Source organism: Perna viridis, chromosome 3, assembly GCF_037379345.1.
Source record: "Perna viridis isolate PV_CMFRI_1.1 ecotype Kerala chromosome 3, ASM3737934v1, whole genome shotgun sequence".
Lineage (NCBI taxonomy): Eukaryota > Metazoa > Mollusca > Bivalvia > Mytilida > Mytilidae > Perna > Perna viridis.
This window is the reverse complement of record NC_142447.1, coordinates 46,590,675-46,815,359: the sequence shown is the minus strand read 5'-3', so window position 1 is coordinate 46,815,359 and position 224,685 is coordinate 46,590,675. Positions and strand designations below refer to the sequence as shown.

Below are 224,685 nucleotides of genomic sequence, written 5' to 3'. Positions count from 1 at the left end.
TTTAATTCGACAATACAATTAGAAATGTTTAGGTACAGATTCATAGTTAATTTGGTACCATACAGTAAGTAAAGAAAATAAATATATGTATTAATCGATGTTATATCAGTTGATTCTCCATCCCCCTCAGAGCCATGTAATAGTGCAGATTATTACCCTCGTATTGAACCAATCAAGATTCAGCAAATTGACATGAAGTATAATAATAGATGTTATAAGATGAAACCATGAAAATGCTAACTGTTCATTGACATAATAAGAGAAAACAGTTACTGAAATTATAAATGCAATTACTATGATAAAAAAAAACACAAAATGATAATAATAAGCCTGGGTCGGACCGAAAACCTATATCGTTCATGCTATTGTTCACACGTGTCTAAGCCCTTACGCATGTTTTACGGCCCCAACGCCGGTATTTTTAAATTAACGGTAATTTTCTTAGAAAATAAGTGTGTAGCCTATGTAAATTCCTTTGATAAGAATGACAATTTAAATGAATTAAATATATAACAACATAAACATTCGGTTATACAGTGATCAAGCAAAAACCACAGCTATTCAGTGGTAAAAGTGTGATGTTTTCTCAATCATTCGTGAAAAGCAAATGCAAACAAAGCGAATTTTGTCTCATTTTTTAAATTAGCTTTTTTTGCACATCAAAACAGTCTTTCATCCCTGAATATGAATAAAAAAGGAATTTTTATGTGAAAAATAGTAGTATTTATTGTATAGATCATGGAGAACACATTTTCCATGTTCAAGGAGAATAAAATAAAAGAATTAGAGGAAGCATTGGTAAAATATACTAAGTATTGAAGTTATTTGGATATTTTAGCTAATGCGATACCATCTTATTGGTCTAAAAAAGAAAATATTGAATTTTTGATATGAAAAGTGTCCATTTTTATTATACATGGTACATTGCAAAAACATTTTCATTGGTCTGGGAGTATGAAAATATTGTGATTGAATAAACTTGGGGTAAAATAAAGTCAGTTTTTAAGTTATAAAGTATTTTTGACTGATGCCACAATCATCTGGTTCCTCTTGAAATATGAAAAAAGTAATTCTTTTGTGAAATATAGCAATATTTTTTTTTGCAAATGGATCGAGAGGAATATATTTTCCATGTTCAAGGAGAATAAAATATAGAAATTTCAAGAAGCATGGTAAAATATACTAAATTTTGAAGTTATTTAGCTATTTTAGCTAATGCGATACCATCTTATTTGTCTAAACAAGAGACTCCCAGGAGCCCGAATCGCTCACCTGGTTAAATTTGTGCATTTCAAGGGCCATAACTTTGTGACAAGGAATTGGGTCTCACTAACAACTTCCGGATCAAATGGCCAACCCTCCTATGTAGTACCAAAACACACTGAACCTAGAAATATGCATTGTAAGTGCATTATTTGTGTGTATTGTGATCAAAAGTAGTCAAAATTAAGCTGAGAATGTGTACTTTAAAATCATATTTATAAGAGTAATCAAGGGAACCAAGGTTATAGCGGTAATCAAAAGAATGTAATCCAGGGACAAAGACCAGACATGGAAAACAGACATACACAACAAAGAACATAAAGTAACTAAAATCATACATGCAAAGTAACAAAAAGCAAATGAGCAACTCGGACTCCACTAAAAACTGGGAGCATGGACCAGGTGCACCGGTAGGGTAAGCGTCCTCTGCTTTTCTAGAAACAGCCGCCGAGTTGCTCATAAAAAGTCAAGTCCGGGTAGACAAACGAGGAAAGGAAAACTATGACCCGTTGAATAAATCAGTTTTCATGGTGCTGATGGATACACCATAACGATCCACGAGTTCATGATGACGACCATAAAACTTCTGTAGTGATGACTTCAATCTTGTAGCAACATAACCCTGTTCCAGAAGCCTATTTGTTAGAGTTCTAGCGCGATACAAAACGTCTGCGTAGTTTCGGCAAGCTCTGGCATAACGTATGAGTTGTGATATGAACACTCCATACGCAGGAGCCGAAGGGATGTTGCCACATATGAAATGAAAGTTGACAATTCTGAATGAAAAGTCATTACGTTTGTCGTAAAGTTTGGTCAATAGTTTTCCTTTACCATCGATTTCTAAGTGTAGGTCAAGATATGAGACTGACTGTCTGTGGTATCCTTTATCTCAAGTTCTTTGGGGTAGATGCGATGTATCAAATCCCCGAAATTAGGATTGTTTAAAGATAATACGTCATCTATATAGCGGAAACCGAGATTGAAGTGTCCATTTTAATTATACATGGTACATTGCAAAAATATTTTCATTGGTTTTGGAATAGGAAAATATTGAAGTTTAATAAAGTTGGGGTAAAGTAGTCAGTTTTTAAGTTATAAAGTATTTTTGACTGATGCGATAGCATCTACTTTCTCTGAATATATAAAATGTAATTTTTATGTGAAAATAGCAATATTTATTTTGGAAATGGATCATTAGGAACATATTTTCCATGTTCAAGGAGAATAAAATATAAGAATTTCAAGAAGCATTTGTAAAATATACTCAATTTTGAAATTATTTAGCTATTTTAGCTACCATCTTATTTGTCTAAAACAGAAAATATTGATTTTTTTTATATGAAAAGTGTCCATTTTTATTATACATAGTACATTGTAAAAACATTTTCATTGGTCTGGGAATATGAAAATATTAAAATGTAATAATTTTTGGGTAAACTATACTCAATTTGTAAGTATTTTTGACTGATTTGATAGCATCTATTTCCTCTGAATATGAGTAAAAGTAATTTTTATGTGAAAGAATAATCAAGGGAAGCAAGATTCAGGCGGAAATCAATAGAATATAATCAGGGACAAAGATCAGACATGGAAAGAAAACAATCCCAACAAGAACATAAATGAAACTAGTACGTCAATTGTTTGTTGAACAATTGAAAGGTCTTTCCCTTGAAGTTTTTTTTGCACTTGGTCGTCTAGTCAAATGCAATTGTCGATGTTTCCATCATGATTTTTGTAATGTAAACATGACGACCTTTTATTAAATATACAACAACCCTACTTTCTGTGAACTTTAGCATTTTGTACTTATTAACCCCAACTGGCTTCCTTTTCTATACAAAAAAATTGATATTTGAGATGTACACGTTATGAACTTTAATTTGATATGCGACAACTATATAAAAAACTTAAGTTGACCTCATCCAACTCATTTATTTCGAGACAGAACATCGATATTTCGGATGTACACTTTAAGACCTTTCATTTGATATGCAACAATCTTACCTTCTAAGAACTTTAAATGTTTGCATTTAATGACCCTACTCTTCGAACATGCATGATTTATCGTGGTTGAAACTCTAATTTTTGAAATGTGCTCATTTAGACCTTCAAGATGATGTATCACATGACCCCCTTCGACGAAGATGAAAAATATGATGCAATATCAAATCTATAGATAGGTATTGATGAAATATATAAAACAATTGGAAAAGATGAAAATTTTAAGTTGCTGTAGTATCATTGTTTTTTTTATATTGGTACTTGGTATTTTGTCAAACTGTTGTACTTTAGCAGATCTATCATTCTGTGTACTGATCATTTGTGTCTACTGTGGGTTTTGAAATATATACCACCGCTCTGAAAAAAAACTAAAATTTCAACAGATCCAAAACTAGACAAGATTTTTCAAATCTGACAATTGTATAATAATCTACAGAACATATGCAACAAAATTACAAAACAATTTTGGCAATTACAGAGCTCATTTTGAGCTCAGTGATTATTAAAGTATGATGCGATAACAAAGTCCAGAACTGGAAGTCGTAGAGACATGAAACTACCACCATACATCTTAGGATTACTTGACCTTAAAAAAAAACTAACAAAGTCAAGGTCATACATTTATGTCAAGGTCACAAACCGGATTCTGCAAAACATTTAAATTGTCAGAACAGACGGTCTGACAGATGTTAATTTGGTCTCAAAATGTAGGGCTTATCGAGAGGGTCATTTCATACCTGTATGTATGCACTTATCTCTTATCGTTTTCTTAATATCAAGAACTGGAGTTTGCAGTGAGAAGGCTTCCTAGCATTCTATGACCTTTAACTTTGAATGCAAATAAAATATCACATAGACCAAAGATCATTGATGAATATCCTATGTCTCTACAACTCCCGGTTCTCGAAATAAAATTTTTCAAAACTTTAGTATGATATTTCAAGAGATCTAACTCCCGTATAGTTTGATAACAAAATACATGTTTATGTTCATTCATTTGATCTTCTGTTTGTGTAGATGAAACTGTTTTCAGATTGATTCTATCTATCATGGTTTTTAAGATAAGAGCGATTGAAAGAAAGTATTTTAAAGGTGCATTACTCGTAATGATGATAATAAAATCCTTAGCATGGTCATTTTTAGAACCTGTCGACATCTACACGTTCACCAAATATGGTCATGATATCATGAAAAATGTGTTCGGGGTACCATGTTGAAAAGGGGCCAATAAAAGGGAGAGAACTTCTACATCGGATAATAAAATTCTTCACAGGGTCATCTTTTGAAAGTCCTTAATGAACTCTATCGATGGTCCAAATTTAGTAATGATATCATGAAAGATGAATAGGGTGGATCATGTCAAAGTAAATTTTGGAAATGACGAGAGAATAAAAAGAACATTAGAAAAACAATAAGGTCTTTCCCATGTAGTGAAAGACCTAAATAATATATACAAAGTAACAAAAGTAAATGAGCAACTCGGACTCCACTAAAACTGGGAGCATGGACCAGGTGCACCGGTAGGGTAGCATCCTCTGTTTTTTTTTTAAAAACACCCACTCATTGAAAGAAAGATCAGGTGTAGACGAAAGAGGAAAGGAAAACTATGACATGTTAAACAAATAAGTTTTTATAGTGCAGATGGATATACCGTAACGATCCGCGAGTTCATGATGACGACCATAAACTTCTGTAGTGATGACTTCAATATTAAGGCAATATAATCCTGTTTCAGAAGTCTAGCGCGATATACAAAGTTTGCGTAATTACGGCAAGCTCTGGCATAACGTATGAGTTGTGACATGAAAACTCCATACGCAGGTGCTGAAGGGATGTTGCCATAGATGGAACTTGACAATTCTGAATGAAAAGTCATCACGTTTGTCGTAAAGTTTGGTCAATAGATTTCCAGTACCATTGATCTCTAAGTGTAAGTCAAAATATGAGGCTGATTTCACAGTGCCTGTAGTATCCTTTATCTCAATTTCTTTGGGGGTAGATGCGATGTATCAAATCCCCGAAACTAGGATTGTTTAAAGATAATTCGTCATCTATATAGCGGAAACTGAGATTACAGGATCCAGCTAACGATATTCATTCTTTCGGAATATATCAGCTATAAAGTAAGACTCATCGCTCCAGATCGTGATTGTTCACACGATCTGGAGCGATCTACAGAGAGTAAAGCGGGATGGATTTTGGATATAAGAACTCCGTGTTTTACACCCACGCAGAATTAATAAACAAAAAAACCATTAAGTTGTTTCTATTTTGTAGAGTTTCTTTATTCCAGCACAAAACGTGTGTCTGTAACAGAATGTCCAAGATCCGATACCCATTAAGTTTGCTGGTTGGCAGCTTCCGTTAGACTAATATATACACACACCATTTACTTTCATACACGCTGAAGGTCATTTGTTGACTGAAAATGTTGCTCATTATATATTTTATTATTGTGTATTAAAATCTTTATCGGTATATATGTAAACGTCCCAGAATGTGACGACTCTACTCGCTACACTGCTCCAACGGATCAAACTAATATAGGGAAGATATGTAAACATATTGAAAGGTCTGAAAAATTCCCAACGATGTTAGAACTGTAAAATTTGGGATGCAAAATTTTGGTTGTTCCCTCCGCGGGACTCGAACTCGTACCACTGTGGCATCTATGGCACGAAGGGCAGCGCCCTAGACCACTCGGCCAGCTAGGCTATATAAAAATATAGCTTTCGCTGGCCGGGTCATTCCTCCTCGTAGGATTGATCTAGGGCTGTAACTTAGTAAACAATGTATGGAAGTACCGGACAGTTCATTCTTAGATGTTATCATAAAGGATAGAGGATCAAATTAATGATGGATGTCACAACAAATCAATATTATACAAACGTCATCGAGAGAAGTTATACGAACATCTCTTATATGATCATATGTGGGACAATCAAAGAAGAAATGAATATTATCCCCACATTTATGTCAACAATTTGGACAAGTTGGGTCATCTTTCAAAAAATCATGAAATCAGTGTGATTTTAAGTTACTGACATCATTCCTCAATTGACAATGGAGGATAGTTATTATAGATGTTATCCCACACCGAGTCCAAATACTCAAGGATATGTCTTATGAATGCCAAATAAATAGTTAATATAAAGGTTTTCTATCGAGAGAGTGTTTGAGACGTCTCGATAACTGAGTCTGGAACAAGCCTTCTTATATATATTATTATGAAACTTCCAAGATGCATTGTACTGAAAATTTAAGCTAAATGACAATGATTCTTAAATTGCTTTTTTCTCAACATCAACATCAATTTTGGAGATATTACAAAAATGAGAATTCAGAATCTCAATTGTATTATGGAGATACGTAACTAATTGAGGATCTCATACGTACGTCCGTTTTACTTTTTCACGCCTGTCCCAAGCCAGGATTGTCTGGTCCCTCAGTTTGTCTACTTCAGTCTTCTATCATTTTACTAATATAGTCTGCAAGTGCTTATATCATCTAAAAATGCTACATGTGTATGTATTAGTATTTCGCTGGGCCTGCGTGAAATCTCATCCTTTGTCGTGACCTTATCCTCGTCGTTCATTGAAGACACATCAGGTTTGTTGCCGTGGATAAGTATTTTTCACCCTAGTTGTTCGCAACTACAAGCGACCCTTAGGTGAAAACAGGGATCGAAAAGCTCGAGGATGATGCTTCATTTTTATGAGTTATTGATATTAGCACTGTGCACACAGAAAAGTAAGGCACTTGAAACTAGTGTTATATTCATTTTGTAACTTAGCATGTATGTTTGATTTCTAAAATTCCTACAACCAAAGGAAAGCATTTCGAATTAGCATGTGTGCACATGGTAGCGTGATGCAATATAACTGCGATTATTTTTAATCACAATAACAGTTACTACACAACATTCAAAAACAAGATCATGATAATTAAAGTCTCCATACACTCTTTGCTATGCAATTTTCGTAAAAAAAATAAAGACAAAAGTATCTGTGGAGAATCCGGGTATCGATCCCGGTACCTTCTCGCATGCTAAGCGAGCGCTCTACCATGTGAGCTAATTCCCCGTCCAATAGTCGGGTCTAGATAAACGGCATATGTATCTCCGACCAAGTAATATCTAGGTAAATGGTCTAAAAACATTTTCACCAGTAATTTTCACCCATTTTTTGCGTACAAAATAACCTCAGAAGTAGTGTTATCAGAGAATTTTCGACTATTGACCAATAAACGTAGCTCACATGGTATGCTACGCCATGGAATGCACAGTTCATCTTACATAACATCCGGTATCTAACAAAGAAAACAAGAATAATCTTCTCACCAAGGCTAGCCGGCTCTTTTTGTTTTTCCGTTTGCATTTTCTTTTAGGCGCCAAATTCAGCTTGTTTTGAAGTGTCGTTGATTCTCTGGAATATAAATACTTAAATTGCTGATAGATATTGCAAGTCCTCGTAGCGCAGGGGATAGCGCGCTGGACTTCTAATCCAGAGGTCGCGGGTTCGAATCCCGCCGAGGATGGTACTTTATTTTTAAGAGTTTAAGTCCTGCCGAATGATTGTAACGTACAACGATTTTTAGTGAGGAGTACATCTGTCCCACAGTTGTTGATAGTAGCACTGTGCACACAGAAAAGTAAGACACTTGAAACTAGTGTTATATTCATTTTGTAACTTTGTATGTTTGATTTCTAAAATTCCTACAACCAAAGGAAAGCATTTCGAATTAGCATGTGTGCACATGGTAGCGTGATGCAATATAACTGCGATTATTTTTAATCACAATAACAGTTACTACACAACATTCAAAAACAAGATCATGATAATTAAAGTCTCCATACACTCTTTGCTATGCAATTTTCGTAAAAAAATAAAGACAAAAGTATCTGTGGAGAATCCGGGTATCGATCCCGGTACCTCTCGCATGCTAAGTGAGCGCTTTTTTTTTTTCTTGATAAAAGTTTATTCACAGAAATATATTTACATGTAAAAGAATTATTGGGCTAATCTCCCACTAATTCACATATCACAGATAACAATTAATAATATCATGTATGTTAAGTCAATCTTCCATATTATATAATGGCTTGCATACTAAAAGTCAATCACAACATTTTCGTCACAGATACGTAAAACAGGATTTCTTTTCAAGTAGTATTTTTCAAACAATGAAAAGTTCTTCTTTTTATAATACATATAAGCATAATTTACATGTCGCTGAAGTACGGACTTAAAATAAATTTGAATATCTAGTACTTTCTCATCTTTCACAGCTACATTTCTCCTTTTCACAACACAAAATTTACTTAGCTCTACCATGTGAGCTAATTCCCCGTCCAATAGTCGGGTCTAGATAAACGGCATATGTATCTCCGACCAAGTAATATCTAGGTAAATGGTCTAAAAACATTTTCACCAGTAATTTTCACCCATTTTTTTTGCGTACAAAATAACTTCAGAAGTAGTGTTATCAGAGAATTTTCGACTATTGACCAATAAACGTAGCTCACATGGTATGCTACACCATGGAATGCACAGTTCATCTTACATAAGCATCCGGTATCTAACAAAGAAAACAAGAATAATCTTCTCACCAAGGCTAGCCTGCTCTTTTTGTTTTTCCGTTTGCATTTTCTTTTAGGCGCCAAATTCAGCTTGTTTTGAAGTGTCGTTGATTCTCTGGAATATAAATACTTAAATTGCTGATAGATATTGCAAGTCCTCGTAGCGCAGGGGATAGCGCGCTGGACTTCTAATCCAGAGGTCGCGGGTTCGAATCCCGCCGAGGATGGTACTTTATTTTTAAGAGTTTAAGTCCTGCCGAATGATTGTAACGTACAACGATTTTTAGTGAGGCGTACATCTGTCCCACAGTTGTTGATAGTAGCACTGTGCACACAGAAAAGTAAGGCACTTGAAACTAGTGTTATATTCATTTTGTAACTTAGCATGTATGTTTGATTTCTAAAATTCCTACAACCAAAGGAAAGCATTTCGAATTAGCATGTGTGCACATGGTAGCGTGATGCAATATAACTGCGATTATTTTTAATCACAATAACAGTTACTACACAACATTCAAAAACAAGATCATGATAATTAAAGTCTCCATACAAACTTTGCTATGCAATTTTCGTAAAAAAATAAAGACAAAAGTATCTGTGGAGAATCCGGGTATCGATCCCGGTACCTCTCGCATGCTAAGCGAGCGCTCTACCATGTGAGCTAATTCCCCGTCCAATAGTCGGGTCTAGATAAACGGCATATGTATCTCCGACCAAGTAATATCTAGGTAAATGGTCTAAAAACATTTTCACCAGTAATTTTCACCCATTTTTTTTTGCGTACAAAATAACCTCAGAAGTAGTGTTATCAGAGAATTTTCGACTATTGACCAATAAACGTAGCTCACATGGTATGCTACACCATGGAATGCACAGTTCATCTTACATAAGCATCCGGTATCTAACAAAGAAAACAAGAATAATCTTCTCACCAAGGCTAGCCTGCTCTTTTTGTTTTTCCGTTTGCATTTTCTTTTAGGCGCCAAATTCAGCTTGTTTTGAAGTGTCGTTGATTCTCTGGAATATAAATACTTAAATTGCTGATAGATATTGCAAGTCCTCGTAGCGCAGGGGATAGCGCGCTGGACTTCTAATCCAGAGGTCGCGGGTTCGAATCCCGCCGAGGATGGTACTTTATTTTTAAGAGTTTAAGTCCTGCCGAATGATTGTAACGTACAACGATTTTTAGTGAAGCGTACATCTGTCCCACAGTTGTTGATAGTAGCACTGTGCACACAGAAAAGTAAGGCACTTGAAACTAGTGTTATATTCATTTTGTAACTTAGCATGTATGTTTGATTTCTAAAATTCCTACAACCAAAGGAAAGCATTTCGAATTAGCATGTGTGCACATGGTAGCGTGATGCAATATAACTGCGATTATTTTTAATCACAATAACAGTTACTACACAACATTCAAAAACAAGATCATGATAATTAAAGTCTCCATACAAACTTTGCTATGCAATTTTCGTAAAAAAATAAAGACAAAAGTATCTGTGGAGAATCCGGGTATCGATCCCGGTACCTCTCGCATGCTAAGCGAGCGCTCTTTTTTTTTTCTTGATAAAAGTTTATTCACAGAAATATATTTACATGTAAAAGAATTATTGGGCTAATCTCCCACTAATTCACATATCACAGATAACAATTAATAATATCATGTATGTTAAGTCAATCTTCCATATTATATAATGGCTTGCATACTAAAAGTCAATCACAACATTTTCGTCACAGATACGTAAAACAGGATTTCTTTTCAAGTAGTATTTTTCAAACAATGAAAAGTTCTTCTTTTTATAATACATATAAGCATAATTTACATGTCGCTGAAGTACGGACTTAAAATAATTTTGAATATCTAGTACTTTCTCATCTTTCACAGCTACATTTCTCCTTTTCACAACACAAAATTTTCTAAATGCTAAGACAGTATTAACAAAATAATAGTTACTGTTTTTATCTTTCTCAGTTAATCCAAAATAACATAGAAAATTAAAATCAAGCATATTGACATATCTTGTAGAGCTATTGCACAAAATGTTATGTAGGAAATCCTTCAAAAAGTTGTTGAATTTAGTTAAACATCTACATGAAATTATAAGATGTTCCAAATCTTCATGTACATCATAACATACTGGACATAAAGAATCAATAGTAATATGACATCTGAATAATCTCTCCTTCGTAAATAAAACTCTATGGAAAATTTTAAACGATGTTTCAATACAGTCACTAGGTAAAAATGGAAAATTCAAAATACTTTGAACCCTTTGTACATTAAAATCACTAAATACTTCATACCAGTAGCTGACAGCATTTGGCATTATTGTGCTAGTTTCTAAGAGCATACCATAACAAATTTTTGCCGTTCTAGGTAATGTATATTTTTTACCATTATCATTATATACTACATTCAAAACAGGTTTATTATAGTTATATGCATTTTCTCTAACTAAACGTTTTACCTGTTCTGGAATACACTGCTTAATACACTGAACTACATCAACAATTCTATCAGCAACTAACTCAGGAAACCTTTGAGAGACTATATCCTGTACATATTTGTTCTTCAAAAAACCTTTTTTACATTCAAATGCCAAGTCTTTAATTTTAACTATTCCTGCATCTACAAAGGGTTTAATATACAACATTTTCCCATCATTTACTATCATTGGATTATAAAACAATGGAACATCAAATACATTATTCACATTTATATCAATTTCCATATGAGTACGAATCTTTCCCCAAGCATATAACATACACTTATAAAAATCAGGTAAAATACCTAATTGTCTATTATTAAGATCACAAAATAGAATTTCCATACCAAGATTCATATCTAGAACTTTTGATAAAAAATAAGTGCAAGTATGTTTCCACCCTGCATTATAATCATTATCTAACAATCGACTTAAAAATTTAAGTCTAAAAGCATACATTTTGTGAAATATATCTGGAAAATTTAAACCAACATTCAAAACTCTATTTATTATAACATCATATGCAACCAATGATGGCTTATTATTCCACAAAAAATCTACACACATCTTTTTAATGTCTAAATAGTATTTCTCAGGTATATTAACCACCATTAGAGTATACCATAATTTACTCATCAACAAGGTATTTATAACCGTTACTCTACCCTGTATTGATAAATGTCTCATTTTCCAAAAATTCAATAATTTTGAAATAGATTGCGCTTTGCAATCCCAATTTAAATTATCACAAACAGTTTTGTCTTTGCCAATCCATATACCTAAAAGCTGAAGAACCCCATCACACTCTTTAATATTCCAAGCATCTATTTCTTGTTTCGATATCTTTCCGGTACCCAATGCCAAAATTTCAGATTTATCTTTATTCAATTTTGCCCCAGATGCTTGTTCATACAAATTTAAAACTCCAAAGGCCTCATTTACTGAATTTTTGTCAGACAATATCAATGTTGTATCATCTGCATGTGAAAATATTTTCTCCTCACCAGATGCATTGGGAATTTGTATACCATGAATTCTATCATTCCTTTTAATCATAATACTCAAGGGTTCAGCAACTAACACATATAACAAAGCTGATATAGGACACCCTTGTTTTACAGAGTTCTTTAATTGAAAATACTTGGACAAAAAACCATTGAATTTGACAGTGCTGAAAATGTCAGTATAAAATATCTTTATCCATGAAATGAATTTCTCCCCAAATCCAAATTTCTGCAATACAGAAAATAAGTAGTCATGTCCAACTCTGTCAAATGCCTTTTCCTGATCAAGTTTCAGCAAATAACATTCCAAATCATCCATTTCTACTAATTCTATAATATCTCTGATACTTACTGTAGTATCAGAAATATCTTTACCAATAATACAACAACTCTGATTTGGTGATATAATCTTTGGTAATACAAATTTAAATCTGTTGGCCATTACTCTGGCTAAAATTTTATAATCAACATTTAACAAAGTTATAGGTCTGAAGTTTTTCAGGTCAGACTTGTCACCTCTATTCTTATAAATCAGGTTAATCATTCCATATCTCATAGATCTTGACAAAATTTTATTTTCTCCAATACAGTCATAAATATATTTCAATACCGGTTTCAACTCACTAAAAAGTATAAATAAAATTCTACAGTAAGCCCATCAGGGCCAGGTGTTTTACCCTTTTTCATGCCTTTTATAGAGGTTTCAATTTCATCACTAGTAATTTCACAATCACAGTTTTCAATATCACAATTTTCAACACTAACGTTAACACAGTCTAACATTTCCTCTATTGCCTCATGATCAGTTTGAACACAAGAAAAGAGTTTCTCATAAAAATTGTGTACAACATCTAACATTTCAGCAGAATCATTGACAACAACACCATCACAATTTTTTAAACTACATATCATATTTCTGTTTTGTCTATGTTTCTCTAAACTTAAGAAATAAGCTGTATTCTTATCACTTTCAATTGAATACTGACATTTTGATCTAATAATAGCACCATTACATTTGTGTTTTTCTAAACTTTCTAATTCATCTTTCAATTCTAAATATTTGACATGATCAATTGATATACTACAAGCTGACTTCACAGACATTTCTTGCAGCTTATTTTGTAACCTAAAATACTCTCTATTTAATTCTTTTTGTTTCTCTTTTCCATATATTTGGCTGACTTTCTTTACTCTATATTTCAAATTATCCCACCAAATAAGTGGATTTGACAAATAAAAATCAGAACCAATTTCATCAAATAAAATTTGTCTAATCTTTTCAACATAAACATCATCATTTAATAAGGTTTCATTAAAAAGCCAAACACCAAGTCCTTTTTCAACTTCAGAGAAATCAAGTTTCATATTTACAATGCGATGATCACTAAAGCATGTGTCGCTATAAAAAATATTTCTTATACATGATTTTAAATTACTAGATACCAAAATATAATCAATCCTACTTTGTGTTAAAAAACCTTGAACTACCTGTTTTCTAGAAAACATTTTGACATTCATATTTCTATTTCTCCATACATCAAATAAACATTTATCATTCATCAAATTAGTTAAACATTTTACAGATTTATCTGCATAAAACGTAGTTTTTCCACTTCTATCTAAAGGACAGAACGCAGTATTGAAATCTCCTACAACTATAATATATTCATCTCCATATATTTTGTCTTTACAATCATTAAAAAAAGTACATTTATCACTGATACTATTAGGAGCATACACATTGATTATATCAACATTTTTACCTTCAACTTTACCTTGAATATGCAATAATCTGCCACATATACTATCAAAAACTTTAAAAACATTTCTCAATCTTTTACTTAAAAGAATAGCCACACCTTTTCTATTACAATTACTATTACTAGCAAAAATATCACCATCCCATACACTATTGTCATTCTGTATAATTTTATATAAATCATCATTCCAGAATGTTTCTTGTAAACATACAACATCATATTTCCTTTCATTACACAGTGCAAAAATACACTCTCTTTTATTTTTGTCACATAGACCATTACAATTAAGGCTTATAAAATTAAAAGAAGCCATCGCAAAACAAAAATGTAAAATAGCAAACATATAACACTCCATTGTTCCTTATTTCAATTTTTTATGTATATTCGATAACCTTGCTGCTTTCAGATTAGGCTTTATATTAATCTTACTACGCCTCTTGACACCCAAGGCATTTTTTTTTCTTAGCTACAAGAGTAAAATCATTTTCACTTGCCCCTTGACTACTATCAGTCATCAGGAAAGTATCCATTTCAAAGTCGTCTAAAGTGTCACATGAACTCTGACTGACTTCCCCCTGACTGTTAATTTGTTCTAGAGGGGAGACAGAAGCTTCTATATTCAAAATAGAACCTATTTTACAATCATTTTCTGAAACATTTTCTTTTGGCATAACACATTTAATTTTAGATTTAACATAATCAACATTGTTAACATTAAGTTCAATATCAACATTACTTTCTTCTTTATCTGTCTTGTTTCTTTCTTGGTCACCATAAACCATACTATCATCTTGTCCAACTTCCCCAGACACTTCATCATCACCATCTACCATCTCAGCTTCATCATCATTGACCAAAACGGCACCATTCACATCACCATTACCATCACCCTCATCACTGCAATGGCTAGCAACGACACTTGAAATAACATCTAAATCAATATTCTCATCATCTTCAGTGATATGACTAGCAACGCCATTATCACTACAAGCCGAAGACTGACCACCACGCTCAACAGTGTAATGATTCGCAACATCATTCTTTCCGCTATCACTGACATCATTTACATCATCAAGATGAGCATTAACAGTTATATTACTCTCACCATTGGTATGGTCATCATCCATTATTCTGCTACATGGCCATACATCGTCATCTCGTGTAAATGTTCCTTGGAATTCAGCAAAAGAATTGTCTACGTGTGTTTTCTTTAGAGTACTACACTTACAGCTAACCTTCTTATGCAAACACTTAGAGCACTTATTCTTAAAGCATTTCTTCCTGACATGACCTTGCTCTCCACATTCAAAACATTTGAATTCAGGACAGTCCTTATACATGTGGTCAGGACTAAAGCAACCATTACAGACTTTTACCTGGTGATTATGAATCACGCGGTAATATGCAGTCTCTTTCTCATTGACTGAAAACTTCATTGAATATGGGATTGACTTCATATTCGGGGGAAGTTTGGCTTTGAAAATTCTTGTTCCATCATAAATATTGTTCTTTGATTTCATCTTATGCTTCTTAATAACAGAAACAATTTCAACACCAATTTTATTAAATCTATCCACAATTTCCTCATCAGTCACATACATACTCAAATTAAGTATCGAAACTAATCTAAAGCTAGATTGCAATTCACTCACTTTGCATCTTTTTCCATCCACAGTCAGATCACCGAGTACTGGTTCCATCATCTGCCTTTCTCGAAACACAATTTCATAGCCGTAACCAGTTTTTGGCACACATGCAATTACACTTCCTATACCACATTTCGATTCAATGTCATCTATCAACAAATCAGGCTCTAGTTTTCCAAAACCCTCCAGAGCACAAGCAATTAACACAGTTTTCTCCTTAGAAAATTTGCTATCATAATTAGCCGACTTTCCATTGGACCTGTCTGGTCCACTTCCGTCAAAGTCAGCCATTGGTTTTTAGTAAGATCTCCAAATAGTAATCAAACACACCCTTCCTCCCCCTTTTTCCTGCACCGAAATTGCAGGAAAAGGGGCAAACAAACAATTGTTTCTAAGCAAACTGTGGTCACATTCAATCAATAATTAATTAGCAATCTTCAGAAAATGTCTATGAACACAGATAAGGCGATGAACTCACCAAACAATAAAAAATCTCCGGACGACACAATGTTTACATTTCACATATGGTACATCCAAAAAACCTCCAAGAGCTAAGCGAGCGCTCTACCATGTGAGCTAATTCCCCGTCCAATAGTCGGGTCTAGATAAACGGCATATGTATCTCCGACCAAGTAATATCTAGGTAAATGGTCTAAAAACATTTTCACCAGTAATTTTCACCCATTTTTTTTTGCGTACAAAATAACCTCAGAAGTAGTGTTATCAGAGAATTTTCGACTATTGACCAATAAACGTAGCTCACATGGTATGCTACACCATGGAATGCACAGTTCATCTTACATAAGCATCCGGTATCTAACAAAGAAAACAAGAATAATCTTCTCACCAAGGCTAGCCTGCTCTTTTTGTTTTTCCGTTTGCATTTTCTTTTAGGCGCCAAATTCAGCTTGTTTTGAAGTGTCGTTGATTCTCTGGAATATAAATACTTAAATTGCTGATAGATATTGCAAGTCCTCGTAGCGCAGGGGATAGCGCGCTGGACTTCTAATCCAGAGGTCGCGGGTTCGAATCCCGCCGAGGATGGTACTTTATTTTTAAGAGTTTAAGTCCTGCCGAATGATTGTAACGTACAACGATTTTTAGTGAGGAGTACATCTGTCCCACAGTTGTTGATAGTAGCACTGTGCACACAGAAAAGTAAGGCACTTGAAACTAGTGTTATATTCATTAAAGTCTCCATACAAACTTTGCTATGCAATTTTCGTAAAAAAATAAAGACAAAAGTATCTGTGGAGAATCCGGGTATCGATCCCGGTACCTCTCGCATGCTAAGCGAGCGCTCTTTTTTTTTTTTTTGGATAAAATTTTATTCAAATAAATACATTCATAAAAGAATTATTGGGCTAGTCTCCCATTAATTCATATTATCACAGTGTTGGTTAGAATTGTAACAATTATTAACAACAGATCTCAATTAAAACTCAATATGTACTTCATCATTACTTATCCTTAATACAGGATTTTTGTTTAAATAATACTTTTCAAATAAATACATGCACTTCTTCTGTTTATAATACAAGTATGCATAACTCACATGTTTTTGCAGAACATTTTTAAAATATGGCACTATGTCTATCAAATGATCATCCTTCATAGAGATATTTCTCCTCTTTACTACACAGAATCTACTAGCACATAAAACTGTATTTACAAAGTATAAGTTTATATTTTTATCCTTCTTGACTAGACCAAAGTAACATATATAATTGAAATCTAGAGTATTGACAAAGCTAGTAGAACTATTACACATAATGTTATGTAGGAAATCTTTAAAAAAGTCATTGAACTGAGTCAAACATCTACACACAATGATCAAGTGCTCCAAGTCTTCATGCACATCTTTGCAAACTGGACAAATAGAATCAACAGTAATTTGGCATTTCATCAGTCTCTCCTTAGTGAAGAAAACTCTATGGAAAATTTTGAATGATGACTCAATCCAATCACTTTGTAAAAATGAAAAGTTCAAAACTTTTTGTACTTTTTGAACATCAAAATCTGGAAATATTTCACACCAGTATTTTATAGAATTAGGTTCTCTTGTTAATGTCTTTAACAGTATATCATAAAATGATCTTGTTGTATTAGGTAAAGCATACTTTCTACCATTAACGCTGTAAATTATATTTAAAACAGTTGCTTTACAAGTGTTTGCATTTTCTTCAACTAAAACTACATAATCTTGTGGAATACATTGCTTAATACATTTCACTACTTTAATAATTTTATCAACGGAAACATCAGGGAACTTTTGAGATACAATATCTTGAATATAAGTGTCCTTCATAAAACCTTTCTTGCATTCATAAGCTAAGTCCTTAATCTTGACAATACCTGCTTCTATAAATGTTCTCATATATAACATACTATCACCATTCACAATCATTGGATTACAGAAGAGGGGAATATCAAAAACGTTAGTCACATTAATTTCTATTTCCATACAATGACGTATCTTCCCCCATGCATACAACATACATTTATAAACATCAGGCAAACATCCTAATTGTCTATGATTAAAATCGCAATGCAATATTTCAACACCAAGATTCATTCCTTGTACTTTAGAAAAGAAATAAAGACATGTAACTTTCCAAACAGCATTATAATCCATATCTAATAGCTTCAAAATAGATTTTACTTTGCAATCCCAATTCAAACTATCACAAAGAGATTTATCCTTACCAATCCATATGCCTAAAAGCTGTAAAACCCCATCACACTCTCTAATACTCCAAGCATCTAATTCATGTTTTGAAATAGTTCCAGTTCCCAATGCCAAAATTTCCGATTTATCCTTATTTAATTTTGCCCCAGATGCTTGTTCATACAAATGTAAAACTCTAAAGGCTTCATCTACTGAATTTTTGTCAGACAAAATTAAAGTAGTGTCATCAGCATGTGAAAAAATCTTTTCTTCAACGTTTGTATTAGGAATATTCAAACCTCTAATACTACTATTCTTTTTAATCATTGTACTTAATGGTTCAGCTACTAATACATATAATAAAGCTGATATAGGACAACCTTGCTTTACAGAGTTCTTTAATTGAAAGTATTTGGACAGGAACCCATTACACTTGACAGTGCTGAAAATGTCAGTATAAAATATTTTTATCCAAGAAATAAATTTCTCCCCAAATCCAAATTTCTGCAAGACAGAAAATAAATATTCATGTCCAACCCTGTCAAATGCTTTTTCCTGATCAAGTTTCAACAAGTAACATTCTAAATCATCCATTTCAACCAAATCAATAATATCTCTAACACTTGCAGTAGTGTCAGAAATGTCTTTACCTATAATACAGCAACTTTGAGTAGGTGATATAATTTTTGGTAATACAAACTTAAACCTGTTAGCCATTACTCTTGCTAGTATTTTATAATCCACATTTAATAAAGTTATAGGTCTGAAATTTTTAAGTTCAGATTTGTCACCTCTATTCTTATATATCAAATTAATCATGCCATATCTCATAGACCTAGATAAAACTTTATTTTCTTCAATACTATCATAAATATATTTCAATACAGGTTTCAATTCATTTAAAAAATAAAGATAGAATTCAACAGTCAATCCATCAGAGCCAGGCGTTTTGCCTTTTTTCATTCCTTTCAATGATTGTTCAATCTCATCAATACATATATCATCATCACATTTAGTAATATCAATATCATCAACTTTAACATCAACACAATCTAACATGTCATTGATTGCATCATTGTCAGTATTTACACATGAAAACAATTTTTTATAAAAATTATGCACAACATCTAATAATTCCACAGTACTACTAACAGCATTACCATCACAATTTCTCAAAGTACTTATCAAATTCTTATTTTGTTTATATTTTTCCAGACTTAAGAAATAAGCAGTATTCTTGTCACTTTCTAAGGCATGTTGACATTTAGACCTTAATATAGCACCATTACATCTATGTTTTTCTATAGCTTCAAGTTCATCTTTTAATTCTAAATATTTTACATAATCAATTTCTATACCACATGCAGACTTCACTGACAATTCTTGTAACTTATTTTGCAATTTAAAATATTCTTTGCTTCTCTCTTTCTGATTTTCTTTGCCATAGATTTGACTTATTCTCTTAATACTAAATTTCAAATTATCCCACCAAATGAGAGGGTTTGAATAATAAAAATCTGAACATATTTCATCTTCTAATAACTTTCTGATTCTTGTTACATATTCTTCATTATCTAATAAGGAATAGTCAAAAATCCAGATACCTGGTCCTCTTTCAACCTCTGTAAAATCTAATTTCATGCTAACAATACAGTGATCACTAAAACAAGTATCTCTATAAAAAATATTTTTAATACAGGGCTTAACATTACTAGAAACTAAAAAATAGTCAATTCTACTTTGTGTCAAAAAACCTTGTACAACTTGTTTTCGTGAAAACATTTTGACACCTGCATTTCTGTCTCTCCAGACATCAAACAAACAATTATCGTGCATCATAGTATTAAGATATTTCACAGACCTATCTGCATAAAAAGCAGTTTTCCCACTTTTATCTAAAGGAGACAGTGCAGTATTAAAATCGCCTGCTACTATAACATATCCGTCTCCTTTAATTTTACTTTTACAATCTTCAAAAAATTCACATTTTTCACTTACACTATTAGGAACATACAAATTAAAAATATCTACAATTTTATCATTGATTTTACCTTGAATATGAATAAATCTACCAGGTACACATTCACAAACTTTAAATACATTTTTAAGGTTTTTACTGACAAGAATTGCAACACCCTGTCTATTACAGTTACTATTACTTGCAAAAATATCACCATTCCATAATGTCTTATCATTCTTTATATCTTCAAAAATAATATTATTCCAAAATGTTTCCTGTAAGCATACAATATCATACTTTCTTTCATTACATAATGAAAAAATACAATCCTTTTTACTTTGGTTACATAGACCATTACAATTAAAACTTATGAAGTTATAAGTAGCCATCACAAAAATAATTCTAATAATATACAACATTAAACACTCCATTATTAACTATTCAAATGTTTTTGTAAATTTGACAACCTTGCTGCTTTAATATTAGGCTTGATATTAAGCATACTTCTCCTTTTAATACCCAAGTAATTTCTCTTCTTCCCTACAACAGTGAAAGTATCTCCACTTTCCTCTTGGTCTTCACTGACCACGGGAAAAGTGTCCATAGTAATCTCATCCAGAGAATCACATGAACTTCTGACTTCCCCCTGGCTACTGTCATTTTGTTCAAGGGGGGAGACAGCACTTTCAACACTAAAACCATCAGACATTTTATCAATTCTATTTTCACCAGACAATTCAACATTTGATTTAGTAAGCAAAACTGGATCAATATTACAATTATTCAAACAAATATTGTTTAATTCTTTATCTGTACCTTTCTTGACTTTATCATCTCTGACACATTCCGCACTGTCATCACCAACACCATCATCCATCTCAAAACACTCCTCCTCATCAATGTAAATACCATCTCCATTCCAATCACCGTCACCCTCATCATCAGTGCAAAGGCTAGCACCACCTTTAGCACTTTCACCAAAACCCACTTCATCTACATCCTCAGTGTAATGACTAGCATCGCCATTTACACTCACGATTCCATCTTCCATACTATCTCCTACATCTGTACCTTCACGAGAATCAACATTCTCCTGCACACTTGTACAAACCTCCTTCTCCTTACAATTTTTATCCATATATCCAACTTTCACATCTGTGGTTTTCATAGCCTCCTCATCTGCTTCTTTTATCAACTCCCGACATGACATTTCCTGCAAATTCTCAGAAGAAAATTGTGGAAAATGATTCACAATTTGCAATTCTTCTCTGGCTTTGCAATTACAATAGTCTTTCTTTCGAAAACAAAACGCACACTTGTTTTTTAAACATTTTCTACTAATGTGCCCCTGCTGACCACATTCAAAACATTTAAATTCTGGACAGTCTTTGTATATATGTTCTGAGCTAAAGCACCCAGAGCACACCTTGACTTGTTGGTTATGAATAACCCGGTAGTAAGCCGTCTCCTTTTCATTAACTGAAAACTTCATTGAATACGGTATTGAAGCCATGTTCGGCGGAAGTTTAACTTTGAAAATACGAGTTCCGTCAAAGACATTATTCTTTGACTTCATCCTATGCTTCTTTATCGGAGAAACAATCTCCACTCCAATCTTGGAAAATCTATCAATAATTTCTCGATCTGAGACATACATACTTAAATTTAGAATTGAAACGTACTTAAAACTTGCCTCTAATTCATTAACAGCGCACTTTTTACCATTTAAAGATAGTTCACCAATAACGGATTCCATCATTTTTCTCTCTCTTAGTACCACCTCATAACCAACTCCATTTTTCGGTACGCATGCAACGACACTTCCAACACCACATTTCGTCTCAATTTCATCAATAATCATTTCAGCCTCCACGGCACCAAAACCATCTACGGGGCACCCAACTAAAACGGTTTTCTCCTTTGAGAACTGTTCATTTGAAAAATTCATGTTTTTTCGGGAACTTTCTCCCCCACTATTATTAAAGTTTGCCATCAGTCTTTAGTCAAACCACTGAATACAAATCGAACACACCTTCCCTCCCCCTTTTCCCTGTAACGAAAACACAGGAAAAGGGGCTATTCAACAAATATTATGCGATAATATATGTCACATTCAATCAAATAATACACATTAAACTTCAGGAAATGTTTACAGTTACAAATATGGCGAAGAACTCACCAAAATCAGAATAATTTCCGGACAACACTTTGTTTACATGTTAAACATGGTACATCCAAAAACCCACCGCCAACAATATAACTGCGATTATTTTTAATCACAATAACAGTTACTACACAACATTCAAAAACAAGATCATGATAATTAAAGTCTCCATACAAACTTTGCTATGCAATTTTCGTAAAAAAATAAAGACAAAAGTATCTGTGGAGAATCCGGGTATCGATCCCGGTACCTCTCGCATGCTAAGCGAGCGCTCTACCATGTGAGCTAATTCCCCGTCCAATAGTCGGGTCTAGATAAACGGCATATGTATCTCCGACCAAGTAATATCTAGGTAAATGGTCTAAAACCATTTTCACCAGTAATTTTCACCCATTTTTTTTGCGTACAAAATAACCTCAGAAGTAGTGTTATCAGAGAATTTTCGACTATTGACCGATAAACGTAGCTCACATGGTATGCTACACCATGGTTTATCATTCCACAAAAACCCGATGCACAATTTCTTTATATCTAAATAGTATTTTTCTGGTATATTAACTACCATCAGAGTATACCAAAGTTTGCTCATTAAAAGAGTATTTATCACAGTTACTCTACCATGTATTGACAATTGTCTCATTTTCCAAAGATTCAGTATTTTTGAAATAGACTGCACTTTGCATTCCCAATTCAGACTATCACATAACTTTTTATCCTTGCCAATCCATATGCCTAAAAGCTGTAAAACCCCATCACACTCTTTAATTTTCCAAGCATCTAAATCATTTTTTGATATTTTTCCAGTACCCAATGCCAAAATTTCAGATTTATCTTTATTTAATTTTGCCCCAGATGCTTGTTCATACAATTGTAAAACATTAAATGATTCAGTTACTGAATTTTTGTCAGACAATATCAATGTATTGTCATCAGCATGTGAAAATATTTTTTCTTCAATATTCACAACAGGAATGTTAATACCTTGAATCCTATCATTCCTTTTGATCATTATACTTAAAGGTTCAGCAACTAAAACATACAATAAAGCAGATATTGGGCAACCTTGTTTAACAGAGTTTGCCAATGGAAAATATTTGGATAGGAAACCATTGCACTTGACAGTACTAAAAATATCTGTATAAAAAATTTTTATCCAAGATATAAATCTCTCCCCAAAACCAAATTTTTGTAAAACCGAAAAAAGATATTCATGCCCAACCCTGTCGAAAGCCTTTTCCTGATTTAACTTTAACAAATAACATTCTAGATTATCCATTTCAACCAAGTCAATTATGTCTCTTACAGTAACAGTAGTATCAGAGATGTCTTTACCTATTATACAACAACTCTGAGTTGGTGAAATAATCTTTGGAAGTACAAATTTAAACCTATTTGCCATGACTCTTGCTAATATTTTATAATCTACATTCAATAAACTGATAGGTCTAAAATTTTTCAAGTCAGTTTTGTCACCTCTATTTTTATAAATTAGGTTAATCATTCCATACCTCATAGACCTAGATAAAACTTTATTCTCTTCAACTGTATCATAAATATATTTCAAAACATCTTTCAACTCATTAAAAAAATATAAATAAAACTCCACCGTGAGTCCATCAGGACCAGGTGTTTTTTCTTGTTTCATACCTTTTATAGAGGTTTTTATTTCTTCAATATTAATTTCCTCATCACATTTTTCAACATCACAAACGTCAACATTGACGTTAATACAATCTAACATTTTATCAATTGCTTCATAATCAGTTTGTACACAAGAAAATAGCCTTTTATAAAAACTATAAATAACATCTAAAATTTCAGCAGTTTCACTGACAACATTACCATCACAATTTTTTAAACCATTTATCATATTTCTATTCTGTCTATGTTTCTCTAAATTCAAAAAATAGGCTGTATTTTTATCACTTTCTAATGAATATTGACATTTGGATCTTATAACAGCACCATTACATCTATGTTTTTTCTAAATCTTCAAGTTCCTCTTTCAACTCTAAATATTTGACAGGTTCTATATCATTACCACAAGCAGCCTTTATTGACAATTCTTGTAACTTATTCTGTATTCTATAATAATCTCTATGTAACTCTCTCTGTTTTTCTTTACCATAGAGTTGACTTGTTTTCTTGATTTTATACTTCAAATTATCCCACCAAATTAATGGATGTGAAAAATAAAAATCTGAACCAATTTCATCAAGTAAGATATTTCTAATTTTTTCAACAAAAAAATCATCACTCAATAAGGACTTGTTAAAAATCCAAACACTAGGTCCTTTTTCAACTTCAGAAAAATCTAATTTCATACTAACAATAGAATGATCACTGAAAGATGTATCATTGTAAAAAACATTCTTTATAAATGGTTTTAAATTACAAGAAACTAAAAAATAATATAATGTATGCTACACCATGGAATGCACAGGTCATCTTACATAAGCATCCGGTATCTAACAAAGAAAACAAGAATAATCTTCTCACCAAGGCTAGCCTGCTCTTTTTGTTTTTCCGTTTGCATTTTCTTTTAGGCGCCAAATTCAGCTTGTTTTGAAGTGTCGTTGATTCTCTGGAATATAAATACTTAAATTGCTGATAGATATTGCAAGTCCTCGTAGCGCAGGGGATAGCGCGCTGGACTTCTAATCCAGAGGTCGCGGGTTCGAATCCCGCCGAGGATGGTACTTTATTTTTAAGAGTTTAAGTCCTGCCGAATGATTGTAACGTACAACGATTTTTAGTGAGGCGTACATCTGTCCCACAGTTGTTGATAGTAGCACTGTGCACACAGAAAAGTAAGGCACTTGAAACTAGTGTTATATTCATTTTGTAACTTAGCATGTATGTTTGATTTCTAAAATTCCTACAACCAAAGGAAAGCATTTCGAATTAGCATGTGTGCACATGGTAGCGTGATGCAATATAACTGCGATTATTTTTAATCACAATAACAGTTACTACACAACATTCAAAAACAAGATCATGATAATTAAAGTCTCCATACAAACTTTGCTATGCAATTTTCGTAAAAAAATAAAGACAAAAGTATCTGTGGAGAATCCGGGTATCGATCCCGGTACCTCTCGCATGCTAAGCGAGCGCTCTTTTTTTTTTTATCTTTATTAAAATAAGTCATCATCATGTTCACAAATAAAAACATTATTATATCACAATAATCTGAAATATCACAGTTAATCTTTCACTTATTATATGTTAAACATTAATACATTCTCAGTCTTTTCCAAAAGCGGATTGTACATTAAAAATCGTTTTTCAAAAACTCTACTTAATATCTTATTCTGACTCATGTACATATGGAAGTAATTAATATAATGCTTAAAGGTAAATTGAAAAAACTGGATCAAATTGACATTTGTTTGACCATTCATCACAAGATTTCTTCTTCTATAGATACAAAATCTCACTGTTGACATGAGGAAATTAACAAACACATCATTTACTCCTTTCATGGACCAGCGTAAACCTAAGAAAAGAAGTTGGTCACTCTCAACTAGGCTTATTCGATCGGAATCACAATTTTCAAAACATTTTGTCAATAGTAATGAAATATAATCAAGAAATTCATCTAACTCATCACATTCTAAAAATAAATGTAAAATGTTTTCTGGTTTTTGTCCACATACATCACAAATATCACTATCAGATAACCCAATTTTCTGTAGTTTAACTTTGGTATACAAAGTACCATGTAAAAGCTTAAAATCTAATTCTATCATATTAGCAGGTTTCCAGTACATATTCAAATATTTCCAGATTGGAACTAAATCAACATCTTCAATATTAAAAATTGTTTTCCACATGAGAGTACCAATAGGTTTTTCAGTACATTGACCAATCACACAGTTATACAATGTCTTTGATGTACAACTAGTTAATGCACATAATACATTTCCATACTCAATTAGTATGTCAATAGTCCTCCGAACATTTCTTCTATGAAGTTCTGTATTAACAGTTCGTTTCCATTCCTCTGGAATAGCACATATTAATTTATAATATCTATCAACAATTCTGTCAATATCATAGTTTTCACGTACATTTTGAATAATTTCTACAATGGCATTAGCTGGCAAAAACCCAGGTTTTACTTCATAACAAATGTCTTTCACAGATACAATACCAGCTAAAATAAAATCCTTGTAAACAATTATTTTGTTATCACTAAGTATTCTAGGATTACTAAAAAGAGGCTGGTCATAAATGTTCTCAATACTTAAATCAAAATGTATCTTATCTTTTAAAAAATACATAGCTTGAAACATTTCTTGATACACAACAGGAATATGACGCAACTCACAATTAGGTACTTTCATATACAATATATTCATCTCTATTCCCATATCATATATCTTGGAAGCAAAATATCTAAAAGTATGTTTCCACAACACATTATAATGTTCATCTATTAACCTACCTAAAAACTTTAATCTAAAAGCAAACATTTTACAATTCATATCAGATAATTGTAAACCACCATTATCTTTCGAGTCAATAATACTCTTATATTTTACAAGATGTGTCTTTTGACTCCAGATAAAATTGACACATAATCTCGTCACCTCTTTGTTAACCCAATCAGGTAAAGGTATCACAAACAAAGCATACCAAAATTTTGACATCATTAATGAATTTATAATAGTAACTCTACCTTGTATTGTTAAATGTCTTTGTGACCACATGTACAATAAACGCTTCAATTTGTCAATTTTTGATTTCCAATTCATTTCTTCACAAAGCTTCTTATCATTACCAATAAAAACACCTAAAAGCTGAATTATATTTTCACAAATTTTTAAACCATACTCAGTTTTTTTCTACATCAGATAGCAAACCACTACCAATACATAAAATTTCTGATTTCTGTCTATTAATTTTTGCACCACTTACTCTACCATACAATTCAAATTCATCAAAAGTTGCACATATAGATTTTTTATTACAAACAGACAAAGTAGTATCATCAGCATGTTGATATATTAATCCAGATTTGTCACTATTTGGAATACTTATACCTTGAATATCATTATTCTGTACAATTCTACTATGTAAAGGTTCAGCAGCAAGTACATACAACAGAGCACTAATTGGACATCCTTGTCGTATTCCATTTTTCACATAAAAATATTTTGATAGAAATCCATTACATTTTACAGAACTACTTATTCCTTTATAAAATATTTCTATCCACTTTACAAACCTATCACCAAAACCAAATTTCTTTAAAACTTGTAATAAATAAAAATGACTAACTCTATCAAAGGCTTTTTCCTGATCAATTTTAACAATGTAACCTTCAAGTTCATCTTGTTCCACAAGTTCAATGATATCTCTCACATTTGCTATATTATTACTAATATCTCGTCCTAAAATACAACATGTTTGATCTTCAGAAATAATTTTAGGTAAAATATGCTTAAATCTATTGGCCATCACTCTTGCTAATATCTTATAATCTACCTGCAGTAGAGATATAGGCCTATAATTTTTAATACATTTTTTGTCACCTTTGTTTTTGTAAAAAACACTTAGAACACCACATTTCATGGATCTACACAATTCACCTTCTTGTTCAATGGTTTTGAATAACTGTAATAAAATATCTTTCAACTCATCATAAAATGTACAATAAAACTCTACAGTCAGTCCATCTGATCTTGGACTTTTATTTTTTGACATTTCTAAAATAGCCTTATGAATTTCTTCAGGAAATATATCAGCATCACAAGACAAACAATCATCATCTTCAACTTTTTTATCTACACATGCTAAAAATTCATCAATTCTATCTATATCAATATTAACAGAAGAGTATAAATTGCTATAAAAATCATATTGCAATTGTAAAATACTATCAGTATCTGACACAATTTTATTGTCAGGTGTTAACAACTCCTTAATTGAACAATTTTCTTGTTTATACTTCTCTAAATTTAAAAAGTATTTAGTATTCTTGTCAGATTCAACTGCCCATATACGGCACTTGAAACTAGTGTTATATTCATTTTGTAACTTAGCATGTATGTTTGATTTCTAAAATTCCTACAACCAAAGGAAAGCATTTCGAATTAGCATGTGTGCACATGGTAGCGTGATGCAATATAACTGCGATTATTTTTAATCACAATAACAGTTACTACACAACATTCAAAGACAAGATCATGATAATTAAAGTCTCCATACAAACTTTGCTATGCAATTTTCGTAAAAAAATAAAGACAAAAGTATCTGTGGAGAATCCGGGTATCGATCCCGGTACCTCTCGCATGCTAAGCGAGCGCTCTACCATGTGAGCTAATTCCCCGTCCAATAGTCGGGTCTAGATAAACGGCATATGTATCTCCGACCAAGTAATATCTAGGTAAATGGTCTAAAAACATTTTCACCAGTAATTTTCACCCATTTTTTTTGCGTACAAAATAACCTCAGAAGTAGTGTTATCAGAGAATTTTCGACTATTGACCAATAAACGTAGCTCACATGGTATGCTACACCATGGAATGCACAGTTCATCTTACATAAGCATCCGGTATCTAACAAAGAAAACAAGAATAATCTTTTCACCAAGGCTAGCCTGCTCTTTTTGTTTTTCCGTTTGCATTTTCTTTTAGGCGCCAAATTCAGCTTGTTTTGAAGTGTCGTTGATTCTCTGGAATATAAATACTTAAATTGCTGATAGATATTGCAAGTCCTCGTAGCGCAAGGGATAGCGCGCTGGACTTCTAATCCAGAGGTCGCGGGTTCGAATCCCGCCGAGGATGGTACTTTATTTTTTAAGAGTTTAAGTCCTGCCGAATGATTGTAACGTACAACGATTTTTAGTGAGGCGTACATCTGTCCCACAGTTGTTGATAGTAGCACTGTGCACACAGAAAAGTAAGACACTTGAAACTAGTGTTATATTCATTTTGTAACTTAGCATGTATGTTTGATTTCTAAAATTCCTACAACCAAAGGAAAGCATTTCGAATTAGCATGTGTGCACATGGTAGCGTGATGCAATATAACTGCGATTATTTTTAATCACAATAACAGTTACTACACAACATTCAAAAACAAGATCATGATAATTAAAGTCTCCATACAAACTTTGCTATGCAATTTTCGTAAAAAAATAAAGACAAAAGTATCTGTGGAGAATCCGGGTATCGATCCCGGTACCTCTCGCATGCTAAGCGAGCGCTTTTTTTTTATCTTGATAAAATTTTATTAACAGAAAAACATTTACAAATCAAAGAGATATTGTTATTAATATTCTCATAGACATACTAGTATCATATAGATTAGTTATATCGAATGTGTCAATTACATACACATAGAAAACAAAGTCACCACCATTGTCTATTTTCGCAATACCTACAAACATTTTTATATTCATACATTTAGTATATTTTTATTCACAATCATGTACGCACAAGCGATATCACAGTTGTACTCTTTCACTGTATTCATGCACATTTTTATTTTCTTTTTTTTTTTTAATTTTAGGTAAAATGTAAAAACAAGTGAAAAGGTTATTGAAATACATTACACAATTTCATATCCAAATATTAAAGATTCCGGCTGGCTATCCATTCCAGACTGCTTTAAAACATTGGGATGCAAAAATGTAAAAAAATATTTCAAAAAATTTTCCATACATTCAAACTTTATCATACATTTTAAAAATCAAATCAGACCTAGTTTAACCATGTCTCTATTTTCCTGCGGGCAACAATTTCCATTTTCTCAATTGCACTAGCTATATCACTATTCATATATTTAGTTTTCCTAACATCATCAAAATCGTTTTCAATATTGTGCAAAGCGTACGTGTACCGCTTTGTTCCTGGACCGAAATAATGAATGTCCTCTTCCTTTCCCAATGAGTAGGACATGATTAAATTAATCATTGGGATCAACGTTAATAGTGTTGCGCTACACATACTCAACAAAGTTTTGATAACAATTTTATCTAGAACTGGTGTCTGTCGAGATTTTGATTTCTCTTCAGTGTTCGAAATATTTTCTGTATTCACAACGTCATGAGATTTAGTTAACATATTCTGTGTATTCGAATGTTCACTTATACATATTTTCCCTGCGGCATTTAAATTTCCGTTAACATGTTTCACACTCTCGGTTCGCAATTGGTTATTCTCTTCACTTGACTGCTTTCCTTTGTTAGTATTTACCGTCAATGAGGCGCTACACGGAACACTGTCGATCACGTCCATTAACAAATCGGTGGGTTCAGATGGAATATCACTTTCTGTATCACTTTCAATAAAAGATTCATCTTCGCTTTCAGATGTTTTATTTTCTGAATTTTTCTTTTCTACAAATTGCTTCAGTCGTTTCCGGTCACGTTTTCTAGATGCATTAGATTTCCGTTTCGTTGATTTATCACCATTTGTCCACAATAAAGATATTTTCATTCTTCCATTTTGCTCAGTAGATGTCCAGCTAAAATCAGTATATTGTTCATTTACAATTTTCAACAAAGAAGTTAATGTTTTCGGTAGACAATCCATTTTCACATAAATTAATCTCTCAACATTGAATTCATCAATCAATTTTCCACAAGACCCTCAAATCAAAAACGGCAGAAGCTATCACGATAATGTCAATTGTATATAAATACGTATTTTGTCAACTGAAACTTACTACTTGTGTAACTATGTCCATCATATCACTATATTTCGGCTGGAAAATCCATTCCAAAACTGATAATCTAACTAATTCCACAAACATTAAGAACACTAACAAAACACGTCTGACATCTTGGGTGCGTTCGACTCCTCCCATAAGCGAGCGCTCTACCATGTGAGCTAATTCCCCGTCCAATAGTCGGGTCTAGATAAACGGCATATGTATCTCCGACCAAGTAATATCTAGGTAAATGGTCTAAAAACATTTTCACCAGTAATTTTCACCCATTTTTTTTGCGTACAAAATAACCTCAGAAGTAGTGTTATCAGAGAATTTTCGACTATTGACCAATAAACGTAGCTCACATGGTATGCTACACCATGGAATGCACAGTTCATCTTACATAAGCATCCGGTATCTAACAAAGAAAACAAGAATAATCTTCTCACCAAGGCTAGCCTGCTCTTTTTGTTTATCCGTTTGCATTTTCTTTTAGGCGCCAAATTCAGCTTGTTTTGAAGTGTCGTTGATTCTCTGGAATATAAATACTTAAATTGCTGATAGATATTGCAAGTCCTCGTAGCGCAGGGGATAGCGCGCTGGACTTCTAATCCAGAGGTCGCGGGTTCGAATCCCGCCGAGGATGGTACTTTATTTTTAAGAGTTTAAGTCCTGCCGAATGATTGTAACGTACAACGATTTTTAGTGAGGCGTACATCTGTCCCACAGTTGTTGATAGTAGCACTGTGCACACAGAAAAGTAAGGCACTTGAAACTAGTGTTATATTCATTTTGTAACTTAGCATGTATGTTTGATTTCTAAAATTCCTACAACCAAAGGAAAGCATTTCGAATTAGCATGTGTGCACATGGTAGCGTGATGCAATATAATATAACTGCGATTATTTTTAATCACAATAACAGTTACTACACAACATTCAAAAACAAGATCATGATAATTAAAGTCTCCATACAAACTTTGCTATGCAATTTTCGTAAAAAAATAAAGACAAAAGTATCTGTGGAGAATCCGGGTATCGATCCCGGTACCTCTCGCATGCTAAGCGAGCGCTCTACCATGTGAGCTAATTCCCCGTCCAATAGTCGGGTCTAGATAAACGGCATATGTATCTCCGACCAAGTAATATCTAGGTAAATGGTCTAAAAACATTTTCACCAGTAATTTTCACCCATTTTTTTTTGCGTACAAAATAACCTCAGAAGTAGTGTTATCAGAGAATTTCCGACTATTGACCAATAAACGTAGCTCACATGGTATGCTACACCATGGAATGCACAGTTCATCTTACATAAGCATCCGGTATCTAACAAAGAAAACAAGAATAATCTTCTCACCAAGGCTAGCCTGCTCTTTTTGTTTTTCCGTTTGCATTTTCTTTTAGGCGCCAAATTCAGCTTGTTTTGAAGTGTCGTTGATTCTCTGGAATATAAATACTTAAATTGCTGATAGATATTGCAAGTCCTCGTAGCGCAGGGGATAGCGCGCTGGACTTCTAATCCAGAGGTCGCGGGTTCGAATCCCGCCGAGGATGGTACTTTATTTTTAAGAGTTTAAGTCCTGCCGAATGATTGTAACGTACAACGATTTTTAGTGAGGCGTACATCTGTCCCACAGTTGTTGATAGTAGCACTGTGCACACAGAAAAGTAAGGCACTTGAAACTAGTGTTATATTCATTTTGTAACTTAGCATGTATGTTTGATTTCTAAAATTCCTACAACCAAAGGAAAGCATTTCGAATTAGCATGTGTGCACATGGTAGCGTGATGCAATATAATATAACTGCGATTATTTTTAATCACAATAACAGTTACTGCACAACATTCAAAAACAAGATCATGATAATTAAAGTCTCCATACAAACTTTGCTATGCAATTTTCGTAAAAAAATAAAGACAAAAGTATCTGTGGAGAATCCGGGTATCGATCCCGGTACCTCTCGCATGCTAAGCGAGCGCTCTACCATGTGAGCTAATTCCCCGTCCAATAGTCGGGTCTAGATAAACGGCATATGTATCTCCGACCAAGTAATATCTAGGTAAATGGTCTAAAACCATTTTCACCAGTAATTTTCACCCATTTTTTTTGCGTACAAAATAACCTCAGAAGTAGTGTTATCAGAGAATTTTCGACTATTGACCAATAAACGTAGCTCACATGGTATGCTACACCATGGAATGCACAGTTCATCTTACATAAGCATCCGGTATCTAACAAAGAAAACAAGAATAATCTTCTCACCAAGGCTAGCCTGCTCTTTTTGTTTTTCCGTTTGCATTTTCTTTTAGGCGCCAAATTCAGCTTGTTTTGAAGTGTCGTTGATTCTCTGGAATATAAATACTTAAATTGCTGATAGATATTGCAAGTCCTCGTAGCGCAGGGGATAGCGCGCTGGACTTCTAATCCAGAGGTCGCGGGTTCGAATCCCGCCGAGGATGGTACTTTATTTTTAAGAGTTTAAGTCCTGCCGAATGATTGTAACGTACAACGATTTTTAGTGAGGCGTACATCTGTCCCACAGTTGTTGATAGTAGCACTGTGCACACAGAAAAGTAAGGCACTTGAAACTAGTGTTATATTCATTTTGTAACTTAGCATGTATGTTTGATTTCTAAAATTCCTACAACCAAAGGAAAGCATTTCGAATTAGCATGTGTGCACATGGTAGCGTGATGCAATATAATATAACTGCGATTATTTTTAATCACAATAACAGTTACTGCACAACATTCAAAAACAAGATCATGATAATTAAAGTCTCCATACAAACTTTGCTATGCAATTTTCGTAAAAAAATAAAGACAAAAGTATCTGTGGAGAATCCGGGTATCGATCCCGGTACCTCTCGCATGCTAAGCGAGCGCTCTACCATGTGAGCTAATTCCCCGTCCAATAGTCGGGTCTAGATAAACGGCATATGTATCTCCGACCAAGTAATATCTAGGTAAATGGTCTAAAACCATTTTCACCAGTAATTTTCACCCATTTTTTTTGCGTACAAAATAACCTCAGAAGTAGTGTTATCAGAGAATTTTCGACTATTGACCAATAAACGTAGCTCACATGGTATGCTACACCATGGAATGCACAGTTCATCTTACATAAGCATCCGGTATCTAACAAAGAAAACAAGAATAATCTTCTCACCAAGGCTAGCCTGCTCTTTTTGTTTTTCCGTTTGCATTTTCTTTTAGGCGCCAAATTCAGCTTGTTTTGAAGTGTCGTTGATTCTCTGGAATATAAATACTTAAATTGCTGATAGATATTGCAAGTCCTCGTAGCGCAGGGGATAGCGCGCTGGACTTCTAATCCAGAGGTCGCGGGTTCGAATCCCGCCGAGGATGGTACTTTATTTTTAAGAGTTTAAGTCCTGCCGAATGATTGTAACGTACAACGATTTTTAGTGAGGCGTACATCTGTCCCACAGTTGTTGATAGTAGCACTGTGCACACAGAAAAGTAAGGCACTTGAAACTAGTGTTATATTCATTTTGTAACTTAGCATGTATGTTTGATTTCTAAAATTCCTACAACCAAAGGAAAGCATTTCGAATTAGCATGTGTGCACATGGTAGCGTGATGCAATATAATATAACTGCGATTATTTTTAATCACAATAACAGTTACTGCACAACATTCAAAAACAAGATCATGATAATTAAAGTCTCCATACAAACTTTGCTATGCAATTTTCGTAAAAAAATAAAGACAAAAGTATCTGTGGAGAATCCGGGTATCGATCCCGGTACCTCTCGCATGCTAAGCGAGCGCTCTACCATGTGAGCTAATTCCCCGTCCAATAGTCGGGTCTAGATAAACGGCATATGTATCTCCGACCAAGTAATATCTAGGTAAATGGTCTAAAACCATTTTCACCAGTAATTTTCACCCATTTTTTTTGCGTACAAAATAACCTCAGAAGTAGTGTTATCAGAGAATTTTCGACTATTGACCAATAAACGTAGCTCACATGGTATGCTACACCATGGAATGCACAGTTCATCTTACATAAGCATCCGGTATCTAACAAAGAAAACAAGAATAATCTTCTCACCAAGGCTAGCCTGCTCTTTTTGTTTTTCCGTTTGCATTTTCTTTTAGGCGCCAAATTCAGCTTGTTTTGAAGTGTCGTTGATTCTCTGGAATATAAATACTTAAATTGCTGATAGATATTGCAAGTCCTCGTAGCGCAGGGGATAGCGCGCTGGACTTCTAATCCAGAAGTCGCGGGTTCGAATCCCGCCGAGGATGGTACTTTATTTTTAAGAGTTTAAGTCCTGCCGAATGATTGTAACGTACAACGATTTTTAGTGAGGCGTACATCTGTCCCACAGTTGTTGATAGTAGCACTGTGCACACAGAAAAGTAAGGCACTTGAAACTAGTGTTATATTCATTTTGTAACTTAGCATGTATGTTTGATTTCTAAAATTCCTACAACCAAAGGAAAGCATTTCGAATTAGCATGTGTGCACATGGTAGCGTGATGCAATATAATATAACTGCGATTATTTTTAATCACAATAACAGTTACTGCACAACATTCAAAAACAAGATCATGATAATTAAAGTCTCCATACAAACTTTGCTATGCAATTTTCGTAAAAAAATAAAGACAAAAGTATCTGTGGAGAATCCGGGTATCGATCCCGGTACCTCTCGCATGCTAAGCGAGCGCTCTACCATGTGAGCTAATTCCCCGTCCAATAGTCGGGTCTAGATAAACGGCATATGTATCTCCGACCAAGTAATATCTAGGTAAATGGTCTAAAACCATTTTCACCAGTAATTTTCACCCATTTTTTTTGCGTACAAAATAACCTCAGAAGTAGTGTTATCAGAGAATTTTCGACTATTGACCAATAAACGTAGCTCACATGGTATGCTACACCATGGAATGCACAGTTCATCTTACATAAGCATCCGGTATCTAACAAAGAAAACAAGAATAATCTTCTCACCAAGGCTAGCCTGCTCTTTTTGTTTTTCCGTTTGCATTTTCTTTTAGGCGCCAAATTCAGCTTGTTTTGAAGTGTCGTTGATTCTCTGGAATATAAATACTTAAATTGCTGATAGATATTGCAAGTCCTCGTAGCGCAGGGGATAGCGCGCTGGACTTCTAATCCAGAGGTCGCGGGTTCGAATCCCGCCGAGGATGGTACTTTATTTTTAAGAGTTTAAGTCCTGCCGAATGATTGTAACGTACAACGATTTTTAGTGAGGCGTACATCTGTCCCACAGTTGTTGATAGTAGCACTGTGCACACAGAAAAGTAAGGCACTTGAAACTAGTGTTATATTCATTTTGTAACTTAGCATGTATGTTTGATTTCTAAAATTCCTACAACCAAAGGAAAGCATTTCGAATTAGCATGTGTGCACATGGTAGCGTGATGCAATATAATATAACTGCGATTATTTTTAATCACAATAACAGTTACTGCACAACATTCAAAAACAAGATCATGATAATTAAAGTCTCCATACAAACTTTGCTATGCAATTTTCGTAAAAAAATAAAGACAAAAGTATCTGTGGAGAATCCGGGTATCGATCCCGGTACCTCTCGCATGCTAAGCGAGCGCTCTACCATGTGAGCTAATTCCCCGTCCAATAGTCGGGTCTAGATAAACGGCATATGTATCTCCGACCAAGTAATATCTAGGTAAATGGTCTAAAACCATTTTCACCAGTAATTTTCACCCATTTTTTTTGCGTACAAAATAACCTCAGAAGTAGTGTTATCAGAGAATTTTCGACTATTGACCAATAAACGTAGCTCACATGGTATGCTACACCATGGAATGCACAGTTCATCTTACATAAGCATCCGGTATCTAACAAAGAAAACAAGAATAATCTTCTCACCAAGGCTAGCCTGCTCTTTTTGTTTTTCCGTTTGCATTTTCTTTTAGGCGCCAAATTCAGCTTGTTTTGAAGTGTCGTTGATTCTCTGGAATATAAATACTTAAATTGCTGATAGATATTGCAAGTCCTCGTAGCGCAGGGGATAGCGCGCTGGACTTCTAATCCAGAAGTCGCGGGTTCGAATCCCGCCGAGGATGGTACTTTATTTTTAAGAGTTTAAGTCCTGCCGAATGATTGTAACGTACAACGATTTTTAGTGAGGCGTACATCTGTCCCACAGTTGTTGATAGTAGCACTGTGCACACAGAAAAGTAAGGCACTTGAAACTAGTGTTATATTCATTTTGTAACTTAGCATGTATGTTTGATTTCTAAAATTCCTACAACCAAAGGAAAGCATTTCGAATTAGCATGTGTGCACATGGTAGCGTGATGCAATATAATATAACTGCGATTATTTTTAATCACAATAACAGTTACTGCACAACATTCAAAAACAAGATCATGATAATTAAAGTCTCCATACAAACTTTGCTATGCAATTTTCGTAAAAAAATAAAGACAAAAGTATCTGTGGAGAATCCGGGTATCGATCCCGGTACCTCTCGCATGCTAAGCGAGCGCTCTACCATGTGAGCTAATTCCCCGTCCAATAGTCGGGTCTAGATAAACGGCATATGTATCTCCGACCAAGTAATATCTAGGTAAATGGTCTAAAACCATTTTCACCAGTAATTTTCACCCATTTTTTTTGCGTACAAAATAACCTCAGAAGTAGTGTTATCAGAGAATTTTCGACTATTGACCAATAAACGTAGCTCACATGGTATGCTACACCATGGAATGCACAGTTCATCTTACATAAGCATCCGGTATCTAACAAAGAAAACAAGAATAATCTTCTCACCAAGGCTAGCCTGCTCTTTTTGTTTTTCCGTTTGCATTTTCTTTTAGGCGCCAAATTCAGCTTGTTTTGAAGTGTCGTTGATTCTCTGGAATATAAATACTTAAATTGCTGATAGATATTGCAAGTCCTCGTAGCGCAGGGGATAGCGCGCTGGACTTCTAATCCAGAGGTCGCGGGTTCGAATCCCGCCGAGGATGGTACTTTATTTTTAAGAGTTTAAGTCCTGCCGAATGATTGTAACGTACAACGATTTTTAGTGAGGCGTACATCTGTCCCACAGTTGTTGATAGTAGCACTGTGCACACAGAAAAGTAAGGCACTTGAAACTAGTGTTATATTCATTTTGTAACTTAGCATGTATGTTTGATTTCTAAAATTCCTACAACCAAAGGAAAGCATTTCGAATTAGCATGTGTGCACATGGTAGCGTGATGCAATATAATATAACTGCGATTATTTTTAATCACAATAACAGTTACTGCACAACATTCAAAAACAAGATCATGATAATTAAAGTCTCCATACAAACTTTGCTATGCAATTTTCGTAAAAAAATAAAGACAAAAGTATCTGTGGAGAATCCGGGTATCGATCCCGGTACCTCTCGCATGCTAAGCGAGCGCTCTACCATGTGAGCTAATTCCCCGTCCAATAGTCGGGTCTAGATAAACGGCATATGTATCTCCGACCAAGTAATATCTAGGTAAATGGTCTAAAACCATTTTCACCAGTAATTTTCACCCATTTTTTTTGCGTACAAAATAACCTCAGAAGTAGTGTTATCAGAGAATTTTCGACTATTGACCGATAAACGTAGCTCACATGGTATGCTACACCATGGAATGCACAGTTCATCTTACATAAGCATCCGGTATCTAACAAAGAAAACAAGAATAATCTTCTCACCAAGGCTAGCCTGCTCTTTTTGTTTTTCCGTTTGCATTTTCTTTTAGGCGCCAAATTCAGCTTGTTTTGAAGTGTCGTTGATTCTCTGGAATATAAATACTTAAATTGCTGATAGATATTGCAAGTCCTCGTAGCGCAGGGGATAGCGCGCTGGACTTCTAATCCAGAGGTCGCGGGTTCGAATCCCGCCGAGGATGGTACTTTATTTTTAAGAGTTTAAGTCCTGCCGAATGATTGTAACGTACAACGATTTTTAGTGAGGCGTACATCTGTCCCACAGTTGTTGATAGTAGCACTGTGCACACAGAAAAGTAAGGCACTTGAAACTAGTGTTATATTCATTTTGTAACTTAGCATGTATGTTTGATTTCTAAAATTCCTACAACCAAAGGAAAGCATTTCGAATTAGCATGTGTGCACATGGTAGCGTGATGCAATATAATATAACTGCGATTATTTTTAATCACAATAACAGTTACTGCACAACATTCAAAAACAAGATCATGATAATTAAAGTCTCCATACAAACTTTGCTATGCAATTTTCGTAAAAAAATAAAGACAAAAGTATCTGTGGAGAATCCGGGTATCGATCCCGGTACCTCTCGCATGCTAAGCGAGCGCTCTACCATGTGAGCTAATTCCCCGTCCAATAGTCGGGTCTAGATAAACGGCATATGTATCTCCGACCAAGTAATATCTAGGTAAATGGTCTAAAACCATTTTCACCAGTAATTTTCACCCATTTTTTTTGCGTACAAAATAACCTCAGAAGTAGTGTTATCAGAGAATTTTCGACTATTGACCAATAAACGTAGCTCACATGGTATGCTACACCATGGAATGCACAGTTCATCTTACATAAGCATCCGGTATCTAACAAAGAAAACAAGAATAATCTTCTCACCAAGGCTAGCCTGCTCTTTTTGTTTTTCCGTTTGCATTTTCTTTTAGGCGCCAAATTCAGCTTGTTTTGAAGTGTCGTTGATTCTCTGGAATATAAATACTTAAATTGCTGATAGATATTGCAAGTCCTCGTAGCGCAGGGGATAGCGCGCTGGACTTCTAATCCAGAGGTCGCGGGTTCGAATCCCGCCGAGGATGGTACTTTATTTTTAAGAGTTTAAGTCCTGCCGAATGATTGTAACGTACAACGATTTTTAGTGAGGCGTACATCTGTCCCACAGTTGTTGATAGTAGCACTGTGCACACAGAAAAGTAAGGCACTTGAAACTAGTGTTATATTCATTTTGTAACTTAGCATGTATGTTTGATTTCTAAAATTCCTACAACCAAAGGAAAGCATTTCGAATTAGCATGTGTGCACATGGTAGCGTGATGCAATATAATATAACTGCGATTATTTTTAATCACAATAACAGTTACTGCACAACATTCAAAAACAAGATCATGATAATTAAAGTCTCCATACAAACTTTGCTATGCAATTTTCGTAAAAAAATAAAGACAAAAGTATCTGTGGAGAATCCGGGTATCGATCCCGGTACCTCTCGCATGCTAAGCGAGCGCTCTACCATGTGAGCTAATTCCCCGTCCAATAGTCGGGTCTAGATAAACGGCATATGTATCTCCGACCAAGTAATATCTAGGTAAATGGTCTAAAACCATTTTCACCAGTAATTTTCACCCATTTTTTTTGCGTACAAAATAACCTCAGAAGTAGTGTTATCAGAGAATTTTCGACTATTGACCAATAAACGTAGCTCACATGGTATGCTACACCATGGAATGCACAGTTCATCTTACATAAGCATCCGGTATCTAACAAAGAAAACAAGAATAATCTTCTCACCAAGGCTAGCCTGCTCTTTTTGTTTTTCCGTTTGCATTTTCTTTTAGGCGCCAAATTCAGCTTGTTTTGAAGTGTCGTTGATTCTCTGGAATATAAATACTTAAATTGCTGATAGATATTGCAAGTCCTCGTAGCGCAGGGGATAGCGCGCTGGACTTCTAATCCAGAGGTCGCGGGTTCGAATCCCGCCGAGGATGGTACTTTATTTTTAAGAGTTTAAGTCCTGCCGAATGATTGTAACGTACAACGATTTTTAGTGAGGCGTACATCTGTCCCACAGTTGTTGATAGTAGCACTGTGCACACAGAAAAGTAAGGCACTTGAAACTAGTGTTATATTCATTTTGTAACTTAGCATGTATGTTTGATTTCTAAAATTCCTACAACCAAAGGAAAGCATTTCGAATTAGCATGTGTGCACATGGTAGCGTGATGCAATATAATATAACTGCGATTATTTTTAATCACAATAACAGTTACTGCACAACATTCAAAAACAAGATCATGATAATTAAAGTCTCCATACAAACTTTGCTATGCAATTTTCGTAAAAAAATAAAGACAAAAGTATCTGTGGAGAATCCGGGTATCGATCCCGGTACCTCTCGCATGCTAAGCGAGCGCTCTACCATGTGAGCTAATTCCCCGTCCAATAGTCGGGTCTAGATAAACGGCATATGTATCTCCGACCAAGTAATATCTAGGTAAATGGTCTAAAAACATTTTCACCAGTAATTTTCACCCATTTTTTTTGCGTACAAAATAACCTCAGAAGTAGTGTTATCAGAGAATTTCCGACTATTGACCAATAAACGTAGCTCACATGGTATGCTACACCATGGAATGCACAGTTCATCTTACATAAGCATCCGGTATCTAACAAAGAAAACAAGAATAATCTTCTCACCAAGGCTAGCCTGCTCTTTTTGTTTTTCCGTTTGCATTTTCTTTTAGGCGCCAAATTCAGCTTGTTTTGAAGTGTCGTTGATTCTCTGGAATATAAATACTTAAATTGCTGATAGATATTGCAAGTCCTCGTAGCGCAGGGGATAGCGCGCTGGACTTCTAATCCAGAGGTCGCGGGTTCGAATCCCGCCGAGGATGGTACTTTATTTTTAAGAGTTTAAGTCCTGCCGAATGATTGTAACGTACAACGATTTTTAGTGAGGCGTACATCTGTCCCACAGTTGTTGATAGTAGCACTGTGCACACAGAAAAGTAAGGCACTTGAAACTAGTGTTATATTCATTTTGTAACTTAGCATGTATGTTTGATTTCTAAAATTCCTACAACCAAAGGAAAGCATTTCGAATTAGCATGTGTGCACATGGTAGCGTGATGCAATATAATATAACTGCGATTATTTTTAATCACAATAACAGTTACTGCACAACATTCAAAAACAAGATCATGATAATTAAAGTCTCCATACAAACTTTGCTATGCAATTTTCGTAAAAAAATAAAGACAAAAGTATCTGTGGAGAATCCGGGTATCGATCCCGGTACCTCTCGCATGCTAAGCGAGCGCTCTACCATGTGAGCTAATTCCCCGTCCAATAGTCGGGTCTAGATAAACGGCATATGTATCTCCGACCAAGTAATATCTAGGTAAATGGTCTAAAAACATTTTCACCAGTAATTTTCACCCATTTTTTTTGCGTACAAAATAACCTCAGAAGTAGTGTTATCAGAGAATTTCCGACTATTGACCAATAAACGTAGCTCACATGGTATGCTACACCATGGAATGCACAGTTCATCTTACATAAGCATCCGGTATCTAACAAAGAAAACAAGAATAATCTTCTCACCAAGGCTAGCCTGCTCTTTTTGTTTTTCCGTTTGCATTTTCTTTTAGGCGCCAAATTCAGCTTGTTTTGAAGTGTCGTTGATTCTCTGGAATATAAATACTTAAATTGCTGATAGATATTGCAAGTCCTCGTAGCGCAGGGGATAGCGCGCTGGACTTCTAATCCAGAGGTCGCGGGTTCGAATCCCGCCGAGGATGGTACTTTATTTTTAAGAGTTTAAGTCCTGCCGAATGATTGTAACGTACAACGATTTTTAGTGAGGCGTACATCTGTCCCACAGTTGTTGATAGTAGCACTGTGCACACAGAAAAGTAAGGCACTTGAAACTAGTGTTATATTCATTTTGTAACTTAGCATGTATGTTTGATTTCTAAAATTCCTACAACCAAAGGAAAGCATTTCGAATTAGCATGTGTGCACATGGTAGCGTGATGCAATATAATATAACTGCGATTATTTTTAATCACAATAACAGTTACTACACAACATTCAAAAACAAGATCATGATAATTAAAGTCTCCATACAAACTTTGCTATGCAATTTTCGTAAAAAAATAAAGACAAAAGTATCTGTGGAGAATCCGGGTATCGATCCCGGTACCTCTCGCATGCTAAGCGAGCGCTCTACCATGTGAGCTAATTCCCCGTCCAATAGTCGGGTCTAGATAAACGGCATATGTATCTCCGACCAAGTAATATCTAGGTAAATGGTCTAAAAACATTTTCACCAGTAATTTTCACCCATTTTTTTTGCGTACAAAATAACCTCAGAAGTAGTGTTATCAGAGAATTTCCGACTATTGACCAATAAACGTAGCTCACATGGTATGCTACACCATGGAATGCACAGTTCATCTTACATAAGCATCCGGTATCTAACAAAGAAAACAAGAATAATCTTCTCACCAAGGCTAGCCTGCTCTTTTTGTTTTTCCGTTTGCATTTTCTTTTAGGCGCCAAATTCAGCTTGTTTTGAAGTGTCGTTGATTCTCTGGAATATAAATACTTAAATTGCTGATAGATATTGCAAGTCCTCGTAGCGCAGGGGATAGCGCGCTGGACTTCTAATCCAGAGGTCGCGGGTTCGAATCCCGCCGAGGATGGTACTTTATTTTTAAGAGTTTAAGTCCTGCCGAATGATTGTAACGTACAACGATTTTTAGTGAGGCGTACATCTGTCCCACAGTTGTTGATAGTAGCACTGTGCACACAGAAAAGTAAGGCACTTGAAACTAGTGTTATATTCATTTTGTAACTTAGCATGTATGTTTGATTTCTAAAATTCCTACAACCAAAGGAAAGCATTTCGAATTAGCATGTGTGCACATGGTAGCGTGATGCAATATAATATAACTGCGATTATTTTTAATCACAATAACAGTTACTACACAACATTCAAAAACAAGATCATGATAATTAAAGTCTCCATACAAACTTTGCTATGCAATTTTCGTAAAAAAATAAAGACAAAAGTATCTGTGGAGAATCCGGGTATCGATCCCGGTACCTCTCGCATGCTAAGCGAGCGCTCTACCATGTGAGCTAATTCCCCGTCCAATAGTCGGGTCTAGATAAACGGCATATGTATCTCCGACCAAGTAATATCTAGGTAAATGGTCTAAAAACATTTTCACCAGTAATTTTCACCCATTTTTTTTGCGTACAAAATAACCTCAGAAGTAGTGTTATCAGAGAATTTCCGACTATTGACCAATAAACGTAGCTCACATGGTATGCTACACCATGGAATGCACAGTTCATCTTACATAAGCATCCGGTATCTAACAAAGAAAACAAGAATAATCTTCTCACCAAGGCTAGCCTGCTCTTTTTGTTTTTCCGTTTGCATTTTCTTTTAGGCGCCAAATTCAGCTTGTTTTGAAGTGTCGTTGATTCTCTGGAATATAAATACTTAAATTGCTGATAGATATTGCAAGTCCTCGTAGCGCAGGGGATAGCGCGCTGGACTTCTAATCCAGAGGTCGCGGGTTCGAATCCCGCCGAGGATGGTACTTTATTTTTAAGAGTTTAAGTCCTGCCGAATGATTGTAACGTACAACGATTTTTAGTGAGGCGTACATCTGTCCCACAGTTGTTGATAGTAGCACTGTGCACACAGAAAAGTAAGGCACTTGAAACTAGTGTTATATTCATTTTGTAACTTAGCATGTATGTTTGATTTCTAAAATTCCTACAACCAAAGGAAAGCATTTCGAATTAGCATGTGTGCACATGGTAGCGTGATGCAATATAATATAACTGCGATTATTTTTAATCACAATAACAGTTACTACACAACATTCAAAAACAAGATCATGATAATTAAAGTCTCCATACAAACTTTGCTATGCAATTTTCGTAAAAAAATAAAGACAAAAGTATCTGTGGAGAATCCGGGTATCGATCCCGGTACCTCTCGCATGCTAAGCGAGCGCTCTACCATGTGAGCTAATTCCCCGTCCAATAGTCGGGTCTAGATAAACGGCATATGTATCTCCGACCAAGTAATATCTAGGTAAATGGTCTAAAAACATTTTCACCAGTAATTTTCACCCATTTTTTTTGCGTACAAAATAACCTCAGAAGTAGTGTTATCAGAGAATTTCCGACTATTGACCAATAAACGTAGCTCACATGGTATGCTACACCATGGAATGCACAGTTCATCTTACATAAGCATCCGGTATCTAACAAAGAAAACAAGAATAATCTTCTCACCAAGGCTAGCCTGCTCTTTTTGTTTTTCCGTTTGCATTTTCTTTTAGGCGCCAAATTCAGCTTGTTTTGAAGTGTCGTTGATTCTCTGGAATATAAATACTTAAATTGCTGATAGATATTGCAAGTCCTCGTAGCGCAGGGGATAGCGCGCTGGACTTCTAATCCAGAGGTCGCGGGTTCGAATCCCGCCGAGGATGGTACTTTATTTTTAAGAGTTTAAGTCCTGCCGAATGATTGTAACGTACAACGATTTTTAGTGAGGCGTACATCTGTCCCACAGTTGTTGATAGTAGCACTGTGCACACAGAAAAGTAAGGCACTTGAAACTAGTGTTATATTCATTTTGTAACTTAGCATGTATGTTTGATTTCTAAAATTCCTACAACCAAAGGAAAGCATTTCGAATTAGCATGTGTGCACATGGTAGCGTGATGCAATATAATATAACTGCGATTATTTTTAATCACAATAACAGTTACTACACAACATTCAAAAACAAGATCATGATAATTAAAGTCTCCATACAAACTTTGCTATGCAATTTTCGTAAAAAAATAAAGACAAAAGTATCTGTGGAGAATCCGGGTATCGATCCCGGTACCTCTCGCATGCTAAGCGAGCGCTCTACCATGTGAGCTAATTCCCCGTCCAATAGTCGGGTCTAGATAAACGGCATATGTATCTCCGACCAAGTAATATCTAGGTAAATGGTCTAAAAACATTTTCACCAGTAATTTTCACCCATTTTTTTTGCGTACAAAATAACCTCAGAAGTAGTGTTATCAGAGAATTTCCGACTATTGACCAATAAACGTAGCTCACATGGTATGCTACACCATGGAATGCACAGTTCATCTTACATAAGCATCCGGTATCTAACAAAGAAAACAAGAATAATCTTCTCACCAAGGCTAGCCTGCTCTTTTTGTTTTTCCGTTTGCATTTTCTTTTAGGCGCCAAATTCAGCTTGTTTTGAAGTGTCGTTGATTCTCTGGAATATAAATACTTAAATTGCTGATAGATATTGCAAGTCCTCGTAGCGCAGGGGATAGCGCGCTGGACTTCTAATCCAGAGGTCGCGGGTTCGAATCCCGCCGAGGATGGTACTTTATTTTTAAGAGTTTAAGTCCTGCCGAATGATTGTAACGTACAACGATTTTTAGTGAGGCGTACATCTGTCCCACAGTTGTTGATAGTAGCACTGTGCACACAGAAAAGTAAGGCACTTGAAACTAGTGTTATATTCATTTTGTAACTTAGCATGTATGTTTGATTTCTAAAATTCCTACAACCAAAGGAAAGCATTTCGAATTAGCATGTGTGCACATGGTAGCGTGATGCAATATAATATAACTGCGATTATTTTTAATCACAATAACAGTTACTACACAACATTCAAAAACAAGATCATGATAATTAAAGTCTCCATACAAACTTTGCTATGCAATTTTCGTAAAAAAATAAAGACAAAAGTATCTGTGGAGAATCCGGGTATCGATCCCGGTACCTCTCGCATGCTAAGCGAGCGCTCTACCATGTGAGCTAATTCCCCGTCCAATAGTCGGGTCTAGATAAACGGCATATGTATCTCCGACCAAGTAATATCTAGGTAAATGGTCTAAAAACATTTTCACCAGTAATTTTCACCCATTTTTTTTGCGTACAAAATGACCTCAGAAGTAGTGTTATCAGAGAATTTTCGACTATTGACCAATAAACGTAGCTCACATGGTATGCTACACCATGGAATGCACAGTTCATCTTACATAAGCATCCGGTATCTAACAAAGAAAACAAGAATAATCTTCTCACCAAGGCTAGCCTGCTCTTTTTGTTTTTCCGTTTGCATTTTCTTTTAGGCGCCAAATTCAGCTTGTTTTGAAGTGTCGTTGATTCTCTGGAATATAAATACTTAAATTGCTGATAGATATTGCAAGTCCTCGTAGCGCAGGGGATAGCGCGCTGGACTTCTAATCCAGAGGTCGCGGGTTCGAATCCCGCCGAGGATGGTACTTTATTTTTAAGAGTTTAAGTCCTGCCGAATGATTGTAACGTACAACGATTTTTAGTGAGGCGTACATCTGTCCCACAGTTGTTGATAGTAGCACTGTGCACACAGAAAAGTAAGGCACTTGAAACTAGTGTTATATTCATTTTGTAACTTAGCATGTATGTTTGATTTCTAAAATTCCTACAACCAAAGGAAAGCATTTCGAATTAGCATGTGTGCACATGGTAGCGTGATGCAATATAATATAACTGCGATTATTTTTAATCACAATAACAGTTACTACACAACATTCAAAAACAAGATCATGATAATTAAAGTCTCCATACAAACTTTGCTATGCAATTTTCGTAAAAAAATAAAGACAAAAGTATCTGTGGAGAATCCGGGTATCGATCCCGGTACCTCTCGCATGCTAAGCGAGCGCTCTACCATGTGAGCTAATTCCCCGTCCAATAGTCGGGTCTAGATAAACGGCATATGTATCTCCGACCAAGTAATATCTAGGTAAATGGTCTAAAAACATTTTCACCAGTAATTTTCACCCATTTTTTTTGCGTACAAAATGACCTCAGAAGTAGTGTTATCAGAGAATTTTCGACTATTGACCAATAAACGTAGCTCACATGGTATGCTACACCATGGAATGCACAGTTCATCTTACATAAGCATCCGGTATCTAACAAAGAAAACAAGAATAATCTTCTCACCAAGGCTAGCCTGCTCTTTTTGTTTTTCCGTTTGCATTTTCTTTTAGGCGCCAAATTCAGCTTGTTTTGAAGTGTCGTTGATTCTCTGGAATATAAATACTTAAATTGCTGATAGATATTGCAAGTCCTCGTAGCGCAGGGGATAGCGCGCTGGACTTCTAATCCAGAGGTCGCGGGTTCGAATCCCGCCGAGGATGGTACTTTATTTTTAAGAGTTTAAGTCCTGCCGAATGATTGTAACGTACAACGATTTTTAGTGAGGCGTACATCTGTCCCACAGTTGTTGATAGTAGCACTGTGCACACAGAAAAGTAAGGCACTTGAAACTAGTGTTATATTCATTTTGTAACTTAGCATGTATGTTTGATTTCTAAAATTCCTACAACCAAAGGAAAGCATTTCGAATTAGCATGTGTGCACATGGTAGCGTGATGCAATATAATATAACTGCGATTATTTTTAATCACAATAACAGTTACTACACAACATTCAAAAACAAGATCATGATAATTAAAGTCTCCATACAAACTTTGCTATGCAATTTTCGTAAAAAAATAAAGACAAAAGTATCTGTGGAGAATCCGGGTATCGATCCCGGTACCTCTCGCATGCTAAGCGAGCGCTCTACCATGTGAGCTAATTCCCCGTCCAATAGTCGGGTCTAGATAAACGGCATATGTATCTCCGACCAAGTAATATCTAGGTAAATGGTCTAAAAACATTTTCACCAGTAATTTTCACCCATTTTTTTTGCGTACAAAATAACCTCAGAAGTAGTGTTATCAGAGAATTTCCGACTATTGACCAATAAACGTAGCTCACATGGTATGCTACACCATGGAATGCACAGTTCATCTTACATAAGCATCCGGTATCTAACAAAGAAAACAAGAATAATCTTCTCACCAAGGCTAGCCTGCTCTTTTTGTTTTTCCGTTTGCATTTTCTTTTAGGCGCCAAATTCAGCTTGTTTTGAAGTGTCGTTGATTCTCTGGAATATAAATACTTAAATTGCTGATAGATATTGCAAGTCCTCGTAGCGCAGGGGATAGCGCGCTGGACTTCTAATCCAGAGGTCGCGGGTTCGAATCCCGCCGAGGATGGTACTTTATTTTTAAGAGTTTAAGTCCTGCCGAATGATTGTAACGTACAACGATTTTTAGTGAGGCGTACATCTGTCCCACAGTTGTTGATAGTAGCACTGTGCACACAGAAAAGTAAGGCACTTGAAACTAGTGTTATATTCATTTTGTAACTTAGCATGTATGTTTGATTTCTAAAATTCCTACAACCAAAGGAAAGCATTTCGAATTAGCATGTGTGCACATGGTAGCGTGATGCAATATAATATAACTGCGATTATTTTTAATCACAATAACAGTTACTACACAACATTCAAAAACAAGATCATGATAATTAAAGTCTCCATACAAACTTTGCTATGCAATTTTCGTAAAAAAATAAAGACAAAAGTATCTGTGGAGAATCCGGGTATCGATCCCGGTACCTCTCGCATGCTAAGCGAGCGCTCTACCATGTGAGCTAATTCCCCGTCCAATAGTCGGGTCTAGATAAACGGCATATGTATCTCCGACCAAGTAATATCTAGGTAAATGGTCTAAAAACATTTTCACCAGTAATTTTCACCCATTTTTTTTGCGTACAAAATAACCTCAGAAGTAGTGTTATCAGAGAATTTCCGACTATTGACCAATAAACGTAGCTCACATGGTATGCTACACCATGGAATGCACAGTTCATCTTACATAAGCATCCGGTATCTAACAAAGAAAACAAGAATAATCTTCTCACCAAGGCTAGCCTGCTCTTTTTGTTTTTCCGTTTGCATTTTCTTTTAGGCGCCAAATTCAGCTTGTTTTGAAGTGTCGTTGATTCTCTGGAATATAAATACTTAAATTGCTGATTGATATTGCAAGTCCTCGTAGCGCAGGGGATAGCGCGCTGGACTTCTAATCCAGAGGTCGCGGGTTCGAATCCCGCCGAGGATGGTACTTTATTTTTAAGAGTTTAAGTCCTGCCGAATGATTGTAACGTACAACGATTTTTAGTGAGGCGTACATCTGTCCCACAGTTGTTGATAGTATCACTGTGCACACAGAAAAGTAAGGCACTTGAAACTAGTGTTATATTCATTTTGTAACTTAGCATGTATGTTTGATTTCTAAAATTCCTACAACCAAAGGAAAGCATTTCGAATTAGCATGTGTGCACATGGTAGCGTGATGCAATATAATATAACTGCGATTATTTTTAATCACAATAACAGTTACTACACAACATTCAAAAACAAGATCATGATAATTAAAGTCTCCATACAAACTTTGCTATGCAATTTTCGTAAAAAAATAAAGACAAAAGTATCTGTGGAGAATCCGGGTATCGATCCCGGTACCTCTCGCATGCTAAGCGAGCGCTCTTTTTTTTATTTTGATAAAATTTTATTCAAATAAATACATTCATAAAAGAATTATTGGGCTAGTCTCCCATTAATTCATATTATCACAGTGTTGGTTAGAATTGTAACAATTATTAACAACAGATCTCAATTAAAACTCAATATGTACTTCATCATTACTTATCCTTAATACAGGATTTTTGTTTAAATAATACTTTTCAAATAAATACATGCACTTCTTCTGTTTATAATACAAGTATGCCTAACTCACATGTTTTTGCAGAACATTTTTAAAATATGGCACTATGTCTATCAAATGATCATCCTTCATAGAGATATTTCTCCTCTTTACTACACAGAATCTTCTAGCACATAAAACTGTATTTACAAAGTATAAGTTTATATTTTTATCCTTCTTGACTAGACCAAAGTAACATATATAATTGAAATCTAGAGTATTGACAAAGCTAGTAGAACTATTACACATAATGTTATGTAGGAAATCTTTAAAAAAGTCATTGAACTGAGTCAAACATCTACACACAATGATCAAGTGCTCCAAGTCTCCATGCACATCTTTGCAAACTGGACAAATAGAATCAACAGTAATTTGGCATTTCATCAGTCTCTCCTTAGTGAAGAAAACTCTATGGAAAATTTTGAATGATGACTCAATCCAATCACTTTGTAAAAATGAAAAGTTCAAAACTTTTTGTACTTTTTGAACATCAAAATCTGGAATATTTCACACCAGTATTTTATAGAATTAGGTTCTCTTGTTAATGTCTTTAACAGTATATCATAAAATGATCTTGTTGTATTAGGTAAAGCATACTTTCTACCATTAACGCTGTAAATTATATTTAAAATAGTTGCTTTACAAGTGTTTGCATTTTCTTCAACTAAAACTACATAATCTTGTGGAATACATTGCTTAATACATTTCACTACTTTAATAATTTTATCAACGGAAACATCAGGGAACTTTTGAGATACAATATCTTGAATATAAGTGTCCTTCATAAAACCTTTCTTGCATTCATAAGCTAAGTCCTTAATCTTGACAATACCTGCTTCTATAAATGTTCTCATATATAACATACTATCACCATTCACAATCATTGGATTACAGAAGAGGGGAATATCAAAAACGTTAGTCACATTAATTTCTATTTCCATACAATGACGTATCTTCCCCCATGCATACAACATACATTTATAAAAATCAGGCAAACATCCTAATTGTCTATGAGTAAAATCGCAATGCAATATTTCAACACCAAGATTCATTCCTTGTACTTTAGAAAAGAAATAAAGACATGTAACTTTCCAAACAGCATTATAATCCATATCTAATAGCCTACTTAAAAACTTTAGCCTAAATGCATACATTTTATGAAAAATGTCAGGAAAATTTAAACCACCATCTAACACCTTATTAGTTATTACATCATATGCAACTAGAGATGGTTTATCATTCCACAAAAAATCAATACATATCTTCTTAATTTCTAAATAATGTTTTTCTGGTATATTAACAACCATAAGAGTATACCAAAGTTTACTCATCAATAAAGTATTTATTACAGTTACTCTACCATGTATTGATAAGTGTCTCATTTTCCAAAAATTCAATAGCTTCAAAATAGATTGTACTTTGCAATCCCAATTCAAACTATCACAAAGAGATTTATCCTTACCAATCCATATGCCTAAAAGCTGTAAAACCCCATCACACTCTCTAATACTCCAAGCATCTAATTCATGTTTTGAAATAGTTCCAGTTCCCAATGCCAAAATTTCCGATTTATCCTTATTTAATTTTGCCCCAGATGCTTGTTCATACAAATGTAAAACTCTAAAGGCTTCATCTACTGAATTTTTGTCAGACAAAATTAAAGTAGTGTCATCAGCATGTGAAAAAATCTTTTCTTCAACGTTTGTATTAGGAATATTCAAACCTCTAATACTACTATTCTTTTTAATCATTGTACTCAATGGTTCAGCTACTAATACATATAATAAAGCTGATATAGGACAACCTTGCTTTACAGAGTTCTTTAATTGAAAGTATTTGGACAGGAACCCATTACACTTGACAGTGCTGAAAATGTCAGTATAAAATATTTTTATCCAAGAAATAAATTTCTCCCCAAATCCAAATTTCTGCAAGACAGAAAATAAATATTCATGTCCAACCCTGTCAAATGCTTTTTCCTGATCAAGTTTCAACAAGTAACATTCTAAATCATCCATTTCAACCAAATCAATAATATCTCTAACACTTGCAGTAGTGTCAGAAATGTCTTTACCTATAATACAGCAACTTTGAGTAGGTGATATAATTTTTGGTAATACAAACTTAAACCTGTTAGCCATTACTCTTGCTAGTATTTTATAATCCACATTTAATAAAGTTATAGGTCTGAAATTTTTAAGTTCAGATTTGTCACCTCTATTCTTATATATCAAATTAATCATGCCATATCTCATAGACCTAGATAAAACTTTATTTTCTTCAATACTATCATAAATATATTTCAATACAGGTTTCAATTCATTTAAAAAATAAAGATAGAATTCAACAGTCAATCCATCAGAGCCAGGCGTTTTGCCTTTTTTCATTCCTTTCAATGATTGTTCAATCTCATCAATACATATATCATCATCACATTTAGTAATATCAATATCATCAACTTTAACATCAACACAATCTAACATGTCATTGATTGCATCATTGTCAGTATTTACACATGAAAACAATTTTTTATAAAAATTATGCACAACATCTAATAATTCCACAGTACTACTAACAGCATTACCATCACAATTTCTCAAAGTACTTATCAAATTCTTATTTTGTTTATATTTTTCCAGACTTAAGAAATAAGCAGTATTCTTGTCACTTTCTAAGGCATGTTGACATTTAGACCTTAATATAGCACCATTACATCTATGTTTTTCTATAGCTTCAAGTTCATCTTTTAATTCTAAATATTTTACATAATCAATTTCTATACCACATGCAGACTTCACTGACAATTCTTGTAACTTATTTTGCAATTTAAAATATTCTTTGCTTCTCTCTTTCTGATTTTCTTTGCCATAGATTTGACTTATTCTCTTAATACTAAATTTCAAATTATCCCACCAAATGAGAGGGTTTGAATAATAAAAATCTGAACATATTTCATCTTCTAATAACTTTCTGATTCTTGTTACATATTCTTCATTATCTAATAAGGAATAGTTAAAAATCCAGATACCTGGTCCTCTTTCAACCTCTGTAAAATCTAATTTCATGCTAACAATACAGTGATCACTAAAACAAGTATCTCTATAAAAAATATTTTTAATACAGGGCTTAACATTACTAGAAACTAAAAAATAGTCAATTCTACTTTGTGTCAAAAAACCTTGTACAACTTGTTTTCGTGAAAACATTTTGACACCTGCATTTCTGTCTCTCCAGACATCAAACAAACAATTATCGTGCATCATAGTATTAAGATATTTCACAGACCTATCTGCATAAAAAGCAGTTTTCCCACTTTTATCTAAAGGAGACAGTGCAGTATTAAAATCGCCTGCTACTATAACATATCCGTCTCCTTTAATTTTACTTTTACAATCTTCAAAAAATTCACATGTTTCACTTACACTATTAGGAACATACAAATTAAAAATATCTACAATTTTATCATTGATTTTACCTTGAATATGAATAAATCTACCAGGTACACATTCACAAACTTTAAATACATTTTTAAGGTTTTTACTGACAAGAATTGCAACACCCTGTCTATTACAGTTACTATTACTTGCAAAAATATCACCATTCCATAATGTCTTATCATTCTTTATATCTTCAAAAATAATATTATTCCAAAATGTTTCCTGTAAGCATACAATATCATACTTTCTTTCATTACATAATGAAAAAATACAATCCTTTTTACTTTGGTTACATAGACCATTACAATTAAAACTTATGAAGTTATAAGTAGCCATCACAAAAATAATTCTAATAATATACAACATTAAACACTCCATTATTAACTATTCAAATGTTTTTGTAAATTTGACAACCTTGCTGCTTTAATATTAGGCTTGATATTAAGCATACTTCTCCTTTTAATACCCAAGTAATTTCTCTTCTTCCCTACAACAGTGAAAGTATCTCCACTTTCCTCTTGGTCTTCACTGACCACGGGAAAAGTGTCCATAGTAATCTCATCCAGAGAATCACATGAACTTCTGACTTCCCCCTGGCTACTGTCATTTTGTTCAAGGGGGGAGACAGCACTTTCAACACTAAAACCATCAGACATTTTATCAATTCTATTTTCACCAGACAATTCAACATTTGATTTAGTAAGCAAAACTGGATCAATATTACAATTATTCAAACAAATATTGTTTAATTCTTTATCTGTACCTTTCTTGACTTTATCATCTCTGACACATTCCGCACTGTCATCACCAACACCATCATCCATCTCAAAACACTCCTCCTCATCAATGTAAATACCATCTCCATTCCAATCACCGTCACCCTCATCATCAGTGCAAAGGCTAGCACCACCTTTAGCACTTTCACCAAAACCCACTTCATCTACATCCTCAGTGTAATGACTAGCATCGCCATTTACACTCACGATTCCATCTTCCATACTATCTCCTACATCTGTACCTTCACGAGAATCAACATTCTCCTGCACACTTGTACAAACCTCCTTCTCCTTACAATTTTTATCCATATATCCAACTTTCACATCTGTGGTTTTCATAGCCTCCTCATCTGCTTCTTTTATCAACTCCCGACATGACATTTCCTGCAAATTCTCAGAAGAAAATTGTGGAAAATGATTCACAATTTGCAATTCTTCTCTGGCTTTGCAATTACAATAGTCTTTCTTTCGAAAACAAAACGCACACTTGTTTTTTAAACATTTTCTACTAATGTGCCCCTGCTGACCACATTCAAAACATTTAAATTCTGGACAGTCTTTGTATATATGTTCTGAGCTAAAGCACCCAGAGCACACCTTGACTTGTTGGTTATGAATAACCCGGTAGTAAGCCGTCTCCTTTTCATTAACTGAAAACTTCATTGAATACGGTATTGAAGCCATGTTCGGCGGAAGTTTAACTTTGAAAATACGAGTTCCGTCAAAGACATTATTCTTTGACTTCATCCTATGCTTCTTTATCGGAGAAACAATCTCCACTCCAATCTTGGAAAATCTATCAATAATTTCTCGATCTGAGACATACATACTTAAATTTAGAATTGAAACGTACTTAAAACTTGCCTCTAATTCATTAACAGCGCACTTTTTACCATTTAAAGATAGTTCACCAATAACGGATTCCATCATTTTTCTCTCTCTTAGTACCACCTCATAACCAACTCCATTTTTCGGTACGCATGCAACGACACTTCCAACACCACATTTCGTCTCAATTTCATCAATAATCATTTCAGCCTCCACGGCACCAAAACCATCTACGGGGCACCCAACTAAAACGGTTTTCTCCTTTGAGAACTGTTCATTTGAAAAATTCATGTTTTTTCGGGAACTTTCTCCCCCACTATTATTAAAGTTTGCCATCAGTCTTTAGTCAAACCACTGAATACAAATCGAACACACCTTCCCTCCCCCTTTTCCCTGTAACGAAAACACAGGAAAAGGGGCTATTCAACAAATATTATGCGATAATATATGTCACATTCAATCAAATAATACACATTAAACTTCAGGAAATGTTTACAGTTACAAATATGGCGAAGAACTCACCAAAATCAGAATAATTTCCGGACAACACTTTGTTTACATGTTAAACATGGTACATCCAAAAACCCACCGCCAACAATATAACTGCGATTATTTTTAATCACAATAACAGTTACTACACAACATTCAAAAACAAGATCATGATAATTAAAGTCTCCATACACACTTTGCTATGCAATTTTCGTAAAAAAATAAAGACAAAAGTATCTGTGGAGAATCCGGGTATCGATCCCGGTACCTCTCGCATGCTAAGCGAGCGCTCTACCATGTGAGCTAATTCCCCGTCCAATAGTCGGGTCTAGATAAACGGCATATGTATCTCCGACCAAGTAATATCTAGGTAAATGGTCTAAAACCATTTTCACCAGTAATTTTCACCCATTTTTTTTGCGTACAAAATAACCTCAGAAGTAGTGTTATCAGAGAATTTTCGACTATTGACCAATAAACGTAGCTCACATGGTATGCTACACCATGGAATGCACAGTTCATCTTACATAAGCATCCGGTATCTAACAAAGAAAACAAGAATAATCTTCTCACCAAGGCTAGCCTGCTCTTTTTGTTTTTCCGTTTGCATTTTCTTTTAGGCGCCAAATTCAGCTTGTTTTGAAGTGTCGTTGACTATTGACCGATAAACGTAGCTCACATGGTATGCTACACCATGGTTTATCATTCCACAAAAACCCGATGCACAATTTCTTTATATCTAAATAGTATTTTTCTGGTATATTAACTACCATCAGAGTATACCAAAGTTTGCTCATTAAAAGAGTATTTATCACAGTTACTCTACCATGTATTGACAATTGTCTCATTTTCCAAAGATTCAGTATTTTTGAAATAGACTGCACTTTGCATTCCCAATTCAGACTATCACATAACTTTTTATCCTTGCCAATCCATATGCCTAAAAGCTGTAAAACCCCATCACACTCTTTAATTTTCCAAGCATCTAAATCATTTTTTGATATTTTTCCAGTACCCAATGCCAAAATTTCAGATTTATCTTTATTTAATTTTGCCCCAGATGCTTGTTCATACAACTGTAAAACATTAAATGATTCAGTTACTGAATTTTTGTCAGACAATATCAATGTATTGTCATCAGCATGTGAAAATATTTTTTCTTCAATATTCACAACAGGAATGTTAATACCTTGAATCCTATCATTCCTTTTGATCATTATACTTAAAGGTTCAGCAACTAAAACATACAATAAAGCAGATATTGGGCAACCTTGTTTAACAGAGTTTGCCAATGGAAAATATTTGGATAGGAAACCATTGCACTTGACAGTACTAAAAATATCTGTATAAAAAATTTTTATCCAAGATATAAATCTCTCCCCAAAACCAAATTTTTGTAAAACCGAAAAAAGATATTCATGCCCAACCCTGTCGAAAGCCTTTTCCTGATCTAACTTTAACAAATAACATTCTAGATTATCCATTTCAACCAAGTCAATTATGTCTCTTACAGTAACAGTAGTATCAGAGATGTCTTTACCTATTATACAACAACTCTGAGTTGGTGAAATAATCTTTGGAAGTACAAATTTAAACCTATTTGCCATGACTCTTGCTAATATTTTATAATCTACATTCAATAAACTGATAGGTCTAAAATTTTTCAAGTCAGTTTTGTCACCTCTATTTTTATAAATTAGGTTAATCATTCCATACCTCATAGACCTAGATAAAACTTTATTCTCTTCAACTGTATCATAAATATATTTCAAAACATCTTTCAACTCATTAAAAAAATATAAATAAAACTCCACCGTGAGTCCATCAGGACCAGGTGTTTTTCCTTGTTTCATACCTTTTATAGAGGTTTTTATTTCTTCAATGTTAATTTCCTCATCACATTTTTCAACATCACAAACGTCAACATTGACATTAATACAATCTAACATTTTATCAATTGCTTCATAATCAGTTTGTACACAAGAAAATAGCCTTTTATAAAAACTATAAATAACATCTAAAATTTCAGCAGTTTCACTGACAACATTACCATCACAATTTTTTAAACCATTTATCATATTTCTATTCTGTCTATGTTTCTCTAAATTCAAAAAATAGGTTGTATTTTTATCACTTTCTAATGAATATTGACATTTGGATCTTATAACAGCACCATTACATCTATGTTTTTCTAAACCTTCAAGTTCCTCTTTCAACTCTAAATATTTGACATGATCTATATCATTACCACAAGCAGCCTTTATTGACAATTCTTGTAACTTATTCTGTATTCTATAATAATCTCTATATAACTCTCTCTGTTTTTCTTTACCATAGAGTTGACTTGTTTTCTTGATTTTATATTTCAAATTATCCCACCAAATTAATGGATGTGAAAAATAAAAATCTGAACCAATTTCATCAAGTAAGATATTTCTAATTTTTTCAACAAAAAAATCATCACTCAATAAGGACTTGTTAAAAATCCAAACACCAGGTCCTTTTTCAACTTCAGAAAAATCTAATTTCATACTAACAATAGAATGATCACTGAAAGATGTATCATTGTAAAAAACATTCTTTATAAATGGTTTTAAATTACAAGAAACTAAAAAATAATCAATTCTACTTTGAGTTAAAAAACTTTGTACAACTTGTTTTCTTGAAAACATTTTAACACCTACATTTCTATCTCTCCATACATCAGATAAACCTTTTTCATTTATCAATTCAGTCAGACATTTTAAAGATCTGTCAGCATAAAAAACAGTTTTCCCACTTTTGTCTAAAGGGGAAAGAGTGGTATTATAATCACCTGCTATTATAATAAATTCATCTCCATATATTTTACTTTTACAATCATTGAAAAAATTACACTTTTCACTAACATTATTTGGAGCATACAAATTAATTATGTCCAAACTTTTGTCAAGAATTTTACCTTGTATATGAACTAATCTTCCACATACACTCTCACAAACTTTAAAAACATTTTTCAACCTTTTACTTACAAGAATGGCAACCCCTTTCCTATTACAAATGCTATTACTGGCAAAAATCTCACCATCCCATACAGTTTTATCAATTTGAATATCCTCATACAATTTATCAGTCCAAAATGTTTCCTGTAAACAAACAATGTCATATTTTCTTTCAATACATAATGCAAAAATACAATCCCTTTTATTTTTGTCACACAAACCATTACAATTAAGGCTAATGAAGTTAAAAGTAGCCATCACAAAACAAAAGTTCATAACTAATGACACATTCCACTCCATTGTTACTTCATTAACTTATTTTTAACATTTGACAATCTAGCTGCCTTTAAATTAGGCTTAATCTGAAATTTATTTCGCCTTTTGATACCCAAGTAGGATTTTTTCTTACCCACAACAGTAAACTCATCACCACTCGCCAACTGACAATCACTTGTCAATGAATGAGTGTCCATTTCAAAATCATCCAAAGTATCACAAGTACTATGGCTGACTACTCCCTGGCTTTTGATTTTATTTTGAGAGGAGACAGTATTTTCTATATTAGATATATGATCAATATCTTTAACATTATTCTCAGATACACCAGAGACATCATTAAATTCAACCAAATTAACATGGCTAACATCTACATTATTAGTAAGATTGTCATGATCGATTTCTGATTCTACTTTTTCTTTATCTTCACCACTTACAATATCTTCAACACCATGAACCATGTCACAAACATCATCTAACACCTCAGAAACGTCATCACCATCCACTTCATGATTCTCTCCATCGTGACTAGCACCGTCACATTCATCAATACACTGGCTAGCAACACCATTCGGAACATCATCTGTGATATGGCTAGCAACACCATTATCACCATTCGCTATCGGCTCAACAATCGCCTCCACAGTTGTATGGGTAGCATCGCCATTAGTGTCAACATGACTGACATCATCACGACAACGGGAATGAACACTACTGACAACATTTTCACGTCTTCTAGTGTTCTGTGCCCATTCGTCATCTTCAGAAACATCACTTGAATCATCATTTTCTGTATGAAACATTCTGTCACTTGAATGTTGAATGTCATGATCCTTAAAAATGCCCGAGTAGGAATCAGTTTGGAATTCTGTACATGAATTACCCACGCCTGTCTTCCTCAAGGTTTCACACTTACAGTTCTCCTTCTTGTAAAAGCAGAAAGAACACTTATTTTTCAAGCATTTCCTACTAATATGACCTTGCTCGCCACACTCAAAACACTTGAAATCAGGACAATCTTTATATATGTGGTCCGGGCTAAAACACCCATGGCACACTCTAACTTGATGATTGTGGATCACACGATAGTATGCAGTTTCTTTTTCATTCACTGAGAACTTCATCGAGTAGGGGATGGATTTCATATTAGGTGGAAGTTTTGCCTTAAATACTCTTGTTCCATCATAAATATAGTTTTTCGACTTCATCTTATGTTTTTTAATTGGTGACACCACTTCAACTCCAATTTTTGAAAATCTTTCAATGATTTCAGCATCAGTTACATACATACTCAAGTTGAGTATTGAAACATATCTGAAGCTGGATTCTAATTCAGTCACTTTAAATGTTTTACCACTGACTGATAAATCACCAAGAATTGGTTCCATCATCTGCCTCTCTCTAAATACAACTTCATATCCACTGCCGGTCTTTGGCACACATGCTATAACACTTCCTCTACCACATTTCAATTCAATTTCATCAATTACTGAATCAGGTTCTACTTTCCCAGAACCTTCAAGTACACATGAAATTAAAACAGTTTTCTCCTTTGAAAATTCATTTTCAACATTAAAAGACTTTCTATTGGACCTTTCTGGTCCACTTCTTTCAAAGTTCGCCATTAGTTCTTAGATGGATCTCAAGAAAAGAATCGAGCGCACCTTTCCTCCCCCTTTTTCCTGCTACGAAAAAGCAGGAAAAGGGGATATAAAACGAATATTTATATGGAAACTATTATCACTTTAAAGCAAATATCATCTAACAATGTTCAGGAAATATTTACACACAAAAATACGGCAATGAACTCACCAAACAAAGAAAAATTCTCGGACGACACAATGTTTACATCCTACAGATGATGCATCCAAAAACCGACTGTGCACACAGAAAAGTAAGGCACTTGAAACTAGTGTTATATTCATTTTGTAACTTAGCATGTATGTTTGATTTCTAAAATTCCTACAACCAAAGGAAAGCATTTCGAATTAGCATGTGTGCACATGGTAGCGTGATGCAATATAACTGCGATTATTTTTAATCACAATAACAGTTACTACACAACATTCAAAAACAAGATCATGATAATTAAAGTCTCCATACAAACTTTGCTATGCAATTTTCGTAAAAAAATAAAGACAAAAGTATCTGTGGAGAATCCGGGTATCGATCCCGGTACCTCTCGCATGCTAAGCGAGCGCTCTACCATGTGAGCTAATTCCCCGTCCAATAGTCGGGTCTAGATAAACGGCATATGTATCTCCGACCAAGTAATATCTAGGTAAATGGTCTAAAAACATTTTCACCAGTAATTTTCACCCATTTTTTTTTCGTACAAAATAACCTCAGAAGTAGTGTTATCAGAGAATTTTCGACTATTGACCAATAAACGTAGCTCACATGGTATGCTACACCATGGAATGCACAGTTCATCTTACATAAGCATCCGGTATCTAACAAAGAAAACAAGAATAATCTTCTCACCAAGGCTAGCCTGCTCTTTTTGTTTTTCCGTTTGCATTTTCTTTTAGGCGCCAAATTCAGCTTGTTTTGAAGTGTCGTTGATTCTCTGGAATATAAATACTTAAATTGCTGATAGATATTGCAAGTCCTCGTAGCGCAGGGGATAGCGCGCTGGACTTCTAATCCAGAGGTCGCGGGTTCGAATCCCGCCGAGGATGGTACTTTATTTTTAAGAGTTTAAGTCCTGCCGAATGATTGTAACGTACAACGATTTTTAGTGAGGCGTACATCTGTCCCACAGTTGTTGATAGTAGCACTGTGCACACAGAAAAGTAAGGCACTTGAAACTAGTGTTATATTCATTTTGTAACTTAGCATGTATGTTTGATTTCTAAAATTCCTACAACCAAAGGAAAGCATTTCGAATTAGCATGTGTGCACATGGTAGCGTGATGCAATATAACTGCGATTATTTTTAATCACAATAACAGTTACTACACAACATTCAAAAACAAGATCATGATAATTAAAGTCTCCATACAAACTTTGCTATGCAATTTTCGTAAAAAAATAAAGACAAAGGTATCTGTGGAGAATCCGGGTATCGATCCCGGTACCTCTCGCATGCTAAGCGAGCGCTCTTTTTTTTTTTTTATCTTGATAAAATTTTATTAACAGAAAAACATTTACAAATCAAAGAGATATTGTTATTAATTCTCATAGACATACTATTATCATATTGATTAGTTATATCATATATGTCAATTACATACGCATAGAAAACAAAGTCACCACAATTGTCCATTTTCGCAATACCTACAAAATTTTTATATTCATACATTTAATATATTTTTATTCACAATCATGTACGCACAAGCGATATCACAGTTGTACTCTATCACTGTATTCATGCACATTTTTATTTTCTTTTTTTTTATTTTAGGTAAAATGTAAAAACAAGTGAAAAGGTAATTGAAATACAATACACAATTTCATATCCAAATATTAAAGATTCCGGCTGGCTATCCATTCCAGACTGCTTTAAAACATTGGCATGCAAAAAATGTAAAAAAAATATTTCAAAACATTTTCCATACATTCAAACTTTATCATACATTTTAAAAATCAAATCAGACCTAGTTTAACCATGTCTCTATTTTCCTGCGGGCAACAATTTCCATTTTCTCAATTGCACTAGCTATATCACTATTCATATATTTAGTTTTCCTAACTTCATCAAAATCGTTTTCAATATTGTGCAAAGCGTACGTGTACCGCTTTGTTCCTGGACCGAAATAATGAATGTCCTCTTCCTTTCCCAATGAGAAGGACATGATTAAATTAATCATTGGGATCAACGTTAATAGTGTTGCGCTACACATACTCAACGAAGTTTTGATAACAATTTTATCTAGAACTGGTGTCTGTCGAGATTTTGATTTCTCTTCAGTGTTCGAAATATTTTCTGTATTCACAACGTCATGAGATTTAGCTAAGCGAGCGCTCTACCATGTGAGCTAATTCCCCGTCCAATAGTCGGGTCTAGATAAACGGCATATGTATCTCCGACCAAGTAATATCTAGGTAAATAATTCTTTTATGTGATGTTTTACTGTGAATAAAATTTTATCAAGATAAAAAAAAAGCGCTGGACTTCTAATCCAGAGGTCGCGGGTTCGAATCCCGCCGAGGATGGTACTTTATTTTTTAAGAGTTTAAGTCCTGCCGAATGATTGTAACGTACAACGATTTTTAGTGAGGCGTACATCTGTCCCACAGTTGTTGATAGTAGCACTGTGCACACAGAAAAGTAAGACATTTGAAACTAGTGTTATATTCATTTTGTAACTTAGCATGTATGTTTGATTTCTAAAATTCCTACAACCAAAGGAAAGCATTTCGAATTAGCATGTGTGCACATGGTAGCGTGATGCAATATAACTGCGATTATTTTTAATCACAATAACAGTTACTACACAACATTCAAAAACAAGATCATGATAATTAAAGTCTCCATACAAACTTTGCTATGCAATTTTCGTAAAAAAATAAAGACAAAGGTATCTGTGGAGAATCCGGGTATCGATCCCGGTACCTCTCGCATGCTAAGCGAGCGCTCTTTTTTTTTATCTTGATAAAATTTTATTCACAGTAAAACATCATATAAAAGAATTATTGGGCTAGTCTCCCAATAATTCACATATCACAGATCACAAATTGTCCTTAAATTACATTGACAGTATATATATGAATAAGTATATTTAAAAGTCTATCACAACATTATCATCAGAGATGCGCAGAACAGGATTGTCATTCAAGTAATATTTTTGAAACAAAGAAAAGTTCTTTTTCTGTATATAATACATGTAAGCATAATTAACATGCTTTTGAAGAACAGATTTAAAATAAGAAATAATGTGCAAAACTTTCTCATCTTTCATGACTAAATTTCTTCTCTTTACAACACAAAACCTTCTAACAGTTAAAGCAGTATTAACAAAATAAAAGTTTACTTTTTTATCTTTCTTGAGTAGACCGAAATAACATAGAAAATTAAAGTCTAACATATTGATAAAGCTAGCTGAACTATAACACAATATATTATGTAAAAAGTCTTTAAAAACGTCATTGAATCGAGTCAAACATCTACACGAAATTATAAGATGTTCTAAGTCCTCATGCATATCATCACAAACTGGACACAATGAATCATCAGTAATGCGACATCTCAATAACCTCTCCTTAGTAAATAAAACTCTATGAAATATTTTAAATGATAACTCAATCCAATCACTTGGTAAAAATGGAAAGTTCAAAATTGTTTGGACTTTTTGAGTATCAAAATCAGAACACATCTCACACCAATATTTGACAGCATTTGGTTCTTTTGATAATGATTTCAACAACATAGAATAAAAAAACTTTGTTGTACTAGGAAAAGAGTATTTTCTATTATTAACATTACATTCTATATTCAAACTGAGATTTCTACGAACATTTTCATTATTTTCTACTAAAATTTTACATTCATCAGGAATACATTGTTTTATACATTGTACTACCTTAATAATCTTAGCAGCAGATACCTGTGAAAACTTTTCAGAAACAATATCTTGAACAAACTCATCTCTCATGAATCCCTTTTTACATTCAAATGCTAAATCTTTCACTTTAATAATGCCTGCATCTATAAAAGTCTTGATATACAGCATATTACCATTATTAGTAATCAAAGGATTATTGAACAGAGGCAGGTCAAATACATTATTCAAATTGATATCAATTTCAATATAATCACGTATCTTTCCCCAAGCAAACAGCATACATTTATAAAAATCAGGTAAACTCCCCAACTGTCTCTGCTTAAATTGACAGAACAAAATCTCAATACCAAGTTTCATATCTTGTACTTTGGAAAAGAAATAAGTACAAAGATGCTTCCAAACAGCACAATACTCTACATCTAACAAACGACTTAAAAATTTAAGTCTAAAAGCATACATCTTATGTAAAATTTCTGGAAAGTTCAAACCTCCATCTAGTATTCTATTAATAACAACATCATAAGCAACCAAAGATGGTTTATCATTCCACAAAAACCCGATGCACAATTTCTTTATATCTAAATAGTATTTTTCTGGTATATTAACTACCATCAGAGTATACCAAAGTTTGCTCATTAAAAGAGTATTTATCACAGTTACTCTACCATGTATTGACAATTGTCTCATTTTCCAAAGATTCAGTATTTTTGAAATAGACTGCACTTTGCATTCCCAATTCAGACTATCACATAACTTTTTATCCTTGCCAATCCATATGCCTAAAAGCTGTAAAACCCCATCACACTCTTTAATTTTCCAAGCATCTAAATCATTTTTTGATATTTTTCCAGTACCCAATGCCAAAATTTCAGATTTATCTTTATTTAATTTTTCCCCAGATGCTTGTTCATACAATTGTAAAACATTAAATGATTCAGTTACTGAATTTTTGTCAGACAATATCAATGTATTGTCATCAGCATGTGAAAATATTTTTTCTTCAATATTCACAACAGGAGTGTTAATACCTTGAATCCTATCATTCCTTTTGATCATTATACTTAAAGGTTCAGCAACTAAAACATACAATAAAGCAGATATTGGGCAACCTTGTTTAACAGAGTTTGCCAATGGAAAATATTTGGATAGGAAACCATTGCACTTGACAGTACTAAAAATATCTGTATAAAAATTTTTTATCCAAGATATAAATCTCTCCCCAAAACCAAATTTTTGTAAAACCGAAAAAAGATATTCATGCCCAACCCTGTCGAAAGCCTTTTCCTGATCTAACTTTAACAAATAACATTCTAGATTATCCATTTCAACCAAGTCAATTATGTCTCTTACAGTAACAGTAGTATCAGAGATGTCTTTACCTATTATACAACAACTCTGAGTTGGTGAAATAATCTTTGGAAGTACAAATTTAAACCTATTTGCCATGACTCTTGCTAATATTTTATAATCTACATTCAATAAACTGATAGGTCTAAAATTTTTCAAGTCAGTTTTGTCACCTCTATTTTTATAAATTAGGTTAATCATTCCATACCTCATAGACCTAGATAAAACTTTATTCTCTTCAACTGTATCATAAATATATTTCAAAACATCTTTCAACTCATTAAAAAAATATAAATAAAACTCCACCGTGAGTCCATCAGGACCAGGTGTTTTTCCTTGTTTCATACCTTTTATAGAGGTTTTTATTTCTTCAATATTAATTTCCTCATCACATTTTTCAACATCACAAACGTCAACATTGACATTAATACAATCTAACATTTTATCAATTGCTTCATAATCAGTTTGTACACAAGAAAATAGCCTTTTATAAAAACTATAAATAACATCTAAAATTTCAGCAGTTTCACTGACAACATTACCATCACAATTTTTTAAACCATTTATCATATTTCTATTCTGTCTATGTTTCTCTAAATTCAAAAAATAGGTTGTATTTTTATCACTTTCTAATGAATATTGACATTTGGATCTTATAACAGCACCATTACATCTATGTTTTTCTAAACCTTCAAGTTCCTCTTTCAACTCTAAATATTTGACATGATCTATATCATTACCACAAGCAGCCTTTATTGACAATTCTTGTAACTTATTCTGTATTCTATAATAATCTCTATATAACTCTCTCTGTTTTTCTTTACCATAGAGTTGACTTGTTTTCTTGATTTTATATTTCAAATTATCCCACCAAATTAATGGATGTGAAAAATAAAAATCTGAACCAATTTCATCAAGTAAGATATTTCTAATTTTTTCAACAAAAAAATCATCACTCAATAAGGACTTGTTAAAAATCCAAACACCAGGTCCTTTTTCAACTTCAGAAAAATCTAATTTCATACTAACAATAGAATGATCACTGAAAGATGTATCATTGTAAAAAACATTCTTTATAAATGGTTTTAAATTACAAGAAACTAAAAAATAATCAATTCTACTTTGAGTTAAAAAACTTTGTACAACTTGTTTTCTTGAAAACATTTTAACACCTACATTTCTATCTCTCCATACATCAGATAAACCTTTTTCATTTATCAATTCAGTCAGACATTTTAAAGATCTGTCAGCATAAAAAACAGTTTTCCCACTTTTGTCTAAAGGGGAAAGAGTGGTATTATAATCACCTGCTATTATAATAAATTCATCTCCATATATTTTACTTTTACAATCATTGAAAAAATTACACTTTTCACTAACATTATTTGGAGCATACAAATTAATTATGTCCAAACTTTTGTCAAGAATTTTACCTTGTATATGAACTAATCTTCCACATACACTCTCACAAACTTTAAAAACATTTTTCAACCTTTTACTTACAAGAATGGCAACCCCTTTCCTATTACAAATGCTATTACTGGCAAAAATCTCACCATCCCATACAGTTTTATCAATTTGAATATCCTCATACAATTTATCAGTCCAAAATGTTTCCTGTAAACAAACAATGTCATATTTTCTTTCAATACATAATGCAAAAATACAATCCCTTTTATTTTTGTCACACAAACCATTACAATTAAGGCTAATGAAGTTAAAAGTAGCCATCACAAAACAAAAGTTCATAACTAATGACACATTCCACTCCATTGTTACTTCATTAACTTATTTTTAACATTTGACAATCTAGCTGCCTTTAAATTAGGCTTAATCTGAAATTTATTTCGCCTTTTGATACCCAAGTAGGATTTTTTCTTACCCACAACAGTAAACTCATCACCACTCGCCAACTGACAATCACTTGTCAATGAATGAGTGTCCATTTCAAAATCATCCAAAGTATCACAAGTACTATGGCTGACTCCTCCCTGGCTTTTGATTTTATCCTGAGAGGAGACAGTATTTTCTATATTAGATATATGATCAATATCTTTAACATTATTCTCAGATACACCAGAGACATCATTAAATTCAACCAAATTAACATGGCTAACATCTACATTATTAGTAAGATTGTCCTGATCGATTTCTGATTCTACTTTTTCTTTATCTTCACCACTTACAATATCTTCAACACCATGAACCATGTCACAAACATCATCTAACACCTCAGAAACGTCATCACCATCCACTTCATGATTCTCTCCATCGTGACTAGCACCGTCACATTCATCAATACACTGGCTAGCAACACCATTCGGAACATCATCTGTGATATGGCTAGCAACACCATTATCACCATTCGCTATCGGCTCAACAATCGCCTCCACAGTTGTATGGGTAGCATCGCCATTAGTGTCAACATGACTGACATCATCACGACAACGGGAATGAACACTACTGACAACATTTTCACGTCTTCTAGTGTTCCGTGCCCATTCGTCATCTTCAGAAACATCACTTGAATCATCATTTTCTGTATGAAACATTCTGTCACTTGAATGTTGAATGTCATGATCCTTAAAAATGCCCGAGTAGGAATCAGTTTGGAATTCTGTACATGAATTACCCACGCCTGTCTTCCTCAAGGTTTCACACTTACAGTTCTCCTTCTTGTAAAAGCAGAAAGAACAATTATTTTTCAAGCATTTCCTACTAATATGACCTTGCTCGCCACACTCAAAACACTTGAAATCAGGACAATCTTTATATATGTGGTCCGGGCTAAAACACCCATGGCACACTCTAACTTGATGATTGTGGATCACACGATAGTATGCAGTTTCTTTTTCATTCACTGAGAACTTCATCGAGTAGGGGATGGATTTCATATTAGGTGGAAGTTTTGCCTTAAATACTCTTGTTCCATCATAAATATAGTTTTTCGACTTCATCTTATGTTTTTTAATTGGTGACACCACTTCAACTCCAATTTTTGAAAATCTTTCAATGATTTCAGCATCAGTTACATACATACTCAAGTTGAGTATTGAAACATATCTGAAGCTGGATTCTAATTCAGTCACTTTAAATGTTTTACCACTGACTGATAAATCACCAAGAATTGGTTCCATCATCTGCCTCTCTCTAAATACAACTTCATATCCACTGCCGGTCTTTGGCACACATGCTACAACACTTCCTCTACCACATTTCAATTCAATTTCATCAATTACTGAATCAGGTTCTACTTTCCCAGAACCTTCAAGTACACATGAAATTAAAACAGTTTTCTCCTTTGAAAAATCATTTTCAACATTAAAAGACTTTCTATTGGACCTTTCTGGTCCACTTCTTTCAAAGTTCGCCATTAGTTCTTAGATGGATCTCAAGAAAAGAATCGAGCGCACCTTTCCTCCCCCTTTTTCCTGCTACGAAAAAGCAGGAAAAGGGGATATAAAACGAATATTTATATGGAAACTATCATCACTTTAAAGCAAATATCATCTAACAATGTTCAGGAAATATTTACACACAAAAATACGGCAATGAACTCACCAAACAAAGAAAAATTCTCGGACGACACAATGTTTACATCCTACAGATGATGCATCCAAAAACCGACCTCCCCAAAAAAAATAAAGACAAAAGTATCTGTGGAGAATCCGGGTATCGATCCCGGTACCTCTCGCATGCTAAGCGAGCGCTCTACCATGTGAGCTAATTCCCCGTCCAATAGTCGGGTCTAGATAAACGGCATATGTATCTCCGACCAAGTAATATCTAGGTAAATGGTCTAAAAACATTTTCACCAGTAATTTTCACCCATTTTTTTTCGTACAAAATAACCTCAGAAGTAGTGTTATCAGAGAATTTTCGACTATTGACCAATAAACGTAGCTCACATGGTATGCTACACCATGGAATGCACAGTTCATCTTACATAAGCATCCGGTATCTAACAAAGAAAACAAGAATAATCTTCTCACCAAGGCTAGCCTGCTCTTTTTGTTTTTCCGTTTGCATTTTCTTTTAGGCGCCAAATTCAGCTTGTTTTGAAGTGTCGTTGATTCTCTGGAATATAAATACTTAAATTGCTGATAGATATTGCAAGTCCTCGTAGCGCAGGGGATAGCGCGCTGGACTTCTAATCCAGAGGTCGCGGGTTCGAATCCCGCCGAGGATGGTACTTTATTTTTTAAGAGTTTAAGTCCTGCCGAATGATTGTAACGTACAACGATTTTTAGTGAGGCGTACATCTGTCCCACAGTTGTTGATAGTAGCACTGTGCACACAGAAAAGTAAGACATTTGAAACTAGTGTTATATTCATTTTGTAACTTAGCATGTATGTTTGATTTCTAAAATTCCTACAACCAAAGGAAAGCATTTCGAATTAGCATGTGTGCACATGGTAGCGTGATGCAATATAACTGCGATTATTTTTAATCACAATAACAGTTACTACATAACATTCAAAAACAAGATCATGATAATTAAAGTCTCCATACAAACTTTGCTATGCAATTTTCGTAAAAAAATAAAGACAAAAGTATCTGTGGAGAATCCGGGTATCGATCCCGGTACCTCTCGCATGCTAAGCGAGCGCTTTTTTTTTTTTTATTTTGATAAAATTTTATTCAAATAAATACATTCATAAAAGAATTATTGGGCTAGTCTCCCATTAATTCATATTATCATAGTGTTGGTTAGAATTGTAACAATTAATAACAACAGATCTCAATTAAAACTCAATATGTACTTCATCATTACTTATCCTTAATACAGGATTTTTGTTTAAATAATACTTTTCAAATAAATACATGCACTTCTTCTGTTTATAATACAAGTATGCATAACTCACATGTTTTTGCAGAACATTTTTAAAATATGGCACTATGTCTATCAAATGATCATCCTTCATAGAGATATTTCTCCTCTTTACTACACAGAATCTTCTAGCACATAAAACTGTATTTACAAAGTATAAGTTTATATTTTTATCCTTCTTGACTAGACCAAAGTAACATATATAATTGAAATCTAGAGTATTGACAAAGCTAGTAGAACTATTGCACATAATGTTATGTAGGAAATCTTTAAAAAAGTCATTGAACTGAGTCAAACATCTACACACAATGATCAAGTGCTCCAAGTCTTCATGCACATCTTTGCAAACTGGACAAATAGAATCAACAGTAATTTGGCATTTCATCAGTCTCTCCTTAGTGAAGAAAACTCTATGGAAAATTTTGAATGATGACTCAATCCAATCACTTTGTAAAAATGAAAAGTTCAAAACTTTTTGTACTTTTTGAACATCAAAATCTGGAAATATTTCACACCAGTATTTTATAGAATTAGGTTCTCTTGTTAATGTCTTTAACAGTATATCATAAAATGATCTTGTTGTATTAGGTAAAGCATACTTTCTACCATTAACGCTGTAAATTATATTTAAAACAGTTGCTTTACAAGTGTTTGCATTTTCTTCAACTAAAACTACATAATCTTGTGGAATACATTGCTTAATACATTTCACTACTTTAATAATTTTATCAACGGAAACATCAGGGAACTTTTGAGATACAATATCTTGAATATAAGTGTCCTTCATAAAACCTTTCTTGCATTCATAAGCTAAGTCCTTAATCTTGACAATACCTGCTTCTATAAATGTTCTCATATATAACATACTATCACCATTCACAATCATTGGATTACAGAAGAGGGGAATATCAAAAACGTTAGTCACATTAATTTCTATTTCCATACAATGACGTATCTTCCCCCATGCATACAACATACATTTATAAAAATCAGGCAAACATCCTAATTGTCTATGCGTAAAATCGCAATACAATATTTCAACACCAAGATTCATTCCTTGTACTTTAGAAAAGAAATAAAGACATGTAACTTTCCAAACAGCATTATAATCCATATCTAATAGCCTCTGTAAAAACTTTAGTCTAATTGCATACATTTTATGAAAAATTTCAGGAAAATTTAAACCACCATCTAACACCTTATTAGTTATTACATCATATGCAACTAGAGATGGTTTATCATTCCACAAAAAATCAATACATATCTTCTTAATTTCTAAATAATGTTTTTCTGGTATATTAACAACCATAAGAGTATACCAAAGTTTACTCATCAATAAAGTATTTATTACAGTTAATCTACCATGTATTGATAAGTGTCTCATTTTCCAAAAATTCAATAGCTTCAAAATAGATTGTACTTTGCAATCCCAATTCAAACTATCACAAAGAGATTTATCCTTACCAATCCATATGCCTAAAAGCTGTAAAACCCCATCACACTCTCTAATACTCCAAGCATCTAATTCATGTTTTGAAATAGTTCCAGTTCCCAATGCCAAAATTTCTGATTTATCCTTATTTAATTTTGCCCCAGATGCTTGTTCATACAAATGTAAAACTCTAAAGGCTTCATCTACTGAATTCTTGTCAGACAAAATTAAAGTAGTGTCATCAGCATGTGAAAAAATCTTTTCTTCAACGTTTGTATTAGGAATATTCAAACCTCTAATACTACTATTCTTTTTAATCATTGTACTCAATGGTTCAGCTACTAATACATATAATAAAGCTGATATAGGACAACCTTGCTTTACAGAGTTCTTTAATTGAAAATATTTGGACAGGAACCCATTACACTTGACAGTGCTGAAAATGTCAGTATAAAATATTTTTATCCAAGAAATAAATTTCTCCCCAAATCCAAATTTCTGCAAGACAGAAAATAAATATTCATGTCCAACCCTGTCAAATGCTTTTTCCTGATCAAGTTTCAACAAGTAACATTCTAAATCATCCATTTCAACCAAATCAATAATATCTCTAACACTTGCAGTAGTGTCAGAAATGTCTTTACCTATAATACAGCAACTTTGAGTAGGTGATATAATTTTTGGTAATACAAACTTAAACCTGTTAGCCATTACTCTTGCTAGTATTTTATAATCCACATTTAATAAAGTTATTGGTCTGAAATTTTTAAGTTCAGATTTGTCACCTCTATTCTTATATATCAAATTAATCATGCCATATCTCATAGACCTAGATAAAACTTTATTTTCTTCAATACTATCATAAATATATTTCAATACAGGTTTCAATTCATTTAAAAAATAAAGATAGAATTCAACAGTCAATCCATCAGAGCCAGGCGTTTTGCCTTTTTTCATTCCTTTCAATGATTGTTCAATCTCATCAATACATATATCATCATCACATTTAGTAATATCAATATCATCAACTTTAACATCAACACAATCTAACATGTCATTGATTGCATTATTGTCAGTATTTACACATGAAAACAATTTTTCATAAAAATTATGCACAACATCTAATAATTCCACAGTACTACTAACAGCATTACCATCACAATTTCTCAAAGTACTTATCAAATTCTTATTTTGTTTATATTTTTCTAGACTTAAGAAATAAGCAGTATTCTTGTCACTTTCTAAGGCATGTTGACATTTAGACCTTAATATAGCACCATTACATCTATGTTTTTCTATAGCTTCAAGTTCATCTTTTAATTCTAAATATTTTACATAATCAATTTCTATACCACATGCAGACTTCACTGACAATTCCTGTAACTTATTTTGCAATTTAAAATATTCTTTGCTTCTCTCTTTCTGATTTTCTTTGCCATAGATTTGACTTATTCTCTTAATACTAAATTTCAAATTATCCCACCAAATGAGAGGGTTTGAATAATAAAAATCTGAACATATTTCATCTTCTAATAACTTTCTGATTCTTGTTACATATTCTTCATTATCTAATAAGGAATAATTAAAAATCCAGATACCTGGTCCTCTTTCAACCTCTGTAAAATCTAATTTCATGCTAACAATACAGTGATCACTAAAACAAGTATCTCTATAAAAAATATTTTTAATACAGGGCTTAACATTACTAGAAACTAAAAAATAGTCAATTCTACTCTGTGTCAAAAAACCTTGTACAACTTGTTTTCGTGAAAACATTTTGACACCTGCATTTCTGTCTCTCCAGACATCAAACAAACAATTATCGTGCATCATAGTATTAAGATATTTCACAGACCTATCTGCATAAAAAGCAGTTTTCCCACTTTTATCTAAAGGAGACAGTGCAGTATTAAAATCGCCTGCTACTATAACATATCCGTCTCCTTTAATTTTACTTTTACAATCTTCAAAAAATTCACATTTTTCACTTACACTATTAGGAACATACAAATTAAAAATATCTACAATTTTATCATTGATTTTACCTTGAATATGAATAAATCTACCAGGTACACATTCACAAACTTTAAATACATTTTTAAGGTTTTTACTGACAAGAATTGCAACACCCTGTCTATTACAGTTACTATTACTTGCAAAAATATCACCATTCCATAATGTCTTATCATTCTTTATATCTTCAAAAATAATATTATTCCAAAATGTTTCCTGTAAGCATACAATATCATACTTTCTTTCATTACATAATGAAAAAATACAATCCTTTTTACTTTGGTTACATAGACCATTACAATTAAAACTTATGAAGTTATAAGTAGCCATCACAAAAATAATTCTAATAATATACAACATTAAACACTCCATTATTAACTATTCAAATGTTTTTGTAAATTTGACAACCTTGCTGCTTTAATATTAGGCTTGATATTAAGCATACTTCTCCTTTTAATACCCAAGTAATTTCTCTTCTTCCCTACAACAGTGAAAGTATCTCCACTTTCCTCTTGGTCTTCACTGACCACGGGAAAAGTGTCCATAGTAATCTCATCCAGAGAATCACATGAACTTCTGACTTCCCCCTGGCTACTGTCATTTTGTTCAAGGGGGGAGACAGCACTTTCAACACCTAAACCATCAGACAATTTATCAATTCTATTTTCACCAGACAATTCAACATTTGATTTAGTAAGCAAAACTGGTTCAATATTACAATTATTCAAACAAATATCGTTTAATTCTTTATCTGTACCTTTCTTGACTTTATCATCTCTGACACATTCCGCACTGTCATCATCAACACCATCATCCATCTCAAAACACTCTTCCTGATCAATGTAAATACCATCTCCATTCCAATCACCGTCACCCTCATCATCAGTGCAAAGGCTAGCACCACCTTTAGCACTTTCACCAAAACCCACTTCATCTACATCCTCAGTGTAATGACTAGCATCGCCATTTACACTCACGATTCCATCTTCCATACTATCTCCTACATCTGTATCTTCACGAGAATCAACATTCTCCTGCACACTTGTACAAACCTCCTTCTCCTTACAATTTTTATCCATATATCCAACTTTCACATCTGTGGTTTTCATAGCCTCCTCATCTGCTTCTTTTATCAACTCCCGACATGACATTTCCTGCAAATTCTCAGAAGAAAATTGTGGAAATTGATTCACAATTTGCAATTCTTCTCTGGCTTTGCAATTACAATAGTCTTTCTTTCGAAAACAAAACGCACACTTGTTTTTTAAACATTTTCTACTAATGTGCCCCTGCTGACCACATTCAAAACATTTAAATTCTGGACAGTCTTTGTATATATGTTCTGAGCTAAAGCACCCAGAGCACACCTTGACTTGTTGGTTATGAATAACCCGGTAGTAAGCCGTCTCCTTTTCATTAACTGAAAACTTCATTGAATACGGTATTGAAGCCATGTTCGGCGGAAGTTTAACTTTGAAAATACGAGTGCCGTCAAAGACATTATTCTTCGACTTCATCCTATGCTTCTTTATCGGAGAAACAATCTCCACTCCAATCTTGGAAAATCTATCAATAATTTCTCGATCTGAGACATACATACTTAAATTTAGAATTGAAACGTACTTAAAACTTGCCTCTAATTCATTAACAGCGCACTTTTTACCATTTAAAGATAGTTCACCAATAACGGATTCCATCATTTTTCTCTCTCTTAGTACCACCTCATAACCAACTCCATTTTTCGGTACGCATGCAACGACACTTCCAACACCACATTTCTTCTCAATTTCATCAATAATTATTTCAGCCTCCACGGCACCAAAACCATCTACGGGGCACCGAACTAAAACGGTTTTCTCCTTTGAGAACTGTTCATTTGAAAAATTCATGTTTTTTCGGGAACTTTCTCCCCCACTATTATTAAAGTTTGCCATCAGTCTTTAGTCAAACCACTGAATACAAATCGAACACACCTTCCCTCCCCCTTTTCCCTGTAACGAAAACACAGGAAAAGGGGCTATTCAACAAATATTATGCGATAATATATGTCACATTCAATCGTATAATACACATTAAACTTCAGGAAATGTTTACAGTTACAAATATGGCGAAGAACTCACCAAAATCAGAATAATTTTCGGACAACACTTTGTTTACATGTTAAACATGGTACATCCAAAAACCAGCTCCCAAAACCTCCAAGAGCTAAGCGAGCGCTCTACCATGTGAGCTAATTCCCCGTCCAATAGTCGGGTCTAGATAAACGGCATATGTATCTCCGACCAAGTAATATCTAGGTAAATGGTCTAAAACCATTTTCACCAGTAATTTTCACCCATTTTTTTGCGTACAAAATAACCTCAGAAGTAGTGTTATCAGAGAATTTTCGACTATTGACCAATAAACGTAGCTCACATGGTATGCTACACCATGGAATGCACAGTTCATCTTACATAAGCATCCGGTATCTAACAAAGAAAACAAGAATAATCTTCTCACCAAGGCTAGCCTGCTCTTTTTGTTTTTCCGTTTGCATTTTCTTTTAGGCGCCAAATTCAGCTTGTTTTGAAGTGTCGTTGATTCTCTGGAATATAAATACTTAAATTGCTGATAGATATTGCAAGTCCTCGTAGCGCAGGGGATAGCGCGCTGGACTTCTAATCCAGAGGTCGCGGGTTCGAATCCCGCCGAGGATGGTACTTTATTTTTAAGAGTTTAAGTCCTGCCGAATGATTGTAACGTACAACGATTTTTAGTGAGGCGTACATCTGTCCCACAGTTGTTGATAGTAGCACTGTGCACACAGAAAAGTAAGGCACTTGAAACTAGTGTTATATTCATTTTGTAACTTAGCATGTATGTTTGATTTCTAAAATTCCTACAACCAAAGGAAAGCATTTCGAATTAGCATGTGTGCACATGGTAGCGTGATGCAATATAACTGCGATTATTTTTAATCACAATAACAGTTACTACACAACATTCAAAAACAAGATCATGATAATTAAAGTCTCCATACAAACTTTGCTATGCAATTTTCGTAAAAAAATAAAGACAAAAGTATCTGTGGAGAATCCGGGTATCGATCCCGGTACCTCTCGCATGCTAAGCGAGCGCTCTTTTTTTTTTTTTATCATTTATTAAAATTATAATACATACAATACAATAAAAACGGAATCGGACAATCCCCGAAATCCGCTATCACAGTGCTAAATATTAAATACTATAATGTGGAGCTTATCTTGTACATCTGTGAGGGATTCCATCATTGTTGAAATTAATCCAATGTCTTTATTTACTTATATAGTATTGAGTGTTGGGTGCAGAAGTTATCAGTGCCGTCTATTGGTTTCTTTGTATATAAAAAATAATCCGGAACCAATAGAAGACCCTGTCCATATGCATGCACTATCCAGGGGAGATCACAACTGTGGTCTCATTAAAGTCATAATTACTTAAGTTATTCTCCTTTGTATACTGAACCATAGCAGCGGGCAATTTTGACTTGTACTGTCACCCTGATTCTAAGAAGTTTTGGGGTGTTATCATTAGTCACCTTTTTTAATATGTATATATGACTAAAACCCTTTAGAATTCTTTCAGGTGTTATTATTAGTCACCCTCATAAAGTTACATATGGTACCGTTACATTTTACTCGTAAATTTAATGTGTATACACGGCTAACTTAAATACTCTTTAATATATTTAAGGGTGTTATCATTAGTCACCCTGGTGCAAATGTAAATAATAGATGGAAAACCTCATTTGTACTGTGTTTAAAATATTACAACACACCATTGAAAATATTTCATATGTTCTAAATAACATCGAAATTAATAGTTTTGAAGCCCACTCTTAATATGTATTAACCACAAAGGAGGTACACAACACTGCAAGCCAAACCAACAAAAGTCATTTTCACATGTTATAGCCCGAAATAAACTACAGATAGAATTTTCGATGTTTTCACAGCCTTATGTAATCATTCGTGACCACATTTGCATAAGTATCATTGCATTCATTCAATTGGTTAGAGGGAAAATAGATATAATCTACAGTCCCAGAGTAACTATTAACGTCATTTCTATGTGTTCATACTATTCATGTACGTGTATGTGTAAATTGTAAAGTTATCCATTTTGTTTACTGTACACTGTGTAGATAAAAGACAACGACTACCAATCAACTAAATGCAACAAAGTATATCACCATCGGCCCGCACCAGACTTAGTCGAACCTAACGATAGGTGGCAAGCGCCTCTCTACCGACCAGTAAATAAGCAAATTCCGTGCAGGGCAATGACTAATGTACCAACTAAAATTTAAATAATTAGAACCCAAAAACTGCCAGACTGAAGTCTACCTCCCCAGTAGCTACAGAAATAAAACTACCTTATCATTCTGTATTTTCAATAGTGTGTTGTTTCGTAAAAAATATTTTTCAAAAAACCACATTTGATTTTTCATCTTATAAAATGAATATGCGTACTCTACATACTTCTGCATTGTGTACTTAAATAAACGTAAAGTATCCAAGTTTTTACCTTTAAAAACGAGAATATTCCTAACTTTAAAAATGCACAATCTAGCAATACTTAATAAAAAGTTCAAAAAATGAACATTTACTATGTTGGAAGACCTCAAATAGCCAAAATATATCAGTTCGTCATAGTTGATCATGTTTACAATATCAGGTGGGACATTAATAAATATGTTATGTAATAAATCTTTCAGGTAATCATGTACTGATTTTAATTTCGTACAAAAAATAAACAGGTGTGCTAAATCCTCAGTACAATACCCGCACGCTTTACATGTATTGGTATCTACCTGACTAAATTTAGACAGTTTATCAAGTGTGAAAATTGCTCTATTAACCAGCCTATAATTCAAACAATGAAGATCTGGACAAAGTCCCACCTGATTGGCTACTGAGTACACTTGTCTAAAATTGATCGATGGAAATTTCTCCGCCCACTTTAACTCAGAGGTCGGTTTTTCAAAGAAAGTAGACATGAAGAGTTTGTATATTTGTTTTGTTACAGCCGTTAATAATGGAATTTCTGCATTATTTTCAAAGCAAAGCATTATTTGTGGGACGCAATTAGCATTGACCGGATTGTTATGTCGGAGCAATATTTTCCATTCGTCAGGAATACAACGCAATATCTTGTTAAAAGCGGATTCGATTGTGTATGGTTTTTCGTCCGGAAATCTACGATGAATAATTTCTACTATCGCATCAGAAGTGAAAAATCCAGGAATGAATTCATAACACACATCCTTAATTTGAATCAAACCGGCTTGCGCAAAGTCGTCAAAAAGAAGCATCTTACCGTTGTGTGTTATTTTCGGGTTACAAAATATCGGATTACTGTAGGCATGTTGAACTTCAATTTGAAATTTCAACTTGGATTTTATTCTGTAAAAAGCTGCAAACATCTCCTGATAATAAAGAGGCAACCTTTTCAGCTGAGCAGAATTCAAAAAAGTGTACACAATATTCTGCTTAAGATTCATGTGATCAATTTTGAAAATAAAATAATCTAGTGTTACTTTCCAAATGGATGTACAATCAGGATCTAAATATTTCCGGAGAAATTTTATCCGGAATGCTTGCATCTTTATAAAAATATCAGGAATATTTAACCCACCGGAAAGTTTTTCACCAACTATAGTTTGATATTTCACTAAATGCGCTTTGTTTTGCCACAGAAACTTCATGACGGCTACTCGAAGTTCATTTTTTACATATTCCGGTAGCGGACAAACTGTGAGAGTATAGTAAAACCGTGATATAATTAACGATGTCAAAACCGTGGCTCGACCGGGTAATGTTAAATCTCGTTTTAGCCAGAAAAATAAAATAGTTTTTATTTTCTTAAGCTTGTCTCTCCAGTTGAGGTCGTCACACGCATTTCGGTTTTTACCAACGTAAATGCCTAGCACTTTTGTAACATCTTCACATCTTTGTATTTCTAATTTATTTAGCTCGTTATCAGATAAAGTTCCGGACCCGAGACACATAATTTCTGATTTTTGCTTGTTGATTTTCGCACCGGACGCATCACTATAAAGTTTCAAAACATTGAAAACTTCATCTATCGAGTTTTTGTCACTTGTGAAAATATTCGTGTCATCTGCGTGTTGAAATATTCGCGCTTCTCTTTCAGATTTCGGAATTGTTACTCCTCGTATAGTTTGATTTTTTGCTATGGCTTGTCCTAGTGGTTCTGCGGCGATAACGTACAATAACGCGGAAAGCGGACATCCTTGTTTTATAGAATTTTTAAGCTTAACATACTTGGTCAAGAAGCCATTGCATTTGACACTACTGTTAACATTTTTGTAAAATATTTTAATCCACTCTATAAATTTTGGACCAAAGCCAAATTTCTGTAAAACAAGAAAAAGGTAATCATGATCAACTTTATCAAAGGCTTTCTCTTGGTCTACTTTGATCAGATATGCTTCTAAATTATCGTTTTCAATTATTTCTATCAGATCTCGAATACTCGAAGTCGTATCAGCAATATCACGACCTAAAATACAACACGTTTGGCTATTCGATATTAATTTAGGCAGAACGAATTTTAGTCGGTTCGACATGATGCGAGCCATTATTTTGTAATCAACGCATAATAAAGAAATCGGTCTGAAATTCTTTAATGAATTTTTATCACCTCTGTTTTTATAGATTAAGGTTATAACCCCATGTCTCATTGATCTAGTCATAATCTGCTCTTCTTGAATAATACTAAATATTTTCATAAAAATATTTTCAAACAAATGATAAAACCTGCAAAAAAATTCCGCAGTTAAACCATCCGGACCCGGCGATTTATTTTTTGACATACTAAATAGTGCCGTTTTAATTTCGTCACAAGTAAAATCAGCTTCTAAATTTTCCATATCATTTTCCGGAACTTTTTTGGTAATAAAATCTAAAATCTCATGTGCGCTATTCTTGTTAATGTGCGTACAGGAATACAACTCCTCATAAAAGGACCTCACTTCTTCTAAAATTTGTTCAGTTGTATTTACAATGATACCTTCTTTTGTTTTCAGCTCTTTGATAGCATTATTTTTTGCTTATATTTTTCAAGCTCTAAAAAATACTTAGAATTGTTATCACCTTCAATAGCCCAGTGAGCTTTAGAGCGTAATATAGCTCCTTTGCAGATTATATCCTCGTGACTTTTAAGTTTTAATTTAATTTCTTCAAATTTATTTATATCAACCTCTTCATCATTTGCCACAGCAAGAGAGAACTTTTCGAATTCTCTTTGAATTTTAAAATATTCCGATCTTTCGGCACGCTTTTTATCTTTTGAAACTACTTTAGATAGTTGTTTAATCTTAAATTTTAAATTATCATACCAAATCAGTGGCTCGTCATCATATAGTCTACACTGTTTTTCAGTTTCTATTAATTTCTCAATTTTTAAAACAAACTCTTCATCATTTAACAGTGTGTTATTAAACACCCATAATCCTGGACCTCTCTCAACTTCACAAAATTCTATATTTAAAACTACTAAAGAATGATCACTGAAAGTGCTGTGCTTATGATAAATATTTTTGACAAAAACAGAAAAAGATTTTGGAATAAAGATGAAGTCAATCCTACTCTGAATGAGAATATTTTGAACCACTCGGCGCCAAGAGTACACTCGAGCATTTGGATTCCTTGAGCGCCATACGTCATAAAGGTTGAAATTGTCACACAATTTACTAATAGATTTATAAGCTTTGTCTTCAGTGTGTTGTGATCTGCCACACCTATCAAGTGTTGACATAGATGTATTCAAATCCCCCAACAGAATGACATTTTCGGGGTCAGATAACTTATCTAATATGCTGTCAAAAAACTTGCTCCTCTCAAGGACTAAATTAGGAGCATAACAATTAACAATATCAAAAACTTTGTCATCCTGGTGAAGCTGTATTTGAATACACCTACCATCGAAACCCTGTATATATTTTACTTCATTTTCCATTTTTTTGCTTATTAAAAAGGCCACACCTTGTCTGTGAATATCACTACATGAATGAAATATTTGACCACTCCAGAACTTAGACAAATTCTCAATTAAATCTTCTGACCAAAAAGTTTCTTGTAACCCTACAACATCATAATAATTTTCAGAACAGTAAGTACATAACTGCTGAAATTTTGACAAGTCTCGAAGACCATTTACATTGAAAGAAACAATACTTATCATCTGAAAGATAATAATAAATTGAAAAAGATTTAATTGGATGAATTTGATTCTGTTAATTTGTTTCTGGGATCCATTCTTATCTTTTTCAATTCATCTTTCGAAAACTTTGGACCATTCACCAATCTTTTGCGGCGAATTTTCACCATATTCACAGCCAACTCCTCATCAGTCATCTCAGTGTCACTATTTATACCAGAGGGGGCAGACTTAGTGTGATGAGGAGGGGATTGTGAAGTAGAGGGGGGAGGGCTAGTTGATTTTTCATTACTTTTTTTAACAGGTAAATCAACAAAAGAGTTATTGTCTAATTGTTCCGTCTGATTTCAACCAGAGGCCATCAGGTTTAGTTCCTCGTCAGATTGTCCATTATCATCACCATTTTCTCCAGATTTATGTGTATCATCATGATTGTTATCATTTATGCTCTCATCATGTTCATTTGTAACAGGATCATCATCTTTTTCTCTACCATTAGCAACATCAACATCATCATCTTTGATATCATCATACTCATCATCACTGCCTATCTCATCTTTTTCGACATTCTCATCAGTGTCGATCTCCTCATTATCATCATTGTTTTGGGACTCATGTGTGTCATCGGGCCAACTGGGGCACTTACATCTCGTCACATGCAGATTACACTTACTACATGGAGGAGTGTTACAAAATCGGGCTAAGTGCCCAAGCCTTAAACACTTGAAACATCTGTTTTCTGGACATTTCGAAAACACATGATCGGTTTCAAAGCATTTGGTACAAACTTTCCTCTGATTATCGTGTGTCACACGAATATACTCAAACGAGTTAACACCTGTTGGTAATTTCATCGTGTAAGGGAGGCTTTTAATTTCATTGTTAAATTTCACCACAACATACCTCGTGCCATTTTCCACTTGAGTGCCTGGGTGAACGTTTCGTCTCATCGATGACTTCAATTCAAGGCCAAGATTAACTAATTTATCTGTTATTTCCGAGTCTGCAACGTAGTGCGAAACATTGAAGAAACTAACAACTTTTTGCTCGGAAAAAATCTGTTTGGGTTTAAAAGATTTACTTTCAACCTTAAAACCAGTATCAACCAAAAGTTCCACAGCATCAGTTTGTTTGAGTGTTATTTCAAAGAAATTACCGCTTTTTGGTACACACGCTTCCACCATTCCCTCCCCAACTTCCTTTTCAATACTTGCAATGACATCAGCTGCCTTTATACGTTTATTATCACCAACATCAACTGACACTGTGTGTTCTTCAGTTTTCGGGTTTTGGAACGGGGCTCCCCCCTTTCACCCGACATGGTGAGGGGAGGGCTAAACTGTCACAAAATGTCAAAATATGGACAAATAAAGGTTCTATACTTCACCAATAATGACACTAAATCAATACATGGACCAACCATCAACTGATGGCTGGTTTTAAACAGCAAAAACTTCGGATTTTCTCTCAGCTAAATCAGGTACGTCCGCTCACCTTGAAAGCTTCAACACACAATGTTTACATTTCACATATGGTACATCCAAAAAAACCTCCAAGAGCTAAGCGAGCGCTCTACCATGTGAGCTAATTCCCCGTCCAATAGTCGGGTCTAGATAAACGGCATATGTATCTCCGACCAAGTAATATCTAGGTAAATGGTCTAAAAACATTTTCACCAGTAATTTTCACCCATTTTTTTTGCGTACAAAATAACCTCAGAAGTAGTGTTATCAGAGAATTTTCGACTATTGACCAATAAACGTAGCTCACATGGTATGCTACACCATGGAATGCACAGTTCATCTTACATAAGCATCCGGTATCTAACAAAGAAAACAAGAATAATCTTCTCACCAAGGCTAGCCTGCTCTTTTTGTTTTTCCGTTTGCATTTTCTTTTAGGCGCCAAATTCAGCTTGTTTTGAAGTGTCGTTGATTCTCTGGAATATAAATACTTAAATTGCTGATAGATATTGCAAGTCCTCGTAGCGCAGGGGATAGCGCGCTGGACTTCTAATCCAGAGGTCGCGGGTTCGAATCCCGCCGAGGATGGTACTTTATTTTTAAGAGTTTAAGTCCTGCCGAATGATTGTAACGTACAACGATTTTTAGTGAGGCGTACATCTGTCCCACAGTTGTTGATAGTAGCACTGTGCACACAGAAAAGTAAGGCACTTGAAACTAGTGTTATATTCATTTTGTAACTTAGCATGTATGTTTGATTTCTAAAATTCCTACAACCAAAGGAAAGCATTTCGAATTAGCATGTGTGCACATGGTAGCGTGATGCAATATAACTGCGATTATTTTTAATCACAATAACAGTTACTACACAACATTCAAAAACAAGATCATGATAATTAAAGTCTCCATACAAACTTTGCTATGCAATTTTCGTAAAAAAATAAAGACAAAAGTATCTGTGGAGAATCCGGGTATCGATCCCGGTACCTCTCGCATGCTAAGCGAGCGCTCTACCATGTGAGCTAATTCCCCGTCCAACAGTCGGGTCTAGATAAACGCCATATGTATCTCCGACCAAGTAATATCTAGGTAAATGGTCTAAAAACATTTTCACCAGTAATTTTCACCCATTTTTTTTGCGTACAAAATAACCTCAGAAGTAGTGTTATCAGAGAATTTTCGACTATTGACCAATAAACGTAGCTCACATGGTATGCTACACCATGGAATGCACAGTTCATCTTACATAAGCATCCGGTATCTAACAAAGAAAACAAGAATAATCTTCTCACCAAGGCTAGCCTGCTCTTTTTGTTTTTCCGTTTGCATTTTCTTTTAGGCGCCAAATTCAGCTTGTTTTGAAGTGTCGTTGATTCTCTGGAATATAAATACTTAAATTGCTGATAGCTATTGCAAGTCCTCGTAGCGCAGGGGATAGCGCGCTGGACTTCTAATCCAGAGGTCGCGGGTTCGAATCCCGCCGAGGATGGTACTTTATTTTTAAGAGTTTAAGTCCTGCCGAATGATTGTAACGTACAACGATTTTTAGTGAGGCGTACATCTGTCCCACAGTTGTTGATAGTAGCACTGTGCACACAGAAAAGTAAGGCACTTGAAACTAGTGTTATATTCATTTTGTAACTTAGCATGTATGTTTGATTTCTAAAATTCCTACAACCAAAGGAAAGCATTTCGAATTAGCATGTGTGCACATGGTAGCGTGATGCAATATAACTGCGATTATTTTTAATCACAATAACAGTTACTACACAACATTCAAAAACAAGATCATGATAATTAAAGTCTCCATACAAACTTTGCTATGCAATTTTCGTAAAAAAATAAAGACAAAAGTATCTGTGGAGAATCCGGGTATCGATCCCGGTACCTCTCGCATGCTAAGCGAGCGCTCTACCATGTGAGCTAATTCCCCGTCCAATAGTCGGGTCTAGATAAACGCCATATGTATCTCCGACCAAGTAATATCTAGGTAAATGGTCTAAAACCATTTTCACCAGTAATTTTCACCCATTTTTTTTGCGTACAAAATAACCTCAGAAGTAGTGTTATCAGAGAATTTTCGACTATTGACCAATAAACGTAGCTCACATGGTATGCTACACCATGGAATGCACAGTTCATCTTACATAAGCATCCGGTATCTAACAAAGAAAACAAGAATAATCTTCTCACCAAGGCTAGCCTGCTCTTTTTGTTTTTCCGTTTGCATTTTCTTTTAGGCGCCAAATTCAGCTTGTTTTGAAGTGTCGTTGATTCTCTGGAATATAAATACTTAAATTGCTGATAGCTATTGCAAGTCCTCGTAGCGCAGGGGATAGCGCGCTGGACTTCTAATCCAGAGGTCGCGGGTTCGAATCCCGCCGAGGATGGTACTTTATTTTTAAGAGTTTAAGTCCTGCCGAATGATTGTAACGTACAACGATTTTTAGTGAGGCGTACATCTGTCCCACAGTTGTTGATAGTAGCACTGTGCACACAGAAAAGTAAGGCACTTGAAACTAGTGTTATATTCATTTTGTAACTTAGCATGTATGTTTGATTTCTAAAATTCCTACAACCAAAGGAAAGCATTTCGAATTAGCATGTGTGCACATGGTAGCGTGATGCAATATAACTGCGATTATTTTTAATCACAATAACAGTTACTACACAACATTCAAAAACAAGATCATGATAATTAAAGTCTCCATACAAACTTTGCTATGCAATTTTCGTAAAAAAATAAAGACAAAAGTATCTGTGGAGAATCCGGGTATCGATCCCGGTACCTCTCGCATGCTAAGCGAGCGCTCTACCATGTGAGCTAATTCCCCGTCCAATAGTCGGGTCTAGATAAACGCCATATGTATCTCCGACCAAGTAATATCTAGGTAAATGGTCTAAAACCATTTTCACCAGTAATTTTCACCCATTTTTTTTGCGTACAAAATAACCTCAGAAGTAGTGTTATCAGAGAATTTTCGACTATTGACCAATAAACGTAGCTCACATGGTATGCTACACCATGGAATGCACAGTTCATCTTACATAAGCATCCGGTATCTAACAAAGAAAACAAGAATAATCTTCTCACCAAGGCTAGCCTGCTCTTTTTGTTTTTCCGTTTGCATTTTCTTTTAGGCGCCAAATTCAGCTTGTTTTGAAGTGTCGTTGATTCTCTGGAATATAAATACTTAAATTGCTGATAGATATTGCAAGTCCTCGTAGCGCAGGGGATAGCGCGCTGGACTTCTAATCCAGAGGTCGCGGGTTCGAATCCTGCCGAGGATGGTACTTTATTTTTAAGAGTTTAAGTCCTGCCGAATGATTGTAACGTACAACGATTTTTAGTGAGGCGTACATCTGTCCCACAGTTGTTGATAGTAGCACTGTGCACACAGAAAAGTAAGGCACTTGAAACTAGTGTTATATTCATTTTGTAACTTAGCATGTATGTTTGATTTCTAAAATTCCTACAACCAAAGGAAAGCATTTCGAATTAGCATGTGTGCACATGGTAGCGTGATGCAATATAACTGCGATTATTTTTAATCACAATAACAGTTACTACACAACATTCAAAAACAAGATCATGATAATTAAAGTCTCCATACAAACTTTGCTATGCAATTTTCGTAAAAAAATAAAGACAAAAGTATCTGTGGAGAATCCGGGTATCGATCCCGGTACCTCTCGCATGCTAAGCGAGCGCTCTACCATGTGAGCTAATTCCCCGTCCAATAGTCGGGTCTAGATAAACGCCATATGTATCTCCGACCAAGTAATATCTAGGTAAATGGTCTAAAACCATTTTCACCAGTAATTTTCACCCATTTTTTTTGCGTACAAAATAACCTCAGAAGTAGTGTTATCAGAGAATTTTCGACTATTGACCAATAAACGTAGCTCACATGGTATGCTACACCATGGAATGCACAGTTCATCTTACATAAGCATCCGGTATCTAACAAAGAAAACAAGTGTGACCAAGTGGGGCGTGATGGTAAATGCTGGCCCAAATATAACACGAATGTGAAACTACTTTTATTAACACATAGAAGGCATTGAAAGATCTACAAAATAGAGAACAAAAGGAATAATGAATAAATATACAAAATAGACCAATTATCGTCAAATACATGCAAAGCATAGAAAATCATTGCAAATATTCAAACAACTTGCATAAATCAAATTCATTTGCATGTTCAAAACAATTTAACTTAACGAACACACGAAAAGAACACAAATCATCAATTGAATATTTAAATGTAATACCCACAGTTAACTATAATTGTACACAACTGACCATTTAAAGTCCTTTATAAGTACTCACTATAACAAGGTATAACATTAAATCAATTAAACTGATTCAATGATCTGCAAAATCAATAAAACAAATTGAAATAAAACATTGAAATACAAAAATGCTTTAAATGCAAAGTGCCAGTACGAAAAATGAAAAGTAAGAACATGAAAAAGTAACATCATAAATACCTTATCTGCTGGCTATACTTCTAACAATTAAAAGCGGACATTCATCTTGGCCTCCCAGTTCCACATTGAAATACTATAAAAAGTTCTGAGTATTTATACCAAAATATAGTACTACTCACAAGTGGAAAAACTAGAACATCCAACCTCTAAATATATTAAATCCAATAACAACCAGTGAGCAGATTTTCAGCACAATGCGAAGAAAATGCAAAATGCAACGAAGCGTAGAATAACTCAGACCACTGTAGAGAACAGATCAAAATTTCGAAAGAAATATAAGTCAATAAATGGAAAACAATAATTATTTTGATAAGTAAAAATCAGCTTGTCCACATACTCCCCAGCTGAAATGTTATCGTCTCGATAAACAATACCAAAAATTAACTCCACATACTCCCAAATAATAGGAACAATAGTAAAATGACAACATACATTTACCATAATCAAAATGATAAATTGAAGAGTCAACAGCACTACAAATCACATTGTATTAAAATTACTAACTTTTGTAAGCAGTTTACTTTGCTAATAAATACTAACTACAATAAACAGCACATGGTAGTCTATTCGGATTAGAATGTTTACCAGCATTTATCCTCGTACTTCGTCTCGGTACCATCAGAGTATCATCATCATCACCGTCGCTCGAATCGTACGGAGTAAGTTCATCACAATCCGGCCGACACTTCAACACATGTTGACGATTCAGCGTCCTGGATATACCAGCTCCATCACTAGGTTCAACGACAACGGTATTTTCGGATGATCTTGCCACTCGGTAAACGGCGGAGTCCCAAGTGTCTTGAATCTTGTTACGCCCATGTACGCCACGATTCCTGATGTAAACCGAATCTCCCTCACGGATTTCAGGATTAAAATGTCTCTTGTCGTGCTGTTCCTTCCTGTACGATGCACGGTCTTTCATCTGCTCCCCAGCTTTTTCGTGAGCATATCGTAGACGATTCTGATGTTCAACAATCCATTCATCTAAAAGAACTTCAGAGTCATTAGATTCATTATTGCACAACAAAAAATCAACAGCTAATTTTGGATGCCGTCCGAACAATAGATAATACGGACTGTAACCAGTTGATGAATTCATTGATACATTGTACGAAAATACAAGTTCTGGTAAATATTTCGGCCAATTTTTCTTTTTGTCAACAGGTAACGATTTTAAAAGATTGTGTAGAGTTCTGTTAAATCGTTCACATTGAGCATTTCCTTCCGGGTGATACGGTGTTGTACGAGTGCGATTAATGTTGTACAGTTTACAAAGCTGGCGAATAACGTCAGATTCGAAATTCCGACCTTGATCGGAGTGTAAGCGCTCAGGTACCCCATAAATGCAAAACCACTCGGTCAATAAAACGTTTGCAACGGTGTCTGCTTTTTGATCCTTCGTGGGAATTGCCCTAGTAAATTTTGTAAAAATATCAGTCATTACCAAAACATTCTCTTTGCCATGTGCTGGTTCAAGTATGGTAAAGTCAATTGCTAAAATTTGTAACGGTTTGTTGGCAATGAGGTGCCCAATAGCTGGTCGAATACTAGGTTGCGGCATTTTTGAAATCACACAACGTCTACAATTCTTACAATAATCTTTAATTGTGTTAAACATACCTGGCCAATAGCATCTGGTCCGTATGGTGGTAAACGTACGTTCAATCCCTTGATGTCCTAAATCGTCATGGCACTTTCTCAATACTTTGTCCCTCAGAACAACTGGCAAAATCAACTGGTTTATCTCACCATTTATCGGATCACGTATCCTTCTATAAAATATACCATTTACAACAATCATTCTGTCCCATTGACGTAAAAGAGTAACTAAATTTCTATCTAACTTGTGTATTTCTGACCGTGAAGGTTTAACCTTAGTGTTCCAAATTGCAACAAATTTACTTATTACTGAATCAGAATTTTGTAAATTTCGAATTTCACCTTTGTCAAAAGTTGGTAAAGTTGTATGAGCTTCTTCAACAAAAACAGTTTGACAGTCTTCAGACCTAACATTCTGAACTACATCACCTGGAACTGCTGTACCGGTAGCAAACTTCTGTAGCAATGTTTTTATATCTTCGGACTTTGCAAGTTCTACCTTATTATGTGTTCTAGACAAAGCGTCAGCATTTAAATTATGATTTTGTTGTCTATACCTGACATCAAAATCAAACACTGCTAATCGGGACAGCCACCTCTGTTCCTGTGCTGAAAGTTTTGACGTCTGCAAATAACATAATGGATTATTATCGGTATAAACAGTAAACTTAGAACATAATAAATAGTCTCTAAATTTCTCAGTTATCGCCCAAGCTACTGCCAATAGTTCTAACTTTCTAGAACTATAATTGTTCATATTTCGCTCGTTCGGTCTTAATGCTCTACTCGCATAAGCAACAACTCGTAATTTTCCTTCCACATATTGAGATAACACAGCACCTAAGCCTTGCATACTTGCATCGGTTTCCAAAACGAATGGTTTATTAAAGTTTGCATATGTCAATATCGGTGCAGAAACTAAGTGTTCTTTCAACGTATCGAACGCTTTTTGACAATCGGTGTTCCAATCTTTTCCAAAAAGTTTACGTGGATGTGGTGTATACTGCTGAGCCAATTGATTCAAAGGAGAAGCAATTTTGCTAAAGTCTCTAATATAACGTCGATAGTAACCAGCTAATCCCAAAAATGATTTCAATTTCTTTACATTTGACGGAACTTCAAAATTTTCTATAGCACTAACCTTGTCAGGATCTGTGTGTATACCATCAGCAGACACCACGTGACCAAGATATCTTACTTCACGCTTGAAAAAAATGGCATTTTGAAGGCTTCAGTTTCAGTCCATGCTGTCTTAAACGCTGAAAAACTACTTCAAGACGTTTTAAATGATCATCAAATGTACTAGAAAATGTGATAATGTCATCAAGAAATACAAGCAAAATTTGAAACAGTTCATTTCGAAAACAATGCTGCATTAACCGTTGAAATGTAGCCGGCGCATTGCAGAGTCCGAAAGGCATGCGTAAATACTCGTACAAACCCATAGGAGTAGTAAATGCAGTTTTCTCAATATCATCATCATTCATTGCAATTTGGTTGTAACCAGAAGTCAAGTCCATCGTAGAAAATAGTTTAGCGCCACTGAGAGCATCAAAAGATTCTTCAACTCGCGGAAGCGGAAATGCGTCTTTGTTGGTTTTCGAGTTAAGTAAACGGAAGTCAACACAGAGCCTCAGAGAGTTATCTTTCTTTCTGACCAAAACGATCGGCGAAGCATAAGGGCTGGTGCTTTCACGAATGATCTTATTTTCTAGCAACTTTTTGATATGATTCTTAACTTCCTCATATTGTGTTGGCGGTATACGCCTGTATGGTTGTACGATCGGTTTATCATCTTGCAGCCGAATGGTATGCTTAACGGTAGAAGTGAAACCAACATCATTATCATCTTTTGAGAAAACATCTTTGTATCTATAAAACAACTTTTGAACAGCGTTTAACTCAATTTTGTTAACAGATAGATGGCTTATATCAACCGGCATTTCAAATTGTTTATAATCATCATCAACTTTAGAATTCGGAACATCAGAAAATGGTAAATTACTGTGGAAAATTATTTCTTCAACAGAATCAGTTCGAATGAACTCAATACGTGACCGATTGTTTTGCTCGACTTCTCCTTTCATAAGAATGCCAACTCTTGTTTTTGGTGCAATATAAATGTCATCACTGCCTAGGTTTGCGACTCGAAATGAAAAATGACCACGTTTGACGGTTACAAAAGTGTGTACTACGACTAGTGAACTTGGCAAATGTCCGCTTGATTTTAATGGTTCTATTACGGCATCATATATTCTAGGAAGATTTGGTCCTGTGCCATTTAAAGTAACAACAGACGAAGCAGGTATGCGTACAGGAGAACTAGCGCAAACTTTAGCATAACCAATAGTGTTCAAATGTTCATCTTTAATGCAAGCTTTAAATTGCTCTTTAAGTTTTGAATTTTCCGCAATAGTGGATACTTCTTCGCAAAAGTTCCTGCCAAAATCAAATTCTAAAATGTTTTTACAGCTCCTAATGATATTCATACCTAATAGCCCTGGAACCAATGCCTTCCTTCTTCTTGTGACTGGATCAGTGGAATCTTTCACAATCAATACACCACAGCTTTTCAACGTTTGTCCCATCACTACCATATCAACTTCCACATAACCAATATATGGAATAGAAAGTCCATTTGCAGCCCGAAGCTGCAAAGCTACGTCAGTACGTAATAGAGTACAATCCCGCAGAAATTTATCATAGAACGACTCTGTAACCGAAGAAATAGTAGATCCCGTATCCACTAAACATTTAGCCTCTGTGCCTGCTATGGCAACGGTAACCACCGGACACTTTCCTATCAAATAATCACAATCAACAGAGTCCATATATCCTCCATCTAACATGGGACTCGACACGAAAGATGGCGCTAGTTTCCCTGCTTATTCGGACAATCAGCAACTTTATGACCCGGCCTTTTACACCCAAAGCATAAATTAGAAGAACGTTGTTCATTGTAGGATCTATTCTGACCAGATGGCTTGGAATTGACTGTTTTTGTTAAAGCATCGATCTGCTCACTTTGTTTCCTTACTATCGCGAAAAGCTGATTCATTTTATCATCCTTAGAATGCTGATCTTTCAGTACATTTGAATCTACCTGAACTTTCACTTTAGGTACGGGATCATTTATCTCCTCCTCTTCTGACCACATAATCGCTTCTTCGCGGAGACCGAGAAACGTAATGTCTGGATCAGATCTAACTAAACGCTTCAGGTGCTTCCTAAGCATGACATCCTGTACATTTTGGGAAAACTGATCACATAGTGATTTGTCCTTGTTCGGAATCAATGAATCATCTTTTCTAATTACTTTCCGGATTAAATCCATTAGAGCATAAGAATACTCACGTAAGGATTCGCCCTGTCGTTGCACTCTGTCGAGAAAATTTTTCTGCAGCTTTGTGATGTTGTCCTTCCCACCAAATGCATCCTGCAGAACTTTCACAATTCGACTAGGATTCTGTCTAATACCGTTCGATCTATATTTAATTTCTTCCTTGGCTGCACCTTCCAAAAACGAATAAATGAAATCAGCACGCTCCTGACGAGACATTTCACGTGTGCAAGACTCAACATCTTCAAGCCAATCCTCTACGGTCATGTTATATCCGGAAAACTTTGGTACCCTTCTTTCACGCTGAACATATATAACAGAACGTTTCTGGTCGTATAGTTGTTCATCATTCTCCACGTCTTCATTATCATCAGTTGTTTTCATCTGGTTAAGTTGATGCTGTAGTTCAAGAACTTGTCTTTGAAGCGACTTACATGTAGGGCGAGACATCCTTACAGGTATGTTACTCGGCAAACTCCGTGTAGTTCACTTGGTAATGTTCGACATCTTCCGGAATCCTATCAAAATATCGTCTGCTTAATGCCTTTAACCTTGCTTTCCCGCCTTGCCAGCAGTCAATGCCTTCTACATAATTGAATTGTCGACGACGCCATTCTGTGACCAAGTGGGGCGTGATGGTAAATGCTGGCCCAAATATAACACGAATGTGAAACTACTTTTATTAACACATAGAAGGCATTGAAAGATCTACAAAATAGAGAACAAAAGGAATAATGAATAAATATACAAAATAGACCAATTATCGTCAAATACATGCAAAGCATAGAAAATCATTGCAAATATTCAAACAACTTGCATAAATCAAATTCATTTGCATGTTCAAAACAATTTAACTTAACGAACACACGAAAAGAACACAAATCATCAATTGAATATTTAAATGTAATACCCACAGTTAACTATAATTGTACACAACTGACCATTTAAAGTCCTTTATAAGTACTCACTATAACAAGGTATAACATTAAATCAATTAAACTGATTCAATGATCTGCAAAATCAATAAAACAAATTGAAATAAAACATTGAAATACAAAAATGCTTTAAATGCAAAGTGCCAGTACGAAAAATGAAAAGTAAGAACATGAAAAAGTAACATCATAAATACCTTATCTGCTGGCTATACTTCTAACAATTAAAAGCGGACATTCATCTTGGCCTCCCAGTTCCACATTGAAATACTATAAAAAGTTCTGAGTATTTATACCAAAATATAGTACTACTCACAAGTGGAAAAACTAGAACATCCAACCTCTAAATATATTAAATCCAATAACAACCAGTGAGCAGATTTTCAGCACAATGCGAAGAAAATGCAAAATGCAACGAAGCGTAGAATAACTCAGACCACTGTAGAGAACAGATCAAAATTTCGAAAGAAATATAAGTCAATAAATGGAAAACAATAATTATTTTGATAAGTAAAAATCAGCTTGTCCACACAAGAATAATCTTCTCACCAAGGCTAGCCTGCTCTTTTTGTTTTTCCGTTTGCATTTTCTTTTAGGCGCCAAATTCAGCTTGTTTTGAAGTGTCGTTGATTCTCTGGAATATAAATACTTAAATTGCTGATAGATATTGCAAGTCCTCGTAGCGCAGGGGATAGCGCGCTGGACTTCTAATCCAGAGGTCGCGGGTTCGAATCCCGCCGAGGATGGTACTTTATTTTTAAGAGTTTAAGTCCTGCCGAATGATTGTAACGTACAACGATTTTTAGTGAGGCGTACATCTGTCCCACAGTTGTTGATAGTAGCACTGTGCACACAGAAAAGTAAGGCACTTGAAACTAGTGTTATATTCATTTTGTAACTTAGCATGTATGTTTGATTTCTAAAATTCCTACAACCAAAGGAAAGCATTTCGAATTAGCATGTGTGCACATGGTAGCGTGATGCAATATAACTGCGATTATTTTTAATCACAATAACAGTTACTACACAACATTCAAAAACAAGATCATGATAATTAAAGTCTCCATACAAACTTTGCTATGCAATTTTCGTAAAAAAATAAAGACAAAAGTATCTGTGGAGAATCCGGGTATCGATCCCGGTACCTCTCGCATGCTAAGCGAGCGCTCTACCATGTGAGCTAATTCCCCGTCCAACAGTCGGGTCTAGATAAACGCCATATGTATCTCCGACCAAGTAATATCTAGGTAAATGGTCTAAAAACATTTTCACCAGTAATTTTCACCCATTTTTTTTGCGTACAAAATAACCTCAGAAGTAGTGTTATCAGAGAATTTTCGACTATTGACCAATAAACGTAGCTCACATGGTATGCTACACCATGGAATGCACAGTTCATCTTACATAAGCATCCGGTATCTAACAAAGAAAACAAGAATAATCTTCTCACCAAGGCTAGCCTGCTCTTTTTGTTTTTCCGTTTGCATTTTCTTTTAGGCGCCAAATTCAGCTTGTTTTGAAGTGTCGTTGATTCTCTGGAATATAAATACTTAAATTGCTGATAGCTATTGCAAGTCCTCGTAGCGCAGGGGATAGCGCGCTGGACTTCTAATCCAGAGGTCGCGGGTTCGAATCCCGCCGAGGATGGTACTTTATTTTTAAGAGTTTAAGTCCTGCCGAATGATTGTAACGTACAACGATTTTTAGTGAGGCGTACATCTGTCCCACAGTTGTTGATAGTAGCACTGTGCACACAGAAAAGTAAGACATTTGAAACTAGTGTTATATTCATTTTGTAACTTAGCATGTATGTTTGATTTCTAAAATTCCTACAACCAAAGGAAAGCATTTCGAATTAGCATGTGTGCACATGGTAGCGTGATGCAATATAACTGCGATTATTTTTAATCACAATAACAGTTACTACACAACATTCAAAAACAAGATCATGATAATTAAAGTCTCCATACAAACTTTGCTATGCAATTTTCGTAAAAAAATAAAGACAAAAGTATCTGTGGAGAATCCGGGTATCGATCCCGGTACCTCTCGCATGCTAAGCGAGCGCTCTTTTTTTTTTTTATCTTTATTGAATAAAACTATACGAAATAACAATACAAATCAGAATATCTATAAAATCATCATGTTACAGAACTTAAGAATATACAATTTATCACAGTTTGAATAACAGCACATCTTCCTCTAACATCACAGTTGGATTATCTTTCAAAAACTTTTTTTCAAAGACTGTTAGTCTGTTTGTAAATTTACAATAGAAATAAAAATAACTAATATAATGTTTCAGTGTGTATTTGAAATATGTTATTAGGTTAATACCTCTTGTGCCATTTTTGAACATTTGTCTTTGCTTCATTATACAGAGTCTTCCAATAGACAACAAAAAATTAACATAATGAATATTAACACCTTTCACATTAGATGATAAACCCAGCATAAATATCCTCATGTAAGTATAGTTATGTATCAAATTTTCCTCTGATTTTACAAATAGTGTCTCTAAAATATCAAACATAAAATCATGAAATTTAACAAGTAACTCACATGTCAAAAAAATATGAAATAAAGTTTCCTTCTCACAGTCACAATTTTGACAGGTGCTACTGTCTATTACTCCAATCTTACAAAGTTTAACATTAGTAAAAATCCTGTTGTGACACAATTTGTAGTCTAGATCAATACATTCAGATGGTTTCCAAAAATTATGTACTTGTTTCCACACAAAACGGAAATCACTTTCATGAATACCATATTGTTCATACCAAAATTCATAACATTTAGGTTTAATAAAACACTTTTGTAATAGTAATGAATAAAACCTTTTTGTTGTACATAGCGTCATGTCACACACTTTACTGCCGAATTGAACATAAAATTGGGAGAGTTCTTCATTTTTCAAATGACAATTTGTCAATACGACTTCTTTCCACTCAGCAGAAATATGATTCAATAATAACATATACAATTTCCTGACAATGTTAAAATTAACATCTATTTCTTTTTCTCTCATCATATCAAAAATTGCCTGAACTGGCAAAAATCCAGGTACAGCTTCATATGATATATCTTTAACTAGTACAATACCAGCTTTTATAAAACATTCCCATTCTTTACCAGATACGAACATCAAGCTATTATAAAACAGTGGTTGATTATAAACATCACAGTTTCCTATATTAAAAGTTACATATTTTCTAATGCACTGCCATGCTTCCAACATTTCTCTGTACACATGCGGTAAACATAATAAATCATTTTTGTTTAAACGCAAAAATAAAACAGGCCTAGAAAGATTCATACAATGTACTCTTCTCAAAAAATAGCTGAAAGTACTTTTCCAAATACAATTGCACTCAGGGTTTAAAAATCTTCCTAAAAATTTCAATCTAAATGAACACAATTTTAAATAAATATCTTGAAAATTCAAGCCACCATCCTGTTTCATACCAGTAATAGTTGCATATTGTATTAAATGAGATTTAGAATCCCACAAAAACTCAATACATATTTGCTTTAAATCTGTCAGTACATTTTCAGGTATTGGCGAAACAGCTAATAAATACCAAATTCTTGATACCAATAAAGAAGAAATTACAATATTTCTACCAGATAGAGTCAATTGTCTTTGTTTCCACATATTAACAATACTTCTTATTTTTCTGATCTTATCCTTCCAATTCATGTCATTACATACATCAATGTCTACACCAACATAAACGCCAAGAACTTGAATACATTTTTCACAAATTCTTAATCCAAGTACAGTCTTATCAACATCAGTCAAACTTCCTTTTCCAATACATAAAATTTCAGACTTACTTCTATTAATCTTAGAACCTGATGCTCTACTATATAAATTAAATACATCAAAAGTACATTCAATAGATTTTTTATCGCTCAAACATAAGGTAGTATCATCTGCATGTTGAAACAAAACTGCAGTTTCTTTACTGTAAGGTATACGTATTCCATTAATATTACAATGTTCTTAATTGCCATTGACAGTGGTTCTGCTGATAAAACATACAACAAAGCACTGATAGGGCAACCTTGCCTAATACCATTTCGTATCTTAAAATATTTTGTTAAAAAACCGTTACACTTGACAGTACTCTGAATATCAGTGTAAAAAATCCTAATCCAATTAATAAATTTACATCCAAAACCAAAACATTCTAATACTCTAATGAGATAATCATGAGACACTCTGTCAAAAGCTTTCTCTTGATCAAATTTTAAAATATACCCTTCTACACCATCATCTTCTACCATATTTATTACATCACGTACACTAGCTATTGTGTCTGCAATATCTCTACCAGGTATACAACATGACTGACTATTTGATATTATCTTGCAAAGTACTGATTTGAATCTATTTGACATGACACGTGCTAAAATCTTGTAATCAACTTGCAACAATGAAATAGGTCTATAATTCTTTAAATCCCTTTTATCACCTTTTTTCTTATAAATAAGAGACAGTACACCATTTTTCATAGACCTTGATAAAGTGTTACATTTTTCAACGGCCTTAAATACCTTCAGTAAAATATCTTTTAAAACATGATAAAATTTACAATAAAACTCAACAGTTAGTCCATCAGATCCTGGACTCTTATTTTTAGACATTTTATGTAATGCAACAAAAATCTCTTCTTCAGTAATATCATTATCACATACTCCTCGATCAAAACTATCAACTTTTACATCTATATTTTGCAACAAAACCTCCATAGCATTTTTGTCTGTTTCTACACATGAATACAACTCATCATAAAACTTATACTGTATGTCTAATAAGCCATCAGTATCAGAAACAATATTTTTACCATCATGATCAAAAAGTTCTTTAATACTATTACTCTCTTGCTTATATTTCTCTAAGTTCAAAAAATATTTTGTACATTTATCATTTTCTGTAGCCCAAAAAGCCTTCGACCTCAATATAGCACCTTTACATTTCTCTTCCTCTAAATTGTTTAATTCAAGCTTTAAATTCTCATACCTTTCTACATTAATTTGTTCACCTTCAGCAATTCTCATACATATTCGCTGTATCTTATTTTGTATGCAATAATACTCTGCATTTTTCTCTTTTGCAATTTTCTTACTGAAAACTTGAGAGAATTTCTTAATTCTAAACTTTAAATTATCCCACCAAATTAAAACATCATCATCAAAAAGAGTACATTCCTTACTATCATTGATAATATTCAAAACAGTTGATACAAACTCATTATTATCTAACAATGTATTATTAAAAATCCACACACCCGGGCCTCTTTCTACATCATCAAAAACTATTCTCATTTCAACAAAAGAATGATCACTTAAAGTAGTGTCTTTGTAATTTATATGTTGTACAAAACTTGACAAATTTCTAGAAATGAGAAAATAATCCAATCTTGATTGTTGTAAATAAAAATCACTTACTCGTTTCCATGAAAACTAACACAAGGATTTCTACATCTCCATACATCATATACATTGTTATCTGTCATCAAATTACATAATAAGTTATAACTCATATCATTCCTGTGTACAGATTTACCACATCTATCTAGGCTGGACAATGTTGTATTCCAATCACCTGATACAATTATATTCTCATAAGAACTAATATATTGATTGAGGAATGTAAAAAACTCACACCTTTCCTTAATAGAATTATATGCATAAATATTAAATATGTTATAAATACAACCTTCATGTTCAAATTGGACATGTAAAAATCTGCCCACATCATCTTTAAAAATAACTTTAACATTATTTTTAAACCTTTTGTTCACAAGAATAGCAACTCCTTGCCTTTTAGTACTACTATTAGAATATAAAACACAACCATCATAAATTCTATCAAAATTCAAAATGAAATCATCATCCCAGAACGTTTCTTGCAGTAACAAGAAATCAATCTTACTGTTATCAATGATTGATACATATTTCTTAAATTTATTGATATCTCTCAATCCGTTACAATTGTTGCTTACTAATAGCACCATTGCAAAAATACAAACCAGAAATACAAAATTATAGATCTCCATTTTCGATATCTTTTTTGTTTGAATTATCTCTCATAGCATTACTGACATTTGGATAAAACTTCATCCTGTTCCTTCTCTTCTTTCCTTGAGATGGACCAGTTCCAGAGGAACCAGATAAACCATCCATTGACATTTGAGAGACATCCAAACCAGTGTCATTTTCACTGGAAGGGATGTCTGTGTCCATATCATCACTTTCTATATCAATACATTTATCATCATTTTTTACAAAGGTAATTTCTTCATCAGAGTCACACGTTTTTGTTACTTCATCTCTCTGTCTTTTCTGTCCTTTGTTCTCTACACCTAATTGTTCTTTTCTAGAAGACCCTTCATCTAAACCTTTTGTTGACTGGATGTTAACATCATGACAAGCCGTGGCCCCGACGACCAGCTGATCTTTTTCTGTGGTCCCGAAGACCACACTTGGTTTTACCGTTATATCATTCCTTTCACTGTTGGCCCCGAAGACCGCATTTTCCACCTCTGAAGTCCCGAAGACTCCATTTTCTAATTCTGTAGTCCCGAAGACTACATTTTCATCACCTGCAGTGGCCCCTAAGGCCTCTTTATCATTTTGCATTGTGGCCCCGAAGACCACAATATCAGCCTCTTTGACATCAGTGACCACCATGTCACTATTATCCTTGACTTCCATTACAACAGAAAATGCTTTCATATTTCTATCTTTTCTCCCTCTTTTGTCGTCTGCCCCTCTAAATGTAGCACCTGCATATCCATTCCACTTTCTGTTTCTTTTACTTCATCATCTGTATTGTCCTTAGTATCTGCCTTTTTACAGACACATCTGTCTAGTATCATACCACAGTCAGCACACATGCATCTACAGTCACTCTTCTTTTTGTCACATGAAAAGCATGGACATTCACATGGCTCCTTGTAACAATAATTACATTTCCTGTCTTTTTTGCAAAAGCAAGCTCTCAAACGATTTCCACACTTCTCACATGGTGGTTCATTACATTCTTTCCGTTTGTGTCCTTGTTTATCACAGCTATCGCAAATAAGTTGTGGACATTGTCTATATTTATGGCCTGGAGATCCACAAAAATTACAAAGCTGTATCTGATGATCATGTTTTACTCTAAAACTTCTCATCTGGGTATCGATCCCGGTACCTTCTCGCATGCTAAGCGAGCGCTCTACCATGTGAGCTAATTCCCCGTCCAATAGTCGGGTCTAGATAAACGGCATATGTATCTCCGACCAAGTAATATCTAGGTAAATGGTCTAAAACCATTTTCACCAGTAATTTTCACCCATTTTTTTTGCGTACAAAATAACCTCAGAAGTAGTGTTATCAGAGAATTTTCAACTATTGACCAATAAACGTAGCTCACATGGTATGCTACACCATGGAATGCACAGTTCATCTTACATAAGCATCCGGTATCTAACAAAGAAAACAAGAATAATCTTCTCACCAAAGCTAGCCTGCTCTTTTTGTTTTTCCGTTTGCATTTTCTTTTAGGCGCCAAATTCAGCTTGTTTTGAAGTGTCGTTGATTCTCTGGAATATAAATACTTAAATTGCTGATAGATATTGCAAGTCCTCGTAGCGCAGGGGATAGCGCGCTGGACTTCTAATCCAGAGGTCGCGGGTTCGAATCCCGCCGAGGATGGTACTTTATTTTTTAAGAGTTTAAGTCCTGCCGAATGATTGTAACGTACAACGATTTTTAGTGAGGCGTACATCTGTCCCACAGTTGTTGATAGTAGCACTGTGCACACAGAAAAGTAAGACATTTGAAACTAGTGTTATATTCATTTTGTAACTTAGCATGTATGTTTGATTTCTAAAATTCCTACAACCAAAGGAAAGCATTTCGAATTAGCATGTGTGCACATGGTAGCGTGATGCAATATAACTGCGATTATTTTTAATCACAATAACAGTTACTACACAACATTCAAAAACAAGATCATGATAATTAAAGTCTCCATACAAACTTTGCTATGCAATTTTCGTAAAAAAATAAAGACAAAAGTATCTGTGGAGAATCCGGGTATCGATCCCGGTACCTCTCGCATGCTAAGCGAGCGCTCTACCATGTGAGCTAATTCCCCGTCCAACAGTCGGGTCTAGATAAACGCCATATGTATCTCCGACCAAGTAATATCTAGGTAAATGGTCTAAAAACATTTTCACCAGTAATTTTCACCCATTTTTTTTGCGTACAAAATAACCTCAGAAGTAGTGTTATCAGAGAATTTTCGACTATTGACCAATAAACGTAGCTCACATGGTATGCTACACCATGGAATGCACAGTTCATCTTACATAAGCATCCGGTATCTAACAAAGAAAACAAGAATAATCTTCTCACCAAGGCTAGCCTGCTCTTTTTGTTTTTCCGTTTGCATTTTCTTTTAGGCGCCAAATTCAGCTTGTTTTGAAGTGTCGTTGATTCTCTGGAATATAAATACTTAAATTGCTGATAGATATTGCAAGTCCTCGTAGCGCAGGGATAGCGCGCTGGACTTCTAATCCAGAGGTCGCGGGTTCGAATCCCGCCGAGGATGGTACTTTATTTTTTAAGAGTTTAAGTCCTGCCGAATGATTGTAACGTACAACGATTTTTAGTGAGGCGTACATCTGTCCCACAGTTGTTGATAGTAGCACTGTGCACACAGAAAAGTAAGACATTTGAAACTAGTGTTATATTCATTTTGTAACTTAGCATGTATGTTTGATTTCTAAAATTCCTACAACCAAAGGAAAGCATTTCGAATTAGCATGTGTGCACATGGTAGCGTGATGCAATATAACTGCGATTATTTTTAATCACAATAACAGTTACTACACAACATTCAAAAACAAGATCATGATAATTAAAGTCTCCATACAAACTTTGCTATGCAATTTTCGTAAAAAAATAAAGACAAAAGTATCTGTGGAGAATCCGGGTATCGATCCCGGTACCTCTCGCATGCTAAGCGAGCGCTCTACCATGTGAGCTAATTCCCCGTCCAACAGTCGGGTCTAGATAAACGCCATATGTATCTCCGACCAAGTAATATCTAGGTAAATGGTCTAAAAACATTTTCACCAGTAATTTTCACCCATTTTTTTTGCGTACAAAATAACCTCAGAAGTAGTGTTATCAGAGAATTTTCGACTATTGACCAATAAACGTAGCTCACATGGTATGCTACACCATGGAATGCACAGTTCATCTTACATAAGGATCCGGTATCTAACAAAGAAAACAAGAATAATCTTCTCACCAAGGCTAGCCTGCTCTTTTTGTTTTTCCGTTTGCATTTTCTTTTAGGCGCCAAATTCAGCTTGTTTTGAAGTGTCGTTGATTCTCTGGAATATAAATACTTAAATTGCTGATAGATATTGCAAGTCCTCGTAGCGCAGGGATAGCGCGCTGGACTTCTAATCCAGAGGTCGCGGGTTCGAATCCCGCCGAGGATGGTACTTTATTTTTTAAGAGTTTAAGTCCTGCCGAATGATTGTAACGTACAACGATTTTTAGTGAGGCGTACATCTGTCCCACAGTTGTTGATAGTAGCACTGTGCACACAGAAAAGTAAGACATTTGAAACTAGTGTTATATTCATTTTGTAACTTAGCATGTATGTTTGATTTCTAAAATTCCTACAACCAAAGGAAAGCATTTCGAATTAGCATGTGTGCACATGGTAGCGTGATGCAATATAACTGCGATTATTTTTAATCACAATAACAGTTACTACACAACATTCAAAAACAAGATCATGATAATTAAAGTCTCCATACAAACTTTGCTATGCAATTTTCGTAAAAAAATAAAGACAAAAGTATCTGTGGAGAATCCGGGTATCGATCCCGGTACCTCTCGCATGCTAAGCGAGCGCTCTACCATGTGAGCTAATTCCCCGTCCAATAGTCGGGTCTAGATAAACGCCATATGTATCTCCGACCAAGTAATATCTAGGTAAATGGTCTAAAAACATTTTCACCAGTAATTTTCACCCATTTTTTTTGCGTACAAAATAACCTCAGAAGTAGTGTTATCAGAGAATTTTCGACTATTGACCAATAAACGTAGCTCACATGGTATGCTACACCATGGGATGCACAGTTCATCTTACATAAGGATCCGGTATCTAACAAAGAAAACAAGAATAATCTTCTCACCAAGGCTAGCCTGCTCTTTTTGTTTTTCCGTTTGCATTTTCTTTTAGGCGCCAAATTCAGCTTGTTTTGAAGTGTCGTTGATTCTCTGGAATATAAATACTTAAATTGCTGATAGCTATTGCAAGTCCTCGTAGCGCAGGGGATAGCGCGCTGGACTTCTAATCCAGAGGTCGCGGGTTCGAATCCCGCCGAGGATGGTACTTTATTTTTAAGAGTTTAAGTCCTGCCGAATGATTGTAACGTACAACGATTTTTAGTGAGGCGTACATCTGTCCCACAGTTGTTGATAGTAGCACTGTGCACACAGAAAAGTAAGACATTTGAAACTAGTGTTATATTCATTTTGTAACTTAGCATGTATGTTTGATTTCTAAAATTCCTACAACCAAAGGAAAGCATTTCGAATTAGCATGTGTGCACATGGTAGCGTGATGCAATATAACTGCGATTATTTTTAATCACAATAACAGTTACTACACAACATTCAAAAACAAGATCATGATAATTAAAGTCTCCATACAAACTTTGCTATGCAATTTTCGTAAAAAAATAAAGACAAAAGTATCTGTGGAGAATCCGGGTATCGATCCCGGTACCTCTCGCATGCTAAGCGAGCGCTCTTTTTTTTTTATCTTTATTGAATAAAACTATACGAAATAACAATACAAATCAGAATATCTATAAAATCATCATGTTACAGAACTTAAGAATATACAATTTATCACAGTTTGAATAACAGCACATCTTCCTCTAACATCACAGTTGGATTATCTTTCAAAAACTTTTTTTCAAAGACTGTTAGTCTGTTTGTAAATTTACAATAGAAATAAAAATAACTAATATAATGTTTCAGTGTGTATTTGAAATATGTTATTAGGTTAATACCTCTTGTGCCATTTTTGAACATTTGTCTTTGCTTCATTATACAGAGTCTTCCAATAGACAACAAAAAATTAACATAATGAATATTAACACCTTTCACATTAGATGATAAACCCAGCATAAATATCCTCATGTAAGTATAGTTATGTATCAAATTTTCCTCTGATTTTACAAATAGTGTCTCTAAAATATCAAACATAAAATCATGAAATTTAACAAGTAACTCACATGTCAAAAAAATATGAAATAAAGTTTCCTTCTCACAGTCACAATTTTGACAGGTGCTACTGTCTATTACTCCAATCTTACAAAGTTTAACATTAGTAAAAATCCTGTTGTGACACAATTTGTAGTCTAGATCAATACATTCAGATGGTTTCCAAAAATTATGTACTTGTTTCCACACAAAACGGAAATCACTTTCATGAATACCATATTGTTCATACCAAAATTCATAACATTTAGGTTTGATAAAACACTTTTGTAATAGTAATGAATAAAACCTTTTTGTTGTACATAGCGTCATGTCACACACTTTACTGCCGAATTGAACATAAAATTGGGAGAGTTCTTCATTTTTCAAATGACAATTTGTCAATACGACTTCTTTCCACTCAGCAGAAATATGATTCAATAATAACATATACAATTTCCTGACAATGTTAAAATTAACATCTATTTCTTTTTCTCTCATCATATCAAAAATTGCCTGAACTGGCAAAAATCCAGGTACAGCTTCATATGATATATCTTTAACTAGTACAATACCAGCTTTTATAAAACATTCCCATTCTTTACCAGATACGAACATCAAGCTATTATAAAACAGTGGTTGATTATAAACATCACAGTTTCCTATATTAAAAGTTACATCTTTTCTAATGCACTGCCATGCTTCCAACATTTCTCTGTACACATGCGGTAAACATAATAAATCATTTTTGTTTAAACGCAAAAATAAAACAGGCCTAGAAAGATTCATACAATGTACTCTTCTCAAAAAATAGCTGAAAGTACTTTTCCAAATACAATTGCACTCAGGGTTTAAAAATCTTCCTAAAAATTTCAATCTAAATGAACACAATTTTAAATAAATATCTTGAAAATTCAAGCCACCATCCTGTTTCATACCAGTAATAGTTGCATATTGTATTAAATGAGATTTAGAATCCCACAAAAACTCAATACATATTTGCTTTAAATCTGTCAGTATATTTTCAGGTATTGGCGAAACAGCTAATAAATACCAAATTCTTGATACCAATAAAGAAGAAATTACAATATTTCTACCAGATAGAGTCAATTGTCTTTGTTTCCACATATTAACAATACTTCTTATTTTTCTGATCTTATCCTTCCAATTCATGTCATTACATACATCAATGTCTACACCAACATAAACGCCAAGAACTTGAATACATTTTTCACAAATTCTTAATCCAAGTACAGTCTTATCAACATCAGTCAAACTTCCTTTTCCAATACATAAAATTTCAGACTTACTTCTATTAATCTTAGAACCTGATGCTCTACTATATAAATTAAATACATCAAAAGTACATTCAATAGATTTTTTATCGCTCAAACATAAGGTAGTATCATCTGCATGTTGAAACAAAACTGCAGTTTCTTTACTGTAAGGTATACGTATTCCATTAATATTACAATGTTTCTTAATTGCCATTGACAGTGGTTCTGCTGATAAAACATACAACAAAGCACTGATAGGGCAACCTTGCCTAATACCATTTCGTATCTTAAAATATTTTGTTAAAAAACCGTTACACTTGACAGTACTCTGAATATCAGTGTAAAAAATCCTAATCCAATTAATAAATTTACATCCAAAACCAAAACATTCTAATACTCTAATGAGATAATCATGAGACACTCTGTCAAAAGCTTTCTCTTGATCAAATTTTAAAATATACCCTTCTACACCATCATCTTCTACCATATTTATTACATCACGTACACTAGCTATTGTGTCTGCAATATCTCTACCAGGTATACAACATGACTGACTATTTGATATTATCTTGCAAAGTACTGATTTGAATCTATTTGACATGACACGTGCTAAAATCTTGTAATCAACTTGCAACAATGAAATAGGTCTATAATTCTTTAAATCCCTTTTATCACCTTTTTTCTTATAAATAAGAGACAGTACACCATTTTTCATAGACCTTGATAAAGTGTTACATTTTTCAACGGCCTTAAATACCTTCAGTAAAATATCTTTTAAAACATGATAAAATTTACAATAAAACTCAACAGTTAGTCCATCAGATCCTGGACTCTTATTTTTAGACATTTTATGTAATGCAACAAAAATCTCTTCTTCAGTAATATCATTATCACATACTCCTCGATCAAAACTATCAACTTTTACATCTATATTTTGCAACAAAACCTCCATAGCATTTTTGTCTGTTTCTACACATGAATACAACTCATCATAAAACTTATACTGTATGTCTAATAAGCCATCAGTATCAGAAACAATATTTTTACCATCATGATCAAAAAGTTCTTTAATACTATTACTCTCTTGCTTATATTTCTCTAAGTTCAAAAAATATTTTGTACATTTATCATTTTCTGTAGCCCAAAAAGCCTTCGACCTCAATATAGCACCTTTACATTTCTCTTCCTCTAAATTGTTTAATTCAAGCTTTAAATTCTCATACCTTTCTACATTAATTTGTTCACCTTCAGCAATTCTCATACATATTCGCTGTATCTTATTTTGTATGCAATAATACTCTGCATTTTTCTCTTTTGCAATTTTCTTACTGAAAACTTGAGAGAATTTCTTAATTCTAAACTTTAAATTATCCCACCAAATTAAAACATCATCATCAAAAAGAGTACATTCCTTACTATCATTGATAATATTCAAAACAGTTGATACAAACTCATTATTATCTAACAATGTATTATTAAAAATCCACACACCCGGGCCTCTTTCTACATCATCAAAAACTATTCTCATTTCAACAAAAGAATGATCACTTAAAGTAGTGTCTTTGTAATTTATATGTTGTACAAAACTTGACAAATTTCTAGAAATGAGAAAATAATCCAATCTTGATTGTTGTAAATAAAAATCACTTACTCGTTTCCATGAAAACTAACACAAGGATTTCTACATCTCCATACATCATATACATTGTTATCTGTCATCAAATTACATAATAAGTTATAACTCATATCATTCCTGTGTACAGATTTACCACATCTATCTAGGCTGGACAATGTTGTATTCCAATCACCTGATACAATTATATTCTCATAAGAACTAATATATTGATTGAGGAATGTAAAAAACTCACACCTTTCCTTAATAGAATTATATGCATAAATATTAAATATGTTATAAATACAACCTTCATGTTCAAATTGGACATGTAAAAATCTGCCCACATCATCTTTAAAAATAACTTTAACATTATTTTTAAACCTTTTGTTCACAAGAATAGCAACTCCTTGCCTTTTAGTACTACTATTAGAATATAAAACACAACCATCATAAATTCTATCAAAATTCAAAATGAAATCATCATCCCAGAACGTTTCTTGCAGTAACAAGAAATCAATCTTACTGTTATCAATGATTGATACATATTTCTTAAATTTATTGATATCTCTCAATCCGTTACAATTGTTGCTTACTAATAGCACCATTGCAAAAATACAAACCAGAAATACAAAATTATAGATCTCCATTTTCGATATCTTTTTTGTTTGAATTATCTCTCATAGCATTACTGACATTTGGATAAAACTTCATCCTGTTCCTACTCTTCTTTCCTTGAGATGGACCAGTTCCAGAGGAACCAGATAAACCATCCATTGACATTTGAGAGACATCCAAACCAGTGTCATTTTCACTGGAAGGGATGTCTGTGTCCATATCATCACTTTCTATATCAATACATTTATCATCATTTTTTACAAAGGTAATTTCTTCATCAGAGTCACACGTTTTTGTTACTTCATCTCTCTGTCTTTTCTGTCCTTTGTTCTCTACACCTAATTGTTCTTTTCTAGAAGACCCTTCATCTAAACCTTTTGTTGACTGGATGTTAACATCATGACAAGCCGTGGCCCCGACGACCAGCTGATCTTTTTCTGTGGTCCCGAAGACCACACTTGGTTTTACCGTTATATCATTCCTTTCACTGTTGGCCCCGAAGACCGCATTTTCCACCTCTGAAGTCCCGAAGACTCCATTTTCTAATTCTGTAGTCCCGAAGACTACATTTTCATCACCTGCAGTGGCCCCTAAGGCCTCTTTATCATTTTGCATTGTGGCCCCGAAGACCACAATATCAGCCTTTTTGACATCAGTGACCACCATGTCACTATTATCCTTGACTTCCATTACAACAGAAAATGCTTTCATATTTCTATCTTTTCTCCCTCTTTTGTCGTCTGCCCCTCTAAATGTAGCACCTGCATATCCATTCCACTTTCTGTTTCTTTTACTTCATCATCTGTATTGTCCTTAGTATCTGCCTTTTTACAGACACATCTGTCTAGTATCATACCACAGTCAGCACACATGCATCTACAGTCACTCTTCTTTTTGTCACATGAAAAGCATGGACATTCACATGGCTCCTTGTAACAATAATTACATTTCCTGTCTTTTTTGCAAAAGCAAGCTCTCAATTTTAAATTGCTGATAGATATTGCAAGTCCTCGTAGCGCAGGGGATAGCGCGCTGGACTTCTAATCCAGAGGTCGCGGGTTCGAATCCCGCCGAGGATGGTACTTTATTTTTTAAGAGTTTAAGTCCTGCCGAATGATTGTAACGTACAACGATTTTTAGTGAGGCGTACATCTGTCCCACAGTTGTTGATAGTAGCACTGTGCACACAGAAAAGTAAGACATTTGAAACTAGTGTTATATTCATTTTGTAACTTAGCATGTATGTTTGATTTCTAAAATTCCTACAACCAAAGGAAAGCATTTCGAATTAGCATGTGTGCACATGGTAGCGTGATGCAATATAACTGCGATTATTTTTAATCACAATAACAGTTACTACACAACATTCAAAAACAAGATCATGATAATTAAAGTCTCCATACAAACTTTGCTATGCAATTTTCGTAAAAAAATAAAGACAAAAGTATCTGTGGAGAATCCGGGTATCGATCCCGGTACCTCTCGCATGCTAAGCGAGCGCTCTACCATGTGAGCTAATTCCCCGTCCAATAGTCGGGTCTAGATAAACGCCATATGTATCTCCGACCAAGTAATATCTAGGTAAATGGTCTAAAAACATTTTCACCAGTAATTTTCACCCATTTGTTTTGCGTACAAAATAACCTCAGAAGTAGTGTTATCAGAGAATTTTCGACTATTGACCAATAAACGTAGCTCACATGGTATGCTACACCATGGAATGCACAGTTCATCTTACATAAGCATCCGGTATCTAACAAAGAAAACAAGAATAATCTTCTCACCAAGGCTAGCCTGCTCTTTTTGTTTTTCCGTTTGCATTTTCTTTTAGGCGCCAAATTCAGCTTGTTTTGAAGTGTCGTTGATTCTCTGGAATATAAATACTTAAATTGCTGATAGCTATTGCAAGTCCTCGTAGCGCAGGGGATAGCGCGCTGGACTTCTAATCCAGAGGTCGCGGGTTCGAATCCCGCCGAGGATGGTACTTTATTTTTTAAGAGTTTAAGTCCTGCCGAATGATTGTAACGTACAACGATTTTTAGTGAGGCGTACATCTGTCCCACAGTTGTTGATAGTAGCACTGTGCACACAGAAAAGTAAGACATTTGAAACTAGTGTTATATTCATTTTGTAACTTAGCATGTATGTTTGATTTCTAAAATTCCTACAACCAAAGGAAAGCATTTCGAATTAGCATGTGTGCACATGGTAGCGTGATGCAATATAACTGCGATTATTTTTAATCACAATAACAGTTACTACACAACATTCAAAAACAAGATCATGATAATTAAAGTCTCCATACAAACTTTGCTATGCAATTTTCGTAAAAAAATAAAGACAAAAGTATCTGTGGAGAATCCGGGTATCGATCCCGGTACCTCTCGCATGCTAAGCGAGCGCTTTTTTTTTTTTGATAAAAGTTTATTCACAGAAATATATTTACATGTAAAAGAATTATTGGGCTAATCTCCCACTAATTCACATATCACAGATAACAATTAATAATATCATGTATGTTAAGTCAATCTTCCATATTATATAGTGGCTTGCATACTAAAAGTCAATCACAACATTTTCGTCACAGATACGTAAAACAGGATTTCTTTTCAAGTAGTATTTTTCAAACAATGAAAAGTTCTTCTTTTTATAATACATATAAGCATAATTTACATGTCGCTGAAGTACGGACTTAAAATAATTTTGAATATCTAGTACTTTCTCATCTTTCACAGCTACATTTCTCCTTTTCACAACACAAAATTTTCTAAATGCTAAGACAGTATTAACAAAATAATAGTTACTGTTTTTATCTTTCTCAGTTAATCCAAAATAACATAGAAAATTAAAATCAAGCATATTGACATATCTTGTAGAGCTATTGCACAAAATATTATGTAGGAAATCCTTCAAAAAGTTGTTGAATTTAGTTAAACATCTACATGAAATTATAAGATGTTCCAAATCTTCATGTACATCATAACATACTGGACATAAAGAATCAATAGTAATATGACATCTGAATAATCTCTCCTTCGTAAATAAAACTCTATGGAAAATTTTAAACGATGTTTCAATACAGTCACTAGGTAAAAATGGAAAATTCAAAACATTTTGAACCCTTTGTACATTAAAATCACTAAATACTTCATACCAGTAGCTGACAGCATTTGGCATTATTGTGCTAGTTTCTAAGAGCATACCATAACAAATTTTTGCCGTTCTAGGTAATGTATATTTTTTACCATTATCATTATACACTACATTCAGAACAGGTTTATTATAGTTATATGCATTTTCTCTAACTAAACGTTTTACCTGTTCTGGAATACACTGCTTAATACACTGAACTACATCAACAATTCTATCAGCAACTAACTCAGGAAACCTTTGAGAGACTATATCCTGTACATATTTGTTCTTCAAAAAACCTTTTTTACATTCAAATGCCAAGTCTTTAATTTTAACTATTCCTGCATCTACAAAGGGTTTAATATACAACATTTTCCCATCATTTACTATCATTGGATTATAAAACAATGGAATATCAAATACATTATTCACATTTATATCAATTTCCATATGAGTACGAATCTTTCCCCAAGCATATAACATACACTTATAAAAATCAGGTAAAATACCTAATTGTCTATTATTAAGATCACAAAATAGAATTTCCATACCAAGATTCATATCTAGAACTTTTGATAAAAAATAAGTGCAAGTATGTTTCCACACTGCATTATAATCATTATCTAACAATCGACTTAAAAATTTAAGTCTAAAAGCATACATTTTGTGAAATATATCTGGAAAATTTAAACCACCATTCAAAACTCTATTTATTATAACATCATATGCAACCAATGATGGCTTATTATTCCACAAAAAATCTACACACATCTTTTTAATGTCTAAATAGTATTTCTCAGGTATATTAACCACCATTAGAGTATACCATAATTTACTCATCAACAAGGTATTTATAACCGTTACTCTACCCTGTATTGATAAATGTCTCATTTTCCAAAAATTCAATAATTTTGAAATAGATTGCGCTTTGCAATCCCAATTTAAATTATCACAAACAGTTTTGTCTTTGCCAATCCATATACCTAAAAGCTGAAGAACCCCATCACACTCTTTAATATTCCAAGCATCTATTTCTTGTTTCGATATCTTTCCGGTACCCAATGCCAAAATTTCAGATTTATCTTTATTCAATTTTGCCCCAGATGCTTGTTCATACAAATTTAAAACTCCAAAGGCCTCATTTACTGAATTTTTGTCAGACAATATCAATGTTGTATCATCTGCATGTGAAAATATTTTCTCCTCACCAGATGCATTGGGAATTTGTATACCATGAATTTTATCATTCCTTTTAATCATAATACTCAAGGGTTCAGCAACTAACACATATAACAAAGCTGATATAGGACACCCTTGTTTTACAGAGTTCTTTAATTGAAAATACTTGGACAAAAAACCATTGAATTTGACAGTGCTGAAAATGTCAGTATAAAATATCTTTATCCATGAAATGAATTTCTCCCCAAATCCAAATTTCTGCAATACAGAAAATAAGTAGTCATGTCCAACTCTGTCAAATGCCTTTTCCTGATCAAGTTTCAGCAAATAACATTCCAAATCATCCATTTCTACTAATTCTATAATATCTCTGATACTTACTGTAGTATCAGAAATATCTTTACCAATAATACAACAACTCTGATTTGGTGATATAATCTTTGGTAATACAAATTTAAATCTGTTGGCCATTACTCTGGCTAAAATTTTATAATCAACATTTAACAAAGTTATAGGTCTGAAGTTTTTCAGGTCAGACTTGTCACCTCTATTCTTATAAATCAGGTTAATCATTCCATATCTCATAGATCTTGACAAAATTTTATTTTCTCCAATACAGTCATAAATATATTTCAATACCGGTTTCAACTCACTAAAAAAGTATAAATAAAATTCTACAGTAAGCCCATCAGGGCCAGGTGTTTTACCCTTTTTCATGCCTTTTATAGAGGTTTCAATTTCATCACTAGTAATTTCACAATCACAGTTTTCAATATCACAATTTTCAACACTAACGTTAACACAATCTAACATTTCCTCTATTGCCTCATGATCAGTTTGAACACAAGAAAAGAGTTTCTCATAAAAATTGTGTACAACATCTAACATTTCAGCAGAATCATTGACAACAACACCATCACAATTTTTTAAACTACATATCATATTTCTGTTTTGTCTATGTTTCTCTAAACTTAAGAAATAAGCTGTATTCTTATCACTTTCAATTGAATACTGACATTTTGATCTAATAATAGCACCATTACATTTGTGTTTTTCTAAACTTTCTAATTCATCTTTCAATTCTAAATATTTGACATGATCAATTGATATACCACAAGCTGACTTCACAGACATTTCTTGCAGCTTATTTTGTAACCTAAAATACTCTCTATTTAATTCTTTTTGTTTCTCTTTTCCATATATTTGGCTGACTTTCTTTACTCTATATTTCAAATTATCCCACCAAATAAGTGGATTTGACAAATAAAAATCAGAACCAATTTCATCAAATAAAATTTGTCTAATCTTTTCAACATAAACATCATCATTTAATAAGGTTTCATTAAAAAGCCAAACACCAGGTCCTTTTTCAACTTCAGAGAAATCAAGTTTCATATTTACAATGCTATGATCACTAAAGCATGTGTCGCTATAAAAAATATTTCTTATACATGATTTTAAATTACTAGATACCAAAATATAATCAATCCTACTTTGTGTTAAAAAACTTTGAACTACCTGTTTTCTAGAAAACATTTTGACATTCATATTTCTATTTCTCCATACATCAAATAAACATTTATCATTCATCAAATTAGTTAAACATTTTACAGATTTATCTGCATAAAAAGTAGTTTTTCCACTTCTATCTAAAGGACAGAACGCAGTATTGAAATCTCCTACAACTATAATATATTCATCTCCATATATTTTGTCTTTACAATCATTAAAAAAAGTACATTTATCACTGATACTATTAGGAGCATACACATTGATTATATCAACATTTTTACCTTCAACTTTACCTTGAATATGCAATAATCGTCCACATATACTATCACAAACTTTAAAAACATTTCTCAATCTTTTACTTAAAAGAATAGCCACACCTTTTCTATTACAATTACTATTACTAGCAAAAATATCACCACCCCATACACTATTGTCATTCTGTATAATTTTATATAAATCATCATTCCAGAATGTTTCTTGTAAACATACAACATCATATTTCCTTTCATTACACAGTGCAAAAATACACTCTCTTTTATTTTTGTCACAAAGACCATTACAATTAAGGCTTATAAAATTAAAAGAAGCCATCGCAAAACAAAAATGTAAAATAGCAAACATATAACACTCCATTGTTCCTTATTTCAATTTTTTATGTATATTCGATAACCTTGCTGCTTTCAGATTAGGCTTTATATTAATCTTACTACGCCTCTTGACACCCAAGGCATTTTTTTTCTTAGCTACAAGAGTAAAATCATTTTCACTTGCCCCTTGACTACTATCAGTCATCAGGAAAGTATCCATTTCAAAGTCGTCTAAAGTGTCACATGAACTCTGACTGACTTCCCCCTGACTGTTAATTTGTTCTAGAGGGGAGACAGAAGCTTCTATATTCAAAATAGAACCTATTTTACAATCATTTTCTGAAACATTTTCTTTTGGCATAACACATTTACTTTTAGATTTAACATAATCAACATTGTTAACATTAAGTTCAATATCAACATTACTTTCTTCTTTATCTGTCTTGTTTCTTTCTTGGTCACCATAAACCATACTATCATCTTGTCCAACTTCCCCAGACACTTCATCATCACCATCTACCATCTCAGCTTCATCATCATTGACCAAAACGGCACCATTCACATCACCATTACCATCACCCTCATCACTGCAATGGCTAGCAACGACACTTGAAATAACATCTAAATCAATATTCTCATCATCTTCAGTGATATGACTAGCAACGCCATTATCACTACAAGCCGAAGACTGACCACCACGCCCAACAGTGTAATGATTCGCAACATCATTCTTTCCGCTATCACTGACATCATTTACATCATCAAGATGAGCATTAACAGTTATATTACTCTCACCATTGGTATGGTCATCATCCATTATTCTGCTACATGGCCATACATCGTCATCTCGTGTAAATGTTCCTTGGAATTCAGCAAAAGAATTGTCTACGTGTGTTTTCTTTAGAGTACTACACTTACAGCTAACCTTCTTATGCAAACACTTAGAGCACTTATTCTTAAAGCATTTTTTCCTGACATGACCTTGCTCTCCACATTCAAAACATTTGAATTCAGGACAGTCCTTATACATGTGGTCAGGACTAAAGCAACCATTACAGACTTTTACCTGGTGATTATGAATCACGCGGTAATATGCAGTCTCTTTCTCATTGACTGAAAACTTCATTGAATATGGGATTGACTTCATATTCGGGGGAAGTTTGGCTTTGAAAATTCTTGTTCCATCATAAATATTGTTCTTTGATTTCATCTTATGCTTCTTAATAACAGAAACAATTTCAACACCAATTTTATTAAATCTATCCACAATTTCCTCATCAGTCACATACATACTCAAATTAAGTATCGAAACTAATCTAAAGCTAGATTGCAATTCACTCACTTTGCATCTTTTTCCATCCACAGTCAGATCACCGAGTACTGGTTCCATCATCTGCCTTTCTCGAAACACAATTTCATAGCCGTAACCAGTTTTTGGCACACATGCAATTACACTTCCTATACCACATTTCGATTCAATGTCATCTATCAACAAATCAGGCTCTAGTTTTCCAAAACCCTCCAGAGCACAAGCAATTAACACAGTTTTCTCCTTAGAAAATTTGCTATCATAATTAGCCGACTTTCCATTGGACCTGTCTGGTCCACTTCCGTCAAAGTTAGCCATTGGTTTTTAGTTTTTAGTAAGATCTCCAAATAGTAATCAAACACACCCTTCCTCCCCCTTTTTCCTGCACCGAAATTGCAGGAAAAGGGGCAAACAAACAATTGTTTCTAAGCAAACTGTGGCCACATTCAATCAATAATTAATTAGCAATCTTCAGAAAATGTTTATGAACACAGATAAGGCGATGAACTCACCAAACAATGAAAAATCTCCGGACGACACAATGTTTACATTTCACATATGGTACATCCAAAAACCAGACCCTCTACCATGTGAGCTAATTCCCCGTCCAATAGTCGGGTCTAGATAAACGCCATATGTATCTCCGACCAAGTAATATCTAGGTAAATGGTCTAAAAACATTTTCACCAGTAATTTTCACCCATTTTTTTTGCGTACAAAATAACCTCAGAAGTAGTGTTATCAGAGAATTTTCGACTATTGACCAATAAACGTAGCTCACATGGTATGCTACACCATGGAATGCACAGTTCATCTTACATAAGCATCCGGTATCTAACAAAGAAAACAAGAATAATCTTCTCACCAAGGCTAGCCTGCTCTTTTTGTTTTTCCGTTTGCATTTTCTTTTAGGCGCCAAATTCAGCTTGTTTTGAAGTGTCGTTGATTCTCTGGAATATAAATACTTAAATTGCTGATAGCTATTGCAAGTCCTCGTAGCGCAGGGGATAGCGCGCTGGACTTCTAATCCAGAGGTCGCGGGTTCGAATCCCGCCGAGGATGGTACTTTATTTTTTAAGAGTTTAAGTCCTGCCGAATGATTGTAACGTACAACGATTTTTAGTGAGGCGTACATCTGTCCCACAGTTGTTGATAGTAGCACTGTGCACACAGAAAAGTAAGACATTTGAAACTAGTGTTATATTCATTTTGTAACTTAGCATGTATGTTTGATTTCTAAAATTCCTACAACCAAAGGAAAGCATTTCGAATTAGCATGTGTGCACATGGTAGCGTGATGCAATATAACAGCGATTATTTTTAATCACAATAACAGTTACTACACAACATTCAAAAACAAGATCATGATAATTAAAGTCTCCATACAAACTTTGCTATGCAATTTTCGTAAAAAAATAAAGACAAAAGTATCTGTGGAGAATCCGGGTATCGATCCCGGTACCTCTCGCATGCTAAGCGAGCGCTCTACCATGTGAGCTAATTCCCCGTCCAATAGTCGGGTCTAGATAAACGCCATATGTATCTCCGACCAAGTAATATCTAGGTAAATGGTCTAAAAACATTTTCACCAGTAATTTTCACCCATTTTTTTTGCGTACAAAATAACCTCAGAAGTAGTGTTATCAGAGAATTTTCGACTATTGACCAATAAACGTAGCTCACATGGTATGCTACACCATGGAATGCACAGTTCATCTTACATAAGCATCCGGTATCTAACAAAGAAAACAAGAATAATCTTCTCACCAAGGCTAGCCTGCTCTTTTTGTTTTTCCGTTTGCATTTTCTTTTAGGCGCCAAATTCAGCTTGTTTTGAAGTGTCGTTGATTCTCTGGAATATAAATACTTAAATTGCTGATAGATATTGCAAGTCCTCGTAGCGCAGGGGATAGCGCGCTGGACTTCTAATCCAGAGGTCGCGGGTTCGAATCCCGCCGAGGATGGTACTTTATTTTTTAAGAGTTTAAGTCCTGCCGAATGATTGTAACGTACAACGATTTTTAGTGAGGCGTACATCTGTCCCACAGTTGTTGATAGTAGCACTGTGCACACAGAAAAGTAAGACATTTGAAACTAGTGTTATATTCATTTTGTAACTTAGCATGTATGTTTGATTTCTAAAATTCCTACAACCAAAGGAAAGCATTTCGAATTAGCATGTGTGCACATGGTAGCGTGATGCAATATAACTGCGATTATTTTTAATCACAATAACAGTTACTACACAACATTCAAAAACAAGATCATGATAATTAAAGTCTCCATACAAACTTTGCTATGCAATTTTCGTAAAAAAATAAAGACAAAAGTATCTGTGGAGAATCCGGGTATCGATCCCGGTACCTCTCGCATGCTAAGCGAGCGCTCTACCATGTGAGCTAATTCCCCGTCCAATAGTCGGGTCTAGATAAACGGCATATGTATCTCCGACCAAGTAATATCTATACTCGGCGTCACATAAATAACATACTGTTAAAATTTGAATAAAAATATTTTCTACGACTTTATTGACACCAACCGTCGTTTAAATTGTCTTAAATGACTTGCTCATTCGTTTAGCCAAACAGCTTCTAAAAAACAAGTCGCTGATTAGCTTAAATCATGCGTAACAAATCCTTACGGGAAAATCCCATACTAATATCCGCCATGTTGGTTTTTACGGGACGATTTGTTTACAAACGAAGTGCGTAAGTTCCCGTCGAACTCCGGTGACAATCGTCTGCTTGATCAACTTCTCGGTATTATACGTTGTTCGCGTAAAATAAATCCGAGATATCCGAAATAACGCCGAATTGCATTCTGGGTTCTTCGGTTTTTGGACAAACCATTTAAACGTAAACAACATCTCCTAGCAACCCGATCACTGTAAACATGGCCGACTTTTTACAATGTAAATATTGCCACCTAGAATTAAAATCTGACCGGAATTTAACGATTCAATGTTTAGGGAGAAGCCGTTTGGCTAAACCAATGAGCAAGTCATTTAAGACAATTTAAACGACGGTAGGTGTCAATAAAGTCGTAGAAAATATTTTTATTCAAATTTTAACAGTATGTTATTTATGTGACGCCGACTATAGGTAAATGGTCTAAAAACATTTTCACCAGTAATTTTCACCCATTTTTTTTGCGTACAAAATAACCTCAGAAGTAGTGTTATCAGAGAATTTTCGACTATTGACCAATAAACGTAGCTCACATGGTATGCTACACCATGGAATGCACAGTTCATCTTACATAAGCATCCGGTATCTAACAAAGAAAACAAGAATAATCTTCTCACCAAGGCTAGCCTGCTCTTTTTGTTTTTCCGTTTGCATTTTCTTTTAGGCGCCAAATTCAGCTTGTTTTGAAGTGTCGTTGATTCTCTGGAATATAAATACTTAAATTGCTGATAGATATTGCAAGTCCTCGTAGCGCAGGGGATAGCGCGCTGGACTTCTAATCCAGAGGTCGCGGGTTCGAATCCCGCCGAGGATGGTACTTTATTTTTTAAGAGTTTAAGTCCTGCCGAATGATTGTAACGTACAACGATTTTTAGTGAGGCGTACATCTGTCCCACAGTTGTTGATAGTAGCACTGTGCACACAGAAAAGTAAGACATTTGAAACTAGTGTTATATTCATTTTGTAACTTAGCATGTATGTTTGATTTCTAAAATTCCTACAACCAAAGGAAAGCATTTCGAATTAGCATGTGTGCACATGGTAGCGTGATGCAATATAACTGCGATTATTTTTAATCACAATAACAGTTACTACACAACATTCAAAAACAAGATCATGATAATTAAAGTCTCCATACAAACTTTGCTATGCAATTTTCGTAAAAAAATAAAGACAAAAGTATCTGTGGAGAATCCGGGTATCGATCCCGGTACCTCTCGCATGCTAAGCGAGCGCTCTTTTTTTTTTTTTATCTTTATTAAATGTAATCATCAATTGTATATCACAGATATGTTCATCATATTAACATCAAATCACAATTGTCCATATTACAATCTGGATCTGAAAACAATCATGTTCACAATTGTCTATATTATCGAAATATCGTAGCACTTCATTCGAAAGAATTTAATTATATATCGCACACACGTCGTATTTTCTCGACAATAATATCTACCATTCATTTTTTTTTAAATTTTCAAAATTTTACATAAAATTTAAAAACGAAATATAACATGTACGTACTTTACGATGTTAAGATTGTTTCTCTTTATACAATATATCAGTTATCACTATAGTCCAGTAGTTGAAAACTGGGCTGGAAATCCAAGCCCTCATTATTAACTTTGGTATTAATTTATAACTAAATATATTAAATAAATACAAAAACAACACTCAACCGAAAGCACTCACTCGTATACTAAAAGTTTATTGGCTCTTTAAGAAATTTTCCATCTTTTCAATCCCTTCCTCCACTGATTCGTTGTAAAACGTAGTATTCCGCACATCATCAAAGTCTTCCTCTATATTCTTCCTTAAATATTTCCAATGATGGACAGAGCGATCGATTATGATTGTTTCTTTTTTCCACATACAGTAGTGAAGAATACTCATTGTTCCCGGCAAAAATGCTAATAATACACTACCACTTCCACTACAAAATTTGATGACTATTTTATCTAATTTTAACGCCTGTGTATTGTCTAGTTTGTTATGTGTATTCACTCGCGAGTTATTCAGTTCTTTTCGAGATGGTTCAACGGGTTTATCAATTGTCACCTTTTTACACGCGCTTTCAATTATTGATTGTCCATCGCAACGTTTCATGCTTGACTGCTTTTTATTGTTCATTTGTCTAACAGGTGATTTAACTACTTGGGGCGGGGATCTACACGGGGTATTCTTTAACTTTTCCGCAACTGATACATCCATTTCCAAGTTCGAATTGGAATCATCATCGGAGGAATCAGTCTCACTTGTCGAATTCTCTACATTTACATTTTCAGCAACGTTGTTCTTTGTCGCAATAAAGTCATCGTATCGTCTCTTATCACGCCTCCGCGTGGCACTAGATTTGTTTCGCTTTGCCTCGTTGTTTCTCCAAATTAAGCTTATTCTCATTTTGCCATTCTGCTCAATGGACGTCCAAGAAAAATCACTATATTGTTCATTTGCAACGTTCAACAAAGCTAGCAAAGTTTTTGGGAGATTATCCATTTCTAATTAACGAAGAAAGTGTATCTCCCATACAGACCCTCAACGGGAATTAAGAGTACAACAAAATTAGTCTAAAAACGCAAATAACACATCAAATTGTCAATCTGACTTACATTCTGTGAAATAAAGTCCTATTGTTACAAAGTTCGGCTGGAAATTCCAATCCAAAAACACAATAACGAGTTATATCCACAATTTATATCAGAAAAGACAAAAAGGCGTCCGACATGATTGGCGTACTCGACTGGTTCTAAGCGAGCGCTCTACCATGTGAGCTAATTCCCCGTCCAATAGTCGGGTCTAGATAAACGCCATATGTATCTCCGACCAAGTAATATCTAGGTAAATGGTCTAAAAACATTTTCACCAGTAATTTTCACCCATTTTTTTTGCGTACAAAATAACCTCAGAAGTAGTGTTATCAGAGAATTTTCGACTATTGACCAATAAACGTAGCTCACATGGTATGCTACACCATGGAATGCACAGTTCATCTTACATAAGCATCCGGTATCTAACAAAGAAAACAAGAATAATCTTCTCACCAAGGCTAGCCTGCTCTTTTTGTTTTTCCGTTTGCATTTTCTTTTAGGCGCCAAATTCAGCTTGTTTTGAAGTGTCGTTGATTCTCTGGAATATAAATACTTAAATTGCTGATAGATATTGCAAGTCCTCGTAGCGCAGGGGATAGCGCGCTGGACTTCTAATCCAGAGGTCGCGGGTTCGAATCCCGCCGAGGATGGTACTTTATTTTTTAAGAGTTTAAGTCCTGCCGAATGATTGTAACGTACAACGATTTTTAGTGAGGCGTACATCTGTCCCACAGTTGTTGATAGTAGCACTGTGCACACAGAAAAGTAAGACATTTGAAACTAGTGTTATATTCATTTTGTAACTTAGCATGTATGTTTGATTTCTAAAATTCCTACAACCAAAGGAAAGCATTTCGAATTAGCATGTGTGCACATGGTAGCGTGATGCAATATAACTGCGATTATTTTTAATCACAATAACAGTTACTACACAACATTCAAAAACAAGATCATGATAATTAAAGTCTCCATACAAACTTTGCTATGCAATTTTCGTAAAAAAATAAAGACAAAAGTATCTGTGGAGAATCCGGGTATCGATCCCGGTACCTCTCGCATGCTAAGCGAGCGCTCTACCATGTGAGCTAATTCCCCGTCCAATAGTCGGGTCTAGATAAACGCCATATGTATCTCCGACCAAGTAATATCTAGGTAAATGGTCTAAAAACATTTTCACCAGTAATTTTCACCCATTTTTTTTTCGTACAAAATAACCTCAGAAGTAGTGTTATCAGAGAATTTTCGACTATTGACCAATAAACGTAGCTCACATGGTATGCTACACCATGGAATGCACAGTTCATCTTACATAAGCATCCGGTATCTAACAAAGAAAACAAGAATAATCTTCTCACCAAGGCTAGCCTGCTCTTTTTGTTTTTCCGTTTGCATTTTCTTTTAGGCGCCAAATTCAGCTTGTTTTGAAGTGTCGTTGATTCTCTGGAATATAAATACTTAAATTGCTGATAGATATTGCAAGTCCTCGTAGCGCAGGGGATAGCGCGCTGGACTTCTAATCCAGAGGTCGCGGGTTCGAATCCCGCCGAGGATGGTACTTTATTTTTTAAGAGTTTAAGTCCTGCCGAATGATTGTAACGTACAACGATTTTTAGTGAGGCGTACATCTGTCCCACAGTTGTTGATAGTAGCACTGTGCACACAGAAAAGTAAGACATTTGAAACTAGTGTTATATTCATTTTGTAACTTAGCATGTATGTTTGATTTCTAAAATTCCTACAACCAAAGGAAAGCATTTCGAATTAGCATGTGTGCACATGGTAGCGTGATGCAATATAACTGCGATTATTTTTAATCACAATAACAGTTACTACACAACATTCAAAAACAAGATCATGATAATTAAAGTCTCCATACAAACTTTGCTATGCAATTTTCGTAAAAAAATAAAGACAAAAGTATCTGTGGAGAATCCGGGTATCGATCCCGGTACCTCTCGCATGCTAAGCGAGCGCTCTACCATGTGAGCTAATTCCCCGTCCAATAGTCGGGTCTAGATAAACGCCATATGTATCTCCGACCAAGTAATATCTAGGTAAATGGTCTAAAAACATTTTCACCAGTAATTTTCACCCATTTTTTTTTCGTACAAAATAACCTCAGAAGTAGTGTTATCAGAGAATTTTCGACTATTGACCAATAAACGTAGCTCACATGGTATGCTACACCATGGAATGCACAGTTCATCTTACATAAGCATCCGGTATCTAACAAAGAAAACAAGAATAATCTTCTCACCAAGGCTAGCCTGCTCTTTTTGTTTTTCCGTTTGCATTTTCTTTTAGGCGCCAAATTCAGCTTGTTTTGAAGTGTCGTTGATTCTCTGGAATATAAATACTTAAATTGCTGATAGATATTGCAAGTCCTCGTAGCGCAGGGGATAGCGCGCTGGACTTCTAATCCAGAGGTCGCGGGTTCGAATCCCGCCGAGGATGGTACTTTATTTTTTAAGAGTTTAAGTCCTGCCGAATGATTGTAACGTACAACGATTTTTAGTGAGGCGTACATCTGTCCCACAGTTGTTGATAGTAGCACTGTGCACACAGAAAAGTAAGACATTTGAAACTAGTGTTATATTCATTTTGTAACTTAGCATGTATGTTTGATTTCTAAAATTCCTACAACCAAAGGAAAGCATTTCGAATTAGCATGTGTGCACATGGTAGCGTGATGCAATATAACTGCGATTATTTTTAATCACAATAACAGTTACTACACAACATTCAAAAACAAGATCATGATAATTAAAGTCTCCATACAAACTTTGCTATGCAATTTTCGTAAAAAAATAAAGACAAAAGTATCTGTGGAGAATCCGGGTATCGATCCCGGTACCTCTCGCATGCTAAGCGAGCGCTCTACCATGTGAGCTAATTCCCCGTCCAATAGTCGGGTCTAGATAAACGCCATATGTATCTCCGACCAAGTAATATCTAGGTAAATGGTCTAAAAACATTTTCACCAGTAATTTTCACCCATTTTTTTTTCGTACAAAATAACCTCAGAAGTAGTGTTATCAGAGAATTTTCGACTATTGACCAATAAACGTAGCTCACATGGTATGCTACACCATGGAATGCACAGTTCATCTTACATAAGCATCCGGTATCTAACAAAGAAAACAAGAATAATCTTCTCACCAAGGCTAGCCTGCTCTTTTTGTTTTTCCGTTTGCATTTTCTTTTAGGCGCCAAATTCAGCTTGTTTTGAAGTGTCGTTGATTCTCTGGAATATAAATACTTAAATTGCTGATAGATATTGCAAGTCCTCGTAGCGCAGGGGATAGCGCGCTGGACTTCTAATCCAGAGGTCGCGGGTTCGAATCCCGCCGAGGATGGTACTTTATTTTTTAAGAGTTTAAGTCCTGCCGAATGATTGTAACGTACAACGATTTTTAGTGAGGCGTACATCTGTCCCACAGTTGTTGATAGTAGCACTGTGCACACAGAAAAGTAAGACATTTGAAACTAGTGTTATATTCATTTTGTAACTTAGCATGTATGTTTGATTTCTAAAATTCCTACAACCAAAGGAAAGCATTTCGAATTAGCATGTGTGCACATGGTAGCGTGATGCAATATAACTGCGATTATTTTTAATCACAATAACAGTTACTACACAACATTCAAAAACAAGATCATGATAATTAAAGTCTCCATACAAACTTTGCTATGCAATTTTCGTAAAAAAATAAAGACAAAAGTATCTGTGGAGAATCCGGGTATCGATCCCGGTACCTCTCGCATGCTAAGCGAGCGCTCTACCATGTGAGCTAATTCCCCGTCCAATAGTCGGGTCTAGATAAACGCCATATGTATCTCCGACCAAGTAATATCTAGGTAAATGGTCTAAAAACATTTTCACCAGTAATTTTCACCCATTTTTTTTTCGTACAAAATAACCTCAGAAGTAGTGTTATCAGAGAATTTTCGACTATTGACCAATAAACGTAGCTCACATGGTATGCTACACCATGGAATGCACAGTTCATCTTACATAAGCATCCGGTATCTAACAAAGAAAACAAGAATAATCTTCTCACCAAGGCTAGCCTGCTCTTTTTGTTTTTCCGTTTGCATTTTCTTTTAGGCGCCAAATTCAGCTTGTTTTGAAGTGTCGTTGATTCTCTGGAATATAAATACTTAAATTGCTGATAGATATTGCAAGTCCTCGTAGCGCAGGGGATAGCGCGCTGGACTTCTAATCCAGAGGTCGCGGGTTCGAATCCCGCCGAGGATGGTACTTTATTTTTTAAGAGTTTAAGTCCTGCCGAATGATTGTAACGTACAACGATTTTTAGTGAGGCGTACATCTGTCCCACAGTTGTTGATAGTAGCACTGTGCACACAGAAAAGTAAGACATTTGAAACTAGTGTTATATTCATTTTGTAACTTAGCATGTATGTTTGATTTCTAAAATTCCTACAACCAAAGGAAAGCATTTCGAATTAGCATGTGTGCACATGGTAGCGTGATGCAATATAACTGCGATTATTTTTAATCACAATAACAGTTACTACACAACATTCAAAAACAAGATCATGATAATTAAAGTCTCCATACAAACTTTGCTATGCAATTTTCGTAAAAAAATAAAGACAAAAGTATCTGTGGAGAATCCGGGTATCGATCCCGGTACCTCTCGCATGCTAAGCGAGCGCTCTACCATGTGAGCTTATTAAATGAAGTTGATATGTCCAGACGCCGAACCGTATTGCAACAGCGGTAATAATTCTTGTCGTCGAAATGAATTAATCCAAAAACTATTTGCCTTTTCTCAACCCCATGTGAAGTAAAATATTTGATGTCTGCATCGTTTTGAAAGTAGTGGTACAGACAGCAATGTTTACTTGAAAGTTTAATTAGGTACTATATTCGTGGGTCACGAAAAATAAGGGAGATAATCCATTTTTCATCTATATAAATAATAATTTACTGGTATCTTTATTTTACAGCCATAAGATATTTTAATCAGAACAACGTTGATGTTTATTCGCCATCTCGAAGTCAATATATTTATGTATATATCGAAATGTATTGAAAGTTTAAAGAAAAATGTAAAAGGATCACGAGTAAAACACATTTAATTAATTTTTACAGTTTGCATTTATTTATTCTAATGCTTGTTTTGGAATTTTTGGGGTGTTTTTGTTTTTTTTTTTTTTTGTTTTTTTTGGTTTTGTTTTGTGTTTTATTTATACATTTGTAATCTTTATTTTTGGAAGGAAAAGGAGTTTTGCAATCTCTTCTGAGAAAATATCTTTCTGATATTAATCATAATAATTCAATTCAATTTTATTTTCTTTAGGCAACATCATTCATAATTACAATGTATAAAACACATATCAGCAATTTAAAACTATCTATATGGAAAGGCCCCGTGCAGGTCCGGGTGTTAAAAGAATAGGCCTGCAGCAGCGCTAAGCTTGTCGTAAAAGGCGACTAAATAATGCTCAGAAACCTAGCCGGGGGCTAGGCGCTCTGCCCACAGAGCAACTGGGATGTGTGCCCCAGGTGGTGGAATGGGGTACCCCTGGCGTGTTACATGCTGGGGTTGTCAGGCTATAATACGGAAAACCTGACCGCAAACCATAGTGGTGCACCGTGTTGGGAAAGATGCCACGTTCCTCGCACGTTAAAGAACCCTGCTGGGGTATTCGATAGGAGTAGGAACCTTTGCACTCCGCCACAGGAGGCTAAATTGCACGACCTTACCCACCCCCCTTTTTCCAGTGGCAATCAAAATTTGTCGACCCTATTATCCTTGTGACCCATCCTTTTTTTTTCATTTCATGTTCATTTTATCATCCATTTCATGTTCATTGTCTGAATATAGCTGAAATATTGCTGCTCGGACGTTAAACCCCAACAAACAAACAAATCTATATGGAAAGCACATTATCATGTATAAAAGTATATATACTGAATATTAAATGTCAAAAGCTGTATTACATGCTGTATCAACCCGAGACTCTTATGTCACTATAAGGGCCACCTTTGGATACAGATTTTAACATTTCATGTTCATTATATCTTATCTCTTAACCAAGTATATTCTGTGAAGGGATGCGATGTAGGTCATTCCAAAATTAGACTTGAAATTTGGTGGATTTATTGTTTAAATGTACTTAAGCATTGATTCATAGACAGATGTAATAAATGTAATGGTAAAGAAGAGTTATTTGAACGAAGAAAGATATCCAGAACCTTTCAGTCCCCTGCCGTATATGGTCCTCTCCCGGCATCAGGTAGTATACGATTAGGTACATTTTGAGATGTAGTCTCATTTTGTTTAAATAAAGGTGTTTTTAGGCAATCTTAACAGAAATATCATATATCTTATAAAATATAGTAATTGGTTGTTAGGAAAGGCATCCCTGATTGGTACTAAAACAGAAATATTTTTTTTCAGTACGTTACCATGGCTACTGGTTTTTATGACAATAATAACTAATTAACCTATAAATTACCTGAACCTCCACACACCAAGGATTAGAAAAATATTTACTTTTTTATGAAAAAAAAAAACACTTAATTAATATTATTGAGTTTAAAAACAAATCAGGGATGCCTTTTCAAAACTTACAGCCAAATACTATGTTTTATAAAATATCAGGCGCTTAGAAACTAGCACATGAAATAATCACATGAAATAATAACACCCTTTTCAATTAATTTTTTTGCAGTTTTAGTTCCAAAGTTCTTGCCAAATAAGGTATTTTGAAAATCAGCTGACGTGTGGTAGTATTCTAGTTTTCAATGTTCCAAATATTATGTTTCAAGTCGCAAACACAATCAAGGCAACACAAGACAAGTGTTGTGCTTTCAAAATTAAGTTCTAAAAGTCCCCGAATTACATTGTTTTGATTTCCGCTAAAATCTTCGTTCCCTTTATTTCTCTTTGATAATTTCTTCTTATTTTTGAGACAAGGATATTCCTATTTTTAGGAATATGAGATTTCCAGAGCTAACCCACGCATGAATTAAAAGATGCAAAGTTCGTCTATGTTATGTTTTTAATTTGTATTTTAATGAGTTTACGGATTAGTTCATTTGGATAGACTTTTCAATACTTGTAACTTTAGTTGTCTGCCCTTGCATAATAAGCAATACAATATCTACAGTATCTAAAAAATGAACACGTTCATCCACGATTAACTCTTAAGCTTTTAATGTACTGTGGATGCTTAGTTGTAATATGACTTATTTTCAATGTTTTATCGTAGTAGTAATTTGCACAATAATAAATAGTTGAATTTATAAATCTAAAGAATTAAGAGATTTTGTCAAAAGGCGTAATTTAATGGTTAGAAATGTAAATTTGTGTAGTAAAGGTCTTAATTATACTTTCGTTCCCAAACAAAGTATGTTAGATTATATAATGTTTAATGAGTGTTTATATAGACAAATGTTGTCCTATGAAATCCTTGCTGAAGGGTCTATAAGTTTAACCTCAGATCATCTTCCTATTGTTGTCCAATTTTAATTAAAAAAATCCCCACACTATAATTTTACCAGATCATAAACCTCCAGCGTGGCACCGAATAAATGAACAACATATACAGGACTATCAGAATAGCATCCAGAAGGCTATTATAGATCTTATATGAACAATAAGAACAATGGTTTGAGTGACGTGACATTGATGAGATTTATCAAAAACGTTGTATCTATTATTATTGATTCAGACTACTCCAAAACGTAGTTATAATCCCTATACAAAACAATATTGGACTGCTAATGTAAAACGTGCCCATGAACTAGAACGTGATATTCGGAAATTGTGGATTTAAAATGAACAACCTAGAGGAATGAATCATGAGACTTACCGCAATTATAAGCGGGCAAAATATGCCTTTAGAGACACTCAGCAGGCAGCTTTCGAATCTTATATCCAGAAAACTTATGATGACATAAACAATGCATCTGAATGTGAAATTCAGTTGTTCTGGAAGCTAATCAAACAATTTAAACTTACTGAAACATGAATATATTCAGAAATAGTTAAAATAATGTAACATGTAACTCTCCTGAATCGGTTGCTAATGCGCTCTCAGGCTTTTATAGTGAAATGTACAAACATAGTGAAAATCCACTGTTCAACCAAGATTATACAGAACATGTTGACAGTTGCTATAACGAAATACTAAGAAACAGCTTTGAAGTACACAACAACCTACATGGAGGTGAAATAACCGAGATAGAGTTAAATGAAGCAAATAAACAATTAAAAGAAACGTAAAGCTAGTTGTCACTATAAAGTCGTAAATGAACATTTATTGTATGGCGGAATCGTTTTGAAGAATTGTTCAGTTAGACAACAGCAAGGGTTTCAGAGGCATTTAGGTTGTACCACTGCTTCTTTCAACTTACATGAATCAATATATCACAATATAGAAAAGTCTAGCAATGTGTATGTAGCTTTCCTTGATAGCGGTAAGGCAATTGATACGGTCTGGAGAAGGGGTCACATGGTTAAATTGCATAAATTGGGTGTTAAAGGGAAAATATGGTCTTTAATTAATGACAGCTAGATTGATACAAAGAGTGCAGTAATTGTTAATCAATGTAAAATTGACTTTTTCTCCGTAGATGAAGGAATTCGTCAAGGGGTGTTTTATCGGGTTTATTGTATATTGTATTTATAAATGACCTTATTTGTGAATTAGAAAATGTATGTCGAAAGCGTGGCATGTTCAATGTGCCCAACGCTTGCAGACGATATAGCATGTATTAGCACATCTCCTTTGCATCTGCAAATGATGCTTGATATCTGTTATGAAAACTCTAAACGTTGGAGATTTAGTTTTAAAGCAAGTAAACCGAATATTATGCAATTTTCACATAGTTTGTCTAAAGGATTGGTACAGGTGAAGAACTTATACCTTTTGCAGAGAGTTATGTTCACTTAGGGATTGACATAAACTTAAAGTTCAAATCGATTGATAGAACACAGAACGCACGTAGGAAGGGAAGAAACGCGTACTTTGCTTTGAACGGAATATCAGCTAAACAGCTAAAACTACGAATCCGTCTGTACTTATGAACTTATATAAAACTGTTGCTCGGCTGACTGTGTTGTATGGCTACGAAATGTGGTCCAAAATGAGATTTAATGATGTTTCTGTACTAAGCAGGTTTCAACACTTCATTGTAGAACATATTCTGAATCTTCCCACATTACCTCGTTCTGATATGTGTCAATGTATTCTAGGGATATACACAATAGAGATGTACATACATAAGCGGAAATTGATGTTCTTTCAAAAACTTTGCATAATTTATCAAAACCTATATTCATGACAAGACTTTTTTTGTTTTCTAAATGGTAATAAGCATAGACATCTTGGATTTATACCAGACATTGTTGAAATACTGTCAAAATTTGATTTAACGCAGTATCTTTTTGACTACATTTCAGATGGACACTTTCCGTGCAAAGCTATATGGAGATCGTTAGTTCAAAATGCTATAAACACGATACAATCGTCCAAATGATTGTATGAGTAACGATAGTGACTTCGACAGATTTCGATGCTTGTATAAAGCAATACAACTAGCCTCGTTCTGGAAGTTTTCCAAACAAAAAATACAGAAATTAACAGATCATTTTTCATTACAAAACTATGGACAGTTATACCAAACTCTACACCTGGTGCTTGTACTATATGTGATAGACCATTTACTGATATGTATGTTCATGTATACTTCTCTTGTGCATTAACGGAACATTTACGTGATTTATTACGGAACATTACAATTGAAAATTTTGATTTGAATATATAATGTGAACTCTCGCAGTATGATGATGAAATTCTTTATCAGACGTAACTTGGACGTGAACAGACAACCGCCCTGAAAGCTAGATAGCAAGTTGAACTTTTGAAACTGTGGCATGCACATATTATTCAACGTCTTTCCACTTATGACAGATTACGGTCGCAGATGTTACGATACATGCTATATCGTATGCAAGCGACCGTGCTACATTTGATAGTATTTATTAATGTATATTGATGAATAGATGTATATAGTATTTGTATTCAGTTCGTATGCTTATATTTTATATTTATATTTTATACTTATAATTATACTACCTTATACACGTAGATACTAATATATAGTTCTTGGTAGAGAATCCTCATACTTTGTAAGAAATAATTATCTTTCAAATATACAGAAAAAGATGTTTACAAAATGCTTGAATTTTTAATGGACAATATATTTGTCCTGTGTGGTGGACGCGTTTTTTCAACAAACGGTCGGCATTCCAATGGGAACAAATTGTGCCCCTCTACTTGCTGACCTATTCCTTCACTCTTATGAGGCTGACTTTATAGCTGATCTGATCCGGAAGAAAGAATATCGTTTAGCTAGATCCTTTAATCCCAGCTTCCGCTATATAGATGACGTATTATCTTTAAACAATCCTAATTTTGGGATTTGATACATCGCATCTACCCAAAAGAACTTGAGACAAAGGATACTAGACACTGTGAAGTCAGCCTAATATCTTGACCTACACTTAGAGGTTGATGGTAAAGGAAAACTATTTACCAAACTATACGACAAACGTATTGTCAAAAAATTGTCAACGTTCCTTTCATCTGTGGCAACATCCCTTCAGCACCTGCGTATGGAGTGTTCATATCACAACTCATACGTTATGCAAGAGCTTGCTGAAACCATGCAGACTTTTTGTATCGCGTTAGAATTCTAACAAATAGGCTCCTGGAACAGGGTTATGTTGCTACAAGATTAAAGTCATCACTACAGAGGTTTGAAGATCTTCATCATGAACTCGTTTATCGTTACGTTGTATGCATATGTACCATGCAAACTGATTTGTTCAATGTGTCATAGTTTTCCTTTCCTCTTTTATCTACCACGGACTTGACCTTTTTATGAGCAACTCGGTGGGTGTTCCTTGAAAAGCAGAGGACGCTTACCCTACCGGTGCACCTGGTCCATGCTCCCAGTTTTTAGTGGAGTCCGAGTTGTTCATTTGATTTCAGTACTTTGTATGTATGATTTTAGTTACTTTATGTTCTTTGTTGTGTAGGTCTGTTGTCCATGTTTGGTCTTTGTTCCTATATTATATTCTTCTGATTACTGCTATAACCTTGGTTCCCTTGATTACTCTTGTATTTAATGTAGTTTAACTATTATAATTGTATTCATAAATCTCTTCATGAGGAAATAAAGATATGAAAGAATGAATAACACAGCACTTATTGATGGAAGATAGAAATTACAAAATAAGGCAATAAGAACTATAAGTTAAAACATGTTTATGTCCACCCCTGTCAGTAGGTATGGATATATTTTTCATAAGATTTTGTTTTTGTTTGTTTTGTCGTCGTTGTCTATGAGAAAAAAAACTATAAATAACACTACAGACTTTCTTTCAGTAATTTAGTTAACTTTGTGTTAGATTTCCTGCTAAAGTTGTGTTGCAATAATTTACAAAATTGTTTGACTTTCTCGTGTAACTTTAAAGTTTTGTCCTCGTCATTTCATTTAGACATTTATTGGTTTCTTTACTTTGAACTAAAAGTATCATTCTATGGTTTCGTTAATTTCTTCGAAGAAAATTATGTCTTTATATATAGGATTTGCAAAATTAACATTATTGCACCCAAGGTACCTAGTTTGTTTCAGTCCGACACGCTCAAACCGATTTTTCGTGTGCTAGATCACAGATAAACAGTCCTGAGGTGAGCATGTTCCCTCATTCGAATTTGACACATTAGGATTGCATGCTAAAAAGCCAATACTTTATCTTATATATTCCGCGTGGTTTGCAGATAAACAAATGATCTATCGCACTTAAGATGACTACACTCCTACGAGACAACTTGATCATCAGATAAAGATATTGCTTTTCTATTCAAAGCAGAATGAAAATGAAATGATGGTTTAGTAAGTGTGTATAGGGTGTATAAACTGTGGTTCTTCTTTTTGTTTTGAAACATAAATAGAAATGTTCATCTAGTATTAGGTAGAAAAAAGGCTGAAATGAAAAACACAATGAATCTAACAAATGTAATCCGAATCAGTCTGATGATAATTTTTCATGATGATGTTAGAACGGTGGAACTTGTGGTTGGCAATATTTTTCTCGACTTTAAGGAACATGTGCCCCAGCAGACAATTAGATTACATTGTATATTGATGATACAGGACGTTGGAAATTAAAACCTTTGTGACAAACATGATGATTTTGACTTTCCAATTGTAAACTTTACCTTGCTTAATGGTAGTTTTCAAGCATCTCTAGCCTATGGAAAATGCATTTCAAAGTAAATCCATATTCGTCGAGTCTTGGATCTGTACACGAACTTTCCCTGAACATCCCGGATACAGTCAAATAAGCTTCTTATATTAATAAGGGGTACGTTCAGCCTTTGTAATACTGCTGATGAGAGGTACTCTTTCAAACACGTGAACAGCACATCAACATCAAAATTTGCAATACATATATATATGATTGGTATTTTTGTATTTTATTTAATATCATCATTACACTATTTGACTACATTCATTAAGTTTAACAATTTGCTTCATTATGAAATGTATATCTCACAGATGAGGTCAAATATCTTCAGTTAGATTCCACGTCTTACTGGATTCACACCCTATCGAATTTGACACTTACTAGTTTGAGAGGTATAGCTTCTTCGGCATTATTTATTGGGGCAACTTAAAGAACCTATGTCATATGAACTACGGTATTTTCTCAATTACAATCTTAAACACACTACCATCATGCTAAGTCGTGAAATAACAGACAGCCACATTCCTTTTTAAATTTCTAAGTAAATTCTCGATGCGGTGTCAGGTCTTTGCGTTATTTATTGCTTTGTTATATCAAGTTAAAGATCAAATGTTCATAAGTTTTTACATTTATAGTTGATATTGTCCCATGTTTTTTTCAGTGATGTTTGAATATTTAAGTTCGATTTGTGTATTTCAGGTAATTTCCAATTTTTATGCATTATTTGTTTTAGTTACATCAGGCTATTTATTTGACTAAACGATATCGCCTAAGTGTTAACCGCTACGTTGTTTGACATATGACCCCTATATGATTGGTGTTGAGGAGCTTCATTTTTGTTAAAAGACTACTGGATTATGATCAATTGCAATATGATGGGTGCGTTAGTAGATAAGTCACAATTTCCTCTGACCCTGCAACCCTCCTCTTTTTTATTTGGATATTGATATGTCGGGTTGGGGTCAGAACGATGTGCCATACAAAAAGTTGGAGATTTAGCGGTACCGCGGAGTATCGCCCTTCAACCGCTTGTAACGACTTTCAAGTTGACATTGTGCATGTCACACCTACCTAGTTTGATTCCGGAATCATTTTCCCGTATGCTGATACCAAATTTGCTAGAAAAATTACATTTATTATTGAAGTTTTGATAATTTTCCACGAGAGACCCTGTTTTGTTGACATTTTGAACCATAATAGAGAGTAGGCGGAGCTTGTTACTTTTGGAATGGAAGGGTAGCGGGCACGTAATTTTTCAGCGGAATTTTGAAATATTATGTTAGATTCCGGTTTTAAAAATTGTTTCTGCTCCGTTCCAACTTTTTGTATGGCACATCGTTCTGACCCCAACCCGATATCAATATCCAAATAAAAAAGAGGAGGGTTGCAGGGTCAGAGGAAATTCGGACTATTGGTAGATCAGACATGCTTACCCTTCAGCGGTACTTTAAATTTTTTGTTGGTAGGTCATATTGCTGCTAGTGCTTTATTTATTTTTTTATTTTTTTTGTGTTAAGTCTTGTTTTCCTCATATTCAGTTTTTAAATGTATACTATTTTATTCGGTAGGCAACATTTTTGTATGTAGATCGTCTTTGTTTCTTGTTTTCCAGTTCAGGACATGTGCTTGAAATCAATGTAATTGAACTGTCTCATCAGTGACGCTTCGGTATTTTTTCCCGTTCTTTTTTCGATGTGATATTAGAAATATAGTATTTATTAAAAACACAACCTGCATAGACAGTGTAAAAATGGAATTACATGTGCTATCTATAAACAAACAAATTCAATATGCAAAACACTGTCAAATACTGGATAATAAATTTGTACTTTGTGCTTATAATATGGCCTTGATTTGAACTCGTGGAACTTTTCTTTGTGTCTGAAATTAAAAAAAGATCTAGAAAGTGTCTGAATGTATATTGTTTAATAATAATAACTTCAAACAAGTATTTTCGCTTTCCTATGACTACAATGGATACTTTGATGAAGAAAAAATACAGTAATTTATTTGGAGAACTAGATTTCTTTGTAAGTCCTTATAATCCTTATTAAACAGATGTTTTTGAAATATTTTTAATCTTTAGTATATGCATTTACATTCGGTGGTTGAATAGCTGACATGCTGAGCATTTAAATATATTTAACAATTTTTGAAATCGTTCCATCCCCGTGCAGGTCCGGGTGTTAAAAGAATAGGCCTGTAGTAGCGCTAAGCTTGTCGTAAAAGGCGACTAAATAGTGCTCAGAACCCTAGCCGGGGGCTAGGGCGCTCTGCCCACAGAGCAACTGTGATGTGTGCCCCAGGTGGTGGAATGGGGTACCCCTGGCGTGTTACATGCTGGGGTTGTCAGGCTGTAATACGGAAAACCTGACCGCAAACCATAGCGGTGCACCATGTTGGGAAAGAAGCCACGTTCCTCGCACGTTAAAGAACCTGCTGTCGTATTCGATAGGAGTAAGAACCATAGGGCTCCGCCACAGGAGGCTAAATTGCCCGACCCTACCCACCTCTCCCTATTTCCCGAGGCAATCATAATTTGTCGACCCCATTGCCCTTGTGTCCCATCCCTTTTTCATTTCATCATCATTTCATGTTCATTTTATCATCAATTTCATGTTCATCGTCTGAATATAGCTGAAATATTGCTGTTCGGACGTTAAACCCCAACAAACAAACAAACAAACAAACAAATTGAAATCGTTCCAAACACTACTCCGTATGGTTAAAACATACCTGTTATGTCTGTTCCTCTTTTGATATTCGACGAAGACTTTACTGCAAAATATAAATATGATTCGAGTAACCTTTAATAAGACAAGTAGAATAGTTGGTAATTTATTGGTATCACCGTTAATTGGAATATAATTATTATTTATAATATTACGGAATATAACAATGATATCGTTATCGATTCTAATTTATTTCTATAACTGTTGAAAAATCGATATACAGTATACTTTTGTACATAAAATGTACATGTGGCATGACTGATTTACAAAAATCACAAGCCTTTCATATATGTTACAGTTAGTATATAAAAAAAATGGGCATGAATAATTTTTAATTTGAATTACAAAATTGTGAAGAAAGATTAAAAAAAACACAATAAGCACAAAATTTGTTGTTTTCAATGTTGTGCTTGAAATCACATATAATTACATGTCGAATGAATTCTTTAAGTCTATAAAGATCGATTTAATGAAAAATTTGCAATTTCGTAAGCAATTTTATAGAAAATATTTTAAGTTTAATATATTCCAGTGGAGAAAGAAGACCCAAGAAATATTACATGACGTAGATGGGATAAAGCGTGCAAAGGTTTATATTTTGTGTACCTCCAGAAACATCACAAGGTTTCACACTTACCGCCATTTAAAACAAATATATGCTGCCTTGCTATGTTATCATACGATGTTTTGCACAAATATTCACCCGTATCATTCTTTGTGGCATGTTTGATAGTTAATGTACTAAGAATGTGACTATTTGAATATTCTGTTGTAATATTTATACGATGTTTGCCATCCCAAGCTATCATTCCTTCTACAAACCAGTCTATGTGGACGGAGTTTGAGTCATATCCAATAGTGGACACATTACATGAAACTGTAAGTTCACTACCAAGTTCGACCGAACTTGGCCCAGAAATTATGACATCTATGGAAAATAAAAATACATGCAATAACAATTGAAAACATAAGATAACAATTAATAACATGATTTTGGGGGCCTTTTACACTATCAACGCTTTGTCTTGGGTGTGACAAAAGACAACAACATTGATATTGTAATTGTTTTAACCAATAATAAAGTAACTATTCTACATAAACACTGATTACGACAAAGCGTTGTAAAACGAACTGACACACATAAAGCACACAATTTCTAGGCCCGTTAAGTCATAAAGTAAAAGGTAAGTTTCACTCTGCATCAAAAGTAAAGTGTTGCTAATTCAAATAAAATTTTTAATAGAATGACTTTGCAAACATTTCCTCCAAAGAAAACGTTAACCTACTTAGGTTATAAATAGAATGATTAGAGTTCATACAAAATACAAAAGTAAAATAGCAGAGATTTACAATGCTCCCCACTAATGATAGTTACGTAAACATTTTGTGCTTTAGTTAATTTGATCACTTTTATAAAATGTTTAAATGACATCGCTGTGTCGTAATCTAACAGAGAAACATAGGCAACTGTTGATAAAATAAAGAAAAAACCTCTATGCCACAATTGGTATCAATATCACCAAACTGAAATCATATAAACCGTGAATTATCTTTAAATTTTTAGTGTTGTTCATAAAACCTGTATCTTTATTCCTTAACAAAAAGCGAGGTCTAGGATAATGGCAGGGAAAGGGTAATCAATCAAGCACCATGACCTTTTACTACAAAAAACTGGTAAGTTGTATATCTTGTTAACCTTTTTAAGCGGTGACGAAAGCAGTATTATCCAAACTATTTTATCCGACCGACTTCTATTTCTCAAAGAGCATGCTGAAATGAATACCCATGCAACTGGACATTCATGCTATAACGAAAGATACTTAACGACACATACCTGAATCTTTTTTACGACTACTCTCAGTCGTTGTCGTAGGTTTCGGATCTTTTAAAAAACCAAATAGAATAAATTAATTCTTTAAATAAGTAAATTATTTGATAAAAACAATCAGATAGTAGAAAGTTGCATATTAAAGTAGGTCTAACTGTATTGTCAACTTTCCTTTCATCTGTGGCAACATGTCTTCAGCACCTGCATATGGAGTGTTCATATCACAACTCATACGTTATGCACGAGCTTGCCGTAAATACGCAGACTTTTTGTATCGCGCTAAACTTCTTACAATTAGGCTTCTGGAACAGGGTTATGTTGCTACAAGCTTGTGGTCATCATTATAGAAGTTTTGTAGTCGTCATCATGAACTCGTTTATCGTTAGGGTGTATCCATATGTACCATGTAAACTGATTTGTTCATGTGTCATAGTTTTTCCTTTTTCTCTATTGCCTACCCCAGACTTGCTTTTTATGAGCAATTCGGCGGGTGTCCATGTTTCCAGTTTTTAGTGGAGTCTGAGTTGACTTTGTTTACTTTGTATGTATTTATTTTAGATATTTTATTTTCTTTGTTGTGTTTATCTATTTTCCATGTCTGTCCTATTTACCTGGATGACATTGTTTTGATTTCCGCTTGAATCTTTGTTCCCTTTATTACGCTTTGACACTATTATTTATTTGAACTTTATTGTTTTTTAAAGAAATTTGCAGTACAAAGTAGTTAATTAAATGTTATACATTCAAATTCATTTCTTTATATGAGATGCAATACTCACCCACAACATTAAGTAAAACATATGACCTCATATCTCTTAATTCAGTGCTAACTTGACATTCATATAAACCAGCATCTCTTTGACCAACGTTCTTTATGTATAGATTCCATTCACCTCTGTAGTTCAAATACTTCACATGAAAGCGAGTGTCTGGTGAAAAGGTTAACGTCCCTACAGTCAAAGGACTAGGGTCTGACGTTTTTCTCCACGAAACCTACGACAGAGTTAAATCGCTTACATAAACAAAGGTATCAATGCGCAAGGTATGATGACTTATTTAGTAAACAGGTATCTTTAAACAAATAGAGTTATCGCTCTTTATTCATCCATCCATCGCTATAACCTTGGTTCCGTTGATTACTATTTCAAATAATTAATGCATTGAAAAAATAGTTCTTATTCCTCTAAAGATAATGTACTAGCGTAGTTTTCTTATAACTAACAGTATCCATTTTTAAGCATCGTAAGATCAATTGCCGTTGCATTACTTATCAAATCACGTTATGCTGTCATTAATGATTATGATCCAAAGAGATTTCTCCTTGACTAGCATGTAAATTCTAATGATACTTCTGACTGAAATATGGTAATGATAATCAACGTAGGAACTTATTTGGATTAGACTTAGCAACACCGTAGACAATAAACTGTTCCCATAGTCTGTAAAGGTAATGGGGGAAGAACCTCCGAAGGTCAATTATTTCCAAATATTTGTTCAGAGACAAATGTCCGGAAAATACGATTCGTAAATTTGTAGAATTTAATTAACATATCAATATTATACAAATATTCATAAAAGCAGTAAGAATGTTGCATAATATTGGATAAATAAGTTTCGACTCATCTGAGAACTTAGTTCAGTAATGTTTCTGTTTTATTTCATAAATAATTAAAAAAAAATATAACTGTCTAAATTGATGGTTTTGGATTGAAAATGTTAATAACAAGGATTAATGTTAAAATGCTTTAGTACCCAATCAATCAATTTCTATTTATGTAAAGCAGTGGTCTTATGGCGGATATAATTTTTTTTTTCATTTTATCTATTATTCAGCTAGATAAACTTACTGTACACATTATCATTAATTGATGAAGCTTTAGATGTTAACGCTTACACAAGCTAATCTGATTAGAAAATGTATTATGGATTATCTGTTTTATTTTCATAAGTCCGTCAACAGATAACGGAAAATACTTGAAAAAAAAACTTCACATCTTTTTTTCCTGTAGCAATTGCCAAAGTCTACAATCAAAGGAGTCGTGATGGCTTATACGCTACACATCTGTTTGACACAAAACACGTTTGAATTCTATCACTGATCCCAAAACACCAGCTGGCTGATTAGATATCTTTACTTCTACTTCTCTCAATAAACTTCAACTGACCTCCAATAAAGTATATCCAAAAGACTCAATTAACATCCAATTGGCAAATTATTCAGTCTATCAATTCTGCATCGGTTGGGATAAGTTTATCTGGAGGTCAATCTTTATTTATATATTTGACCCCTTCTGAGGAGAGCTGTATATTAATAACACGTACTTGTTGGCATATAAGGAAACTAAGAGACCTTTCACTCCTACCAAAGATTATAGTGCAAAGTGTTGTATACTGATGTGATTATAACTTAAGGAATCTGAACTTTCCAAAAATCTATATACGGAAGAAATGTTGATCGAAAATACTATTTGTTTCATTGCTACATTTTATTTAAATTATACATAAAGTAATTCGCAGGATACGGGATGCATTGACGCACTTTTTTATTTGTAAATACGCCACGGGGTATTACGTATGGTTATTTGTTAGATCCATGTTAAATGAAATAATAACAACATATGCCTGTGTCATTTTAAATATGTGAAACGTTCCCAAAAAATCAAAATAATGTATCATGTATGGATTTGTTCTAAAAAAAACTTTCGTCTGAATGTTATTGTTTCTTTGATAAAAGTAGTAAGTTATCGGCGTTAACAACATGAATAGATGCATCATTTATTTCCATTAATAAATGCGCAATACAACGTTAAGTGAAACAGCAAAATTTGCCCCCAACATGTGTTACTAGTACTGTCATCCAATTTAGGCAATCTTCGATTTGTCAGTATTTACATTTTAAACTGTTAATATCAATTAGAGTTATTGCCCACGGGAGACAATTATCTTTAGAAAGAGTGAGTATTTGAAATAAATATTGAAATCAAGAATTGTATTATTCAGCCAGTTTTATTTAAGCAAATACATAAAGAAAATCACTAAGACGAAATGTACTCAATTTGTAAACATTTAGGAAGGTGACTAGTGCATTTGGAAAAAAAACTTATGCACAGTTTGAAAAAGAGGAATGCTCTTAAGATAAAAACAATTCTGGAATGAAATGTTGATTTTTTTTTCAAATTACAAATTACACCCAATGGTTTAATAACCCTCTGCTCGAAACAAGGATCGGGCTTCCAAAGTAACAAACTTATAACACAATTTGAAAGTAGATTCTTTGTAGTGCATAAACAGGACATACTCACTTGTCAAGATCCTGTGCAAACCTTTCTTTCAATTATAGTCTGTTTTTGTTTTGTTTTGTTTTTGTTTTTGTTTCTTTTTGCATTCTTAAGCAGTTTTTGTTTACTCAAGACATAAAGTTTTTGCAAGTCTTACTTGATGCAAGCAAAGCAATTTTGACGAAATAATGCATTTTGATATTACCAAAGCAGCAGTTTATCAAATGTCGTAGGTTTTGGCAATTTGCTTTGTTTTCTATTTGGACAAAAGCTACTTAAAATATTTGGTCTTGAAATTGCTCTACAATCAAGTTCTAAATAATAGACTGAATTACTGAATTTATGGGAGATTTAAACATAATCAGAAACGAATCTTTGTGTAAGGTCCTGACCCGTGCAGGTCCGGTTGTCAAAAGAATAGGCCTGCAGCAGCACTAAGCTTGTCGTAAAAGGCGACTAAATAGTGCTCAGAACCCTAGTCGGGGGCTAGGGCGCTCTGCCCACAGAGAAACTGGGATGTGTGCCGCAGGTGGTGGAATGGGGTACCCCTGGTGTGTTACATGCTGGGGTTGTCAGGCTATAATACGGAAAACCTGACCGCAAACCATAGTGGTGCACCGTGTTGGAAAAGATGCAACGTTCCTCGCACGTTAAAGAACCATACTGTGGTATTCTTCCGGAGTAGGAACCGTAGGGCTCCACCACAGGAGGCTAAATCGCCCAACCCTACCCACCTCTCCCTATATCCAGTGGCAATCAAAATTTCTCGAACATATTGTCCTTGTGTCCCATCCTTTTTTTCATTTCATCATCATTTCATGTTCATTTTTTCATCAATTTCATGTTCATCGTCTGAATATAGCTAAAATATTGCTGCTCGGACGTTAAACCCCCAAAAACAAACAAACAAACAAACAAAGACCAATTTCAATTTTGCAATTAAGCTACAAGTAAAAGCAAAAACTTTTGTTCATGATTTAATTACATATCAATATTTTTTCATCAAAAACATCTATTTGATAAATAAACAAAAAAAAATGCACTGAATAATCAAAAATCACTTACAGAACAGAATAATGCCATGTACATGTACTTCCGTCACGCCAAAACGTATAAGTAACTCAATTACCGAAAAAAGTTTATACAAGAAGTAATTTTTAATCAAATCATTTTTGCCAAAGTACAAAGTTAATTTTGTTGTATTTGTAACGCTAATGATGTTCTGTATATTTTCAGTTTATGAGCAAATTATCAGACAGAAACCCTTTCGTGACAATAGAGCCTTTCTTATACATAAGACCAAAATTACAGACGTCCATTTCCGTAGGCAATTAGAACTTCATTTATTATTATCCATAATAGGGGAAAGTGCGTAAATTTGCGTTAATCACAACATAGTCATGAAACAAAGGAGATGCAGACTTATTTATTAACCATTTCACCATAAGGTGGATCTTTTCTATGTACCAAAAGGACAGTGACAAAACAAACAAAAACGCAAATCTTTTTAACAAAGGCAAATTGGTTTCTTTATGCATACATCTTGAGAAAATAGAAGAAATTTAAGATAGACGATACTTATCAATTCATGTTTGAGTCATTTATGTATATTATTATACAGAGAGCAGTGTTTTATCGAATGTTTCAAGTGTAATGAATTTCGACAATTCACACTGTGAAATAAATTCGGTAATTTCACTCTCGTGCCAAAACGTCACAAAAACGAATATCAATCCGCAGTTCGCAAAACTTAAAATTTGTGTTGAAAAAAGCAATGAATAATGGAGGAAATCTATATAATAAATAGAATACTCAGTTGGTTATCGCGAATAACCACAATACGGTCACTCGTGCCAAGAACGCATAAAGATTGATTCGTGCGCGGAACAAGTTCAGCACACTCATAAAAACAAATCGTTCTTCGGCACTCGTGATCATATTTTGGTTATTCACTCTTTCCAATTAATTATAATATTCACCATCTGAAAGTTTGTTTGTTTGTTTGTTGGGGTTTAACGTCCGAGCAGCAATATTTCAGCTATATTCAGACGATGAACATGAAATGGATGATAAAATGAACATGAAATGAAAAAAAGGTTCCTACTCCTATCGAATACCACGGCAGGGTGCTTTAACGTGCGAGGAACGTTGCATCTTTTCCAACACGGTGCACCACTATGGTTTGCGGTCAGGTTTTCCGTATTATAGCCTGACAACCCCAGCATGTAACACACCAGGGGTACCCCATTCCACCACCTGGGGCACACATGCCAGTTGCTCTGTGGGCAGAGCGCCTAGCCCCCGGCTAAGTTTCTGAGCACTATTTAGTCGCCTTTTACGACAAGCTTAGCGCTGCTGCAGGCCTATTCTTTTAACACCCGGACCTGCACGGGGCCCATCTGAAAGTATTTAATTGAGCTAACAAATGACACTTCGTTTCTATACATAGCATAATTGTCTACATATTCCTAACTCAAATTAATATACCAATGACTAAAAAGACACTTTTTAACTACAACTTCATTAGACAATACATGTGATAAAGTTTTTTCTCTTTTGCTTTAGAAACTAATACAGTTTTTTTTTTTTAATAATTGATATACTACCTATGATGTTCTGAAAGCAAGTAAAGATTTATGATCATTTCTTGTGATTTAGATTAGAGAACTTTAAACAATTACATTAGACAATTCCCGAGTCTGTACTAAGACTAGTTACTCACTTATTTTATCCTGACAATGTGCACAATATATGGTTCTTTTCACTCCTACGGATTATTAGCAATAATGGAACGGTATGCAATCATCAACCCAACGTAGGGCTGCGATAATTTACTGAGAAATTTTACCTTTTGATAACATACTAAAAAGTGACCGATTGTTGCAATGAAATCTTCATACGGAAGATAAAATGAAGATTCCGAAAACTAACCACTATCTAAAAATATACCTTTGGACTTGTTTCCAATATTTAATCTTTTTCTATTTGCGATTTTGACTCAGTATTTCAAATACAATAGGAGAAAAAACACTTATTCCGGTTAGACATATTTTTCTCATATGTATTTGTTTAGATTTTATGAAGATTAAAATGTTTGTAAACAAATTCCAATTCAGAGAATGAAATAAAAAAAAATCTTGATTTCGGAAAAAGCAATAATCATTCTTCCTCCGGAAAAAAAACATCAAGTATTTGATAAGTTGAAATAGAGAAACAAAGTACTGGAATAAGTTAGAGCTTAAAGTATACAGATTTAATAAAAACGGAAAATTAAAAACGTAACTCAAAATTATTGTAAATGCATAATTTTGTTAATGATATGAGTGACTCAAAACTTGAATATATATCTAAATACTATGTATTGATCAAACATGTTTCTTTTCACTATTTATAGGTTGCGTACTTACATATTTTGATCCTAGATTTTTAACAGCACAAAATAGTATTGCTAAGTCGCCAGCCGAATAAGTCACATTCTTGGGAGTTGGAAGGAATTCCGGTTCTAAGTAAGCTACGTCACAACCAACAAAAGATAGTATAAAGCCTGAAATAATGTTTAGATATAATAAATTATAAATACCGCGCTGTAAAACCTAGATTTAACCCACCATTTCCTTTGAATTGCCTGTACCAAGTCAGGACCATTGCGGTACCCCCAGCTTCGGTGGTGTAATATCTTTTTTGCCAGATTTAGTTTGGACTTGACATGATTATGAATCGGGTTAATGTTAGGTAATTTGTTTTGGTCTTTTCTCGTACATTTCAAAACTATAATTATTTTTGTAATTATCTATTCTCTATGAAAACGTAGCATTAGAATTAGCTCTTCATTTTTGTAAATCTGCTGTTACAATTGCAACCTGTAAAAGACGATGGATAAATGACATCACCATGAAAATTTCCTATGCTTTTCTACTTCTTTGAAATGTACAAATGAACTTTATTTCCATTTTTTCATATTGATTGAAAAAGAAGAAAACTCAAATAATTATTCTTTTTCTCTTAAAAGGTTTCAATTGACATGTGCAAAAATAGGTGTAACTGTATGTTGGAAAGCATTTAAGAAAAATCCTCTGGCAATGAGATTTTTATCTTATTATCTCTAACATAGCTTGAGTTCGTCTTTTGTGGTTAATGGTCCTTTACTTTTAAACAGAAGTAGTTAAGCGTTGCTGGAAGGCACCTTTCAATGCAATTTATCCTAATTTCTATTAACTAATAATGGCATGAACGACAGGAGATGATGAAGAAAAAGTATCCAATAGTTGTCAGCTATCAATAAAATCACGAGGGCCGACTTGACAGAATTTCCCTGGAGAACCCTAAAATATATCCCAATCTAATGATAATCCGTTTTTGGATCTCATAATACTCAATACTTGCATTGTTTAAATAACATCTGAAATAAAAGACTTTAATGACCGATCAGCTCGTTGAAGATTACTTCCTCTACAATAATCAATTGTGCCTTTTTGTAATTTTTGTACGCCCATTGTATATCAATTTTTCTCTCTGATTTACTTGTGTTGATTTTATGATGCTTTATATTCATTCATTTTGTTTAAATACAGTAAAATTATTCACCAGTTATCCACGGTGAATCATTGCACTGCAGCATATTAAATTTGTTACAAATCGTGAAAATGATTTTTTGCGTGTGTTTGTTTTGGTTTGTTTTGTTTTTGGCGAAACAGAAAATCATAAAAAATTGAACACCATGTCTATTTTCAATGACATGTCATATCTCTAAAATGGTTGGAAACAATGTTGCGTTCAGTGATTTGGCAGCGTTATTAAAGGCAAACATTATAAAAATCTAGAAAATAATTCATTCAGTGAGGCTATGGACTCATTTTACTATAAATTGTCAAGGACAACTTCTGTAATCCATTTATTCTACAGCATTTACAATTTAAGTCCTGCACTGCGTGACAAGGTCGATTCATAACAACTACTTTGACGGACTAAATTAAGTTTAATGGTAAGGAGGAAATTTTCTGACCTAATGATAAATCAAGATAATTTAAGTTATGCTTATTGCGTGTGTCTCATATCTTTTCGACAATTAGTTTCTCCTCAAATACGTGTCGTTCTATATTGTATAATTGCAATATTTAAATTGAAAAATCTGAGTTGTTTGTTTCACAGTTCTTTTGCAACCAATGATAATACAAAAAATAAGACAACAGTAAAAGTAGGCCATACAATTTCTAGCTGATATGAAATACTGAGACTTCAACCAGCTTGGTAAGATATAATTAATTGTTGTTTAGTGAATGTATGAGTTCATCGTAAATTAAATATTATCATGAATTCAGCAGAAATGAAGTGCATACCTACGTATGATCTGGGAAACAAAAAAGGAAACCTTTTCACCAAAGAAAATCACAGTCTTCAATAAATGGTTAAAGTCGTGTTAGTTATCATGAATACCCAGTGATTGTAGTATATTAAGCATAAGGTTAAGCAACAAAACAATCTTGAATTGATTTTAATATCATAATGAACTATCACGATTCTTAGATCGGGCAACTAATGCAAGTTGAAGTATCTACAAAGAGTCTTAAACGTTTTAGCCATCTGAATACACGATAAGCTTATCAAAACCGTTCAATTTGAAAAGATTTTAAAAAGTCAAATGTGGTGATAGCAGACTTTGGACATGCAGTATGTCACTAACACTCAAAATTAATCAGTAAAAACGCTGATATCGTTTATTAAAAAAAACCCATTAAATTGAGTATTTTGATATTTAATTAATTTGTGCTTTGCCTTATATATGTAGAAGGTGTTGTTTTATTTTGCTCCTGAAAAGAAATGACGTAAGCTTATGTTGACCTAATGGACCATTGGACGAAAAACAGGCATGTTAATCTTACATTCCAAAGTAAAAATAAAAAAAATATCGAAAATTCGTTTGAGCAACTTGTCAAGTTATCATTATAAAGTATAGTGATTAATCGATTGACAATGACTAAGAAATATTACATTCATCAATGTGAAACATGATATATATGTAAGGCACACACGTTATATAATATAGTAAATTGAAGCAAAATGTGACTAAACAAGCATATACTGAACTTCGAAAAATCGCAAAATCGCTCTAAAATCGCTTTTTAAAGTTCAATGTTCAAACGTCTTGCATGTTTTTGTATATTGCGCAAGTATATTAAAATATACAAACAAATAGGCATTGAAAAGGGTTTTTGAACATGACCCGGCTCATCGTGTCCGGCCAGTACAAAGTAGGGTCTGTAAAGTTAGTCAATCCTTCTGGCCATGCACTCCATGCATGACATATCTGCAATATTTCGTTAAACAATAATCAATCAATCAACCAATTAATTAATCTTTCTGGATTTCTAACGAACCTAAAGAAAGAAGGCGCTGGATATTTTTTTCCGCGTAATATGATCAATGTTTTACATGCGTTTAAAAAAATACATGTGAATAGGGTACCTTTTAAAGAAATAGAACTTACAGTTTCATCAGTGTTCTTTCTGACATAATAATTAGTACTGCAAAGGTCATTGTCTCATTAAGACAATAGACATTGCAAGTCAAATTACTGTTTTATTAACGTGGCTCTATTGAGGAAATATAATTATCTTATCTCAGTAACATACAGGAGGTGTCATATATAATATTGTACACAATATGAAATTATATCCTATAATCACAGATGGCGTGAAAACCAAAATAAATTGCCATTAGTAATTATGTCAATTGTTTGCTTAACCGAGGTAATTGCATTTCACATGTTTTTCTGTAAATAATAACATTTTGCATATATCAAGGACCGACACCACACAATCGTAATCATTCATGATTCCTGCGACACACTATAAGCACTAAACAAACTTTACTTGAAGACCAGCGTATATATAAAAAAACCCCGCTAACTCTAATAACGACAAAAACGTTTCTAAGTAATAGTTTCTAGGACTGTTAAATTCAATATGTATACAATTGATCTGCATTATAATTATTTGTTGTAAAAAAGTTTGATGTTTTTACATGTAATTGCTGTTTTGGTCAATTTTGACCGTACATTAGAGGGGGTAATAAAGACCCTATAACTGTTATACTTGTTTAACCCAGCCGAAATTTTGACCGTACATTAGAACGGATAGTAAAGACCTTATAACTGTTATACTTGTTTAACCCAGCTGGAGATTTCAGACTATTTTAGTTTGACTTTGAAGAATTCTTGCATTCCATTCTGTTACCATGGATTTGTTACTTTTAATTGTCAGGACCTTTCAAAGCTTACTTTAGGGTATTTTTACCCTTGTTGACGACCTTTCGGTGATCTCTGGCAATATTTACTGTTCTGTACTTAGGTTATGCGCTGGTGCATTTGCTTCGTTTCACCACATTCGTTCTTTCTTTCTATTATCTCGGAAACTTCAAAAATGATTTATTGGTTATTACTTTAAAAACACGTGTTCACATTCTAAACTATACAAATCCTTACCTGCTACTGAAAATAATAAGTGAACTTTTACATGACAATTTGTCCTCTGAAACCAATTTAGATCCAGCATATTTTACTGTACTATCCAACAAAAACATTTAATGACCATAACCATCTTCAACATTGTACAATATGCACTCTATGGTATATTTAACATTTTCCGAACGATTGGAATACAAAATATTCTTCAGATGCACTCATGTTTTTACCCCCGTGTAAAACAACATGCTCAACATTTTACAATAAATGAAAATTACTCAAATAAAACAAATTACTACAATACAAGTCCAAATTCACTTCAAAACAATGTCGCGGCATGACACTTGATATGATGCAGTTCCTCATAAAAGCAGCACATCAAGTTGACATAATCACCATTGTTAACATTGAAGGGAAATTGTAAAAGTCACACTAACGATAAATTCATTGATTTCCCAATGCGATGCAAAATGCATTAATTTGATACAAAAATGTAAGTAGTAGATGAATAGATTATCACAAGGCTACCAGAAATTAATGCAGGCCTTTCAGCAAAGACAATGCAATACAATAGAGATTTCATTTGACATTAATCGATCCTTGAACTAAACTCAATAACTATTACGATTAATTATTAAAGATGCTAATGATCCAGAGTAGAAACTCTAGAGGTTACCGTATCATTATTCGAAATAATGTTTTTTAACACAAGTCACCCTCATTTACAAATGTAATAATTTTGACGAACGCCTACTTGTTAGTGGGTTTTTAAAGTGGCTTTCAAAAAAGCAATGTGAATGCTTAATTTCTTTTCTACCATTTCAAAAAATGATCAACTAAGATTAATTTTGATTGTGCATATTTGTGTTTTATCAATTGTTTACAGAAGAGGACATGTAAATTATTTCTTGTTTTCCTGTTTATTTCCAAGTCACGTTTAAGCTATATTTCTCCATGAATGTTAATGGAACATTGCAGTCATCGACCATCGCAGATAAAACTAGAATTAAAAAGGCATTTTGAAACACGCAAATAATTAACTTGATTCAGATTCGTCGTAAACTATTAAAAACTGCATTATTTAATACTGGACTATTGTAGGTTTAATGTTTTTTATTGATTTATTATCAAACGAGTAACTGATCCTTATCAAATAACAATTGGACTTGAATGACTTTTATTCCTAGATCTTTAGCCTATTCAAGTCAAGTTAATTTGATTAATGATATTTAGTTCGATCTTTGAGGTCTTTGCACAAGTTTAATTAAATAATAAAACGGTTAAAGTGAGGAAAACGACAATGTAATCGATGCTAAAATACTAGATATAAATGTCGATCACGCGTCCAGATTTGTATCTAAAAATATCTTAGTTGATTACAAGTGAAGATTCGACTCTGTAGACTAGATGTTTCATAGAACCTTCACCGCGACATATTGTTTTTTACAGGAACTTTTTTGTTTTGTATATCTAAACTAAGACAAATATGTAAAAGAATTATATAGATTTCAAACGAGAACTTTGTTTACGATTAATGTTGGTTCATACAAGTAGTGTATATATTACAAAAGCCATTTCGTCAAGGCATACATACTTACCAAAAAATCCAAGTAGGAATAAACGTCTCTGAGGATCCAATATTTTCAAAATCCTCTCAAGCATATCGTTGCGCTTCTACATGTTTCTGTAAACGAAATCGGAGATATAAAATACGATTCATTAAAGTAAAATCAACGAGTATTCAAAAGTAAAATGGTTTTGGCACGCGGGAGCCGAAAATATGAGACAAAAAAAAAACCAAACAAACAAACATCGTACATCCGTTCCAAATAGATAAAACAAATCCACAATTGACTAAACATCGTACACAAAATTTGACACTAATAAGGTGTTATAAACAACATAGAAAAAAGTCTGAAACATAACAAGTGTTTTTACACGAGTACCTGAACATCTCCCAAGGATAAAACATGTTTCCTTTCTTAACTACTCAAGAAGAAAGAGAATTGAGTATTAAAATGCTATACCTTTTCCTTACTACATAATAGATTTGGAAACATTTTCAGGAACATCCGTACTTCTAAATAACGCTTGTCTTTCGTGTTTGTTTATATTAGTATTACTATTTAAAGAGTAATTAGGCTAAAAACACGAGAGACTTTACTTAGATAGTAAGGGAAAATTACATTTGATTTATCCCACACGGAAACTTAACCGGAAAAACAAAAGTGTTACAGAAAATACCCTTCTGTTTTACTTGAAAATTTCAATATTTATGGATTAATTGGAAAACATACGTAAGAAAGTAAATGAAGTTAAATACTATAGTAATTAGCTAATAATAATTTATTAGTTTTATAGAATGAAAATCCATCAATATGATGCATGGTGTCAGTTATTTTTAGGTCTGTAATGCATTTCTGTAGGGCATATATACTATGTCATTAAAAAAGAAACACTATTTTTCTTTTAAAGTAAGGATTAAATACATAAATGAAATAGAAAAAGTAGTAATGATAATGACCTTGCTAGATATTCCATGATTAATTAAAAAATGAATGATTCCTGATGAAGTTAAATGATACAAATACAATAACTACCTAAATTCGCTGTTTTTTTCTTCAATAAGAAGACAGAAGCTTGACAAATAGGCTTCTGGAACAAGGTTATGTTGCTACAAGATTGAAGTCATCACTACAGAAGTTTTATGGTCGTCATCATGAACTCGTGGATCGTTATGGTGTATCCATCAGCACCATGAAAACTGATTTATTCAACGGGTCATAGTTTTCCTTTCCTCGTTTGTCTACCCCGGACTTGACTTTTTATGAGCAACTCGGCGGGTGTTTCTAGAAAAGCAGAAGACGCTTACCCTACCGGTGCACCTGGTCCATGCTCCCAGTTTTTAGTGGAGTCCGAGTTGCTCATTTACTTTTGTTAATTTGTATTTATGATTTTAGTTACTTTATGTTCTTTGTTGTGTATGTCTGTTTTCCATGTCTGGTCTTTGTCCCTGGATTACATTCTTTTGATTACCGCTATAACCTTGGTTCCCTTGATTACTCTTATATCTTGTAGGTGACATACCATTACAATAATTGAGGTTCTGAAAGTTTCTCTAAAGATCACTGACTTTGACAAATAACGTCGATTACTTAGATAAACTTTGTTTGCATTTTGTGTAAATTGTCGTTAAATGAAAAACATAATGACATTTGTTTTTTATCATATGATGCTGACCAGTTGTTATGAAAAACAAAAAGGGAAAAAATGGTTTTGAACACTCATGTGTTTTTGATAAAAAGTACAGATGGTTCTTTTAATTGAGGCTTACTGTGTCAACATTTAGACTGAAGGGCGATCACCTTCTGTGGTGTCTTGAAATTATATCATTCACCTGAATACTTTTATTTCGCCAGAAATGTTTGAAAAAGTTTTACTTGCTTATTAACCATGTTCTGTTATTCCTGTTTATTAATAGAATTATAACGATAATAGGTATGGTGTTTTTGTAAAAAAGACAACAATCCATCGGAATGAAAATGTCAGCCCAAGGCCATTCATTGGTATTCAATGAACGAAAAAGATACCCTCATACCACAGGGAAGGCTGCAGCTGGCCCCAAAACATCATTATACACAGGTATTGCTAAAGAGTTGCCCCTATATACTCAAGTAACATAAAAGTAAACTAAAGTTGAAAACGAAACAAAACGTACATTGGCCAGAAATTCCTGACTTGGTAGAGACGCAAATATTCGGCAGGGTTAAAGTACTTTGGCGTGATCACAACCCTCCCCTTTAAAATCTTGCCACTGTGAAAAATATACTGCACAATTAAACACACCTAAAAATCAGTTCAAAAAGGTCCGAGTACTTTGTTAGAAACTGAATATAAATTACATAAAGGACTACTAGCAGTTAACTGACATTCCAGCATAATGGCATTTCTAGTAATATCTTGTTTTTATCGTGTAAAGTTTGAACGCTTGGGAACTGAAGATGCCAAAAAAATCAGGATTTTAAACTTACAATCGGTCTCAGTATCGTATTAATTTTCCCATAGACTTCTATAGTGAAGTGCATATTTTTAGGATTTTTTAAAAAATATGTAAATTGATTCAATAAAACTTTCACTTATGTAGCATTTCTAAGGACATGTGAAAAAATAATTTCCCGCAAAGAAAATAGGGTGAGTCCACGAAGATTGGAAAGAAAAGTAGTCTTGAACTATAAATAGCCATTTTCCCTACTTTCACTTTCGTTTTGCACTCACCAAACCAACCTTTTCAGTGGAACATTTTTATGATATTATGTTAGATTTTCTTTTAAAAAATTTTTCATCTTACAGTGTGATGTTTGCTCTATTTTTTAAGTCATTGTTCATGTCTTTTGACAAAACATTAGTTTGTAGAGAGGCAAAAAGAAAATGCACTATATTATTATGGCATCCATGTTTTGACGTACACCCGCTTAGGGATATGCAATACGATACTGGTACCTATTACTAATAAACATTTCAATATAATCCTAAAAGTTGTTGTTTTTCTGCTAGAGTATTCATTTCCATACTGAAAATTTAGAATATCATTGCCCTGCTACAAACATGAGTTTTCTATTAAAATTCTTATATAGGTACCCTATTCCAGGCATAAGACTAATATCTCAATGTTAGCCAGAAAATATTACTTTTGATAAAAAGCTGCTGCATTAATCAAACTAAGCAACTTTGTGGTTTATTCTGACATGGTAGATACATGAGCTGTACTATGAGTTCCAAATCATTATTTAATCCCCACTTGTGAGTTCCATATATGGAAATATTAATATCCGAACCTCCTTTTTTGTCTTTAACTCAAGGGAGCCTCTTGTTTAAAGTAAAGTATAATGAGCGGTACAACCAACTGTTTTAAACTATAGATATGGTCATTTCAATTATAATAAATCCAGAAAAAATTATACCAATATCATAGTTTTAAAAAAATATAGCTTTTCATATGCAGAAAATACAGATTTTAAGCCATTTTGGTACCCCAGGCAGATACAAATGGACCTCAATGTGACAGGAAAAGGACTTTTTCTTTAAAACAGATAGCTATGATGCAAGAAATATAGTTTATTGGTATAAATATTATAATAACAATTGTCTGCTTTAGATACTTTTTGAAAAAATTCAGTTTTTATATGAAAAAACACCATTATTTTTCTTGCCGCATTAGAATCTGTCCATTTGAACCACTAAAAAAAGTCCACTAAAAAATTGGCTGATGACTTTTGTGACATTTCTGTGTTTAAATCAACCACACAGTTATATGGCAACTCATTTTAGCTATTTATTTGAAAGAAAAACAAAAAATAAAAAAAAATATTTATTTTTTCATATATAAGAGGCAATGTATGGAAAATGACTATTTTCAAGTCCTAACCACATACTTAAAATGTGTTGTAACTTGAAAACTATCCTTTATGCAGGAGTATTACTTGCTTTAGGTTACCTGAATATAGATATGCTCATCATAAATAGTCAAGATAATAATTTTATTGAACTGATATCCTACAAATTCATGAAAACAAAATGCATTTCCAAATTTGGTAAAGATTAACCATAAATGCAAAAAACCAGAGCTACCATAAAAAATCAGGTTCAAAAGTTGGCTAATTCATCTTAAAAGTGTTACCTGTATTGGGGTACTACTTTTTCAGCTGGTAAAGACCACTTGCTGAATATCCAACTTTACTTGAAAAACTGGCTTACTAGGTCTCAGTATCGTATTAATTTTCCCATAGACTTCTATAGTGAAGTGCATATTTTTAGGATTTTTTAAAAAATATGTAAATTGATTCAATAAAACTTTCACTTATGTAGCATTTCTAAGGACATGTGAAAAAATAATTTCCCGCAAAGAAAATAGGGTGAGTCCACGAAGATTGGAAAGAAAAGTAGTCTTGAACTATAAATAGCCATTTTCCCTACTTTCACTTTTGTTTTACACTCACCAAACCAACCTTTTCAGTGGAACATTTTTATGATATTATGTTAGATTTTCTTTTAAAAAATTTTTCATCTTACAGTGTGATGTTTGCTCTATTTTTTAAGTCATTGTTCATGTCTTTTGACAAAACATTAGTTTGTAGAGAGGCAAAAAGAAAATGCACTATATTATTATGGCATCCATGTTTTGACGTACACCCGCTTAGGGATATGCAATACGATACTGGTACCAATCTTACGTACAAGCCTTTATATACTATTTTTACGTTTAACTATTTAATGTTCCAAGACAAAAACTAACAGGGAAGAGTTTTGATGGCAACAACGCATAAAAACACTGAACACATTAGACAATGTGTTAAATCATACGTGTCGTGATACGGTATACGAACTTGAATTTACACGTAGAATCGAAATCAAGAAAATTATTGTAATGTACGATAACATTTATAAAGCCGATATTTAAAGAACAATAATTTGTTTTCATAAGATCTCAGACAGATACGATGTCTTCAATAATGTACACATATGTTTTCTGACTAAAATTAAACAGCATTATGACATTAGAATAACAGATGGATAATGAATTGTAATTTAAGGTAATTTAAAATGATCTGTGTTTACGCTTGTCTACGACATACTATAGGACATCGATGGCGTGTTTCTGATAATTCTGATAGAAGGTGTCATAGTTAGATTGCTTCGATACATCGAAACATTTAGTGCCTCCAGCAGCCGAATAAAGTTGACTAGGAAACGGAGCACATATTTTTCTTTTTTATATAATTTTAAAAGTGCCAGTGAAATATCAAGTATGTGTATTCTTTAAAACCAAAATGATACATTTCTTTCTACAGAATATTTACATTAAAAACGCTTAAATATCACCCACGGATCAAGTTAAAGCTACACGATGTCCCATTACGATATTGTTTACATTTATTTCAATAATTATTATCAATACAAGGAGCTTAAAATGCAGGGTTCCCAAGTGTTCAATAGAACGCTAACTTTTAGGACACCAACCCCCATTCAGGCAGCTTTAATAAAAATATTCTGATATTTGCTTTGCAAGGAGGTTGAATAATCATATTTGGTTTTTGTGCTTTTCGTTGTACAACTTAGGTTATAGATCTGAGAAACCCTTATCAAGATCTCCCAAGACACCCAGATTTTCTACTTCTATGCACTTATTTTTCACACCTGTAATTATGGTGAGATCAATAGTTTGTGAACAAAATTAAACTCGCAATGAATGCAAGTAACATTATAGATGCTTTAGTGAAAGGATATTTTGAATTACAAGCCAAATCATCGCATTTTTAATAGAGTTCATCGACTTACACGAATAATAACTTAAAAATAAGCATGCTACCTATCTATTAAATTCAGAAGACTTTACTTCCTATTTATCATTTTGTTAAATTAGTTTCTGTGCTTCCGTATTTTCTATTTTGGCGGATGTGCTTACCCCTTGGAATGCCTATCGTTTGAAATTTCTGTGTTTTATTTTTTATCCCATTTTTGATTTTAAGCTATGGGTTTAATACGTCTTCAAATAATAAAAAAATACGATTGACATATCACACATTCAATCCATAAACAGTGCAATTTTTTAGCTACTTTTACTGTTACAGTATCGTCCGTATCGTCCTGAATTTGTCTTAATGCTAACATATATTTGTCATAACATTTGTTTCTTTGTTTAATCTTGATGCTGTTATTCATTTCTTATTGATGTATTGATTATATTTTCAGCGAAAGATTTCTATACAAAACTTTACATGAAAACATGACTGCTTATAGATTTTTTTAGATGAGATTATTTAATGATAGGAAAGCTAATGAAATAATTAAAGCAATAAAAATCATTTTAGCATATGCGTGTACTATATGATGTAGCGGAACATGAAGTATAATCATTTTTTGTTGTTGTAGACTAGTTGGGTTATGACAAATGACCAATGGTGCAAAGACATTAAAATTAGGTATTCGATTTAGGAGGTAAAAGTAGAACAATTTGTCGTAATGAGACAACTTATGCGTTCGTTGCCCTGCAACTCCACTTTTCTTTTTTGTGAGTGACTAATATCGATGAATTGACGCTTCCTGCTTGCATTTAGAAATATGTTTATGAATTTGATCAAATTTGCATGCTAATTAATAGTTTTAGTCATTAGACTGTTAACCTTTTATTTCAGGATAGAGGACAAAAGATATATATTCCAATATGGTTTTAACCATTTAAAACAGGATACAGTCTCACTAAAATTTTACCCCTAAATGTATAAACATATATGATTTATATTTTGTACTCACCTACATAATATCTCTGAAAGGTTATGTAAGGTAATTTGTTAGATCCTGAACTGTGTATCGCATCATTAACAGGTCTCTCTATTTATCTGAAAAATCCATTTCAAAAGTAAAATAAATTTCACTAATGATTTTAGGTTTCAATTTGAGAATTCTTCTATCATTTCAGTTACAGTTATACAGCAAGAGCAATGCAATATTGTTAATGCAATTAAACTTGTACTTTGAGGCATGAATCTTGTAGAAATCAGTAAAAATCGAATCATCCCATTTTTGTTAGAAAACATCAGACGGATAACATTCCTTTGACTAAACTACTCAGTTCTAAACGCTGCTGCTGTAAAACAACTCTTTTTTTATTAACCGATGATTGATTTTTGATTATGTGATAGACTGTTGAAGTGTTATTTACTCCCAACCTTGCTGACGGGTGATGTTTTGATCAAAAACTTAGCATTGATTCATAATTTTTATTGAATTATGACATGAATCTGAAAAAGATATTTAAATACTTAATAATTTTGGCATATTTTTAATTACAAGCGATATGATATTATCGGACATCGACATTCAGAACTCAGGCGATAAAATATTTACATGAGGTAAAAAAAGTCTGATTTTTCAAGTAATAATGAATATTCTTATCGATATTGTCCAGAAAATTCATTGTTAGATAGCTGTTTATTTTAAAATTATCTGCATATGAAATGTATTCAGGATTTTTCCTCATAATTGACCTGTTACATGTCCTAGGCACACATTACTGATCCAAGGTAAGCTGTAATGGTCTACGGCAAGTATTGCAGTCTCGAAAATGTATTACATCAAGGTTTTCGATATCACAAGCTTGTAAAACATTCACAAAATTTTTCATTTGATACGACGAACTCATTCTCATAGACAGATATACTTGTAAACGATTAATACGGGTAGGAATAATATATTTTATAGTAATATTCCTCACAAAGCACGGAAAGCTCAATACTTACCCTATAAGTTGACTAAACCATTGAACAGGCTAGTTATGATATTGTTGTCAAATAGTTTAAGATAGTATTTTGTTTTGTAGTAACATTTATTCGCTTGTAGGGTCTTTACATAGAAATTTAGAAACTGTATTTAAAAGCAGTTTTCGGCATGACACGGGTTGTGTCCTTATTGTATGACTACCGATGTATGGGAAGAATTGGCATTTTGATAATACATACGATGAGAACTTTTTGTAGGTGGTCTGGAGCTGGTATGTCAGTTAGGTGCTAGTGTTTCTTTGTTTGTACATTTGTGTAACGTATAATCAATTTTTCTATTTCTATTTTAACAAGTGACTCAGACTTCTTGAACTGATTTTATGGTGTGTTTAATTGTTAGTATTTCCCACAGATTTAAAATGGGGGATGTGATCATGTTACAGTTATTGCACCCCGTTGCATTTTTTGTGCATATCCCAAGTCAGGAATGTCTGACCTCAGTATGTATTGTGTTGTTACCATTTTGAATTTACTTATATCTTGCTGAAGTATATAAAGGCAATTGTTTTGTTGTACCTGTGTATAATGTTGTTATTTTTGACCAGATATAGCCTACCTCATGTCTAAGGCTATTATATTTTGATTATGATGAACGCGTTTTATAATATTCCAATATCACCTGAGTCTGAACATTACCAATTCGAATTTAGTATCATTAGAATCGTACGAATATGATGTTAAATGGAAGATTTGCGTCCAAATATTAAATTAAAAAGACATATTCCAAATATCCCAAAAGTATTATGAGACTTATACTCGTAAACGATTATTTAACCCGTTGCATTAGTAGAATCTAAGAGTGACCTCAGAGTATTTTAGTTACTTTAAGTACCATGGAGCCATGACATTAAAATCGAATCTTTACATGTGGCAACTACCAAAATGGTTTGTAAGAGTTCATGATTCACTCAAAAACAAACATAATAAGGTTTACTTGTGCATCGAAATATCATACTAATATTTCATTCAAAACCAATGGATTAATTTTGTTTAATGGAAAATTTCGTCTGACTGATTTTCGTAATGCCTAAGGTTGTTTGAATGTATGCGAGTAGAACAGTTTTTTGTGACAAGCTTATCAAATATTTAAAACCTATCTCATAAATACATATTGTATCTGACAGGTAATGCATGGGATTCCATAAACTTAATTCAATGATCAGCATTGTAGAACAATTGTATAAATATTTTAACATCAATCTTGTCACACTCCATACCTTTGAAATAATATATTTAATTATATCTGTCTAGAAAGTTCAAATGTGCTACATTCTTTTTCTTATCTCATTGTTTTTTTACCGTGTAGGTGTCTGATATGCACTGATAGGGAAACATGACTGTTTGCTAACATTGCAATGCGGAGTTACATCATGACTTATAGCAAAATGCAAAAGTTAAAACAAAGAAAGATAAATTTTGTAAATCGCATTCTTGATAAGCTTTAACATCTAGATTGAAGCTTACAATTTTAATATATACACCAATAGTATCAGCCAGTACTTCATATTGTAACAACCCTATTAAGGAAAGTCATTGTAAACTACAAAAAAAAAACACAATTGTATATTACAACATACCGTACTTCGAATAATAAGCTTTCAAATCTAGCATTTATCACATTTTATTTCAAGACCACATACTGTACAATGATTTTGGGATAACTCAAAGAATTAGAAAGGCCTACATTTTCTAAAAGTTGACGAACAGCCAACGTGCTGTTCAAAATTTGTTGACATTTATACCCTTGATTTGCCCTTAATTCGAAAACGATGGTACCTATTGACAGCGAGTTTTTAACATTATGTTTATCCGTGTAAGATGGGTTCCTTTACCTTTACTTTCAAATTCCAAGAACAATTTTTATAAACAAACACATTGAGAAATACAAAAGTATTCATCATATAATATTGCAAATTTTGATGTACTGTACTCGTGTTTCAAGGAGAATCCTCGCATCAGCAGCATTACAATCAAATACAAAGGAAGATCTAAATCTAAACAATTTGTATACAAAGACCGAAAGTGTTGAAATAGAAAGTCCAGAACCAAGAATGAACCCTTGGCGAATCCATGAATAAAGTATGCCTTTTACTACGTTTGGATCAAAAAAGTAAATAAGATATTTTATCACACTGCTTTAGAATGCTATATAATGCAATGTCTGGATGATTTCCTATGTATTATGAAGCAAAATAATAAAAAAAGAAACACACGAAAATTGTCTAAACATGAAATATCAAAGGTAAGTCGATTATTTATGATAATACGTGTACATCCTGTGTAAATGACAGGACAATAATAATATTCTAGCAAATGGGGAACAAGCTGCCGCATTAAAATAAAGACGTGTGTGGTTTTGCACTTCAAGAAAGGCTATGCAGTTATATTCATTGAGTAGATTTCTTAGACCTTGTCTTGGCTCCAACCCAAAAGAGGAGTTTTTGCATATCCCTTACTAGTATACACGGGAGAATTATTTCTTTTATGTATGGTCGTTATATCAATAGTTTAAGGTTAAGGTCAAAGTTGTCAAAACCAATTCATTGCATTTATCAAACTTAGAATAGATATATTTAAAAATAATAATAATAATAATTGTAAGCTTGCTATGCTACAAAAATGAAGTAAATACTATTAAAATGTTAAACATGTTTTAAGTTAAAAACAACAATACCCTTTCAGATCAAGTCTATAAATTAACAAATTCAACTATTTCGAACCTGTCAAAGGGTAAAAAGCGACAAGTAATTTATAAGCATAGTTTCTCCCCTTTTGAAGCAAAAATTAAATATATTCTAAAAATTTATTCTACTATTGAATTGGAATATTTCTTTGATATAGTTATAATTGTTATCAGTGTATAACACTCACAACAAATAACTCTTGCAGAACTCAATCAAATGATATAAACGAACTGTGCAGATAACACGATACCTACCCGTAATCAAAACTCTATTTTACTCTAGCTAAATTGCATTATAGGAAGTCAATTGATCTTAAAGCTCTTTTCAATGGTCATTAATTTTAACTATTTTAGAAGCTAATGTTTCACAACATTTCAGAAGGGAATTGGTATTCATTATTAGAATTCAACTAATCGATCTTAAAGCGATGCATTTGTGAGAAATTGAGATCTCTTCATTTCAGTGTATCTATTTTCATATACAAGTACCTAGAATGTTTTAATTAAATAATAGTTCAAGTATTACGATGTCGTTAAAAAATGAAAGTTCATGTCAAAATTCAAGTTATTTATTGTATTGTGAGATTTCTGGAAATGACTTCATTTCAAATATGACTCACATTTAAAAGGCAGTTGTTGTAAGTTAAAATACGACTTCAATCGAAATAAAAGAAAGAACAATGAGTTTATAGTTTTCATCCTTCATATCATATCAAATATATTTTTATCCCTTTTGCCTAGTGTCCGGATTAATGATCTGTGTGTGTGTGTGTGTGTGTGTGTGTGTGTGTGCATCTATGTGTGTGTGTTGTTGTGTTACGCTTTGAACGTTTATATATTTGATAATACAACATAGCTAATCGATTATCATTCGACGCCTGAAAAGTTTCGAATATTAAACATTAGTTTTGATATAGTAAAGCAAATTGAATGTTTAAAATTTAGATCGTGGTGTGAAATATCGATTAGATTTGTTATGCGAAAAAAAAAAACAACAAAAAAAAAAACGATAGTGTATTAAGCAGTTTGTATTTATTATTTTTTGGTACGGATATTTCTGGTCTATTTTTTTTTTCGTGAACATAGTTTAGTTTTCATTTACTCAATGTATATGTGATAGAGTATTAATCCGATTTTAATCATGTTAACATAAATATATCCTGATTGTGTTGCATTTTATTAAGCATTGAATCAATGATTACACAATATCTTGCCGCTGTGAATCTGTTGTGCTAGCTTCTAACGCTGTAATGTTCATTGCATTTTAATTCGAGATTTAATTCTTGTATATATATATGTCCTAAACTGTCCTTGAAAATTGTCTTGCAGTTTACTGATCTAGAATGACGCAAATGTCTTAATGGTATTTCTATTATCGACTAATAGACACTTTCCATGGAAATTTCAGTCTGTAGTACATTAAAATAAATGTCATTTGTCAAGTTACGTATACAATAACAGCAGTTAACCTTTGTAAGAAAAGGTTGTTTTTTATTAAAAGTTGCATTGAATTTACTTTATTTTTACTACTGATTTTTCCGTTTTTGACTTATGACAATTGAATGCAGCCTATTTGTATTAGAATATAACGGCAATAATGGACCGTAATGGAATCGAAAAGTTTATTGCGCTATAAAACTTTGTAAAATCACCTGGAAATGCATGTACCAAGTCAGGACCATAGCGGTGGCTTCAATTTTTGTGTTTTACCATGGAATTGCCAATGGACTTTTTACTATTCTTTTTGACTACCGCCGAGATTTTGTCATTTGGATAATTATGTTTTTATATTTCAGTTAGTTGTTTTTGTTTTAAAATGGAATATGTTGTTCGGGATTAAAACTGGGTTGGTTACTTGATGTAGTTTAATCATCAATCCTAGAAGAGTTTTTAAAAATTTCTCATTGCTTGGATCCTCTATGAGTATTAGCTGTATATATATATTTTTTTATTTCATACAATTCATAATTGTGTTTTTTTTTTGTTGTTGTTTTTATTCAATTACAACCAAGTTTTATTCTAGTAAGTCTGTAAAAAATGGTATAATAAATGATTATATAAACAAATGGAATTTTATATGCTCAAAATGATTCTAGCAATTGATATAGGTAGTTGCTGGTGTCACCGATTTCGTGGAGTTGAAAATAAATATATTACTTCTGGTTAAGATGTTTAGAAATTTCATTACCTTTCATGGAGTTAAAAACAAATGTACATTAACTTGAACACAAGTTTTTGGAGTTTTTTATTTCTTAAATATACAAAACTACAGAATTTGGTAAACATTTGAAAAAGCTGATTCTAAGTCGAAGTTTTGGATACTTCACCTCTAAACTAATCATAATGTGAATTAAGTATTATAATTAACCATATTGATAGTAAATGTATTTTAATGTTTGGTGCTTGAATATACGAATGTCAACATATTTTAAGGAAAAACCTGGTCCGATAACAGAAAATTGTTATCAGACAACAAGTACACTTAAAAGCGCATTATATATTAAAAGCATTTCGTAGACATGAAACAAACATTCACAGGTATGTAAAAACAAAACTCTTAACATTTCAAACTTTTGTGAAAGATTGCATATAGATAACAAGTTTTCCAATTAGTTGTATCTATGGATAAAATTCACTGCTCGTATTTGACATGCATATCTTTTGCACATCAATTTATCAGCAAAGAAGATATATATTTAACTAAAGTTTTGTTGGGTTTCAGGATGCAAAAATGTGATATTATCCTTTCGAAAAAAAAAAGTAAATACATTATTTGAATTTAACCATTGTCATACTTCTTGTTTTTAACTACAACCTAGAAGTAAAACAACCTCAGTGTATTTGGAAAGTAGTAAATATTTCAATGCAGTACGAATAACTTTATGATGGGTTTATACTGCAAAAAGATAAATCTATTGCTTGGACCTACTGCAAAATATCGATTTCAGTACCTCATTAAAACCACATAAATGCCAAAATTTATGTCATGAAAGTAAAAACAATTTTTCGAGTACATTTTTAATTTGTTCATGGTTGATTCTTTAACAGTTGCCTGAAATATTATAGGATAATATGGAAACATATTTTTAAAGTCTAGTTTACGATATAGTAAACAATACTTTGAACACTTATCCTAGCAAGTGACCACTTTGGTCATAAAGCATTAATTTGAACCCGGCTACGACATTATATATTTATGCCAGTTTTATTAATGGGTCTCTTTGTAGTTTCTATAATCCTTATCGGAAAGAGATACCGAATCAGCATGCAAAGAGAGTTCTTCCCAAATTAAAAAAAAATATTAAAAAATCTTTGGAAAGAGTAATCAAGGGAACCAAGGTTATAGCGGTAATCAAAAGAATGTATCCAGGGACAAAGAACGGACATGGAAAACATGCATACACAACAAAGAACATAAAGTAACTAAAATCATACATACAAAATAACAAAAGCAAATGAGCAACTCGGACTCCAGTAAAAACTGGGAGCATGGACCAGGTGCACCGGTAGGGTAAGCGTCCTCTGCTTTTCTAGAAACACCCGCCGAGTTGCTCATAAAAAGTCAAGTCCGGGGTAGACAAACGAGGAAAGGAAAACTGACCCGTTGAATAAATCAGTTTTCATGGTGCAGATGGATACACCATGACGATCCACGAGTTCATGATGACGACCATAAAACTTCTGTAGTGATGACTTCAATCTTGTAGCAACATAACCCTGTTCCAGAAGCCTATTTGTTAGAGTTCTATTGCGATACAAAAAGTCTGCGTAGTGGAAAACAATAAAGCATATTTCATTTATATTTATTCATGTTTATTGATGTGGTATATCGCGAGAAATTTAAAAGTTAACAGTTTGTTAGGACCGTCTGCTTTTTTATCGTTGAAATTACATTAACGTGTAAACACAAGATTAAACCTCATAACATTACCAATTCGCCGGATATAATGATTTTTTTCCTTGATGCGTGTCTACTGTTCACCATGATTAGCACGATTCGATTCCCAGAGCGTCTCATGATAAAAATTAATCGCACAACCCAATTACTTTTAATGTATGGTGTGCAAATTAAGTACGTCCAACTGGGGAAAACTCGATTACAAATGTATTTATTAGTTTCACACCAAACATCCCACGGCACTGCTAATCAGACTGCTATAATCGAGTAAATAATACATGCTTCAATCAATATGGACACGGACAGTTTCTACGATTTTGAAGATAATAAAAATATTTACTTTTAAAGTAGTTATTGTGAAAAATCAACCTTGACCCAAGCAATTGGAGCAAAAGAGGAAATATCTTTTAAAAGTGTCTGATTAACGTGATACGTTCCGACCATTGTTGCTCCATGCAGGTCCGGGTGTCAAAAGAATAGGCCTGCAGCAGCGCTAAGCTTGTCGTAAAAGGCGACTAAATAGTGCTCAGAAACCTAGCCGGGGGCTAGGCGCTCTGCCCACAGAGCAACTGGGATGTGTGCCCCAGGTGATGGAACGGGGTACTCCTGGCGTGTTACATGCTGGTGTTGGCAGGCTTTATTACGGAAAACCCGACCGCAAACCATAGTGGTGCACCGTGTTGGGGAAGATGCCACGTTCCTCGCACATTATAAAAAACCGTGCTGTTGTATTCGATAGGAGTAGGAACCTTTGCGCTCTGTCATAGGAGGCTAAATTGCCCGACCCTACCCATCCCTCCCTTTCATCTTGTGGCAATCAAAATTTGTCGACCCTATTATCCTTACGTCCCATCCCATTCTTTTTATTTTATGTTCATTTCATTTCATGTTCATCGTCCGAATATAGCTGAAATATTGCTGCTCGGACATTAAACCCAACAATCAATCAATCGTCCAATCCGACTATTGTTTATAGCATGACACAATTTGCACATAGAATAGTTCAAAATGCCTTTATCGTTCCAAAATTATTAGAACGTTATACATTAATTATTCTGTAGAATAGTGCAAACCATAACACTAAATTACATATTGAAAATAAGAAGCGATAACTATGTTGAAATAGCATACGAAAATACTGTTTATTTGTTTTCTAAATGTATCCGTCCAAAGATGGATTTTATTTCTACATAATAATGTAGGATAATGGGTATTCACACAAAAATGTTAGTAAGAGTGGGGATGTCAGACTGCAGATAAAACTCTTTGTAATAATCGAGTTGTCCTTAATATTAACCCTGAATTTTTTCCCAGTATGTGGTTAGTTCCTATAAAACCACAGAATCTTGTGCCATTACCGGGACGTTTTAAAGTATACCAGACGAACCAGAATTAAAGTAATGAAACCCGTTTGTAGTAATTAATGAAAAACGATTTGTGTAAAAATTGTGAAAATGTTTCCCTAACTTATTTTTGCAATTGTTTAATTACATATTTCTTCTTTTTATTTAATAGTATTCGTTTTCAAAATGTGTACTTATATGTGAATCACAAACAATTTCTATACGATAAGGGAATCTTACTTACAAGAGGAGTAAAACTAATTTGAAAAACCCTTGGGAAAAGAATCATGGTTCTTTCACACGAAGATTTCTTTGTTCGGAAATGATAATCGAATGGTTAAATTACCTAATGTGTCCAATTAATTTCCAACATGTTGATAAAATCAACTTATTCCGAATCTGCATTGGAAATACTGCGCGGTTTAGCACGGATAATATCCCTTGGGTAAATTCTGACTATTTAATGTTCACAGCTTTTTGCCTAATTCTGAACAAGGATCGCTAATTATCCAACAGCAGACACAATACGTTTAAAAAAAAAGAAAAATGTTCAACATGACAGTGCTACCTCTGCAGTAATATACGTTCAATAATTTTTCAAAATGAATACTTCTGCATACATGTCATGTTATGTTTCGTATTTGTGTAACAACATTAAAGCCCCATTTAGAAATTAAAAAAAATGACATACGCGAGCTAATTAAGATGTGTGCAAATTAATCTGAAATTAGAATACTTGTGTAAAAATAAATTTGCTAAACGTTCATGTATCATTTACATATCTGCACTTTAAGTGGTATAATTTTAGTTTTGTTGTAGAGTTAAGGGTTTGATTAATTTGGTAATAACTTTTGGGTAGGACCTCAGTTATTCAAAATTTCTAAAAAAAAAATACGGAAAGTTTTACATTTTTAACTAATGAAATGTACTTTAGCTATAAATAAAAAATTGTTGTATACGTTTTACACCCATTTCCAAGGATATCCATTTAATTTATGTAATGAATTCGTTCAAGGGAGACAATATCTCCTGCCATATGCTAAAAATACTTTATTCTAAGCATTCTAAATTAGAAACTCGTTGTATCTTATTTGCTTGAACTTGATTGTAATCTTGTTTAGATGAAATCATGTCATCCTATACAAAAAGAAATTTGCTTACATGATTAATCAGCTCATAATTTAAAGTCTTTATTCTTATATACACATTGATAATAAATTAGTATAGTCCGTAAAATAATAACAATATTAACTTGTACATGTATCCCTCAAAACATGTATGCACCATTTGTAAAACTACAGAAAGGACGTGGTCAATTCTACCTAAATATAACTGAAAGGTGCATTTTGAATTATTATCATTTGTTATCAAATGCGCAGAGTGAGTTTGGCATGATTACTTTCTGCATTCAAAGTACGGAAGACGATCAAGAAGATCGGATGACGTCATACTAAACCAAAAGTTTAGACGGATATTTTTTTTAAATATCCTGTGATGCATACGAGAAATACAATAGTATACGTCAAAATGATAAAAAATGAAATTACAGATAACAGATAAACAAGATAATAAGGAGTTGGTTTATACATGTTTCCCCAGATATCACCCAAATCCCATACCACCACCACCCCACAAAAAAAACCTTGACTCCTTTTCCGTTTTGTCATAATTACCAAAATATCTGACACGACTGCAATTATATAAAGATATATTATAAAATAGTTTATTATGAAACAAAGAGATAGTAAAATAATCGAATTACCGTATAACCCAACCATTAAGCATAAATCGTGTAGCCAAGCTGAGAAGCTTTCCTTTAAAGTGTCACTCAAAAAAAACAATGCTTCAGTTACAATACTATAGATATAGTAAGAGTAATCAAGGGAACCAAGGTTATAGCGGTAATCAAAAGAATGTAATCCAGGGACAAAGACCAGACGTGGAAAACAGACATACACAACAAAGAACATAAAGTAACTAAAATCATACATACAAATATAAATTGGGATATTTTGTGTTTTTATCTCAGCAGAATATTCACTTTATTTGAGAAAAACCGGGATAGTTAATGCTTTATATATTCATATATGACTCAATTTAGACCCAAATACATTTGATTGTGTTCAAATGATTCTACCAACGAGGGTAAATGTGTTGACAACTTTCAACCTGTGTGCAACTTGTCATAAATGTAAATCATGAGGAAGAGACTTTAAGGAAAGGCTCGTTAAATATATATATATATACGTTGTTTTTCTGTCTTTTTTAAACACGACCACCGGAACCGTGCCTTTAAGTTTTCCATATTCGGCAACAACATTCCTTTTTAAAACAAACAGACAAATAAGAAGTCAATAAGGATGCTTAAACTCAGTGTAATTAACATACATAAACGAAACACGATTATCTCTGCACAAAACTTTAAAGCTGTGGTACTCAAAGAGTAATGAAGGAAACCAAGGTTATAGCGGTAATCAAAGAATGTAATCCAGGGACAAAGACCAGACACGGAAAACAGACAAACACAAGAAAGAACATAAAATAATTAAAATCATACATACAAAGTAACAAAAGGAAATGAGCAAATCGGACTCCACTAAAAACTGGGAGCATGGACCAGATGCACCGGTAGGGTAAGCGTCCTCTGCTTTTCTAGAAACATCCGCCGAGTTGCTCATAAAAAGTCAAAGTTTCCCTTCTAACCAGAGCTTTCCATGGTTGCCCAATAATGAAATCATGTTCACTTTTTTAAGATTACATATATATAAATTTTCCCAAAGGGTTTGCTTTTAAATATAAGATATATCAATATATAAGCAACTTTTTGACACAGTTCGAAACATAATCAAGTGAAATGCGTGCATTTATACCTTTGTGTGTCTTTTGGGTGCAATATAATTATTAGTAACGTGTAAAAACAAAAGATTAATTTGAAGTTTTCCCCCCGTATTTTGCTGCTGTAACTGTTTGCCAAATCATTAATAATTTTTACAAATATTTTGAGAGGGGTTGGTGTAATTCTTTCATTTGATGGAAACCATACTATGTTTATAAGTATTAATGATGCCTTGTGTTAAACCCTGATTTTTTTTTCTGGTCGAAAACAACGATTTCCTAAAACACAAATATATGAAATACAACACATGCATATAATTTCAAATACTAGCACCTTATTTTATCAACTAGTAATTATATTGTTTATATATGAATATACCATTTAACGCTCAACTACAGGATACAAAAATAATCGTGACACTTTTCATCAATAAAGATATTTTGATGGGTGTTATTGGGGTTAATGTAAAGAAGAAAGTTCATGGCTCACAAGTCCATCAAGACGTAATTGGTTATGATTTATATCATAGAGAAACAACAAGAGACAGTTCACAAGTCCGAAAGGCAATACACTTCAGTTATTGTAATAATTGTCTAGTTTACGATCCGATACATGGTACTACATTTAGAAAACTAATGTAGTTTGTCAGTAATTAGCTTCTTTGGTTACTTTCGATTTTTGCAAAGTAATGTTTGTGTTTGAAAATGATACGACTATCAAAATAGAATCGAGCATCATATTTCGTCCCACTTTCTATAAACTAGTCATTGGAAAAAAAATACTTCTAATAATATATACAAGAATCATGACGTCACAGGTTAATCGAAAGTCTTAAAGAAACGTGTTCACTATTATATACCATTATAGAGTATACATGAAGCAGATGCGAGTCTTTTTTTTAAGCTTTTTGTAAATTATGACGTATAAAACTGAAATTCTACAATTAAAACCTTAAAAAAACACTTTGCTGGACTGAAAGGTAAACGGGTTGTAATGCTCGAAAAAAAAACTTTGTCAAACGAAGTGTTGTACAAATGCCTTTATTATGTAATGTCATTCAATGATCTTTTTTTTATTAACAAACAAAAATGGAAAACCACCAAGACTTATCAACTTTGAAATTCCGGTATAGTGTTTAGCTATTAAATCATATAAAATGTAAGGCCTGAACTTAAGAATTGTAACGAAAGAAAATCAATAAACATACAAACATTGTCCACATTTCATTTAATAGTAAAAGAAACAAGATGAACCTATATTTAAAATTAACAACTCAATGGTAAAAAAAACCATACAAATAAACAAAATGACACTAACCAGCTTAAACTGGTTTATATGTATGAAAAAAAAAAATTACATAAAAACAGCAACATGGACAGGGTACACCAATATTTGTCAATCCAGGTTAGTATTGAAATACAAGTTTAACCAAGTTTTAAACGTAGTCTATGACAAATAAAAGCATTTACATATAGAGATGTTCCTTTAGAGAAGAGTTTTTTTAAAACCAATACCAATCAGTTGTGTAAAATGTAATGTGTATTTCTATGATATAAACATGAGTAACGATGATAACCTTGCATACTAAAGAATACATTAACTAAAATAAATGAAGATATTGTAGAGATGCTTGACAAATTATTCAATTGAATCGAACTTGCACATGTCTTTTGAAAACGAAGAACGATTGTCCTAACGGTGAACTTGATTTATGAATAGAAGTTCCGTAAAGTTTATGTATTTTAAGTTATTCAACACGAAGTATGGTTCCTATAATTGGATAATGAAAAGTCAAAAATAAATCAAACAAAACAATTCACATACAGTGACTTTTGATTTAGGTTTTAACCGAAACATGTTTTTTAAAGCAACTTAAAATTGCTGACATTATCGCTATTTTGTTTAAAATCCTTTCCAATCTCACGCCAGTCGAGTGAGACAGAAAATTAATGTATAATGCACAACATACGTGACATCACGTAACATTCCGTCGAAAAATAGTCCCGAAAGAACACTTTGCAGCGTTTATAAAACTTACATATTTAGATTAGGAAAACTGAAAATAAAAGGGAACTAATACCGTTTACTTCAGCAAAACAGCGATAAACATATTATTTAATATTTTTTCAACTCGCAAGAGTTTCTCATGCAAAGTCTCTCGACGATATAAGCATGAGAAACTCCCTCTCGTTGAAAAAAATATTAAATAATCTAATAATATCACTTGAAATTACCACCTTTACTTACAACGTATCAAGTTAGTAACGACAATAAATGTGTTTTTTTTTAAAATATCTTTGCGCTGAGAGTTTATCAATGAAACAAAATAAAAAAAAATCAGCTTCTGAAAGATATACATAAGATTTTACCTGCAATGACTCCGCTAAAGTAGTATCGTCCTATATTGAGGCAAGACGCTACGATTATGCTGTTGCTTTGGCCAGACAGTAATTGTGCTAATAAAATTTCCAAATGTCAAATTATCTGGTTAAGTCAATAATTGAAATGAAATCCGATGTCAGGACCGGTTGTCGGAAATGTTCAAATGCTTAGCTGACATAATCTGGACGAATCGATTGTCGTTTGTACGGAAAAGAGAAACCGTGTTGCAATATTCTGCGGACGCAATCTTTGTTCCGTAACAAGAAAGACCAGGAAATTAACATTTAAAATTACAATAAGTATATGTAATAAAGCTAAAATTGACAATTCTTAACTCTAATTTAATTTATATATTTATATCAAAATAATATAATACATCAATTTATTCGTCATTTGTCATAATATAATATAATTATCCATTAAACGATGTGATTGTTCTTGTGACTCTAGTACGAAGCTAAACATTTAACAAGATGCCATAAAAAGAGTTTTATTTTGACATTGTTAATTTTTTATCTTTCAATCGCTATATACCACGATACTAGTCTGTTTCTAAGGTAGACAATAAAGTCTCATTATTTTGAAGACTCAGAAGGTTAACGGCATACAATGTTGCTCAAGACGGAACATCACTATTCTGATTTTTTCCCCAATAAAGAACATTAAATTAAGCACTGTTCCAAGACGCTTTTATTAGCATGACGCCCCAAAGAACAATTACTTTCTATCACTAATGTGACTTTATTATTGTCTAGGTTTATATTAGAAAAGACAGGAAGTCGTAAAGTAACTATGCCCTAAGCTTACAAAATCTTGGCCAGTCCACTTAGGGAATTCAAATAAATAAGATCAAGATATACATTAATTTTTGGGTAATGAACCGGTATGATGTTTTTTTTCACATTTTATCTAATATTAAACTATTAGTCTCCTTTTTTCTGACACATGTCTCAAAGATTATGCAGTAGATTGTTACTTAGGTCACATATCAATTTGTCTTGAAAACAGACTTGTGATTCTTAGTCCAAATATTGAAGCACCATTGACATCGATGACGTTCCACCAATTGTTTTTTTTTCTTTTTTTTATTATTTTCTTCCTATTATTTCATTTTGTTTAAACTTGTGTATTCATATTGAATAAGATGTTTTATCCCTCCTCGTCAACTTGTACAAATAATGATATTTTGATGTAATTCGTTTTTTTGTATACCTTTGTACATACATCGGTTTATCAGGAGATATATATATACAAGCGTCTCAGAATGTGACGACTCTATTCGCTACACTTCTCCATCAAACTGATACAGGGAAGATAACGTAAACTTATAGGAGGGTCTGAAAAATTCCCAACGATGTTAGAACTCAAATTTGCGATGCAAATTTTTGGTCGTTCCCTCCGCGGGACTCGAACTCGCACCGCTGTGACATCTATGGCAACACCGCCTGCACAAAGTCCAGCCCCCTAGACCACTCGGCCAGCTAGGCTATATAAAAATATAGCTTTCGCTGACCGGGTCATTAATCTAGGGCTCTAACTTGGTACACGGTATATGGTAATACGAGACAGTTCATATAGGTGTTATTATGTAGGATATATATATATATACATTGCATAAAAAATACAGTTACTCAGACGTATTTAAGAGTTTTAACCTACCAGGCCATTTCATATCTGTTGGAAAAGATTAATAACATACATCTTGAAAACTTGTTTGTTGGGGTTTAACGTCCGAGCAGCAATATTTCAGCTATATTCAGACAATGAACATGAAATGATAAAAAAAAGGATGGGTCACAAGGACAACAGGGTCGACAAATTTTGATTGCCACTAGAAAAAGGGGGGATGGGTAAGGTCGGGCAATTTAGCCCCCTGTGGCGGAGCGCAAAGGTTCCTACTCCTATCGAATACCACAGCAGGGTTCTTTAACGTGCGAGGAACGTGGCATCTTTCCCAACACGGTGCACCACTATGGTTTGCGGTCAGGTTTTCCGTATTATAGCCTGACAACCCCAGCATGTAACATGCCAGGGGTACCCCATTCCACCACCTGGGGCACACATCCCAGTTGCTCTGTGGGCAGAGCGCCTAGCCCCCGGCTAGGTTTCTGAGCACTATTTAGTCGCCTTTTACGACAAGCTTAGCGCTGCTGCAGGCCTATTCTTTTGACACCCGGACCTGTCTTGAAAACTACCCAACTTTCTATTAAGTACCATTCCATATGAAATTTAGAATTGTGTAGCATATGATGAAAATGATTCACTATTATTGTGTTCTTTGTATTCATTTTAAACATTGCATTCTAGAAACCAAAGGTTTTATTTATTTGGCAATTTTCCTTCATGTATATTTTAAACTTAGATTACATTATGAGTAAGGGGGATAACTTTTGTTATTAATAGTTGATGAATATGAGTTTTCTCAGTTACACTTGGTATTCTAAATACAATCCTTTTTAGAATAATATCTTACGGCTCTTTTAAGATTTTTGTCATCAACAAAAACCACAAGAGCACACTGTTGCAAAGGGAGATAATTCATATATACTTACAAAGATAGCACTACAATTTAAATTAAATTAATTTAATAATCAAACAAGTGGTATATAAGATCGTTGTTTGCTTTTTGGAATTTCAATAGGAACAATTAGACAACCAAATTAATTTACAATTTGGAAACCTGTATATGCCATCCACCTTCATATATCTGTTTAATTTTTATACTGTACTTAATATGAAAAACAATTTGTCGAAAATGCATTGCTCTGAAATAATGTAACTGCTATGGAATTGCCTTTTCAGAAGAAGTTTATCTAATTTAGTTATATGATAAAAAATGGAAGCTTTTACTTAGTATTTTACAATTGGTTAAAAAAGTTTATTTTTCGCTTCATAAACTAAGACTGCCCACTATTAGGTTAAGTATAATGTACTGTTTAACTTAAACTAAAAAAAAAACAATGGGAAAAGAGTAATCAAGGGAACTAATATTCGATCTGAAATCAAAGAATATAACACAAATAACAAGGAACATGAAATGACCGTGATAAGCGAATATAGAATCAAAAGTAAATGAGTAACCTAGACTACATTCAAAAACAGGGAGTGTGGACCAGGTGCACCGGTCAAGAACACATGCAGAGTTGCACATTAAATTTCACGTCAGAGGTAGACTAAACGAACACTATCATACGGTGAACAAATCGATTCTATTGATGAAGATAGGTTCACCATAAAGATCTACGAGCTCATGATGACAAACAAAAAGATGCTTTCCTCAAGTTAAACAATAGTTCAGTCCTAGTAAATAGTGTTACGCTTCTGCACGGACATTTTACTTAAGGAAAATACAGGCTCTTTTGAGTTGTTTTGAATCCGATTTTCTTCTTAGAGTGTTGGTTAACCAAAAAGCTAATCGCAGTTTTCAGATTAAAAACGTCAGTTCTATAACTTGCGGAGAGCAGCCAAATAATTGTAGTGTCCCTAATATTTTCTACGCGATGCACTCATTTCTGCAAATTCATGCGGCAGGTGTCAGATTAAATCCTTGATTTGTAATAGTATATGAAATGTAAAATGTAAAAATCACTCTGCAAACATATAATTTGTACATAATTTTAAGGCCATGACTGGCATTTTAATACATGTGTTAACTATAAGTTTGTTAACTATGCTTTTCATACAGTAAGTATTAGAAATGATTTGTGAACCAATTAAAATGAGCTGAAGGACTTTGAAAGAACGTTGACTATTCAAACCATGATCGTTTTAATCAAACTGAACTGTTTTGCTTTAAATTATTATTTACCCTACCTTTATATAGATCTCATTTTGGTTCGTTCGCTATGTAATTTTATTAAAGTTTTTTTTTGTTTTATATTGTTTCCAAGGTATCGGTGTCAATCAAAAATGTAAAATATAATGACAGATTTATGCCACGACTAAAGATATTTGAGTAAAGAGAACTTTTCTTTTCAGATTACTTCAACACATTTTAAATACTAAAATACTAATCAGTTACTCAAAATATACTTTTAACCATAAGGGATCGAGAAAATATCAACAATCCTGAAATTTTTAATTCTTTACTTATTATTTTTGACTTCGTTCACAACATTGATTCGCTGATATTGAGTAGATATACTGGATTTGATATATTCTCTGTAACTTGGTCGTTTTATCTATTTCTTGAACAACTAGATATTTGCGATATAGAACCATAGATGATGTGATATAAATTCGAACTTGTAAGGAAAAATTAGCCTTGCAATAGGTTGTTGTGTGATTGTGTTATAACTCATGATTTATGTCATAGCTCGCCGTAACTAGGCAGACTTTCTGGACCGCGGTAGACTTTTCACAATTACACTCCTTAAACAGGGTTATTTCACTACAAAATTGAAGTCATCGCAACAGAGGTATTATGGGTCTCATCACGAACTCGTGGATCGTTACGGTGAATCCATCTGCATCATGAGAACCAATGTTTTCACCGTGTCATAGTTTTTCTTTTTTCTTTCGTCTACCCCGGAGTTGACCTTTTAAGAACAACTCGGCAAATGTTTCTAGAAAAGCAGAGAACGCCTACCCTACCGGTCCATGTTCCCAGTTTTAGTGGGATCCGAGTTGCTTTTTTAATTTTGTTTCTTTATACATGTTATTTTGACTACTTCATGTTTTTTCATGTGTGTGTGTGTCTGTATCCCCTTTCTTTTCTTCTTAGCTGGATTGCATTATTTTGATTTCCGCTGGAAATTGGTTCCATTGATCATTCTTTAAATGGTGAATGGAGTGTTTTTGTATAATCACGAGTAACATGAGTTGAATTAATATTAGAAATCATATTTAGAAGTCTTGATCGTGTCTTAAAGTGAAGACTTGAATTTTGGGTCATTTTAAAGAAAAGTCAAAATTTGTATTTTCACAATTTTTAATGAGGAGAAAAACGCCCTTTGGTCATATAGTGGAACTTTATGAGTCTTTAACATATACCGTATTTCATAGATAATGAAATCAAATCAAATTTCAGTAAATACAGTAAACTCATTTATATTGATTTTTGTCTTAATTTTACAGCCCATTAAGGATTTAACAGTTCAAGCAAAAGCTCAATATATAAAAATGTTAAAAACAGAGCAAGAATTTGAAAATACATATAATTCGTGTCATACCTTTCGCTACCATGAATTTATTTTATCGTGAAAATTATAAAGTAACACAATATGGGGAAATAAAGTACATGTAAGGTACATGTAAGAATGTATTGTCTATGTAGAGTAAGTTGATAGCCCTCTTATTAATTTTTATTATTTGCTAATACGGACTCCCATAGCGATTCCCTCATGATTTTTTTCAGGATATTATTCAAATATCAGAGAAACTGGGAGGGGGCAAATATAGATGATATAAAAGCTATATTACTACGTTGGTGAGGAAAATAAAGATAACTTACCTTTATATGAACTTATAGATTAAAAACAAATGCCGAATAATCCAAAAGGTGCACAACAGTTCTTCGTTGAAGAATAAACACCAAATTCAAATTTGTAAACATTCAAATAAAATCATTCTTACTTTTGACTGTACTGCCTTCTACAAACCACGTATTATCCTCTCTCGTTTATAGATTCTAAGATACAATAAAACGTATTTAACTCCGCATAACGTCTCGACCCAATGCGTTTTGCGGAAGGCCGTAGGAAGATAGCAATGAAGACAAAACCTTTCAACACGCTACCGTACTGTTATAAAACAACCCATTTTTATTAACCAATAATTGATTTAAAACTGCATGATAGCTTATTGATGTGCTGTTTATCCATAATCTAGCCGATGGCTTATCGGTCCTTGAGAAATTATAGATTTGATTTTCTCATTCATTGAAAACTCCATTATTTACTTTGTTTACAAGAAGTAATAGTTTGGATCATAATGGTATTTGTGGTTTATTTTTTTAAACACTATCTTGATAACGTTCATATTTTAATGTACAAATATGAACTTGGTGACTAAAATGTGGCAAACACCTATTCATTAACAAGAAAACAGCAAGCTAATTCTTGTAGGTTTGGTAGTATTATCCTATTTATAGTCAAGTCCCCAACCATTAACATATCTTACCAATTGTACATATATATACAGTTGCTATCGGTAACTACTATAGCTATAGCCGTGTTTTATTAAACGGTTTACGTCGTTTTCGAAGTTCTCTGTGTAGTGATGTGTCACAATTAGTTTTTACAGATGTTCAAAGTAAAGAAAACACAGTTATTTTCCATTTTAATTCTATGCTAACCGATTTGTTTGTATTGTCCGACGAACATATTCGTGACCGTTCGAGTTAACATAGTTGTCTTGTTGCCTACAATAAATCTCAAGCTATAGTACAATAATTTTGAATACTTCCGATATCTTTTTGCAAAATGATATAATTTTTTTGACAGCGCAAATTGATATAATAGATTCCCCCAAATGTATAGATATATGGAGGATTTTTATTACAAATTATTCTGTTGAATATTTTTACTAATCCACCTTATATTGTAGTTTATTTGACGATAATCCTTGATTTTAAAAAATCTTAAAACATTTTTTTTCTGTGTTCAATTTAGTGTACATTTAAAACATTTGTTCCAAAAAGCGTCAAACGTTTTCAGTGCTGCGGTTAGTATTCAATTTGTACCAAGAATACGTTGTCACATTACTCAAATATAAGCTCAAAACGAGATGCATTCAACTTATTTTTTTTTACTTGTACTTAAGGTATTTACAGGATATCTCATTTAAGATGTCAAAAATGAAACTTGCTGCATAAAATTTTGTCAAAGTGCATTTTTAAAGGCATTGACATTTAATTTTTGTATTAATTTATCCATTGATTTTGGTATAACATCGGGTCACTACTGGTATTTAGTTTAAATTTTCCTCATATTATTTCTGTATCTTTAAATTAAAACGTTATCATTGTGATAACCAAGGCTGAAAATTAATCAGCTAATTAATTTTTAATAATTTGTGCTCTATTGTTTGAGGCAACAGCTGTATGGTAAAGTACTTTATGTCAAAATGACAAATCAGATAAAACTTATTCGAAGAATGTGATAGTAAACCCAGTATTAAACAGCCAATAAATCATCAAGGAGTTTATTTGTTTACTTTTAAAAGTTTACATCTCTTAAATAAATATTTTTTGTTTGTGCATTTTTGCTACCATTTGGTATTGTTATCACACATTTATGTAATAAACCTTTTTGTGTATTCTTTGTATAAAATAAAATTTTAAAATATCATTTCATAATATGATAATTCATAATATAAAATAGTATATTATATATATGTTTATGTTTGCATGATCCATCGGCATATCATCCATTGCTCCAATTCATAGAAGTTTTGAAGTAGGAAAGTACCAGACCATGTCGTTTCTAGTGTTTTCTTCTGTTATCATATTCACCATCTGTTTCGTTTAATTGTATAACTTTGAGTTATAACTTTGAATTAGATTACCACTTTGATATTGTGTACAGTCTATCAGCACAAAGCAGTACAAATAAAGATAAAGATGTCCGACCTTTGAAACATAAAGTAGTTTATTAATAGCAGTCAATACACATTTTCCGAAAATTTTTGGCTACTCCAAAGACAAATAATTGTAACCAAATTATCTCTCTTATGCGACGTGTCGTTCGTTTTTAAATCTTCTATGTAAACGTTAAGGTCTTATATTAACTTTTTAAATTATTTCATTACATGTTTTGCACTTGATTATAACGACCATGACTTGAATTTTTCATACTAATGGCATGTATATCAATCGAATTTTGATATTTTTGGCATTATGGATATGTTATGGCAGATGTTTAGACAGTTACTTAAACACATACCAAATGTCCCTGAACCAATTGAATGACTTGCAATGAATTCCAGATCAGTAGAAGTTAGATTTGATTGATTTTGATTATGGGTTATTCTTGACATTGTACATGTGCCATATCATTGCTGATAGGACCACCATGATATTTTATTTGCACACATCTTACATACAATTTCACCATAACAGATGAACTCGTCAATATCACACGGCTTTATTTATTAAAGCAGCTGCAAAAGAATGCACTGCAAGTTATAAATACGACGAAAATGAAGACAGAGTCAACACCCAACGTTAGGGAACTACGTGAATTATAAGTTAAATATAACACACTAAGAGTATCGACCAAGTTTAGTGCCGAGGTTCATATGGCATACAGATTTTATTTTGACGGTTGAAACTATGACGTAAAGAATCAATCTGTCCTCATGATAGCATGGTAACAGTGTCAAAGTACAAGTATGCATCCTAGACTTTATTTACATTATTGCCTGCTAGTTATTCTATTCTCATGCACAATATATGTTTTTCGTAAGTGTTCCATACAAATGAACCGTCTATAATTGACAAAGCAAAAAAGCAAGCATTCACAATCTTAAAACATGAATTCACTCCTAGGGAGGCGCTTATTATTCAAATAAGCGGTTACTATTGAATTTTTGAGCATTTGATTGATTAAGACACATTTAGGCTCCCTTTATTTTATCTCCAAAGAATGTAAAAAAACGGTGAACGGGCGAACAAAAATGTATCCTCATAGTTCTTAGCAATATAAGTCTGAAACCTCCGAAAATGTCAAGAAAAGTGAATATTTATTGACACAGCATAATGTCAGTTTGGAACAATACAGAAAAAAAAATTTCAAATAACAGCGTTTCTAGCCCTACACGAAAAACCTCCATGGTAAATTTATCATGCTATATTCCATTAATATGGCGAAATGTTTATCGTATTTTTCTTTAACGACCTCTTATACCGTTGGGAATTTTGAACCAGGAAGAGATCTCCTATAATGTTTTAAAAATTCATTTTTTATCATTGTAGTGGATCATTAGATTAAACACAGTCTACGTTTGAATTGTTCATTAATGTATCTAGGTTTATCTGATAGGAATACACAGATAGTTTTGACACAGTTAACTGAAAACCATGAACATTGATTCCAGCATATGTTTAGCACTTTATTATTTTTTTTTAAATAATCAGGGTCAAAATTTGATTTTAGGAAAACAAGTTTTGTTAAGCACTTAAAATTTCAAACACTATGCTTAAAAGCTTGAAAATATGTATTTAGTAACATGTGGCATTGGTGGCTGCATTAAACAATATATACATGTTCTTTGCACATTAAAATCAACACAAACATAAAATTAAATACATACAAAATATAGAAACATTAACACGTAAATGGCCACCCTCTCCGATCGAATATTTTCGTTTAAAAAGAAATTAATAATACAGATTTTTGAACCTTTTTACATGGATAAAAATGTTTTGGTATACTTCTGATCTTCAATGCTCTACAACAAACTGAATTCATTTGTATGACTTACAAAACAAGCGACAAAAAAAAACGTCTCTTTTATTTTATTGTAGTATTGCAAGACAGTTTTGGATCCAAAATAATTGCCCTTTTTACGCAACATCATTCTTTTTCTTAACAATTTAAGCTTGAATTATATTCATACTGCGATACTGTCGTAGATGCATTTCGTACTTTCGGACTGTGTCGTTCAATGTAAAGCAGCACTATGGCTGGTGTCTTTCAAGAAACAAAAGAACATGTTTAACCTTATTTCTTCTATGTTTTAGTAAGATTCGTGTTTATTTCTGTTTCTTTTATATATAAGAAATATGAGATGTGGTATGATCGCCAATGAGACAGTCATCCTCCACATGCCAAACAACAAACAATTAAACTTTTGTACAGGTCACCACAATGTTGTATGTTTATATTGTACGCTTGGTTTTTGTTTTGTTGTTATTTTGGTGTAAAACTACTAATTCCTATATCGGAACAAGTTATTCAAACACATAACATGACAATAATGTTCTTTACAAATCCCTGCGTGCGTGGAAATTTAAAGCTATCTATTCAAGATTGCAGATGTCCATATTTAGACGCATTCAGGAAATATATTTAAATCGCTGAATACATGTGTTACTGCTATGTTGGAACCTTCCTAAAATAAAGAAATACAAAACATTTCTGACTGTTAAATAAACTATTATTTGCTCTCTGACAAAAAGTGTGAATTTATAAGTTAGCAACATGAGAAACAAATGTCATCGTGATGAAAATTTGTGGACTGCAAGGATCTTTTATTTCCATTTCACGTGTTTTGTCTACTATGTTAGCATTAACAAAAAAAAAGGTTCAAAAATAATCAAGGGGGCCAAGATTTTCACAAATATTTACTCAAATGAGTCTTTTTTGTATTTTTATGAAATGTTTAGAACGTACTGATACACAATTACAAGATATTAGTCTAATACATGTACTTATAATTCTTATTTTGTAAGCTCTCGTTCTGTATCGTCAAGCAATAACAATTAGATAGTCCCTTTGTGGAATTTCTAAACCTTGTAACCTTCTTCTATCAAATTCTCGTAGCATACAGATGATAAAAGGAGAACGTGTACGTTTTGTCAGTCAAGGCTACCATAGTTAAAAGGTTTATACAATGAATTTAAAATTAATATTACTCCTTATATTATAGTTCACGTTACAAATTATGGAAATATAGTGATCAAGGAATTTTCTGAGGGAAGACTTGTTATTTCTTTTAGTAAGCTTCAACTTCTTTTTTTATGAATTAGGGTAATAACAAAATCATAGAACTCGTAGTCATAAATCAGACGGAAATTTTCAATAAAATATTAATTATTAGAAATGTTAAGAATAATCCGGAAATCATTTTTGAAGATGAGGAGCTAAATCTTGAAAGACATCACGTTAAATATATGAATTTCTTTGATGCAAGTGTTTTTTTCTTAACCATCTTATATGCCTGGACAATTACATCATTTGCTTGATTTACTATCTGCATGTTGCAAGTTAATATAGGATAAGCCTTATGAGTGCTGGTGTTAACAGTATCATTTACACCAAGTCGTTTCACAAAGTGTAAATGAATGTGTACTTTTTATCAGTCAAGACTATAATTGAAAGAGAAAATTTATTTTGAAGTTAAATATTCTTGATCAATTCACAGTTTTTTTCCCTTGTGATTTACGAATTAATTAATCTTCTTTGTTGAAGTTCATATGAACTACATTAATAATTTGTCAACTTTTGTTGCTTTATAGTAAACAGAACTATTAAGAGATAATTAGAAGTGCAGTATATAGCACAACAAAAAAAAGGCAGAAAGAAATGTTTAAAACATAAAGATCTAAATTAAAGATATTTAATTAAGCTTTGACACCATCATTAATTCTTTTTGAACAGCATGTAAATTATTTATTTTATAAGTTATTTTATACGTTGGTTTTGTGCGTGAATGCATGAATATTTGAATGTTGAATTATCAAACAAAAATTTGTATTATAATATAATTTATTTTTCCGCAAAGATATACAGGATTTGTTTTGCAATTTCAGCATGTTATAATTGTTTCAATAACAATTAAAAAAAACTTGGAAGTATGAAGGAAAAGCACTCAAACTTAAGTATAAATATATTTAGTAAAAATCCAAGTCAGGTGACCTAATTCTATTATCCTCATTTTCTAAATGTCAATACCGACATGATAGAATGAATCCTGGTGTTAAACACATTTTCCTCTAAGGGGTTGAAAATAGTAAAACAATCTATTTGTAATTACTGATTTGAGACAGACTATGTTTGTCAATGTAACAGCTGTGAGTGAGAGCGATATCAAACTGATACCGAGTACTATAACATTAGTTAGATATGTGATTGAATGGTTTTAGAAACTCAGACATGCATTTTCCATTGTGTATCAGTATAAGTGTGTATATCAATAGTTTCAAAATGTTTTTAAAGTTTTTATTTTTTTTGTCAAGTGAATTGAAAATAAGCTGTATACAAAAAGGTTTATCAAGGGAACCAGGATTCAGGCAGATATAAAAAGAATATGATCAAAAGATAACGATTCGACAGGGATAACAGACACACATAACGTATAATACGAAATAATCAAAATAACATGTACAAGGAAGGAAAAGCAAATTAGCAACTCGGACTTCACCGAAAACTGGGAGCATTGACCAGGCGCATCGGTAGGATAAGTGCTGTCTGTTTTTGTTTTTAGAAACACCCGCAAAGTTGCCCATAAATTATCACGTTCAGGTAGACGAAAGTGATAAGAAAAACTATGACATGGTCTGGTCTCATAGTTCAGATGAATACACCATAACTATCTGCATGTAAAACTTCATGATGATGTTATAGCAACATGACCTTGTTCTAGAGGCTTTATAGTTTGAAGACCTGAATAGTACAAAAAGTCCTCGTAGTAACGACAAACTCTGACAAAACGTATGAGTTGTGATATGAAAACTCCATACGCAGGTGTTGAAGGGATTAAAGGACATTTCACAAAATGGAATGTGATGTCATTTCGGTTGTCGTATAGTTGTGTCATGACTATTTCTATATTATAAATCTCTAACTATAGGACAAGTATGCGGCTTACTTTTTTTGTCAAGTCATTTTGGGGTTCAAGTTCTACAGGGATCAATTAAAAATTTCAGCTTTTCTTTGTTATTTGCAACCATTCTCCGTAGTTATCATATAGAAAGCAGTGATTTACCGAATGTTCCCATAATAAAAAAAAATCGATTTTTCATACTGTTAAATGAACTTTGTAATTTCACTCTCAGGCTTTCTGCCGCGAAAACGTCACGACACGAATATCAATCCGCAGTTTCACAAATAGAAATATGTGTTGAAAATAGAAACGAATAATTAAGGAAATCAATACAATTAATAAGATAATCAATTGCTTATCATGAATAACCGAAATATGATCACGAGTGCCGAAGAACGCCTAGATTTAACGAGTGGGCGGAATTTATTCTTCGCACGAGTTAAATCATAACACTGATTCTCTTTAAGGATCAAACTTAGTCGGACATACATAGTTACAGATTATGACGATATTTTGTGAACATGCCACATATTTCATATGAACTTTAAAATTATGAAGTAATCTAATGTAAGTGTTCTGGTTGCTATGAAAACATTGTTTCATTTTTGGGAATTCATTTGGCTGCCTTTTTAGAGCTATTGGGTAATAAAATATGATTAATTTATAAGAAAATGACTTAACGTTCAATCTGTACTCATTTCACAAAAGTGACCCTAAATAACATTTTCAACTAATATTCTTACCAAACATTCATATTTTGTTTGTCTAAAACTGGGGTCAACTAAGTCAACTTTTGAGCCATTCTTGGTGTTTTTTACAATTATATTACACAAAATGCACCAAAACTGATTTCATGAAGAGAAGATATTATAAAACTATACATCAATTCCTTTCATTTAAGAAAAAAACATCAGATGGGTATTCAGTACTTTTCTTAAAAAGAGCATAAAAGTCTTTCCTGTAACCACCCACATTGCATAGGAGTTATCTCCCTTTTCACCACTTCCCATAACAACATATCAACAACAATGTTGTCAGACGACCTTCATCAATCTTGTCTCTCATGTGTTACTTTAGAAAAGACAATAATGAGCTGTAGTTTTAATTTTGTGAGCAAATATGTGTATTGGTATACATATATGATACATGTCTACTACGAACATATTATATTTGATAATTACAAACACCAATTGTATTTCAAATTAGACCACAATATACAGGGTTACATGGGCTGTTTAATGTTAGTGAAATGTGAGGTATAGTGAATACAGAACTTGGGGACAGGGATCCACTACCTTAATTATATCTCTTATTATTATTAAACATTGAGTGTACGATTTTATTTGTGCGTAATAAGACCGAATGGCCATATGCTACAGGGTAGGCTTTTTAGGTCTAAAAATCCTTAACACATTTAATCTGCAATGACACCCCCAATACTTGGTCACAATACACACGTAGAGTACATGCATAGGTGTACATAGGTGTACCTTATCCATGTAAAAATCAAAATCTTAATAAAGTAATACTGATTTTTGTCCGAGCGTCTGATAAAGTACCGATGTGGCCATGCCATTGTATGCTACCTAATGTTTCACGATACAATTATTGTTTTCCTTTAATACAGCTTAAACAATGTACCGTACCTTCGGCTATAAAATTTCTAATAGATTAATATTATATGTTATTTGGCAGAATGAGCAAATGGTAGCCTATACTTCCCTTTTACATTTTTCTTTTGAATCTGACACCCCACCTCCAATATTTGACCCTGAGTCACTACAATTGGAAGATTCTTCATTCTTATATACCTTGTTGTATATTGTTTGTTTATGTCAAAATAAAAAAAAAAGATATGTGTTTCGAAAAACCCTACCCACCCAATGTTTGCAGCTGAATATAATGTAGCTTAACTTTTCAATAAGCACGAAGGACACATACTGAAGCAAGATTAATTATCTGTGACCTGCATGTTATACAATTATTTAAATTATGCATAAAGATCAAATTAAATAATAATCAGAGAATAGCATAGGCACATTATCCGCTTCTCTTCCTCACAAATACATTGTACAATGTAAACACAACTTACACTGAAATATCGTAAAATAGTTCTAAAAAATATTTGAAACTTAAATGGAAACATCTCTTTTAGTTTTGATGACCTGTGCAGAGATAATAATCAACCTTTCATTTTTAAAGGATATACATAGCCATTTTAGTAAAGTCTACTCAACAGCAAATACGGAGACAGATACTTTTATTAGAAGTCAAGAATCAGTTGTATCAGAGTTTTATCATCTGTTGTAGCCACAGTAAATGAAATGAAAAATCTAATTCTCGTTGAGACTCATCCAAAAGAACTCAGAAAAGATGTATAACAGAATCCTTGCTATGAATGGCTGTAGTTTGTGAAGCCATTTGTTCAAAAGAGGGTGACATGTAAGAACAGTTCAAATTCATCACTTCAATGGAATTACCTTTCTAATCGATTGCCAAAAAAAGCTCTTGTTTTGAAAGATGCATACAAGGAAGCAGAACAATGGACTACAATGCTTCAAAACTTGTCAATTTTATAAATATTTACACAATGGAGGAAGTGCAAGGGATTTGTCTTTTGAGAAGCAGTAAAAGGAATATCTTCAGCAGTACATTTGACTTGTATGCAAGTGATTTACAGGTCATTATTTCATATTTTTACTATGTTGTGGAAAAGGAATCTACCTCGAGTTTCGTACATGAAAGAAATCTTACTTTGATGTAGAGATACTTAGAAACATGTTTTTCAAGGTCTCACCTAAACATTTGACCTTGACCGTTTACCTTGAACTGTGGAATTAATTTCAAACATGATCTAGAAACCTTAAATCTGATTGGCACACACATAAATACCATTAAAAATTCAATACCTATTCATAAAGCTTATTATTTAGGAAAGAAATGTTATTTTATCAATATCTGAAACCTTGACTATGACCTTGTCCTTTGACATTTGAACTTGAACTTCTATGTTTCTACTTACAACTTCTTATTAATAGTTTTTCCCTTGAAACCTTTTTATTTTAGAACTCCTTAAACAATTAAATGTGGAAACTATTGACTAAAGTAATTCTTATTCATGACCAATCCAATCTCTGAAAAATAATGGTCTCTTAGGGGTTTTGTTAGAGTTCGGTAAGAGTAGAAAAAAAACTTTTCACCCCATTGAATTTTTATTGATTTTGGTTAGGACAATAATTAAATATTTTAAAAAACATTTACGAATTTTTTTCTTATATTGGTGCATTGTTTTGCTTTAAGCCTTAAAACACTAAAAATAGGACTATTTGAACATGTGAAAAAGGGAGGGTACATTTCAAAATTTATTTCTATATATCAATTTGTAATGAAAAAAATATTGCTTTAATCATGTTTGTATTGTGACTATTATAACATTAATATATAATTCATAACAAATGATAGAAAATGACAAAATAAATAGTGTGATTTTTCCTGCATTTTGGCCAAAATTCTCCAGGTCTGTTGCCATGGCAACCATCGTTATTTTTTTACATATGAAGTTTTCTAAGTTGTTACATGATGGTAATAGTCAATGTCTAAAATAATCATCCAATTCTGAGACTATACATATCTGAGCCCCTGTGTAAAACGTTTGGTCTTTACAGAGAATTGGTCTTAATGCGGTCTTGGCACGAGTGATTATATTTAGGTTATTCACTCTATTCAATTAAATATCCTGTTAAGATTTTATGTGTTGTTTTATTATGCAACAATGTACTTAACAGTATGATATTGATAATTCATAAATAAAATTTAGACCGTATTTTATTGTTTAAGTTGAATTTTGAACTTTCCTTCAAATGTTTGTTTTAATTCATACATCAATTTATATTCCGTGTTTAAAACAAAGAAATAAAATATAGCTCAGTAGTTTAACATATTGAACATATTATGATATATATATTTCTTTAATAAAATACACTTTAAATGTCGTGAACGTGGGTAATACTAAGCAATGATGTACATGATCTGAAAAACAGATGACTGTTTTTCTATCATGATTAAACCGAAGAACTTGACAACCTTGCTATATTGTATATACGGATATGGTAGTTTTATTGTATTACGTCATTTTAAATCATAATTTTAAACGCCTCTGAGTTAATTGAGTTACAACGATTTTCTGTATAAAAGGTATTTATCACTTCCTTTTGTTGCATAATATCCGGAAACTAGTCTTTTATCTTTTTTTTTACTTTGTAGGAGGTAAAATGATTATTTGTCTTATAGAAACAAAGGCAACTGAATAATTAAAGCGACAGGAAAAACATTAATTACACATTAGATTTATTTCAATCTGGCACTATAATAGATTTTAATATCGCTTAGTTACAGAACTGTTAATATTTTATTTTTTAGTTTGAATTGATTGTATTGTCATTTTTTCACTTGTGGTTTATATTAGATTAAATCAATACCTTAAAAAGAAAATTAACAACGTGCTTAATGGCAAGATCTAGATAGATAAGTTTTTATTCAAATCCTAAAACTTAAGTTTGTAAAGAAAGGGTCATTGTGGAAATTTTCAAAATAAAATGTAAAATAATACTGTATAGAATTTACCTAAATGAGAATCAAACAATAGGGTCTTACGTCATGTAAGAAGAACAAATATGTTCATGGAGATCTGTTCTATAGCAAACTTGTATGGACATTTCACTTGTAGGAAAACGGTTTTATGGCAGGGTATAAAATTATAACTTCGAAAATTCTATCGCCACAACAATAGCATTTGGGAATCAATCTCAAAACACAAGTGTGTTTTTTAGTTTTCATTCAAAACTAAATTTGGCATTACAGCGGTGTTTCCACATCGATGATTTTTCTATATGCTTTCATGTTACAGTGGAGTCGTATTGAAATTTATGCTTTTGTGCTATTATTCTTGATTTACTAAACCATAGTAGTAGTCATTTTTTATATTAAGTATGTTTCAGTTTTAAACTATCTTGAACTTTATGCTCAGAAATTATGACATCAAAACTGAAAATAAAAATCTTTCTTTATATTTTTGTAAACCAATGTGGTATAAATATATCATTACATCTAAATACATTTCATTACCTTACATTCTTTACTTGTATTGATACACCTATAATCATCCTCTCATTAGAACTATTAATTAGGAATATTAATTACCGAATTAACGTTAAAATATCTTACATTTTAGTTTACTGATACATTTTCATGTATTAAAGCTCATTGAAACTTGTTTTAAAAAATAAAACTTCATAATATAACTTTCCTTGTGACGTAAACGTGATAATTATTGTACTCGAGAAAAAAAATCAACCGATAAATCTGCCATATGTTTTGTGCTTTGACACAATACTTTTTTATTAACATATGAAACAAGAAAGACTTTCAAATTAAAAGAAATGATTGAATGCCCTTTCTCAACACGAATCCAAAGAGCAATGCCAATATAAAAAAGTGCTATTAAAATACGAGTTTCAAGAAATTTAATTATTGTTCATGCTTTTGAACGAGTTAAGAAAAAAAATAAATCTAATATGAATTAGGCAAATCCTACAGCCAATCTTCGCAATTGCACATTGTTCTTACTGAGAAAGGGATGATAGCCGAATGGGGCGAGATATGATAGGTACACTGGGTCTAGATGTTTTAAATAAAAAGTCTTTCAATTTGAATTCACTTCCCTGTCCCATTTCTGCAGGCCTGTTATTTCTATTCCGGTTTTACTGAACGTCTATGGTAAGCCTCGCATGCGATGCTCGGTATAAATGTAAAGTATGACAACTGATTTGTTCACCGTACCATAGATTTATTTTCTATTTTCGCATAGTGTTTCTAGAGAAGCAGAGAACGCTATGTCTTCCGGTACACCTTGTCCATGCTAGGTCACGTAGAGTACTGGTAGGTCATTTATTATTGTTTCTTTGTACGTGCTGTTTTGGTTATTTCATATTCTTTGTTGTGTATGCCTATTTTCCCTATCTAGGCCTTATCCTTGGAATATATTTTACTGATTTCCGCTCGAATCTTCGTTCCTTTGATTACTCTTACACATAAACCATTTTTATATTGGAACCTATACTACATATTTTATAAGCAGAGTCACCAAAATGGTCAAAAGATGAAACGCTGTACCAGAGTTGTGTGGTACTAGTATTAATCACTGTGTTTGCTTTAGATCACACACTTTGACTCTAAAGGTACTTGTATTGCATTGCATATTCTTGAGCATGTATGGAGGATATTAAATAATTTTTTTTTTCTATTTGCCTTTTTACAAACTGTTGCTGGCAACGAAATATGAACGCTGAATAATGAAATGGAGCAAACATCAGCCTTTGGCATTACCAACGACTTGTAAGAACATTTGCAAAAATAACATAAAAAAAGTTGTTTTTAAAAGGGGTTTTGATAAGTGAAAACGAATGAGAAAGTAGAAAAAAATGGCTATTTATGGCGTAAGACTATTTTAAAAAATAAAATTCATGGAAACCCCACTATTTCAATCGGAAAATTAATTTTCTATTATATGTCCGTAGTATTTTATTTTATGGAATCAAGTTTCTTTTATAACTAGATCCCAACATGTGTTGTTTACTATAGAAGTGTATTGGAAAATCAATCCAAGAATGATTCTTTAACACCAATTGTTGTTTCTTTATACAAAATTTCGTTGTTCTACACTAGGTCGGGAAACTTTTAAAAATCAAGAGTTTGCAAAATACATTGGTAGGCTGCTAAGGAAAACACTACTTTCTTTATTACCAGCCATTCCAAATAAATATGTAAGAAGAATAACTTTGTTCATGTACGTTCGTGACTATTCTAAAAGAACTGCATCTCAACCAATAGTCCGTCTTGCCAAGTAAATCTGTCATTTTTATTGTTTTTATTTTGTTGTATGACACAAAATATTTTGTAACACATACGCATGTTTTTATTTAAATAAAATTTCCTTTTCAAATAGTTAATTATGGTTAATATACTCACCCGTTTCGCCCCACGCTACATAGCCTGTATAATAATGTCATAAATGAAAGCAAAAGCTCCGTTTGTTTTTGTTTGTTTTTTGTTTTGGTTTTATAGGCCGACATCCAATCCTTATATTTCATACAATTGTCTTTCTTCACAAGCAATACAACTTATTTGCCTATCGACTCAACATTCTAATAACAGTACTAACTAGATCTTATATTATACTGCATTGTGTCTCATATTAAAGGGAATATGTTGCATTTTTGTGGTAGATGATTACAGTTTGAGTGAAGTCTACTTAATCACACAAAACCTTTTGTTTATAAAAAACAAACGCGATAAAGGCGTACCCTGTATCCTACAATATTCAATTCAGGTCTTTAAAAAAATACTTGTCATCAAACAGTTGAAACAAAGCTCTTCGAGGCCTCCTAAAAGTCTTTCCTGTATATTCTATAACACCCTGCTTAGAATTGAACACAAGAAACAATAGGTTATAACAACGATGATTTGAATGATAAGGTAGAATTGATCTAGCTTACAGCTGAAGAGCTCTTTATCTTTACACTTTAGATGTCTCGTCACTGAGAGTTATCTTAAGATTAACTTGTTTTCGTTCCAAATATTCCAATCATTTTGCACTTAATGATAACGATTATGGCTCTGTGATTATTAAACTATTGGCATTTATATTAATATAACTTGATTTATAAAACAGATAGTATTTATATTTGGACACTATTTGGGCGTTTGTTCTGAAATTGTTACTACGATTAGTACTTAATGATTCGACAAACAATTCATATATGAGTAAGACTGTTTAACACTATTAAACCTTTGATATTTTCTCTTTAGTCGGAAAGTATTGCACATGTTTTGAAGTTTCGGTGACATGTGTCTATTTGTTGATTCTAACATGACGTGCTTCAAAGCTCTAAAGTTATGGTAAACAACTGATAAATACATACCAACATTTCGTGCAACACATAGGCTGTGTCAATTCAAAAATGTAAAGAAACTAGTCATATTAGAATCGAAATAAATCACGAAAACTCCATTTTATCATTGTTTACCACGGACTGGCCATTTATGTCGTTATTAAACGATGCGACATGTATGATCAGCTACTGATAAAATGGAGCTTCCATGATTTATTTCCTAATTGTAACTTGGATTGCAAAATCGGATTAAAATTATTGTAGCAAATAGGTCTTACTAATCATCATTCTATTTCAAATGTGTGAGGATCAGAATATTGTTCATTTATATGTTTCATTCATCAGTTCACTGAATGGTGCATTTTCATGGCATGTCGGATTAAAGTTTGCTGAAGTATTACAAAAAGATTACAAAATAATTATGCCCTTCTTTATTGTTGGCAACTTTTAAATGCTACTTTCCTTCAACTTCCATGAACAGCTAGATTTCCAAAAATTGTCAGATGTTTCCTCCATCAAATTCAAGATTTAAATAATGTTTTTATTTTTACTATTAATTATAGATGGACTTTTAAAACCACCAACTGAGACGTGTTATTTTGAGATACAGAGACATTCATCAAAATCCATCTACATGGCCTCTACGTGAGAACAAGATCGTATATATTGCAAATTTCGATATGCTGTACACGTGTTTCAAGGAGTAACCTGTCATCAGGAGCTTATATAATGTAGGAATATCCAACCTTATTTTCTGCACATAGTATTCCAAAAACATTAAGGGTTTAAAAAACATGTCAAATTTCTTGACAAGTCAATGTTTTGAATCTCGGTAACCTTGATATTTTTTTCTGTTTTTTATATCATTGGAATATACCATAGATGGATATAAAATAGACATAAATTCTATCTTTAATTTTCATTTTTTATAATTTAGTGGATTATATATATTCTTGTTTCATATTTTATTTTCAATGTATATTCACACAATCAAGTCTTGGAATAGAATTAAAGGCGCTTTATTTTATCACTGACAGATGTCGACAATAGAATTACTGCCAGATGAGACCCGGGTTTCAGAACGTATTGTTCAAATGTAGCTTTGAACGTGAGACTACATTGTAAGATGTACTTATAATGAACAATGTTGGCGTTATAAACCACAAATTGTATCTGCAAAAAGTTCGAGTCATAGAAAACCACAATAAAGTGAGAACAATCCAATTAGAAACAGATAAGTAAGGCTGATTGCGTGTGCGTATCTTAAGTTTTTTATCAGACAATCAGAAAACATGAATATGTACAAATTAATTGTTACATTTACTGCAACTGGTTCATGATATAAGAAAAGTACAAATACTGATTCAGCTCGGCCCATCGTAAAGTTATATTATTTGCATTTTCATTGATAAGTGTGTATGGTATACATTGAAACGAAATTTACTTTGAAAATATTCCCTTAAATATTTTGAAAAATCAGAAAACAATATATTTTAAATAAAATGAAAGAACATGCCTTCAAAATTAATAAATTGAATATATTATCATCACTATAAACCTGATGCTCTTACATTGGTATTTGCTCTGATATTTTTCCTTGATTAAAGTTTCTTTTTTAAAATTAACAAACTTCAAACAACCTTCCTTAAATTCCATCACCTAGTGTACGTAATTCATGCCAATTTAGTTCTTAATTTGGTACTTGAAAGTACAGTTTTCCAAATTACTAAAGACATCACTTTGTGGGAAAAAAATATTAGTTTGAAATATGTTGTTGGTGTTTAGAAATTTACAGTTATTTATGCTTTGTTCTTGCTCATTAGCCCTTGATTTAACTTGGAAGATTAATCAAGGCAACCAAGGTTATAGCGGTAATCAAATGAATGTATTCCAGGAATAAAGACCAGACATGGAAAACAGACATACGCAACGAAGAACATAGAGTAACTAGCAATATGTTGACTTTTTTTTCGTAGGTTTCCTAGTCTAACATTACACTTTAAGTAAAAGAGCAATCAAGAGAACCAAGGTTATAATCAAAAGAATGCAATCCAGGGACAAAGCCAAGACATGGGAAACAGACATACACAACAAACGAACATAAAGTAATAAAAATCATACCTACAAAGTAACAAAAGCAAATGAGCAACTCGGACTCCACTAAAAACTGGGAGCATGGACCAGGTGCATTGGTAGGGTAAGCGTCCTCTGCTTTTCTAGAAACACCCACCGAGTTGGTCATAAAATGTCATCCGGGATAGACGAACGAGGAAAGGAAAACTATGACCCGCTGAATAAATCAGTTTTCATGGTGCAGATGGATATACCATAACGATCCACGAGTTCATGATGACGACCATAAAACTTCTGTAGTGATGACTTCAATCTTGTTCCAGAAGCCTGTTCATTAGAGTTCTAGCGCGGTACAAAAAGTCTGCATAGTTTAGGCAAGCTCCGGCATAACGTATGTGTTGTAATATGAACACTCCATACGCAGATGATGACGAGGGATCCTTGAAAAACAATGTAATGCAGGCAAAATTATCAGTCCCTCAGTTATAACAAATATATCAGTAAAACAAGATTATGTACCTTCGTAAATAAAAAAAACGACGAACTGATGACAACTTTTCAAATAAGTGTTGTTATAGCTTACCATTATTGGAGGAATCATGAAAACTTTTTGTGATGAAGCGTCTAGAAAATAGTAAAAGGATAGCAAATGATTAGAAATTTCAAACTGACCAAACATTAACTTTCGTGTTTAGCCGATACATAAAAAGTCACAATGACAGGCTCTAGACAATGATAAGTCATAGATCTTCAGAAGTTATCTCAGAAACTTTAATATCAAATATGGAAAAAAGACAAGGTGAAATGCAACAGATGCTTCAGCGTATAACCGAAATCCAATATGGTAAATACTTTCAGAGATCACCAAAAGGTCTTCAACAAGTGTAAAAACACTATTAAGTAAGCTCGCTCTGAACGGCTCTGACAACAAAAGTAAACAATCCACGGTAACGATGAACATTCTCCGAAATAAAACTAAAAAAGTAATATAACGACACACAGGTGCATGGGTTAGCGGTTGGGGTACAACTAGTTTTATAAAGCCTTAACTATACCTGTTTAATGTAAGGTCAAAATTGAAATGAAGCAACAACAAAAAACACACCATATATTCATTCATAATAAATTCAGTTCTCTCCATGGTAAAGTTTGCATGTAAAGTTGAAATCAAACATGTTGTTGTCAGTCATTAAACTATTATAGGGTTTCTACGAACCACAATATTATTTCAAATTTCGATCCCAGTTTCTTATTTAACATGGTTTTCTGATCTTTTCTTTTACTAATCAGTTATTATTGATATTATTGAAAAGAAATTGTTTTTCGAATATGTAAAGATGATACGTGGTTATTTGAGTTGAAATGATATTTGAATATGTAATAATACAGTTTTTACGTGCTATTTGTTACATTAGCATTTCATCCTTGAATTATTTCCTACACCCTGTCAATTATTGCATGAAAAGTTTACTAGCTGCTTAGTTATAATGAAATTGATTTTGGATATGTGTCTCTTTTTATTATTTTCTTTAAGTTGCGAAACAGCTGCATTTTGAGATGACGGGAACAATAAATGGTGACATATAGATCAATTTTAGCAAATAACCTGATAATTATTGGGATGAAACGTCAATTTTTGATGTATTGTCCATTATGACTTTAATTATTGAATGAAATTTGAGACAACATATGCTTAAAAACACATTTCTTAAAAGTCTGTTTTTCGCAATGTTTACTATATATATATATATATACAGTCATACAGAGAAGTTTGCTTCAACGTACATTTTAAAAAAAATTTCAAAAACATGTTTATTCCACATGATTATATCACTTTGATGAAGTGCCGTTACCAAAGCAACTAAAATATAATTTTTGAAGAAGCATGAGAGACGTTGTATAAATATACAGCGTGCATTAAATCACTTATTCATCGAATCTAAAGCATTTGGTTTAATATGAAAGTGACAAACTTTGTAGTCGATAAAATACTGATGAAAAAGTGCAATATGTACTTCAACCTTTCATCAATAAATAATTTGTGAGAGAAAATAAAATAAGTACGTTGGGGTGAGATTAGTCAAACTTGACAGAGCATCTGTCTGATATGACATCAAGGTGAAGAACAGTCATTTTGTTTTTATATTTATACTCCGATAACGTAGGAAAAACAAGAGTCCTTACATGCAATAAAATTCATATAGACTATGACAGCTGAGATCAAAATTTTACCAACATAGATCAAATAAATTTGATAGACTAGTTTTTATACTGAAAACCGTGCATGTCTTTCACGTCATTGGACGTTACTTAAGATAAAAGAGTTTATAACATTATTCACATGCAAATTTGTTAAAAATGTATCAAATATACATGGTAAAACTTTCATGATTAACCACACGTCGAAAATCTGTTCAAAGTTGATTATTTCGTCATATATTGTAAACAATTCATTTTTTAATATTGAAAGAGAAAGCAGGCTAAGTATATGTATAAAAATATTGCAATCGACAGGATTAACTTTTTAAAAAAGTCATATTTATCATTCCATAACTATTTGACGGTAAAACAACATACAGATATGTCATTAATAACAAGTAAAATAATACAAAGTTCAATTGGCTTACTTTCGTGTTGGATAAAACGTATCCAAACAAATTATAAACAAATCACACTGTAGTTTCTGGCCTCAAAAATGGATTTCTTATATAGAGATATTAAAGACGTGTGACTATAACACTAGCTATTGTCTAATATAATTTGTGCGATATTGAATTTTTCTTAACAGGGGAAGATTCGGATTTCACTTTACTTGCTTATTATCGGGTATTTTTTCAACTGTATTTTTTTTATTCAACAACCCTTTTATGAATGTCATTTCAAGTATAGAAATGATACCTCAATTAACAAACATCTCAATGCAGGCTTCAAAGCGAACAATATAACCAAGTTAAACTTTCACAAAACTGTGTATAAGTCCAGTCCAGTAGTTAGATTCGTTTCGACAAACCTCAAGATTCCTTCTGTAACCTATACACTGATTTGGCCTTAACATTGATTTCCAGTTGAGCTAGTGCATATTGTTATTACTCTAGAATATATTCGATTCAAAATAGTTGTTACATTAAGGTTATTGTATACAAAGATAACATTCTGTTATTCAAATGTGTTTTTGATATAGCAAATATACTTACCAACATATGATTTCAAAACCAAGTTAAACATTCAAATGTGAATTATTAAGTCACTTTTGCATTGTTACAGTGTATAAACACGAATCCAGACAGATAAAGCACTCATTTTAATATGTCCTTCCATCTTTCTGAATCGTTGAAACATTAACTTCAAAGTGTACCGTCCATTCTTTTTTAAATAAAAAAAAATAACGATGAAGGAAAGCACAACTGCACATAAGTTGTATTGTCTTAAGTATACACTATCCACAATAAGTAGAAACCAATATAGTTTGTAACGTCTTTCGCCAAAACAAAAGACCTAATTTCTTAAAAGATTCCCTCAATCAAATATCTCCACAATTCACAGCTAGTGTGCAAATTCGTAACAATACTTATTGATTGTTATGATATTCAGATTGACATTCCATCTTTATTTCACAGCGAAGTATTTAAATAATAGTTTAATTTCTCACCTCATTTAATACGAAAATAAGATTTCTAAAATATAAAGAAAACGCCGATTTGTTCTAGCAACAATTGTTCAGAACAAGATAGGATTTTCCTCTTCATACATGACACAGCTGGTGCTACATATTTCCGCTTTGTATCAGTTTTGATATAATGACTAAAATGAAGTATATATCATTCTTATAATACCCGAAAGAACAACGGTGGGGCACACATTAAATGAGCTTACTTTAATTCGGGGATGCCTAAATTTTCTGAAAGTATATAAGCCCGGCTCCTTTTATTTGAAAGTATTAAGGTATTTTATACAACTAATCAGTTTTTTTTGTGAGAACAACAGCACAATCGAATTAATTGATAATAGTCACCCCATGCCAGAAGAACATAACTTAGTGAAGAAACCGAAACCTTATTTTGACGATGCAATGATGACAAGCATTTTTTATTCGCTTTAGTAAAATAAAAATTGAAATGTGAGTTTACATAAAAAGAAAATGTTATACTAAAAAGTTCGCAAAACATAACAATTTTCATGGTGACCTTTGTTTGTTAAGAATTTGTGTAAAATTGAAAACTTTTGATGTTTGCTTAACTACTGACTAAAATTTTCAATACATATAACCGGAGACACAGGCCTTTTTTCGTGGCCGTATTGAAATCAAGTTTAGATTAACTACAAAATGTATCTACAATCATTTTCGTTAATATGATTAAAATAAAAGAAAGTTTAGTCGTTCATTGTCCATGGACTAATTTTCAATGTTTGTTGTATGGTAACTATCCTCTTAAGGAAAGTATTGATTTATGGATCATCGGATTCAACAAGTGAAGAAAAAATGGTATTAGAGGGCAAAAATGTGAAACTCGATAAAAACAATTGTGTTATGTTACAGATACACTTAGTTTTCTATTGTACTTTAAAAACAACCACTTCGCTTCTATAGATGCAGAGGTTGCAGATTTGCATGTATGTGAAAGATTAATCGTCGTAGTGTAATAGTTATCATCATATATGATAGACAATTATGCATTGTAGGCTCCGTTTACTCCTTATTCTACTCTTGATCAAGAAAGTGCATAACAAGTACATATACGTGGTAATTGAAGATTGTTTTTCTAGAATATTGTCGACTTTTTTATGACATATATATATCTATGATAATCTATTGAACACTCTTTGAATGCCATTGATAGACCTTCCCAAAACAATTCGCTGATCAACAGTGATTATTAAGAAAAGTCAGTCGACAAATTAAAGATAAAATATTTGGAAATTAATAATACCGAACCTCTAATTAAGTACCACAGATGTGAATTTGCAGATCAAAATTTCCATCATAACATGTCTTTGATCTAAAATTATATTTTCCAGATATGAAAGTTTATTGCATTTTTGTTGGTACACTGCAGAACTTTATCAAACAACGCATTACAGTTCGACAATTAATACTTCCTAAGAACCAGGATTTTATTATGTTACCGCAATTAAATATTTATTGTATAAATTGACCTTTCACATTTCCTTAGCATTTGAAATGAAGATTTTGAATTGCATTTGTAAGGTTTGAGATTTGGGGTAAGATGTGAACTGTTTTGATTGAAATGAAGAAAAAATTTAAAATTGTATTTTTTTCAGCAAAAAGCACAAATAAATACATCAATCCCATTTCAATTACAATATCGAAACAACAATGTGGTTTAAAGTAATTTTTTTAACTATGAAACAGGAACGTTAAGGAATATGAACAGAAATTAAGTAATTTATTATGAAATATAAATGCAAAGGATTCATATTACACATAACATATTTGTTTAGACATCCAATAGTAAAGAAAAGATTAATTAATTTTCACAGTAAAAAAGACGTTTGAATTTAGTTTGATTTCACTTATCAACAAGACATTGGAAACAGGCAATGTATCGAATTGATTATCACGCTATTCCCTACATATTTATATAAATTAAATATAAAACCTTGAACAAATGGTACCCCGTGCAGGTCTAATAGGCCTGCAGCATCGCTAAGCTTGTCGTAAAAGGCGACTAAATAGTGATCAGAAACCTAGCCGGGGGTTAGGGCGCTCTGCCCACAGAGCAACTGGGATGTGTGCCCCAGGTGATGGAATGGGTTACCCGTGGCGTGTTACATGCTGGGGTTGTCAGGCTATAATACGGAAAACATGACTGCAAACCATAGTGGTGCACCGTGTTGGGAAAGATGCAACGTTCCTCGCACGTAAAAGAACCCTACTGTGGTATTCTTCCGGAGTAGGAACCATAGGGCTCTGCCACAGGAGGCCAAATTGCCCGACCCTACCCACCTATCCGTATTTCCTGTGGCAATCAAAATTTGTCGACCCCACTGTTCTTGTGTCCCGTCCCTTTTTCATTTCATCATCATTTAATGTTTATTTTATCATCCATTTCATGTTTATTTTATTATCCATTTCATGTTTATCGTCTGAATATAGCTGAAATATTGCTGCTCGGACGTTAAATCCCAACAAACAAACAAACATTGAACAAATGTTCTACAGAGTAAAGAAAGTAACCACAGTGTTTAGTGAAAGGTCATATTTTGCTATGTATTTAACGAATCAATGAGACAAATCAATAAAAAGCCATTCCATAACTCCACTAAACTCAAGAAAGTTCTATATTTGTTTTTAAATATCTTAAAGTAGTTCAATTCAATAAAAACTGGAAGAAGCTGGGGATTGGATTTGAAACATTTCGCTTTATACAAAATAACCGCTATATTATGGAGTAATCAAGGGAACCAAGGTTATAGCGGTAATCAGGGACAAAGGCCCGACATGGAAAACAGACATACACAACAAAGAATATAAAGTAAATAAAATCATACATACAAAGTAACAAAAGCAAACGAGCAACTCGGACTCCACTAAAATCTGGGAGCATGGACCAAGTGCACCGGTACGGTAAGCGTCCTCAGCTTTTCTAGAAACACCCGACGAGTTGCTCATAAAAAGTCAAGTCCGGGGTAGACAAACGAGGAAAGGAAAATTATGACCCGTTGAATAAATCAGTTTTCATGGTGCTGATGGATACACCATAACGATCCATGACTTCATGATGACGACCATAGAACTTCTGTAGTGATGACTTCAATCTTGTAGCAACATAACCCTATTCCAGAAGCCTATTTGTTAGAGTTCTAGTGCGATACAAAAAGTCTGCGCGTAGTTTCGGCAAGCTGTGGCATAACGTATGAGTTGTGATATGAACACTCCATACGCAGGTGCTGAAGGGATGTTGCCACAAATGAAAGGAAAGTTGACAATTCTGAATGAAAAGTCATCACGTTTGTCGTAAAGTTTGGTCAATAGTTTTCCTTTACCATCGATTTCTAAGTGTAGGTCAAGATAAGAGGCTGACTTCACAGTGTCTGTAGTATCCTTTATCTCAAGTTCTTTTGGGTAGATGCGATGTATCAAATCCCCGAAAAGGTTATAGAAACCTAGATAGCTTGATAGGGTGAGATGTAATGTTCTGTCGTAGCGTTCAACCTTGACGTCAATTTATATTTTGGTGATGTCATTGTCTTTTTGAAGTAACATCGTACTATAACATTGCCAATATTTTCTAATATCGCTTCAGTAGACTGAGATTTAATCCAGGTAGTAGGAACAATGTTAGAATGATTATGTGCAGAACCTGATCAGTTTTTTTTAGTTGCATTATATGCTTTATAGAGTGTTTGATTTTTTGAGTTTGTCATGTATGTTGTTCCTGTCTGTGTTTTATATCGGCATGTATGTCGAATTACTCATAAAAAATCAAGTAAACGGCAGACGAAAGAGGAAAGGTAAGGACAACTATGACATTGAACAAATAAGTTTCCATGATGCAGATTGATACACCTTAAAGATCCACGAGTTCATGATGACGACCACATATCTTTTGAAGTGACGACCACAACCTTGTAGCAACATAAAACTGCTTCAGAAGCTTAATTGTAAGAAGTCTAACCCGATACAAAATGTCTGCATAGTTACGGCAAGTTCTTGCATAAGGTCTGAGGTATGATATGAAAACTCCATACGCAAGTGCTGTAGGGATGTTGGCACAGATGAAAGGAAAGTTGGCATTACAGAATGACAAGTCATCGCGTTTGTCGTATAGTTTGATCAGTAGATTTCCTTTACCATCGATCTCTAAGTGTAGGTCAAGATATGAGGCTGACTTCACAGTGTCTGTAGTATCCTTTATCAAGGGTTCTTTGCGGTAATCCCCGAATCTAGAATTGTTTAACGATAAAATCTACATAACGGAAACTTAAATTAAAGGATCTAGCCAAATGATCTTCCTTTTTTTTTGGACCAGATCAGCTATATAGCCTCATAAGAGTGAAAGAATAGGTCAATTAGTAGAGGAGCACAATTTGTTCCCATTGGAATGCCGACCGTCTTTAGAAAAACTCGTCTACCACGCCGGACAAATATGTTGTAAAAAAAATCCAGCACTTTGAAAACATCTTCTTCGGTATATTTGGGAGATGATCTGGAATTACAAAGTATGAGGTATTTCTACCAAGAACTACAAATTTACATATAGGTGTGCCGTCCTTTTTGGAGTAAAAACTTTGTATAATGTTTTAAGTCGAGATTTTAACTGAGTATGGGGAATAGAAGTATAAAGAGTTGCAAAAACAAGGGAGTAACAAGTGTCATGGTAGGACCCTCTTTGACAGCTGTTAGTATAGAAGATAAATGTTTTGAAAGAAGTTGGTTTGGTGGTACATTTTGCTGATACAGCTATGTAGCGTTGTTTGTATGGATTCTTGTGGAGTTTAGGAATCCAGTACATAGACGATAGATCACAATCATCGGCTTTGGTAGAGAGACCAAAAAGAGGATAGCACAGATTTATGGTTTTCCACTCTCTTCTCTGGAGATTGTGGTAGCAGTATAGGTCTTATTACTGCTTTTATTTTCTACGTTTACTTCTGATAATAATCATTGGATGTAATACGTTTTGCAGACATAAGCATTGTTGTTTCGGGCTTTGTCTGCTGGTAGAATAACACATTTGTATAGTACACAATGTTTTTGTTACATCGAGGGTTTTGAAAACTGATGCAGCATTGTAACTCGTTGACCAAGTTAAATTTTTTATACGTTTTAAAAAAGAAGACCTCACAGCCTTTACCAACTCTGACAGAGAATCAATGTCATGTTCTCGTTTAATCCATTTTCTTGTGTAGTTCTCCATGACGTCCATGATAACTTTGAAGGTATAATTCAAATTTTTGTAGCGTGGTTCATGGTATTTTGGACCTTTAAAAAAGACTTTACGGGGAGATTCGTTTTCCGATAATGTTTAAATCTTCCGTAATGACGTTGAACGGAAAATATACATGTAAATTCTGAGACTGCTCAATTTCTGATTTTATTTTTTAATCATGTAATAAAATTTGGTAAAGTACATGTAAAATCACAACCACCATCTCATATCACATTATACAGTACCTGAACCGATCCGTGCAACAAAAAATCGATCACCGTTCAGTTTCCGATCAGTCATCGATCCGTCAAACTGGTCTATCAAACCGGTGATTGCATCACGTGACGACAGAGTGGTTTATATATTTTACGGTTTCCTGTGTTTTCTTTGTCAATTTTACACATATTTACATAATACAAAAAATTGGAACATATATTTATACTTTTATTTTACATTTATTTAATTTTTAACAAATCATTCGTCATTTTACATAACAAAACAGCGATCAGATCGGTCACCGGTCATCGATCCGTCAGCGATCAATTAGTGAACGGTCATCGATCCGTCAAACCGTTGCGCGGATCGCTTCAGGGACTGTACAAATCAATGATTTTGACACTCTTATCTCCATCTGAAATACTTATCAATGCTCTGTAGTCTAAGTAGACAATACAAACTGGCAACCTCAGGTAATTACAACAACAGACGCACATTCTGTATAATAAAATATAAACTTGAAATAAAACACGTGGCTGACAAAAACATTTGCAGCTATCTATCAGCCAAACAATCTGAATGATAGATAGTTAATGGGTCACTTGTGAGCACTATTTCATTTTAAAGTCAGACGATTTTGCAACATTTTTCCATTTATTTTCAAATACAAAAGCTTGTGATTTATAACTTAAACAGGTTTCTGATGTACTGTTGGTATATTGGCTTTGGTACACATACAACAAACATTTTGTAGACATGTTATGACTGACCATCCTTTCTGCTGAAGATGTTATTTAGCTCTGTTTTTTTTCAATATACATTTAAGCACGAAATGACACTTGCAAAGGTGAAGGCAAAAATAGTTTGGAAAAACAGGATAAATAAAGTTTACAGTGATATTATGATGAGCCGCTTTTCCGTTTCACCCTTGCTCGATGTATATAGGCATTATACAATACTAGCACATTATAATTTCAAGAGTATAATTCAAAATACTGAAGTAGATGAAGGTCAGAAATTATATTAAGAAAGTTTGGGAAAACTAGTGAAACAATGGATTAAAAAAAATAATTGACACGTTACAGGCGCTCACTGCTCATGAAAAAAAATAATAATACGTGTAGAAGAATGCACATTTCTTTGGCGACGTTTATCAAACTATTCATATACATAAATATAATATGGTGAAGGTGAAACCTTTTAACGTTCCCGTAAAAACATTAATTGAAAACAACTTCGAAAATTTTTGTCAGCTCTAATTTGATACATTATACTTATAACCTTCAAATGTGGTACATTTTGTAATGATATATGTCATAAAGCACTATACTAATTGTCATGGTCTGATAATCTATATTGGCCGAAATGTCCGGCATTCATAAAGAATTACTGGTTGTCATCTTCCAAAAAGTTTTTGGTCGAATTGCCCGATACTGGTGTACTTTATGGTTCTGAAAATTTGCGGAACGTCTGAAAAGATTTCTTTTATTCAATTCAGTTTCGCATTATTCTGTTTCGATTTGTATCGTTCGATTATGTTTTTATTACGATTTGATACATTTCATCGAATTGTTCCGTTTCGATTCTCTCTTTTGTCGATTATTTTCGTTTCGTTTCGTTTCGTTTTCGTTTCGCAATTTCCATGACTCGACAATTATGGGTAATATTGATTACGTAATTTTCGTAAACATCTGGGCGCCATACTGCATATTTTCCGAGACTGGTTTGGCTCTCAATCGCATATGTACAAGTATACGCAAATTAAGCTGCCATTATGCTGTTTTCCAGCTCCTGAAAATTAAGGTATAAACCGGATATTGATGCTTTTTCTTGCCATGAATATACAGAACGAAGTTGATACTACAACCAGAAACCCTCCCTTCGGAAGCATATAAGGCACAAGGTCATAGTTGATAGGATATATGGACGATGGAGTAAGAACAAAAATGAAGACTTAAATTAATTGATAATTATGAACAAAGCCTTGAAATATAAGTAAACTGAAAATTCATGTTGAAATAGCCCGTATTTTAAACATTTTGTTGATATTGAATGGTAACAAATGGGACTGGGGCAAAATAACTATTTGAACAGAAAATGTTTTCTCTATTGAAGGGATGTATTTACAGCATAAACTATTCAAGTTCTGGTACATCTGTATAAATCACACAATAAATAGATGCGGTATTAAAGGTCTCATCGAGAATCATCTCGTCGTCATCATATTTTAATAGTAATTTTCATGGTTTGTTTAAGACTACTGTACAATAAAATGTTAAATGAGTAGCATTTAACATTAATTATACAATGTGCTAAACTATTGTTTCATTTTATGATCTGATAAATAAACGATTTTTAAATAAAAAAAACAGCTAGATGCGATTCCATCAATTTTTCAATTTTAAATACCAAAAAGGAACTATCGTTCTCGTTTGGTCTTAGAGCACCAATAAATTACTATAACTACGGTTCATATATAATGAACTTATAAAATGATATCAAAGGCCAAAACATAGCCTGAAAGTATATCAAATTAGTTATATGAAAGAAAATGACAAAACCACAAAAAACGCCCTTTAGGGTGAAATGGATAAAATAAACCTAAAGATTTTGTCATTCAAGGAATGTTTCTATAAATGAGATCACAGAATAGTACGTAAAGAATGGCATTGTATTCGCCAGTATTGCGCTGAATATTAAAAACATTTCATAAAATAAAATAGAACATGGAAGTAAACGTCAAAATAAATTCATCCCTATTGTCTTGATTTGAAATTTTATTCAAAAAGACAGCGTTTTTTTTTATTGTATGTGAAAATCTAAATCGTATTCGTAAAAACAAATCGTTGGAATTATACATGCGTGAAATGATCATGAGTTTCAAAATGTCTAGACATAACACCGATATGAGAAGTAAACTGGGCTGTACGATAACTTTTAGATACTACTCTAAGTGAAATCAAGGGAACCAGGATTCGAACTGAAATAACAAAAAGAACATAACCTAGAAAATACAATTGCCTTTCCAGATTTCAGAATTACTTTTTTGATGTTGGCATATGAAATTAGAAAATTTTTTAGTCCTTATAAGGACTTAACATTAAAAAAAATCAGTCTTAGAAACATCTTGCATTTTAGTGCTTAAATCCAAAATGGGTTCATCAGTGCAATAATAAATATTCTTATAGTAAAAAGACAATTTACTTCGATATCATTGTATTGAAGTAAACTAAAAGTGATGCTAGTATTAATTAAATAAGTTTATAGATTTATTCCAGAATTAATCTTCGTATATTTTATTACAGCGTTGTAATAGATTGTTTATTTTGTAATTTATTGATTTGTCTATAAGGTATAATAAATTGTAACTAGGTTGGTTTTATAAACTGTTTAGCCTTACAATTTGTCTGGACAGTTACCGCATATTGTTAAAATTATACATTCATTACTTTATAACAGATTGACAATTTCACGAAGATCATATGTGTAAAATTCAACTGGTATCTTCATACATGTCACTTACAATACAGTTATACACTACGTCTCTTTTGTCCACTAGCATTGACAAACTAGATGGTATACCTTATATATTTAAAGATATTAATTGTTTTTAAACTGATTAAAAAAACAAGATAACGTTATTTATGAAACAAAGCATTCGGTTATTACACCGCTTGTTTCGTCAAAACGATAATCGGATTCTGTTATTTTTTTTTCATTTAAGTTTATATTTATTAATATACAACTCTGTTTTGTTTATTACAAAATACGGACACTTTTTTTTTAATTCAAGACTTGTATTTCTGTTCACTTGCATTTTTAATTTGCAATGTATTTTGTTTATCTCTGTATAAATCTGACTGGTAGCAATGGGGATGTAGATTGGTTCGGATTGTTTAGAGATAAAACCAAAAGATGAATCGTTTCTATGGTTAATTCATTGATAAAATTTATTTAAAAAAAATATGTGTTCATTGATACTTAACTCTTCATTTATCTTATCGTTATCGATTAGAAACGAAATGGATGCCAACACCTAATATTGCTCAAAATCGTTAATTGAGACTCAAACTTAAAGAAAATGGCAACTGCTCCAAGTTTTCTATATTATTGCAAGTTCGATTAAATGCTATTTCTATCTTTTATTACATGTATTGGGTTATTTTCCTCGTTGTTTTCTTTTATGGTATTTTTGATATTTATATTCGATAACCATCGAAAAATCTATATATTCTTCCAGACGAATTATTCTGATTTGTTAAGGTTATGCAGCAATTCGGTTGCAACAGAATATAAACAAAAGAATATATTTATTTCCCATACGACGTGCATGGTATAGGCTTTGTACAACAAGCATTATTAAACGTTCCATTGGTATTAGTATTTAGATACATGTTGTATTTCTATTTGCAGCCAAATTAAACAATTGTACATTGGTCATATGATATATTGACATTATGATTCTAATAAGCACTTCTGTCGATACAATTTTGAGACAGTAAGTGACGTCACTGAGTATGATATCAGGATTTGGTTTAGAAACACACAAAACTAACGTCAACGATTGCTACATGTAGATACTGTTAAATGACAATGACAAATAATTAATTACACAAATTGATTTCTAGTCAATCAAGTGGAATGTATTTTCCATAAGAAATAAAACGATACGAGGACTTATCCCCTCCAGATTATCTGTTTTCTTGAAAATAATATATTATATGCAGTATTAGAGAATCTCGATGTGGTGCCTTTTATATTAACTCCTTTTAACTTTTTTGTATCTGTTGACAAACCGCACAAATTATAAGCAATAATTCATAACACATTAATAAAATATTTAGAAAACTACATGATTAAAACACATTTTGCAAACAGTCACTACATATGAGATGGATGCTTGTTAACGTGAAAGTATTTGATAAGACATAAAAGCATTTACGTAGATATATAAACGCACAAAAATTTCTCTTTCTTTAGATTGTTGGTATAGATATATACTTATATCCTGAGATTTATAGATATTGACAAAAACTTACAATGATCAATGTCGTATTGGTATCGATATCTTTTCTCATCACAACTTGCAGACATGATCAAGCTTTAGATGCTGAAGTTGCTAATCTTGACTGAACTTTAAAACACATGCCAAAAGATATTGTACAAATAATAATGATGAGAGTTTCAAAAAATTAAATCATGTAACCAGTACTCATGTACTCATATCATATCATAGTGGATAGTGTTAATTTTTTTCTGTAAAATCGTTCAATGTTTGCACACACATTGTTCAAGCGTTAATGCTCGTCATGAGTCCTTCAACGGACATTATTTGGACTAAAATTTAGCTGAAACTGTGTTTCTGAGTAATTATTACATTCATCTACCAGCACTAGATATATAGGCTAGAAACCACTAATTCCACTTCCCATAGGCTTCTATGCAACTTTCACAATATTCAATGGCTTCTCTTGACTTTACCTTAACTTTAACCTGCAGAGGACTATATATCAACATGATTCAACATATGTCAGCTCACAATCCTCAGAATGGCATGTGGGGTTAGCAGACTTGCAGTGCAGTACTGGTCACCGGAATTGAAGTGTCTATAAATGGCATGGGAAATCCGTGTTTTCACAAGATAGGGGTATATTTAGAAATCATTATGGAGATTAGGCTTCACATCACAAGAAGCAAAATGCACCTATAAAATGTACAGAAATGTTTTTCCTTTCAGAAACTGTTTACATTTTTTAAATGAGATGAGAACTTTTTTCACACCACTATGAGGAACAGGGGTAATTTCTGCGTAGGACTATTTTTGTGTACGTTCCAAATGCTCATTGGTTCAATTGGTGGTCTGTAACCTATATAGCAGTCTACTGACACAGCTTTCTTCGCGTCAATTTATTTTGACCTTTTCTTCGAATTCGACTACAGTAATCAACTGAGTAAATAAATATTTTACAAACAAGATAATCTAAAAAACTTTCCCTTTATGTGCAGTCATATACCAGTTTTCCCGACATAAATTGCTTATTCTTCAGAGTTGTTAGGTATGCCAAAGCTAGTGCTACTATTCTGACTACTTTAATGCGCCATCATTTCCTTAGGTACAGTTTCGGGGTAAAGATTATATAAAAATACATCTCACTTGTTCACTGCTATCTGAAAAAAAAGTTTATTCCCGATACACAGATCATATGGAAGATTTATCTATTTCTGACAAAAACTGATGATGGATTTTATATTAACATCAATATATCTTTTGTATTGTATTGACTACCGATGTTACTAGCTTCGCCCAGTGGCAATTTTATACTGTCTGTTTGTATTCCACTATACCAGAAACGGTTAAATGTAACAGAAACAGAAGGTTGAACGCGCTATAAAATTAAGTTTAACTCACCATTTCCGTCGATTACTTAATCCAAATAAAGACCATTGCAGCTACATCGGTTTTCAAAGATCCCGATGTAGCAAAAACATTGTCTACTATACATGACACATATGTTGTCGTACCGGCAGACATAGCCCAAAACAACATTGTTTTTGTTTGCAAAACGTTTTACATCCAATGTTTATCAGACGTAGACGTAGAAAATAATAGCAGTGATATGTATACTGCTACCACAATCTCCAAAGAAGAGGTTGTGGAAAGCCATAAATCTGTGCTATCCTCTTTTAGTCTCTCTACCATGGACGATGATTGTGATTTGGTCTATGTACTTGATTCCTAAACTCCACAAGAATCCATACAAACAACGTTTCATAGCTGGATCTGCAAAATGTACACCCAAACCTCTTTCAAAACTCTTAATTTCTATACTCACAACTGTCAAAGAGGGTTTACAGTCCTACCACAATACTTGTAACTCCCGTAGTGGTATTAATTCAATGTGGATCCTGAAAAATTCGAAAGATCTTTTGGAGACAATCAGTTCAAGAGTATTATCTGAATATGATAGTATTAAAATCTATGCTTTTTCAACACTGTATACTTTTATTCCCCATATTCAGTTAAAATCCCGACTTAAAAACATTATACAACGTTGTTTTTCCAAAAAAGATGGTGTACCGAGATACAAATATATAGTTCTTGGTACAGATTCCTCATACTTTGTAAGAAATAGTTCAAAATCATCTTCCAAATATACAGAGGAAGATGTTTACAAAATGCTGGAATTTTTAATCGACAATATATTTGTTCATTATGGTGGACGTGTTTTTCAACAAACGGTCGGCATTCCAATTGGAACAAATTGTGCTCCTTTACTTGCTGACTTTTTCCTCTGATTACCGCTTTAACCTTGGTTCTCTTGATTACTCTTCCACTCTCCGGCTTTTGCCTTAATATCACATCTCTTATATGGACTCTACTTTTGAATACTCTTTTTCACTATAACCTAGAGTTGATCAGTTAAGAAATTTTGGGAATAATTTAACATTCATGCGTTATACGTGGGTTTCGAGAACCCTCGTACATCTTCTTCATCAAGATATTTTTTACGAATTTGGTTGAAACCAGTGAAACGGCTTGGCACAGTCTGGTATTTTTTCGCCGTTACAATCGTCATCCGGTAATCAGTTTTATATGAAGTCGGAGCACTGTGATTGTTTATAAATATATTTGTGTTACATATAATTTTTTTTATTATTTGTTCATGTCTAAAGATGACTCAGAATTTCGAACAATTTTTCCTATTTACAATTTACATTGTATTTGTCGCCTTACAAAAATGCATTCTGAGCCGAGAAATAAATTGTAAGTTATCTTAATGTACCTGTATGTGTCGGTATGTTTAGGATCACAAAATGAGTGTTTTGTTAAAACCTACACACATAATTGAATTGTCTTTCAGTGATTCAAAACGGTATAAATACATTAATCGGACATATCTAAATATGATCAATGTTTTTAAATTTTAAAAGACAATATCAATATTTGCTTTTGAAATACGTTCTACAGATAAGCTGACTGTATTACAACGGACATTAATTGTGCTCCTCTGGATTCTATACAGATCATTTCAAACACGATATCTTGCATGAATCTAATAATACTTTGTCTTTTGTATATTGATGCCCATCCATAAATTCAACTCCGAAATATATATATTAAAGATACCTTCCCGAAAGAACTTGCAGTCTTAAAATAAAACTACCAATATGTCAATATGTTTTTTTTTTTTTTTTTTTTTTTTTTTTTTTGCATTTAGTGAAATTCGGGAAGCACCATCCTATGGTATTGTCATTTTAGAACCAACTGATCCGTTATACTTTAAAAAAATATATATACATCTATATTTACAAAAATGTTTAATATTGTAATAATGATAATAAAAAAAAGATTTCTTATAGAAAGCTGTTGCATCTGGGGTATGAAAACCATAAATTCCTTAAACATTTATAAATTTTTAGTTATTTTTGGTACCGTACATCAATTCTTGCCTATTTAGCGCTTTACGTTGCTCATCAAACTAAGTCTGCTTGGACTGCACATCACAATAGTCACAACAAGAGTAATCAAGGGAACCAAGGTTACAGCGATAATCACAAAAGAATGTAATCTAGGGACAAAGACCAGACATGGAAAACAGACATACACAACAAAGAACATAAAGTAACTAAAATCATACATACAAAGTAGCAAAAACAAATGAGCAACTCGGACTCCACTAAAAACTGGGAGCATGGACCGTTCTCCGGCATTCGTAATCCTATTCAGGTTATTCACTTTTTCCAATTAATTATCCTTTCATTATTATTCAAAAATGCAAGATTAGGATGATTATGATCAAGTTAATTATTCGCCTAACAAGCGATAACAAATTGAAAGTAAGGAGTAGTGTAATTGGGAAAATGTGATTACAACCATTTCATTGTTTTTTTTGTTTTGTTTTTTTGTTTTGTTTTTTGTTTTTTTTTTTGTTTTTTTTTTATATTCAGTTCGTCATTTCACTTTTAATTTCACCGTTACGTATTGGTTTCTTAAACTCTTAAGCTAGTTAAAAATAAAATCTGTATGAAATTACGGTGACGCAAATGTTTTACAACCACAATTTCATCTCAATCTTCTGAATACTTATATCACTTACATCATATTTTCTGACTTACGTAATTTTTCAAGAGAATTATCATATAACAATGCAATTACTCTCTATTTCTCTTGTGAGGTAATCCGTGCACATTGAACTTGATTAACTCCGACACCAAAGTTACATCATATTATTTTCTTCAAATTAGTTTCTGCACAAAGTGTCTGCTTTGTATCTTTTACTATACAAAAGGAAGTAGACTAGAATCGCGTAACTGCATTCTTATATGAAATGAAAGTGCATAACTGATATTTTAAATGAGGCTCGTGGTGTCCTTTTTCATGCATATATATTTTCGTTTTCTTTTTATGCTTGTTTTGTTTTTCATGTGTCGTTACCATTGTTTTCTGATATTTCCGGTGTTCCCTTGTCCCTTTCTTTGTACCTTGGGTATGTCTACCTCTGCATTTGAAGAAAACATATATACATTGTATATAATTTTAAAAAGGATTGGTAGGGTGAAAGGTAATGAATGCACCAACGTGTAACTTAAATAAAAAACATATATATCTTCAGAGGTCATCATAAGATTTTCAGCCACTATAAACATCTTTACGCAATCTCTCTAAGGCCCTGATAACAAGAGGAATAAGTCAACGGTAACTGAACGGTGATATCTTCCCTTAATATGTAGATAGCAGTGATTTACCTAATATTCCCAGTGTAATTTTTTTTTCGATAATTCACACTGTAAAATAAATTCGGTAATTTCACTCTCGCGCTTTCTCCCACCAAAACATCACAACACAAATATCAATCCGCCGTTCACAAAATTTTAAATTAATGTTGAAAATAACAATGAATAATGCAGGAAATCTATATAATAAATAGGATAATCAAGTGGATATCGTTAATAACCAAAATATCATCACTCGTGCCAAGAACGCATTAAGATTTAACTCGTGCGCAGAATAAGTTCCGCACACTCGGTAAATCTAGACGTTCTTCGGCACTCGTGATCATATTTTGGTAATTCACTTTTTCCAATTAATTATCCTATTATTAATCTAACTAAAAGACACATAGACACATTGATGACCAATATCTCCTGATTGTGGATAAACACGTTCAATCTGCAGTGGTGTTTTAACTACTTTAAAAGGCTTTAACCTTTCCAATTAATGTAACAACAACACAATAAATTTTACTCAGTATAACATTCAATTTCCTTAACAGAAAACATCAATAAACATCATGTAGACAGAGAAAGATATCCACTTAAAATCGCCGTTACTGTACGTTTGCTCACGATATATTAAAGAATGAGAAAAAAAACATCAAATCTACTATAGTTGGAAATAATTGGTCAGAAGTGATTTTTCATTGGTTGGCTGTCCTATTGACTGCAATGGACTACAGTAGACTTCAAGTTCAAATATATGATTCATTTGAGCTGTTGTAAGTACTTTTAAATTATTTTTAGTATTTTCAAATAATTTAAATATTTAGCGAAGCGAAAATAGTTGAAATGTCTATGTGAAATGGTTATTGTTCTTCCTTTTCTAAGTGACACCGGCAACCATGTTGTCGTCTTTTGGTGAATAAAGTCTGACACTGAAATTACAGAATGTATTTCATAGTATGAATGATCGATTGTTTACACTGACAACCTTCGGTAAATCTCTGCTATATATACAATATATATAATAATTTGAAGAACGTCACCGTTTAATTAAACTTTTTTTCAATGAAAGACAATATTCAATATTTGGGAGGCATGGACATTAACAAACAATTGAACTAAACATACAATAACAATAAGGACAAAAATAATCTAGATTCGTGTAACGCATAAATCGATAGTTTTCAAGAAAAATTCTTCAAAGTTTGGAATAAAGAGCAAACTTTGTATTCTCATTTACGGATATCGATTTTTTTATATATTCGTTTCTATTATCGGTAAAAGTGTAGAAACTTTTTGTTTAGTGCAGAAATTAGATTGATCATTGATTATTATTTTGATGTTTTTCCACATTTACTAAATTTTATTATTTTTGCAATTTACGGAATTCAGAACATTTGTTTTACCCCCTTAGCTTAGAGCATGAATTAATAAAACGAAACATTTAACCCATTAACTTTAGCGAATGTACATTTTATCGGAAACGTTTACAGATTAAAAATACTTATATTTAGTATTGATACATGGAATATCAATCAGAATAGATACGATATTATGTAAGAAAGGAGTTGACTGCCTGTTTAGAATCGTTAGCTTTCAGATTGAAATATTTGATGTAAATAGCAGCGTTATGATCAGCAAATGATTGGCAGAAACTCTTTTTTCATATTGACGATCTCAGCAGGTAACTTTCCATCACTATAACTGCCTTAAATCTTGAAAAGTTGTCAACTTTATCACCATGAGAATAAAATATTGATAACGCTCATTGTTGCCAACTTAACTGATCTTAGACTGGTATTAATCATTGCAATAATTTTAGAACGCAAATAAGGAAAAAGAACTCATAGATGTTTGTCTTTTTGTAACTTTTGTAATCATGAATATGTGTATTACCAATGAAATAACGTAGTGTTCAATGACTCGTTAATTTTCTATGAAGGATCATTCAATCAAATCAATTTATTCACAAAAAGTTCTTGAAAAAATGTTTAAATATCACAATTTTTAATATACATGTCGTAAAAAGTCAGTTAAAGACAAAATTTCTACCTTTAAGATATTGCTAGTTATTTTCATGTTCAACTAATAAATTTGTATTAACCTGATATATTGTTCATGATGCATGATTTTTGGAATTTGAAATTATTCTAAGTCTACGCAGGAACTGTATATGGTTATAATTAAAAGTGATAACTGTAAACCGATTAATTTTATTAATATGAATGCCTATTTGTCGGTATCATTTTTCGATATGCGGTTTTATGCATTTCATAGTGTTAAAAATAAAATATGAGTGCTTTTCGTTGTGATTATCTGTCCATTGCGAAAGTAGTGAAAACTATTATCGTTACAGTAATTTGGTATTTGAAAAGCTTAAAAATGTAAACCACATGTTCCTTATACAAAACATGATTCATATTCACAAGGTTGTACATGTAAGTTGGTAAGATTCATGACTCATATCGATGTTTGTATCACAATCAGTTTAAACAGACGGTTATTCTTAAGTATTGTTAACATGTCATACTGGAAAATGCAATTTAACTCACAGAACCAACAATTTCTGCAGCCATTCTATGCCAACAAAATACCTGTTTTTATTGTCTAGCAACTGTCAGTTTCCATCAAATAAAGTACTCCAAAGTTTCATTCATTAGTACTGTTTAAATACATGGGAAATCAATAATTTATACTGCTTAGTAATGTCACAAGAAAAGGTAGTGCGCTTATCAAATATATTCATTCCTTGGTTAGAAAAAAATCATAATAAATGCTATATTTAGAAATTGCGAAATGAAAACCTGTCTTAGACTAGTTTTTTTAGTTACTCATACTTTATATGTTTCAATATTTGTATAGCTGTATGTTTCTGTTTATTTTTATAGTAAAAAATGTTTGCCTCTTGTAAAAACTCAATAGAAGTGCAAAAGAACTCTATGCGTTTTAACATATCATTCCTGCCTTAAAAACATCCACAATACCATTCGTGAGAACTGGGCCTCTGTCCATAAAAACTCAACTTTATCCAAAGTCTTTCCCGAACCAGCTATGATTGCTTTCAGACAGCCAGACAGTTTGCGTACTCTGCTTGTGAGGGCTGAAATATCTAAGCCCAATTTGACTCCAGGCAAGAGTCGCTCCTGCGGTGACAAAAGGTGTAAATGTTGCAACCAAATGCACGACTCGTCATTCACCAGCACGGTCACGGGGAAACACTACAAAATACTTTGTAACGTGCACAAGAAAAGTGCTAATGTGATATATTTGCTCCACTGTCCCATCTGTGACCTTCAATATGTTGGTGAATCTAAACAGCCTTTTTACAAGCGCTTGAACGTACACAGGAGCGACCTAACAAGAAAGCCTTTACTGCCATTGAGTCAACACTGCGGATTACAAAACCACTGTCTCGATGATTTCAACAAAATGCAAATCTCTATCGTGATCTGGAGCGATCTACAGAGATTTAAGCGGAACGGATTTGGATAAAAGAACTCAGTGTTTTACATCCACACGGAAGTAATAAAAAAAAGCATAATGTTCTTCCTATTTGTATAGTTTCTTATTACAGTGTTTGTAAAGAATTTTAGTTTTATAGTTTTACGCAATATTCAACGTGTCTATAACACAATGTTCAAGATCTTTGTAAACTGTCAATAAAATCTTAATACGTCACAGGTATTCACCTTGTATCAATTTTGCTCATTATATGTTTTATTATAGTCTATTAACATATATATATATATATATATATATATATATACAAACGTCTCAGAATGTGACGACTCTATTCGCTACACTGCTCCATCGGATCATATTGATACAGGGAAGATATGTAAACGTATGAAAAATTCCCAACGATGTTAGAACTGTCAAATTTGCGATGCAAATTTTTGGTCGTTCCCCCGCGGGACTCGAACTCGTACCGCTGTGACATCTATGGCAACACCGCCTGCACAAAGTCCAGCGCCCTAGACCACTCTGCCAGCTAGGCTATATATATACAGACACTGAAGCAAATATATATATATATATGCAGTGTAGCGAATAAAGATAGAGATGTCACATTCTGAGACGTTTGTATATATATATACGGAAACATCCCGCCCAAATGTTGATTTTTTCAATTGCACACTTGTCGTTTTGTGAACAGAATAGAATGGCAGAACAACAGCCTATCTTTTGAGCAGAGCAGAGTTAGTCGAACCTCTAGAAAAGAACAAACCGAAGTTATTTAAATAGTTGACTAAAGCAAAGTTAAGGTTTATAAACCAGCAGCAAAGTAAACAACCGTAAACTGAACAAAAGGGGACTTAAACATGATGAATAAGTGCCTGCTATCCGAAACTTTATTAAACTTCAAACGATCTATTCTGGCAAGGATCCTTATCGAATAAATGTCAATGTTTCAGTCGTTTAGTGAGTATAACCGATCGTGAAAGTGTAAGAACCTTTTGCCAATCACCTTATCTGATGGTTTACATAATTGAGTGAAAATCGAAGTTTATTGATCATGTTTCAGTTTAAAAAAAAATGAAATGATAAAAAAAATATAAATATTTTTTTTACATAAACACTGTCAAAGAAAAACTACAAAATATTGCAATAGTGCTAAAATTACTATATTGGACCTATATTTTAACAATGTGTAACAAATCATATCTCATCTCAAATTAAGCGAATATTGATAATATAGAATGTTCGTTTATTGATCTTAGTATTCATATTGATAATAGTAAACTTAATACTAAAATTTACGATAAAAGGGATGAATTTTTATCTCCTTTTGTCAACTATTCCTTTTTAGATAGTGACATCCCCTTGTCACCATCATATGGTGTATATATCACATTGGTTCGACTTGCTCGTACATCTAACAATGTTTCGGATTTTAACGAAAAGAAGCTTTATATAACCAAGAAATTAGTACAGAAAGTTTTCGATATCACAAGCTCGTAAAAAAATACAATGAACTCATATTCAAATACAGATGTACTTGTAAAGATTATTGGGATTGATTTTACATACGATGGAGACATAACTTTTGTAGGTTTAAGGAGGTCTGGAGCTGGCATGTTAGTTAACTGATAGTAGTCCTCGGTCTGTACATTTGTGTGATTTATATTCAGTTTCTCTATTTCCGTTGTAACAGGGACCTAAGACCTTTTTGAACTGATTTTTAGGTAATCTTTCACATTTAGTTTATTTTATATTACTTGAGTATAAAAGGACAACTATTTTGCTGTACCTGTGTATAATGATGTTTTGGGGCTAGTTGCAGCCTGCCCTGGATGTGAGGGTTTCCTCGTCGTGCATTGAAGGCCAATGGGTGGCCTTGGGTCTTGGACTGACATGTTCACCCCAGTAGAGTTATTGCCTCTATGACATATTTCCCATACATATTTTCGTTATTGTAGTACTTCAGGAATGGCAGAACATTAATTGCTATATATACAATAAAATGGTTTTTGCATAAATATATGTAAATATTGGCAATGATAATATTCTTTGGAGCATAATTAACAATTATTTACAGACAATTGTCTTTTAAATAGAACGTTAGAACATATAGAAATCCGAAAACTCTTGTTCGGTTAGGAATTCAAACATATCAGTACTTTGATGTCTTAAATGTGCCAGGTTGGATAAATAACGATGTGCAAGCTAGAATCAGCAGGGATATATGTAATGATAATGAATTGTCTAGTAAAACCGTTAAATAAAGTTCAACAACAGATTATGCAACAACTGTAACGAAAATGGTTGAAACCAAGTTTATGCATCAAATAACAAGGACAGATTAATATAAAGGTTCCCTGTTTTTTCCTTGTAATTTGTGTCTTCTATTTCACCACAGATGTTTTATGGTCGTCGTCATGAAATCATGGGCCGCTATTGTGTATCCATCTGCACCTTGAAAACTGATTTGTTCAACGTGTCAGTTTTCCTTTCCTCTATCGTCTACCCCGGACTTTTTATGAGCAACTCGGCGGGTGTTTCTAGAAAAGCAGGGGACGCTTACCCTACCGGTGCACTTGGTCCATGCTCCCAGTTTTTAGTGGAGTCCGAGTTGTTCGTTTTCTTTTGTTACTTTATATGTATTATTTTAGTTACTTTATGGTCTTTGTTTTGTTTTTCTGTTTTCCATGTCTTATCTTTTCCCTGGATTACATTCTTTTGATTTCTGCTAAAATCTGGGTTCCTTTGTTTACTATTTTATATGTTAAATTAGTGAATAGTAAATTGTTGAAAATACAAAGCAAACTGGGACTAACATATACGTGGTCTTTTATACTTGCGAACGTTTTTTTCACAATTTTATATATTGATATGATTTTAGGCTATGCTCACGATAATAGGGGCTTAATGTCGTATACAGTGCCTCCACTCTTGCGCAATCGTCAACTTTCGTGTCGACAAATCTTCACTTCCGTCAACATAATTTTAGCCTTTCATAGTTCTGGTCTTACATTCTATATATAAAGGACATCATTGACGCTCCGTTAATATGAAGAAAAACAAATTGCCTAGGAATGACTATCAATAAAATAAGAAATGTTTGAAATCATATATTAAAGAATATGCAAACTGTAACTAAACAAATAAAAAAAATACATATTTTAATATCATCATATTATAATACTTATCTTACAAAATAACTGTAAATTTTGATATTCTGCAACCATCTTTTAAGAAGTAGCATTTCATTTGGAGTAATAGAGAACCAAACATAAAGAAAGATGTAGTTCCATTTAGTAATAGTCTGAAAGAATAATACTTAAAATGATATTGTAAGAAGCCAAAATGGGAAACCAAATTTGACACCGGGAAAAGATAAACCAATGACAATATACTAAAATTAAGTATAAGTAATGTGCTAAATTATTCGAGTTGTCATTATAAACTAACTAAATGTCCTTATGCCTGGAATGTTAATTTCCCAAGAAGTATAGTTAATGGCCAGTTTAGATTAGTTTCGTAGCTTGAATTTCAGCATAGATATTATATGTATACTCAAAATATACATGATTAAACAAACCTTTGACATCGATACTATAAATTTCATTTTTTCAATATTACAAGCATGGAATAAAATGTTGTATTCAGTCTGAACAGTTTAAGTTATTACAAACTTTATATACGAAATCCAATCTACTTTGATGGGCTTCTACTTTCAGATCCATTTTTATTGTTTATCATATTATTACTAAACCCACTGTAAATGAATTTAATGCATGTTTTAATTGTTTGCGATATACCACTCTTATTGTACACATGATATTGTATATTCTGATTATTACAAATGTTAAATAGTTGGTTTTGTTTTGTGTAGAAGGTGATTCTCTCAAAATATCAAATCAAGTATTTAATTTTAACATCATACAAATGGTGCCTCGGCGAGTTATCTGACATGTTTGCCGATGATTCCTCTAGATCTGGAATACTTAGCTGCTTCATATTCGGCGTCTACCATGGCGGAAATTGTGGGCTTTTTCAGTATATGATGTCACGAACTGTTACGTGAGAACAACGTAAAAAATGTCCCTGAAACATCGCTTTCGACCAAGCAGATTATATTTATTAAGCGTCATATCACACAATAACCCATCATGACGTCGAATATTTATATCGTTGTACACATATTTTCTGAAGGAGACGGTGATACGCCGAAGTAACACACGAGGTAGATCAGTCAAGGATTATATATTTTTTGTGTGTTACTCGGTGTATCACCCTCTGCTGCAGGCAAAATGTGTTATATTATGTATACTGAATACCTTTTTTTTCTAAAAATACATTACAATTTTAGGTATATGTGCATAACATTTAAAGAATGTGTGTGAAATAAAACTTCTATGTAATTGTTGCAGTTCCTTAGATATGGTAAAAGTCAAACAGGCAGGAAATGACAGATAACCTATGTATACGGCTTAATTACTTATAGACTAAATTTATTTCAAAAACCAGATTTTCAATTAATTTTATAAATGATAGATCTACTGTTCTACTTTTATAATGTATTTTGTACCAGAAAAAAATCATATTTAAGAACTTTACTGGTATTTATATACCCCCGATAATACATAATTAGCATTGGGCCAATGAGAAATATTGTCAGCAGACCATGATCAAAGCAAAAACTTAAGTGGCCCACATCTGTAACTAAAATTTGTTTTGCTACAGTTGTTTCAGCTAATATCAATGTTTAATCCACATAAATATCTTCGTGGTTACGACTGTGTGCGATTTTATTTTATTTTGTTTTTAAATTGTAATTACAATTTTTACCGTTTACATAACTGTACGAAATATTTCTTAGTTTATAAAGTCATTTTTTCTTCTTAATTCAATAGTGAATTGGTTGTTTCGAGTCGTCTTTCGGTATTTCTGATATGTGTTTACGTTTTAGTTTTTTGACTTGGATTAGGGTTTATATGTTAAGCTCTCGGTGTCATTACCGAAGTTACTACCTCCATAAATGACATGATCATGTATTGAAAATAAGTACATTAGTACTATGTTTAGTTTAAGTAAATGGAAATGTATATTACATGTACGTTGTTATGAATTAACTAATATCATAAACAAGGGACCGACCAGGTAAGCCACAAATAAACGGTACGTCCGGAGAATTTTAAAAAAAAGTTGTGTTGGAATCAGAGTCCATTATGAATTTAAATGATAGTGCATGTACTTAGTAATTGCGAGAATACTTAAATCAAATTCGTATAAGTTAGCTCAGACATCACATAATAAGTAGACGCAAAGTATTCAAAATAGCATATTAACTTGATTATACTACAAAAGTCAAAAGATTCTCTATTGATATGGGCCAAACTTTCAAGGAAACGCACAGCAGGCAGGTGCTTTTTTTATTTTTAATTGAAAGGGAGGGCTCACACAATACCTAAATACATGTGACAGGAAACAAGTAGCGAATATTTAGTGATCGAGTAGACCGAATGGTATATTGGTCACGTGACATGTTCATGCCACCTTTCTCCAGTTCAGAATTTTCAAATACATTTTACATGTCAAACATATGACTGTTGTCATTTTTGTATCTTCTATTATATGAATTTTGGCATCTTTTTAGAGCAATTCACTTGCGACGGTTATCGCATTGAGATATGATACAGGTTTCCACCCCTATTATTCGGTCTTTTCTGCCCAGTTTATTTAGTCGTTTTGCCTTACGAAAATTCATGGTTCATTTTCGTTTTCACTCACTTTTATTTCTTAATGCCGTAATAGATATATTGATCTGATGTTTTGGTGATGAGTTTCATACAGAGATTGAGTTGTGTACTGCTTTGTTGATTTTTGATGGACTACTGATTGTACTGCAGGCGGAGGCATTCATGTCGTACCAACACATCTAGATTAATTATGCCCCTAAACAAAGTGGTCGTAGCATATAGTTTCCCCGTTGTACATTCAGTCATTACAACCGCCTGAAATCCCAGGACAAGGCAAGAAGGATCATGTGAGCTATTGCATTCACTATGTGTGTCCGTCATCCGTCGACGTTGTCCTCCGTTGTCACCGTCCGTTTACTTTTTCAGACATCATCTCTTCTGAAACAACTAGACAGATTGTAACCGAATTGTACATTAGTGTTCTTTTGGGTATATTTAACAATCTATATGTTGGGGTATTTGATTTGACAAAAGCATGACCACAAGTACTAAAATTAGATAATGACTGAAGTCGAATTGCAGAATTGTGCAAATAAATCAAGAACTGGGTTTTACTGAAATTTGGTAGGGGTGAAGTTGATTAACATATTGAGACAGACTTATGTCGAAGTTGTCGGAATGATCCGTTAACGGATGTTTGAGTTATGGGTCTTGAAATAGATTTTTTACCGAATTTGACATTCCTAACTTAAAAAATCTTCTGGTTGGATTGTAACTAAACTTTGTTTGAATGTTCCGTAGTTAGTCTCTGACAATCTCTCTTTTTGGACGTTTGCTACAACAGCAAATATGGCCACTGTTATTAAAGATATACCGTAAATGTCAAAGTAAATATTAAACAAATTAACACCAGTACGTTTTGCTTAATTCTGATTAAGTAAAATTGATCAGTATGGTAAAACGGACATGTGTCAAAATTGTCATAAGAATCTGTTGATCGATGTTGGTTTCATATCCTTGGAAGAGCCCAAAATGACATTAAGAGATTTATTTTATAATTTGAAAACCGAGTATCTAACTAAGATGTTCCCTATTGATCGAATGATTCTAATTACATGTACAAATTAATAGTACAATTTACAATTATTGCTTTAGAAGGCTAAACAGCCAACTACAAAATGACACTGACTTGGCCTCCTTGTACACATCTTGTAAAGTCTGTATACTATATAGCAAGTATGGCTTTACATTCTCCATCAATTCTAATATATATATATATTGAAATCCTCTCATAGATTTTCTTAATTATCTATTGGTTAAAGTTCTTTTGAACTCACACTAGATGAATGAAATAAATTATCAAATCCATTGTCAATGAAATGAAAACATTTTTGTTAATATCTTAAACATATCCTTGATCTCACCGAATGATTGAATTTTACTTCAAGGGTATTGAATGAGTTGGTACCTTTCAAACCAAATGTGTATGTATGAGTTAAAGTCAGCCTTCATGATTTTGTCATTTAAGAAATAATTCGTGGAGGGGGTTGATTTGTACTCATTTTAACATGGGTACGGCATTTATATTCAATTATTTAACACCGAGCGACAGTGAGGTGTTGAATGAGAATATAAATGCCAAACAGTAAGAGATAAGGGATTCAATACTGAGATATTTACTGGTCATATGAAAAAAATAAATATAACTTTCATAACGTCATCATGTTAACAGGATTTTTAAACCTACCACATCAGCATTCTAAGCACACCAGGCCTGGGTTTCATAAAAA

At 33.3% G+C, this 224,685-nt stretch overlaps 4 protein-coding genes, 1 long non-coding RNA gene and 91 other non-coding genes across 99 annotated transcripts; 51 read left to right on the top strand and 45 right to left on the bottom strand.

The window, feature by feature from the left end:
- The first annotated feature begins 7,727 nt into the window (after window positions 1-7,727).
- On the top strand, window positions 7,728-7,800 carry Trnar-ucu (transfer RNA arginine (anticodon UCU)). Its single transcript has one exon. It is a non-coding gene; the product is annotated as a tRNA-Arg (tRNA).
- Window positions 7,801-8,996: 1,196 nt separating this feature from the next.
- Trnar-ucu (transfer RNA arginine (anticodon UCU)) lies at window positions 8,997-9,069 on the top strand. Its single transcript has one exon. It is a non-coding gene; the product is annotated as a tRNA-Arg (tRNA).
- A 371-nt stretch (window positions 9,070-9,440) lies between these two features.
- Trnaa-agc (transfer RNA alanine (anticodon AGC)) lies at window positions 9,441-9,513 on the bottom strand. The gene has a single exon. It is a non-coding gene; the product is annotated as a tRNA-Ala (tRNA).
- Window positions 9,514-9,898: 385 nt separating this feature from the next.
- Trnar-ucu (transfer RNA arginine (anticodon UCU)) lies at window positions 9,899-9,971 on the top strand. Its single transcript has one exon. It is a non-coding gene; the product is annotated as a tRNA-Arg (tRNA).
- A 6,738-nt stretch (window positions 9,972-16,709) lies between these two features.
- Trnar-ucu (transfer RNA arginine (anticodon UCU)) lies at window positions 16,710-16,782 on the top strand. Its single transcript has one exon. It is a non-coding gene; the product is annotated as a tRNA-Arg (tRNA).
- Window positions 16,783-22,752: 5,970 nt separating this feature from the next.
- Trnaa-agc (transfer RNA alanine (anticodon AGC)) lies at window positions 22,753-22,825 on the bottom strand. Its single transcript has one exon. It is a non-coding gene; the product is annotated as a tRNA-Ala (tRNA).
- A 2,328-nt stretch (window positions 22,826-25,153) lies between these two features.
- Window positions 25,154-25,226, top strand: Trnar-ucu (transfer RNA arginine (anticodon UCU)). The gene has a single exon. It is a non-coding gene; the product is annotated as a tRNA-Arg (tRNA).
- Window positions 25,227-25,751: 525 nt separating this feature from the next.
- On the bottom strand, window positions 25,752-27,381 carry LOC148622602 (uncharacterized). The gene is made up of 2 exons (XM_088574133.1): window positions 27,215-27,381; window positions 25,752-26,536 (listed from the first exon to the last, which is right to left on the bottom strand). Exons 1-2 carry the CDS (start codon window positions 27,288-27,290, stop codon window positions 25,752-25,754), a joined length of 861 nt encoding a protein of 286 aa, XP_088430259.1. The 5' UTR covers window positions 27,291-27,381.
- A 1,413-nt stretch (window positions 27,382-28,794) lies between these two features.
- On the bottom strand, window positions 28,795-28,867 carry Trnaa-agc (transfer RNA alanine (anticodon AGC)). Its single transcript has one exon. It is a non-coding gene; the product is annotated as a tRNA-Ala (tRNA).
- A 384-nt stretch (window positions 28,868-29,251) lies between these two features.
- Trnar-ucu (transfer RNA arginine (anticodon UCU)) lies at window positions 29,252-29,324 on the top strand. The gene has a single exon. It is a non-coding gene; the product is annotated as a tRNA-Arg (tRNA).
- Window positions 29,325-31,767: 2,443 nt separating this feature from the next.
- Window positions 31,768-31,840, top strand: Trnar-ucu (transfer RNA arginine (anticodon UCU)). Its single transcript has one exon. It is a non-coding gene; the product is annotated as a tRNA-Arg (tRNA).
- A 376-nt stretch (window positions 31,841-32,216) lies between these two features.
- Trnaa-agc (transfer RNA alanine (anticodon AGC)) lies at window positions 32,217-32,289 on the bottom strand. The gene has a single exon. It is a non-coding gene; the product is annotated as a tRNA-Ala (tRNA).
- A 385-nt stretch (window positions 32,290-32,674) lies between these two features.
- Window positions 32,675-32,747, top strand: Trnar-ucu (transfer RNA arginine (anticodon UCU)). Its single transcript has one exon. It is a non-coding gene; the product is annotated as a tRNA-Arg (tRNA).
- A 376-nt stretch (window positions 32,748-33,123) lies between these two features.
- Window positions 33,124-33,196, bottom strand: Trnaa-agc (transfer RNA alanine (anticodon AGC)). The gene has a single exon. It is a non-coding gene; the product is annotated as a tRNA-Ala (tRNA).
- A 384-nt stretch (window positions 33,197-33,580) lies between these two features.
- On the top strand, window positions 33,581-33,653 carry Trnar-ucu (transfer RNA arginine (anticodon UCU)). Its single transcript has one exon. It is a non-coding gene; the product is annotated as a tRNA-Arg (tRNA).
- Window positions 33,654-34,029: 376 nt separating this feature from the next.
- Window positions 34,030-34,102, bottom strand: Trnaa-agc (transfer RNA alanine (anticodon AGC)). The gene has a single exon. It is a non-coding gene; the product is annotated as a tRNA-Ala (tRNA).
- Window positions 34,103-34,486: 384 nt separating this feature from the next.
- Trnar-ucu (transfer RNA arginine (anticodon UCU)) lies at window positions 34,487-34,559 on the top strand. Its single transcript has one exon. It is a non-coding gene; the product is annotated as a tRNA-Arg (tRNA).
- A 376-nt stretch (window positions 34,560-34,935) lies between these two features.
- Window positions 34,936-35,008, bottom strand: Trnaa-agc (transfer RNA alanine (anticodon AGC)). Its single transcript has one exon. It is a non-coding gene; the product is annotated as a tRNA-Ala (tRNA).
- A 384-nt stretch (window positions 35,009-35,392) lies between these two features.
- Trnar-ucu (transfer RNA arginine (anticodon UCU)) lies at window positions 35,393-35,465 on the top strand. The gene has a single exon. It is a non-coding gene; the product is annotated as a tRNA-Arg (tRNA).
- Window positions 35,466-35,841: 376 nt separating this feature from the next.
- Trnaa-agc (transfer RNA alanine (anticodon AGC)) lies at window positions 35,842-35,914 on the bottom strand. Its single transcript has one exon. It is a non-coding gene; the product is annotated as a tRNA-Ala (tRNA).
- Window positions 35,915-36,298: 384 nt separating this feature from the next.
- Trnar-ucu (transfer RNA arginine (anticodon UCU)) lies at window positions 36,299-36,371 on the top strand. Its single transcript has one exon. It is a non-coding gene; the product is annotated as a tRNA-Arg (tRNA).
- A 376-nt stretch (window positions 36,372-36,747) lies between these two features.
- On the bottom strand, window positions 36,748-36,820 carry Trnaa-agc (transfer RNA alanine (anticodon AGC)). The gene has a single exon. It is a non-coding gene; the product is annotated as a tRNA-Ala (tRNA).
- A 384-nt stretch (window positions 36,821-37,204) lies between these two features.
- Trnar-ucu (transfer RNA arginine (anticodon UCU)) lies at window positions 37,205-37,277 on the top strand. Its single transcript has one exon. It is a non-coding gene; the product is annotated as a tRNA-Arg (tRNA).
- A 376-nt stretch (window positions 37,278-37,653) lies between these two features.
- Trnaa-agc (transfer RNA alanine (anticodon AGC)) lies at window positions 37,654-37,726 on the bottom strand. The gene has a single exon. It is a non-coding gene; the product is annotated as a tRNA-Ala (tRNA).
- A 384-nt stretch (window positions 37,727-38,110) lies between these two features.
- On the top strand, window positions 38,111-38,183 carry Trnar-ucu (transfer RNA arginine (anticodon UCU)). Its single transcript has one exon. It is a non-coding gene; the product is annotated as a tRNA-Arg (tRNA).
- A 376-nt stretch (window positions 38,184-38,559) lies between these two features.
- On the bottom strand, window positions 38,560-38,632 carry Trnaa-agc (transfer RNA alanine (anticodon AGC)). The gene has a single exon. It is a non-coding gene; the product is annotated as a tRNA-Ala (tRNA).
- Window positions 38,633-39,016: 384 nt separating this feature from the next.
- On the top strand, window positions 39,017-39,089 carry Trnar-ucu (transfer RNA arginine (anticodon UCU)). The gene has a single exon. It is a non-coding gene; the product is annotated as a tRNA-Arg (tRNA).
- A 376-nt stretch (window positions 39,090-39,465) lies between these two features.
- Trnaa-agc (transfer RNA alanine (anticodon AGC)) lies at window positions 39,466-39,538 on the bottom strand. The gene has a single exon. It is a non-coding gene; the product is annotated as a tRNA-Ala (tRNA).
- A 384-nt stretch (window positions 39,539-39,922) lies between these two features.
- On the top strand, window positions 39,923-39,995 carry Trnar-ucu (transfer RNA arginine (anticodon UCU)). The gene has a single exon. It is a non-coding gene; the product is annotated as a tRNA-Arg (tRNA).
- Window positions 39,996-40,371: 376 nt separating this feature from the next.
- Trnaa-agc (transfer RNA alanine (anticodon AGC)) lies at window positions 40,372-40,444 on the bottom strand. The gene has a single exon. It is a non-coding gene; the product is annotated as a tRNA-Ala (tRNA).
- Window positions 40,445-40,828: 384 nt separating this feature from the next.
- Trnar-ucu (transfer RNA arginine (anticodon UCU)) lies at window positions 40,829-40,901 on the top strand. The gene has a single exon. It is a non-coding gene; the product is annotated as a tRNA-Arg (tRNA).
- A 376-nt stretch (window positions 40,902-41,277) lies between these two features.
- Window positions 41,278-41,350, bottom strand: Trnaa-agc (transfer RNA alanine (anticodon AGC)). The gene has a single exon. It is a non-coding gene; the product is annotated as a tRNA-Ala (tRNA).
- Window positions 41,351-41,734: 384 nt separating this feature from the next.
- Window positions 41,735-41,807, top strand: Trnar-ucu (transfer RNA arginine (anticodon UCU)). The gene has a single exon. It is a non-coding gene; the product is annotated as a tRNA-Arg (tRNA).
- A 376-nt stretch (window positions 41,808-42,183) lies between these two features.
- On the bottom strand, window positions 42,184-42,256 carry Trnaa-agc (transfer RNA alanine (anticodon AGC)). Its single transcript has one exon. It is a non-coding gene; the product is annotated as a tRNA-Ala (tRNA).
- A 384-nt stretch (window positions 42,257-42,640) lies between these two features.
- On the top strand, window positions 42,641-42,713 carry Trnar-ucu (transfer RNA arginine (anticodon UCU)). Its single transcript has one exon. It is a non-coding gene; the product is annotated as a tRNA-Arg (tRNA).
- Window positions 42,714-43,089: 376 nt separating this feature from the next.
- Trnaa-agc (transfer RNA alanine (anticodon AGC)) lies at window positions 43,090-43,162 on the bottom strand. Its single transcript has one exon. It is a non-coding gene; the product is annotated as a tRNA-Ala (tRNA).
- A 384-nt stretch (window positions 43,163-43,546) lies between these two features.
- Trnar-ucu (transfer RNA arginine (anticodon UCU)) lies at window positions 43,547-43,619 on the top strand. Its single transcript has one exon. It is a non-coding gene; the product is annotated as a tRNA-Arg (tRNA).
- A 376-nt stretch (window positions 43,620-43,995) lies between these two features.
- On the bottom strand, window positions 43,996-44,068 carry Trnaa-agc (transfer RNA alanine (anticodon AGC)). Its single transcript has one exon. It is a non-coding gene; the product is annotated as a tRNA-Ala (tRNA).
- Window positions 44,069-44,452: 384 nt separating this feature from the next.
- Window positions 44,453-44,525, top strand: Trnar-ucu (transfer RNA arginine (anticodon UCU)). The gene has a single exon. It is a non-coding gene; the product is annotated as a tRNA-Arg (tRNA).
- A 376-nt stretch (window positions 44,526-44,901) lies between these two features.
- Trnaa-agc (transfer RNA alanine (anticodon AGC)) lies at window positions 44,902-44,974 on the bottom strand. Its single transcript has one exon. It is a non-coding gene; the product is annotated as a tRNA-Ala (tRNA).
- Window positions 44,975-45,358: 384 nt separating this feature from the next.
- Window positions 45,359-45,431, top strand: Trnar-ucu (transfer RNA arginine (anticodon UCU)). Its single transcript has one exon. It is a non-coding gene; the product is annotated as a tRNA-Arg (tRNA).
- Window positions 45,432-45,807: 376 nt separating this feature from the next.
- Trnaa-agc (transfer RNA alanine (anticodon AGC)) lies at window positions 45,808-45,880 on the bottom strand. The gene has a single exon. It is a non-coding gene; the product is annotated as a tRNA-Ala (tRNA).
- Window positions 45,881-46,264: 384 nt separating this feature from the next.
- On the top strand, window positions 46,265-46,337 carry Trnar-ucu (transfer RNA arginine (anticodon UCU)). The gene has a single exon. It is a non-coding gene; the product is annotated as a tRNA-Arg (tRNA).
- Window positions 46,338-46,713: 376 nt separating this feature from the next.
- Trnaa-agc (transfer RNA alanine (anticodon AGC)) lies at window positions 46,714-46,786 on the bottom strand. Its single transcript has one exon. It is a non-coding gene; the product is annotated as a tRNA-Ala (tRNA).
- A 384-nt stretch (window positions 46,787-47,170) lies between these two features.
- Trnar-ucu (transfer RNA arginine (anticodon UCU)) lies at window positions 47,171-47,243 on the top strand. Its single transcript has one exon. It is a non-coding gene; the product is annotated as a tRNA-Arg (tRNA).
- A 376-nt stretch (window positions 47,244-47,619) lies between these two features.
- On the bottom strand, window positions 47,620-47,692 carry Trnaa-agc (transfer RNA alanine (anticodon AGC)). The gene has a single exon. It is a non-coding gene; the product is annotated as a tRNA-Ala (tRNA).
- Window positions 47,693-48,076: 384 nt separating this feature from the next.
- Trnar-ucu (transfer RNA arginine (anticodon UCU)) lies at window positions 48,077-48,149 on the top strand. Its single transcript has one exon. It is a non-coding gene; the product is annotated as a tRNA-Arg (tRNA).
- A 376-nt stretch (window positions 48,150-48,525) lies between these two features.
- On the bottom strand, window positions 48,526-48,598 carry Trnaa-agc (transfer RNA alanine (anticodon AGC)). Its single transcript has one exon. It is a non-coding gene; the product is annotated as a tRNA-Ala (tRNA).
- A 384-nt stretch (window positions 48,599-48,982) lies between these two features.
- Window positions 48,983-49,055, top strand: Trnar-ucu (transfer RNA arginine (anticodon UCU)). The gene has a single exon. It is a non-coding gene; the product is annotated as a tRNA-Arg (tRNA).
- A 376-nt stretch (window positions 49,056-49,431) lies between these two features.
- Trnaa-agc (transfer RNA alanine (anticodon AGC)) lies at window positions 49,432-49,504 on the bottom strand. The gene has a single exon. It is a non-coding gene; the product is annotated as a tRNA-Ala (tRNA).
- Window positions 49,505-49,888: 384 nt separating this feature from the next.
- On the top strand, window positions 49,889-49,961 carry Trnar-ucu (transfer RNA arginine (anticodon UCU)). Its single transcript has one exon. It is a non-coding gene; the product is annotated as a tRNA-Arg (tRNA).
- A 6,415-nt stretch (window positions 49,962-56,376) lies between these two features.
- Trnaa-agc (transfer RNA alanine (anticodon AGC)) lies at window positions 56,377-56,449 on the bottom strand. Its single transcript has one exon. It is a non-coding gene; the product is annotated as a tRNA-Ala (tRNA).
- Window positions 56,450-61,544: 5,095 nt separating this feature from the next.
- Window positions 61,545-61,617, bottom strand: Trnaa-agc (transfer RNA alanine (anticodon AGC)). The gene has a single exon. It is a non-coding gene; the product is annotated as a tRNA-Ala (tRNA).
- Window positions 61,618-62,001: 384 nt separating this feature from the next.
- Window positions 62,002-62,074, top strand: Trnar-ucu (transfer RNA arginine (anticodon UCU)). The gene has a single exon. It is a non-coding gene; the product is annotated as a tRNA-Arg (tRNA).
- Window positions 62,075-69,907: 7,833 nt separating this feature from the next.
- Window positions 69,908-69,980, bottom strand: Trnaa-agc (transfer RNA alanine (anticodon AGC)). Its single transcript has one exon. It is a non-coding gene; the product is annotated as a tRNA-Ala (tRNA).
- A 383-nt stretch (window positions 69,981-70,363) lies between these two features.
- Trnar-ucu (transfer RNA arginine (anticodon UCU)) lies at window positions 70,364-70,436 on the top strand. The gene has a single exon. It is a non-coding gene; the product is annotated as a tRNA-Arg (tRNA).
- Window positions 70,437-77,147: 6,711 nt separating this feature from the next.
- On the top strand, window positions 77,148-77,220 carry Trnar-ucu (transfer RNA arginine (anticodon UCU)). The gene has a single exon. It is a non-coding gene; the product is annotated as a tRNA-Arg (tRNA).
- A 7,484-nt stretch (window positions 77,221-84,704) lies between these two features.
- Trnar-ucu (transfer RNA arginine (anticodon UCU)) lies at window positions 84,705-84,777 on the top strand. The gene has a single exon. It is a non-coding gene; the product is annotated as a tRNA-Arg (tRNA).
- A 371-nt stretch (window positions 84,778-85,148) lies between these two features.
- On the bottom strand, window positions 85,149-85,221 carry Trnaa-agc (transfer RNA alanine (anticodon AGC)). Its single transcript has one exon. It is a non-coding gene; the product is annotated as a tRNA-Ala (tRNA).
- Window positions 85,222-85,605: 384 nt separating this feature from the next.
- On the top strand, window positions 85,606-85,678 carry Trnar-ucu (transfer RNA arginine (anticodon UCU)). Its single transcript has one exon. It is a non-coding gene; the product is annotated as a tRNA-Arg (tRNA).
- Window positions 85,679-86,049: 371 nt separating this feature from the next.
- Window positions 86,050-86,122, bottom strand: Trnaa-agc (transfer RNA alanine (anticodon AGC)). The gene has a single exon. It is a non-coding gene; the product is annotated as a tRNA-Ala (tRNA).
- Window positions 86,123-86,506: 384 nt separating this feature from the next.
- Window positions 86,507-86,579, top strand: Trnar-ucu (transfer RNA arginine (anticodon UCU)). Its single transcript has one exon. It is a non-coding gene; the product is annotated as a tRNA-Arg (tRNA).
- A 371-nt stretch (window positions 86,580-86,950) lies between these two features.
- Trnaa-agc (transfer RNA alanine (anticodon AGC)) lies at window positions 86,951-87,023 on the bottom strand. The gene has a single exon. It is a non-coding gene; the product is annotated as a tRNA-Ala (tRNA).
- A 384-nt stretch (window positions 87,024-87,407) lies between these two features.
- Window positions 87,408-87,480, top strand: Trnar-ucu (transfer RNA arginine (anticodon UCU)). Its single transcript has one exon. It is a non-coding gene; the product is annotated as a tRNA-Arg (tRNA).
- Window positions 87,481-87,851: 371 nt separating this feature from the next.
- On the bottom strand, window positions 87,852-87,924 carry Trnaa-agc (transfer RNA alanine (anticodon AGC)). The gene has a single exon. It is a non-coding gene; the product is annotated as a tRNA-Ala (tRNA).
- Window positions 87,925-88,272: 348 nt separating this feature from the next.
- LOC148622544 (uncharacterized) lies at window positions 88,273-93,134 on the bottom strand. Its single transcript, XM_088574132.1, has 5 exons — window positions 91,717-93,134; window positions 91,427-91,514; window positions 90,843-90,910; window positions 89,224-90,458; window positions 88,273-88,756 (listed from the first exon to the last, which is right to left on the bottom strand). The coding sequence occupies exons 1-5, from the start codon at window positions 93,132-93,134 to the stop codon at window positions 88,725-88,727; spliced, it is 2,841 nt and encodes a 946-aa protein (XP_088430258.1). The 3' UTR covers window positions 88,273-88,724.
- Window positions 93,135-93,157: 23 nt separating this feature from the next.
- LOC148622543 (uncharacterized) lies at window positions 93,158-95,082 on the bottom strand. Its single transcript, XM_088572544.1, has 2 exons — window positions 94,755-95,082; window positions 93,158-94,333 (listed from the first exon to the last, which is right to left on the bottom strand). The coding sequence occupies exon 2, from the start codon at window positions 94,073-94,075 to the stop codon at window positions 93,158-93,160; it is 918 nt and encodes a 305-aa protein (XP_088428670.1). The 5' UTR covers window positions 94,076-94,333; window positions 94,755-95,082.
- A 148-nt stretch (window positions 95,083-95,230) lies between these two features.
- On the top strand, window positions 95,231-95,303 carry Trnar-ucu (transfer RNA arginine (anticodon UCU)). Its single transcript has one exon. It is a non-coding gene; the product is annotated as a tRNA-Arg (tRNA).
- Window positions 95,304-95,674: 371 nt separating this feature from the next.
- Trnaa-agc (transfer RNA alanine (anticodon AGC)) lies at window positions 95,675-95,747 on the bottom strand. Its single transcript has one exon. It is a non-coding gene; the product is annotated as a tRNA-Ala (tRNA).
- Window positions 95,748-96,131: 384 nt separating this feature from the next.
- Window positions 96,132-96,204, top strand: Trnar-ucu (transfer RNA arginine (anticodon UCU)). The gene has a single exon. It is a non-coding gene; the product is annotated as a tRNA-Arg (tRNA).
- A 5,987-nt stretch (window positions 96,205-102,191) lies between these two features.
- Window positions 102,192-102,264, top strand: Trnar-ucu (transfer RNA arginine (anticodon UCU)). Its single transcript has one exon. It is a non-coding gene; the product is annotated as a tRNA-Arg (tRNA).
- A 372-nt stretch (window positions 102,265-102,636) lies between these two features.
- Trnaa-agc (transfer RNA alanine (anticodon AGC)) lies at window positions 102,637-102,709 on the bottom strand. The gene has a single exon. It is a non-coding gene; the product is annotated as a tRNA-Ala (tRNA).
- Window positions 102,710-103,093: 384 nt separating this feature from the next.
- On the top strand, window positions 103,094-103,165 carry Trnar-ucu (transfer RNA arginine (anticodon UCU)). The gene has a single exon. It is a non-coding gene; the product is annotated as a tRNA-Arg (tRNA).
- Window positions 103,166-103,537: 372 nt separating this feature from the next.
- On the bottom strand, window positions 103,538-103,610 carry Trnaa-agc (transfer RNA alanine (anticodon AGC)). The gene has a single exon. It is a non-coding gene; the product is annotated as a tRNA-Ala (tRNA).
- Window positions 103,611-103,994: 384 nt separating this feature from the next.
- On the top strand, window positions 103,995-104,066 carry Trnar-ucu (transfer RNA arginine (anticodon UCU)). Its single transcript has one exon. It is a non-coding gene; the product is annotated as a tRNA-Arg (tRNA).
- Window positions 104,067-104,438: 372 nt separating this feature from the next.
- Window positions 104,439-104,511, bottom strand: Trnaa-agc (transfer RNA alanine (anticodon AGC)). Its single transcript has one exon. It is a non-coding gene; the product is annotated as a tRNA-Ala (tRNA).
- A 384-nt stretch (window positions 104,512-104,895) lies between these two features.
- On the top strand, window positions 104,896-104,968 carry Trnar-ucu (transfer RNA arginine (anticodon UCU)). Its single transcript has one exon. It is a non-coding gene; the product is annotated as a tRNA-Arg (tRNA).
- A 5,391-nt stretch (window positions 104,969-110,359) lies between these two features.
- Trnar-ucu (transfer RNA arginine (anticodon UCU)) lies at window positions 110,360-110,432 on the top strand. Its single transcript has one exon. It is a non-coding gene; the product is annotated as a tRNA-Arg (tRNA).
- Window positions 110,433-110,804: 372 nt separating this feature from the next.
- Trnaa-agc (transfer RNA alanine (anticodon AGC)) lies at window positions 110,805-110,877 on the bottom strand. The gene has a single exon. It is a non-coding gene; the product is annotated as a tRNA-Ala (tRNA).
- A 384-nt stretch (window positions 110,878-111,261) lies between these two features.
- Window positions 111,262-111,334, top strand: Trnar-ucu (transfer RNA arginine (anticodon UCU)). Its single transcript has one exon. It is a non-coding gene; the product is annotated as a tRNA-Arg (tRNA).
- Window positions 111,335-118,061: 6,727 nt separating this feature from the next.
- Window positions 118,062-118,134, top strand: Trnar-ucu (transfer RNA arginine (anticodon UCU)). Its single transcript has one exon. It is a non-coding gene; the product is annotated as a tRNA-Arg (tRNA).
- Window positions 118,135-118,506: 372 nt separating this feature from the next.
- Trnaa-agc (transfer RNA alanine (anticodon AGC)) lies at window positions 118,507-118,579 on the bottom strand. The gene has a single exon. It is a non-coding gene; the product is annotated as a tRNA-Ala (tRNA).
- A 384-nt stretch (window positions 118,580-118,963) lies between these two features.
- On the top strand, window positions 118,964-119,036 carry Trnar-ucu (transfer RNA arginine (anticodon UCU)). Its single transcript has one exon. It is a non-coding gene; the product is annotated as a tRNA-Arg (tRNA).
- Window positions 119,037-119,408: 372 nt separating this feature from the next.
- On the bottom strand, window positions 119,409-119,481 carry Trnaa-agc (transfer RNA alanine (anticodon AGC)). Its single transcript has one exon. It is a non-coding gene; the product is annotated as a tRNA-Ala (tRNA).
- A 1,019-nt stretch (window positions 119,482-120,500) lies between these two features.
- On the top strand, window positions 120,501-120,573 carry Trnar-ucu (transfer RNA arginine (anticodon UCU)). Its single transcript has one exon. It is a non-coding gene; the product is annotated as a tRNA-Arg (tRNA).
- A 2,351-nt stretch (window positions 120,574-122,924) lies between these two features.
- On the top strand, window positions 122,925-122,997 carry Trnar-ucu (transfer RNA arginine (anticodon UCU)). The gene has a single exon. It is a non-coding gene; the product is annotated as a tRNA-Arg (tRNA).
- A 372-nt stretch (window positions 122,998-123,369) lies between these two features.
- Trnaa-agc (transfer RNA alanine (anticodon AGC)) lies at window positions 123,370-123,442 on the bottom strand. The gene has a single exon. It is a non-coding gene; the product is annotated as a tRNA-Ala (tRNA).
- Window positions 123,443-123,826: 384 nt separating this feature from the next.
- Trnar-ucu (transfer RNA arginine (anticodon UCU)) lies at window positions 123,827-123,899 on the top strand. Its single transcript has one exon. It is a non-coding gene; the product is annotated as a tRNA-Arg (tRNA).
- A 372-nt stretch (window positions 123,900-124,271) lies between these two features.
- Window positions 124,272-124,344, bottom strand: Trnaa-agc (transfer RNA alanine (anticodon AGC)). The gene has a single exon. It is a non-coding gene; the product is annotated as a tRNA-Ala (tRNA).
- A 384-nt stretch (window positions 124,345-124,728) lies between these two features.
- Window positions 124,729-124,801, top strand: Trnar-ucu (transfer RNA arginine (anticodon UCU)). The gene has a single exon. It is a non-coding gene; the product is annotated as a tRNA-Arg (tRNA).
- Window positions 124,802-125,173: 372 nt separating this feature from the next.
- Trnaa-agc (transfer RNA alanine (anticodon AGC)) lies at window positions 125,174-125,246 on the bottom strand. Its single transcript has one exon. It is a non-coding gene; the product is annotated as a tRNA-Ala (tRNA).
- A 384-nt stretch (window positions 125,247-125,630) lies between these two features.
- Trnar-ucu (transfer RNA arginine (anticodon UCU)) lies at window positions 125,631-125,703 on the top strand. Its single transcript has one exon. It is a non-coding gene; the product is annotated as a tRNA-Arg (tRNA).
- Window positions 125,704-126,075: 372 nt separating this feature from the next.
- On the bottom strand, window positions 126,076-126,148 carry Trnaa-agc (transfer RNA alanine (anticodon AGC)). Its single transcript has one exon. It is a non-coding gene; the product is annotated as a tRNA-Ala (tRNA).
- A 384-nt stretch (window positions 126,149-126,532) lies between these two features.
- Trnar-ucu (transfer RNA arginine (anticodon UCU)) lies at window positions 126,533-126,605 on the top strand. The gene has a single exon. It is a non-coding gene; the product is annotated as a tRNA-Arg (tRNA).
- Window positions 126,606-134,879: 8,274 nt separating this feature from the next.
- On the bottom strand, window positions 134,880-198,717 carry LOC148622514 (zwei Ig domain protein zig-8-like). Of its 4 annotated transcripts, none has more exons than XM_088572542.1 (9): window positions 198,120-198,717; window positions 158,251-158,336; window positions 151,539-151,624; window positions 145,889-146,025; window positions 139,983-140,196; window positions 139,210-139,257; window positions 138,013-138,303; window positions 137,380-137,421; window positions 134,880-136,524 (listed from the first exon to the last, which is right to left on the bottom strand). In XM_088572542.1, exons 3-9 carry the CDS (start codon window positions 151,600-151,602, stop codon window positions 136,409-136,411), a joined length of 912 nt encoding a protein of 303 aa, XP_088428668.1. In that variant the 5' UTR covers window positions 151,603-151,624; window positions 158,251-158,336; window positions 198,120-198,717; the 3' UTR covers window positions 134,880-136,408. The 4 variants fall into 4 exon arrangements, with proteins under 4 accessions (XP_088428668.1, XP_088428667.1, XP_088428669.1 ...); XM_088572541.1 differs by lacking the exon at window positions 198,120-198,717 and adding an exon at window positions 177,992-178,186; XM_088572543.1 differs by lacking the exon at window positions 198,120-198,717 and adding an exon at window positions 177,870-177,974.
- LOC148622515 (uncharacterized) lies at window positions 190,593-193,761 on the top strand. The gene is made up of 2 exons (XR_015920671.1): window positions 190,593-190,678; window positions 193,416-193,761. It is a non-coding gene; the product is annotated as an uncharacterized LOC148622515 (long non-coding RNA).
- Window positions 198,718-224,685: the final 25,968 nt, after the last annotated feature.

Bases quoted from the DNA above. Each gene is read 5' to 3' on its own strand.
- LOC148622514 (XM_088572540.1), bottom strand. From the start codon at position 150,031: ATGCTGGATCTAAATTGGTTTCAGAGGACAAATTGTCATGTAAAAGTT. The intron at 139,258-139,982 runs GTGAGTATTGCA...GTTTTTTAAAAG, and splicing joins TGTTTTACTTAATGTTGTGG to ATCCGAAACCTACGACAACG. The intron at 138,304-139,209 runs GTATGTGTCGTT...TATTTTCCATAG, and splicing joins TAGTCGTAAAAAAGATTCAG to ATGTCATAATTTCTGGGCCA.
- LOC148622544 (XM_088574132.1), bottom strand. From the start codon at position 93,134: ATGTTAGATGGAGGATATATGGACTCTGTTGATTGTGATTATTTGATA. The intron at 90,459-90,842 runs GTATAGACAACA...TATATTTTATAG, and splicing joins GTGTTTGATTTTGATGTCAG to AAGGATACGTGATCCGATAA. The intron at 88,757-89,223 runs GTTAGTATTTAT...AACTTTTTATAG, and splicing joins ACCATGTGCTGTTTATTGTA to TATTTCAATGTGGAACTGGG.
- LOC148622543 (XM_088572544.1), bottom strand. From the start codon at position 94,075: ATGTCTCGCCCTACATGTAAGTCGCTTCAAAGACAAGTTCTTGAACTA.
- LOC148622602 (XM_088574133.1), bottom strand. From the start codon at position 27,290: ATGAATTGGAAATCAAAAATTGACAAATTGAAGCGTTTATTGTACATG. The intron at 26,537-27,214 runs GTAGAGTTACTA...GTGCTATTCCAG, and splicing joins AAGACATTTAACAATACAAG to AGGAATGGAAACGAACTGTT.